At 40.2% G+C, this 288,358-nt stretch overlaps 2 protein-coding genes and 1 pseudogene across 14 annotated transcripts; 1 reads left to right on the top strand and 2 right to left on the bottom strand.

Moving 5' to 3' along the window:
• Positions 1–22,868: 22,868 nt before the first annotated feature.
• Positions 22,869–75,138, bottom strand: ZNF280D (zinc finger protein 280D). 10 transcript variants are annotated; one of them, XM_074916626.1, is made up of 20 exons: positions 74,932–75,137; positions 69,576–69,727; positions 65,730–65,795; positions 65,257–65,627; positions 59,496–59,613; positions 55,445–55,612; positions 52,805–52,914; positions 50,955–51,184; positions 48,466–48,623; positions 47,968–48,068; positions 47,724–47,870; positions 47,006–47,140; positions 45,224–45,468; positions 43,888–44,028; positions 42,165–42,227; positions 41,438–41,556; positions 41,208–41,244; positions 32,890–32,935; positions 30,324–30,379; positions 22,869–24,713 (listed from the first exon to the last, which is right to left on the bottom strand). In XM_074916626.1, the coding sequence occupies exons 2-20, from the start codon at positions 69,718–69,720 to the stop codon at positions 24,080–24,082; spliced, it is 3,090 nt and encodes a 1,029-aa protein (XP_074772727.1). In that variant the 5' UTR covers positions 69,721–69,727; positions 74,932–75,137; the 3' UTR covers positions 22,869–24,079. The 10 variants fall into 10 exon arrangements, 8 of the variants coding, with proteins under 8 accessions (XP_074772727.1, XP_074772728.1, XP_074772731.1 ...); XM_074916633.1 differs by having other exon boundaries at positions 24,651–24,713; positions 30,290–30,379; positions 74,932–75,138; XR_012634450.1 differs by lacking the exon at positions 22,869–24,713 and adding an exon at positions 38,404–38,501 and having other exon boundaries at positions 30,364–30,379; positions 74,932–75,138.
• Positions 75,139–81,315: 6,177 nt separating this feature from the next.
• LOC141965352 (histone-lysine N-methyltransferase SETMAR-like) lies at positions 81,316–82,365 on the bottom strand (annotated as a pseudogene).
• A 31,396-nt stretch (positions 82,366–113,761) lies between these two features.
• Positions 113,762–284,941, top strand: TCF12 (transcription factor 12). 4 transcript variants are annotated; one of them, XM_074917465.1, is made up of 22 exons: positions 113,763–113,921; positions 114,860–114,951; positions 115,752–115,824; positions 160,455–160,528; positions 164,167–164,235; positions 175,302–175,404; positions 211,673–211,737; positions 228,778–228,913; positions 231,951–232,003; positions 253,164–253,269; positions 254,400–254,539; positions 254,850–254,994; positions 256,566–256,630; positions 260,774–260,852; positions 266,612–266,685; positions 267,605–267,676; positions 268,387–268,593; positions 275,228–275,342; positions 276,140–276,311; positions 277,627–277,856; positions 280,926–281,079; positions 282,668–284,941. In XM_074917465.1, the coding sequence occupies exons 2-21, from the start codon at positions 114,877–114,879 to the stop codon at positions 281,066–281,068; spliced, it is 2,196 nt and encodes a 731-aa protein (XP_074773566.1). In that variant the 5' UTR covers positions 113,763–113,921; positions 114,860–114,876; the 3' UTR covers positions 281,069–281,079; positions 282,668–284,941. The 4 variants fall into 4 exon arrangements, with proteins under 4 accessions (XP_074773567.1, XP_074773566.1, XP_074773565.1 ...); XM_074917464.1 differs by having other exon boundaries at positions 113,764–113,921; positions 277,624–277,856; XM_074917466.1 differs by lacking the exon at positions 267,605–267,676 and having other exon boundaries at positions 113,762–113,921.
• The last annotated feature ends 3,417 nt before the right edge of the window (positions 284,942–288,358 follow it).

Here is a 288,358-nt window from a genome sequence, read left to right as displayed (position 1 = left end):
TTTTCCTCTTTTAAAAACTGACTTGAAAGGAGCAATTCCCTCTTACCTACTTGTTATGTCACGTGCTTGTTTCCTGAAGGAATATAAATTTTTATTTTATATCTAGTTGGGGGCAGGAGGAAGAGGCAAGCCCTTTCTTCTTCTGAATTTCAGTATTTGAAAAACTGATTCTCTTTGGCTTCCAGGCAGCTTGTCAGCAAATACCCACCTTGCTTGGCTGCCGGGCTGGATTAGGGATGACGGGAAAGCACCCTGTTACTCTGCACACAGCCTGGGATGAGAATGGCACCCAGTCAGGCCAGACCTGAAGTGCAGAAGGGACTCCCCCTGCACAAGGTCTTCTCTGGACACCTTGAGCTTGACGACACAAGCCTGAGTCCTTGGAGCAGCTTGTCCCCAGCTGAAAGCAAAAAAACAACCAACCAACAATATTCCAAACGTGCTTTCAAAGGGGGACATGGAAGCTGAGACTATAAAGTGAGTTATATCTTAAATAATAGATAATCCTAAATACCCAGTAGTTTCAAATGTAAAAGGATCCACCTTCCATGCCCTCAGCTCCATCAGTAGCAAAAAAAAAATTGAGATTTTTTCATCTCAGAATGTATGAAGCCCTCCCTAAATATTAGTTTTCTAGCTAGTCCTAGATAATGCTAAAATGACTGTTAAAGTTACATTTAGACTCTACTAAGCTGTATTTTATCTCAGATTTGAACAGTTTAATTTAAACTCACGTGAGTAAAACCAGAAAAAACCCTAGACATTTGTTGATATTTATTTTCTAAATAATATGGCTAAAAATTTATAATCCAGCAATAAAATAGGCAGAGCTTACAGGAAAATGATATAATAATAATGCTAAACATAAATTTACTCATGTCATAGTGTAAAGGCAAAACCTTTGTCATGAACTCATAACGAGGCGTGGCAGAAAAGTCAAGAACAATACCAGTGCACAATAAATACCAAACCACACATTCTTTTCATCTCTACCTAGATCCCAAAGATGTTTACTGTGAATTCTTTTTATGCTGTGTAGATTTCATTTAAACAAAGTTTTGAACCTGTTCTAGCTGGTAATCTTCTAAGTGCAAGTAGATGTGGTGATTAAGATGCTTAACCATCAAGCTATGAAATAACACGGCATTGACCACGCGCACCCAAGCTTTTCTGTAGGGCTCTTTCAGGTATTATTTTTATTGTTGATATCCTGGAAACAGCGACTTTTTAAAATTGGTCAAGTAAGTTTTAACCTTAATAAATGGAAGAATTAAGATATTTATAGCGTGCTGTAATGTTCAGGCGGAGGGGCTGCCTCTCACCCCCCCTTCAGGACTGGCAGAGGAAGGGGTGGTACCCCCCGCCCCCCAGTGCCGCAGGAAGGTTTAGTACTATCTCACAGGGGTCACCTGGAGCAGCCCCGTTTTCCCAGCGCCTTGCCCAGGGTGTGAAAGCCAGACTGTACAAACACAAACTCCAAGGGACAGAAAAGGAAAAGGAGCTTTTGCACCTGCTTGCACCAGACCACGTCCAGCCCGGGGAGAGGATCTCAGCCCGGGAAGGGCTCCTTCCACGGACCCAAACCAGGGCTTGCAAGCAGAGCATTCACAGCACAATGGCATTTGGAGATACCAGGCTCGTGACCTCGACTGTGCGTGATGACCCAATCCCCGGCTTCCCAACAACCTGCCTCTCTAACAACCTCACAGCCTTTACAGGCACTTGTCATTCACAGGCTGAAAGGAGAGGGCTGCACTGATTAGAGCTCTCTCAATTCAGTGCTGCTTAGGCTGCCTGAAGATGACCAAAGTGAATATTCCCCTACATAGTTTATTTTTAGAAGATGACTTCTGAAGTACCCTGTTTGACACTAAACTACACTATAGGCTTCGGCTTAATTTAAAAGTTTGCTATACTCTGCTCTTCCTTTAACTTCAAAATATGAGAAGTGCCTTGTTTCCCTGGACAAGCGTCTGTGTAACTCACCATTTCTGTAACTTCAGCCTCACATTCTGGAATCCATGAAGACTACTGAATATTTATCAGATTTTGGACATTTGTGGGTTTTTTTTGGCCAAAATATTTGCATTTAAATAAATGACAACAAAAGAAAGAGCTGAAAAGAGTCTTCCAGAACTCCCTTTCCCCCACGTTACCTCTTTCAACTTTTGTACTATCATTGTAGTCATTGTCTACCAAATCTTCCCAGGCAGACAGAGAATATATTACTGCTGCAAAAAACAAGATGCCGTTTAGGAACAATAACTGCGTGCGACTACATGAGTTTACAACATGCACATTGTTATGATGCTTGTAGCTTTTTATTACTATTATTAAAAAGGCTACAATATTTGCTTAGTCCTTCATTAAAACTAATGTTGAATTTACTGTTTATTAGTTTTTTGTTATTTGATTTCTTTTCCTGGAAGATGCTCTACCAGAAAATATGAATTCATCTTCCTTTAATTAATTTAAAATTAGCTTCTCTCAGCATAATCTTTTTCTATCTTCTCCCTGGGCAATAGCCACTCTTCACACAAGAGAGGCTTCTGGCAGCATTCCCTCCCTGTTTTGGTACAGATGCCACCACCAGTGAGGACCTGCCACCCTCTCTGAAGCCAACAGAACCAAGATGTTTCTGCTGGACTGGTTAAACATGGGGTGAAAAACAGAGATTTTGCATGTTAGTTCCTGCAAGCAACAAGAAAGAAGCACCAAGATCTCATCTGTCTGCTCCTCACACAGGCTTTCCCTTGCCCACAGGCACCCCTTCAACACCTGAAACATCCACAGAGCGGTGAATAAGCTCGAGACCAGAGAAATGGAGACTTTTGCTGCTAATGAAAATGGCTGCTCAGGGCACAAATAGTTGTGGGGAAAAGCTCTGAATCATTTTTCCGTTCATCCCTACTCAGTAATGCAGAGAAAGAGATGTAAATACACTGAAGAAAAATAATAAAAGCAGCAGCAACCTCAGGAACTTGAAACAAATGAACAGGAGCAACCCAAGCTCCTCTCTCCCCTGCCCATGTGCCTGAGGAAGGCTGCGCCAGGGAAAAGGCAGCACGAGACGATGGACCTGGGTGTGCAGTACCTCATTTTAAGTCACACTTGTAAAGAGATGGTTTCAAGGTCAGTTTTTTCATCTGCAAGGGATTTTTTGGCCTTGCTGTTACCACGATGTATTACGAGGGTCAAGGACAGCACAGCAATGACTTGCAACACCACAGCTAGTGGGACAGGACATCTGTAAGAACAGAAAATTACCTCTCTTTGCTGGAGGTTTGCTGGTTATTATGCTGGTCCCACTAACATAGCTGCAGCTGCTAAACTGCACGGCAAGAATATTAAATGCTTTTTCAGTACTGCTCTTCCAAGCCAGCAGTTGCTGTAGTTACAGACAGGTATTACAGAACCTCCACAGAGAGGCTGCATGTACTCCATCCCCGAGCGGGCACCAGGAGAAAGTTCAGCAACTTCCAGATGACCACACTGTGTCCGTTCTGGTGGCGAGTGCTAATGCTGAGAGTTTTGCCTTTATATATTTACTAGAACTAATCTGTACCTTTCTAAACTCAGAGCGATTTCCAGTCCTGAGGAAAAAGTGTCTTCTCATTCTAAATCCGCTTTAACGATCATGCCTACCCCATTCCGCTGAGACTGTTCAGAGAGAAGAGACTCTAATCTATTTAGCTTCACAGAGGGTTTCTCTCTGACACATGCTCTGCTAATAGACCATTTATCAGGATGAAGGGTGATCCCCAGAGAGTGCAGACAGCAGGACAGGCCTAGCCTGAGTGACAGTCTGTCCAGCAGAGATTGACTTTAATGAAGCACAGAATAAACAGGAAGATTAAGAGAGTGCAAAAATCAGTGATAAGTTTTGAGTTCACCTGGGCGGCTCACTGTGCAGCACAGATTTGTCACTGAGTTATAAATGCTAGCTGTGCTGGGTTGTTAAGGATCACCTATAACACACAGAAATCCTGCACACATGGTAAGAGAAAGCATCCTTGCCCTTGAGAAAGGCTCCCTGCTTCACACCCAGACACACGCACTAGGTGTAGGTGAGAGGGCTCTGGCAGCTGTCTGGTCTGACCCCTGCTCAGAGCTGGGCCAGCTTCCAGCATGCTGCTCTGTTTCAGGGCTCTGGGATTTTCCAAGTAATTCCTTTTCAGTTTACCTTTCGTAGATATTCATCATGGAGTTTCTTTTTCGGCAACAGAAATCTGGCGACAGTGTGGGTATACTTTATGGGATCCATTTTAGGAACGTTCAGACTGTAGCATCTCCAGCTGAGGTGGGACAGAAGCAGGTCTGCCTGACAGTTCTAAACGTCTACCTCAGGGTGAGATCACGTCAGCATCTCTCTCCACTGTCTGTTAATGGAAAAAGATCAACTCAGACATCTTTGGGCAATGACTTTCATCCACAAACGTAGACCTGAAGCACAGCCAAGCCTAGTTCTTCGTTCTGACAAGTGTGACTCTTACTCCAGACATATCTCCAACATCTTCAGACTTACTTCTTTTGCTGGACTCTGACAGAACTCGATAAATGGAGGCTGAGACCGAGGTTATGAATTGAGACAAGTTTTTCACCCAGTGATAATGAGCTACAAATGTGGAAAGGAACCTTACTACTACAACACCTCACAGCTAGAAAAGCCTGATCACAGTGTAGGCATTTACTACCAGCAAGTAACACTCAAGTTAAATCTTCTTGTCACTGGATGATCCACTAAACTTAAATACACCATTTTGGTAAAGCAAAGAAACCAATCATTCTTCTTTCTGCAGATGCTAGTATTGAAGGGAAGACAGAATACTGGCAGGATACTTTATTCCCAGAAAAGTGAATGGGAGTTTTAGCTCTAGTTCCCAGAGCAGCACAATCAAGTCAGTGTTAACTACTTTCAACGAGTTTTGTTCATGCAGGGCAGACAAACTCTTTACCGAAACAAAGAGCAGAACTTTCCAAACAGAACAACAACTACAACACAACTCTTGCTGCAATATTCAGGAGCACTTGTAGTTTTTGACAAAGTGTCTACATAAAATCAACTTTATAGATGCTGTTCCAGAGTTCACACTGTCTAGGTTATTTCCCTGGCAAACTTCTGCTTTGTCTGCATATGACATCCAACCCAGCAGACAACAGCTGCTTCACTGGATAGACTTCTGTGGCTTTTTCTTCTTTAAAGCAGCATATATAAGGTCCTTCTGTGAGTACAGGAATTGAAATTGTATTTGAAACCAGCAATACAAGAAGTGTCATCTTAGATGTTTTAGGAGCCCAACCTGCCCATGTTGCAATTATACACTGTCAACAGATGATGGCACCAACATTCAATCTGTAAGCAAACACTCCGTGATAACTGACATTGCTTGGACAAATACATCAAAACAAACGTAGTGAAATTTAGCTAATTCAAACTGCATAAAATAGACATAAACTAACGAGAGGCTGGAATGCACCTTTTAAAATAAACCATCACCTTTCCCCTGCTCCCCCTTGCCCCATGTCTCACATTTCAATTCTTCATCAGATTTGCCTCTCAGAGTATGAGCAGCAAAATGAGACACTGAGTCAGTCTTACTTTCGAGGGATGCTGTGGACAGGTGTTCATGTCACCGGAGTCATCGTGCTTTCAGCCTTTGGTAATCTTGTGCAAGGCACAGCAGTAAGCATTCCCTTAGAAGCACAGGCTAACTACAGGATCAGATGCACAACCAAGAACGTGAAGCTCCAGAACGTATGGGCAGTAGGTGAGCTGTACTGCCAAATCCATAAATAACTCAGTTGTTAGAAGTCACAAATGTATTACCCCTCTATAGATATTTCATTAGTTTCTTTCTTCAATCTTTGTCAATTGCTCTGGTTTAAACACCATCAGTTTTGGCTAGCACTTGAAAAACCATCTGGTATATAAATATTCATCAATTAATTTATGAGAAATACAGTCTGCTTTCACTGCTTCTCAGGTAAACACTGCGTACAGATCTAAAACGGTAGGAGCAGTATATATGATTTAAGAGTTGGTAACTTGATTAGTAATAGTATTTCTAATGCAAATTATATGTTAAAGCAGGAAGGAGAAAGGTGTTAAATAATTCAACAGAAGGTAAAACAACTGAACATTTAGATGGTTAACAATTTACTGTTCTTTAGTCCTTGCAGAGGTTTAATGGAAGCTACGTTCCTTAATCTGTGGAAAGTGTTTTCTATTTGCGATGTATTAGCAAAACCATCATTAAAACTGTTATTGGAATGAGCATCAAAAATATTCTGCCCCAGCATCATGTCCTGGAACCAATGGTCAGGTGAGCATTTTGTTCATGCTCTGATATGCCTCGAGCAAGACAAAGAGATCCATTAATTCTGAAAGGTCAAAACCCCAACAACTATGCTTGTTAGAAGTATAATTACTAGGTTGAATTCTACAGCCCAGAATAATGTTGGTAGCTAAATAATTTTTAAAGGGTAGAACACACTAATATTACATAAAAGGTATTTAAAACTAAAAAAATACTTCAAAACCTAACTATGGAATACAAAGAGTAAAACATTTTTGACACCTAACACATTCATACGTTGCTATTGCCAAAATGACTGCATTGAAATCTGAAGGCTTAAAACTGCATCTTCTCTGTTCAGAGATCACTGTGAAAGCAATTTCTGTAAGCCTCCATTTATTCCTTCTAGCCCATTCATTTACTGATAGGACTGTCATTTTTTGACAGACAGTAATGAAGGTATTAGTAGCTGTTTTACCCTGCTTTGTACATTTTACATACCTTTCCTCATTAAAGAATATTTTGACACATTATAACAAGATGACATTATTCTTCATGCCTGATGCACAGGTAACATCTTTATACTGGTATGTTTCTGTTAAAAAAGAGCAAAGATTTTTATTATTAGAAACTGTACACTCTCTTTGCTTTTAATGTATGACAGGAAAAGGCTTTATATGAGATGTCAAAATCTTCCTATTCATATATACAAATACGATAGAGTTTTACACCACCAAAAATAAAAACAAGATTCAAAACATACCTTCATTCTTCATACAAAGTATTTTGTAGGGATTTTTTTTTTAATTTTTTTTGGTAACATTTAAATTATCTGTACTGTTCCAAAAGATATCTTCTGTTCTGACTGATGCTTCTCCCTGTGTGTTTTGAGTATTACACCCTGGTCACTTGCTTGGGAAAGGCCTTGGAAATGAAAACACTGGAATGGAAATTGAGGAAATGCTTTGTTTCTAGCTCTACTAGAAGTACTATATATGCTCTGCTTAATCTGATTTTCCTTGAAGGCTAGTTTTAGAAAGTTGCTTATTCTCTGTATTTCTGCCTTTGGTCCATCATAAACCTTCCTTTCTCCAACCTCCCACTGCGAACCTTCCACAGGTTTTGTTAATACCATATATACCAACACTATAAATCTGGGTTGGGCTTCTGCACGCAGCTGTAGTAGGAGTGAAAAACAACAACGAGGGTTAGAGTTAAAAGGCCTAGGTTGCACAGTTAAAATGGCAGCATGTTATTTCTAGTTCCCTACGTAGCTAAAATCAAAATCCAGGACAGATTTGATTTTGTTCAAACGAAGCATTTTACATCTTTTCTTTGCATTACTGTTTTTCCTCACAAGACCACTAGACCAATTACTAAATTTCCAAAGGCTAGCCCCCACCCTTGCCAACCACTACAAGGACCACAGCAGCTTCATCTAAGCACTTCAGTATCACTTCATCCCCAGCAGCCGTCCGTGAGCGATGAGCCCGACAGGCTGGCTGTGCCCCACCACCACGTCCTCAGCAGGCCTGTCTTCCAGCTGAGCACACAACACTGCTGGTATGGAAAGAGGATTTGCAGAGGGGTAGATAACACATCTAGATTAAGTTATTCTTTTGCTCCCTGCTCACTGAGGAGTTAAATAAGAAACATACCAGCCTGACTTCCTGCTAGAATTTAATTTGACCAGCCTTGCAGCATGCATCTTCTGCAGATTAGATTCTTAACGACTACATCACAGCTAATCTCATACTTGTAACTGGTGTGCTAGATCTATTCTGTGATGATCCCTGTTGGGACCACAGTATGGTGGAGACTCACCAACACGACTTCAAACATGCTGAGTGAGGTGTCCCGAGGATCACAGCTGTGGCAGCAGAAAACCTTGTATGGCTTAACAGCTCTGTCTCAGACTGCTCGGGCACCCTCCCTCAGCTCTACCAGCCATGGTACCCAGGCTACCTGCCAGTTAACTCCAGTGCAAATACAAGGCTGGCACCTGAATGGCCTGTCCTGTAAATGAATCAAGGCAGACAAGACTGGTTCAACAAGAATCTCAACCAGACGTCAGGTTAAAACACCCATTAACAGATCGTTTGCAGAACAAAGGTCCTGAAAATTAATAATCCCTGAAGCAATACAATACCCACCTGATACATGGCTACCCCCTCCCAGGATAAAAATTAGCAGAGCTGATTCCAGGTAATATAAGTCAGAAAAGATGGACTGGAGGACCTGTGACTGGTAGTAAAACACCAGAGGTATAAGTGGAATAAGTTCCTCCCCTCCTGGAACATTGCTCCATGGTGATGGGATAGCAAAAATGAAAATCTCATGAGGAGCTTCAGGAGGACACACCTTACTGGCCACATAATAGAAATCTTTTGTTTTAAGGAAAGGGATGAGGATTATGAAGAAAGAAAGGTAAAATGGTAGATTTAGATTAGGTATAAGGAAGAAATCCTTCCCTGTGAGGGGGTGAGGCCCTGGCACAGGCTGCCCAGAGAAGCTGTGGCTGCCCCCTCCCTGGCAGGGTTCAAGGCCAGGTTGGACGGGGCTTGGGGCAACCTGGGCTGGTGGAAGGTGGCCCTGCCCGGGGCAGGGGTGGGACTGGATGGTCTCTAAAGTCCCTTCCAACCCAAACCAGTCTGTGATTCAATTCTATGATTATGGTACTACACTTATCTTTGGCCAGCTTTATATTCAAAGCCAAATACTGTCCCGTGTGTGTGTATCTGTGCGTTTTAGCAATTTATATAAAAGTTAATCCAGTGATGTGATGAGAAATGCACGTTACATTTAAATGAGCAGGGGGAATAACAAAGAAAACAGATGAAATCCCATTACAGGTGTCTGTGAGGAAGAGAATATGGATGTGAAGCTCCAGTTTGAGAATTTTAACAGCTGTCAACATTAAAATATCCCAGTGGGAATTAGGAGAGTAAAGCCTTTAACAAATCTTGCAGGTTACTGATGTTTGGCCTGTGCATCCACAGAGGGTTGAAATTAATGGAGCAAGGTTTAAACTCAAACAATGTTTAGGGTAATTTTGTGTTCTGGTGAATGTCGCCTTCATCACATAGAATGAATTTCTGTCTTTACTAAAAGAAATCTAGTAAATGTAGTATTTTTAACCTTCTGAATGTAAATGCAACCAGAGGACTAAAAATACCATCTCACTCTTAAATGTAGCACAAGATTTAAATTATAAGGTGTCCGAAGAAGCAACTGTCTCTTCACTTGCTTTTAGTTACAGCACTAGAAGGGTGAGCTAGATTCAACAGGAGCACAGAACAAAGTTCAATCAACTTACCTTCTGTTAATTACAACAAATGGAGACCCTCCTTAAGAAACAGCTATTTGTCTTGTTCATAGAAATCCTCCCCACTACTATGAAAGCAGCAGTCTTGGTTCTCATAATTGTAGCAAAAAACCTGGAGTAGGATGGGCTCAAAGTCACGGCTTCCACTGCCTGCCCAGGCTACTCAAAGGTGAGAGTGGAGGGGTGTGAGGGGAGCCTGGCAGGCACACTCTGCTCCTGCAACAAAGCACTGAAGCACGAGGAAGCCTAGAACAGCAGTGAGCTCTTACCTCAGTAACCTTCTTCTGAATCCAGTCTTCTACCTTTGAAAGACACACACAACTTTGGTTCAATGAAGTTCTAAAATTAAGCAAAACATTCTGCACAGAAAGCTTACAAACCACCAGACATGGATCTCTCTCTCAGCACGTTATCTGCCATAGCCTGTTCCTATATTACAGGGATGTTATGAGAGCAGTGTAGTGTAGCATACAGTTGCCTTATGATGGGCCTAAGGGCTTAATTATTTTATATCAGTGTTGACATAACTTCTCTTTACTCAAAGCTTAGGGTGAGCAGGGTCTTGCTTGCCCTTCCCAACAAGCAGGTTGACAAAGAATCATGAATTGTATACCTAGGCATCACTCCCTACAGATACCCATCTATCAAAACTAACAGAAACCCCACAGGCACAGCAGCCTACCACAGCCTTGTCCATTGTCTATGTCAATTTTTACTCTTCAACAGATCATAAACCCAGGATAATAAAAAATGAGCAGTTCTACTGCTACCCACAGTATCCAGTGTCCTCCCAATACCACCCTTCCAGCTGCTACTGCACAAAGAGTCAATCTGGAAAAATAACAAAACAGAGAGTATTAAAAATAACAGAAGTTTGTAAAAGAGATGTAGATTATTTAGCACATTCTCTACAAACAGTAGTAATGCACTACTAGTACAGTGATGGGCAGGGGTGGTTACCCTGATGATGTGTAAACAGCACACTTACCTGGATTACCAGTGTCAAGTTAGAAGATATTGAGGCTTATGGATGAGCCCATCATCAACAAAACAACCCTCCTCTATTCCCAACCTATTTGTGCAAGACAAGTAGAACATGAGAATCCATTATAATTCTAAATATGAGATATTTAGCATAACCAAGACATTCCCTTAATGGGGAAGATTAATGATATTTGAAAATCAGGAATCCATAAAGTATGCAAAGTAACAGCTCAGCCTACTTTAACGCAAGATCCTTTAGGTGTGAACATATTATGTAGCTTCTAGAAGCTCTTAAGAAAAGTCAGATTTATTATATCTTGCCACAAATAAAGAACAAGTTGCTGACAGGAGTACAATGCTTCTTTGAAAGGATTGCAGTATAAATGGAGTCACTATAACTTGTTTTCTTAAGTCAGATACTAGCTCTTGATCTGCATAGAAAAATATTTTGAGGGAAACATGTTGTCTTGCATTCATACAAGAGCTCTTTAAAGTCCCAGAAATTTCAAAGAACTATGTGGCTTTCTGCAATATGCAGCACTATGCTCAACATTCAAAAAGAAAATTAAGATTACAGGATTCAAACTACACTGGGATTTGCCTTTCAAGATTCAGAGATGCTTGGATTTTAATGCTTGTTTAATTTACTTCAGTATTTCAGTCTATATTTAGACACGATTCCTGAAACTTCTACAAATAAAGGACAGTTCAGACCAGGAGTTTCCATCTGCTCTGGTAACAAAGATAGTTAAAATTTTTCTTTCTGGTCACATGATAAAAAAGGATTCTGATATTCTGCTCTTCTCCCCTACATTGATCTATCCAGGTAATTTTAAGTTAGTAAATATTTACAGGTTTCTAGAAGACATAATGCTTGCTTACAGTTCTGCAAACCATTAGAATACATACTTCAGAACAAAATTTGCTCCTTTTATGCTTAGTTGTCCTTAAAAGAAAAAAATATAGAAATAAAAACCAGAATAAAACCCCCCAATTTTAAAATAGAAGATGTTACGGTGTGAGAGAGGGAAAGAGCAGCTTTAGCTTTTCATGCTAACATTTTTTAAATTAAAATTTTCATTTCGTGGGAAACGACTCCACTGGTAAAGTCAAGCCTATTGTTGTTTTGAAGGTTATTCATACCAACTGCAAATGCAAGGCCATTTCCAATCATTTGCAGTACAGGGTGCGTCCAAAACACACATCCAGAAACAGGTTAAGAAACTGTTTACATCATACAAATGAAGGGTAATTTGCACACACACACACACACACACACACACACAAATCTCACATTTAAATCAAGAAATATCAGCATCCTAAAACCGTGTTCAAAATCCAGCATGTTTAAAACATAATAGAACTGGCAAAATAACATGTCTAATTGTCCATCATCTGAGCGAGCAAGGAAGATTGGGTCCAAGGGACTCTTTTCCTAGAGACTGCCTGCTTTTGCAATGAAATCTAAACTATGGTTAACACCAGTTTTTTAGCTACCTACAGCCCAACATAATAGCATTTGGCTGAGCCTGCAGACAATCCAAAACCATACATCCAGGAATTATTAACCCTTTGCTAGCAAATTTAACCTTTAAATTAATTTATTGCAGACTGAAGAAAGCAGAAAAGAAAGCAGCAGCTGGATTAAAGATCTAAGGTGAACGGAGTATTGCTCTGGTTTCTTAAGCGAGCCAAAGCTGTATAGTGGCTGGAGCAGAGGGAGCCCGCTGCTCATCTCAAAGCTGCCTGAAGGTTATGTGAAAACTGGGTACATCTTGCAGCACTAACTCATCAACTGCCATGGGGAAATCTGCTTAAGTACAGACTGCAGGGTATGGTTTGCAGAACGCACTTCTCAGAACATTGCTAGAGAAATGAGGCAGTTATGAGCATACTTGAAAGAGAAAGGACCTGACTCTAATTAGGGAATAAGTGTGCATTAGAGGCTTTTAAAATTTAATTTGGATACCAAATTACATCTCAGTTCTCTTTCCTTAACAAACAACAACAACAAAATGCTTCTGACCTAAAATAAGCTTCTTTAAAACTGAGTACAGCAGCTATTACTCAGCCTTTGTGTTTCACTATCACCCTGAAAACACCACCCAGCCAGGTCTTGTACTTGTCCTACAAACACAGGACACAATCCCTGCCCCAGAGAGTTTGCAGTTTATGTGTTATAAACTCTAATTACAGTGTGATCGTAAACCAGAAACCCTGTTAGAAGTGGCAAAATTCTGAAAAATCAAGATAATTACAACACTAGCTCATCCTGATTTATGAGGCTATTTTTAGAACAATATAGGCTGATGTGCTTTGAGCTTTTTTTATATTTGCATTAAGTCCTTTGTGATTCCTCCTCTGAAATGTGTGCATATGCTGAGTCCATGTGAGATGCTACCAGTGGCGCTTGTCATAAGAATTAAATCCCTCTCAAGCTTGTTTACAGCTCAGCACTTGTCATACTGCTCCCCTGAGCTTCATGGCTGGTTGGTTGTTTTTTTTTTCCTCTTTGGCTCTGTGAAAGATTTAATTTCTTTTTTGTTTATGTGTGTACTTACACTTGCAGGTGCAGAAAAGAAAAAAATTGCTGTACCCAGATGTTTTGAAGCTGCAGCAGCATACATACAGCTGAAATTAAGGAGAAAAACTGTAGCAGATAAAACCAACTTTCTCATACAGTATTCTACGGCATATTTAATAAACCTATCATGTTTCATTGACAAGACAACTCTTGAATTCAAGTTTAGGAAGACCTGAATATTTTACAGTTGCTGTCTCTGCTCTTCTGCAAAAAACTTTCTAAAGTCTGAAGATGGTCCAATTACTCCTATTTTCAATTTCACTAGTATCTTCTTGTAGTGGTTACAGACTCAGTCATCAGTACAGCTACTGCATGCCAAGCTCACTGCTGAATTGGTTGAACCTCAGAGTTTTATCCACATTTTCACCCATACTTTGAAAAAGATACTGTGTTGTTAAAAAAAAAAAATTACCCTCTTGCTTCTGTAGTAAGAGGCAAAACAATAGCCTGCCTTGCCTGTAGAGACTCTAGATCTAATATCTCAGATCACATCTAGTTAAGCATGTCTCCATTTCACAACTGCAGCTGGTTAACCTTGCAATTCATTTACCCCACCACTACTCTCACAGTCCATAAAAGGGTGCAAAGATTAATGAGCTATGGTTTCAGAGGCAAATACTGTAGCCATCCATCTACAGCCACAGTAATGGCTTGTCTGCTTCACCTTAACAGCCTGTGCAGACAGAGCCTTTCCACCGTCAGTGGAAGGGCTGCTAATTTCTTAGCTCAGGCTCAGCAGGTGCACTGAGAACCCTTCCTTAGATATGGATGTTCCCACTCCATTCAAGTTTATTCACACAACCACGTGCAAAACAAAACAGTTCTTTTGTTAACTTTCTTTGATCAACGTTTATCTTTTAACTTCTCCAGACAGGCACAATCTGTAACGCAGAACTTGCTGATGATGTAATGGTAAAAATACAAGCATCTGGCACAGAACCGACTGGAATTTTAAAGGACACTCTTGTGAAACCTAAATGGATGAATCTGCTTTTCTTTCAGCTGTTTCCAGCTTCTGTAACTGCCAGCAGGCACTGCATGGAAGAGCCTGAACAGTGGCTCTGTGACATGGCCTCTACAATCAGTGTTCTGCCTGCTATCGCAGTAGGAAGACGTTAAAAAAAGTATTTATATCTTTCTTAGTTTTTCTCTGGATTTCCAATTTGCCACCAAAAAAAAAAAAAAAATTTCTTTCTCCAGTGAGGTTCAATATGTTCCTGATCTTAGAACTGATATGGTGTTGTTTCAAAAGTTTAGCATATTAGAGAGGCATCATGAAATTGGTGAATATTAGATCTACAAATACATAAAACTAGTTCTTCTTTCTAAACGCTTTGATTTTATACCTCAGCATTACTAACTTCATTATGCACAACTAAAATATACACTGTCAAACTGATGGCAGAGCAGTAAAGATTCGTTTGTGTCAAAAAAAGGAGAGAAAGTCCATTTCCTATGGTAGGAGAAAAAAATATGAGGATAGTTAAGCTGAAATTGTTTTTACAGCACCCCCAAAATACGAGGTGTTGCACAAACAAGACGATACGGTATTGACTTAATGTGATCTCCAGCAAGCATAAAGGTTTCCTACGCTGTGCATGCTCTTTTCAGCAGATTAAATAAAAGACAAGAGACCCAAGTAGGTAACGTGTGTGAGGCGCAGAAAGTGCTTTTCACCTCCCCTGAACCAGACATGGCAGTGAAACATATTTAGTTTGATGGACAGGAATTATTACTTGAGTTTGGACTGAGTGAACTTTGTCAATTACTGACCTTTAGCTAATTGGTGTACATTATACTCAAGAATATTGGTTTACAGTCAGGTCAAATCTCTTTGTGCTGTGAAGTGACTGATAACAGACAGTTTGGTCAAACACTGCACAGAATCTCATGTTTCTTGATAGAGACCTCTCCTCTCATTAACTAAAAGACTAAAAGCAGATGCATTTTGCCTTACATGTTCTATATTCCACTCACAGTAAAGTTCCCATTTGCTGCTGCTTCTTATTGATCTTTTATTGCAATGAGGCATCTTGACAATCTCCAATGACACTTTGTTTGCTGCTTTATATTTTCTCTGGAGATTCTGTTCAGCAGAATTTCTACCAGCTTTAACATCACCTATAAGGAAGAGAATATGGCTGTTACTGCAGGGAGTCAGAAGTCCAGGGTGGATATATCTTACCTGCTCTAATTGGGAATAAGCAAGAGACTGACCTTTAAAACATTTTTTCATAGTTTCCTCCCGCTGCTCCCCTCAATTTATTTTATGCAGGGTAACATACAAATTATATAAAAGAGATGTCATCAAGAAACTCTCTTAAAAGTACAAGTGGACTGTAAGATCTCTCAATTATTATTTTTTTTTTGATGGAAAGAACCAATGCATTTGTAAGGACTGTGTAAACACATCAAAAAGAATACATTAACATAAACCACATACGATGTGAAGAGACAACAGATATATTTTTATTACTGCCAAAATACAAATGGCAATTATGAGATAGTGGCATGGCAAAAGCTTCCAAGAGACCACTGCTAAACAGCAGATAAATCACTGTGTGAAAGCTCACAGTCAGGAAAATAAGTCCACTTTCCTGCAGAATTACCTTTTTTTGGTTTGTTTCATTTCAACAATGTACAAACTTTCCCCTATATACTCCTGTCTGTGGACCAACTGTACTAGGAAGGGCCAGCTTTAGCCTGGTCCAAGTGCACAAGCCTAGCAACAGTTTGAGAAGCACAGCTGTCCTGGAGAGAAACAATGCTTCCCAGAGCCCTGGGGGAGCACTACTTCCCGAGCACATACCTCACCTACTTTTATGGACAGTGGAGGTGAAATCCCAGTTCTCTCCAGCGAGCAGCTCACCTTGGCAGAAGCGTGCTTGGATTAGCAAGATGCTCTAAATCAAGTATAATGGCAATTTTACAACAATCTGTTTAGGCAACTTAGTGCCCAAGAGAGCATAAATATTCTCGAATTCTACCCTCCTTTTAACATGATAAAAATAGGACCCCTTTTGTTCTTTATTACTCTGTTCATCTACATCAGGGAAAATAAAACCAAGTTATATTTTCATTATAATTGCCCATAGAAAAGCATGTGTGTGTGTACAAGGAAAAATAATGGGAATGCAGTGACAGTCCAACGTAGTTCAGACTTCACCTGACATCCTAAACTGCCACCACTTACCCACTGCCAAATTTCAGTTTTCTAAAGGTTTCCTTTCAGGCTGAATTCTTCCTAATGACTCAGAGTGCTGGGACACATTTTGAGCCCCTCTGTTCTGTCCCAGGTTAACATAGTCACAGATTTCATATGCAAATAATTAAAAATTAAAGTGTGAGTGATGAACATCTTCCTGGGTAGCAGAGTAGTTTCATACTTCCTAAAACTCTACACAGTAACATTAGAATTTTCAGAATTTAGATTGAAAAGAAGTCTGTAACTGCAACAGGGTGCCTGTACTACAACGTGCTTGCTTGGATGAACCAAATATGTTGAATTTGCATCGATCTAAAAACATACACCACATGCAAGCAAATTGTAAAAGTTGCATTATAACCTTTAAGCCTTTACACTGAAGGATGTATAGGTCATACTCAAAAAAGGTTTCTACCTTCAGTGGCAGCAGTTAATTGAAATACACACAACTAGCATCATCTCTGGAGATCCAGACATAATAAGCAGACGGTTTCCAAAGGAACCAGTCCAATAGCTTTATTGCTTGCAGCTGTCTGGTATACTGAAAGCTCACTCTTTATCCCTCTTATAGAAATGCTTTCCCCCCAACAAAGTATGAATTTGTCTATGGTTCCCTACAGACTACTCCAAAAGCTGTATTTCTTCGGCTGTGGTTTCCCATTCAGCAGCAAGTGACTGGCCTAAACTGGCCATGCTGTTCTCTGCTGCCAGATCAGTTGTGTGATTTAGCTCAGCAGGTATCCAGAAAAGCTGGTTGAAGTGAGATTTAGCAGCTACAGGAGAAAAAGGCTCCTTCAAACACTGGAAAAGTACTTACAGAATCAGAGCCTCACAAGCCTTGGTTTAGCAAATTTATGAGATTAAACTTCGACTCCTTGTAAAACTCAGCTACCTTCATCTAAAAAAAATTGTAATGGCTAAATAAGAAATTATTTATAAAGCAAAATTCACTTGTTTGTGGTGGTGTAGTATGATAGTGCAAAGGGTGCTGGTGATGCAGGTTTACAAGAGAAGAAAATAATTTTTTTTCTCCTCAACTATATCTGTTCCTCTAGTAGGAAGATAAACTTTTAGGTACGTAGCCCTTCTTGGGGCTGTGACATTGAAGCAAGAAACTGCAGCAATATAGAAACTGGGAATAATTATTTTGAATTTTGTTGTGTTCATTAATTCCCCAATTTGAGAGAAAAGGCAGATTAAACAAGGGAAGAGCACAAGACACCATCTAGTAGTGAAACTAGGAGGGTTGTAAAACCCTGCAGGATGGATAAAGAAATCACTATGAAACAGCCAAGGGTCAACTAGAAGAAAGATGCCAAAATTTTAACTGCAGTATGTTTTAGTTTTATGCTGCACTCAATTAATTACTTTAAATATCCATTAAAGGTTTAAATTTTAGCTTCCAAACTCATCTTTCAAACATCTTTCACGACGTTGCTTCTGATATTTAAAAGACCATACAAATGTTACATCTGGTTTGATACTGGCACTACACCCTCACTAGTATTTTAAATATGCTAAGTGAACAACTGCAAAGGAAGCTTTTATCTTTCACTCCACTGTATAAAACCGAGAAGAGGGGATTATTACACATTCCCATCCTCAAGTAACTTGCATTACTTTTGCTAGGAAAAACCTTGCTATGTTTACTGTATTTTAAATACAGGTTGTACTTTCATCTCCTTTTACATCATCAAGACTGCCTTCTGAGGAACCCAGAGGCCAATGGATTTCTTTTATCAACTAGAAATTTGAGGGTATTAAAAAGTATGTTTTACTTTAATAAGTTTGTCTTACTAATTTCAACTGAATCCATATTAAGTTCCAAGCAGGTCTATAAACAATAGAAGTTCTGTGCACTGAAGTTTCTCTTACAACAAACTTGGAAGACATTTTATAGGTTATGCTCAAGGAAGGCAAAGTCATTATCAGCCTTAAAACAGAGGATGACACAGCCTGCCTTGATGCTTTTCTGCTGTGGTACTTACTAGCCTGGTATCTCAGACAAAGGCTGCAGAAAAGTGACAAGCTGTAGTTTAAAGGATGTTTATTTTAAACAGTATTAAGAGACTATTCAGGGGACCTGACAGAACTTCACTGTTTAGCAAATATTAATAAAAAGGCACTGTTCAACACTAAGGCACATGTTACTATATGAATATAAACCAGCATACATGCCACACGGTAAGAGCTTCTTTTTTGTTTCATCAAGGAAGATCATACAAGCACTCGTGTTCTGTAGGATAACTGGCCTCTCTATGGTCTCAGGAGAGCATCCAGTCTATGTTATCTGGGAAGGAAAATAAGAGTGTAAAGTCACACAAACAGAAGAAAAGCCTCCCTTGCCTGAACATGGTGTCTTAGGCTCGTTTTGGGAATTCTGATCTGATATGAATATCTCACGCTCTGTCAGAGCCATTAAAGTTGGATGTGGCCAACTGCTCTGGTTCCTCAAGTTGCAATTTTAGGAATGAGTAAAAAAAGCTTCACTTTATCAGATAAAACAGGTTAACCTGCATGTTGCATACTACTATTGACAATTAAAGTTCTGAACTTACTTTTGCTTCTCCTCTGTAGAAATGTCTTTTGCTTTCCATCACATGCCAACAACTTAGAAGTTGTTAATACACCAACCTCCAGAGGAGGAGACATTCCAAGATACACAGGATTGGGATGGGGGAGAAAGAAGCCATTTAAATCATATCTAATACAGTGCATTACATTAAATATCCTGGGGAGATTGTACCATGTGCCATCAACTTGCCAGCTCAAAGAGGAAGTTAAGTCTTTTCAATAAAATTAAATGGAAAGACACAAATCACGGTTAAGTTCTCAGCTGAAAACCTGAGAAACTGGTTCACAGAATTCAATCCTTTCACGCAGCAAACATCCAGGTAATTCAAATATATACAATTTTAAAACTATTAAGTATTCATGTTCCATTTCTTCAGCCTTCAGAGAGGAAAGGACTTCAATTTGTTGCTAGAATATCATGACAGGATCAGAATGAAAAAGTCACAAGAGGCTATAAGAAAGAGACACGCAGGTTACTTTACTCAAAAGGATTAATTCTTAATTATACTCTTTATGAGCAAAACATATGAAGGTTATCATTTTCAAGGCTATGAGACAACTCTTTACAAGGATACCACTATATACTATCCCATTCACCAAAATTTTTGGAGAAAACTGTTCTTCTCTTAAATGCCTAACACTGAGAATTTAGTGAACTAAAATATCAAACTAATTTTATTTACATTCAATTAATAACATAAGGGACTCATTTAGCAATGCTACTTAAAAAATGCTTAAAGAATGGAGAATTGGTTGCTGACAAGCTAACACTCTCTGGCCATAGAATTAATCTTATTTTAATTGTCTGATCTAGCCCATATGTTTGAGCATTTAATTTCCTTAATAGGAAGCTAAATTTGCTCAAATTTAAATGCAGATATACATGTAACATCACAGTCATCCTTGTGGCTGTCACAAAAACCTCAGCCTCTCTGAAATAACAGTTTGAACAGCAAAAAAACCTCAACAAACCCAGCATTTTTACATCAATAAACACATCAGCTTTACAGCACGCTGTAGGCATAACAACATCAATCTCCCTAAAAATGAAGCGTTTCACAGTTAAACGTTTCCCTTTTTTAAAAAAATCTGGTGCAATACAGGAAATGTCAATTTAACATGGTTACTTTGGGTCAATGAAATGACTGAATACAAAATTTTAACTATGTCTTAGAACAGTCATCCAAGTCTCAAAGGAACATAGCAAAGAACTTCCTGCACAGTGTCTGTAAACTAATGTGAAATACCAACCAACATACTTTCCCTTTTTAATGGGGAATTAACGGGGAAAATTAGGGAGACAAAATTATGTGTAAAAATGTAATCGTTCCAAGGAGATAACGTGCCAGGCTTCACCTAAGAACTGTCCTTTTGAGCTATGTTGAAACTTGAGTAAAGGTTTTATTAAAAGCAAAAATCATTCAAGTAATCATAAAACATACTTACCACTTTTTTTTTTATTAGAGGCATATTAAGCATACATCAAAAAATACAGGATGCAACTAGACAAAATAAGCTCACAAGCCTCAAAAATCAAACACTAATGAAAACAAGAAGAGAACAATCAGGTATAAAATTTGCCCTACACAAAAATTTCTAAACAGTCTCTAACAAAACTCTACTGTGTCTTTGGTGGAATATTAATATATCCTACAGCATAAAAAAATAACTGCCTTCTACATGCCAGCATATAAGTAACAATGCTTAATGCCTGCAGAAAAGCTTTGAGATCTTTTATTTAAGGTTTTGCAGAATACCAAGTGTTACTTAAGATTCTTTACCCTGATCTTCGGTTTCTAATGCCTTCTGATAACAGCACCACAGAACATGATTTATCACCTATTGCCCAGCTTCTCTCTCTCCCCATTTCCAGGAAAAGACAAGTGGGCATGGTTTTGTTACACAAATGTTCTTATTTAGAATATACCACCTAATACTGAATTCTAACTATGTGCTATGATTTGATACAATTTTTTTTCTTCCTGGGTTTACTCAGCATTTCCGTTAAAGAAAAACTGAAGCACAGGTAGGCTAAAGTTTCTCTCCCAAACTGCACAGGGCAAATCCAGACCCTGGCTGCCCCCGAGGGAGCCCCAAATGACTGAACTCTCCCTAGCCCTAAGCTAACAATGCTCTTCATCGAATGCAGGTAATGAAGAGAGCATATGCATGGCATGCGAGTTCCTTAAAAATGAACATAAGCAATCTGCAACAGTCAAGAAAATACGGTAAATCTTTTGAGACGAGGGGAAATGGTGAAGCTAGTACGGATACCAAGAATTCAGTTACTGGTTTTTGGTAAGGAAATGAAAACTTGAGGTAAAATGCGTTTCCAAGTACAAAAAGAGATGGCACAGAATAGTAACTACTGACAGCTGGATGGAAACTTTTAAATGACTCAGAAACAAACAAAAAATTCTGTGCAGTTAAGTTCAAATCACTCAAAACGCATTCAATGCAACTTGATCCTCTGGAGTGACTTCAGCCAAAAGTACCAATCCAACTTATCTCCAGGAAACCTCCCAAATAACACAATAGATTAATCTTCATAACTACAGTCTCCCGCAGTGTTTAGTCAGCAGATGACTGACTTCACATTGGAAAACAACTAATGACTTTAAGTTTTTCTCCACAAAAATGCCATGCCACCGTTTTCATGATACACCTTACTTAAAGCTATCTGATGGCCTTGCTAGAGCAAGCCAGTGCTCTCTTACCTCTTCCTCTGGAAGGGCTGCTAGGTGTCTGGGTGCTTTATACCTAACATGACCTCTTGTAGAAACGTTCTCTATAGGGTTTCAAACACACAACGCTTTACATATTTTCTGAGAATATATACGTACTTCTGCCAAATATGCAGATTTTTCAATCCGAGTTTTATTTCCTAACTTTTCTCACCAGTATGTGGCCAAATTATTCCAATTTTAAAATTACATAATAAAGACACATGTGAGGAATTTACAAGCAAGTATCATACAACTGGTTCCAGCTGAATCTTTTCCAACACCACATATCAGAGCATTATTTAAAATATACCATTTGCATGGAAGATCAGCGATCAGACTGAAAATACTATAGAGCTTTCTCTGGGTTTAAACACAGATGCATTCAGGAACTCCTTCAATAACATACACATCAAATTCCATAGCTAATTAAGTCCTTTAAACTGTCCTCACTGTGATGCTGTGTTTTGTAATCTTCCATGTGTACATGCATGAAGACATCAGACTGTTAACCTTGAGTTAACGAGTTCACTAAAATCTTTAAAGAACAGAAAAGTTATTGCTCTCAGCTTTTTCGTGTGTCTTGTTATTTGAAGTTTTAAAAGCAGATATTGAAGAGCTGTGACTATATAAACTGTTCTACTTTTCTTTTAAAAAGCCTTCTAAGCCTGTATGGATAAAAGTTAAGATGCAATTCAAAATTTAAATCATAACTCTTCAGCGTCTGAAGCAGTTTTGGGGATGTTGAGACGGATGTGGTTTACTTAGAGGCTCCAACAATAAGCTGGATGGTCTCTAAATCTTTAACACTGTTGCTCTTTAGACTCATTTAGCAGCTGAGCCCAGTTAACCTTGGAGGACAGAGCAGACTTCAGTTGCATGCTGATGGCCCAGAAAAATATCTGTATAATCTGGAAAAGTAAGCACACCTTACCACAATACAGAGCTACAAAAATATGTTTCTGCATAGGCACTTGCTCATTTAATTCTAAAAAAAAAAAAAAAACCAAACCCAACCCAAAAACCCCCAAATGATCAAAAAACCCCACATAAATCTCAAATTCACAATTTAAAAATGAAATAGTTTTGGGGAACTGTCACTAGAACTTTTAAAAAAATGCGGGGAGGCTATGCCCAAAGTTTCAAGCTGAGCATAAAATTATGCACAAAGACAAAATTTTGTTGCAAATATTTACTCAAAAAGGAATAATTTACAGCAGCGCTTTAACAGCTGTTCAAAACACTTAACATTCATTAGAAACAAAACTATAAGTCAAAAGCACATTCTGAGTGTTTCAAATGGAGCAATGAAGTCATCAGAGCAAGCTATTGTTAATCATATGCATTCCTATATCTAGCTAACTAGACCAAAAAAAAAAACCCAAACAAAAAACCAAACCAAAATCAGCAGCCATCTTTCTGTACACAATTTCGACTACAAAAAGTCCTGAAATTGAACTGTACAATTCTACTTTATATGCCCTTGTGTCCTTTTTGTAACAGTTAGCCAGTAGCAGCTGCAAAATGGCAGAATGCATGCCAGTTGGTGTTTCCAGTTTGGGGGTTTTCCTTCTTTTTGCTTAACACAGTTTTTACATTAAACCGTACTTTGGTGTGACTTACAGACCATACCTATGGGGGTCTACAGCTAGGAATTAAAACACTGGTAAAAGCCTAACAGCTACAGTACTTTCAGCAGTATGTTCTACTTTATACAATTGTATTCGGTATTTCTGCACAGCCTGCACACTGAAAACCCCACAAATATATATTTTTCTTGTAATAATTCCACTTTCACTGAAAGTTTATTAAGGTAAGCTTACAGTCTGGCAGGATTACACCTGTACAGAGGTGCATAGATTCATATAATTCTGTTTACATGCTTTTACAGACAGGAATGTGACACCAAGTCCAAAAGTTTATCTTCACCCAAATTATCAGCAGACCAATAACCATCATTACAAGTGTGCCCCATTTCAGCATCAGAAGTGAATTCATACTAAATTCCACTGTTTAATAATATTCACACTGAAGGATTTAAAAAAATATTTTCTTGGCAAACAAATCACCTGATCCCAGACTAGTTAACTATAAAAATTAGAATTTATTCCTCCTTTCTAATGTCAGTCTAATAAGATATATCACATCCAAGAGGCAGGAAGATTATATTTAAATGTGTTACCCTTTGTAAATTTAGTTAATTCAGTTGTACACACACATACATGCTATCTTCATATGCAAAATTTCCCTTTAGTGTCTCTTTCTCTCCTCCCTCGCCCCAACCCTTTAAAAAAATTTTTAATAAGTAGCATCAATGAGGACACTCATCAGGAATGGTCCAAGGTGTTGTTACCATTCTTTATAACAAACAATAAAATTAACGTAATTTCAGCTTGCTTCATTTTCGTCTGTCTTGTTTACAGTTGTTTCCATTCTGTTGGGACTGTTCTCTTTAGAAGTCTCGTCTGTTTGTTCAGAGAGTTGTCCAGCTTTCTTTGATGAAGGTGCAACATTACCTTTTTGAAGAATTTCAGTAGCTTCATGCTCTAGTACCTCTGATGGAGTCAAAGGCTCCAAATGAATACTGCCTTGTTCACTAATGTCTGAGCTAATGGATTCAGGTTCATCCCTTTTCCTCAAGAACTGCTCAAAACTAACATCTTCACCCAATGTTAGTTTTAAGTCCCTTGCGTTCATTGCTGAAAGTGTAGTTTCATCCAAGCCACGTACTTTAGTCTGCTCGTTCAAGATAACAGTGCCTGAACTTTGGCAAGTTTTCAACTCACTTTCATCATGAATACATTTTTGTTTCTCATCTACTAATTGTTTGTTATTATCTGAATCACAACATGCTCCTTTCTCATGCAAAGAATTCTGAGAGTTATTGTCAGGGAGTTCCAAACTAGGAACATTTTCTGTGTTTGACAGTGGTGAGTTTTCTTCATTCTTTTCAACTGACGCAACTTTTTTAGTTTGATTTCTATTGCTTTCTTTTGTTTCATCTGAAGAGTCATGCTGTTTGCTGCAAAAAACAAAACGAGTTATTTTTATAACAAATGAAATAAAGCAACACATGGCTGTACTCCACAAAGTGACACTCAAAGTGGTATTGGAGATTTCCTATTTAGTATTTCTCACAAATTTTCACAGCAAGATAGGCTGAATTTAATTTACAGTTGCACATTTCGTACCTATTTACAAACTCAGTTTTGTATTTAGCAGTCAATTAGTACTCTTTAGTTCTTGCATTTTATCTCCAGAAAGGAAGGTTAAGTTGACCCCTTTGTGTGACACATGGAATTTTCAAAAATACAATGTTAAGTTCCTCTACCTGCAGAGCCTCTTCGACACAGATGCAGATACAACTACTTGGAAACTTTTGCTGATGATGTGGAAAAAAAGAGAAGCCAGTTTGTACCTTTATACCAAACAACTGACTCTGCAATACTAATGAGAGTGAAGTGAAGAAAAAAGCTAGAAGTTGGAAATCTGAATCAACTTAAAACTAAAATTTAGTTGAGCGACTACAAATTTGGATTCACTGAAAAAATGAATTTGTGAAGCAGCATTCTCACTCACTTTTCAGAGTGAAAATGTGTGTTTATAGAAAGGAAATATAGATCCACACTGAATTATGCAAGCATGAGAATCTTATTATATAATAAAATCTAAAACACAGCATATAAACTCTGCAGACAAACTGATAGTTTAAACCTTGTATTATTTCAATAAAGCCACATGCACACAGTGCTTAGGGTAACCAGAGGGAAAAAAACCCGTAATGCTCCAGAGAAAGACTAAACTTCAAATGGCATCTGTACCCATCCAACACAAAATAGGCTGGTCCTACTGGTATATGCAATTTGCTCGTATGTTCACAGTCTAACAGTCAAAATCCTAAGTACTACTTTCTAATATTCCTCTTCAGTTGTTATTGGAACACCAGCTTCTCCCACCCTTTCAATGATGCAGCTCAATTTTTGCCGTAAATATTTAAATTTGGTAAAAGTTGAACATAACTACTGATTTTCAAAATGATAAATAGCTCAAATTACCTAAAATGATGATGGTGACAGACAAAAGAAAGCAAGGGGGGAAGATGGAAGAACAACAGTTGGTCTGATTTCAGATATAAACTGTATATAGCAAGTGAAATTAGGAGCAAAGTCTTCCAAATTAACTTTTAAAATAGAAAACTTACACTGAAAAGTCTTTGAACAGTGACATGCAGACAAAAGATGTGAGAGAGATGGTATCACCAGATATCCCATTAATCAAAATGTATTTGTACTTCATTTCTTCAAATGGTTTAAAAAATGGTTTGAAATAATTTTGGGGTGAAACCACTTTTAACATTACCTAAGTAACAGACAGTGCCAGGACTCTTAACCAATTTTCTGCTACTACGGTTTTTATGATGTATTTTCAAGCTGAAAGTCTAGACATGTTGTTTCACTGGTCCAGGAGTTTAAAACAGTTCACATGATTTGCCATATGCTAAATGACAGTTCTACAGAAAAGGAAGAGATGCTACATACTACAAACATTCAGAAGTATGTTGTCAAGTTTTACTTTCACTTCAATAAATGGAGAATATTCAATTTCCTACTTCAAATTTAAGACAGAGGAATATTTTGAGCAGGGGTAAGAGACTGCTGAGAGATCCCTGAGTGGTGAAATCTCACCAGTCACTGAGGTTGTAACAAGGTGGCCACAAGAATCTTCTGATCCCCTTACACTGATTTTTCATCATAATAAGGAATTAACTCGAGACAGGCGAATCTCTTTACCACATTACACCCTGTATTCGCTACTTGTGTGTTAACGAAAGGGTTTTTTTTTTTTGGTTTGTTTATTGGACTATCTGAACCAGTAAATGATATTCTCAAATATACAAGCAGATTTCTCTAAGTTGTTCTCCCTCTCAATCTTCCAGGAAAAAAAGGGGGGAAATGGTAATATTTGAGGGAAAAATCAATACTATGTTCCAGCACAAAAGTCAACACAGAACCACCCATCAGCTGTGGCTGACATCACTGGATTTGCCATAAGTGCCCCTAATTACCCCATCTATTCTAGAGAAACACTTCAGCTATACGGAGCCTATAAACGCTAGTAAATATTTAGAGTTGTTTTCGTATGAAAATCCAGACAACTTTTTAATAAACGGTGTATATGCACATGACCTTTAGCTACTGCTTTTCAATAAGCAGCTTGAGGGTGAGGTATAGTTGCAAAGTTAAGGAGCACCCTATTATGCTTTATGTGGGAGGTTTTGAACAGATATGCAAAAACAAAAGAACAAAAGGGTTTATGTAAAGGGATGACTAATGCCTCGTTAGCACACACAAAGCAGTGTTTCTACACTGAAAATCCCAGATCGTTTACATATATGTACACACACACAATGTTCACACCGAGAAACTCTTCAAAGGACAAACCTGTCCTTAACATATAAAAAGAATCCATCACAATCTCCCCGTCACCTTCTAGTACCCAAAATCCCAGCTTCATTCAAACCTAGCCTCTCAATTCTCACTCATTTTTGGCAAGACACGGGAAGGGAGGGAGGGGAAACAGTGAGGAAGAACAGCAAAATCTCTATACATTCATTTCTCATGCAGAAAAAAGCTGTCTCTCATCAGCGTATCTTCCCATGAGTCATTTATACCAATAAAACAGAGCATAAAAGTAAAATTGAACAAGTTTTTGCACAACCACCATCACAAAAACAACTATCCACAAAGAACAGTGATCTTTTAGATTGCTAAGCAGAACAGTAAGTTCATTTAGAGAGAACAGTTCTCCAAAGAAATAATTTACCTCTGCTGAGAACTGCAGATGAATAAGCAAAACCTAGCAAGTGTAACGCACTAAAATGAAAAATAGTATAGGATATCAAGAAATTATTCTGTAAAAGTCAGTAGCTGAAAAAGAACAGCCTTCAGTCTGCTATTAGGAATGAAACATGCTCTTACTACTCTGTGCAAACAAAACTGGTTACAGTGTAAGAAAACTAAAAATTCTGACATCAAAAAGACTGGAAAATGTGAGAATAACAACAACTGTATCACATAGAAAGGAGGATTCCAGCGAACAGTTAGAATGTGAAATCTGACTTTTGTTTCATGAAAACAATGAACCCGTTTCCTCAATCATGATACGAACCCTGGCTAGACTATCAAACATTTGCTATGCTAACGAACTAGCTGCCACATCGTCTGTATGCAATCAGGTTTTAGAACAGGGCTGCCTCAAGGGAGTAGCACAAAACATAATTTTGAACCCAAGAGGTGAGTCTACCAGGTGGAAACATACACTCACCCCCCAAGCTCCAGAAGCCTATAAAGTAAAGGGATTTTTTTTCTTTTTCTCACTGTATAGAAAACACAAGATTTGGCTGCAGTGAGGCTAAGGAAAGGTAGGCTCTGAGTATTTGTTGTTTTAAAATCCTACTAGCTCAAGGTTTTTTGCTGCTCTTAGCTACACATATTCACAACTTTAGAGCATGTTATTATTTTATATCGGCATTTTAAAATAAGATTTTAAAAATCATTTAGGGAAAAATTCTATATTAAGAAAGAAAAAAAATCCTACAACTTGAGAACAGAATTATAAACAAGTGACATTTACACACCTACATACAGAGTAGTTGCAAAGTATGTGGAAACACACCTTCAGTCTGTGGAAAGTATTTCCAGGTAACAAAACCTGTAGTGCAGCTGCATTTACATTAACAATTCGGTGCGAAACACCACCATGGTTTTGAGGCGCATTCCTTGACTGTTCCCACATGCTGGTTTGGTTTACAGAGCAGTCCTGGAGCATGCCAACTATTGGAAAATGAACTGGAAGCTCTGATCCACAAAGTGCTCCGACTCTTAACAGAGCTGGGTGCTCAGGAGCCCCAAATCAGCAAGGGATGTTGCACACAGCTCTGACTGTGCCAGAATGGGCATTCTGTTGGCGGAACACAACTCTGCTCTCCGGTAACACCTCCCTGACGCCTGCGGGCACTTGGTGCTAATTGCTGTAAGGAGCCTCAGACAAGAACGCGCCCAAGGACACAATTTTTGCAACTGTGATGGCAACATTCCAGACAGGGCAGATAAACCAGCAGACACCTGTGGAAACCCCTCAGGGACTCTTCCCCAAACAATGTATTAACATATGCGTTAGATTCTCTGAAAATAGGTGTGTAGTTCTCAAATTACATGAATATTCATTTTTTTAATTGTATATAATGTGTGCCCTTGTCTTTCAGCATTGATGTTAGGTGGAATGATCCCCCCCGCCCCGTGCATCCAGCGCTGCAGTGAAGAACGCCTGCCTTCTAAAACTTCAAACTAGGTCTTGGAGGGTTCTTTTGAGACCGAATTTACGGTAACATCCCAGGCACAGTGCAGAGAAGGTGCAGGATTCTCAGAATCAACTGCTCCTGCAGCATTAATTACTTGCTACACATCAACATAACTACCTTGGCTTAATAACAGAAAAGTGAGGACTGAGAATCTCTGGTGCTAGAGATTCAAATGTGTCTAAGACGTCTGTCTTAAAACTTTGATGCTATTTTACTGGCTTTAACAGAAAACACAGAACAGATTTATATATTGAAATTATTTTTGTCTACTTAAACCCAAGGATGGGAGAAAGTAGTACATCATATTCAGTTAGAATTGCAATGTTTACTACTAATCCATACGTTAAACACAAGAGTTAGCTCCTAATACCTGAATCATTTGGTCTCAATTCTTAAGCAAGCATTTTAAGAGAAAATAAAATTTCAAATTATTTGGCCCACACTGCATATGACTAGAAGAGAGATAAAGCAGAACTTTTCTAAGAAAAGTAACCTACAGAGAGACTCTGAAAGCAGTCTGCTTTATTTTCCTTTTTAAAGGCACTAGAAAGGCATATACAAAAAATAACTACAATTACGTTTTGACTAAGCTTTTAAAGGTAAAATTTGTACCAACAATTGTGAAAGATCAGTAACTGGAATAAGACATTTCAGGCTGTGGGATCTGGAGTAATAATTCAGATCAATTATATAAAGTATAAGTTTGTCCACAATATGCACCAGAAGAAATAAGTAGTATTTCAATTATTTCCCCAGACTGACATAAAAATATGCAAAATTGTGAATTTTTAAAGTGTAGAGCTGTAATTGTTAGTTACCCAACAATTTCACATATTTGCTCTACTAAGAATCTGGTTGAATATGCTTTACACAAATGAGACAGGTTTTTAAAAACCTAAATGAATATCCAAGAACTACCATTTTAAACTGTATTTTAAAACTGTTTCCCAGTTGCCCCAGTAATATAGTTAACTCATATGCAATATTATAAAAAAATGCTTATTTTAACAAACTGTGCAATTTATTTATTGTCTTACGAATCTTGATCGATTTGCAGTTTAGGCATTACTAAGAATGTGTTTTGACACTTGGAAACTAAATTCTACATGTCTTGTTGAATAAGTTCATTAGACTGCCATTCAAAACTTTGTCACAGAAAACACACATTATGAAAATACTTATTAAATAATTTTGCCCAATTACCCGAGAAATAACACAGCATGTGTTATTTTATGTACCTGATTTCAAGATGCAGCTGATCATTGTATTTACCTTTCAAAAGTTGGTGTTTCTGTTTTTCCTTCAGATAAACTAGGTCTTGAAATTTTCTGTAATAATTAATGATACTTCTTTTATTTTACATTCATGAGCAATTGATTACAATATAAAGTGTAGAAATAATTTCACACTACATTCCCATAAAGATGCTATGTAGAAGAGACTGAGCACCAATCTTAGTACAGATGTTTGCAAATAGTCTTCCACATTTAAAAAAAACCAACCAAAACCAAAGCAAAAGTTTAAAAGTCATTCTTGGAGCCTTTTTCATAGATGTCATTTCAATTATGCCTTATTGAACAAGATGCAAACAGCCTGGACAGCTTTTTTTGTTTGGAGGGGAAAAAATTCTGAACTAAACTTCTGTTTTGCTAGCAAAAAAAGGGAAAAAAACCCAAAGGAAAAGCAAGGAAGACAACGTTGAGGTTAGTGTATTTTTTTAAGCATCACACAACGTTTTAGCTCTACACATGCTATTTATGTGTAAGGAAGATTCTTAACAAAATGCTTGTCACCGAATAAACTTTTGAGTTTCTTAAAACTTACCCCATGAAATAACTTTTTAACTCTAAACAACATGAACAAAGGCAATTTCCTCCCCCCTTTTTAGAACAGTAGAAAAGCAAGTGACTGAAAACTGCCGTTTGGAAACGGCGATACCAGTCTTCTATAAGCATGTCCTATGCTACAGGGCATATTGCCCATCTAATCTTATTCTCATTTAGGAAACTTTAAATGCTTAAGTGACAAAATTAAGAAATCAAACCTTTTTTCTGTCTGAATACAACTCTAAGTTATTTCTGGTTTTAAAGTAGAAAACATCACTGTATACAGACAAGGACAGACATTTTAAAAGACTATTTGTACCACAAACTCTTAAATAGTTAAAACTGCGTAGACAATGTTTCATACTTTTAGTATGGGGTTCCCCCCCCCCCCCCCCCCCCCCCGAGGTGGTATATTTTGTTTCAATGAGGCCAAATTATGTAGCAAATATTTTAAATCTGTATGGTCAAGATAAGCTTATTCTACTGTCTACAATACCCTTTGCTATACTTCTACCACACATTGTTATACTTCTGTCATACAAAACTCTTACACATATGACTCATGCTAAGAAACACTTTCTGATTTAAAATTACTTACAGGATCTCCTTCCCTACCCACCGGCCTCCTCTGCCCTGGCTGACCATATTCCCCCCCCCCCCGGGGAACCACCAGAAAGGACAATTCCTTGACTAATCTCTCTGAATTTTAAATGTTTTTAAACAACCTGATCCATCAATTAATATTTGGGGTTCTTCAGCACCCTAGGGGTTTGTCCTTTGACCTGCTGTGCATTTCAACAAACAGCCAAAACATCAAGCATCTGGCTGCAACAAAACAACAGACATTCCATGGCAACTTAGAAAAAACAAAAGAGGTTCCACAAGGCCCAGAGCTCACTGCTCTGAAAGATCTTGGTTCGGATGTCCTGTAAGCTCAGACAGCTAACACCCAAGTAGCCTATTCTGTCTGTATTCTCCACCTTCTCCAACCATAAGGGCTAGGGTGTGTGGGTTGGGTTGGGTTGATTTTGTTTGGGGGGGATGTTGCATTTTTTGTTTTATTTTTAAATGAAAGCCAGTATTATGGAACACAATTCTGTGGAGCAAAACCTGCAAATTCAACATCTCCTATAATGCCGAAACACAATATGGGATGAAAAAAAAAAGAGCACACACACCTGAAGTGGTAATGGAAAGAAAAATGGTATGCAAAGAAAAGGTGCTGCTGTCTACATTTGAGACTCTTGCTTAATGCTGTTGAATGAACAGTCTTCCCCCATTTCTATGAAATCATCGCTTCTGTTAAAAAAACCTCACCAAGCTTTTTGCAATTTGGGAAGCAGGCAAGCAGTGTCACAAGAAAAAAAAAATCTTTGCTAGGTCTGAGAACTTCTCCCACTCTCTTACCAGCTGGGATTTCTGTACAGATCACCCTTTCTGAAGGGCAACAGAAAGACAACTTCTTACAGAATCCAGAGATTGTATTTTTGAAAAAAATTAAGTGATGCACTGTGAGATCATTTAGCTTCCTGATAGGCAGAAAGCAGGGCAAAATTTGTACACATGCCTAGGAAAAAGAAAAAAAAAAATCAGGCTTGAAGAAGCCTTTCCAAGTATTTTCCTCTTTGAAGAGGTACAAATGAAAAAACCCTCAAAAAGTTATGCTTCAGAGTCAGTACTCGGGTTGTACTTCAGGTCCATTTCCAGGTTGCCTTAAGATGAAGATAACATAAGGCAACTAAACCATTCCTTCACAGGAGCCTGGCATACAAACCAACCAGAAGGGACTGACTGCAAACTGGAAATCTTTGGGTGTGGCAGACATACTAAAGGTGTCCTTCCAACACTGCCGTATCTTTCTGTAGTAAAACACAGACAGCACTATGCATATCTTCTGAACACCATGACCCAATAGCATATGTATATTTAAAAAAGAATTGTCTTGGATCTTCAAGCTAGTTATGAAGTTCAGAGATATTGTTAGACTGTGTGGAGAAAAGAAAAGACATTACCTCCAACTTAGCTTCTCTCTCTCTAATGGAGATTTCGGTCTTTAACCTAGTGAATAATGAATTAAGATTCAATGTTTTAAAATACTGTGTGGTTAAAATAGAGATAAGGATGAAGATACTTACAGTAAGAAAGCAACTTGGTAATCTGAAACAAATTTTTAAAAGTTGATACTTATTTTGAGCTTAAACGTACTTCAGAGTTCCAGAAGAGCATTTCAGAATTTTAAAATGTTTTCTTTGGTATACAGAAATTGGAAGATAAACTTGTTTCCTGTAACCTGCTCCAGTTAGCTCACCTCATGAAAACTGGGAAACAACAGTTAAGACGCTTAGCAATGCTTTTATTCTACTGCTTACTGCAATTCTACATGAGGAATCATCTCTTCACCATAAAGCCCCTTTAAACCATGACTGAAGTATTTAAGATCTGAAATGCTAAAATAAGTGCATAAAGCCACATTGTGACCCAACAAAAACATTCTGCAAAACAAGCTCACTTTGCTTTTAATTGCCTACGATAACCCAGATATCAGAGCATAGCTGTAGTTTACTTTAGGGCAACTGTAAAGCATTGTAGCTGACCTCCAACTACTATTCGGAGGAGATACTTCCCTCAAAAAACATTCACAGGCACAGTCCGTACATTAGATGAGCTATAAATTATTTAAATTTATTGGCTTTAAAAACCACATTAATTAAACAGCTTATCACAACATCACTAAAATTGATTTTCTGTGTTTATTTAAGAAAATGCTATTGCAGAGATAGCAAGAAGTATGTCTCCTACAGAACCTTGTTAAGTCATCAGTTCTAATATAAAATCTAACCTTCTGAAGGTTTCCTATGAAAAAATAAAAGATGAACAAAACCCTCAAAATTGCTTATGTCTGTATCTTCTTTGTTGATGCTGCATTAAAGGTAAATTTAATCTGCTGAAGTATGGTGCTGCCTCTGTTACACTGAAATAATGTTATTAATCATAATTTAAATGATCCACTACCTCAGCGAGTCTTAATGGTTGTCTGCAAGGTACAAAATACCTGACAGTAGTAACAGCTTTACCAACTTAAATTTTACGAAAAATATGTACTTCTATTCGATTGGTATCTACCACATGTATTTTCCTAATTTAAGAAAGCAGTGCTAATAACCAGACCTTTTAAAGAGTTTCAGCACATACTTTCAGCACACCATAAACACCTTCTAGCACTAATGTTCTAGTAGCTAACCAACAACTTGGACTGTAGTATAAACAACCATTTATAGCTATTTTAATTATTACATTTTGATTTGCAATAAAAGATGGCAAAATAACTACAAAAAATATTTTTAAAAAATAACATTTCTATGATAGCACCTTAACAGTGCTCATCTAATCAATACTAGGAAAAAAAAACTAGGGGTAAATCAAATGACAACAACTTTTTTGGGCCAGGGACTTGAAATACGCTGAAGTATTAAACCATGAGTAGCAACACCAGTAAAAGATGTTGTAACACCAAATATTTAGCTCAGCTTCAATGCTTTAGTGATTTTTATGCAAGAACTTAAACAAATACATTGGAAATAGTAATTTCTCTAAAACCAGTCACTCTTTAAAGAGCAGAACAATTTAGACAAATGAACCAGATACCATATATCCAGGAACAAAACATACTGTTCTTGTCTGAGTAAGTGTAAGTTTCGCCACTGAAATAGATGAGTATAATTGGATCCAATATCTGTAGATTGTTTTAAACACATTATAAACATTATTCTAAATGATCAAATTTGGATAGATGTCTGTTGTTGGTGATGTTTTATAGCTTATAAAACAGGTTCAAACTGGCTAACTTAGGCTGTTTTGGAAGGGAACATGGTGTATAACATTCTGTGATAACCACATCTTTGTTAATATGGCTTACCCTGGATTCCTGATGTACATTCTCAGCCTTAATTCTGTTTAGGATTAGGTTTTAGAAGGTAGTTCCTTTAATTTGTAATTAGCTCAAGTTTCATAAATAGATACTAAACCACAGAAAACTATCACCTTGTGATGTTCCCAACACTTTTAGGATATAAGAAACCTTAAATCTCATAGTTTTCAAACAGCAACAAAGGCAATGGACTTTCTTACATTTGTAGGGCTACACTGGTTCTGGGAAGAACATTACAAAAATAGAACAAAGATCGTGACCATCTCCAGTAAGTACAGCCTGCTGGTCCACAATTTCAAGTAGTTTTGAAACCTCTCTAGAACTCTTAAAAGATTCTTTATTCTACATAAAAATAAACTTCTAGTTAACCACAAGAAAACATCCCTTAAAACAAATACCCCCAAAATGTAGCAGCTGAGCACAAAATTTCACCTTGAGATACTCAATAGAATGGATTGACCATAAAACCAAAGAGACTCAGAATAAAAGCCACGTAACTGCAAACATTAATTTAGACACCTTAAAGTCTAAATTCAGATAATCTGAAACTTTATTTGATACATGAGGAGTCACCTATGACTAACAGAAGAGGTTTGGAGTCAGTAAAACAAGTAGACTCTAAAATGCACAGTCCAAGCACAGGAGTATTCTCATTTCTGAAATTCATACAGTCTCACTGGTTCCCCTGCTCTGACATAATCAAGTTATGTATATTCTACACACACATACAGAGCTCAAAGCACGAGCAGCTGTCTTTCCAGCAATCTATCATGCTTTCTTACAACCAAAGAGTTACTCCCACAACTTCTTAGAGTAAGCAGTACTGAAACTTAGCTGGAATCTTTTGCCTAACATCCCTTTTTTGTCTGCTCCCAACCAAAACTAACCTTTCCTAGGATGACTGTAGCTTCAAGCATTTCTAGGAAACAACTTTAAGTGGCTAAAGGAATGTACCTTCCAGCCACTCCACTGAACCATACCCAGCAATATACAAATCTCTTTTACAACCTAAAGAATAGAAAGGCATTTCTTTTTTAAGTAACTCCAGCTTTTAGCAGAAATGCCCTATTTCAAAAGATATAACTCTAAGTAGAGCTAATGTTTCATACAGCACAATTCTCCCCCAAATGTCTGATTGTATGAGCATTTATTGGGAAGGTATATGTTAATAGAGAGGAGAAACGCTGCCTCTACAGCATGGTGTTTTACACTGTTAACAACTGAATGGGAAAGGAAAGATGGTGATGTTCATGTTAGTTGACACTGTCTCCTGTTTCTCACCTGTAAAGCGGGGTTAGCAATGAAGACAGCTATATAACAACTTACTACCATTGATCATGAGTAGAGGAGTGTTATTACACACAAAGCTGCACCGTTACAAATGCTTAGCAGAATACCAGAAACAAACATTTGTTTTCTTGTCAGAACAACTTCCAAAACAAAGGTAATATAGAATTTGCTAATCAAGCAATGTTGCTCTGCAACTGCACGCCTTTTAAGAACCCATAATGCAGTGACACTCAATGTCCTAAAAATAACAAAAAAGAGACAGGTTAACATACAAATGAAATCTTAATTCTTCGACCATAAGCTAAACTGGTCATACCATGCATATTCATGCTCTGTCATTGCGGTTGTGGTCCAACATGCTGCAATACTCATGTAATGTTGTAGCTGTTGGGACCATCAGGGATATTTAATATTGAGTCAGGCAGGTTTATCTGCATGGTTTGGTACTGGTTCCTATGTTATGAGTTTTCCGCATAAGTAACATTTCTGAGATCCTCACACAAATGGAAACAGGATGCCATGATGTCAATTGTTTCTACATGAACTATTTATACAAAGCTGGCAAATCTGTACGTAGCTTACAAGTGTTTTGACTGCACGCCTGAAACTTAAAAAATTTCTGTAGCAAAGCTGTAAAAGAACCAAATGATAATATTCCAAATGAGCATTCAAAAGAGATATAATTCATATAACTTCAAATTGAAGTGTTAATCTAGTGTAGTGTCTGGGAAATTCTTAGAGAACATTTCCAAAACCCATGAAAATCTGCAATCATATTCCAGTTTTGTTGTTGCTGGAAACCTGAATGAAAGTGAAATAATCACAGATCCAACCTCCTCTGAAATGCAACGGCATGTTCACAATGTAAACACAAACCCACTATGCTGGTTTGAATGCTGCCGTGTCAAAACAGAAATAAGTCCTGCAAGAAAAACCTGTAGTAGGTAACTGATGGTTGAAGTTGAACAGCAGCATTCAAGATGGAACATGGCTTCTGTCAGAAGAAAAAAAACAAGTAGCAAAAAGAACGAGACTTTAGAGTACGGAGTAAGCGTGCAGATGCTCAATCACAAAATAAGAGACAACGGATGACAGGATCCTTGCCATTATTAGCAATACCACAGTGGCTGCAGAAGCTCACTATCACCAAAACCATTACTGTTTGAATACTGAAAGTGAAGAGGACAAAAATACCAGTACAAATGGATTAATCTCAGAGAGTTTGATTATGCAGAAAAAGAAAGAGCTGCAAATCAAGAAACAGCTTGCATTCATCAAAAATAATCTCTTATGACCAGGAGGTTATAACAGTGACTGGTCGCAGGGCAAGATTAGCTCTATCTATTAGGTTGCTTGGAAGCTGGTAAATGAGAGATTCAACCAAGACACATATCCACCACTGTAAGCAGGAGGTTGAGTTTGGAGGAACACTAGATGTTCATCATGACAAAAGGAAAGCTCATCATATATCCAGACAACCTGTTGATGGATAAACTTGCCATAGATCATCTAGAACTAAAGATGAAGTCAGAAGTAGTGAAATCAAAAGCAGCAGATGTCTCAGCAGCTTGAGGAGAGCACCCTTGAAGATGAGAGATGATACCAAAAGAACAAGGTGTGAATGAACTGTAGCTGCTCCACCCTCAGAATCAAGGCTCAATAAAGGTATCTGCTTCCATCACGTGCTTTCCTCCTACAGTATTTAGGAGCAAAAAGAAGCTTAGCTACCAGAGCAAAGCAGCTAATCAATTCCCTCGGCCAAGATTCAGTTTTTGCAGTTACATGCGACAGAAGACATTCAAATCATACTTTGCCACTATACACTGTAAAGTTATTGGCAGACAAAAACGCAACTTACTTGAATATTAAATAGATCAGGTCTTGTATGCTTTAGTGAACACCCAAAGAGAATGACAAAGCCCTTTAGTTTCAGAAGCCAGGATCAAGTTCAGAAAAAAATGGGCTTTGATGTCAACACATATACACCATAATTTACACACTACTCTAGCTTGGGATGACACCGATAGGTTTGAGCAGCAAAGAAACACTGCAAATGAGCAGCAAAGGAACACTGCATCACATAAGTGAAACTCCTGGTAAGCCTCTCTTCAAAGGCATATAGCCCCCAAAAAGCTGCAAGTCAATGCTGCAAAGCAGAGAACATTATCACAGGAGGGCCTTTGCCAGACTACAGTACTGGGAGAAAAGACCAGACCTGCTGCCTAAAAGATGCAAGAAGAGAATACCACAGCTTCAATGCATGAAGAAAAAGGAAAAGGTCTGGTCAGATCCTTGTTCGCTTACATACCAAAATAATCCCAAGCTGGACTGGGTTCAATTTTCTGGTCCACAATGATGTATCAGTGAGCCAAGGCAGTATAGGATACCTGCTCACTTTCAACTCCCCTGCAACAAAAATGTCTGCTGTCAGTTCATTTAAAAATATGTTAATTGTTGCGCAAAGCAGAGAGTTGAGCATTAGAAGAGTACTGGCATAGTTATTAAGCCTTATTCCCTCTGCACAAGGTGGGTCACTAAACAAACAAGGTGACTTTATGTAGAGTAACAATTTTAAAAGCAGTTTCTGCTGGAACATCTCCAGCTAGGTTATCTGTATTACTAATGGCAGGATTCTGGTCCAAAGACAGTCTCATCAACACTATGCGGAGCTCATGGAACATGTTTGGTCATTAGCAATAAAGATGAGTTTTACAGCACTTACAGACAGTGATATATAATAAAAGATACCAAAAGATACCATCTAAGAGATGCAAGAGAAGATCCAAAAGTGTTCAAGATAGTAATTGTGAGTAATTGTTTCCAGTGATGAAGGGATTCTGAAGAGCCCCATAAACAAGTCATACCTCACTTGAATTACAGGTCCAAGAATGGAAAGAAACATTCATAGATCACTGAGAAACCACACAGCAAAAGTTATGAATATTGTCTGCAAGTTCCTCCTCTTCCAAAGCAAACCACAGAGTACTATGCAGAACCCTCCCACAAAAGGATGAACGTTTTTTTGTGTACTCTGTACTGCAAATAATGAATTAAAAAATCTGCCACACAGGTATACTCATGCTCTTAGGTTTAGCAATGATATATTCTTGTCCAAAGTATCAGAGAATTAGTATATGGAATAGGACAAGATTTACTGAAAGTAATGAAGTCTGTGAGCATGACAGTTTCAAAAAGCACCACCACAGATTATGTCACCTCATGCAGCACCAGTAACTAATCTCATGGCAACATCGGAGCTCTCAAAAATAATGGCTGTCGGAATCTGTCCTAATCTAACAGCTCACAGAAACAAACCTGCACATATTCTTGACTCCCCTTCAAATCTTTCCAGTGCTCACCCATCTGTTTTTAAGTAATACATACTTTGTATATTCAACATTCTTAAATCTTTTCCTGTGACATCTCCATAATATATTCAAGACAGCAAGGTCCTTGTGCAGTACTGACAACAGCCTGTCACAACTGTACCTCTTTCTCCAGCATTCAATACAGCTATAACCTTTCCTTACATATAGTTCAGCAAGTATTAATTCCCAACATCTAATGCTAGCTCCAAAAAGAAAAGCTAAGGTTTTCACAGGTATCACAGCTCAACACTGTTTTTCCATTGTTTGAGTTTCACTGAAATCTGAATTGTTAAAGGACACAAGCTACCCTGGATTAATGAAGAGAACATAGCTCACTCTCCTAGTTGACTCTTTCCAGTATTTTGTCCAATTTCAATATTATGTGCTCCAAAATCAGAAATTTCATTTCTTAAACGGCTTTCTGGAATGCTTTCCCAAAATAACTGCCTTCCCCTATTAATTCCTGCCAGAATATCTTAAGTTCTTCTAAATAATGTCTATCAGTCATTTTATCAGGCCACCAGTTTTACTCAGCTGCATCACATGCTCAGCAGTTACTAGCTCAAAGTTTGAAGTTTATAGCTTTATACTTTGCTCCACTAATAGTCCTCGCCAAAGACAGTATTTCTATGTTTGGGCGAGATGACAGATTAGTCCAATACTCTCTCTCTTAATGGCCACTTCATAGGAACTAAGAAAGAAAATACTTAATAGATATGAAATAACCTATTGGGGATGTTTCCAAAACTCAGTGAAGGCTGATTTATGCTTAGAGGCCTAAGAACTTCTTGTGCTGTTGCGAGAGTTCTCATTGCACATGAGTATCTAATGCCTTTTAGAATCCTGCTGTAGGCTAGGACTCAGGGACACCTTGTTGTTAAATCAGTGTTAAACTAACTTCTTCCATCTTTTAAAATACCTTCCTTTACAGTCTATCTGACATTTTTATTCCTGTGTTCTGAAATGGTTTAGAGAGAACTCGAATGTTTGATTCAACTGGCACACCCCTGAACCTTCAATTAAGGCGTAAGTGGGCTCACAAGTGAGCTCACACTGTAAAGCCTCAGGTACTGTTCCAGGACAATCAGAGACAGTTTAGCACGTCTCATTCTTCTAAGGCTAAAAATACCCCCAAGGAAACCCTGCATCACAATCTCCACAATATTGTCACGTTCTTTTTCAAACCCTTAAAAAAAACCCTGAAAGCCAAAATCCCAGTATTAATTTTTCTTTGAAAGCCAGAATTAAAATTTAATACAAAACAGTGTACCTTTGTCATATTTATAAATAACATTGTTTTGAAAATAATTTCTAAATATTTATCGAAGATTAAGACTGAATTTGTCCTACTTCGGTAAAGGTCTCTTAAAAAGTGTAATGTCAATAATATTAACATTAATATTAATAATTAACATTACATAAAGAACATAAACCACTCATTTAATAAAGCTAGTATTAAAAGCAAGTTGAAGTGGAAATTTCACTATGTCTAGACTTAGAAGTCATGATTGAGAAGTTCTAATACTGCAGAAATTATTTATGCCTCTCTGGCCAAACTGAACAAAAACCTGGTTCTGATTTCGGCTGCAGTAGGTAACCATTTTCTCTCCTCATTCTTGTGACTGTGGACACGGTAAGGGCAAAAAGCACCAGTAAAGTAAGGGTCTACATCTACGTTCATCCATACATTTTGGCCATCTGTCACTAAGTTAATAGAAACATTGAGCAGTAAAACAAAACTTACTCAGATACTTGTTCAGCAGCTGGGATATCTACAGAAACTGAAAATAAAAATAAAGGACATCATTAAAAATATTTGAAAATGTAGAAATACTGAAGTACTCACTTTCAAATCAAAGTACACAGAAATAATGATAATGCAAGTAAAAAAAGGTTTGCAATAACACAGACATCCACACGCAAGTATTTATATCTATATACACACTATATAAAAAAGACATTCTATGTACTCACCTTTCTCTATAACAACTTGACAAGTATGAGAGTGGCTTTCACTCAGATGTGTGGCCATGCTGTCTAAGCCAGAAACATCAGTCAGGAAATCACAGTTAAGACACACTACAGTCACACCTCTAGAGAAGAGACATTAAGAAGGAAGTATAAACACAACATGGCTGTGAAAACACTTTTCTTAACTTTCAGCAACTGGACAGATGATACAAAAATAATTAAAGTCTCCTGCAACTTCAGATAACTCACAAAAACATATTCTTACTTTTTATACTGCAGCTAGCACCTGGAAATCCCTATCAATGACCAGGGTATCTCCAAGCTGGATGCAGTACAAAGAACACCACTTTAGACAGAAATTTATCTGTAAAGCATGAGTTTCTCTGGTTTGGTGGGTTTTGTTTGGGGTTTTTTGTGTGGCTGGTTTATTTGTTTTCCTTGCGCACCCCCCCCCCCCCCCCCCATTTTGCACATTACGAATAATTGAAAAATAAAGAAATAATAATATTTTTAGAAATAAGTTAAGAAAAATGTTACTAAATGTGGACAAATAACAAATGTTTGTCATTGAATCGAGCACTGCTAGTGGAAGAACTAATGCTTTTATTTCCCTGCTCCTTCTAAACTGTGGAAGCCAAGAAACTCAGAAGGCTCCAATCTCATTTAACTAATCAGTTCACTGTCAGAAAGTAAAAACATAATGATCTGTGACTGAAAAAAGCTGGATTACCGTAGCTCTTCTGAATGCTTCTTATAGATCCAAAATCTTTTACTTGGACGAGCACTGTGAAAACTAAATACAAGAAAACATTACCACTTAGATTGGTTTTTTTTTTTTTTTTTTTTTTGAGTACAGTACTCCACACATCCCCTACTCTGCATGTGGTATTGCATTTGCTTAGGACAATGCACAAAAATAGAAGGCTCAGTTATTGACCTGCATTATTCCAAAACATTACATTGCTGAAAGCTTAAAGGTTTGTGAATCTCAGCTCTAGTTCAAAACACTGTCTTGTAAATAACTAGTTTGGGAGGGCCAAGGCTTAAATTTGTCAGCACAGTCTTGCAAGAACATAGTTCCATCGTTTCCATCAGCAGCTCAGCTCTTGCAGCACCACCATGGTTGTAGCTATACAGTGCTCCAGGGAAGCTGCCAAACTTTGAACTCATGCTTCCTAAAGAGATGGCTTCCAATTTCAGACAACCTGTAAGTTCTCATATGCAGGTTGAATATGTGCCAACACTGTACTCCCGCACAAAAGCACAAGCAAGAAGCTGAGGTATGGGGGCTGTCACTGCACAAACACCCTCCCTCTGTCAGACTTCCTCCTCGCCATCCCCTCTTCCTTACACTCACCAAAACAGGTGATGAGAGGTGCTGCAAGGGGTCAAGGTAGCGGAAGCATGAGTACACCAAGGAGACAAAGTGCAAAAGCCTGGCTGGTTTACTGCAGTACACCCTGAACAAGGGCAGCAGCAGCAACAGTTTACCTTAGATTCCCCTCTCCCCTTCCCAGTAAATTTACTCTTGCACGGTCAGAACCATGCACATTAATTTTTATTATTTAAACATGCAATCAGTAGACTATATCCATAAAAGTATGTAACTATTTCAGCCTAGGACTCACATGAGCATTGAAATTAATACGAATAAGTCAACATACAAAATATATTAAAAAACTTGTAAAGACTTAGGTCATAAATTCAAGAACTCTAGCATTCAAACATGTCAAGGCATTTTATACATACATGTATTCAAAAAGACAATTGCATTCTGTTTTTTTCCCCACAATTTGGCTTGTTCAGGGCACAGGATTAACAAATAGGTTCTCAAAATTTTCTTGTCACTGCTACGTGACCTGTGCCTAACTATTGCATAGTATAACTCTATTGCTCTGAAAACTAATGCATTTGTTTTCTTAACAGGCTTTTTTCCAGCTGTCATCACTAACATTCTACACTGTCTCAAAATCAGTGACAAACCTCCTGCAAAATGAGATGTTATTTTTACAGATGACCAGAAGTAGTATATGAAAAAGTATCCACTCGACTGTGCTATTGGAACATCCTTTACATAGTATCTGAGCACAGATTTCACCAGCAGTAACTGTGGCTGTATGCATTCAGCACTTCTAAAGTCAGATGAGGCATTCCATCTGAAACCCAGCAGCACACAACAATTAGTCATTATTTAAGCCGGGCTGAAATGGTTATGGAAGATGCCATAGAAATTCTGAAGCAAAGACGGAACACTGCCTGAACCACTGGGTTTTTAAGGCAAAACATGGACATGGGGTTTAGGCCCTCATTACAAAGTAAAAATCCAACCTTAAGACATTTCCCTGACAGTCCTACAACCCAGTTCAAAATTCAGCTAATAGAAAAGCTTAACACACCTTATATGAATTTAGGAACTATTTGATAACTCAGTAAAAACTTTGAAGAGTTCTTACCTCATCATGTGATTCACATAGGCTTTGCTACAGCTAGTGTTGTATCTGCATAAGCTACAGTGGACGTAAGCAGGAAAATGGCTTGCAAAATCTTTTATTTCTGAGTAACACTCAATACATTTGTGAGCTCCCAAACGATACCTAACAGTAATATGAAAAAGTTAATAGTTAATATAAACCCTTTAAGACAAGATAACTATTACTAACTTTTTGCTTTAAATCAGTAGCAAGCCTGCCTACATTAGGGGAAAAAATGAAGAACTTAAAAACGCATCACTTAAATACTTATTATTAATGAGTTATGTTAGCCCACATGAAGAAAACTTTGTTTTTTCTTGAATTATACTGTCATTATGACCTTAATAAAAGAGTGAAAGTTAATGTAAGCATCTGCTATTGGCCACTACTGGAAAAAAGATACTGCAGTAGATGAGCACCTCCAACTTCAGCTGCAGCTGTTGTCTCTGTGTACTTGAGAAACATTTCAAATAAATGCTTCATCCACCAGAACACACAGAAAAAAACCTTTGGCTTTCCTGTCACCCCTGATATTCCCCATGAGCTTTGAAATATCCACAAAGCAAGAATGCAATCCTGCTCTCCCCCAATTCTGCTGGCAGTGTTTGGATGTCTCAGCTACACACTGGGAGCATTAGCACCTTATTGGAAGGGAGACAGATACAATCTTTGACAAAGAAAACTGCTAACTCAGCCAATGACATTACGTTCCAGTCGATAAAAAACCTATTAAATTATTAATATAAGGATAGCAAACCCCAGGCAAATTGTAAGTAAACATAAGGACAGCATTCTCCCAACAGCCTGCTTTTACTTTCTCGATTTTGATTTGGTAGCTCCCAAATTAAGGTATCTGCTAGGACAGACAAGACTTAACCTTTTAAATAGCAGATTCAAATAAAACCCTTAAAAAAATGGAAGGAGGAAAAGACTTTTCCCTCCATAAGAAAACTTGCAGAGAACACCCAGGCAGACGTATTTCCCTCCACAGGTCAATTTTAAACATAAATCTGCCTAATGAGCCAGTATTTCAAGAGTCTGTGGCTCTATGCAGAGAAAAATTCTAAGTTTGCACGTAAGAGTTTCCAGAACATCAGTTCTTCCATCATAAAGTACTCTACCACCACCAAAACTGGTGAATGAAGATACAGAACTAGAATCACAGTACCAGTATTTGAAAAGCTTATGTGAGCGATTTTTCTGCAAAATGGCAATGACAAATCTTCTATATTGCAATATTAGAAGTTATTGAAAGATAATTAAATCATTATTTATATTCAAAGTATACTTAAAGATATGTTTAATACTCATATTTTACCTTAAATTATGCAATGCTGTATTTGTAACTTCTTTTTTTTTTTTGCTGTTGGTCCATGCATTTTGCTTCCTTGATGTAGTTGATTTTGATTTAGCTTTTGACTTATTTGTATTAGATTTGTTATGATTTTTAGTGGTTGTATTTTTAGCTTTAGGTGATAACTGAAACGTGGAAGTGCTCGTACTAACAGAAGATGTAGCTGATGATCCTGATTGAAGAGATCCAATAGATGCTCGAATAGTCACCTACGAGTATGAAATTTAAAAAAATTATTTAGATTTAAGATAAGTTCCCATTTCTATTTTTCTCAACGTTTAAGCCACTTTAGAACAAAAATTATAAGAAACACTCCTCAGTAAAGACTGCTTAGAGAAATACAAAAGAGTAAACCTAACCTCAACAGTCTACTGGATGCTTAAAAAGCTGTTTTGGTGGAAATTGCCATGACAAAACACACTGCTCTCTTCCCAGACCTGCAACTGGCTACATCCTGCTTTCTTAAAAAACCGTAGGTATGGAAAAGAAACAGAAGGGTCAGATCAATTAGCCTTACTAAGAATAGTATCAAACAGTCCTATCAGTGCCTGGATTTAACAAAAGCCCTGTGTCTTGTAGCCTCATGATTAGCCAGTTTACCTCCTTCCTTCCTATTTGCTCCACATCCTAGACCCCCCAAGGACTAAGGCTGGTTTCTGACCTCTCATCTGGCATTACTGCACTCCCTTCTCTTGCCCTTAAGTTCCATTTTTCCAGTTTTCACTTGCAGCATGACTCCAAATTATACCCCTTGCCCATAATCGTAGTTTAGAAGCACCTCACCTTCTAAGCCTGGTTCCAAACTCAGTCTCATCATCTACATTCTGTCCAGGTCTACTAATACCAAAATTATAACCTAATCTAAGCTTTTATTAGATCACGAAGACCCTGAAATCTTCAGAAAACTGAGGTATTGTCACAGACTAGAGCACCAGTGCTTTACGTTCTGCCAAACCACACAATCAACATCAACCTCAGTCATTTTTCCTTTCTGATTCCACAGCAAATGAACTGTGAAGAGATGATCAAAATGTGAATTTTCTTCTTTTCAACTGAAAGGACATATATCTTCATATTTCATTAAAAAAAACATTGGATAAAGTCCTTAAATCTACAGAAAAATCCTAGTCTAAGTGGTTCCTTCTCAAGAAATGGAAGAATGATTTAAGGATAGACAAAGTGTTCTGAGAGGACCCAAGTTTACTTCATAAACCACTTAAAAGAAATTGTGGGGATTTTTTTCCTCTTCAGATGCTAGAGCTAAAAAAACCTTGGTGAACTCAGTATTAAGCACATACTGTCTATGGAAAAGTAGGCTTTGTACTCTGTAAGATTTTTGCCACCACCTTCCACAGGTTGAAAATCTTCCACAAAAAGTGATGCAGACCCCTCTGACCAACTTCCAGACGATCTCCTTTTCTCTTAGCACAAGAAGGGGTAAATGAGAGGGGGCAAATTAACTAACAGTTCAAGAAAGCAGCAACACTGACTGAACTACACCTGAATGGAAGAATAGGGAGAGGAACACCAAAGATCACCAGAAAGAAAGCATAAACTATGCTTTGCAATTCTTGTAACAGGACTATTTTTTAGAGTTTTAGTTTTAGAGGTAGCAAAAACCCCCAAACCAAACAAAACTGTGCTGTGGAAAATAAAGGAGAAAAACACTTCTTTCTATTCCACTCTTTTCTCTACCAGTAATTACTTTTCCTTCATCTCCTCTATTTTTTCTGTATGAACACTTACCTTTGTTCCAGGAGGCAATCCTTCTAACTGTTTGGGTTTCCTAAATGTTCGGTGATGCTGAGTCTTGTGATCCATTTTTTCTTTGCATGTCAAAAATTGCAGTCTGCACTTAGTGCAACGATATATTCCTTTTTTCTTTCAAAAATGGAAGACAATCTATAGTAAGCATAATGTCATGACAAACAAAACTCCAGCCCTAGCTTGTTTCAAGCAATGGTCATCCAGTTTCTAAAACATGAACTGGACAAACTTGTAATTTCGTACAAAGCCAAGACAATGTGTAGGAATTAAAGAAAGAATATTTAAATACTTGAAAACGCAAGGCCGTGTCATTACTAAGGAGGATGAACCAGGTTACCAGTTACAAGAAGACACAGTACTTCATAATCTTTTTCTCTCCTTGAATTACTGAAAGGTTAGATAGCAACCTCACGAAAAGCAGATCACTACACCTTAATGAAGAAAACCAATAGCAGAGATATTCTTTCAAGTATATTCTGAAATTTTTTTTTTTAAACAGGGAGTTGCTGTCACACAGACACATGACAGTCTAGTAATACTCTTAAAGACTCTTCAAAAGAAGCAGTCACAATTCTACCATGTTTTATTAACTCTTCCTATCCAGTAACAGCCATACAAATCAATTACACCTTTTTTTCCCCCAGATTACATATATATCACATTTTTCTTGTGTTAAGAATTGAAAATATTTGTTTACCTGATGTCTCATGTAATGATGCATATATGGTGCTCCAATTTTAATTACTTTGAGGCAAAACGGGCATAGCAAGTGTTTCGTATTTTCATGAACTGTTCTAAAATGTGTTTCTACATCTGAAAAAGCTGAGGATCTGTAGTTGCATACCTAAAACAAAAAGGTTGACTTTCTTATTAAAAGTTTATTGACAGTAAAGACTGGGGGGTGTGTGTAATCTGAATACAAAATGGTCATTCTGAGATACCTGGCAAACATACGGCATTTCACCTGGCTTATGATTGTCCTTCATATGTTGCAAAAGAACTTGCTCTGTTTCAAAGGATAATTCGCAGATTTTACAAATTGCTAGAAAAAGTGAAAAATGAGAAAAGAAAAATTGGGGTCATAAGGAGATAAATGATAATATGTATGTATATATGTATAAAGGTAAAGCAATTTAACAATTATTCTACTCTTCAGAAGAAATTCCATGTACAATTTCAGGAAGCAATGAGTGCAAGGTCCTTAAATAACATGAATTCCTGAAGCTTTCAATTAAAAAACCAAAATGCTTCTTAAGTTTTTTTCCCCACGCACACTGCCCGAACATAAGCTGAATGAGCGGTAAGCTCCTATTTTAAATCTCAAGGTTACTGCTCTTAAAGTAAAATAGCTTTATTCTGAAGTTAAAAACCAGCAAAGTCAGAAAATATCTAAAAAATTTAGGTTACAAAAAAGTTCAGTGTGTTACAATCCAACTTACTAGATGACTCGTAAGGCGTGTGTGTACTTTCAATGTGGCACTGCAGCTGGAAGGGGGTGGGAAACTGCCGGTAACAGTGCTGGCAGGTGGTGTGGCTTTCCCAGCTTTCACTGCTCTGCTTCTCAAGCTCCAAGTGATGTTTCATGTGGTTCATAAACCTTTCAATGACAGCAAAAAGGTGAAAAAAATTGACATTTTAACATTCACTATATATGACATGTCACATGCAAGATGTAGAGAATTCTTTAGAAACTTTACTCTCCAATGACTTCTCAATTTACAAAAAAATATTAAAAAAAAACCCCAAAGTTAAAGCAGCTGACTATGCCAGAAATCATCTTTCAAAGCTTAACAAGAAATCTTGACTATTGTAAGGAACATGCAACATACCCAAAATATATTCTAAGACGAAGCAGTCTATTGCATTTTTCATGTTTGCTTAGACAATTCTTGCCTTGAAATAAAGGCAAATGAGCAAAGGCAACAACAACAAAACGTATCAGCTGTTCACACTTCACCACCACCAGTCTCAAAGCCACATTCTGAAACAAGTGTAACTTTAGCTCTGCTGAAAACTATTCAGTAGCAAGAACATATCTGCAACTAGGTCATTATAGCTTTATCTGAAAGCACCTCAAGTCCTCATGAAGGACAGTTATCAAAGAATGACACTGGGCAGCTGACAAGCAGAAGAGCACAAGAAGCTTGGTGGTACGTTACCACCTTTTCCCCATCAATACATCCACCTATCTGTAGTAGGGACCTATGCTGGGTGAGAAGCCTGGGGACCCATGACAACATTGGGCGGGTCAGAGTTACTGGTGGAACTACACAAGGACAGGTTAGCTGCACAACCCACTACTGTTAAACTTCCAAAACGGTTCTATTTTGAATGTGCTTCATTGCAGTACAGGCAGAGGAAACTAGGTCACGCTCACAAAAGGAATATAGTTCTCAAAGTGGTGACCTTGGAACTGGAAAAGACAAATGAGAAAGGAGAATAGTTTCCTGAGCTCAAGCTTCTAATATCATGCAGTTGCTTTAAAAGAAAGAAAAAAAAAAAAGAGACGACTTAACTGAAGATACCCAGGTACCCATGCAGAAGAAAGGAATTGACACCAGTACTGCATGTTATCTTAACAGAACATTATTTCAATGCTGTGTTCAACTATAGATCTTTTAAAGGAATAAGGGGACTACCCTGATTAATTACTTTGTGCTTTTCTGAACTAAGGTCCAGAGAACTTCCACTAAAAGTACAGAGGTGCTATGTATCTATTTTGTCCACTATAAATGGTTAAAGGTGTAAAATACACCTTGGAATAAAAATTCTGAAGTTACAGAACTATGGTATACCGCCACCAAGTTACAGCAAAAATCACTATCACTGAAAGGCAACTCTAGAGAAATTAAAAGAAAAAATGAAGTGCTCATTTTTAATGACTTGCTGTGGAACACACAGGCACCATAGCACCAATAGCATACAGTATAATGCTGAGTAGAAAACAGTGCCTGAAAAATAGTTTCTAAAATAAACGCAGTATCTTAATAAAGTATTCTTTCTGTGGACTACTTTTCATGCTACTGCAAGAAAGGCTTATTTGAAAAGTATTATGCATACAAAAACAAAAGAAAAACCTCTCGGACATATCAAACAGTTTACTGCTCTTAAGATAAATTGCAAGGGAAGAAATGCCATAATTAACAAGAACTATAAAATTGTGAGAGTAAACTCTTTTGAAGTCTAACAACATACAACATTTTCAAGCTGCTTAAGACAAATTACTGGCACTTCTACTCATACTTAATGATTAATAACAAATATAATGTTTGTGATTACATGAAACTTCTGTTTTGTGCAGTAATGTGGGTCTAATGTTAGCATAAACCTGTTAATTTTAACTTGCAGACTGTGCCCTTTGAAGAAATAGTCCATTTTTCAGTTTTACATTCTGCTACTTCAGCTTCCCTTGAAGAATGCATATAATAAAGTTCAATGACCTTAACTTCCAAAGAAACAATGACATGAACTTGTCTACCTATTAAAACAGCTTACTGAAGTTTTTTGCAGCATTTGGAAGTAAAATTATTCCATCAAAATAGCAGATGTTACATAAGTAAACCACCAACTATTAGTCATTGTGCATCCCTAAAGGGAATTAACACTCACATCTACTGATATCACCATCAATCCAGATGGCAAATTGTAAAATACTTTGTGTTGCCCTTTCTAACCCCAAAGTCCTACAACTGCTCTCCTGAAAACTCTACTGTTTATGTTAGACACTATTAAAATTCGTACTCTAATCTGTGAACACATTAAGTTATGGCCATACATGCATACTGAAATTTCTCTTCAGTCACCCAATATTATCAGTTTTCAAGAAAAAAAAAAAATTCTATTTGAGACACACAAATTTTTAATGCATGAAACTAAGTGCTGCAGGCTGTAGTGATTAACAAACAATTAAGGAAGGGAGTTCAAATACCTTATGTTATTTTTAAGAACTTTCAAACAACTGAAGCACTTAAATGTCGTATGAGTCTTCTGCTCCTGTTGTACTTGCTGGGTGTCACCTTCATGTTTCCCATAATAAAAGTCATTAACTAACATAATCAATTTTCCTTTCTCAGATTCAGCAGTCTTGCTTGTTGTGCTTGAACATTCTGTTTTGGCCATTCCCAGGAAAAAGTTATTTACCATATCTGGACAACAATACTGGATGGAAGGAGGGAGGAGAAGACACAGAGAGACACACAGGTATCAGTACCTCTTACCAAACTCCATCAATGACAACACCATTTCAAAAACTGAAGCCACTAACTAGAGTTAGATACAAAGACTAATTCTCCAGCACACCGACTTTATTCACATTCACATAAGGCTTTTGAACAATAACTGATCTTTAGGTAGTGTCTAGGCAATAAAGCACTACATATTATGAAAACTGAAAAGGGATTATTCTCATAGGTTCACATAAAATTAATTTAAGCTAGAAAAGCAGCTTTTATACAAGAATTTTGCTGACAAACATAATTTTACTGAGAACCTAATGGAAAGCTTTATCTTTTATTTCTTTGGAAAGGACATACGTTGAAACCTGCAAAAGTTCTTTCCAGCATTACTGAAAAAAATCAGAAATCCTAAGTCACAAAGCCCACACTGTTCAAGCTTCTTTATGTCAAAGTGTATATAAATGTTTAACCCAATAGCTATACCATGAAACTTAACGTTTAAAAAATATGAAACATTTCATACAGAAGATGCTATGAAGTTTCCAATAGTGAACAAAATCAGAATGTTTCAGAGGACAGGTATCTTTCTCCTGCTGAATAGTGGCTTTTATTGTGCAGGACTACTTTCTATTTTAATTTTAAAATTGATTAAATAATACTAAGTAAAACCACTTCAATGATCTTTCTATTCAGTTGATGTACTCAGTGCAAAAACTATTCTTTACAATTAATGACTAAAGATAAAACCCTTGATTTTCTTCCACTCTTACTTGTTTCTTAATTGCGATTTGAAGCTCAAGAGGACAGCAGCTACCATTTAGGGTACGACAAGCCCAGTAAATCAGAATGATCTGAGTTAACAGTAACTCCGAGCCTCACAGATTTCTATTACATCATAGTCTGTATTCCTTTATGCACAGGTTATTCACATGGTACACAGAATGGAAAACCATTTCTCTGCCCTCAGAACTGGAATACACATGCCTGAGAACTGTATGAATCTTTGCCAAATATTAATAAATATTTTCCAGGAAATAATGTTTCCAGATGTTTCATAATGTTTCCAGGTAGTTTCATAAGCAGACTAAGCAATGCTTGGTTTCTGAAAGCTTTTGTTTCTCACAGTGTTCAGATATGAGCCACCAATTAAGTTTTCCCCCTCAGCTTAACTTTTTTTAGCTATGAAGTGATATATTAAGATTAAAAGGTAAGTTTACCCTGTCATCTTTGTCTCAGTAGATATCTAACACAGATGTGGGTCAACCAGCTGCCTATTATTATAGGCACTTACCTTCATTAAATTCACCTGAATCTGGCCAATGGTTCAGTAAGTCACAGCTGTAGCAGAGAGAAATCATACAGACAGCAAATATGCCTCAACTCATTGGAAAATACGGCAAAACAGTGGCAAGATTAAGAGCTCTCCTACTCCATTCATCCTCTCCACGACTACAAGACATGGAGCATTTAGGCTCTGGTTGATCATAGCCAGAAGCCAGACTGCCTTGACTATCTTCACATCAAAACACGGCACTTTCATAACCAAACAGAAGCCCACATACATAAGTCTCTTACAACGTTCACCAGCCCTGAAATATCTTACCTTCATATGATTTTTTAGAGGATCCATAAGATTGAAATGAATATTGCACTTTGGACAAGCTCGTGGAAACGGTCCTCCATTTTTAATGGTGCTTGATGCAACATTTGTGCCTGTAAAATTTAAAGTATATTAAGACTCATAATACTCAATTTATTATTTTTCTAGCAAAATATGCAATTTCGAATGAAAACTATTATTACAAATGGTGTAGTAACCATAAGCAAGGTTTTACAACTATCTTAACTACCCTTCCTTTTTTCCAAACTGAGTTTGAGTTTGTTCTTTTTGATATAGACCTATAAACCACTTTTACAAAATCTTCATAAGGAAAAAATGGGAGGGAGTGAAGGTAGCACGATAGAGGCAAAGTATTAAATTCTCTGCACCACCACCCCACCACCCCCCAGACAGAATGGATTTTTAATGTTTTTGTTTTAAGAACTTTAATTCTCAAATGAACATGTAAAACTTGTTTTATGCCATGACCTGATCATCACCACAATAGGGTTCAGATAACTGGGTTTGGGAGGGAATTTCACCATCTGGTTCTCAACGATGAGAGTATTTTTCTCTGGACAGTGGTTGGAACCTAGGCCTATTCAGATGCATCATTCCTGTTGAGCAAAGGTGTCTTTGGAGAACCTAGAGAATAAATCCTCTAAATAATTACTCCCAGTAATAAAAGGAAATACTATTTCTCTTATCAACATAAAATGATTAATACCTTCTGAGCAAAAATAAAAAAGTTTTGCATTAGCTTAAACTTTAATGAATAAACCCAGGCTTCCGGTTTTCTCCAAACTGACAAAAAACATCAGAGCGAGAGCTACTTTTCCAGATGAAGTTCTCTTGCATTCTCAAGTCATTCACAGATCTGGAGGACTCCATGCTGAGTAAGTAGTTTAGAAGAAGAGGTTAAACAAAGGAAGAGTTTTAAGTAACATCTCAACTGTAGAGTCAACCGTACTCTGCCAGGGCTATGAAAAAATGTAATAAAAATAAACACACAAATACATCCACCTTATAACAAGGGAATGAGTAAGTGTATGACTTAAGAGATGACCATGCAACAGCGTTATACATTTTTTCACAAAAATAATCTTGCATAGTCCCTGAGGTAGACATGAATCGAACTGGTTTTCCTTGAAGATAACAGCATTGCTAAGAATGGTAATTAAGCAGCAAGTCCTTCACATGAGTGGATGGCCATGCAAGAGGTGTACTGCAAAGCAGTGCTGCGAGTCTTCACCATTAGAGTTTGTACAACGCTTTGACGTGTCGCAGCTCAGTGCAAGCTGAGCTGGAAGAAAACAGGTTCTGCAGCAAGATCGCATGTTCTGCAGTGCTTCAGTGCTGGATTCTGTGACAGATTAGAAATTGCTCTGCTAGTATGGGATGGCTTAGAGACAAACTCATAAATTTCTCAGTGAATATGATCTAATTCTTTGTTACTGCATTTAGTGAGAACCTCCAGTTATCGTCTGTATATTATAGGCTGCAGCACAGTATCTGTTTTACCCAACACATGGTGGAGGAAAATAGAAAATATTTTTGCTGCAATAGTCCACATTATAGCCACTTCCTTCTAGTTGCTGGGGAAGAGTCTGAGAGCAAACCAGCTGCAAACAAGACATGCAAAAAATCCAGATATGAAATGATTCCAGACAACAGAATCACACTGTAGGTAACTCCTCATTTTAACATTAGAGGAGAGAGTAAGTGGTTGGAAATATCTCAAACTCCAGAATAAATCCTCATCTATTACAATAAGCTGGAAAGCACCTTTAAGCTCAGGAGGAAAATGCACCCAATTATTAATACACTGAAACAGCTAGACTACCTCTCTTCTTGTAGGGAGGGAAAGGTCTTTCCAGGAACATCCTCTCTTTGAAACTTAAATCCCCCTCCTCCCTTCCCACTACCATTTTCAGCTCTGTCAAAAATACTGCTGCAAAAGAAAGGGGGGAACTGCAAAACACACTTTGCAATAGTCGAATTACAGAGTCACAGAATAATTTAGATTGGACCTGTGGAGGTGTTTCTGTCCAACCTCCCACTCAAAGCAAGTCCAGTCTTATCAGGATGCTCAGAGCCATGTCCAGTCAACTTCTGAATATCTCCAAAGATAGAGATTTCACAGTCAAAGTCCTTGCTGCCTTGCCTGACATTCCTACAATGTCAGGGTTTTTTTCTTCCTTTTATCTAATCAGAATTAGTTGATAGATTCAGCAGTCACAGGACTTTCTCAATCCTGATTTTCATATTGGTTGTTTTTTAAAGTTTAAACTCTCTATTCAGTTCTTTGTCATAGAAAATCTGAAGAGTATGAGGTCAGGGGCATTTATTTTGATCATCTGTCTTCACAGGCACTAAATCTTTGCTTTACATAATTCAAACATACCTACAGAACAATAAAGGTGTAAAATTTGAATAGGCAATAACCTTGGGTGTATTAGTTTGTAAAGGTATGTAAATCCTTGCATAGAAAGGTTTTTCTTATTTTAAGGCATAAAAACAGAGCTACTTATTTACACTGCCTTAAGCATTAATAATACCCATCAACTCAACATTACAAGAGTGCTAGCGTTTTCCATGAAACAGATGCATGGACTGACAGCTAGGCCATTGGATCTACCCTACCTTTTGAAGATACATTTTGTGATGGTGTTACTGTTGGAGAGTTAACTGTAGGTGAAACATCTGAATTGCTTCCAGCACCAACCTCATTAGACTTGGCCTTTTTTGGAGTTACAGTGTTGCCTTCAGAAGTAGCAGGACGCTTAGATACAAAAACACTCTCATTCAGACCTACAGTGGTTTAAATTAAAGAACCTCAGTTTTTTTCCACAGTATATTATGAACACATTAGCGATGCCGATACTTTAGAGGATGGACATAAAGCAGTTAAGATTTCCCTAAAATAAGCCATACAGAAGTTAAGAAAACAATATCCAACTCAGACTGAATATTCTAAGGCCAGTGGAGGAGGAAAGGGTAAATGCAAAAAGATACATCCCTGAAACCCAGTAAATAATACTGTGACCACCTGAACTTGGCCTACTTTTCACATCTTGACCCATACTAATCTGAGACAAGGTGAGTTCACAGTAACAAAGTTGAGCTGAGCAGCTGGTTTCTGCAATGCCCACTATTTGGAACGACCTCTGACCTTCTGATGAAAGGCATCTCTCTTTTTTCTGGTCCTATTTTAGCTTGTTATTTAACTCTGTAAAACATTTGAGACCAGTTTGTATGCAAAATGAAAACAGTGTTGTAACTTCTAATGAGCAATCACAGCACACCTATTTGCTGTCTTTTGAAAGAACAGTTGATTCACTTACTGTTTGCAGTATTTCTTCTAAAAAAAATAACATCACTAAAAAACAACTTGCAAACTCAGGTTTGGTGCCTGATTAACATGCCCATCAATACCTGACTCCATCTTGTCCTTAAAGCCATGGCTCTGTTACTGTAAGATTACCCCTGATGATGTAATCTCAATGCAGAGATCAGCCCTCAAGCAGGCCTGAGAAAGCACAGCTACATACCAAGAAATCTGAAATGCCAGCACAAGCCTTGTAAATCTCTCCCAATCAGACTGCAAACAGCCTTAAGACTATCATGAACTATGACAGGGACCAGACTTTAGTTCCAGACATGATGATCTGAACCAAGGACACTGTCTACTTCCTTCCCAAAGGTGGAGCTGCTCCAGTAATTTCTTTGGGTGTAATAAGAAACTGAATTAGTATCTTTAAAAGTCTTCTCACCAAGCAGAGATAATTTGTGTCACAAAATTAGTCAAACTTCTTCCGAGAAGAAACAAAACAACCCTCTCCCACCCTCAAGTTGTGTTTGCTCAGTGGTAGCTATCTACACTTAGCCAACAGTCTGGATCGTCTCCCCATTCCATCCAGAGAGGCAAAGACTCCCAGCAGGGAATGCTGATATTTGAGCATGCAGAAGCATTTTCCACACTATGCCTGATATACACGAAAATGTAATTCACTTGCTATACACGTATTTAATCACTCTAACGTTCTCCTTTGTAGCACACCTTTTCTTCTTTCTGACATAAACATACTAAACTGAAATGCATTGTTTCCCTAAGGTAATTAACCCATTCACAAAATAAACAGGCTATGCATTACATACTACTGCTTCCTAGGTTTTTAAAAATTTATTTATTTATACTTGCACTGTTTGGTATATGAGCTGGTTACACTGACATGCATCTTGATCAGCAAAGGCTTCCATGCAGCTGGCATGACTTTAGCATTCGTCTGTATCACTGAGGCTATTTGAGCATCAGGTCATCAACCTACAGTAAGAACTGCTGCCATGTATTTAATTATGTGTAGTTGTGTAATGAGGGAGAGGGAAAAAACAGAAGGTCTTGTATTTTACTATAGAAAACCTGATTTGGAAAAAACTATTTTTACATGTTAACAAAATTGGTAATAATTTCAATTAAAGAAAGGTTAACACATCTGACAAATCTGAAGAATGTTTCATGTATTTATGAAGGTAAGCATTCTTAACTCAGTTTATACAACTCTCATCTAATAAATTCCCTCTTTCAGAAGAATTACAATAATACTGAGAGAACATACATAGTTTTGCATTTGAATTATGTTGTTTGTCAATTAAAAAAAAAAATTAAGACTATTTTAAAAGACAATCAAACCAAGTATCATCTTGTCCAAGTGCCTCTCAGCTGGTGCATGGACAAGAATTCCTTGGATCATCCATGTTCCAGTCCTCTACTCAGCACACCACAGAGCTGAAACTGTCAGGGACTCAAGTGAGCAAAGAAGCTGCCAAACAATTCTCTGGTTTTCAGGCTGTTGAGGAGCCTGTTACCTGCATCCTATTAGTGAATACTTCTGTAAGTGGGTAAAGTTTGTGGAAGAATGATCTCAAAATACTCTCAGAAAGCAAGCCAGTTTCATGTACATCCCCCAGTGCTCATCCAACCTGCAGATAAGTTACTAATGCTGTTTAACTTAACACCACCTCCTGTTTAACAACCTAACAAAATGGTTGGTTAGTGTCCATTAGCAGCTTGTCATTTCCCTGCTTAGACCTCAGAAATAAATATTTATGCTATATTGAGCTAAAAAGTGTCTTTAATGATCCATGTACAGATGTTAAACAGTCGTGCAGAGTACCACAGGCCAGTTCTCAAAAGGATTCTGTTTTTAACTAGAGTATTCCAGACTGTCTTGTGGCCACAGTGCTCCGTATGAATTAGAGGAAGCACAGCACCAACACAGGCATGTAGGCATCAGCACAAACAAACATGAACATAAGCACATTATGTGGCCTCACTGTGCAAGCCAAACTACAGAATATGCAAACATTTCCTTCTAGTGAAGTGAAATGTATCTTAAATTTGCCTCCTGTGTCATAAAGATAGTTGTGTTATAACCCACAATAATAAACCTGTTCTTTAAATTTCTAAATTCTATTGACACCCTACAGAAATAAACATAGACTAAGTATGCTATATTTAAGGCACTTTGAATTACAATCCTTGATGCTTTTAATTTTTCTCAAGAACAGACTAACACAAGTAATTTCTACATAATCAAGCAGGTCTCCTAAATTAACAAGAAAACTCCAACCCACAAACCACAAGGGCTGAAATACTGAACCACTTGCAAGAAATAAAACCTTTGCTTACTTTACAAAAAGCTATTTAACCCAGTAAAACAAGAACAAGATCACAGAATAGTTGGACACATGCAAGGAAAGGTACTACCAAACCTTCATTAATAAGTATCTGGAGTGAATGTCTAAATTAGAGATGCAAAATCATCACATCAAGCAGAATAAACTAGCAATCACTCTGTTCTACATAACTTGTTAGTATGACCAGTTAGGCCATTCACTGACATAACCTGTTACCTGATGGAAGAATCAGAAGTGATTGTCATCTGTAACTTATAGACTGAATAACAGAATTGTGGTCAGTTATTACAGAAGCACAATCCTTCACAAAAGAGAAGGAAAGTTGCAAGTTGTAGCCTGTTTAAGACTGAATACACTGCATGCTTCAAACCTACTTCACCTGCCATGACATAAAATGGGCACTTTTTGTTTAAGTAGGTTAAATAGTTCCTGCTGAAACACAATTTAGCTAGCTGGAAAAAAATGTCTGGGTTGTCAAACTACATATTCTTTCCCTTCCCCTCCTTTTCAGACAGAATCCTTTTGAACCCATCTACTCCAAGCCCTATATAGAGCAGTCAGGAAACCAAGATCATCATCACAGGGAATCTACTCAGCAGACCCAGAGTTCCTCTGGTACTGTTCACAGCCCCTCTTGCTTACAGCCATTCTATTCATGCTAGCCAAAGAGCGCTGGATATACTGAAAATGAGCCTTTATCTGTCAAAAAAAATTATGGCGGATCTGGCAATACTTTTTCCCATCTAGATGAGCACTGTAAGACGACATCAGTGGATACTGCAGTCAAGTCTAATGCACTGAAAAGCAAAGTCTGACAACACAAGGCTCCAAAGTTTATTTCATTAAACATTATACAGTTTTATGTATAGGGGGAAGAAAAAAGTAGCTATACTATGCTCTAGAAATCCTATTTAAAGTTATAAGCCGAAGATCTGCACTACAGTTAAACAACATTAGGCTGTTTCTTTCTCTTATCAACTACTACAGTTATACCCACCTGTTACATTCACTGCTGGCCCAGTCTGGTACTGTGGAACTCCAGAGTTCTGTCTCACACCAAACAGTATACCAGATGTATTATCTGGTGCAGCTGGTGGAGAATCCATAATATAATCCTAATAAGATATTTTCAAGAGGGAAAAGAAATTTGAGGTTTAACATTTTTTAATTGCAGGCTTCAAAGGGTTTATTTTAAAAACATATGATTGCTTAAAAGTACTCATAAGTACTCAGCTATAAATCAAGTTAATTACAATCTCCCCAAAATAGCTTCTTTTGACATTTTAATAAGTTTGCAACTCTCATCAGTGGTTAATTTATTCATAGCTGTGTATCAGAATAGTAAAAACAACCATAAGACTTGGGAAAGTCCATTTTATGAAATATTACTAAACTGTTTGAATGGCTAATTGTAACTGGTTTTGTTCAAAGTCTAATCATGTTTCAAGTTCTACTTGAATTGGTTTTCAAAAAACTTAATACTTTGTTCCTCCAACCCAAACTCGGGCATTTTCCCGTTACTCCTGTGCAAGCTAGCTGCATTTTAAGAGATCAGAAAACAGAACTCAGAAGTAGCACAAACATGCAGCAAGCAGAAGCTTCTGAAAGCAAGATGATACTATTAAACTCTACCAAGTGGTGAAGCTTTAATGAAAGTAAAACTGTATCTACAGCATGTTGGCTGGGAATGGCACTCATGAAATCACTAAGGGTTTTTTTTTCTTTTATGTAATTTCATAAGGACTTCTGGAAATAATATAATCAAACCTTCTTTTCAAAGCACAGCTAACCTGAAAGTTGGTTCATGTTTCTTGGCACCCTATTACATTAAGTTTTGAGCATCTCCCAGTACAGGTATCCTCTTACCCTTCAGTATAAAAGGTTTGTCCTTTAGTACTACATTTATTCTTAAAAATTAATTCACATTGCTTGGCTCCAACACTGAAAACTCTTTAAACACCTCCACTGACCACTCAATAGATAACATTTGGAGGGAAAAGAAACATGAAATTTAGTTCTCTGCACAGATATGCAAGGTTGGGGGGCAAGGTAGAAGAAACACACTTTCCAAGATCCATCAATACTGCTCACATCTTAACAGGCCATTCATCCTAAAGCAAACAATCTGAAACATGAAATATTTTCAGCAATAGCAATAAGGAGTTAAAAAAAGCCCTATGATAGAGTTAGGTTTAATTTCAATATTAAGGTATGAATGGCAAAACACGGCCACTCGATCTTTCTACTTTGAAATAATTCAGTTACACTTCAAGCTGTATTGAAACAAAAAACTTGGCAAAAGTAGCTCCATTTTCCTAAAAAGGTTAAAAACCCTGCCCAATACACATACACAGACTGTTATCAGCATATCCATGAAACAAAGGCCAAAATACTTTCTGCTGTAAAGATCAATCTCACAAAATGCTTCCCATTCACAATTGTGCTACTTAATTGAAAATATCCCTGTGGAAGTTACCACATTTTTAACTACCACCATGTTGACTAAACTTGAAGGAAAGAAGTGTAAAGTAAACAAGTACACATAGCTGTAGGATAATCTATTTCAGGACTCCTAAGTACCATGAAAGATTTGAACAGAAAAGACAATGCCTCTCCCCATCCTGCCTTTTTGTTGTCGGTATCTTAAAGGAAGACCCTGACCTTAACGATAATGAAGAACCATTCTTTCTTCTGGTGGGTGACCAAACCCAGTCTAACCAAGTTAAACAGAAATGTTCAAGAGTAGTTGTGGGAATCGTTACTAAATTTCTCTGCTCTATTTGCTGTAAGGGCTAGATGAGCTGCAGTCACCAGAGCAGGTGGTACTGTAGCCGCAAGGGCTTCAGACCAGCCAGTGAAATTATAAGCAAAGCAGCTTAGCCTGCAAACCCCACTTTCACACACAACTAGTGCTTAGATGGGAAGCCTGTGGTAGCTCTTAGTGTGAATGACTACACACACCACCTACATCTAAATACAACAGCTACACACTAAATCTGCTTCCCTGACTACTCTCTGCTTTGTCTGATTTTACACGCTGCTAACATTTTGGCTTTCTTCAAAATAATAGCCTGGGTATTTTGATGGCAGGTGTACATCTCCCTAGTATATACTAAACATATCTAGCAAGCAAAAAAGTAAAGAGAGACATCCTGGAAACTCAAAGTCTCATAATTTTCAAAATACACTTTTCTGCTTACTCTTTTCATGTGATTTGGCTCTGTCATTTTACATACAGAAAAAACCAATATCTTCCCAAGCTTTAGCAAGCAAAACCTTTTTAAAGAAAAAACCAAAAAGTTTGACTACATCAATGAAAAAAAATATGAAACACGTACAGGTGCTCTCACACACAGAAAGGCAAAACCCAACACCTTTATAAATGAAGTTCCTACAGCTCAAGTGAAGAAAAATAATCCACCACCACTCTTAGTTTTCCAAGAGATTAGTGAAAATACTGGGTTCATACTGTGCATCCTAAATTTCCTAACTGTGGAAACCAACATGATAATTGGTAACCAAATCTCCACACAAAAATTACAATGCATGGTATCAGACCTTTGCTCTCCCAAAATTAACTATGAACAACTGGAACCTGAATCACACTCAGGTTAAGGAAAGTGCCTATTAAGTAGGGCAAAGATACAGACAGAACTGCCTGGGGCTTATTGGAGAAGACTCTGAATTATAGAAAAGCACTGAATTATAGAAAATCTTTACTGCTGACAACAGATTTTTCTTAAAGAGCCCTATGCTGTCATATGCAACAGCTGTAGGCCTGACTTATTTAGAATCACTGTAAACAGCATGACTGAAGCCAAATTCAACTCAATTTCTGGAACTGCATTAACGTAGTGCAGTAACAACACAAAAACTAGACTTTTACAGGAAGTCAGTGAAACAAGCCTGAGATTTGAAAGTATTTCAGTGATAAAGATGGAATACCAAACATTGACAAAAGGTAAATTACAGACCTACATGTAATGAAATTGAGGAAATATGTGGTTCAACCCAGTTGGTGATCAAAAGTAATCAGTTCCCACAAAAAAAAAAAACTCTGACATGCTGAGATTAAAAAATATTGCACCATATTGAGAATGCAAAAGCACTCAGAGGGATGTTCAGCTAAAAAGGGGTCCTGCCACAGTGTCTGGTCATACCTCAGTCATCTTCACATCATTATATTTTCATTTCAAAGCTAAGTTTCAACATCTGGAAGCTGAAGATCCAAACATCTAACACTTCCCAAAAAAATTCATGTGAAGTCCATGCCATTTAGGAAGAATCAAGTTGGGGAAGAAACAGAAAATGTGTGAACAAAAATGTCACAGAAAGCCCAAGGCAGAAAATCATCAACATAAAACAGTGGCTCCAAAGTGAGATAAAGACTAGGTAAAGGGGGGTTAAAAAAAGAAATCTAAGGGGCTCTTAAATGATAATTCAAACCAAGGACATGAACCAAAATACAGGTAGTATGCATATCACACCAAGAACAGCAAATGACAATGTGGCAGGAGTGATGTTAAGTATCACAGAACTTTGCCCAAGAATCTGAACTAGAGTATCTCTCTAAAAAAAAAAAAAGCACACCAAACAAGCCTCCTTCCCCATAAAAAGATGCAACATAATCAAGCGGCAGTAACAATACAAAAAACAAGATGACAAATTATTCTAGATAAGGCTGAAATGGGAAATACAATTCTGTAATTTCTATAAAGTTAAGTTAAAGAGATGGAAGATTCACTTTCAGCATGTCTTAACCAAGGAAAAAACCCAGAAAAATCTTCCTAAAAATATTCAAGTTTCTTAACATCCAAAAAATAGGATGTTACATTTAGGATAACATCAAAAAGTTAAGAGCTCTCTACTCTGTTGGAAGAAGAATAACCTGCAGATTTTGACAAAGTGAGACTATAAAACTTAAGTCTCATTTGTGACATTCCTGTTGAAAGTAAACTCTTATGAATGAAAAGAAACTCTCACAAAAAGAAGTGCTGTGTAAATAGAGTCTTTAAAGCAAATAAGTTACATCAAGCTTACATACACGTTTTGGAGAATTTCAGTTTTCCTAGGTTTGTCTACTCTGAAGTTTTCTAATAAAAACAAGGCAGAGGCTGCTAGCAGCTTTATCTATTAGAAAAAAACCCATGAGCATGTATGTGTGAGGGAAGAGGGTTACTTTTGCAGTAAAGATTCTGCAAGACATCCTAGCACTCCTCTGAAGGATTTAATAAAGCATACTATGTCATAAGGAAACATTTATAAAAATAAAATTCACAGACTTGAAGTATGTGTACACATCATGTGAAGTAGCAGACCTTTTTCTATGAATCTGTCCTGCTTTATAAAGACAGACTTAAGAGGACTGCAGAGGCAAGGTGGATATCCTACTGATAGCTGGATATCAGTTCAGTTGCCATTTAGGAAGAATCAACTGCATCATTTCAATTGTATCATTTTTTAGGCCTTAAGTACAGTGACAGACTGATTTAGCTAACCTGCTTCACTAGATATGTCCACAATTTTCTCTCTGAAAACTATCAATCAATTGCTGAACACTCAAAACTGGCAAGCATGAATTCTTTCCTGATGAATCTGCCAGAGATTCAGCTACCCAGCTGATAGGCAATGACTACATTACATTGTTTTTCTTAAAAACCAACATCTCATCAGCAATGATTTAGCCACAAGTCTTAAGAACATCCAGTTCTCATGCTTTAATGGCCTTACTAACTACGCTAATTCAGACTGATCGCCCTGTTCAGCGAATGCAGAATACATAAGGCTGCACGATTTTTATTTATACCAAAAAACTGACAGCTGGGTTAACCACAGGTGTGTATATGTGCATGGACAGTGGAGATAGTGCCTACTGTCAGGTTGCATTTTAACCTGACAGTGGAAGCTAATATTATAGGCACAGCGTCTAAACAGTTTCAGCTTTAAATTATTTTCAATCAAGGTATCACATCACAGTTTACCTCATACAAATATGCAACGTTAATCTTCATTCTTTCTCTCACACAAAATTCCAACGGCTAAGGCAAGAAAAACACTAACATGAGTCCCTGAAGAACCCCATTCTGAGGTTCTGTGGCAATCCAGGTATGTATGATATACAATCCATGTGCATAATTCCCTTGGGCTTTTCAAACAAAACAAGTATACTGCCAAATTGCTTCATCTACTGACCCTGCAATTTTTGATTGCTTAAGTCATCCTTACCATACTGTTTTGCTACAACTGCCACTTGAACCAAAAAAGCAAAAAAACCCATACGAGCTACCACCACAGCATTCTCTTAAGAAGCAAAGATCCCAAGATAGGCACTGTAAAAATCAGGTGGGAAAACCAGTTACTTTAAACACCAAATGCAAGCTATTTAAAAATTAAATTAATTTATCAATATGGAGCAGAGCAATCTGCAAAATTTAGAGAATGAGAATTTCTACCATTTCTCCACACACCAAAATAACCTAAACAGTACTGATTTCTCTTATGCCCAAGATTTTAATTTAATGTAATTCCGATGTTGCTAAAGCTATCATCTTTGACTCTTTCAAATCAGCATTTTCAAATATATATTTTAGTTCACCAGTGCAAGGTTATAGTCCTAGAGTCTTTACTTCTTACATAATGATGTAAAGTCTATAATCTAGTCCAGGTCTTCAAATTACTAGACTGAGTATTGTATTCATTAATGTATTCAAAAGTAATTGTACATGAGTATTTTACAATTTAAGGGAATAAAAGTTTACCTGATTGAGTATTACAGGCTGTGCTGTTACAGTAGTCACCGGCCTGGAGACAGGCTGAGCCACTACAGGGACCGTGGCATTTCGTGACGCTGGCTGTGTCGTCACCGGAATGGTTACAGGTCTGCTAACGGGCTGGGATACTCCAGAACTTGCCCCAGGCATCTGCTGTGTTGACAAAGATCCAGCAAGTGGTCTCTGCAGCGTTGGTGAAGTTCCTGAAACATTCACTGGTATAGACAATGGCTGAACTGCTACCGAGCTAGTTGTAGGTCTGGGTACAGACTGAAAGACTGATGGAACAGGCATGGCACCGGGGCTGGAGGCAGGTGTCACGTAATGGTGGCTGTCAGGCTTGAATGTAGTAACTGTACCTGTTGCAAAGGATTCCAAAGTTATCTTTATATAATTTTGCAGTCAAATGTTTCATAAGTGTTGTGGATGTTTTTAAATACCATATTAGGACAATAAAGTACCTCTACTGGGTGCACCATTCTGTATCCCCCTTCGTGATGAGCTGAGGTTGACTCTGTTCAATATATCTGTCAAAAGTTACATTTATCTTAATTGCAGTTAAATTAATAGCTTAATTGATTTTCAAATTAAAATTAGCATTCATATCCACTAATTAAGCCAATTAGGATTTGAGTTAGAATATTATTTCTAAAATAAATACCTGGCAAAACAAAGTGTAATTTGTCCAAATTAAGATATGTTCTTCTATTCCTTTTCTCTTAGGTCAAGCTAATCTCAGTTTTTATTTTCTTGGAGAGAGGTTAACACACAAATAAGAGTGCAAACAAAAAAAAGAACATTTCATAAATATTTAGCTTTGCTGATTATAACGCATTTATTCACTTCTGGTTTTCATATAAATAGTAAGTTCCCTAAGTACTAGAACTGTTCTACACTAAGGGAAGCATTTTCTCTAAACCAATAACAGACAATTTGTATATTACAGGAAAATACAGCACTTGTTTTTAGACTTCACGATCTGTTTTCCAACGTGAAAGAAAAATCAACACACCAGCAATCAAAGGAGTTATATTGGAACTTCATCACAAGAGGACTGATCTTCTTACATATCCTACACGGTAGTCTAAGACCAGAGTTCTAGCTCATCAGAAACACAAGGAATTTCTTAAATTTGATGTTTACTCCCTAACTAATGCCACAAATATTCCCCAGCTTTTTATGCCTTAGTCTGGGGTTTCTGATCATTCCAGAATGTTACAAAAATATTCATCAAATCAAAATATTTTTCTACTGCCAGGTTCTCAGTTCCATTAGTACTGCTGTCAAGTTTCTTGCTCTGACATGTGAAAATATGCATATGAGATGAGACTGATCCTCCAATACCTAACCAAGAAGGTTTAAAGCACCTTCTCAAACCAGGCTCAAATTACAGCAGGATCTCAAACAGTAGGTCTTAAGAGCATCTACACAATGTGTTTAACAACCTTAAGGCTGTTTCCACCAGCAATGGCTCATTAGTATACACTACCTGGGTTGATAAATAAATCTAACAGCAATGGAGCTCAGATGATCACAGCTTTCAACCTGTCACATGCATTTAGATCACACTAATAAAAAAGCAGCTGCAACCAACAGATCCAAACAGGTTCACATTTTTGTAAGATGTGATGAAATTTTGTTCTGTAATAGTAATACTATTTGTTTTTACTTCAACACAACACTATGAGGAAGGATTAACTTAATTCAGGATTTAGCTGAACACATACTTTTTTGTATTTGTTAATAAATCTATATCTCACATTAGAATTCTAGAGTAAAATGAAACTAAAGCTGCCTTCATCTACCTACAAAAAAAACCTATTACAAATTATGTCTCACAAAGCATAATCAGCTTCAGACAGTCTGATGCACATACAATTCACATCCTAAAATCCAAAAGTAGATATTACTGTTTTTAAAAAGAACATTTCAGGAAGTCAGTGATTTGACATTATAACCTAGATCTACAATTTACAGGACTCGATCAATTCATCATAGACTTGATGTGCCCTTTCCTCTCCCCCATGCAAGTGTTACTTGTCCTATTTAGGTAAAACAGCACTGAAGTATAAGAAAGTTAACATGCAGAACAACATTTTAAAGTAGCAACAAGTTACAGGTTTGTATAATGATGAAAAAGGAAGCAAGAAAAATGAGCAGGAATTGTGGGAAAAATGAGCAGTTGCAGGAAATGGTAAAGGGAACAAAGTGTGAATTACTTTTCATTCCAGTCAGACTAATCCTCCAGTACATCAGAAGACACACTTTATTATATATGACGCTATCCCAGCAGGTCAAAGTTGGGTTTTTAACTATTTCCTTCGAGTTTTCCACACCAGTCTGTATAAAAACTGATAACTGCATTGTCAGGAAAAGGTTAAAACAAATTGCTATGTATTGCAGAAAACATATCTTTCAGAAAAAATTAATAACTACACGTAAGTCTCCATTTGTCATCTGATCAGACAGGAATTTTCTCAGGTAAAAACTAAGCAGTGATAAGCAAAGTTGAGTTCACCGTGTCTTGCCTATCACCAATAACAAACTGAAGCCTGACTGCTGCCAGGCAGTACTACTTACAAGCCAGAGAAGAACTGAGGTCATTCTTCCATAGCTGTTTTGGATAGTGAAGTAGAAGATTATAAAGAGAAAAGTTGAGGAAAGGGAAGGAAAAGAGATAAAGTGAAAAGTTATACGATAAGTGATTTTATTTGTGTCAGGACTGAGTATGGACAGCACTAGAATAAGATGCATACATTTTAAGTCTCTACCTTTCACCAAAGTTCTTGAAGTTGCTGAATCGTATCAAAATTATAGCTTTCACCTGAACTACTTTATGACTACAAAAAGGTCTTGAGACTACGACTGCAATGAAACTTGGCATATTTGTTGTTCCAATGAATGCCTAGTGCCTCAACAGTTGTTCTATGCCATGACCTGCTACCAATGACCAACAGCAATCCAGAGGTCTCTGGACCTTCCAGAAAACAGTAAGGGTATTTTTCAGTCCTTCTAGAAGTTTGTAACTGCAGAAAACTTCTTAGAGTAATTTTAAAATACTCTACAAATTTTCAAGAGGATCTAGAATATTTTTTAAATATTCAAAAAGATTAACCCTTAAGAATTATTTTCAGGTGAGAGAACTTTAACATCAGTTTCAGTATTTCTTTAATATTTAAAACATAATGTTCCACTTTAAGCTAGTGTCAGAAGCAAGTAATAAAGTAAAACTGAGTTGAGATGCAAGATGAAAGTATTGTGAATTAAAATGACTGTACAGCTAATAAATGCTCCAAAGTCCACACAGCAGAGTATAACAGAGAGACTAGATTAACATTTTGTCTTGAGATTTTTCACTGCAAACTACACACCTTGAGAAAATGACTGGAGATCTTGGATACAAGCCTAGCAGAGATGAGGCAGAAGCTGAAAGCAGTAAACCTCACCAGGCAAAATCTTGTGTATTCAATAGCTGGAGAAACCCTAGGTCAAACCTCTTAACAAGTGACTACAAGATGGCCACAGACAGAAATCAAAAAGTTCCATTACTAGAATGAATTTAAGCAACAAAAATAATGTTCTCCTTTACTTACCTGCCAAAGCCCAAGGACAGGACAAACATGGAATCCTGACACATCTGCTGTCATCACAACCACCTAACCTCACTCCCTGCACTAGGAGAAAACTACAGAACTTCATGAAAAACACTCTTTATTTTACAGGGGATGAATGAATTAATAAGTCTCTTACTTAACAGAGCAGATTCTACTATTTTCACATTAACCACTTTTCCTGATTGAGCTTTTATTATAGACACTTAAGACAGTTACCTTGGTTTTGTCAGAATGATGTCCACCCATTCAGACTGTCCACCAACACGTGAAATGTGGGGTGGAGAAAAAAGAGGGACCGTAACATGAAGACTTCAATTCATGCACATTCATTCAGTAGGAAGACACTTCTAAGTATCTAACTAGGTATCAACTATATTGAGACCATCTGCATGCATGGTTTCAGCATTGTATATAGGGGATTTTTAACTATATTGTTAATGCTAAAACCTTCAAACATCCTTGTTTTGACTTCAGAGATTAAAGGTTAGAGGTATACAGAGCTGTGCATTAACCTGGGTTTTAAGACAGAACTTCTTAAAGATTCCAATTTTCAGTATCACAGCGACCTACACAACGGCTTTAAGATGTAGATTTTTCTTAAGGTTTAGTGTTAAAAATTCTGTATTTTCAAAGTAAGTTTAAAGTTTTACACCTTCAAATATCCGTTTTAAATTATGGAAAATGTTATCTTACATGTACTAGCTGGCTTCGAGCCTGAGATTTCCCCAACAAAGATTGGCTCATCATCATCATCATCATCATCCTCCTCCACTTCTTTCACTCTCTTTTGCCATGGTTCTAGCTCCTCTTCTTCACATTCCATAAATAATTCTGCCATCTTGAGACTAGACAGTAAAAAAAAAAGCCAACACATATCAAAACATTCAGTACTTGCACAGAACTAATGTCTCATTGTTCAGTAAAGATTACTGCACTTGACAATAACACCCATCAAACGGTTTCTTCTCCCCCCCCCCCCCCCCCCCCCCCCATGTTCCACACAGGTTGAATCTGATCTAATATAGGAGATCTTCAAAGACCTGACACAGATCTTCAAGACACATCACCTTTCTGATCATTACTTGAATTCTCATCTTTGCTATTAAGATGAAAAAAGACCAAAGATACCCTCCATATACATTTAAACTATTTTTGTATAATACATGAGTTAACTATTAGAGAAAGCCTCTGACACCACAGCAAAATATTTTTTTTTAAAAAAACACTCCTATTCCAGTTAAGTGATTCACAAGAAATATAAAGACCCTACTAATGTAATACATCTGGCACAGCTGAGTTACTGAAATTAACTACAGCTTCATTCTCTTTGCATATAAAGAAAAAAAACCCAACCCAATGCCCCAAACTCACAACCTACCACAGCCCCATAAATTTGGAAAGATTTTGCCAGGGCTTCTTGAAAACACAACAAAACCAACACACAAATTCACCCAAACCCCTACAAAAAAACCCCAAACAAATCACCTACAAAAAAACCCCCACCAAAACCTTAAACAAAAAACCACAACACTTTGCACGGTGTTTGCATTATCAATTAGAACTTGATTAAAATTTTGCATAGATCTCATTACACTGAGTCTCTCATGCCTGGAGACTTGCTCTTGCAGTAAGGAAAACAATAATGTATGGAAATAGTATTGAAAATATGTAGCTTCTGGAATTAATCAAATTAACATCAGGACCTCTAATCACAACTGGGTTTATTTGTTTTTTAAATAAACAGTGATGACCAGTTAAGTCTTCCCTCTTTTCACATCCTCTTACATAATCTTGAAAGTATTTCTGAACAATATAGGAAATAAGAAACTTTTATACTTCTTTACACATGCTACCAATAACCTAATTTGTAGCAAAACCAGTAATTTCATAAAGCCACAGGCTGTCTCAGCAATAACCAAGATCAGGACCCCAGTACAATGGCCTTTGCTTTGCCTAAGACACGGAGCTTCACAACATTCCACATCTCCATTTTTTGGTAAACCAGATGGGAAACAATACAGCTTTCCATGAGGAACCCAATAGTAACTACAGCCAATATAAGAATTTCTTGAAATTAATGAGCAGTTCAGCACATGAAATTGAATTCATCGTTGGACTGCTTTGACAAAAAGCTAAGAACATGCAAGCAACAGTGCCTTGCATGAAGGCCACAATCAATATAAGAGTATTTCCAGTCTTGTTACCAGGCTACTGCTAACAAAAAACATTACCAATACTTTTCTCATTCTTACGCTGATGCAGCACTGACCCGACAAAGCAAACTTTGACTTTCCACTAGTAGGCAGTGATAGTTCTCTGACAGTTTAACTCCCTAAACACAATAGCCAGGGCATCAGACAAGCACTATGGTTATGTCATGAAAGAATAACAAACTTCATACACAAGGTGACAAAATCAATATTACATTCATAATCATAAACTGGTATTTCTTAAACTAAATTATTTATCTTCTAAGATGAAGAGGGTGTTTTCTATAAAATTTCCCATGGTTTTCTCCTTTCCAAAAATATTTCCAGAATAACATATATATTAAGCATTGAGTCAAGTCTCTTTTTTGAAAGTATAATTACCCAAAACTAAGAATACCCTTCGTTATCTATCAACAGTGCTTGAAACAGAAGATTTCAACAGACACAGTGAAAAACTGTCTAATATCTAATAAGAGAAGACAATTTCAGGCAGTAGTAATAAGGTGCTAGATTTGGTGATGGGACTGTAGAAATAATTAGCCTGTAATAGCTTATCACAGGGGAGGAGACAGAATCATGCCCCTACCTGCACTGAAGTGCATGAGAATGGGGCTGGTGGTGTTACAATATTAAGTCTTGGGGATTACATAAAGTAGCAGCGCTATATACTCCTTCCTTCATCAGCTTAGGGTGCTGAAGTTAAACACAGTGCTAGGAAACAAGAGAATAAGACACTACACTAGATTGTTGTCGCAGGAAAACAGAGTATGAAACCAATTTCCACTTGACAAGAGACAACAGGGGCTGTGTGCCACATCTTGCAAAGTGAATCAAACCCGACTCTCCTCTGCAGGAGGACATTCTTTAGAATGCTTTTTCTTTGCTAACACAGAGGCAAAGTTTATTAGACTTTAAGGCACAATAAAAGACTATTTTCAGAGACTTTTTTCATGGAACTGACAATGTAAATATGAGCTGTAGTTTTTTCATTAAAAAAAAAAAGTTTTATTTGACCTCAGAGGGGAAAAAAAGTACCCAATTATAAAATGTGCTCCTCAGAGAATGCAAATGTGAGCATAGGTAATTTATATTAAAAACAAAATATGCACAAGCGATCTCTATGTTAGTAGAATTCTAATAAGATACATGTGATAACCTCTGCTACACTATAATGCAGCTGATTTTTGGTTTATACAGTTAACAGTCATTTGGTAACATTGGGACGGACTTTTAGAAAGTTACACCAACTGGTGGCATCTCTATGGGTGTTTCATTTCACGAATCAGGATGTATATTAAGGTATTCTCTAAAGGTGACTCAAAACATATGACAGCTTTTAAGGGGCAAATATCAAGATTATTTCAGATCTTTTAATCTAATTTTTTAAGTTCAATGCCATGATTTTAAGGCAAGCTTTCACTAACTTTTTTTCCTGGCGACAAAGCCAGCCTAATGAGTTCCCATCCTGCTCCTGCACTGCTCCCTCAGTTGTGCTAGTACAACTTTTCACGGGACTATGATGTGAACCAGTGCAGGTTAAAAATAACATGGCCCACTAACAGCTTTACTGGCACAACTGAGAGGTCAAAAAAATCTGTGAGTTGAGCAATCAAAGCTGCAGGAAGGGTGAATGGATTAGATTACAGGAGGCATACAGGAACTGCTCAAAGGGTCTCCATTGTGTAAGGAAACATCCACATCCATTTTTACAATACAGCTAAGCTTCTAAATGTTCAGCTTCTTTAACTGCATTAGCATAGAAAATGCATTCCAGGAGTCCTGCTAGTGGTTGCTCTCAAAGCCAAAATCAATAGCGAATTCTTCCCCCACTCTCCCCAAATATTTCCCAGTGGAGGTGCAGACACCAGTATAAGAAAGGTAAACCTATTGGCAATAAACTTTATTTTACTAATTTTTAAAAATGTACAAACATATATACATATTGATAGATACCTCCTTAAACGTGGTGCATGTATCTGAGATGTCCAAAACTCTAATGAAATGCTGTATGTATATAATAAAGTGTTTAAACCATTATTCTAGGCTAAAAAGTGTGAAAAAATTCTTAGACTATATTAGGATATTGCTTTAAAAGTCAACTCTCCAGCAAAAACTAAGGCTAATCATTAAAGTTAATTTATTAGGCAGGCACACATAATCAACAACCTGCAAAAACACAAGTCCATGGAACACAATTATAGTTACTAGACAAGCAATGAACTAAAAACCTGATATGACAGAAAATTGAACTCATTGCACAAAAGAGCAATAAGCTTCTGATGAAATAAGTGCTTTAAAAGCACTACTTTGGATATTTTTTATCACAGCAAGTACATTTAAAGATGCCTAACTATTAAAAGCCTGTTGTATTTATAGCCTGCTTTTTTTACTGTTAGGATTTAAAAGCACTCACATAGAAACAGCAAAAGTTATACAAACATTAGTAAATGTAACGAAAGTGTAACAGTTGTAGTGAAAACAGCAGAAAGTAAGCTGCAAAGTGCACCTTAAAGATGCACAGAGATCAATACTGTAGAAAATCATGGCAAATACCGCCGCAGTAAGATTCAGAGTTACTGAAATCCCATTTGTTACCTTAGATGCAATTCACCTGTTCCACTTTTAAGTTCAAGCGAGCTTTCCAATACTCTATTTCTTTGGTTTGGCTTAAAATAACTGAAACCAAACCACCAGTATGAAATTGGTGTGAGCTTAAAGAGTGAGGACATCTACATTGCTACAACGTGGAGTCATCTGGGCCATAGGGTAACTCCTGCCTCGACATTAACCAGAAACTTCTCAGACTAGCCTTGTTTGTCATCTTTCCCTAATAGTATTATCACCGAATTATGCAAACATTTTATTTTTCCTCCAGCTTAATAGCTGCATTTCAAACGAACAGGGAAGTTAGATTATTTACAACACATCACACAGCAAACACCCACACTGTTTTTCAGAGGACTTCCCATACAGACACATAACTTTGCCTCACGTTCGTTGTAGAATAAGCGTGCAATCCACAGTTTCATCCGGACTGTGAGCAACTGTATTTTTATTGAGCGCTGCATTTGTTTCAGCAGCAAAGAAACGACGACCAAGCTGAAACTGAACCTAGAAGTTTTAAAAAGCCGAAGGATAAACAAACTTCCCTCAAATCCCAACCGAAACAGCCAACACTACCCTCTCTGCCATGAGATGGTATAAGCTCCGCCTAGGGAAGGGCAATGTTGCCTTTGCAAACCGCTCAGAAGTTCACACCCCCGAGCCGCGGTGGGTGCGAGGCCGCGGGAAGCAGCCAAGTCCCCGAGGGCAGGCGAGCAGCTGCCGCTCCGCCCGCAGCGCCCCTGGCGCCGCCGCCTCCGGCGCCGCCTGACCGCCCCGCGTCCCGCCTCCCCGCCGCCGCCTGACCGCAAGGACTCGACGGAGGCTGCAAGTTCGGGTTTGGACGCGGCCCGCACGCCACGGCCGCGGCGGGAGGGGAGGAGGCCCGGCGGCGAGCCCGGCATCCGCTGCCAACGGCCGGGGGCCCTCCGCGGCCGGCCCCTGAGCGGCGGGGGCAGGGTAGAGCGAGCCCTGCCCGGGACGCCCCTGCGGGCAACCCCCACACACACCCCCCCGGTTCCCAGCTGAGCCCCGCGGAAGCCCTCGCGGCCCGGGGTCCCCGCTGCACAGACGCGGGGGGGGGTGCAAGGCCGCGCTCCGACCTAAGATGGCGTCGGCCTCACAGGCGACAATCCCCCCGCGGCCCGCCCGCCGCCGCGCGGCAGCTCCCTCCGCCGGGGGAGGCGGCAAGGCCGCCCCGGCAGGGAGGGCCGAGGGGAAGGACCGGGCTGCCTTACCGTGCTGCGCGTCCGGGGAGGCCGCGGCGGGGCCGCCCCGCTGCCTTCCTCCTGCCGGGCCGGCGGGGGGGTGGGAGGCGGGCGGAGGCCCCTCACATCGCCGGGCCGCGGCGCCCCACCTCAGCCGCCGCCGGGGGAGAGAGGGCGGGAGGCGGGGGTGGCCGCGCGGCGCCCCGCGCGGTGCCTGACGGGTAGAGCGCGGGTCGGCCCCACGGCCGCGGCGCTTCCCGGCAGCCGCGGGGCGGGGCCGCGCGGGGCGGGGCCACGCGCCATGTGCCGGGCCTCACACCCCGCGCGGCGCCGCCCGGCCCGGCCTCGGCCCGGCCCGGCCCGCCGGCAGCTTTGGCCTCGGCGCTGCCCCGTAAGTAGGCCTCGGCGCAGCCGCCGGTGCTGCCTGCAGGGACGGCGGGCCCGGCCCGGCCCTCGGTGGGCCCTGGCGGGGCGGCCAGGCCTTTCCCCGGCGGCGCAGCCGGGAACAAGCTCCGCTATGACCCCGCGCAGCCGAACAAAAGCCGTGCCCGGAGCTGACGTTAAATACAAACCCCTGAGAACGCCGCTCCAAGCGCCTCGCGGGAAGCGGCGGAGCGTAAGACGCTAAACGACGCTGCTGAGACTGGAGGTCGCGTGGCCGCGTTCTCGTTGTGATTTTTTATAACCATTTACCCCGTGGGTTAAATCACTTCAGCAAATATCGCCTGTCCCAGACCTTCACTGAATAAAACATCCCCGCGACTCTCAGGGGGGCATCACAGCTGCTCGGCAAGGCCTGCATGGGGCACCGAGACCAAGGCCACGAGAGGGAGCAGCCTGGGAGCAGCCACTGCAGAACTGCATTCCCACTCATCTCGGAATTCACAGAGGAAAACCTCGTCATCAAAAAGCAATGAAGAAATGTAAGGTTTTCTCATGCTTTTTTGCCTGTAGTGCTCTTTCACCCAGGCCAACATCTGTCAAAGAAAACTCCTGAGTAGATCTTTACCTCAGTTTTGCTGTCCATTCTACCCTGTTGTTTTGGGTTTTTTTTTAAAAAAAGCACAATTCATCCTTTAGTAAAATATGAAAACACTTCTGGTGAATTTTGAAGTTTAGTAATAGTTTACATTTGGTTCTTTCCTATCTCAACTTTTTCAGCCCATACTACTCACAACTTACCGTTGCTGACATCTGCCATAACTGCCTTCAGACATCCTTAATTTTTTTAGTATAAATTCTCCCTCAAATATAGGTGTTTTTCAGAGAATAAGTGAAGTGTCCTTCTCCTTAGGAACTTAAGCTCTAAAGATTTGACTACTGCGTTTAGCCTGGAAAATACTGTTAAATTTTCACTATTATGTTTAGCCTTGAGATGCTTCCAAAGTACTTTGAAACCTCAGAGAAATGAAAAAAAAAAAAATAAACATTAGTAATTAAATAATTGCTGCTTAGTGATTATGCCATTAAATAATTTGGTTATTACAGTTTAGTAATTAAACCATTATTAAACTATGCCATTCTGCCAAAGGAGGAAAAAAGAAAGAAATATTCTTTACTTTTGGCAGAAAACAGAGGGAAAAAAAAAAGGGAACTAGAGAGGGGAACTTATTTTAGATGGAAGTGACTGGGAAGAGAGAGGTATAGTCCAGTAATTTTAAACACATACTTTCAACTACTCATTTACCTACTAAGAAATAATTGCAGGTGTTTATGTTCGTTCTAAAGCAAGATAAATATAAAGACAGGATTGCAGGGTTAAACACTGAAAAACTCTGAAATAACAAGAATAACTCTGCACACTTAATTTATTGAATTTGTGCATTCTGAAGGTGCAGTTTCACACTGTCCCTTACCTAAGTCCTTGGACAAATTTGTTTGAATATCATGCTTTTGCATCATCCTACAAAGCCATAGGAGGAAATCAGGTCGACCAAGTGAGAATTGCTGAGCTTTCACAACTTTGAAACTCACAAGTGAATGAAGGACAGTAATAGCCCACATAATTACAAAAAAAACCAGTTCTTTCTAAGGCTGCCTTGGTTTATAGATGAGCATCTTGGCTAAGCTTAGTAGGTAGTTAATGAGGAAGCCCTAAAACTTTGTGTTGCAGCAAACAATTGGTGACTAAAGTAAAATGTTTAATGAGATCTGTAAAACCTCTTTATAAAGAAGAGGCTGAAAACGCCATGTGCTGTAGGTGAGCTGTGTCTCCTTGACATGGAGACGTGAGCCTTCATAGGCTGTATCAACAACAAAGGTGCCCTTCTAATGTTCATCAGCCACGGAAATGACATAGCAGGTCCTGGGGTGGGGGGAAATAAAAGCAGGGATTCCTACCGTCCACATTTAGTAACAGTCCTCGGCAGTTACACTGCAGTGAGCCAGGGGATGTAGGTGCCCTTGCAATGAGAAAGGCACGGGCAGATGCACTGCACAGGAAGACTTGTATCTCCCATCGGAGAAGCCAGCATGGTGCAAGGCGTGCAGGACCTCCAAGTACAGTCTAAAAACCTGCAAGCTCTGGAGGTGCCAGCCAGAATTAAGTACCAGGGAGGAAGGCTGCATTACATGTAAGAGAAGCTGCTGATAAAGTAACAAGAGGTTTTAGCAGGACCATGCGTGAAAACTTACAGAGAAAACTGCAAACATAGGGTATACTCTAAAAGAGAAACTTAATGGAAGCTGATGACAGAGAACAATTGTGTTTCCTGCAGTTGGGCAGCAGGCATGCACTGCTGGCTATAGGAGTAAAGCTGAGCTTGAAAGCTAACTAGTCTGAATTACCTCATCGTAGATCTCCTGGCCTGTGAATTACTAAAGAGACATTCCTTTCCCTTCTGAGAGTTATTGACAGTAACCTCTCATCAGTTTCTGGGCTTTGTCTCAAAAGCATTGTCTGTGCCAGAGAAATCAATCGATTGCAATATCCCTCAGTGATCCAAAATGCTGCTATTGCTTGCTGCAGGTTAAAACCCCCCTCAGATAAAAGCAAGTTGCATTTATGAACTCGAAACACTTGCTAACATAGACTAACATGTATGCACACAACTAGTCACACTGATACTGTCACGTTTGGCAGCTGTTAGACCTGCCAGTCCGATCAAAACCCAAAGTCCATTAGCTGTTTGTATTTTGCTCCTCCACTGCCATTATTTTTCTTTCACCCCAGCAAAAACACCTGCAGTGATAGGTTCATAGATTAAATTCCAAGTGTTGATTCTCTGTGTTGTTACAGTGAGCTGCCCCTTCTGCTCTGCAGGGCTTTCACTTCTCGTTCTTGGTTGTACATTGCCCACTAAACTATCATTTGTTCTATCCCAGGGGTCATTTCCCCCACATCACCCTGTGTTAAACACTGATAAATTAGCAGACAATAGCCTCATTTTGACAAGGCATGTAGAGGTTTAAGAAACAGCAGAAACTGGTAGCTGGATTGCTCCCACCACCAGAGGGGAGAACTTCCTGTCTTGACTCCTCTGACTATGCTGGTAGAGCAACAAGTGCAATTAAGTGAGAAATTATTAATACAACTATCAACTTTATTCTGCATATCAACCAGCAGTTGTTCATATTGTTCTTATTTTGTTTATCACATTCAGGCATTTGGAGACAAGAGTGTCAGTCAGCTAAGCATGAGGATTTTGCAGTTGAGATATGCAAAAGGGGGGGGGCAAAATGGAAACCAAAGCATGTCTTCACAAGAAGTCATTAATAACTAGAGACAGGCAAGTTGCAAGACAGCAGTTGCTCTCAATTCCTTCAGCTGAAATGGTAAAAAAAAAATAGAAATCCTCATATTGATTCACATAGACTAGAGAAGAATTAGGCAAGCAAACGTCTATCTGTCATTGATTTCTGTAACCAAAGGACCCAGTGTAATCATTCTCAAGATGGTCATCTAATTTTCTCTTATGGAAAAAAAGCTTGGGGCTGGGAAAAAAAAAATCCTTACACTCTTTATATCAGTTACCAGGTCTTCAAACAGTGCATTGATGTCAGCAAAAGCTGGATGATTACTTTTCACTCTGGAATCATTCTTGTTAACCTGTTGATTCTTTTGATTTTTTAACCACAGCCTTCGCATCCATATATAGCGAAAAGGCAAAAATTCCGTTAAGGTTTTTAGCAGCTCAGTTTGGTTGAACTGCTTTATATTTCCAGATCAAGACCAAAGAGCTAGATAGTTGGAAGCCAGGAAGTGTAGCTGATACTTCAGAAACCTTGCTATGCTAACCAAAATGCGTGCTTAAAGCACATAAACCACCTGACCTCTTCCTTACCTCTTCCCATGAGATCCTAAGCAAGCTGGTGTTTTATTCAGCTGTAGTTACAGGCTGATTCAGAAAACCTTCAACCATGCCATTAAAGGTTCACAAAATCAGATATACGTTACAAATTACATTATCTTTGGATTAAGAATTTGCAAATAAGTTTTTAGGACTATATATTGTTATTGATATTCATCTTAGGAAATCCATTTTGTTACTGTGATGACCTAACCAATTTCACTACATTGAAAGAGTCTTCACTTCCCCAACTCTCTCCACAAACAAAGGTGAATTGGAGATACATCCAAAAAAAGGGAATTCACACTTCTTCACTGAAGCAGCGGCAGATGTCACCATAAACCATTCACGCGAGCCTCAAGATTTACAGGTTTTTTGATTACATAAACATGGGGATCAGTTAAGCTACCATTAGCATGCAGATACCTCTGTCATAAAACTTGGAGGTCAGTATAACAGTGCCAGCAGTGTTCTAGTTGAAGGGAATTTAAATAGGGATCATGAACGTGCCTACACAGAAATACAAGCAAAGTATTAGGAGAACATAAAGTTAATAAAACTTTTTAGGAAAACAGAGGTTTTACAGATTAAAACTTCACAGTACCTTTCATCAGACATCTTCTGTTCTGCTGATACTAAAATATTGCTTACATAATTTTCAGTTTCAGGTTGATATTTAAAAATGAACTTTGAGTATTTTCTTCACTTTTGATCTAGTAAACAGTATTAATATTTGGTGAGAGTGGTTGAAGAGTAAAGAAGTTTGTACTATGTTCTGAAGAGTCTTGACCAGAATCCTGAAAAAAAATTTTAGATGTGGCTTGAGTTTAACATAATGCTGCCTCATTATTAACATCAAAGTTTACTTTGTCAGAGTTACCTAGGGAGACTGTGAAGTCCCCATCACTGAAGATTTCTAGATTAAGTTAAAACATGTCAGAAGCAGACTTGGTACACTTGGTGCTTCCAATCTACTGAGGGAAGTGCTACTAAACTACTGTGACAGATATACCTAATGGTGATTTTTTATATTTTTTTAAACCCTACTGGATGAGGACTCCATGTTGTGTCCAGTCACTATCTGACTGTAATCTGGGAATCAGAGTGCAATTGTCTAGCTCTGATTTTGTATATCAGTAAAAAACTGACAGCAGAGTAAGGAAGTCATGCTCATTAGCATTGAAGTTACAGGTTTGTTTAATATTATTTGTTATTCTTAGAGGCACTACACACATACAGCAAGTACCAACCCATATGACATTGCAATTGGAGCTGCTGCCAAAATTTTGTTAGAATGGATATGTTCAGCTGGGAAGCCTGTAACTATGAATGCACAAACAGATACTAAATGAACATCTGCAAAACAAACACTATTCAACACATGTATGATTTACCCAAGTATTCAAGTATTCCGTAAGGTATGCTTGTAAAATTGATTGCATTTCGTCTGCTGTGGTTTGTTGTTACAGTATCATACCTTCAGGAATTTGGCGCAAGTATAAACACTAAGTGGTGATCTAATCTGTTTACAACATTGTTTTATAATGTTTGTTAGACATACATAACATGTTTGTACTTTCCTTTTTGATACAATATGCAAAGTCTAACATGCAACCCTGAAGAACACACAAGCTAGCTTCCAGTCTTTTAAACTTTATAAGTATGCTTCTGTAAATTAAAAAAAACAAACCATAAATTGTCTTTTTAAAACACTTCCAACATACCATCATGCATAATAAAGATAATAAAATAATTAACATCAAGGAGACTCAGTGTCTCTTTGGTGTGCATGTATTTCTCCTGTCAGCATTACTCAAACTCAGACAAGAACACATTCTAAACTACTTGAAGTTACAAGAAATGTTTGAATGGGATGAGCTCCATCAGATGGATGAGTTACAAACAGAGCCATCGCTATTACAAATCTAGTTTATTTGGATGCAAAACAAAAATACATCTTAAAAGAAATTTTGTTTCCAGAAGATTTTCATGGTGACTTTAGGTTACAATGAAGTCAGTAGATTAAGAAATAAACCTTGAAATAATTTCGTTTTCTTTCAGAAATTAATTGCAGATTTCAACCTGTATGTTTGAAGTGGCATATCTCAGCTCAGAATAAAATTTATTAAGTGAAATAAAAACCATTAGAATCAACACATTTTTGCCAACAAGAAACAAGCATGTTTATTCTGGTTGCATGAAATTCTGGACTTCTGGAGGTGATGAAGTCAAAGGCAGTTTCAGCCTTCCCTTGGTTTCTGAAGCGTCTCCTGCACAGGAAGCTGTCGAGATGCTTGAAGAAGTGCTAGTTGGTGGGCGAGAGGTCTGGTGAGTACGGTGGATGAGGCAGAGTTTCGTAGCCCAGCTCATTCAACCATTGCAGCATTGGAAGTGCAACGTGTGGCCACGCGTTATCGTGGAGAAGGATTGGACCCTTTTCGTTGACCAGTGCTGGGCACAGCCGTTGAAGTTTCTGGTGCATTTCATTGATTTGCTGGATGTACTTCTCTGCCGTGATCGTTTCACCCGGATTCAGGAAGCTGTGATGGATTCAACCAGCAGCAGACCACCAGACAGTCAGCATGACCTTCTTTGGGTGTGGATTTGGCTTTGGGAAGTGCTGCAGAGCTTCATCACTGTCCAACTGCTGAGCTGATCATCGCCGGTTATCGTAGAGCATCCATTTCTCGTTGCACATCACAATATGGTCGAGAAACGGGTCGTTCTGGTTGCAAAAAAGAAGCACCGATGACACTTCAAAATGGTGATTTCTGTGATTCTCATTCAATTCGTGCGGCACCCATTTGTCGAGCTTCTTTGACTTTCCAATCTTCTTCAGATGCTCAAAAACAGTTGATATGCTTACCCCAAGTTCTTTTGCAAGTTCTTGAACAGTTGTACGTGTATCTGCTTCCACCAGAGCCTTCAAATCATCATTATCAACAGAAAGATGTCCGTAACCTTCTTGATCTTCAAGGTCAAAATCGCCACGTTGAAATTTTTGGAACCAAAGTCGCACTGTCCATTTGTTAACACTTCCCTGGCCATATACCTCATTGATGTTTCGAGCAGCTTGCGCTGCATTACGTCCAAGTTTGAAATCATAGATCTGCTGAAATTGTTGTTTTGACATCTGTACTTCAAACCTCCAAAATTTGTCAAAAATGCAGTTTATATTATAATTTAATTATACAGCATGAAAGTTCATAACATGAGCTTTTCAAAAATATATAACAGTACGCCAGCCAAGAAGGTACTATTCCTGAAACATATACAATGCAAATCACATTACAAAACAGAAATTAATTTCCGAACAGCCTATATATACATCCATTTATCTATTGCAACGGCTTGTCCAGTTCTCAGATCAGAGACACAGGGCATAACACCTTGTCTGTTGGATTAATTTTTATCCATCACCTTAGAACAAATTCAATCCTAGATGTCTACTACTGTGTGTACTCCACATAGTAAAGAAAATCCAAGCAATTGACTACTTGGCTTAGCCTTTGCATCCACTTCTACTCAATCATGTAATTCAGTAGTAAAGAACATTGTTCCACTGGGTCGATGCCAGACATTGTTGTAATACTTGGCAGAAGCCTTAAATAACATGAAAAGTGAAATAATACCAACTCAACATATGCCCCAGAGACTCTTGTTGAAAAAATGACAGTACTGAAAAAAAGGGGAGTAACGTATATTTATTGGAGAAGTTGTCATACTGACAGCAATCGCCAGGTCCTACTGACAAGTGCTATACGGCAAGGATCCTACTGCTAGGTTGGTTTCTCTCACAAGCCCTGTCAGAGAGAGAAAGGGTGTTGCACAATCCTTTGCCAGGAGACTCTAGTTCATTAGAATATTATGAACAGATATCCAGCAGCATGTGCCCTTGTTAACAGGAAGTGAACATTTCTCCTACGATGCTTTCTTTTGTTGTGATTTGTAAAAATGGATTAATTCGTTATGCAAAATATTAGCCATTCCTCACAGAGGCTCCCACAAGCAAACCACACGGTGTTGGGCAGACAAAAAGAGGATAATTCCTTCCAAAAAAGACAAGACAAAAAAAGTGAGTTAAAACATTGTTGAAGCACAATGTTTTGATGTCACTTTTAAACTATTGCGGATACTACTGAAAGTGATAAATGATGCATCTGCTTTGAAATCAGAAAATAACTTCTGTTGTGTCATAATGAGTTACTATTAGGAAGATTTTAAAAATATCTGAAGAATAAACATAGAAACATATCAGCTCCTAAGCAATAAGTATTTTCTCATCATCCAAAAGAAATGAACTAATAATACAGAAATAAAGAACATCTGTTAAATGTAATATTCCCTTAGTAGAATATTATTCAGAATTTCTGCTAAGGTATCAGGAACTCTGGGCAAATCACTAAGGAGAAAGTGATGCACTTTTAGATTGTTAGATTTCTTTATATTCTTTACAAGTAATCATGTATTTGTCTAGAAGTTTCTGTTCATAAAACTAGAACTGAAACCGATTTCTTGGCATTATCATCACATCTGTAAAATGTGTCCATTAATTCTGAGACAGTCTGTGCCAATAACGGATTTTTATTTATCAGCTTGGCTGCCAAACTGAAAGGGAAGAAATTATTAGGATAACAAAGCAGAAAACATTGGGGATTGCCATCTTCACTAGCCAATTAGTTTAGTCTGTCAGGGGAGACCCCTTATTACTAGGATCAACCCGTGGGTCTGATCTAATCAGACTTTTGCAGGGTGTTTGGGGTGCTCTTCTCTGATTCACATGTTCCACTTTAAGAATGTTAAATGTCTATCTGAAGAGGGATTAAAAGCTGAGGGTGCCCTACCTCCCCAGTTCCTGGTTTATACATCAGGCTTGGGTCATTCTGACTCAGTAAACACTTCCATGAAACAAAACGAGGCGGCTTATTCCAAAATCCCTACTAGTCTGAGTGAGGGGATCTCCTCAAACAGAGAGGGAACTGGGCAGAGGGTTTCTCTGCCTGGAGCATTTTCCCAGATGATGGCACCAGTGCCAGGACTCTTGGATGAAAGGCAGCATCACTTCCACCTTCCTTTTCTGCCTTATGAATCCAGCCAGTTGTGTCCTACGGTTTGCATTCACAGTGCTTTATGAAGCTTAGGAACCATCAAAAGAAAGGGTTGGCCTTTAAAACATTCTACTGTATCACTGCCTTCCCTTAAGCTCCATTTTTTTGCCAAGTCCTATTAAGAACAGTCTGTAGAAGATTAACATTTTCTCTTCGGTTTTAGAAAGTTCCTCTGTAGCATACGAATGATCACTTTAAAATGGCAAAATTATGTGGTTTTGAAAACCTTGTTTAAAACCATGATTGTGCTAGAGTTTGTCATCTGTTTTCTCATCCACTGACTGCTATTTATGAAGTCTGACACTGTCCAACAGCCCTCATCTACACAGCTACTTCCTTTTCCCCTCAATATTCAGCAGAGTTGGCTTATTTATCTTTCCTTCGGGCTCCCTCAAGTTGGACCTGCAGTGTTCTTAGCAGGAATTATTGTACTCCTTAAAGAAAATTTAAGAAACAGGGTTGTGAGCAGCAACTCTAAACCAGAGTTAATATTGTCAGATTCTTGAACATTTGGTCATTGACTAAAATTTAGCCGGTTTGTCATTCCCTTGCCAAATTACAAAGCAGTGCATCCTTCCTACCTGGACTATGTGTGTCTGTCAGCCCAGATAGGTTTGTACCTCAGTCAAAATGCAGAGTCCATCTGAATACCATTGGTGTTAATATTGATTTAGCTCTGAAGCAGACAAGGCAATCATTTGCTGTGCAATATCTCAGGTGTTCTAAACAGCTTGACTGAAAATCATATTTTTCATGTAGAAATGTGGAGGAGGGATCAAACACTCAAAGAATATAACTTCTAATTTATTCCTGTACAGGTGAATATTAGTATCAACATAGCATTAAGTTTGGTCGGAACATCTATAAACATGGATTTAAAAAAATGTCATTTCTTAAAGATTAAACTTTCATTTGGCTTCTTAGAGGTATTTAGCCTACTTTACTAAGGAAAGGAAATTTGAGCAATCGCAGCACATGTGCCCCATTAATGGGTTTTGAGCACATACTCTGATTTGAGACAAATTTGTTAAAAGGGTAGATACACCTTGAAAGTAATTAAGAGCTTCAAATTTTTGTAAAAATAACTGCTGGGTAGAGCGTACCCCTACCGAGAGTTAAAATGAGGAGATGCTTCTTCTATCCAGGAGGGAGATCAGTGACATGCCACAGCTGTGGCTGCTATCTGTTTGCAAGCAAGAGCCAGGTTTCATTGGTTGTGGCCCCCACAGACACAGGTTAAGGGAGGGAAAGCACCGTTATCATCCCAGGAATCCTGAACTCTGAGGGTGAGGATGGCACGGCTGAGTTGGCTCCCAAAGCACGGACAGGGTCCAAGTGACAGTCTGTGGCATTCTATGACCTTTAACATTTATTAGCTGAATCACAGAATTATTCTGCCAGCTTGTATATTACTTTTCTGCATCCTACAAGTAATCTTAAAATAATAGTAGTCTTATTTAAGTTTCAGACTAGAACTTCCAGCTTTTTTTGAATTACACAGCATATAGAAGAGGGAGGGAAGACACCATTTCTGTGCTAATCTCACTTCAAGTTGATTATCTTTGTTCTCTTCCTTTTTTTTTTTTTTTTCAACATCCCTTAGTGCTTCATTTCCCCGCAATATGCCCTATTATTATCCCAGATTCCACAGTTGCATAAGTGCTTAAAACTAGTGAAAATATCCTTTAATTTCTCTCTTCAAATTCTGTGTCTGGCCAATGTTACTTTTCATGCCAACTACAGGAAAGTGATAGTTCTGTCATAGACCCGGATAATGGGCCGGTAGCAGCGGAGATCAATGGAGCAATGAAGGATTGTAGAGCTTAACCTTAAACAACAGGGAGAGAGTTACAGGAGAGTGAAGTTTAACGGATGCTTTTTTGATCTTAGTGATGATTTACAGAGAGGAATTGGAATTTTCATGTGACATTGCAATTAATAGTATTGCATTGGTACCAGCTGAAAACTCTTGTGGCCTGGAACAGCGGAAGTGTCATTCTGTTGTTAGAACAGCCAAAAATGTATCTTTTAATTAAATGAACAAGCAGTATTAAATCACAAATAACAATGCTATGGCAATAAAATCCATCCTAATATACAATACAGGTAAGCAGAGGCTGCACAGAATTGTTAAAAGGATCTTGATCATAACACCCACAGGTTTCTGTTTTTATGTGCCTGCAACAGACATTTGCAAGGTGATTTCCTTAATTGTGCTAATATATTAGCACAAGTCAATGTGCAGTAAAATATAATTTTTCTAGACCTTAAATATCTAACAAAACACGGAAACCCTAAACAATTTGTGGTTTGTAGTTAATTTGATCATCACAGACAAAACATGTCAGACCGGTAGTTTTCTCCAGTGTCCCACTTCTAGTATATGGTTTTACTGGGAAGCATTAACAATAAATGAAAGCAGAGCAGTTAACTGATTAAGACAGGTGGAATACAGATATTGAACTTCTACAATAAACAGGTGCCTATCCGACTTTGACAGAATTTTTTTAAATGGTGTTTTTTCATGTTTTCTAAACTGATGTGAACACTGTGCATATCCTTTACTACAAGTCAGGATTACTCACCAGATCTGCCAGTCTCCAGACTTAGTTTTTTGAAAGGCCATGTACAAGTCAGTGAAAAACAGCTCATCCCTCTGCAGGTTTGAGATCGGTTAATATTTGACTCTTCAGGAAAGAGGAGGATGAAACACGAGGAAGCAGTGGTATAGAGAGAGCAGTGATACTTAAAGGCAGCCTTCTCTTCACAGTTATTATTCTAGGTAAGACTTTCCCATAGTGCTGCAACTTAGGTTAACTTAGCACTGACAACAGTTAATTTTTAAATAAACTGGTCTTCTGGAAGTTAACCAAGTAGAGTTGTCTTACAAATTTAACCACACACCTTACTTCTACTAATATATGCTGTGTGGACTAAACCTGCAGCTTTCAGTTTGCCAGAATCTGAGTTAGCAATAAAATGACAATGTCTTGACAAAATATATTAAAAATGCACCTGTGAAAAATTAGGCATTAATTATAAACAGTCTCTAGCAGCTCAAACTACAGGACTGCACTTTTAGTTCAGGAGCAAAGTGCTCATTTGGGAAACTTGTGATATAATTTTAGAGCAGTTTCTCAGATGAGTTTTCTATTTCAACAGCAAATTGAAAACAATTTGCAGAAGCAGCCACGTTCATTCACATTGTTAACCACTTAATCTATAACAGGGGAAGAGATCCTGCTGTGATGGAATCACATAGTCATTCGATTCATTTAGACTATCTTCAATTGGTGTTATTTTGGATAGGAATAAAATGTATCCACTTCAAACTTATCCTTTTAAACATCAGAAATACTTGAACTAGTATACTTCCAGAACCCAAACCAGATGGTGTCCATTAACAGAACACAGCTTCATCATATATAAATCCAATACTGTGCTAATTGGATTTAAAAATATATTTAATTTTACTAATTTCTACTGTATCATATTAAAAAGAAATGTATTGAAGTTAGATTTCTGCAGTGTCTTTTCCCAGATATTTACTGGTTTGGTTGCATTTCTACTCAAGAATTTTACTTTAGAAGTGGTAACACTGAACACAGACAGGTAATGCTGTCAAACCTTGAATAGCACTGTAAGTGGGAAGACAGGTAAACTTACTGAACAATATTGCAGAAAAAGCAGAAACTTGATGCCTTAGATGTCAGAAATTCTGTAAGTAAATTGAATTACACAAAAGGATGTGTGTTGGACAAGAATTGCTTTTCTTTTATGAACTATTCCATGTAGATGTAGGACAAAGCATCTATAAAGTTTTTTTATAGTGAAAACCCCCACTTATTAGTACTCTTTCTGGCTAACCACTTTTTTCTTCTCATCAGTCCTAAGAAGTCATTCTTCCCTGTGTAGCATATTGCAGCTTAACTCCATTTCCTAATTCCCAGTAGTTACCATCAATGCTAAGAACACCCCGTACCCAATTTCTATGTTTTTGTGAAAAACAAGATCTTCATTAGACTCCACGCTCACCCTTTGAGAAATACATCAATGCTTTCACCATTTTCAGGGAAGCCACCTCTCCAATGCACACAGTACGCTTGTTTTCTGATTACTCTTGCTGGACTTTTTTTTATAAGGCTTCTTGAGACAGTGTATGAGAATTTTAAGGAATACTCTTTGAAATAAGTCTTCTTTTTGACTAGTGGGAGGCTTAGATGCTGTCCTGGTGGTATAGCTGTCAGACACAACCTCAAAATGAGGCTGAAGAACACAGTGAGGAAGAAGGGCCTCAGTTAATGAGGAAAAAAAAGCTTTTAAGATGCTCTTGATGTGCTTTATATCTGCAGTGGTCAAGATACAGACGAGTAAGAGATGGCTGAACAGAAGCTCGCACACAGCAGATAACTGCGCTCTGGCAGAGCCCAGGGGTGAGAGAAGATACACGTGAGATGAAAGTCAGCTTCTGCAGCAGCAGTCCCAAATCAGCTGTGGTGATTTACAGGGCAATAAAGACCGCAGGAACCGCTGACACCCTGCCACTGACCCGGTCTCTGTTTCTGGTGGAGCTGAGAACAACTGGCAGCAGAAAAGGAGGTGAGCATTTTGTTGTTGATTATCGGGCAGTGCTCTCGCTTTTATTGCGCGAGGTGAACCATGCATTTCAGTTCGTTCCAGCAATTAACAAATCACTTAATTTCGTGTTCTTTTTGACGACTACATAATTAATTTTACTTATTCCTAATGCAGCCTACATCTGTGGTTGCTGCTAATTTATTTCTCTGTCATATAAGTAACTCTGTTAGTCTCAGCAGCTGTTCTATAAAGAAAATCTGACTTTGTCATGATCTTCTGCTTCCCACAGCTGGTTTAACATTGGTAGAACTTGATCTGTAACACAGCCCTAAGTACATTGCAGGCTTTGCTCTGCATATCTACCCAGGAGCAGTGAATGTCTTGGCCTGCAGTTCTATCTGTGTCCTGCTATATTATATCAAAATCCCACACTGATTTATGACATTTTTGAAATGGCTAATAACATTTTAACTTCAACCAGTGCAAATATACCACCATTGCAGAATTAGCTCTTTCAGTAGGAACAGTTTGCCTTAGAATCCATAAGTACTTGTTGTTTTTTTCATTCTATCACCTTGTAAACAAAAGTCTGTTTTGCTTGCACCATGGACTTCTCTTTCAAAGCCATGAGTACCAATAAATAATTTAGGAGGCTTTCCACTCCCATGTTTTTGCACCAATTATCAGATATTATAATAATCTCCATTCAGTGGTTTAACACCCAAACGAAAGTTCTCACTACATGTTTTGTCAGTTATCAGGCCTAGCATAAAGGACACAGCCAGCATAAAGATGAACTGATAACCCGACTGTACTTGACACAAAAGGTCAGTCCATGGGTGAGCACTGGGGGTACAAACAAGTCAATGAAGTTATACATAATCAACATCAATCCCAACAACACCACCACCTGACCAACAATAGGTGGAATAAACAGCAAAATACAGTGTCCCATAGAAAAAATGGGAGACAACCAGGTCAACCAGCCAAATACATCAGACCAAGGAAGCCACATCATGAATTTCTACAAAGCCCACATTTACGAAAGCCAGACCTGAGTGGAGCCCAGTCCCAGGGAGGCGGGAGGTCCTTCCCCAGCAGGGAACTCTGCCCAGTGCACCCACCTCACAGACAGACACTGCCCCTCCTGCAAGTGCTCCCAGCTGTTATCCCTCAGTGGGACACCTGACCCTTGTTTAATTAATGGGGGACACCTGGGGCTCGTTTACCCAATGGCTCTGGCTGCCAGGCCGCCCCACCCTGGAGGGAAGCCTAAAGGGGGAATCACCCACACGTCAGCCCTCCTTTGGGGCTTGGGGTTGAAACCCCAGCATTTCACTACATGATTCTCAAAGTCTTAAGCCATAATGTTTTGCATTATTCCATTTTAAATTAGAGTATTTCTCTATACACCTTTAGCAGAGTTTGACCTTTCTCTAAGAACTTTAGAAAATTTGTTTAAAATGGTGAACAAAGAACCCAGAATACTCTGAGGGGTGTTATAATCTTCAAGAAAAATCTCCCATACAGTAAAAAATTAAATCATAAACTTACTTTATGATGATGAACACCAACCAAAACCTAAGTAGTTTTTTCAGTTTTAGGGTGTAATCAAACTGATCATTTTGTACCAGTATATCTTAGAATAATATGCAGACTTACTGTATTCAAAGGAAGATAGAGAAAGACTTTTTTCACTAATGTTCATGTATAATAATCTATAAAGACTGTATTGAGATCTTGAGAATAACACTTGCAGACCTATGACTGCTTTAGGAATTCAATTCCATCTGTGTGCTCTACTAAGGTCTCTTTGCTACAGGTACACTGTGTATTTTATGATACTAAAGGGGATAACAATGCAGCATGCAACAAGGGCACATTGCTAATAATCCCTTTCCCATTAAATATTTAGAATTGTGCCGTATTTCATAATTGGAATGTAGAAGTAACAAATTAGAACAATTCCATGCTGATGAAAATGACTAATTATGTATTAAAAGCTGTGAGAGGAAGCCATTGCTTGAAAACAAAATCCTCAAAGGGAGAGAAAAGATGCAGTTGCAATAATTTCTAAATGTTTTTTGTTTTCCTATTGCAGTGTAAGGACAAGAGCAGAAATTCCTGAATGCTAAACTATCTGTAATACTGAAAGAAATAATTTAATTTCTCCCCTGTTTTCCTCATCTATAAAACGGGCTTATATTAATTACTACTTATATAGGCTCAGGGCAGCTCTCATCCGAAGGTGTAGACCTCAGTACCACCCTTAGTTTGCAGGGATGCCCCTTAGGTTTTGCAGAGTCAGACTCTGACACGAACAGCTCTAACGCTGCTCCCGCTGGAGCAGTGGATACACGTCTTTGGCTCTGTGGCAGTTGAGGAGCTCATGACAAATCGGGAAATACTGACGGGGAGAGCTACAGCCCAGCAGGCTCCAACGAAGACTGCAGTTGAGGTTCCCTCAGCTCTCAGTTTAAAGGGTTTAGCCAGAGATCCTGGCAGGCAGTGCAGAGCTACCAAGTGTGTCCACTGCCGGGCAGCTCCTACCTGGCAGAGGGGAGCAGGACCTGGGCGGCAGGCAGGGGTGGCAGGGAACTCCCCACCATTTAAGGCACCCGGATTTCTGTTTGCTCTGTGCAGGCAGGTCTGAGCAAGGCACACAGGCTAAGGCTGGGCTTCACAAGGGTTGAGTTATCCTGGCGATAACTTTGGATGACAAAACGTTGTCCATTTTCCTTTTTTGAAGGAATAGGTACAGAAGCACTAGCAATTACATGTTATAACTACTTTCTAGGTCATCTTTCTACTAACAGATCAGTTAGGAGTAATCACATTTGAACTATAGTATAGTATAGTAGTTGGGTATTCCAGAAATTTAGAAGTATTCTTGCATCTATATTTTAAATCTAATGACAGAAAAATGCATAAGTATTTGCAAAAGACAAGACAATTTTTATTATCAAATATCCAATGGACTTTACACTGTATGAACAAGTTGTGGTCAGTTGCAAAATTATTCTATAATTTACTTGTTTTGACTTCAGACTTTAGCCTTCTTCAGTCTGGAATACCAATACTTGCAGATTAGGATTTTGGATCTGAACTTTAGCAATAGAACTAAAACCAGTTATGACCCTTTATATTAAATCAGAAATCATACCCAGTGTTAATTTGATGTGGTGCATCACGGAGATGTCTACAGGTAGTGACTGATTCAATACTGTCCCGGACAGTTTTCTACCGTATGCTTCCTGAGTCTACATACATACATGGTGTGGATTTCCTGGAATTTTGATGTACACGTTAAGATTTCTATTTAGAGGTGTTTTGTTTTGTTTGTTTGGGTTTTTTTTTACATATTTACTTCTTTTGTTTAATGTCAGAGGAACTATTTTTAAATTTAAGATTTTCTGAATTAAGGTCTAAATCTCACACTCTCAACCAAACAAGCTGATAGACACTCATGGCATGTTAAATAGCTGTGGTCCTCAGGGACGATCTAAGGCATCCTCTCCTCCTCAGTATGTTAATGTCCCACAAGCTTTTTGAGTAGTGTGAGAATTTCAAATACTGGCTCTCAGCGTTTGATCTGTTGGTTGATCTGGTTATGCCTGCGAATGGTATCAGATAGATCAAATCGAATGATGGAAGATTTAGAAATGCTTGCATAACACAGCAAAAAGGCTTCCTAAGAAACGGGGTAAATCTTTGGGCCAGCATACGCAAAGTTCTAATAATGTGGCCAAGAAACTGCCAATTACTGGTAGTTACTAATCAACTGTGTGCTATTAGTTGTAGGTGCTAAAAGCAGAACTCTCGCTAGAAAAATCTAGATGGGAAACAATAACGCACTATAGAGCCTGTTTTCAAAATAGGTGTTTCAAAATATCTGCAAGATACGTGGTATCTTCCTTTATCACCTGCTCAGGGCGAGAAAGAAATGGAGTGTTTCATGCTGGGATTTATAATCTCTGTGGACCCTACCATGGTATCAAAGATTAAGTCAGCTACCATCTGCTCCATTTTATGCAAAATAGATGTGGCCCTTGGACTTCTGGCAATTTTCCAATTCAACCCTCCATGCAGATTTCTAACACTCCTGCTTTACAGGATATCCTATTATTCAGCCTAGACAGGAAATTTGACTATTCATGGTCAACTATTTGGACTGTGACACAGTGGCAGGGCAGAAAGGTATTTACTCTTGTTTTTTTAAAAAAACCTTAGGAGAATGTTCTAAAACAGTGTGTGTATATATATATATATACACACTTTTCATTATAATGAAACAATTCTTTACTAGCAGGTTTCTGCAAGTATTACAGGAGTGCTTAATTACTAGGTTTTACTCTTTTAACCTTTGATAATAATTAAAAAAAAATACACAAATCCTGTTGCACTGCTAACTTAGAATTAAAGACTAAAGCTTTAAAAAGATGATTAACATACAGTTCAAGCAAGAAGCCTGATGCAAACATTTTCACACTGCAGCGAAACAATTTTAATTTGATAAAGAACTTGCAGAATTTGAGTTCTTTTTCAAGATATCATTCAACTTCAATGATGTAAAAGGATAATTTGTCTGAATTGTCAATACCTCTTAAAAATCTGAGTTGGGCAGGGGTTTTTTTCCATTTATCTTCATGCTGGCATTTTATTACCTGAGGCTGAGTTAATACTTTGTAGTTATTGTTAGAAAGAAACTTGTAATATATATCTCTTCAAAGATTCCAGATGTGGTGCAATGCTGTGGCTCTCTGTTCAGAATACACTGCAAATTAAAATTGTGTTTGTTCCATTTCAAGTGCATGAAACATGTTATTGATGTCCGATTACATGTAAAAAATTAACTTGTGCTTGGTTTTGCATTTATTTAAAAATAGTTTATTTTTCCAAAAATCACACCCTGATGCTCCTGTAAATTTATTTTTCTTTTTTTAATGTTGGAGCAGAACATAAAGTATAATTCCAAAAAGCCATAAATTTTTTAAAATTACTTTTAAAAATTTTACTACTTATCAGAAAAGATAGGAATCAAGAATAGCAGGCATACAAAGGTGAAATTAATTCCCCTTTTGAACTCTCAGTGTGCACATATTTAGCATTTGATCCTAGTAGTCCTAAACAGTTTATCAAATCCGGGGACCATTCGTATTCAGATAAAGTCTGTGATAGCAGAGGTTTCTTATCTTCAAAGGAGGAGGGAATTCAGAATCTCAATACAAAGAAAAAACCCATACTCCTGATAAGAACTGTAAATCTTTCCTTTGAAGACTGACACCATGAAGGATTCCTGCTCGGAGAAGCCAGAGCAATATTTTTAAGTAACAGTGTCTGGACTTAGATGTCATCCCCTACAAAATGCAAATGTTTTGATGAGGGACTGTGCTAGAAGGTGGAACTTACAGGGACCAGAGCAGTTACTCTAGCAGCCACAACTGGAACGGGAGCAGTGCTGGAAGTGGCAGTCTAAACAGAACTCCCGTGGGTACTGGCATTCTCAATTTGTTGTCAATTCACTCTCATCATAGAGACCTTTATGTCACAGCGACTACTGATAAAGGCGCTGCAGCACTCCTGCCACAGCGACTCCTGGCTGGAAGGACTGATGGCTTTGCAGAGACAGTCACAGCTTAGCTCCTTATGATGCATTTCAGCATGATGCCAACATTTTCATTTTGCAGTGCATCGAATAATAAAAACCCAACCAAATAAAAAAGCAAAGTATTAGCTATACTACAGATAATGCCCCTCTTCCCTATGCATTTTTTTTTGCAGAATGTTTACTTTCCAGACTATTAGCCTGACTGACAACAGAAGTTTTGAGACTCAAGTACGTCCAGGTGTGTATTTACTGTCCCGTCTCTCAAATGCTGTTAGATTATTGTCCCATTGCTAAACTTTAAGTCAAGAAGTCTGTAAATGCTCTGGGGCATGGAATATGTGTAATTTGTCTGCAGGACAAGTAAGAGACTATGTACTTCCTTTCCTGTATACTTGTTAGATCCTGGAACTGAAACGGATGCAACAGAAAGCATTTGGGAAGATTCCAAGGAGACTCTATACTTTTTCTCTAATGTTATCCTTCTGCTATCTCATTCGCTTCCAAATTGTGCAGTTTTGTCCTTTAAATTTTTCCCCACCTTCCTTCCAAGAAAAGTTTGAGTGCACAGGACAATTTTGAAAATGTTTATCTTCAAAAGTTACTAACTGAACTTACTTTAAAGGGGAATGTGGCTGGCAAACACAACAGAGAAGTTATTTTTCCCCTATAATGATTTAGCCTTTGATGCATAGACAGATGGTCATGATCTCCTCCTCCTCCACCCATGGATTTTTCTGAAATGACACCCAAGTTTTTCTTGGCAGCAGTTAGAAAGTCTGGCAAACAGCTCGCTTCAGCTCCAATTATATTGACCACATTAATGCAAAAGATCAGCAAATGAAATGTTCCATATTCATTTGGAAGAGATGAATTAAAATTTGCAATGAAATAAGATAAAGGCAAATTAGAAACAAACACCAGCTACTGGCGGCCACCCTTATATCTAAGGATTTACTGTGGCCCATTTTCTTCCACTGCGAATGAAAGCTTCTTGAAGGCATAGGGTGTTAACTCTCTTACAGTACTTCTTAAGGCAGTAGCACTTAATGGAATTAGATTTCTGAAAATGTCTTCATAGGGAGAATAATACCCGTTTGCTCTGAGTGTTTTAAGGAATACTAGAGAATAACACTTTCCCTCCATGCTCCAGGGACACCAATTCTTCAGATGAATGTTATCTCTAGATTTATTATCAAAGCTTTTCACACTTGTCTGTGCTTGTCACAAACTCTCCTGGGCACAGGAAAAGCAGCCAGGAATGTGACTAATTCCCTATTCAAGGGCTTCTAGCTGAATATTTTTTTCAAGGCAGTACCTACCATCCAAGGTACATTTATTTTACAAGGCAAAAATAAGGAAATCTTACTGGCAATTCTTTTTCCAGCCAGTTAACAGACTTAACTTCTTGCTGGTACTGTGTGCTGTGGCAACTGCACGTTAGCTCCTGTCTGCTAGTAACTGCTATGCAGATTAGTACTTCTCTACCAGCAAACCTTTGCAAACAGCTTTACCTGTGGCAGCTAAATAATGTTCTCAAGGGAAAAGTATACCTTTAGACAGTTATATTCAAATTATTTATTCACCATCTCTGTAGAAGGGGCAGTAGGGAGAATGTGTATAACATCTGCTGTATATGTATTTATGTAAATGTAACGAAGTCCCATTAAAAAAGTCATATTACTTTTATTACTTATCATATACTAAAGTATAAATATCAACAAGTTACATCAGTGAAAATGTCTTATGATGAGAATTTATTGTTCTACCCAGACCATCTCTAATTCTGAGTCTGATTCATGGGCATGAATAATGTAAAATGAACTGTGCTCAAGGTGTTCACAGTTCCGAGTTCTCTAAAAGAAATTTCTAATTCTTAGACGCTAAGCTATCAAACTGAAGAATTCTGATCATTCTGCTTGGCAGAAAAATTCTGTGCTTGTATAACTGTTTAGAACAACTGGACCTGGGCAACTGTATACTGATTCCTAGCACTTGTATTTATGCACACTACAGCAAAGTTATGAATCAAATCTCTTATTTCAGCTCTCTGAATATTTCAGTGAAATGTCCAGCATTGAATGAAAGACAATGGGATCTGAAATGATATCTTAAACCTCAAGCGTGTCCCATCCTACTTTTTCATCAGTTCTTATCTTTGCCATAAATACCCCCCTCTCCTGTGCTGTATATACTCATTACCCAGCTGCAGCTCCTCCTCCAAGCCAGCTAACACAGCTGTGGCTGTGGAGTGCAGAGCAGATGGCCACTCAAACCCTGCTTCCTATTGTCTGCAAAACACAGTAACTGTGGCCAGTAATCTCTGCTTTGGGCCCACACCTTGTGTGTTTTAACTAACATGACCATTTTTTCCTCAGTTAAAAACTGGCCCGTATCACACATTCAGCACCACCATACTGCCTTGAGGACTTTTCCTGCTGTTTGATTAGCATCAACTCATTTTTCCCTCCTTTTTTTGTAGTAGAAAAGTTTACTTTTAAGTCCTTTTCACCTGTTTTAGCCATGCTGGGCAAAGGAATTCTGCTGTGCATGAACTCCTAAGGATTTGATTATTTCAGCAAAAGAGCAAGAAAGCAAACAAAGCTTTTTTTTTTTTTCTCTCCACACTTTACACATGTAACTTTCACAGTAACATATTCATAATGAATGATAGACCTACTGGGAGCAAATCCAGAAATAAGGAGTTACAGATAGCACCAGTCCTACAGAACGAACAGGTTTGGCAGTTACTCTAGAGCAGTCAGTGGAAGGGTGGCCATCAAGTTAGCTGTCAAGGCTCATGAGGGGGAATAGTGGCAACAGCAGCTTGTAAAAGAAATGGATAAAAGAGCTTGTTATACTGAAAAGATAAGAAAGGGGATCATTTTTCTGGTGGTATAGGGAAGGGGGGTCTCAGTGTATTAATGCCTCATGTAACTTTATACTGATAGGGATGGCTAAACACTCAGTTTTTGTTAAGGCTCTAACATTTGAAGTAATACATACAGTTAGTTCCACTGTCATAGGAATGACATGTAAAATTACTCATCAATTATTTGCTTAAAAATTGTTTGGTTTGGGTTTGTTTTTTTTTTTAGAACTGCTATCCACTGAAAGGGGTTTGAAAAGGATATTTAAAAATTTTTTTAAAAAATTACAATCTGCTTGGATTTGGAAGCATAACATGAAAATCTCTATTCATCTGCATCTACCTTTTGAAGTGAGCTATTTTGTTTCCAAATTCTTTGTTAAACAAGTGCATTTCTCTAAGCCAGTACAGCTGATGCCTCTGTACAAACACTTTAACTTAATGTGTGCAAGTTTCATTGCTGATAATCTAATCGCATTTCGTGAGTCCAGCCAGTCATAGTATAAACCTGATTTTCGTTGCCTCTCTGCTGTACTTGTTCCATTTTCACAAGTATAAACTCAGTCCCCTATTCATTTTAAAGTGCAACTGTTGCTAACCCCTGTGCTCAGCAGTTCTTTCTTTTTATACTCCTCCATTTGAAGGGAAGCCAAACATTTCTGTATGGGTAGCTTTTGAAAGGGGGGAAATATTCCAGCACATCTGAATGACACTTAATCTCTAACATCTAGGGAGAGAAAACAGAGTCTAAGGAAACTGAATTTTAAACTGTGCTTATTTGGAATGTACAAAGATAGTTTTCAACCAGAATACTTGTGATCTTTCTCATTCTTTAAAATTACCCTTTTGCAAACCGGTCATGCCTACAAATGCTGTGCAGCAGGCAGCAGATAGAGCTTGTCTTCGGAACATTTGAAAGAGTAAATAACACGCTGCTAATTCCAAAGAGAATCTTCGCAGCAACATCTCTCTCTTGTGAAACTCCTGCAGCGTTATAGACTAGCTTGAGTTAAGCACACCTGCCTACTCCGGACCAGAGGGAAGGCGTGCCAGTGGGGGAAGAGATGCTGGCCGACAGTTCTGCCGGGGGCCAGGCAGGTACCTCAGTCCCCTCTGCTGCTTGCTGTGCAGAACAGGGAGGGGGAGATGTGGTCTCTCACTTAGGGCAATTCCAGGATGGTAACATGTACTCAGCCCAGCTCTTTTACATTCCTCCTCAAACACACCCGACTAAGGATAGACATGAAACACTATGTGATTTGTTTAATTTTAGGGATCTCATTTTCACCATTAGGCTGTGAATCTCTAAGATTCCTGCTCTGTGGTCATGAGGCCTTGCCCCGTTGGATCAATTAGTTATCCAATCTCAAACTAAAAGGCATAAATCATATGATGGTTGCATTAAAGAAGGTGGACTAATCATGGCATCACAGAATAGCCGAGGTTGGAAGGCACCTGAATTGTATGTAGTGCCACACCCCTGCTCAGGTAGGGTCAGCTAGAGCAGGTTGCCCGGGGCCATGTCTCCAAGACTGGAGACTCCACGGTCACTCTCAGCAACCTATTCCAGCATTCAGTCAGCCTCACAGTAAAGTTTTTTATGTTTATATGGAATTTAATGGTTTCAGTTTGTGCTTGTTGCCTACTGTCCTGAGGAAAGTCTGGCCATGCTCTGCTTAAAAAAGGAAAGATACCTTTCTGATCCTTTTGAAATGTAATTGTTTAATAGCACCTGGAAATACAGTCTACCTCCAAAATGATGTAAACACGGGTAGGAAATGATGGGGTAAACCTTCAGTCACGATTACAGGCAGTATCTTCACGCTGACCATTCTGAGCACTGCTTAGCAGTGCCTGGAGTAAATCAACAACTGATGAAGAATAGCATGAAAGACAGTAGTCAGCCCAGACAGTAACCTTCCTCGTGGCCAGGACAAATGCATTCCGTAGTGCAAAAACTGCCAGAAATCTTGTTAAAATGGGTACATAATTCTTCGGTGTAGTAAATCTCTGCCAGGCAGGAGGCAAGAGGAATCAGACGAGTACTACAAGTTATCTGCTGTTGCGGTTGTTTTGGCTATAACAGATGTCAGCGACCTGGGGAATGCTGTAACCCCTCCTACTCAGCACTGACCCAGAGGACTAGGGTCACCCTCACCACTCACTGTAGTCACGTCCCCCATTAAGATTGGCGGTTAGAGGTGGCGAGCTCTTGCATCCTGTTTCCCTCATTCTGTGCTTGCTCTCAGCCCTGTTTCTGGTCTTTCCTTACTGTGTGAGGAGCACAAAGAATTCAGGAACCTAGAGAATCTGTCCTTTTAAAGTGTTACCTCTACTCAGTGAAACACTATGAAGAACTGTGTGATGCAGCTAAAGTGGCATCTGGTGATCTTGCTCTGACTAGTCTTATTGAAAATTTCCCTTTTTATTCCAGGAAGGTTTTAATATGCAACAAAGGTAAATTAAACAGCTGCCAGGTTTAGATGGTGCAAAACTTAGACACCTGATGCCACCCATAGTTCTGATATTGGAATGTGAGCCATTAAAAAAACCTGCCAGACTTTGCGATCATAAAGCCACTGATCAAAACACTTAGGAAAGATCTGCAATTTTATATTAACTCCTGCTTGTAGCCAACAAATTATCAGATTTTTCTGTTAAGAAGCCTAGCTAGCAATTTTCTTTATTTTTAATGAGAAAAGGTCTGATTAGAAGTGGTATTTTTTTAAATTTATTGAGAAAAAATTATAATCTTAACCATTAAAATAAGGGTTGATGACATTTGCTTAAATCAAACAGAGTTCAGGAAGATACTGTTCAAGCTTCCCCCATGCAGTGCTGCCAATTGATTTCAATTCTAGCTTGAAAAACACCTGCTATTTTAGCCTTGGGCCTCTCTTTCCATAGTATTTTTATGGCTTAGACGAATATATACCACATTTAGAATCAAGTCCTCAAGTCTGCTTTTCTAGAAAGCACAACTTATATTGGTTCTTCTGAATCACCGCTGGGGAGGGCTGCAGAAGGGTGTGTGAAAGGGTTGTAGTTGGTTTTCAGTTGTCAGTAATATTCACATACATGTGAATGATCTTTCAGTGTGATCTGGGGAGTGTAGAATTTCAAATTAACCCTGAAAAAGTATCACCACTCTTACAGACCCTGCATACTTCAGAGCATGAAGGTCAAAGCCAAGGGAATGCCTTGTAGTATTATCACCATTTACGTGAGTCAGGGGCTCCTCGTGTTCTTGTACTGCTTATTTAGGCTATTCGCTGAGTTATACAGTAGGACCTCAGTGGGACATACGGCCTCACAGAGCCTTCTGGACTAAAGAAACCGAAACCCAACACAGATTAGTCACATTTTCATGTCCATGTTAGCTGCTGGGATTTATTTTTTTTCCCCAGTAACATTTCATTAAGTCACTAACTCTATACACAACAATGTGTATGTGAGATAAAGCACTCACTTGCCTAATGCAAAGCAGATGTTCCTGGAACGGGCTACAAGTTCAGGTAGGCACCTAAACCTTTTAGCCCATACAAGAGAATGTAGTTGCTTTAACGTACAGTAAATGAGAGACTGAGGTTGGGGCCACTATAGAAAGGTCAGCTCTGCAGCATTGTCGTTCATCCATCTTGCATTAGGGCTAAAGGTACAGTGGCAAAGAAACTCCAGTTCCTCAAGGTATAGCTGCAAATGAGCACCACTGCTGTTTGTAGTATAGTTGAATGCTGACATCATTGCTGCTCATGGCAGGGAGCTGAGGCAAGGAAAGAAATCTTTTCTCCTATTGACTGCAGCAAAGCAGCTCATTTAATTTAGACTTCAAGCTATATGAGATACAGCAAACGTCGTTTTGAACAAAATGCTTTCAGCAGACAACAATAAACCTTAGTGGCAATATGTTTGACATGCTTTTGCATTTAATACACTATAGAAAAATGGCACCTCGTAAAATTATGACTCATTCTTAACACTTCACTGATAAATGACTCAGTGAGACTGACTTTACATGGATGCAAAAATTTTGATTAGTACTTTTTAATACATGGTTTGGAGGTTGAAACTGATGCTGAAACAGGGAGGCTGTGCACGTCTTGGAGCTTCGGTACTGCACCGCACCGAAAAATACTCTGTTGTGATTCGTTAGTACAGAAACGTACATAGTTTGTTGTCCTGTGTCATGTGTTGTGTGACCTTCAGTATGGATTGTTAGACACAAAACCCACCAGAAATAATGTTTTTGAGGTAATCATAGTCTGGCTCAATGTGAGTTCAAGTTACAGATTCAGCATTGACACCTGGTGCCTCTACAGGCATTTGACAGACTCGTAACCCCTTCGAAAACGGTGGGCAACCGTGGGAACTGCTTCCAAAGTTCTTGAAGAGCTAAAAATATAATCAAGAAAATTAAATCCTACAATACAGGAAATATGTCTCTGAGTATATTGCTTCAAAATTTGAAAATATTTTTGCTCATTGTCTCATCTGTTTCATTCTAACTTCATTGTCTTTCAAAAATGTATTCAGACCTGTGGATGGTTCTGTGATGGAATTGGTGTGCAATATTTAATCTACTACTATACTGATCTATGTTCAGTGCGTGGGATCTTCTATTGTACAAAATTAAACTATAACATTATAGTGATTCTTAATGTAGTATCTCTAAAGAAACAATTCTTTTTCATCTTCACAGAATACATACATAGTGCCCATAGGAATAATTCAGAAAAATAAATCACATTGACACATTCCATGATATGCTGCAAGGCCCTGCAGGGTGGCAGTGGCAGCAGCCACTTTTATTTAGCATGTGTCTATTCCCCCAAAGCTTTCTGTCCTAGTTTTAATTTGGCTTTATATCATGCTAAACAAATTGTTTTCTTTCTTTTTTTTTTTTTTTTGTACACTTGAGAGACCGTCTGATATTTCCTTGCCAACCTTTCTAAAGGCTGGCTGTAGGTCAGAGGCATCGTCATTCCATCCTCTGTGAGGAAGTTTTGTGCACCTGTAGCAGTTTCTCATGTGCAATTTTTCTGCTGGTGTGAGGGCTTAAAATAAAATCTTAAACCAACTGTTATGAAGAATCGTAGTAACAAAAGATCACAGGATATCTCACATTGGAAGGGACCTCAGAAGGCCAACAAATCAGATGTGATCTATGGGGCTGAGCAGCTCTCCTAGGCACAGCAGGGCTACGGCAGACCAGGGTGGCACTGAGCAGGTCGCAGCACCAGTACCATGAATTCCGTGATATAAAGGTGAAGGTTCTGGTGCTTTCTTGTGCCATGGCAGTTAGAGTTGCTTACATACCAACAGATCTCTGCTCATCATTAACCAGTAGTCTGGAAAGCAATCCCACAGGAAATTCTTTTTTGTCTCAAAAAAGCTCTTGCAGGCTTCTTACGATTGTTTTCCTATCAATCAGAATAAAGCCTCCCCTATGGAAAATAAAAGCTGAAGACTTCTTTTTCAAAGTTAAGTTTTAACTATTCTATGGCTTTCTTCCCAAACTTGCATCTCCAGTAGATATTACAGTTCTGGACCTCTTAACCCTCAACCCTCTGTTTGGGTATTGTGTATACTTTAACGCTGAGGTGAAAAATACGTTCTGAAAATGGGAAATACAAGTAAGAAAGAACTCACAGCAAAGATGTATAATGTTTTATTTTATTTATAAGCTACAAATGCCCCAATAGCTGTAAAATCTGCCATGAAGACGTTTTTCTGCATGTTTGCAGTTGTTCAAGAAAGGGCCTTGTCTCATAGACTAAGGAGTCTTAATCTATGAGCCTTTTGATTGTTAGGTACACATACCGCATGATCTCTTCCCGTTCCAGTTTAAGCACCATAAATGCAATATAGAAATACACAGCTGCAGCACACCCCCCAGATCCCCACAGACAACACCTCCACCCAACAGGCAGGGCTCACAACTGATACTCTAATAGCTCCTCTTTTGTTATTTGATTTAAAGAGAGTTTAAAGGCTATTCTGATTTTGAGTTGCAACATATGTTTTACGGTGGTTTTATAATATCAGGTAGAAGTGTAACCATAGAAACTGTTTCCTATTGAAATTAATACATATTTTAAAACGATCAGAGAAACAGAGAAATTGGGTGAGTGGAATTTTACATAGAAAAAGAAAATTAAATTAATGATCTCTGCATTAAAAAAAATAATAGAAAATCCTTGCTTTCACAGGTAATAGCATCTGAAAATATTTTTTAGGAACTGTACAGATGCTAGGAAATGCAGGTCATATGTATATATTCTAACAATACTTCTACAGGCAGTGACTTTTAAATATATTTCTCATAAAGTTTGAAAATATATTTAGAGAAGCTGTAGGACAGTGTCTCTTTAAATCTTTGTGTATGAAATAGCAATAATGAGGGTTTTTTAGATGAACATTATTAGCTTTTTGAAATGAAGGTAGGATATCCCTAGCGCTAATCTGTATAAATTAGCTAAGATTTTTTCTGTGTACATCTACCCTATAATCCAAAATTAGAACAGTCATATATGTGTGCTGAATATTACCCACTTCTAGTTTTAAATGTTAAATGACCTAAACCCTTCTTTTTACCGTGTGTTTCATTTGAAGATCTTATAGTTTAGTTCTCCCTGGCAACCCTTTAAGAAAGGTTTTTGTCTGCTCTCATTTTACATGTGAGGCAACTGAGAGAAAGAAAATTAAACTGACCTATACAAAGTTACTCGATTACTGGCAAAGTTGAAAGTCCAGAGAGAAAATCACAGCTCCATGTAAAACTTTGAGGTGGTTCAGGAGGGTAAGATTCTGCTGCAAGTCTTCTATTTGTGCTGCTAAAATATCTTCCTTAACACTGAAAATAAGAACAGGGATTGTTGTATTTATTAAAGCTTTGAGGTGGAAGGCAGTATTCAAACTTACTTATTCAACGGTAGCCTTTTAAAAACCTTAAACTGAGACTGACATTGAAAAAAAAAAAGTAAACTGTACCGTAATTCTTGCCTCCCAGAGATAAAAGTATGTTCTGAACTTCAGCTTGGGCTCAGCAAGCCCTCAGTTTTCAGTTCTGAGCCAGGACCCTGATGGCAATGCAGCTGCTCAGGTCTCTAATAACCATCACTTCAATCACCACCAACAATGAATGTAAACTCTGAATTGCCTTGAGCTATACAACTAATTTGAATTTTTTTGTGCAGTTTGAAAAAGAGGGGATTAATACAAAACAAAGTTAGAAAGAAAAATCTCTCGACTCTGAAATAACCATTTTTCCTACAGGACTTAATGAAAAATTTCCACATGTAATATGAATTATTTTGACAGGCTGTGAGGTCTGTGCTGGAACTGCTACTGACGGGACACTAGACGGGCTGTACTTTGGGCCTCCTTTGAAGCCAATAGCTTCATATCCATCGACATCAATCAGAACAATATTATGGCAAGTACCTTTTATACCTGCTTTTATTCTGGTTTTTCTTTATGGGAGATATGTTTATGTGATTGCACTACCAGTTCATCTGTCTTTCCAATAACTTTTAAACGTATTTTCCAATTTTAATCCAATTTAACAGAGGGTATTTGACTCAAAGATACTAAACCCCTACAAGTTTCATGAAAATAAGAATCTGGGTAGAAGACCCCGAGTCCTGCTAAGGCAAACGCAGAGAGAGACTGACCTTTAACCATTCTGCTTGGTCTGTCCAGCAACCAAGAGGCAACAGCTTGCATATAGTAGCAAACTAACCATGAAACCCTGGGCTGATCACAGTATGGTCCGTATTGTAAAACCTTAATTTTATGGCTTAAGGTGATGTTGGGAATGTAAAATGACTGACCAAAATCTCAGATTTTACCAGAAACCAAACTTGGCCCTTAGAGCTTTCAATGGCAATATATCCATCCTGTATTTGACGGAGAACAAACGCAGGTCTTCCCTCTCAGGACCTGGATGTCCTTTACTGACTTTCAGAGAGTCGCCCTCCTGGAATATGTTTGCCCCATTGACAGTATTTTAAAAATTTTATTACTTGATGACTCTTTTTTTCACGTTCTCTACATGTACAGGTGCTGAGTAGTTAAAATAGTTCAATATGAACCAAAGAAATTCATAGAGGATAAGCCCTCAATAGCCATTAAGAGCAATAATTAAATGCAACTTCTTGCTTGAGAAATTCCTGATTTTCTTACTGGCAGAAGGGGGAATGTGGCAGATACAGGATGACTCTGCTCATGCCTGGTTCTTACATACTTTCCTGAGTGTCCTGTGCTGGCTAATGATTGTTCTTTCTCATTACTCTGGAAACAATGCAATCCCAGGAACGGGCACAGGGCCAAACCCATCTCCACTCTCCACAATCCCACTGAATAGTTACTACATCCACAATACATGAGAGATTCAGCTGAAAAGAACAGTGACTATACTGTGTATAGGCTACTGGGCTAGATGGACTGTTGCTCTGAACAGCATGGCCTTGCTTATGTTCTCTGGTCTTACAAGCTGTTGAAACTTGATTAAAGGCCATATTTCATTCAGAATCCTCTGTCTGACATATGCCAGCTCTCCAGGACCTGCAGCTAGGGTAGGATTACCGGTGATTTATGATGGCTCTGGAAGTTATAACTAGTGCTGTATAAGCACAGAAGAACTGAAAGCATAAATATGCTGCTTAGAAAGTAAACCCCTCCCCAGAAAAGAAAGGTAAAACTAAAACCTAAAATATTCACTTGATTTGAAGCATACTTCAGCTCTAGACTTGAGATCTGTGTGGAACTACCTACTCTATGGTATAACATGCATAATTTCCTATGTTAGTTTCTAGTTTGAGTGCAAACTCATAAAATTCCTGTTGGACACACTCTTGAACAGGCTGCCGTGCTACCCCAGCATCTGGAAACGGTGGAGTTGCAGTCAGTACCTGCATGTGACAATGTCAAAACCATGTGAGTGCGTAAGATACCTCATCTACATACGATAAAAGAGGGGATCAGGTGAGATAATGCAAACTAGTTCACCAGAAGCATGGGTACCATTGTTGAAGTCATCTGGCCTTGAATATTTGCCTGTCTGTCATGGAAACACTTGATGGCCAAAACAGCGATTTGCTATACGCAGCGATCCTGTCACATTAGTGTTTCTGAAATGGGTTTTCTTCCCCAGTCTGAGACAGATAACCAGCATTTTCTGGATCTTGGATAATCAAATACCTTCGATAATTGAGTCAAGTCCCCCAGTTTTTTTCTATGCTAAGAGCCACAGGAGGTTAATTATGGGAGCAAGATGTATTTTGTGGAGCTCAACCCTAAATGAGTCATGTAAAAAGAACATTAAATGTAGTTAGTCAATAGTTCTATGAACAGAGCATTTGCAAGACTGCCCCTTATTTCTAACAGAAATATTTGTATTAATTAGAATGAAACTATAAATACATATGACAAGGAGACTGCCCACAACTGTATTCCCAAATGAAAATTAATCTGATGTGCTCTGCAGATATTGTTGGACAAAATAATCACAATATATGAGGAGGAAAATACTTGAATATTGACAATTTTCTTCATATGAGAGTCCACCCAAGATGAGGCTGGAGCAGTCTTCAAAGTAGAACAAACTTGAAGATTTTTTTTCTTCCTAAAACCCTAAAAAACCCCCAAATGACAGAAAAAAACGCTAACGCTCATGTATTATCACTCCACTGATTTAAGAAATGAAACTGTTTTCAGTGTAAAGTGTAGTTCTGTATGTGCTCGGTTTAAGAGTTCCTACTGTTCTTCAAAGCTGTGATTTTCCTCTGTACATTTGGCCTTCCCGGCCACCCCTTAGCCCCCAGAACACGTCGCCTGACAGGCCCTTAGTTCTGTGAGGGGCAGAACCTGTTCCCCTCCGTGCCAGGGAGGGGAGTGGGAACCTCGCGCAGGAGGGGCCCGTCGGGGCCGGCTCAGGGATGCCTGTAGTCAGACTAAGGTTATTCTTTCAAGCAGTTTTAGAATGGAAAACATTATCTGTGGCTTATATGGCTTTTGATTACATTAAAGCAATTCTTTCCTGGCTCCTATGAAACTGGAAATGGGGAAATTTCCAAACAGGCCTGTGTAAAAGAGATTGGTGGTTCCAGCTCCCAAAAGGGAAAGTACCTGGAGTTGCCTTCCCCGGGCTTTGCCTCCTGGTCTGGGTTCTTTGGTTGCCGACAAGGATTGCCCTCAACTAGTCTTTTCTTCAGGAGGTGCAGTCTCTTTTATTTTCTGCTTCAATCCCTGTTTCCATGAAATGTGTGTGAATGTGATCTCCTCATTTTCCTTGGTTGAAATTAGCAAATGAGTTTATGATTTATTAAGGAACTGCATCGATCCACGCGAACACGGCGAGTTGTCTGCAAGTGATTTCCCGAGGAAACCAGGCTAAAACCGGTGATACTCCTGCTTTCTCCTCTCTGCAAGTTAACTCCGTTCCGAGTAGCCAGCGTCCTTTGGCATGAGACACGTTTTTGGTGAGAGATGCTTTGCCTCCACTGCTTTCAGCAGTAATCCCCATCTTGGGGATATGTCAGAACTGCTCACGGTGAGCTGCATGATGCAATCGCTCATAAAAATTTGTAGTGAAGGGCATAGTTTACAGAGAGACCTTAAAACCTTGGATTAATTTCCTCACTGAAAATAACTCCCTTTAGTGATCCCAGTTACGCGATTCTTTGTTGTAATCTGATGATTCTGAGCGGATAAACGAGTTTTGTTAAAACGAAGTACCCGGTGCACAGCCCAGCCCGGCGCACCGCGGGGCCGTAGCGGCTGGGCCGAGCCGGGCCGGGCTGAGCCGGAGCCGCGGGGCCCGGCCCGGGTGGGCCCCGCCGGGCAGAGGGGCTCTGTGGGCCGGGGCAGCGCCGGCTGCCGGAGCGCGGAGCTTGGGCGCAGGCTGAGGCGGCCGCGGCGCTGAGCGGGCACCGCCGGGCCGGGGCAGCCCCCCGGGGCCGTGCGGCGTTACAGCGCCTCTCCTCGGCCCCTGCGGGCCCCCCGAGCGCGCGCAGCCCCGAGCTCCGGCTTGTCCGGGCTGAGTTCATTTTTACACGGCTGGCTCAAACAAAGGACCCGGCCCGTCTCCCGGGTGAACTTAAAGCCACTCTCTGATCTGGGCCGCTGACTCCGCCGCCGGGGCCGCTCGGTTCTGGAGCCCCGGGCGGGAGGACCGGCCCTGGGCCGTGTCCCGGGGCGGGCGGGGGGCGCAGGGCGGGGCGGGCCGGCGCTGCGCTGCCCCGGCTTCGGCAACCGGCCGGGGAGGGCTCAGCCGCGCCGCCCCGCCCCGGCAGCCCGCGGCGAGCGGCGGCCCCGGCCCCTCCCGCCGCGGCCGGCCGGCGGAAGGAGAAGTAGTCCGCCGCGGTGTGCGGCCCCGCGCAACTTTCGGCCGGCGGCGGCGGGGAGCGGGGCGGCCCTCGGCCGGCGCGGGGAGGGGCCCCGCGGCTCCCCCCGCCGCGCACCCCGGGACAGCGCCTCCGCTCCCGCGCCTCTCCGCGGCCTCTGCCCCGCGGCCGTGTGCCCGCCCGGCGCCGCTGCCGCCCCCGGGGCCCCTGCGCGGGGCGGGGAGAGGCGGCCTGCCGCGGGGCCCTCCCGCCGCAGCTTCTCCTCTCGGTCGCTTTTTCCCGCCCCGTCGCCCTGCTCCTTCCCCGCGGCGAGCTCCACGTTGTTGTGCGAGCTCCCGGGAAGATGTCCCCCAGGGCGGGCCGAACCGCTCGCCCCTTCCCGCTCGGCCGCGGCGCCCGGCGGCGGGAGCTGCGCCCGCGGCAAATCCCGCGCCTCTGGCGGCGCCCCCGCACCGGCAGGTCTCCCTCCCAGCAGCCGCCCTGCGCCCCCGCCGGTCCCCTCCTCAGGAACTGACGGCGAGAGCCGCCACCGCCGCAGCCCCCTGCCAACGCTCGAGTTCTTTTCTCCCGTACGAGACGTTCCATAACGCGTCTGTTCTACAGTTTTAATGACGCGGAGGTAGCACAGCAGCACCAAGGGCGGGCGCTAGCTCAGCGCTCCCAGACGGGCGGTGCTGAAGGCGCAAGAGCGGGCGGGAGCTGGGCGCGGGGGGCACGGCGGCCCCCTCCTCCGTGGGACACTTGGCCAAAGCCTGCCCTGGGCGGAGGAGCCGGGCGTAGAACACTCTGCCCCCCCACGAGCCGCTGCCAAAAGTTTCATGCGTGGCAACAAGAATCTTTTAATTCGCTTTTGTTGGTTTGAGTCAGATTCCAGGTGACCTCATGAACAAGTCAGTGAGAGAACGGAATTGTTTTGTCCATGCATTGTAGCAGGGAAAGTCGTGTTCTTATTGCCGACTCCAGGGGAGCATTGCTGTCTGTACCGGCAAGTCTGCTGGAAGCTACAAGTAGAAAGAATTCAGTGGCTTGGGGTGAGGATTGGAATTTGTTGTTAAAAAACCCCCAAAACTGGAGCAGGAAGGGAGCTCCGCTGACTTCTCTCCAGGGTTATAGATTTGCTGAGCAATAGTATTTATCACGGATAAATTGCCGGCTGTGGATGCGGGCTGAGCGCATCCTGATGATTTAAAGGAGACATTCCAGTGAGAACCCTCCTGCATCAAATGCTCTGCCGGGGAACACCCGAGGAGCTCGTACAGTTTGGGTCGTGGTGGTGAATTAATTCCGTGTGTGTAAATTTAAGAATAAATAAACCAGAAGGAGACATGCAAGCTTAATGATTTTATTCAGACAGGCACGATACATTAAATAGTAATACGGAATACATTTTCTCACATCCCTGAACGCACAACAGCTGTCTGCAGTATCATGTATTTTTCCTTTAAGGGGTGGGTGGAAAGCGATTCATGAAGGCTGTGGAAACGCCATAGAAGTGATTGTTTTCAGGGGGTTGCGCTCAAGTGATTTGGTTTTGATATTGCTCTTAATTTTTTTACGTCCTGTATGTAATTCTTCACTTTCCTGGTCGTACTGAAGCCTGCGGAAGAATGTTGCCATCGCCATCTGGCAACTAGCAGTTCCCTGCCTGCTCTGGCTGGTACCTGACCATAGCGATGCTGGTAGATCAGCTGTCGGGGCCATTACCAACAGATTTACAGTTGTGTTTTACGCTCTGTCAGAGTCTGGAGTTCACCCATGACTTTGTGTGTATGGGTTTACCTGTCTGTTCCTTGCACTACTCCACAACAGACCTAAGACTTCTCTAAGGAAAGGGTATTTATCCACAAGACTGATAAATTCATTTATCTAGATAGAAAATTCACCGATGGTAACACGATGGGGAAAGCAATAACAGGAATCCAGTCCTGAATGCTGGGAGTCTTTGGTCAGCAATCACTAGCAGAATGATTGGTGTTTATGATTGCTGCCGTATTTCTGTGCTATCCATCTGATCCATTGCTCCCTCTGTAGCAAAGACCTTTTACTTTTGAAGAAGCGAAAGAAAAGAGTGTGTAACACTTGCAGGAGACAGCAGCATTTTAGCCTTCTGTGTAACGTCCAAGGAAGGTACTGTTGTGTCCCAGCGGAGCTGGAAGTTTTTTGGTTCTGTGTGATTTGTCTGGTATGGTTGCTGCATTCGCACACGTGTAAGGAAAGAACCATCACTAGGGATTGAAGCAGGAATGAAACTGGAAGTATTTGCTTGGTTGCAAATGAAAAACTGTTGTAATTGTCCAAACCAGGTTTCCGATACCTATTTCTTCACATGTTTTAAAATGGTTATAAAGTCTTACTTGGCCATATCTTCTCATGTAGATCTCTGAATAGCTAAAAGCAGAGAGGTTTTTGTTTTGTTTTGTTGTGTTTGTTTTTTCTTTTTTTTTTTATATGTTGACCACATTGTTTTCTGTTTAATTTTCTGTGTATGACTATGACAGCATAAGGATATGCACTGCATTTTTTTTTAAACTCCTATCTTTGCAGTGAACGGGAAGAATTTATAGGGGATGGCAGAGATGAAAGGATACCAAGTAAGCAGCAGCTTGAGAAAGGGGTTGGAGATTCTGAGACAGGTGAAAGACAGTATTGCATGGGCATAGAATATCGTGCCTTAGTGTTTCAAGTGTGCATGTTAGTTGTGATCAGTGTTACATGAAGAGGGGTTAAAAACTGAATCGGTTAAAGATTCTGAATCTCACCAATGTGACAGATGATGTTCAGTTCCCAGGAAACATTGGGGTAAATCTCTTTTTAGAATATTATTGTAATACAGGATGTGATAGTTACTGGTCTTTCAGAACGGTTTTAGTCAAGCTACCTGCATGAATTTCGTTTGAAATTACCGTTTTGGAATTACAGTTTTGGCTCCCCGGAGCAATCTCCCTTAGGTCAGACTCTGGGTATATGTGTGGGCCAGAGCATACCTCTCCGAGGCCTTCAGTACCTGCTGAGTTGTCCGGCATCATTTCTGGAAACTTCGTTTATCTTTTGGTCATTTTTCTACAGCTGCCTGCAGATGAAGTTTTTCAGCAAGGACAGTCAACCCACGGAGTTGTGAAGCAGAAGAATGGCCCCTGTGATGTGACTTTTGGTAATGAGCGTGTTTACTGCTGGCATCTGCATGAGAAGGTGACACGTCATCGTGGACCAAATGGCATATCTTGCATTAATTTGTTGATCTTTCAACCCTGTGTCATGGATTACGGGGATGTATCATCTTCCACTCAAAGTTTCTAGCTGCACACAAAAGCTTATGAGTGTGAACCTTAAAACTTCAGGTCAGAGGGCGAATAAAAAGTACTGCATTTGAAATGAAGTTTTATTTTTAATACAGCTACACATCAGTACAAATAATTGTTAGCATGATTGCTTTTTTCGGAGTTAGTTTTCTACTCGATGCTTACCCGTGTTGCAGCTGTACTGACTGGTGCTGAGCACCAGCCCTGGTTAAAAGGTAACACAGCAAGAGAAGCAACGGTATTTTCCCGGTATGTAAGTAGGGGATCCTCCTTGTACCTAAAGTATGTCAGAGGACATTCCTCACGAAACGCATCATGACTTCTGTCACTGGGTGCTTTGCTCTAAAGTGAAGCATTCTTTATACATCAAAGGGAAGAAGTAGGTATTTATGTCCCTCCGGGGCACAGAGAATGGGAGTCATTGTGTTGATATTTTAATACAAATTGCTTCCTGCATTTCTAAGTGGCAGAGAGATGAATATTCATGGATCACGAGGCCAGATGATCATCCAGTACACGGCGTGTCTGGGAGAACGTTTTAAGGCTCCAGAATCTCCAGTTTGTCTTTGCGTGGGGGTGGTAAGTTTGTTATCGCCCTCCCCTTCCTCCGGAAGATGTCACCGGCGGGAGGGGGGTGGGAAGAGCTGGGCTGGAGGGGACGGGCGGGGGGGTGGCGAGCCCTCGGGCCAGCCTGCTGCCTCCCCAGCCCGGGGGGGCAAGCAGCAGCCTGCGGGGGACGAGCGCTCCTCCGCGCAGCCTGCCCTTCCCTGTGCGCGGAGGGCGCCGTTCCCTCTCCGCGCCGCGCGTACTGGCTCCCTGGAGCGATTTCGGTGCCGCGATTTCAAGTATCCTTTCGCACTGTCCCCGTGGTTGGGGAGCCCCCTTGCTCCAGGAGAACCATACGGCAGCGGCCGTAGACTCGACTCTTCCGTGGTTCTCCCGGCCCGAGGAGCCGGTAGCCCGCGGTAGCCGGGGCCGGAGGAGGGCAGCGCCCCGGTGGTGGCAAGTAGGTGCCACCTGGGGGCTCTGCAGGCCCGAGCGCTCCCGGCCCCGCGGAAACCCGCGCCCGCTCCGCAGGCCGCGGCGGGGGGGTCCGAGCCGCTCACCAGCATGGAATGAACTTGCCGGCAGGACGGGCCGGCGGGGCCGCGGGCAGGAGCCGTGCGGCGGGAGCAGCGGCGGGAGCCGCTCCCGCACGGGAGCCGCGGGGCTGGCTGGCGGCGGCGGCACCGCCCGCGGGGTTCCCGCGGACGGCGGTCCTGTGCCTTGACGTGTTGCGGGCTTAACTGTACTTAGGAGGAGGCCGCTAATGAACGTTTCAAGCTCGATGTAACGCGCACACGATTTTATTTTTCACGGTAATTCTGCATATTGATATATTAAAAGTGTTTACGCGTACTTTGGCGTATGTGGGCGCAGGGCGCGTGCGGTAGCGCGTTTTGGGGTACGCGCCTCGCTGCCGGGCTGGGGGGAGGGCGCCGCTCCCGCGCTCTGCGGGCCCGTTGCGGTGTCCCGAGGCGGGCCGGGGGGGGTCCCGCTTCTGCCCGCCCGCCGGGCCGGTGCGGGCGGCCCCCGGGCGCAGGCCGGGCTCCGCCGCCGCTCCCCGGCGCTGCCCCCGGGGGTGACGCGGGTGCCGGGGGGGCTCCGAGGGGCGCCCCGGGGGCGGTCGCCAGCGCGGCGGCGCCTCCCGCCCGGCCGCGGCGCGGGAAGGGTTAAGGCCGTGGCGGCGCGCGGCGCGGAGGGATACGGAGCCGGAGCCGTGAACGTGGTGCTGAGGCTCTGCGAGCAAAAAAATGTCCGCCTGAGGGGAGCCCACAAGTTCCTTCCAGCGGGGGGGGGAGCGCTCGGCTCGTCGCCTCCCACCCAGCCCGCGGCCCGCCCGCCGCCGCCGGCCCGGCCCCGGTCAGCGGCGCGAACGGGGCGGCAGGTAAGTGCGGGCGGCCGGGAGAAGTTGGGAGAGAGCGGCGGGGGGGAGCGCGGGGCCGGGCCGGGCGGGAGCGGCGGGCAGGCCCGGGAGGGGCCGCCGGGAGCCCCGCGGGGCGGCAGCCGGGGCGGGGGGCGGCGGGGCAGGGCCGCGGGCCCCGGGCGGCGGCGAGTCCCCGCGGGCGGCGCTCGGGGCGCACGTTACGCGCCGTCGCGCGGCTCCCGGCGCTCATAAAGGGTCGCGGCGGCCGCAGCCCGGCCCCGGCGCGCCGGCAGGCTCCGAAACTTGGGAGGGGAGCGGGGCCGCGGCTGCGCCCCCGCCGCTCCCCGCCGGGCACAGGGGAAGGCGCGGACCCCGCCGCGCCCCCCCCCCCCCCCCCCCCCGCCGCGCATTCCGCGCTCCCCCCCCCCCCCCCCTCCCCGGCCCGGTGGCGGCGCGCGCTCCCGGCCCCGCGTGTGCGCGTGCGGTGCGCGGGGGCGGCTCCCGCCTCGCGCCGCGGTCCCGAGCGCGGAGCGGCGGCGGCCCGCGGGGGGGGTGGGCGGGGGAAGGCGGCGGGCGGCAGTGCCGGGGCGGCGATGGCTCTGCTGAGGCGGCCCCGGCCCCGCTGCTGAGGCGGCCCCATTGTTGCCGAGACGGTGAGTCCCTCGGTCTCTCGCCGACTCCCGCACGCGCTGGGCCGCGGCTCCTCGCTGGCTCTCGCTTGCCCGGGGCGGGGGGGGGGGGGGGAACCGAACTGTGGCGGCGGCCCCGCTGCGGCGCCTGGCTCGGGCCGGGGAGCGGTGGCCCGAGGGGGAACGGGGCGCCCGAGGAAACTTGGGGAGAGTTGGGCCGCGGGGGCACCCCCCGGCGGGGCCGCGCTGCCGCGGCGGGGCCGGTTTCCCGGCGGGGGTGGGCCCCGGCCCCGCGGTGCGGCACTGCCTCTGCCTCTCCCCGTGCCCCAGGCGCTGAGCGGAGGAAGATGAACTCCCAGCAGCAGAGGATGGCCGCGATAGGAACCGACAAGGAACTCAGCGACTTGCTGGACTTCAGCGCGGTAGGAGCCTCCTCCGGCGCTTCTCGGGACTTTGCGCGGTGCGGCGAGCGGAGGAGTAGGGGCAGCAGCGTGCAGGGCTGGGCTGGGGCTGCCTCCGCCAACTTGGACACCTGAACTTTGATGTAATGTCTAGACTGCCAGATTTAATACTGTAATACCGGCTGGGTCAATTGGTTTAACTGGTTAAAATCAGGCTGACCCAGTGATGGCATAATCTAATAATTAACGTTTGTTAAGCTGGGATGTGGCACCGGGACTTTTGCCTTTTTCTTGGCTTTTTTTTTTTTTAATAAACCAGAAGGAAAATTAATGCCCTTAAATAACGGAGGTTATTCATTGATAGTTTTGGCCTAGCAAATTATAGGTATTTTGTGTGTGGTACTTTTAAGAGATGTCAAAAAGATGCTTGATTTATAAACATAATAGAAAACTCCTGCCTCTCAACAGCTGCCTTTATCCAGTGATGTTAAACTCACAGATCAGTAAGAAATACATTGAGTAGTAACACGTAAGAAATACAACTACTTTAATTTGCCGTAGCAGTAGTAGGTCTCCTTTTAACTTTTTTGAAGTTGTTTGTGTTGATGTAGAAAAGAGATTTCAGTGGTATTAATAAATCATAAGGAGTACTTCAGCTAATTGGTTTTATGGGTTTAAACATGCATCTTACATTCTGTTTATTTTCTAGCAGAAAAACGAATCAAATAATTGTTTGCTATTAACTTCTCTTTTTTAAGTTACCATTAATAATTTGTCAGTTTCAAACCCAGTTTAGACACATCATTTTTGTTGTTTTGCAGATGTTTTCACCACCTGTTAATAGTGGGAAAACCAGACCAACCACGCTAGGAAGCAGCCAGTTCAGTGGATCAGGTAGGATGGATCCAAGATACATCAGGTTCATGTGGCTGGGTCTGAATGTTTTAGATTAGTCTTCACGTGCTCAAAGTATGATAATCTTTCGTTTGTACGTATTGTCACGAGGCATTCAGGTTAATTAGAGACGTGCTGGTTCGATCTCACTTTATAATGTTTTTTCTTAACTTCAACCAGTTTTCCTTTATATGCCTTGTCCCAGTACAGTGAAGTACGTGTACAGTCATACTGACATGCAGGGTGTCTGTTTATCTGTTATGTTAAAAAGGAATGGCTTCTTGGTTTTTGTTGGTTGGATAAAATCAAACCTACCTGTGCCATTGAAGTATTCCCAACCCTCTATGAAAGGGGTAAACGTTTAAGTAAAATGCCAAATAATGAAATACTCCTGACTCAAAGATATGCTTTAAAATGCAGTTCTCGAGGAAAGTTATAGAATGGTTTGAAAGGGACCCTAAAGATCATCCAGTGCCACCCCCTGCCCCGGGCAGGCCACCTTCCACCAGCCCAGGTTGCCCAAAGCCCCGTCCAACCTGGCCTTGAACCCTGCCGGGGAGGGGGCAGGCACAGCTTCTATGAAATGTGAGGCTAATACAATTTCCTAGTACCGTGTAGTTCTCAGAATCTTAACAAATAGAATTCTTCCCTGTTGTACCTTTATCAGTGCATCTGGAAAGCAAGTAACTGTATTTATGGGTTGTGTGTATTTTGTGGCTTCATTGTCTTTTCATCGAGCCACCTAATGGCTGTGTTCAGAGAGTTTTAAGCAAAGTCTGTAACAGGCACAAAGTTGGGTTTGACAGACACTGTGTATCGTTCCTGTGTATTTGTTACTGCCTACAAAAGAGAAACTAGAGAAACTTTGATAATGAGTTTTGTTCTTTTTTTTTTATGTATGCTTATTTCCTGTGAATACAGTGAAGCAATAATTTTTTTGGTTTTATGAATACCACAAAATGATGTTTGTGTTTTTTAGTTAAGGTTAATGAAAATAAATGTTTAGCATGGCAGTAGGGGAGTGAAGTGGTTGCTTGAGGTTGTGCAGCAATGTTGTATGTTTCCTCTCACCTTGCCAGAGCTGTTACTTTGAGTCCAGACGACACCTTTGCATCTTAGTGACACTGCATAGATTTTTAAAAGCATCTTAAAACTTTCGAATTGTATAATTTTGCAAACTCCTCAGAGATTGTCTCCCAGGTCTAATTTAATGAAAACATGTAGCAAATGCTGTAACATACTTGGAGAAGTGTTTTACTACTGCTCTCCTAAAATCTTTGTCTTGCTCTTTGAAAGTACATCAAGTTTAAATTATTGGCAACAGTAAGACAGCAAATCTGTATATGATGTAGCTAAAATGTGTCTCTCTTTTTTACTACAAATATTCAAGACAGTTGATTCTCCAAAGCTTGTTTTAAAAGACATCCGTGCAGCTAAACCTTACTGTGGAGAGCACAACCAGAGCATCGCATTCTCCTTTCCCCTTGCTTTTTCTGAACGGGCTGAAAAATTTTCTGGTGAAAAATAAAGCTTCTATTTTTAGTTTAGCACTTAGAGCAGTTCTAGGTAATGTGGCTTGCTCTGTGTACGTAATGTTTCCCGTTCTTTCCTTGGATGGCTCAGAAAAAGAGAGAGTGCCAGAATACTTGGCTTTCTGGGAGAAAAAGCATTACTGACGCTTGAATTTCTTTATGGATCGGGTATGTTGTCACATAGATACCAATCCTGGGCAAAACGCTGCAGCTGCCAAACAAGCCATAACCTCAGCTGAATTCCCCTTGGAAAAGATAATGGTATAGAGTTGTGGGTTTTAATTCAAAACATTTCTAGTTGTAAAGATTTACTGGTTAGTGGCGTTATATGCCCTAATTCTTGTAGTGTTACAACCTAAACCTTGACCTGGGGGGATTACTCTGTAGGAGTGAGAGGTGACAAACTTCTGTATTAGTTGTGTTCTGACTCAACGTTAAGTGTTGTAGAAAGACTATGTTAAGATCATGGACGAAGTGTAGGCATTTAATTCTAGCACTCTGATTTAATTCAGATCTTGCTTTAATTTCTAATGTTCTAGATCTTCTAGGACAAACAATGTCTGGGAACTTTTATTTTTACTTCTAGAGGTCACTTTTTAGAGAGAAACATGAAAGGAGCAGACATTTATTCCTTTGAGCTATTTAGTACTGAAAAGCACAGTACACACAGATTCCTGAAAAGTACTTTTTTTTTCTTTGAATATGGAGTGATCTACCTCTTACAGAGACTTTCTGTGAATTTGTTGTCAATTACAGAACTGAAGCTGGCTTCAGTATCTTTCCCATTAAGCTCAGTTACATTTTTTCTGATGTCTTTACAAGTATACTAAAGGAAAGTGTTTTCTTAGTTGCAATACGAATGTGTTTATTTTCTGTTATTAGAGACCCCCCTTTTTCTTTTTTAAACAAATCTGAAAGCACCTTCCCTGCCCCCCTCAACCTATCAGCGATTGGAGATGCAGCCTAATGGCCCCCGTTAAGCAGGGACTGTGTATTTCTGGGGTATGTGATTTAGAAGGAAGGAATGTGATGCATTTTCCTTACCCCCAGGCCCCCCATTTAAAAGGACAGATTAGTTGCTGTTGGAGGAGGGTTAAGGCTTTTTTTGGTTTTCAGGTGTGGCTTTGTGAAGTATTGGGAATACTAGGGTGTATGTTATTAATGCTGACCTAACAACCTTGTTCTGGTATAATTTGCAATATTTCTGTTGATTATGCTGTAAAAATCTATGTGTAATTGGGTTGCACAAATAACACAGCTAATATGACTAATATCTGTAGTTTTTAAGGAAATACTGTCATGGATTAACATATGAACATTGTGTTTTGATTAAAGGATAGCTAAAGTCTGGTGCTGGGGCAGGCTTGCTTTCTGCAGGTCAGTCAGTTTTGAATGAAAGGTGCAGATGAAATAAGTGAACTAATCTTGTATATCATAGTATCTTTTGACAGTAAGTCGTGTAAGCTGCTGATAAAGTCAAATAACTTGGTCAGACTACTGGCGAAAATAAGCATATTGGAAGAGTAACCTCCTATGTAAGTCAGTGAGTTGAGGCACAAAATATTCCTTATCATACCTGTTGTAATCGCCTCTTGTTTAAAACAGAAGTTCCCATTCTTTTCTCCTCCAAAATCAACTTGTGAAGATAAAGCCATTTCTGTCTTTAAATCGCAAAAGGAGAAGGCAAAGGTCAGAGATACGCTTTATCGGGCTTTTTAATCAGGCCTTTTTGCATATTTTATTTAAAATTAACATTTTCTGTGTTGCTACTATGGTTAATCACAGTGTTAGGATTTACAGTGAAATTTTACTGTCAAAACCACAAAATCTATGCCAGTACAAACCTGGGTGGTTACCAGGTTTGTCCAACGCCCTTTATTTATTACAGTGACTCCATTAAAATCCAGTCACAATGGTCATATGCCTGCCATAGGCACTCACAGTGCAGTTTTCCTATGGCTCCCAGCAGATTTGATCTCAATTTCAATTTTTCCTGTGATTGAGATTTTTTTAATCTCGGGTGTTGTCCCCTAAAATAAACCCTTTTTTTTCCCTTTGGCAAATAACTTCTTCGATGCTAAAGAAGAATATATCCAAGACAAAATTTTCTTATGTGTCTTTTAAATTTTAGTAGCCTCTTCATTGTACCAGTGTTGTTTTTGCATGTGGCTGTGCACGTACTAATGTGAGGTATTAGTTGGTCAAAAAGCTGAAGTAAGGTAATCTGGATGTGTAACAGAAAACAAAAGTGGTAAGAGGTACAATTCGAGATCTGAATTGTCAAAATACAATGCTTCTCTTGCCTGTAAGATTCTTCTGAAGTTCATGAAAAATAAGTACACACATTTGTGTGTGGTCAGCTCGGCACAAATCTTGTGTATCCAGAAGTTCCTCATACTAGACCTACATGCAAAAACCTTCTGAGTGTACCTGTGTAGGTATTTCTTTGCATCAGTTTGGACCCCTTTTATGCAATTGAAGAGGCTGCCCTTCCCATTGTCTCTACTAATGTACGGAGTTTGTCAGGAATGGGTTGGGATAGGCTGCTCATTAGTGGCTTGATGCAAAGACCATTTAAGTTGATAGCCTGCCATTAACCTGAGTGTCCCTAAATTAGGACCATGTGTCTTCAGACTGGACACAATGGCAATTGTTTAGCAGGTCTATTAAGTTCCCAAGCAGTGTTTCCAAAATTAGCAAAACCTGACTTGATGACTGTTTGTCAGTGTCATAAAGTCTTACTTTCTTTTTAGTTTTGCATCGGTTCCTTGTAAAACAAACAAACAAACCTCAACAAAAAACTTGGGGGAGTTACCTGGGTGGGCAATGTTTTAAATACTGTGTTCATTCATCCGCAGCATGTGCTGAGGAGAAAAGGCACTCTTAACTCGGACAGCTAAATCACAGCTTAGAAAAAACTGTAGAAAGATGAGACTTTTTATGTATGCAAATTAGTGCTCCTAACCCCTCAAAATACATTATTTTTTCTTCTTCATATCAGAACTGTGATTCCTAAGAAGAATCATTTCTCTGGTAGCGTTTCACGGGCATTTCTGGTGCAGTCTCCCTTTGAGGCGTAGGAAATTCCTAGTGACTGCTCCTAATCCCCGAGTTAAGGAGAGGTCTCGTGGTCAGGTAGTCTGGTTCTACAATGTGTGAGGTCATGACAGACTCTTTTAAATAAAAAAAACAAAACACAAACCAACCAAACCCAAACGGGAAGGCGTATATTCCGGGAATTTGATCTGCATTTCTGCTTTTGTCATTCAAAATCTGTTGTTATCCTGTGAATTTTTGTTTGTCACTCAAAAGAAGGTAAGTTAATTGTGTGTTAAGTGCCAGAAATCTAGGGTGGTCTGCTAAGATAAACATTAGGTAATGCAGCTATGTGGGTTTTAAAATTGTTTTTATTTTTAATATTTAGTTTGTCCTCTAGCTCCATTAAAAGTGAACCAGCAGACCTGGTAACCTGGTATTTCATCTTGGGTCTGAGAGGTGCTAAATTCTGTCCTCTTCTGAAGAGCCTGGGCAGAGCTGTAGAAGCCTTGTGCTTGAAAGCAGCAAGGTACCTGTAGTTTCTTTTGCTCTTTAGTTGTTTGCAGGGCAGACCCGTGAATTACCCTTCAAAGAGGCCAAATGCAAGTGAAATGAGTTCAGTCTGGATCACTCACCTCTTGCATTTAGAAACCTAGGAGGGTGTTACAGTGTTAGTAAATGTGAGACTGCAGCTTGCCTGTTGGCAGCCTCTGTCTCCTGCTCCCCTTCCCTTGCCTTTGGAAAGATAAATTATCAGATACTCCATGAGCAGTCTTGAGAAGTACGGCATATAAAAGGGCTAAGTAACGGCTTCCACATTTCTGTGTAAGAAAGAGAGAGGGGAAAAAATGTTGGACAAATGGAGGAAACTGATAACCCCACTTTAAAGTAGACGGTCTCTTGCAACGTGTTTGTGGTCACATGGATACTGAGGTTTTTTGTGATGGGAAAAAAAAAAAGAAAAAAGGAAAAGTTATCGGAGCAGCTGGGTGTTCTGAATCTAGCTTGGTGAGCAGATGAGTAGGTGCTTGTCCATCATTTCTTGCTGTTGGCTGTGGTTTTGAAATAGCTGGTGTCATTTAAGGTGATGGCTTGGATCTCTTGTCAAATGGTCTGAGATTCCTTGCTGCCTTCCAAATAGCTGTTTGTAGAATTTTTAGTAGCGTTTGGCCTGTCTTTTCTTTAGAGATGCACTGGACACTGTTAATAAGGGAACCTGTAACTTTGGCTGTATTGGCATGTAGAAAGCATTCTTTCAGAAAGTTAATCTCTTATTTCCAGCAGTGAGTTTTCCCTGGCAGCGACGTGGTGACGGTGTTCACAGGCACAGCACCTGGCCTCCAGTCCCCATAGAAACGTTACTGCCTCTCGGGCAAGGAGGATCTGTGCAGTGTTCTCGTGGGTGGCCTCAGAGGGTTTGGGGTTGCAGGAGTGCCATGGCCTTCCCTGACGTGTAACTGCTCGCCATGGGGCACCTCTCACTGTCACCCGCCACCCCAGGCACTAGCTCCTTATCTGCCGTATTTTCTGATCTGCTGCGATTGATGAAGGGTATGCAGATGCTTTGGAGAGTGCTCTTAATGGCCTGTGGGAAGGAATATGGCTTGGAATTGTCCATTGCTGTATTTCTGGATTTACTGGGAGAGCAGTGTTGATCTAAATGTAAACATGAAGACTAAAGGTTTGGTTGAAGTGGAGGAAGAATCCTAAAAAGAGACTGAGGAGAAAATGCATGTGATCAGAGAAATTAATTTTCTTTGAAGAGAAGTATAACTGAGATTCTTGGGTATTTGTGTATCCTTTAATGGCAGCTGAACTTGTACCCAGTCCCTTAATTGCTGTAGAACTCTTGTTATGTCTGTAGTGCTTGCTAAGGTTTGGGGTTTTTTGCTTTTAGTTGTTTGTGGTCTTTTTTTGGTCTTTGGCAAGGGAATTTCACATTAAAAGCTTGTCATTCATAGTGCCAAAGTTCCCCTGCCCCCCGCTTCTTTCCAGCTGTCTCACAAAGAGGACTTAACCCCTTAGTCATCTTGCTATCAAGTTGGTGCGACAGCTGTTTGTCTCAGATAATTCTGCTTTATCCATAGTTAAGCCTATAGATAGTGTTGTAGGAATTTCTGTTCATTTTCTATATGCTGTACTATAAACCCCATAAACTGTATTGTCTTTAAGTCGCTAATGGTATAGTGTAATTTTTGGTGATATAAAATTGTGTGTATTTATTTATGAACAGAAGGATGTTTAAGGCACTAATATAATACCATATCACTTAGACTGAAGTTTGTGGAGACTATTTTTAAAAAATGAAAGATGTGCATGAACTTAAGTAGTTTACTACACCTCTTGAGCTGACTTGACCATGGAGATGCAGGGGGCTTGGGGGTTTTTTTTTGGCACTCTAATGTTGAAGGTTTATGTTTTTGGGGAATAGCATTGAGCGTTTTTAGAGGCTTAATAAAATTTCTTAAATTACTTACAGAGCCAGATGTAATCTATGTGATATAATAACTAAGTCTTCTAACAAATTTCCTTCAAAATAAATATTAATCAAATTTGAAAATTTAGTTTCAATAAGTGACCTCATTGAATAAATTATGTTCTCTAAAAAGCTTTTTTTAGAGGTATTGTCTAATTTAACGTGTTAGCACTTCTTCAGGAGTATATAGCAAAACCTGATTAGTTTTAAAAATGACAGATGTGCATAAACTTCAGTAGTTTACTAGGCCTTCTGTGAGGAAGTCACTAAATTTAAATAATAAAGAAATTAGAAAAGACACTGTTTTCTTCTGCGTGTGAATTATTTGATGGAGATTGTTATTGAATACTTATAACTAGTTTTAAATTGTGTATACACCTTAATCAGGTTAAGCCTTGTAAGAAAAGGGGGAAACGCATTATTTCAGTGCCGAATTAGCGTTCTAAGGACAGAAAATGTATTTTTAATATATATATATTTTCTGTCTTAAGTAGTGATGACCACTCCTTCAATTTATTGGGCTTTTTATTAATATGGAAGTCTGGAAGTCACCAGTTCTGCTGTATACCTCAACCTGATGATTTGGAAGTACTTGTGCACTTCTTAAATACTGCAATCCATTATTTACTAGTGGTTGCAGGGGCAAGATTTTTCGTCTATTATGAATCTGATGAGATAATGTTAAATTTTTTTTAATGTCTTGAATGAATGCCTTGTTTTGTCATTTGTAAAACAAAGCTGTGTTTGTAAATACAACATTCAGAAACATAAAGGACATACTTTTTTGGTGAAGATGTTAACTGAATACCAAGAATGATCAGAAAGAGCAGCTTTTGTTATATTTAATAATATCTCACTGTCTTCAGAGGATAATCAGACTGAAATGTACCCAATCAGTCTTTAGGACTTTGTTAGATTCTTGTTGTATGCTAGAGATGTGATTTTAAAAAATTATTTATTTATTAAAAGAATGAGCTGAAATTGTGTTAAATTACATAAGCCATGTTCTTACTCATGTATTGTAGAAGAATCTCACTTGGTCACATCAAAATAATTGTTGCTGGTGTTTTAAAGAATGGCTTGGAATGGGGGGGTGGAAGAGGGAGAGACTTAATAGAAAAGGTTTATTTCATAGCCCCGTTCGTAGGGTCATGCTGTCTAGGCGTGCTGGTAAGGCCTTGGAATAGAACTAAGTAAGGTTTGTTTTGGACAGGGAGGTTGTACACTTCTGTGTTAGTGCTGTGGAAAGCTTCAGAAACTGCTCATGCTATAGAATTGCATTTAGAAAAGAAGGTAGACACTGTACATTTCTGATCTTGTACCCAGTTTCTCTGTATTGGTAACTGGGAAATAGATATTTTTTACTTATGACTGACAGTTTGGAATTAATTTTTTTTTCTGAAGTAAATCTTGTTTATTGCAGTGGATTTCTTGCTCCTGATCTTCTACAGAGATTGCTTACTTTTTTTTTTTTGGGGGGGGAGCTTGTGAGATATTTATGCTACTCTTCTCAAGTCGTTTTTGTTTGGTATTGCAGACTTTTTTCTGTACCAGTTACAGCTGCAGAAACGGTGGTATCTCTGTGTCTTTACCAGGCTGTTAGTTTTGTGGAGTTCTAGTAATAAGTTGAACCACTTGCTTTCCCTGTTCTACTCTGGGTGAACAAAACTGCAGGAAACTGCCTTGTCTCTGAAAGAGCTCTTTGCGGATGAAGCGGTGGTAGCACAGAGAAACTTCATTTAGGCTGGGTTGGAGTTTTATATAGAAGTGTATTACGAGCCTGGATTTGTGAAAATTACATTTTAGATGGTTTATTTTTTCCTGGTTTTAAATATGAAGATGAATAAGCACAAGCAGTCGTTAGAAAAACGTATCTAGTAAAACAAAATCCAGATCTGGTCATTTCTAGTTGTGTACATTTCGTAGTTAAAATGCCAACAAATATCAGATCATGAAGGGGCATGTTCTGTGTGTTAAATGAAATAGAATTTAAACCACAGTTTACCTTTAAATCAGTATAAACAAGAACTTGGTCTGTAGCATTACCTGGTATCTGTATTCATTCTGTTTAGAGTATGACCAAAATATATTGCTGATTTTAATGTACACATCACTGACTTTGGAGAGTGAATTGATTTGTGGTCCTCCTGTTGTCTTCCATGTTCAGGTTTTACAGACAAAATCTTCAGCGTATTGAGTGGTTCCAAGTCTTACCTAAAAGAAAAACCAAACGCACATTGGTGGTTTTTGTGTGTGCTATCTGCATTTTTAACATCTATCTAAAAATCAAAAATAAACTGTTTTTTTACTTGAATGAGGCAATAAGAAGGGAACCAGACAGAAGATTTAGCAAAACATAAGAGTGTGATTCATGCCTATTAGCATATAATGTAGGAAAAAAATGTAGAGAGTTTAATTTAAAATAACAGTGCCTTGCAAATTTGGTTCCTCTGGTTCTGTTGGAAAACATGTTTAAAGCCTGAAAGATGTAGACAAATCCACGGTGAAGTAATTGAATGTTGTGTTTCGCGTGCTGCGGGGCTGTCGTAACGAGGGATCTCTTGAGCTTTCTGCTGTGTTGCGTTAGTGTAGTCGGATGCTGTGGAGATAAATACACTTCAGAAAATCCTAAAGTATTTTTAGTCTTCTGTAGAGAAACGGAATTCACTGTTTATATTTTAAATTTTTGTTTATTTGAATGCATGATACTGTTGTCTTGGTGTTATCCCAAGAGCTATTGTGGCTACTCTGAAATGAATAAACCAGACAGTTTTGCTTGTAGCACAAACATTTTTTTATATTGTGGTGTTTCGATGATTTTCAATGCGACACCTATCCTGTTCCAGTTTCTTCATGCAGCAACTTCATGAGTCATAATCCTTGCAAAAGAACACAGCTTAAAATAATCACTGATTGTTTCTTTGCAATTCTGTTCACTGCCCACTGCAAATAAACAAGAGCAGAAATGACAATATCATTTAATCCTTTAATGTTTGCTTTTGACGTGCAAAACATTCTCTTGTAATAGAGAAGTAATCCATAAGGAGGGTAGCTGCTCTTTCATCTTCCTGAATGCTAAATGAAGCCAAGGCTTTTATGAAGAGATGGTGATTTAATGAAGATGACCGAGTTTTGGAGTAATGAAAAGCTTTTGTATAGTCCTAAAAATGATTCGTGGTGCTCACTACTGCAGAGTTCAAATGGCTGCGTTTTGTAGTATGTCTTTGCAAGATTAGCGCTTCTGATGCTTAGATGCCAGGTGATTGAGTGCTATGGGAAATAAAGAATATTTCCTTTAGTTTGTTTTTATAAAAGAAATGCACATCTCTGCCACTTGATACGTATAAACCCATGTAATGTCTGATGGGTTCTCTGCTCTGTGTAGTGCTTTTATTTCAGTTCCCTGATACTGTATTCCCTTGCCAGAGGACAGTAATAAGCATACAAAAAAAGGAGTATGAACTTTGTCAATATTGCTTATGACAGGAATACCTGCATTAGAGAGTTTTGTTGCAAGTGCTTGTTGCAAGATGCTGAATTTAAAAAACACTTAAAAAATATCCAACCCAAAAAGAGCCATATCAAGAACTCAGAAACCTCCCAAACCCCAGTAAAACCCCTAACAAACCAAAATCCCCATCTTTTTTTTTCCCCTTTCAGTTGTTCATTTCATTAGTTTATTTGGAATTTTTTTTTTAATAATCTGCAATATTACTACCTGCACAGCAAGCTAGGTAATGCCTGATACTTCAAAAGGAAGCAGAGAGAGGCTTTAAAGGACAAGAGACCATATCATCTCCAGAGCATATTCTCCCAACAGTTTTTCAGGCCTTGTGAATCAGCAAAAGGGTCTTTTATTTTTCCCTTTTTGTAAATCAGCCCCTTTAAAGTGGGAAGTAGTCAGCTTCTGTAACAGTTAACTTGATGGTTTTTTTTTTCCTCCACCATGATTTTAAAGAAGGCTGTGATTCTTTACGAGAAGTTTCTACTTCTGTTAGTCTTCAGTCTATAAGCACTGTACAGTACAACCAGAAGAAATCTTAAATGGTTGCTAAACTCTTTCAGGACTGCCAGGAACGTAAAGAATGCAATCACGTTGTTAGGTTTCTCGTTGTGTTACAGGAAAGATGTATCTGACCAGCTGGGGTGAATGAACTTAGGTGAGCAACAGCAGGATGGGTTTTGTCTGCTTTTTGAAAACTGTCATGTAATAAAAGTGCAGAAATAGATATGTAACTTAAATTTCCTTCTTATCCTTTTTAATGGCTTCAATTACTGGCCAGTCCCTATGTAGTAGTACACCAACTCTTACAGGAGTGATATATATGGCCTGATTGTCTAAAACTATGTGTTAGGTGAAAAAATTTCAAGACAGGTCAAGGCTGTGCACTTGTGAATACATTTCTGGGTACAAGGTGAAGAATTATAAGAGATTGCCCTTTTTTTTTTTTTCTGAGTGATGCAGTAAAACCAGAGTTAATATTTATGTATGTCTGTTATACTCATTAAACCCACTTTATTTGCAATATACTTGTTGAGTACTGAGTAACAGTTTCAATCATCTGCTTATTTACTATGTACTAACACTTCCTTTTTCCTTTCCCCCCATCCTGTTAGGGGAAATCGGGATCAGAGAGGAGGTAAATGCCTGCATGTGGGGGATGCTGTGTAATGCAGTTTATGCTAACGGTTCTATTCCTTTTGGCCTTTGAATAGTCTCTAATTTGTTTTATAAAGTGAAGGGCTGCTGTTTATTGGGAGGTAACCTGAGTGCCCTGTGAACTATCATCAGAAAACCTCATTTTGTACTTTCTGCAAGCGGAAACTGGTCTGTGTACGACTGCGACTTGTGCTGCAGGGAGGAATCAGTCGGAGTTTGGCCATCTCTCATGTGTGTGTCATAGGTTGTCTCCGAATTGGATGCTGGAGAACATGCTGTTGCCATAGCAATGAAAGTCCTTTTGAAGGCAGGATTCTTGGCAGAGCTGTTGCATCTCCTAAAGTGCTTGGTGCATTGATCTGAAAGTACCTTGTCAGTATTAGCACATAGCTGTAGTGAAAGAGTGGGAAGTATAGATTTCTGTAAAATACAGGATTTTCTTTTTTTCACAGCTAATTGTTGGTTGAACACCCTGTTCATAAAGCATTTTAAAATGTAATGTTGGGAACAATTCTTACGTTTGACATATTTAGCTTGTATGTATGTATCGATTGAACTGTTGTAACTGCTAGTTAGCGTTTATTGCAGAACTATCACTTCCATAATTTCTACAGTACTCGTCCCTTTTGGTATTTGGAAACTGTATTTTTAGTTTCCTTCATGATTTTGGTTACTGCAAACCAGTTGTGAAAATACACAGCTTTATTCATAATGCTTTTCAACTCGATGTTTTCCTTTTCTCTACGTAAAATGGTTGCCTTGCTCCCATATTATTTAGTGTCACATTTAGGGTTCTGTAATCTAATGGGGGAGAATCACTTGTGGAGATGTACAGTTCTGTATTTATTTGGAAAAATATACCTTATGTAGGATCCCTTTTTCAGCAAACACAGCTAGATATTTGTGTATAAATATTTCTTCCTCAGAGAGTGGTTTTGTTACCAAATTAAGAAAAGGCTGTGAATTTCTTGTGTCCCATCAGATACATGATTTTTCTGATAAGTGAGGTTTTCTTCCCCAGGATAAGGGGTTGAGAGACAACTTGTACAGCACACATACTCTTGACCAGCAGTAACATCCATTTCTACATGTGCTGGGAGGATGGAGTTGGTTAATTTTTTTTTCCTTATTTGAAAAGATAAAATAATTTTCAAGCTGAAGAACATAAAGAAAAAGTGAAAACTTTTCTAAGTCAAGAGGCAATTAATGCGATTAATACCGTACCATGTATTCATTCATGTGGACTGGGATTTCCATGTTTAGTGTTCCTTTATCCCTGAAAGAGCCTCTAGAAGAGAAGAATTTTGAAGTTACCTTTATAACTCGCTTCATCCTTTGCATCTTTTTATGTAACAGTCTTTAGCTCTACCACTTTCTCTGAAATGGTAGATACAGATGAGATTTAAACAAACACTTTGTTCTTTTTTTTTCTCCTTTCAAGTGAAATTAAGGAAGAATGAAATAAGTGATACTTTGTTTGTACATGAAAAGAACTTTCTGCCTGCCGTAGCAGATGTGTGCATGTGCCACACTGGTGATCTTTAGCTTGGGTTTTGTTTTTCAATCCCTGCCCTCTCTTGGCCCTTCCTCGGAGTAGGAAGGAGCATAGTTCCAGGTTGGCTTGGCCTTGGGAGGCGATGCTGAGCTGCTGCTCTGAGCAGTTTAGACAGGACTTGTTACTTACAGTTTCTACATGTGTTGGTCTAACCTGGATAGACAATGGCGTAAGTGACCTTGGCATGGTAACCAGCTCCCGTGCCAAGGAGAGGTCAGCATTGATTACACTGACAGTGGGAACCAAGGGAATTGGCCTTCGCAAGGTGTCTGCTGCTGCTTGTTTTCCCTTTTAAGCAAATTTAATGCTGCATCAGCGGACACGTGTGCTGGAGCCCTCTCGCTATCCTTGGGAGCGAACACAGCATTAATAACTGAGCTCAATTAGTCCTCTGACTGCTTTGCCAGTTGGTCTCAGGTCATGTTTGGGGGAAAGAAGGTCTTTCTCTGCTCCAACAAAAGTTCTGTTTGTGTCCTTTTAGCATTTGAGTCAATTAATAGTGCTTTGAGTAGGCACTGGTTTGGGGTTTGTGGCAATAGATTCACTGAGATAAACTCATTGTGTTCTGAACATGTAAGTGTGTATTAATGTTGGCCTGATTTAGCCAGGCTTAGCAAAGATGGCATTTAAAATGAGTTTAGTATGAGAAGTTAGGTAGTTATCTTTTAAAATTCTAATTCTGAAGGAATTTTATACTTGGATGACTGATTCTAAAATGAAATGAGCAGCTCATGTAATTCACATAACAAGCTTTTGTCCTGATAAATTAAATACTTTTCAGTATCTTCTGGTTTTGTTTCAGTCTATGCTACTTTTTTATCAGATCCATTAAATTAAAGGGATACGAGATACTGAATTATGAACATGATATAAAATTCTCAGTGTGAATTTTTTTGTCTTAATGACTTTCTTCTATGAAAATTCATATCTAAAAACTCACTAGGAGTAGAAAATTCCTAGGAATTATTATTACTGACTTGATACCTAGTGCTGTTATTTTTGTAATTTAAATAAGCTAAAGCAGGCATTAATATCTCCATCAAAAAATTTGCCAAGATTGTCTTATTGCATAGTGAAGAAAGGATAATCTTCAGTTTTACGGACAAATTTTGTGAAGAGGCAAGATTTCTGTTTGTATCTTTGAGGAACTGCTTTTTTTTTTTTTCTCCTTTTTTTTCTTCTGGTTTCCTGCGCTGTAAAATGAGGGCTAGTGTTCACACTGTAGAAGAGACAGTTAAGTGTTTTAACTCTCACAGTTCAGGGAAATGGTAGACTTGGCATGGGTTAATAGGAATAACTTTTTATGACCTAAGCAGACTTCAATTAGCTTGCACATATTTTCAGTGCTAATATCCATATTGCCTCCTTTTGTCTGTAATTTCTATGTCTCTTCTTGTTTAATTCGGTCTTTTACTTATGTTGATCAAGTGTTGGGGTTTTTCTTTTTCAATTCAGTTCTTACTGTATCTACTATACAGCTTTTAAAATGCAAGTTCTGTTACTTAAAAATGTGTAAATGCAAATTTTGGTCTAGGACTCATAGTAGTGTTCTAGAAAGTGTTTCAGCACACCTTCACAGATAACATATGCTTCTCATTTCTGTAGATTTTATTTGACTCTAATCCAAATAAAATGCAGATAAATACATTTGCCTAAATTTATTCAGGAAAGAAAATTACTAGTCTAAAAAAGGTTTCCTGATACATAAACAGAAAACAGCCCTGTCCATAGCTATCTTTTGTATTTCATGGATTGAATTCACTCTGACAGCTGGATATATGTACCAGTGTCTAGCCTATGGTCATGATCTAATAATCATGGATATGGTAACAAGGCGTCTAAAAAGATTCAGTAATCAAGTGGTGTTTTTGACAAAACCTACTCTGACTGAAACAAGAAATGAGGCTTTGTTAAATGTGACTGCCTTTGCTACCGCGCTTGTATTGCGAACGCTTAATAACCACCCTGTGGGTGTTGTGGGTAGAACCTGCGCCTTAACAGAGAGGGGAAAGCTAATGGTGCTACAGCAGCCTGTGTTTTAAAGTTGGGAAACAGATCTGATCTAACCAAATGATCATTAAGAGCTTAGTTTCAAAACGTTAATTTCTCCTTCCCCTGAAGTGCTTTTTAACTAGTTTATTTCTTCTGTCATAAAAATAGTGGCAACCCATTAAATAGAGCCTTTTGTGAAATACGGGATGCTTCTGTCATCATTCTGGGATGCAGGGGGGAGTTTAAGAAGTACTGATGAGTAAATACATGTCAAAGAGGAAGACTTGAAGCACTAGAGATATTTTGAAAACAAATGCTTTAGATACTAACAGTGTGCTTTGGTCTCACTTACATTTGACTAGTACAACCTACATTATATGTAAATATCCTTTAAGAGAAAAACACTGCCTTGGCCCCCAAACAACCCTTTGTAATGTGAAATTAAACGAGTATTTTGCCAAACTAGTGTGTGATGACTCTTGTTTTATATTTGGTTCTAGCTTTTTGAAGAAAAAAAAAAAGGAAAAAAAAAAGAAAAAAAAAAAAGAAGCTGCTTTACATTCTATAAACCTCAGTAAAATCAGCCAGGTTGGGATAAAGGCAAGCATTGCAAAAAATGTAACTTTATTCACTCTTCTTCTAATAGAATTTCTGATATCACTAATAGGAACAATGTTTTAGGAAACACTGAAGAGGGAGAGAGTGCAAACCCATTTAAGGAATTAAACATTCATTTAGAATGGTGAATTAATTGTTCAGCCCAATTTATAGGTTACATTTCAGCAACTTCTGAGTGTGATAATTTGACTTTTATTATTATTATTATGTCTATCATCTTTTTGTAGTTCAAGTGATTTGAGGTGCTTGTTTTTAAACTTCACAACAGCTTTTATGCAGGGTAGACTGTTTGCTCTGGAGGTAGTATTTGGGGAGACACAAGAAGCTGGGGGCATCAGGAGGGGGAAGTGTCTTTCAGGGGAGCCCAGCAGATTGGTCTGATTGAAACTGTTAGCGTGGGGAGGTTGTTTGCTTTTCCATGTGCTTGGTGTGCAAGAAAGTTTAGGGATTTTTACCAGTTTATTTGTTGTTAATGTGGAAGGTATATATGCTTTATCCTTCACTGTTTTGTTATTGTAGGTGCATGTCTTCTCCAGCTCCTTCTTGAAGAATATTGGTCTGAGTTAAGTGGTAATGAAACAGAATATGAAAGTAACTTTCATATTTATTTTGGCAGGATTGTGTTATGCAAAAACTCAGAACAAAGCTTAAGAGCATCAACATTTATAAAGGGTAGTGTTCAACTTTAAAGCTGAGAAATAAAGAACTGTACTACTTTGCCCTTGGTGTTCATGCAGATGGTTGTGTCCGTTCCCATGTGCTACGGCCCACTACCAGGTTTCTGGTTCTGGTAGTTGGGAATGCCTTTGTTCTGGCCTTGATGTGGAGTGCTTCCCAGTTTCTGAATTAATTCTTTTTAATATGAACTTCATTCTCAATTCTAAGGAAAAATAAACATGAGCTGTTAAGGAATGATGGGGTTTTGTAACAGTTTAGTGGTGCTGCTTCTAATAAGTATTAATGTCATAATTAAAACTTTCTTAATTGTATTGGGTAGCAAGAAAAATAGTGAAGGTAACTTTTGCACAGGGCAGATTTGGATTTGGATGCTCAGCTGGCGTTTAATAATTTTAAAATTTTATTTGGTCACTCGCATTGTTGTAGACTTGTTTCTATCCATGTCATTAATACACTTAACCACTTCTAGGTGGGTGTGATTCCTGCAGGCGTTTGTACAATGTGAATCAAGTGAATGCCAGTCCTGAAAGCTGTATCTTTCAGTTAATCTTTCTAACACGTCTTGATGGACACAATGCCCAGGGACAATTCAGTAACTTCCTCTTTCATTGCTGCTCCTGGTGCTGTGATTTTTTTTTTTTTAATTTTAAAATTTTTTTGGTACAGTGATGTCTTACAGAAGTGATATTTTTTTGTGTGTTTGTGTACAAGAAAAGAATACATGATAACGTGGAGTGGTGTGGACATTAAGATGAAGAACAGTGGCTGTATTCTGAAACACGTTTTGATTCACTTCTGCTATATGTGTATTCTTCCAGAATGCCTCAAATGAAGATTGTCATAGTGCCTTTGAGCATCTTAAAATCTTTTTCCTTTTTTTCCTTTCACTTGTCTTAAAGTTTCTTCTCACATGTGTATTTCTGGAGTGTGCAACTGAAAATGTAATTGGGAGGCACAGCAGTGTCTGCAATCACCCCTGAACCAGCAGCAGATTTAGTGTTTTGAGACTTCACATTCTCATGGGGCTAGGAATAGGCTTTTAAATATGGTTTTAGTCTGCTTTTTCCTCTGAAGTCTCATGACCGATTGACTTGTTATTTTTAAATCTGTCTGCATATAAAGATAATTATTTGTTTGCAGCCCTTCTGGAAATAATCTTTGAAATACATCATATATAGAACTAATTGGCATGCATCTGGAGTTATATTTCTGAGAATGATATTATTTCTTCTTAGGAAGTTTGTTGAACTTAGTCAGATAAAAATTAACAATATAGAGAATGACTTAATTTGACACCTTTTCTTTGAAAATCCTGGGCACCCTCATGATAAAATGCAAATTTGGTACCTGTAATTTTTTTTTCTTTAACTTAAAATGTGAAGCGTGCTTACACTTGTGAAATTCTATGTTGTGTTCTGTAACGGTAGTAGCAATGAACGAACTGCAAGTGAAGAAAGCACTGGAGGTATCTGGTGTGCCACTTCTGTCAGCACTGAAATACTGCCCGTCTTCTCTTCGTGATCCTGCTCTGTCGCGGGATGCGAACGGGGCTGAGGCTGTGATACGGGTTGCTGAAGCTTTCATCCTGCTGTGATCTCACTTCTCAGGGAAAGGAATCTCTCCTTTTCCTTTATCCAAAAGGTTTTTAGTCATTGTGATTTGGTTGTTATTTGTAAACATGTGGAATTTTAGTGAGCATTTGCTGATTCAGTGGAATTTGTTAATTTTTGTCAACTCTGTTCGTTTCCAATTATATAATTTTGGGGGCTTTTATCTTCTTTTAAATTCTGCCGGGTAATCTAGTGTTAGTATTTCGTTTCTACATAAATTTATTCCAGTTTATCACAGCTTCTTAGAGTATCTTATACTTCTTAATCACCTTAGAAGCTTGCTTTTTTCTTTCTGGTCACTTTTACTTTGGTAGTCTTCTGACATTATTCTTAGGCTCTTTTTGAGTTGTTTATTCTTGATTTTATTTTATTTTTTCCCCTGATCTTACATGAATTAATAAAGTATGCCCAGTTAGTATTTCCCTTGTTCATTTTCCCAGAGTTTAGATTAATTTACAACTATCTCAGTTCAGTAGAAGATGTAACTTTATACTTGCGAACAGGTCAGTGATATTGTCTGTATGGTTAAGTCAAGCACTCATTTGTAGACCTGGGGGTAGGGGGCTTTCATCTGAAGCCCGTACAGACTGCAGAAGTGGTGATTCATATTGCAAAGTTCCCACAAGATGAAGGGTTTTATACCTAATATAATCCACTTAAAGTAGTGCTATTGCCTTTATAGGGCAGGATATTACTGTTGAAATTTGGTTTAGATGCTGGATTAACAATCCCACAGTGTGTGTTGAAGCCACTTGCGCGTTGGCGGTTTTCAGTCTTTCTACGCTTTGTGTCTGAGCTCGCATGGCCTCAGCCGTCCGGGGCCGTCGCTGCGTGCACTAATGATCTGCGCGCTGGAACTTTCTCCTTTGAGGGAAGATAAATGTAGATTTCTGCAAAGGGTGTCAGCAAACACAAGTTATTGGCATAATGGCTCCAATTGTGCAAATAAATCTTCTGCGGTTGTCTCCCAGCGCACAAGCCTTTGCTCAAGTGGGCAGTCTGGTTGTCCTCCTGCCTGGGAGCCGCACATCGCCGCTGGGGTTTCCTTCGGCCGCGATCGGCTCCTTCTGCCCCCGCTGCCGGCCTGCCTGCCGCGGCCGGAGGAGGCTGTTAGAGCTGGGGCAGAGGGAAAAACCTCAACCAGGATGCTAAGGTGTTTTGGGGAGTGGAAGTTTAAGTTCAGAGACTTTGCCATCTGCCTCTGTATATCTAGAACTGTTCTAATGGCCCGGGGCAAGGCCGGGTGTTTGGGAGTTGGTGTCTCGGGCTTTGCGCGTTTGTTCAGTAGTCATTCGCTCTTTTACGAGATGATTTGCAGGGAGGTAGAGGTCCGAGGTGTGCTTTCCCAGCCTCTAAATTGTTTTCTCTTGCTTTTCAGAGGAGCTTTCGGGTGTCTGCAGATGCAGTAGCGTGCGAGGGGGGAGCTGGCTCTGCTCTCCACACGCCGCCGACGGCTTGGAGCCCTGGTTTAGGATGTTCCCTGGATATAGCACATCTTGGTCTTTCTGTCTTTGGCCTTTTTTATTTTGACTCTGGGGATTTTGATGATGTCTCTTAGCCCTTCCTTTTAGTGCTCCTTAGCATTAGAGTTAGGGAAGGCAGTCCTAGGAAGGCTTTTGTGCTTCTTGGTTTGAAATACAATTTTTTAATGTTTCATGTACTTAACTATTTTCTGTAAAGGGTGGCTGGAGCTGGGAATGGAAAACTTGAAAAGTAAATGTCATGGTAACCCAGGGTGTCCTGCAGTGAAGGAGTGTCTCAGTAAGTGTAGGTATTGCCAGGCAGAAGCTTGCAGACCGTGCCTGTGTTTCTAAGACTTCCCTTGCGTCCTGCTCATGCTCACTGCAGAGGTACTTGCATGTAGTAAGTTGCTGCATATTCTTATAAAACCCCACCAACACCTTTCTGCTTGTGCAGCTTCTGATTCAGCTCCATGTATCTGGATGTCTGTAGTTAGATCTGCGCTCTTGAGGAGTGACATATTGATGAAGAAGTTTGCCCTTTGGTTCTGTGTTGTGGCCTGTGACAAGTTGCTAGTGTTTAAGAAAAAATATCCTCTCTTACAAAGGAGCTCCACTTACAGCTCTGCTTCTGTTATGAGAATTACTAGACATAACACCTGGCTGTACGTTTGTAATCTACTCAAAGGCCTGCATGTCTTTTGGATTAAAATGAAAAGAATTAATATATTCAGAACTGAGTTTTCCTTTAAATTGAACAAACAAAACACCTTTTAGGTACTTCAGTTTATAGAAGGGAATTTATTTTTTAAATAGTTAGTGGCAAGAATGCGTGATTAGCTTCTGTAAAGAGTATCCTTATTTTAGTTGTTCCTTCCCAGCATACTGTATGCATTGTGCATGCACAGTGACCCCATGGTAACTCTTAAAAATAAAATGGAATTTATCTGTGTATCTGTGACTTGAGATGTCACGTAGAGAAATAAAGATCTTGACTGGTGTAGACTTAATTGATGTTTTGATTGGATAGACAATCAGGTGTGAAGTCAAATGATGTTGGCATCTATGTCTTATGCTTTCAAAATAATGCTTTTTTATTTATTTTTCCCCCCCTGAAGCCTGGAGATGATTCATGCTGACATATTAAGGAACACAGTATTTACTTTATGCTGAAGCACAATTGTACAATTATTTTAATGTAAAATTAGTTATTGAATCTAGCTAAGAGTGGTATGATAAGTGGGATCTTGGTAAAATAGTCTATCTGCTATTTCTTGCTGCTGACAAATCTGTTTTGGAAAATTGGTGTAATTACTAGTCTAGATTATTTTCCATAGGATTGTTTTCTGGAGGGATGCAGATGATACAAGAATAGCTGTGTATGCATGTGGTGGGCATCGGGTTAAACATGCTCAAAATCGCAAAGATGAGGAAAGAAACCCAAATTTGCCTGATACTTACTGATTCACTGTAGTAATTAATGCTGTGGGCTTGTGTGATAGGAGTGCGAGGGTGTTGGGGTTTGATTTCCCCTCTCTTTTTACTGCCATTACTTAATTAATATAGTTCTTGATATTTATTTAGTCTGCCAGTTTGCTTTTCCCATTGAAGATCATAATATCCCTTTTTTATTGTACTCAAGAAAAATAAACTGTTTTGCACTGAGTTAAATATGCATATATTATTAATGATTCCTTTAAGGGCATTTGACATGTGGCTTAAATTTTCCAGCCATGTGCTGTTAGACTGTAAATATACCCTTATTTTGCAAAGTTAGATTTGCAGGAAGGAATAATATTCTTTACTAGAAAAACTCAGTATTATCTGCCTTAAAACTCTTACATGGATCATAGAAACTAGAACACTACTACCCTAAAACTAGTCTCTTGAACGTGGCTGTTTTATAATCGGTATACAAATTTCAACTGCATCAAAACCACACCATTCTGTTGGTGCTTTAGGTACTAAGCTTTGTCACAATACCTTCGTTATGAGCTTAGGTTGGTCTTCCGGATCGTATGTAGTCATCAGGCTTTACATTTCATTTATAGAAAATGCTTATGAGCACCTTTTAATGTACTGTAATCTTATTAAGGCAGGTTGCTGGTGTTTTGCGTTAGGTTTGTTCTTTGTATCCCTGCATGCTGAAGGAGATAGTTGATCATAAATATAATCTTGATTGTTACTGATTTTTTTCTTTTTTAAAAAATAGCTTTATAAGGACTTTGAATGTATACTGCTATTACACTTGACTATACAAAAAGCGGTGCTCTGCCTACATATTTACAGTTCTTCAGCATCTGACTGTTTACTTTTGAATTAAATATTTTGTGTAATGTTTCATTTCCATCTAAAAATGTTTTATAGGGCAATATCAATGTTTGTTCCTCAAAGGTACAAAGTAGCTTGGTGATTTTCATTAGAATGCTTTTCACTTACATCTTTGAGACTTTTCTGTAAATCCTTCCTTAACAGTTCTTGACGTGGCTACCTCAAGGCACTGAGCCAGTGTGTGCAGTCTCAAGCGAGCAGACCCAAGTTGGAATCCCAGACTGCTTGCTTGAGGAGGCATTTTGCTCAGATCCTTAGGGGAATGTTGACCTTGTCTTTCTCAAAAGAAGTGGCACCTGCTGGCGAACCAGGAGGGGCTTAGAGGGAATTTGTTAGAGGTCTTTGGCCTCAGTAGGCTGCGACACAAAACTTGGGGTTGTGAGGGCTAATGAAGTATTTGGTTCAAGGAGTGGATTGATGGAAAATAGAGATTAAGGTCCTTGGGAGTGAAGCACTGTTTTGATCCATACCTGATGCTCTCTGTTCAGGTCTTGGCACTCATAGTATGATTTTCCTTGGTGTTCCCCGTTTCTCGATTCTTTGGATTGTGCTGCAGAACATTTGGAACACTTGTGTGCAGAAGTAGTGCCTCAGATCGGTGATGTTAATGAAAAAAACCAATATTTACTTGATTATTTTGAAATAAATATTCTTTTATAGAGCAGCCTAATACGAAGGGATCTCAGCAGTTCTCTAAGTTCTTAATTTTTAGTTTGGTAGAATGAAAATAGACCAAGGAAAAACTCTTGATTTCTATTTGCAAGGTCAGTATATAAAACGCTATTCGCAGCTTTTTATCTCGTTTTGTAGGTTTATGGTCTGTGTATCTAATGAAAAGTAATATATTTGGTAGGGAGCAATAAGATTCATGCTGTTATTTCCAGGAGACTGCTAATAAAATACAAAACCAATGTTTGTCTTTTTTGTTAGAGTTACATAGACTTAATCACAGCTATTGTGCAGTTTTGAGCCGAGAGTTAAAAAGCACAGGATTGGGTTTAAGCAGCATTCCTTTCTCTTCATCCCTTCACCAAAAAAAAAAAAAAAAAAAAAAATTTAGTCTTCAGATGCAGGAGAGTGGGTTGTATAGAAAGGGGAGGAAATGTGTTTTCTATTATATACAGGTCCAAATCAGCATTTTTTAGAAATAAGCTATTGAGTTATTGAGTGTTAAATTCTAGACTGCATTTAGTAGGGTAAATTGCTTATAATTCTGGAAGCACTGATCCTGATAGGAAAGGGTGATAATTAGTTTCTAATATGGACAGAATTGCTGTTATTAGCTGTGCTCCACATGTTTGCTTCCCCTGTGGCATTCCTTGGGGTGCAGCAGATGGATGAACAAGGGGCAGAGGTAATGTGTGCCACGATCGGTTGCTGCTTTCCCCTGGGGATAGTTCTAGAATGCTGATCTTTTTTTTAATTTTTTTCTTTCTCTCTTCTTTTTCAGCAACTTTGCTGAGATGTATTGGAATTAATTTATAGTATTACTCCTTTATAATCCATTAATCCAGCCATTTATTAACAATATGTTAACGGATTAAAAAAGGATGGGCTGGTGCATGTGTGCTGGTATCTGAAATCTTACAAAGTCAAGATCATGCTTAAGTACTTTTCTCCATTCTGTGAGGTTGTGGCATTAATAGTCTGACTTGTCTGTTACTGTTATCTGATCTTTTGTAACATGATCAAATAATTTTAGGTTGGAAAATGGATATTACCGGGGCACCTGAATGCTAGATTGGAGCCTGCTATTGAGAAGAATTGTCCTTTTTCTTTAAATCTGTCCAAGTAATACCTGTTGTAATTTTCCTTTCTTTCTGCTCTTGATTAGAATGTAGACAGAGGTTGTGTGTAGGGGGTTTTGTTTGTTGCGTTTTTTTTTTTCTTAAATTATTTTAAAAGTTGAATCTATTAAATGTAGTAATGTAGATAGCCTTCCCTCTTTGCCATCCAAAAAAGTGGAGTCTTTCTTGGGTAAGAACCGAAATGATCGGGAGGAAGAGGAAAGGGCAGGGAGATGTGTGTGCACATATGCTGATTGTTAGAAAATATTTGCTTTCATGCATTTCAAATGTTTTCACTTTGTATATATGTCTCTTCTTTTTCCTTGTCCTTCGCTTACTCTCTCTCCCAACCCACCTCACTCCCTGAGTCGCTGGAATTCCTCTTGCTTGTTTTGCAGCCATCACTTGTTTTTCTTTCTCCTTTTATTCTAAATTTTATTCCAGCAGTCATTAATAAAAACTGATGTTTTCTCTGTTTGAATCTAGTTGGGACCTTTTTTAATATGAAAAAACATCTGGTGAAGTAATTCTTACCTTTTCTCATCTTTGCTTCCAAAGGCAGGTGTCGTATATGTGAGAGAACTATAAACTTATACAACAACTAAATGTGCTTTGTGTAGTATATGAGATTGTACTACAATGATACAGATATGGCACAGATAGTTCCTAGTTTGCAGGTAAACTTCTATCGATATGGTCAAGACTGATATTTAGTGATTGGTTTTACGTATTTGATCGAGGATATCTTTTCCAATACATATTCTACAGTGCATATCCTATAAAAAGCAGTTAGTATAGTATCAGTGTACACATCCTTTCACAGTAAGAAGTTCATGTAAAAAAAAATCCATATATCAGCATGTATGTGATTAGTTCTTTAAAAAAAACCCCAACTCTTGATTGAAGATCCCCCAGCCTGTCTGTCTCAGTCGAAGGGCGCAGTCCTTTTCCGACGGGGCCGTAGCTGGTTAGGAGTGTTCCTGTCGTTTGCAGGTGTGGAGAGGTACCCATCTTCCCAAAGGGACTGTGGGGGCTCTTTCTTGTCGCTGTTGTAGGTATTGTTTGGTGGAAGATTGTAGTTCTTACTTGCTATTAGAGAGTGCTTGCAGTTTGGGCTTTTCAGGCAGTTGAGTGAATGGTTGCCTCTAAGAGGCAAAATACAGGTTTTTTATGACCTGAATGTAAATCTGTGGAGAGATTATAACTTCTTTACCTTTTGAAGTGCAGAGTGTATAGTGGTTTGGGGCACTGAGATCTGTCTGTAGAGTTCTGTGGCACTAAATTGTCTTGGCATTGTAAGCTGTCAATCTCTCTCCTAGATTTCAGATGGTATTGAAATGGGGTGTGGAACTGATAATGTTTTGCTGACTTATTTCTGCCCCTAAAGGCTGCTGTGGAGTGTTAACGTGAAAAACCTTACATTTTACTAGGGCTACTAGAAGAGATTATACTCTTCTGAAAGTTAATGATAAAAAAAGTTCAATGTTTTGTCTCTGAATTGTCACACAAAGTAGAGGGCGAAAACCACTGCTGGTAGTGTTGGCAATTGGTTGTGTATGTCCTAGTGCTATAGAAAACTGCAAGAGAGAGCACAGGCATCTCAAAAAAAGCAAGCATGAGGGGAAACTGGAAGCAATTGGTCCTGGATTAAATAAAGTAGAATAGCTAATGAAATGAAATGGAAGTCTACATATTAAAACCAGCCCTGGTTTTGGACCTTGTAACTTTGAAATGAAGGTAGAAATCCCCATCACATTTGCTTTCCCTCTGAATGGATAGGGTGGGGATGGCTTAGTACACATGAATAAAACTGCAGTTCACATAAGTTTACCAGATAAGAGAGAAGGAAATAAAATTGTGTGATGTCAGGCTATAGCATATGAAAGCAGTTGAACTTTATATGTTTAATTAAAAGGAATGTAAAACTTTTCTAGTATCTAATGATTCTTCCTTAGGTCTTCACTGAAATTCTGGCCAGAATTTTGTTCAGAGGGCGCTAAATATACATGTGAAATACCTAAATGGAACTACTGAACTAGCTAGGTATGTACCCAGCCAACCTTGCACATCCGTGTGGTTGCCAGACATGTAGCAGTTCCCACTGTCGGTCAGGGAGAGATTGACGGCAGCGAGCCACCAGACTGACCCGACCCAGGGCTGGGGGGGAACCCCAAACCCAAAACCCCGTCATGAATAATGGCACTGAATGCCTTCCAAGAGACCACTTTCAGGCAAAGTGGCTGTCCTCACAACTGTTTGATTTTTATTTTATTTCATTATTTTTTTAATTTTATTTTTTTATTTTCCTTTTTTGATACAGACAGACAATGTCAGTGCTCAAGAAAATGATGAGGCTTGTGGAACAACTGTAACTGTGCTAATGAAGCAAGTGTAGTGTTCAGCATGGAGAATTATTGAGTTTGTGTCTTTGGCTGAATCTTGAGCAGTACCATTGTTTTAAAATAATTTCTGGAGTAAATTTCAGATTCTTCTATGTATGAGTCATCACAGACACAAATAGGTCAAACTTCAAGTAAAAACAGAGTTGTACTTTCCCTGTGGCTCCTTTTTAAAAGTTTGGATATTGCTTTCTGCCATCTAACGTTGGTTGAATACCTCTCTTCTCTTTTATCTCTTCTATTTTTACACCTCCTTAACATTCTACCATAGGATTTTGTGTATATATATTATAATAAATCACTCAGTAGAACATTTTTGCTATTGTGCTTAATTAAACACTGATACACTGCAGTAGCAGATCATGACAATTTACAATTCTGTTTAATATTCCTAAATTACAGGTAGCTTGATTTATCTGGCCGATGGTTGCATAAACACGTGTTTTGCTGATTCTGTTGCTCATGTGCTACCATACGCAGAGGATAATTCTAAAACAATATTGCCTCTTCTGGAATTAAGGTTTGCCTCTTGCATCACTTCGCAGAGGAGAGCAGTCCTGTTGCAGGGTTCTTTTTCTTCTTTTTTTTACTTTGTTGAAGTGTCTCTCGTTATTTAGAAAGTCTGCTAAAGTGAAATCTTCTAACTTTTGGTGGCAGAGCTAGTTTCTGACTTGTACTGTTGTTAAATTGCTTCTCCTGAAACGGACTTTTTACTAAGAAGTCAGAAGAAAGGCAGCTTGCAGTGAGGCAGCTGTTGATTTCTCCAGTGAGGTTTTTGGTAGTGTGCCGGAGAATAATGTCTGATTAAAAAAATTCTACAGATACTTTGAGGTGTGGGTGTTTTTTTAATTTGTTTTAATTTTTTCAAGTTCAGCTTTGGCCTGCATCTTAAGAAACTTTGCTGAAATAGTGAGATGCAGAGGAAGGGTATTTTTGTGCTATAGCTCAAGCATTTGAAACCATTTCAAAGATTCTTGGTCGTCTTTACAATTAGTGAACTTTCTCCAGCTCTAGATCAAATTGTTTTTACTCTTAATTCCTTTCAGATGTTTTTTTGTTTAGAACTGAGTCAGAAGAGCTTTTGCTGAATTCTTCATGTGAATCTGGGAACTTGAGAAAACAGCCAGATAGAAAACTTTATTTTATTGGGAAGAGAGTGAACTTTTCTAGAGCCTTTTCTAGAAAAAGATACATTTGGGGAGGTTTCTGCAAAATTTACCTTTTTGTATCAACATATAGCTGCTTAGCTTCTGTAAAGAAGCTGTTGGGCCAGCTTCACTCCTCTAAAGTGCTGAGACAGACATAGCATTGGAAGTTTCCTGTTGGCGCTTTGGTGGGATCCACAGGTTCTCAGAGAAATCAGCGACTTAAAGAAGAATCTCCAGGGTTAACTTGGCAAGTTTGTCATCAGGGACGTCAAATTTGCTGAAACTCTTTCTGTTTGTCTCATATATTCTTGTATTTTTGCAGTGTAATTGCAATAAAATACCTTCTTTGCAATTTTAAAATAACTTGTGAATTTTAGGGATTTTTTTTTTTCTTTCTTTCTTTCTGGTTTTAACCTGGATCCTTGAACTGGAATGACTAAAAGAAGTGGTGGTTTATTTGGATGATAGTTTTTACATATGTATGTGTATGTTGTTAATACACACATATAGATATTTCTTGTTCTGGACTGTGGAGCCATTTCAGACTTCTATATTTTCTTGTTTTTTCTTGTCTTGTTTTTGCCACCACATATTACAGATGTGGCTATGCAGTGGAAATCTGTTGACGAGGAAATGGCAGCTTCTGTCTGAGGTTTGAGGTGTTTCTAGTGCAGTGACTGCAAGTATTTTTCTGGTTGAAGACTTACAGAAGACATCCTTTATGAGATAGGATTTTGAGTAAGTTTTTTAATAAATGCTAATCCACTTAAGGCTCTCAGAAATGGCAGAGTACTTAAGTGCTTCCTAAAATCAGGTGATACTGAAGTTGTAGGGAGACATACAGCAGTTCTGGCAGTGACAGGGAAAGATAATCTTTACCAGCTATAATAGAGTTTTTTCCAGACTCTTAGACAATTCCAGGGAGTGTGTAGCCTGGCACAAAACTGAGGATGCTGCTGTTATAGGTACTACTGACAGTGATAGTCAGCAAAAAAGTTTTGCTCTGAAGTAGCTACTCTGTTATTTGATAGTTTCACTGTGAATCTGGACAGTGTGAGATATTTAATATTCTGATCACACACTCAAGTAATTCCTTCACTCTGGCTGCTTAAATAGGCTGAGGAGTACAGAGCTCCTTGGTGCAGGGAGTTCTGCTGATAGGATTGCTCAAAGGTCGTGTTATTCAAAGAACTTTTTGCTTGCTTTTTCTGCGTAGCTGGATAACATGAGTGTTCTGGGTTAGTAGATGGATTCCTTGGTTTTAATGCAAGAAGTTTCAAACAGCCAAGACTATGACTTGGCAGAAGCAGGTTCCTAAACAAAGGCGTTGTCAGATCAACCTGTTGAGGGTTGCTTGTGTCACATAAGTGATGGTCTGGAGACTGAACTGCTTGTGGAACTGACAGCCAGATCCAAATAGAGTAACTGGATCTGTATGTCCTCCAAAGGGAAGGCTTGACAGTCAGGAAATAAATAATCATCTGTCCAAATACAATGGTAAACATAAGAGATGAGGTTAAAATAGTTCAACAGTGAGTTAGCACTTAAGGGTGAAACACAATTTTGTTTAAATCTACTCTGTATTGATCCAGTTCAGAGCAAAAATAGTTTTTGGGTCCTACTTGCTAAGCAGGTATGGTAATTTTCTTCTGTCGCAGAGTGGTGATGCCTTACTAATTTTTGAAAACTCTTTTGAATTTCCAAACCTATGTTTTGTAGATGAATTAAGCATTAATGTTATTTCTGAAGGGTCGTTAGATTTTTTTTTTCCCACCTAAATTTTGGTGGAAAAGACTAAATTAGCTGTGAGCCTCTCCTTGACAGTTTCATAACTTAAAATCAAGTTGTTTCCATCTTCTTCTTCATGCAAGGAGCAACTGCATCTGAAATGCCTGGGTCAACACAGAACAACTACATCTAACCAAGAGAAATCAGAGATTTTGTTGCAGGTGCTTTCCATGCTAGTTTTCTGCTGAAATTAATAGAAAGTTTTGATTAAACTTGATATTTTGCCCAGTGTGTGTCTCATACACTTTCAGAGAAAAAATGCAATGATCAGAGTTCTCATGATCCTCTTTACCTTGTAGCATATTAATAATATATGTATTCTGTTATATAACTCATTTTTATGATCTAGTAAGAGATTTTAATTCTTGTACAGTATGCATTTTAAATATTTGAACTGTTTGAGCATGTATTTCTGAGTCTCCCAGAAGGACCTTTTAACATAGCCTATGCATTTTGTGATAGGAGTTGAGCAAAACTCTGTGGTCTGGAAAGTAATTTTACCATTTGATTTAATATGGAAAACTTTGTATGTAAATTTGAAAGGAGACTCTGCCATCTATGTATTCGTTTTCCTAAGCAATTCTCTGTAAAAATTCTTGACATTAAATTCGTTAAACAGTTAATCAGCAGTGGCTCTCCTTTGCCATAGGAAATGGGTTTTATTCAAGTATTACTCCTGTGGTGAACCAGTGCAGGAATTTTGTTTGTTTTCATCTGCTTCCACATGGTATTAATTAGAGCAAAATTATTCCTGTGCATGTGTATAGGTGTATTAGATGTTCATTATTCAACACACAGAGAATATGATATTTAAATAGAGGATTTGACAAATCTCCTCCTGATACTCTTTTAGAATACTGACCTCTACAGGTGGTTGGTTCCTTCTCTTTAGGCTGACTGGTGGCCTTGAACTACTTCTGTTACATTTGAAAAATAAACAAAATAAACCCTGCAGAGACTTTTTTTTTTTTTTTCCCTTTTCAGTGAGGCTGACAGCATCAAGGGACAAAGGAAAAGCTAGTAAAAACCTAGCTGGAGCAGTTAGCTTATTTCCCCTATCATCAATAGCATATTGCCTTCCACCCCCCATAACTTTTTTTTTGTGCTAAAACCATATTGGCAATCACTAGTTCATGTAGAACATAAATTATGGATTACTTTCAAATTTAAAGAGCATTCATGAAGTTGATTTCTAGAGTTGTTCTAAATGATTTTTGTTGTTGAAATAGTGCTGTCTGTGGAAATATTACATATCATAGGGTTTTAGTTAACTCACGAACTTCTGTAGGTTATCCAACCTTTTTTATTTTTAGTATCTTTGAGGATCGAGTATTTTGCCTGTTGTTTGAGGTGCTTGATGTGATTTAGATTCAGTTTGGAGATCTCAGCTGCTGTTAACAGGGTGCTGTGATTGAGCTAATCAGCCATGCTATCAACTAGCTCTGGTCTGGAAGCTTAACAGCCTGAAGATCGCTGCTGTTAGTGACTTCTAATTTTGGAGCTGTTTTAAAAATGGCTTTGAGTGGATTTTCTTGTGTAAAGGATGGCAAGCACATAATAATGACACCGTTGTAATTGTAGTCAGTAGTTTTCTTAGGGCAAATGTCGAGTCTGATAGACTTGTTCGAAATACAGATGTTCCCTTCTATAATTTTTTTATTTTCTGTTCGGCAGAAAATTTATTATTATGATTTAACAAAGTCTTGTAAACCTTGTGTTAGAATGAGGGATGTGGGTGTGAAGGAGATGTAATTGACTCTCAATAGAAAAAGTGTTAAGTACAACAAGATCAATACAGGCACCACACCGGATTCTTGTATTACTTGTCTGTAACTAGCATTATAGATGGCATTACTCTGGATTTAATCAAGTGCAGCAAGTATAGAGTTTTGGCTTCAAATGTACTGCACTCTTAATGGAAAATAAGATGAAGTGGCTTAGCTTCATGTGTATTTTTAGAATCTTTTGTAAACTACTAAACTCTGGTTTTATCATGAAAGAGTTAAGAACCTATATTCAATTGAAATTCTGTATGAATAGATTGTACTAGATTTTTAAGACTTCTTCAAAACCTGATTAAACTTTGGATAACTTAGAGCCTTCACGGATCTTAAGAAGCCCACCATGTGTGCAGCCTTTGTTCACATTGAACCTTTTTTAATAAAGGCAGATGTAGATTGTTTCTCCGTATTTACTTCTTGTTTGTTATTCTGTTTTATTTTTACTGCAGTATTTCATAGTTGTGGGGGGGTTTTTTAGCTTTATCTTCTTTCTCCCATAATAAGTTCAGCATTAAAATAATGATACACTGAGTCCTTTAGGAAAATGAAAAAAGCTAAAGAGTTCTTAGGGGCTGAAGTGTACAGTGTTATGGTTTCTTGATAATTGGTTAAGAAAATGTATCTTACTCAAGGCCTGTTATGCCCCTAGTGTTTAAAAATTCAGCAGTGAACTTGAAAATGTAAAAGGAAGTGACTTCAGATTTGTTTCTTGCTTTTTTTTTTGAAAAAAGAAAAGCCAGTCAAGGAATAAAATCCTAACAACAATCCATATTCTGTACTGGGAAGTTGATATTGTAATCAGTGACGTAGACAGAATTTTTCTAAAGTCCATATTACACATAGATACCTGCGTGATGTGCATGTGTACTTCCTTTGTGTGATCTTTTAAATATAAGCTTTACATCTTAAGATGTGTGCAGTGAACCAGAAGAGGATTGCTACTGGAGCCCTTTGTACTTGAAATTTTACATGTTTCTCATGCATTCTGCTAGGTGCTTTAATGTGTCTTTGTTCAATTCACTGGGCTTTCCTATCACTCGTGAAGATTCAGTGGAGTGGTTGTGTTGGCTTGGCTGATGCGACGTGTCTGTGGAACGGGCACAAAGGGACACACATGTCATCCAGTATAGCCCTTTGTGAGGGTATCGCATCTGTTTGAATTCTGGTGTAGTGTTCAGTTATGAATTCACTTCAGTTTACAAGTCTATCCTAACTTTCTGAAAAGAGTATGTGGGCCAAAACACTTTGCATTTTCAGTCCAGGTGAACATGGGTTGTGGAGCTGTCTGTGAAGTTTAGTCTGAACCGCCCTGTTAGGTGTGAGAACCTTCAGAATGCTCTTACATCTGGGAGGGGAGGTTTGATGGTTTTCTTCTGAACCTGTGTCAGTAATCCTTCACAGAGACATTGGATGCCTTTCACGAAGTGTGATCTGCAAAGCACTTAAGTGATAGTAGTTGAAGGGTCATGTTCTTAGAGTGAACACAAGGCATTCTTTCCCAAATACTGAGTCATGGTTGTTTCTTTCAAAAAGGCAGAAACGTTTTTTTCATGTTTGTTATTTTACGCATTTAACAGAATGTGAAGAGTCTGTCTTCTATTAAAGTTATTTGATAATCCTCCTAAAAGGTAATATTTTTAGTGGCTGAGCAAAGCTGAGCATTTAGACAAATTTAATCTTACTGAAGTGTTGGAGAATGAAAAAGTCAAGGACAAAGTGAAGCAAAATCTGAAAGTCGTTGCCAGAGCTAAAAGCAGTAACCTAGAGAGAACCGAATGCAGGATTCAAGGCCGACAAGATTTTAAGTTTAAAGTCACCACCCAGAGAAGCGATGTGTTTATTTAAATTGGCTTGTTCTGGCAGTGCTTAAGATTCTAAAATATAAAAGTGAAAATAGGCTATAGTAATTTATAGAAGCAACTTATTTGGCACATGGAACCTAAGACTTGTTTTGGCCAGTATTCAAAGTGTACTTAAAATTTTTAAAATATTCTTACTTTTTGTCTTTTAATTACGGAAGAAACAGAGGGAAGGAAAGTTCTTGGGTTTTGTTGCCATTTGTTTTGAAGTAATTTACTCTTCCTCTGTATTTCAGCTAAAATTCTAGCAAGTAAACGATCAAGTGTGTGTGTTCTGGCAGTGTTGAACTTTGTGCTAACCTGTTTCTACCCTAGCACTGAGCACATTTGATATTTTTAAGACTGCAAAAATTATTGGTGTTTCATATAATTGAAACATGCATTTATTTATTCAGTTATTTTTCTCACAGGCTGGCGTAGTATCAATGGCCCAAAAAAACCCTGTAGTCCCGAAGCAGACTGCAGGACACTATGCATCAGGATGTTATGCATCACCACACAGGGATGCCTTTTTTTTTTTTTTTTTTTCCTCCCCATGAAGAAATCGCTATGTTTTTAAAATATAGCCAGTCTCAGATCTAGTGAATGCTTGAAGAGTGATGGGCTGGCTGCCCTGGCCCTTCACACAACCCTGACTTTGGCCATGTCTGATTCTGGTGCTCTCCCCTTCCTTTCTGCCAATACTGGTGTTCTTCTGGCCCGGGAGTGGAATTCTGTGATGAGCTAATCTGGCCAGAAACCAACAAGTCTCTTTTTTTTTTTTTTTTAATGGTTCTGTTTTCTGCTACTTTTTTCCTGAACTGGTTTGCTGCAGGACCCTACACATCTCTGATGCTGGTATGAGGGAGGAAGAGGTAAAAGGCGGGCTGTGGGCACGGGCAGGAGCTGAGGGCCGCAGGACGGGCGCCTTTGGGTGGCAGCCAGCCCTTGGCTGTCAGAAGGGTAGCCTTGTGTTTGCACACATGAAACTTGACTCATAAGCTGTTGTCTGACAGCGATTCTTGCATCAGAATCCCCTGTGAGGAGTTGGTGAGCGTTGCTCGCCTCTTGGCAGGGCTTACTTTGCCTAGGAGATGGTGCGGTGCTGTGCCTCGCCGCTCGGCCCCCGGGCTGCTGCCGCTGTGCTGGTGGGGACGGGCTCTCTGCAGCGCCACCCGAACCAGGGGCTCCAGTCGCCTTCCGCTTCCGATTCTTACTCACCCATAATATCAAACCCTCAGTCTTTGTCCTAATTTTAATGTAAAATTACTAGCTTCTGTGTTCTCATTAGATATACCTAGAAATCCGTTTTTAATTTTAAGCTGTCAGTTTTATAGGGATGGAGTTGTGAGACTGCTTTTGTAGAAGGAGAGACTTTTAAAACATTTTAGGATGAAGAGTTAAAAAAAAATAATTGGTTGCTACTTGCTTTTTGACTATAGGCTATTCAAGTTAATGTTTGGAAGTGTTTAATACTGTATTACTGTTATAGGAGGGTAATTACCAGGTAAGGGTGCTTTTCACCACACAAAGATGGTCTACTGCATTTCCTTGGCTTTCAGCATTTTCTACCCATAACCTACAGAACTGCTGGAACAGCATACTTTGAGAAGCAGCAGCAGATTTGTTTGTTTATTCAAAGTGCAACTTGTCCTCGATTAAAAGAAGGGGGGGGGGGAAGGCTTGAGTGCACTTTGTTAACAGCAACAGGTATGTGAGTTCAGCTGTAATGAGAACAAGGGCAATTTAAAATGGGGCTACTTGAATATAAATTCCAGTACTAACGTTACCGTCAAAGTTCTGCTTCTAAAATGTGTATGGTTTCTAAGTGCATTTTATTAAGAGTGTTTTAGCTCATGTACCATTTGTTACAAGAAAAGCATTGAAAACTCACATTTCTATAAAAAGTGTGATATTTAGGATTTAAGCCAAGGAGAAATGTTATGCAGTCCAGCCAGACTATGGAGTATCAAATGAAAAGCGAGGAAGAACAGGGAAGTCTTAAAACAGGAGGGAAAAAAGTCCTCCTTTTGGTTAAGAAGTAAAATCGGAGAAATCTTGACGTCTTCACTAGCAAATGTAGGTATTTCTGGACTCATTTCCACCAGACCCAGATCCTGCCAGATTGAATAGTTATTTTCTGGAATGGAAAAATAAGTTAGTATTTTATTTAGTGTGATACTACTTCAAATTCTTTTCAGAATAGTTGCATGTTTCTGCTAAATTAACAATGTTAAACTGTTGTATTTATTCCTCAGCATTTGAATTACCACAGCACTAAACAGGGAGGAGTCTTGATTACTCTAGAGTTGTTACTTCTGTGCTATTGATTCTCTAAAGGTGTAATTTTGTTGTAGAAAGGCGGTCTCTCCAGATTTAGTAGCTGTAACAACACAGATACACTAGCCGAGGAATGTTAAAATGCGGTTGATACTGAAGTGTAACAGAAAGTAGTAGGTCAGCTAATGAGTACAGGCACCAGGCGACTTACTACTTCAGTGAGCTGTGGTGAGGCATCTTGGTTCAAAGGGAGGAATAGCCTTCCTTTTAAATAAAGGGAAAAAGTGGAAATAGCTAATGAACAGAAACAAATGTTTTTGGGCATTGAAGGTAAACTAGGCTTCCTCGGACATCTTAGCTGCTGCAGTGCTGCCCAAGGCCCGTTAGCATCCGGCAGCAATCCTCCTTCCACCTGGCTTGTTGCCGCAGGAGACAGAACTGTACCGTATCAGCTTTCCAGCATCGTGGGCACCCGCCTGTACTGCCGCTCGCACCGAGGGAGCTGTCAGCACAAAGCCTGCCCGCCTGCCTCAGCAGCCGCCCAGGCAGCAAGGAGCTTGAGTCAGCAAATATTTGCACAGATGTAGTGATACCTGGGAAATGTAAAGATAGACTTCTCTCCTTCGGCAGAGAATGTCATGTTTATGAGAATGAGGCTCAAAAAGACAAAATCTCTGTCGAAGAAGTGGTTGGAAGAAGTGTCTCAATGTTGGGGAAAGAAAGGGTGGAGGGTTTTGGGGTTTTTTTGTTTGTTTGGGTTAGTAGGATTTTTTTAAGGTGTCTGAGGGCCCTGCTGGCAGCACAGCCTGTGCCAGGTCTCCATCATTTGTTCAGTCTGGATTCTGGCAATGACTTTTGGAAGTAATGGAATTATTGAGAACTGTTGGTTTTGGACCTCCGCAAAAGGAGAACATCTGGCAAGAGTTTTACTACATTCCAGCTAGCTTATGGAGGGGGAAGCACTGGTTTAGTACAAAATGCATACTGGAAAAAGTAATCCTTGATTACTTGGCTAATGCTAACTTACATCAGCTCAGATTTTCAACTGTATAAATGCAGGTAGAGAGGCTTCTTGCAAGTTTTTAATAGTTCACTTTTACTTTAAACCTTATTTTCTCCATGCTTAAAATAATAGAAGAAAACATTTTTTGCTCTAGGTAGCTTTTTTGGCTGAGGAAATAGATGCTGTCTTTCCCTTGGACAAACCAGCAGGGCACTTCGTTGTGCTGCAAGGGCAAATGGTAAAGCCCTAACCTTGCAAAAGCTTCTTTCTAGGGTGAAAATGAAGAAGTATGTAAGGTTTCTCCTTGATTTTTGGCAAAAGAGAAAGATAAGTGAGACGAATTGTAATTATTAAGTCAACATTTCCTGTATTTCTTTTTCTTTTTCTTTTTTTTTTTTCCAAATGTAACTTAGAGCTAGCCTACCACATCTCTGGAAGTTCTAGATCAACAGCTGTGCAATGCTTGTATTTATCCATTAAGCATTCTTCCCTGTTTAGATACTGAACAGATAAACTTTGGGTTTAGAATAAAAGATGATGTTTAATGCTGACGTGTTCATATAGTAGACACTTTCCCCAGCTGAATTGAAAGAGCCATAATTCTCTTATGTTCACAGAACCCCTTGATGTGTAACTTCTGTTTTGCTCAGTAATAGGAGTTCAGTCCTGTGGGGGAGTCTCTTGGGTGTACTCTTCACAACAAGTAATCCTAAGAAATCTTTTTAAAGATACACCTGTCTAAAGGTAAACCCGAAAATCTTTCAAGCTTCTTTGTATGCTGCATGCTTTGTTAGTGAGATGTTAGTGTCTTGTTGCTTTAATGTGAGATGCCATGATGCTGCTAATAGATTTCAGATTTCAGTAGTGTAGGGTAGCCAAAAATCCGATGCAGAGATACTATATACCTTAGCAAAGTGTAGGTTTTCTTCCACAAGCTTTTAGGAAGTGGCTTGGTCTAGATTTTCTGAAGATCAAACTGAGACTTCTGTGATCCTGACTGCCTATCTGTAAATGACTTTGTTTCCAATCATAGAAGTGTAAATGTGGAATTGCACTATCATTTCCTTGGCTGTATCATATTTTACTTAAAGCTCATAATCCTGGCTCACTAAATTGCAAGGTTTTTGTCTCATTCTTTATTTTTCCTCTTTACACAAACGCGGAAATTCAAAATATATGTTTTTCTCACAATGTATTTTTTCAGCTCTTTGGTTTTTTCCTCTGCTCTTAAACTGCTTGGTATTTCAGAGGCTCCCTTTTTCCTTAAAAGGCTTGAGTGTTAATGAATGCATTAATGATCTTCTAAGTATCAACACAGTACTTTTAATTTGTTGCAATTGGATAATTTTAACTGTACGTGTATAAAGATGGGTGACAGTCGTCAACACCGTGAAAGGTCACTGACCTCAGGTTGATCTCCCAGTTTGTTTTCAAGAGTCAAAGTTTGCTGGACACCTTGTGATACAGTAAATGACTGAAAACACTTTTTCTTAACGTTTTTAGATATGTTGTCGGAGAAGCTATCGCACTTGTGGTGTTTTCTTAGCCCTCAGTTAAAGCCTGTGTAGCTCAGGTTGTATTGTGCTCTGGAGCCTGAACCGGCGGCTTTCTGTCCTGTTGTAATACAGTTGGTAACAGTAGCTCTTAACTCTGAGGCTATATTTGAATTTTTTTGGCCTGGCGTGTGCAGTCTTGTGACACTGGCCTTGATTTGGTGTATATATAAATATATATATATTTTAGAGCGTGTGGTTATATAAAGCTGTTGAGTCATAACTGAAGTAACCACAGGAAAATTTGCCAGTAGAATGGATCATTACGATTGCTAATATCTTAGGCTTGAGACTTGCTTGTTAGAGTGGTTCAGTCTGGTACGCCGTGGTGCAGGATCGAGAGGAGAATAAGCCGTGTGGTGCAGTTTACTAGCAGTTTAACTGTGTGTGTGCCCGCATGTGAATGAAAGCTCTGGGTTGTTTCCCTGCTAAAGGCTTGATCTCTAAGCTGGTTTGCTTTATTCACATTTGTAACGAGGAAGGTTTCAAAATACACTCTGTGTGTGCCCACATGTAAATATTATTTATATACAGCATATAATCCGTGATTAACATTTGAATTTTTATTTTAGAATTTTAACCTCAAATTGGATGGAAGAATAATATTAAAGCTTGTATTAATAAAGGGAATTTTTTTTTTTTTTCCTGGGGAAAAGAAAAGAATAGCTGTACTGCGTAGTGCTCTGAGCACCTCTGAATTTGTAAGGACATTTAAAAAAACCCCCTAGTTTAAATGCTGATTTTTTTAATATTTTTTGTCATTATCTTATGCTTGAACTGTCTGAATAAACACAGAAAAACCCAAATGTGTTGCGAGCACCGTAATACATACGGAATTGTAAATCTGCTCTCCTCTTTGAACAGTACCTTATGTACTTTTTCTGGCAAGATGGATGTAGCCATGTGTAGTTTTCTGGTTTAGTACACTTCAGGTGGGAATTGGCAGTTCCAATTTTATTTTGAGCAGGTTGTATTGTATTTAAAGTGTCCAGGTCGTGCCAGGTCACTTGGTGCATTCAGTGACGAAAATTAGAGTCTAGGAAGCGGAGAATGCGAGGAAAGGGAAGCAGGGAACTTGTGACATTTCTGTAAGAGCACTGCTGCTACAGGAATTAATAACCTCGTGTTGTTGTTCTTAGGGAATACATGGGCCTTATTACGAGAAATGAATAGGATTGTTTGTGAAATTAAGTTAAAAGTAGTAACTGCCTCTTTTATTTTTTTAATAGCAAATTGTATTTAGGTAATGAGTGGAAACAAATCTAAAACGTATTTGTTAGTTATGCAGGAACTGTATTTCTGGTACTGAGTTTTGATGTTAATAGACATTGTTAAAACAAATTAAAGCTTTTCATCAGGTTTCCTGGACCAGCACAATTTTATTCCGTTTTATTCTGACTTTGTACAATGTAGTTATTTTGCTGCATTAGAAGAAGTTCAAATGTGCACCCGAAAGTTGTGTGCTGACCTGCAAAAATACTGTGCTTGCAAATAATTTTCAGTATGAAAGTATAGATTTTAAAATGCTTTCCATAAAGAGAGAATTCGATTTGCTGAAATGCTTTAGATCACAACTAATTTTTAACACCTGTCAATACTATTTTTGGTCTAAGTTTTGGTTTTTGCCCAGGCAAGTTATGTACTTGCTCTACATTCCTCCCACTTGAATAATTTTGTATTACTGAAGTTTTAATTGTGGTTGCTTATTTTGGGGATAGAAATTAACTTTGTGTAGCATATTTTATTGCCTGCTCCTAAAATAATCTCCACAATAGCTGCCGTAGTGGATCTTTATTCTTTGCTATGTGAGATAATCATGCTCTGGGATTCTCCGGGATAAACAATGTTTCAAAAACGCAAATTAATTTATTTAATACTATTAATAATCACTGTTGATATTTTAAACAGATCTTGCAAACTGATCTCTTTGCAAAGAAAAATATTCAAATGGAAGCCAATGTTTTATGGGTAATAATTGAGATAAGGGGCTTCGCCTCAGGGCGGCTGCAGCCCTTGCAGGGCTTTGTTGTGCTTTTAAATGTTTGTCATGAGAGGCTGGTAGTTAAACCTCAACTCCCATCGTTATCAACCTGGCTGGGCAGGCGGGGATGGATGTTGAAACCAACAGTTAAGAGCAGGAGAAATCTCACTTTTAGACCCCACAGTGACTTAAGTGTTCAGTTGTGAGGCGAGGCTCAGAACGGGGGGGGAGAGGGAGCAGCGTCGCGCCAGTTAGTGAAGTTATCTCGGGACGTTTCCTGAAGGAATTGTCCAGAGCTTGTACCAGACGGCTCTGACTCCGTGTAGTGTTTCTCTGACCTGTCTGTAGCACTTGCATTAATCTTCTCTGGAGCAGAAGGTACAAAAAGGGACACGCTCCTCCCGCTGTGCCTCCAGTAATCAACTGTAGTACTGGGGAGGAACTCTCCTGGATCCGGAGGGATGGGGGAAGCTTCATATCCGTACACTGGAGGCAGTCGGGACATTCTCTGAGAAGCAATGTGGATTGATAGTTGAAGTTTTACACACTCACCCCCCCCCCCCCCCCCCCCCCATGCTTGAAGTACTTCCCCTTGCTTTTCTGGGGGGGTGGGTGGAGAGAAAGCCCTCAACTTGTATAGTCTGAAATGAAAATGCTTTGTCTTTTCACCTCATCGTACCGTTACCTCTGAGTTTATCCCAATAGCACTTAATTGGTAGAGTGTTGATAGGTTGCCTGGGTTTCATTTCTCTTCTCAATTTGGTTAATGCCCTTACCTTTGTGTATTTTAAGCCCACCACATGACATCTATTGTCAAAGACGCTTTTGGTTTTGAGTGGTTCCCCCCGCCCCGTGCCTAGTAAGAAATGTGTAGAACTATATACCTTGTCTTTACTTGTTTATTTAACTGGCAAATTTCAGGTACTTTGGTAGAATATAAATGATTTTATTATGTTATTAAAAATATTAAGTCTGCTATAAAATGAGAAATATTTTCTATTGGAATCAACAAGAAGAGGCTGAGAACTAGTCTTAACCTACTGAAATTTTAAATTTTTACTTGAGATACTATTTCTCCATCAATAATATTTCTCTTTGCATCCTCTTACTAGAAAGTCTAGACCTAAAATACAATTTTAGGTAATAATTTGTATCATACTTCACAAAAGACCATTGCAATATAGGCCCTTAATGGTACATTGATTTGCTTGGGTGTCTAAGATGCAAAATACAATCAGTGCTGGTATGGTGTTTGCTCTAGGTTTTTTTGCGATTGATTTCAGTTGAATCTTATCTGAAGGAATATCATTACTTTGAAACAAAATTGGATAAAGAAGCTATAAAAGATAAAAGCTCACACCTTGAGTACCTAGTATAACAATCTACAATATGATTTTTTTTTGTCAAATCATTTATTTGATCAACATCATAGCAGATGGTAACCCTATAAAGTATATTATCTTGTTTACACGAACTTGTGTCTCTTGAAATAAGTTTTAAATATGGTCTTCTTTGCCTTATACCAGCAAGAACAACAACTTTCATTTCAGTTTGATTGTAAGATCCAATTTTTTTATTAGATGAATGTTTGGACCTGTTTCTTCAGAATGAATACGTGTGTTGGAGTAATGAGGCAACAGGTTTCTTGAGCTTTTCTTCTAGAAGAGCTTGAAATGCTCACAGTGCCATCTTAGAAGTGACGTTAAGCAAAGCCTTTTTGGAATTCAGTGCACAAAGCCAGAAAGCATCCTTGTGAGTGCTCGGCCCAGCCTTGCCGAGGGGAGCGGGGAGCACTCGCCCTCCCTGTGGTCCGGGTGTGTGCTGTGCTCTGCACAGCTGCCGAGGGCCTGGCCCCCCCTGGCCCCCAGGCCCCCCCGGCCCCCCGGCAGCGGCACTGGGTGCAGGGAGGTGCCGTGTGAGCCGGAGCAGGCACACGCTGCCGCTGGCTCTGCTGGAGCAGAGGTCAAGCTCACGGAGTTGCTCTGGGTAAACTGGTGTATCTGCTAGAGCAGCAGCCAGCTTTGATTCAGGACTATGAAACCAACTCACGAGTCATTTCAATAACTTTTCATTCTCAGTACCCACCAAAAAAAGGAAGTGGAGGCAGACCCTCGTTGTACCTGTGTTTGCCTGGCTGCACGTCTCTGTTGTTAGACCTTTATAAGATAGAGTTGTTGATTTTCCCCCTTTTTGCCTAAACTGACTGGGATACTGCAGCCTTCCCCTGTACACGTGCTTTCCAGTGCTCTGCTGTCACAGCTCTCCTGTGCCCCTTAGCATTCATGATGAGTTGAACTGGGACACCGTGTTTCCTTGTGGAAGGGGTTATAGGAGGGTGGTGTTCCCCCTAGTTTCTCCATTCTGTTTTGCATTTCCCAGGGAAACACTTGAACCCTTTTGATGACACTTCTGCTTTGAGACTTCACTATAGATGACTCCTATGTTCGTTCTCACTGTGTGTTCCCCACTTGAGGCTCTCCTCCCATCTGGAAGGTGTCTTATGCTCCTGGCTTATTCACATAGAGCTACCTTGGGCTGTATTAAAATGTGTGGTTGGTTGTACCCAGCCAGCTAGAGATCATCTGGGTCTTTGTTTCTTGCAGCATTTGTTGGTTTTCATCTGTCATCAGTGGAAAAACCGTAAGTGTACAAACCAGAACAGATTCCTTGAGCACCATCGTAGCCACGTGGCTGGTTTCCTGGAGGAGTGTTGTTGGTTCTCTGTTCGTTCGGTGTGTGCTGTGCCGATGGGGGCTGAGGGCAGCAGGGCTGTTGTTCCAGATGTCAAGCCGTAGTAAGTCAGAGTGCCAGTGTCCTGTATTCAGTGTATGAAATCCTTCCTTGCAGCGTTCAAGGAGGTTCTAAAGTGTCAATGCGTGTGCCTCGTGTGCAAGTTCTAATTAAAGGGTAGGTGTAGATGGAAGCCTGTTTTGGCCTTGTAAGAAAAGAAAAAATTCTGCGTGGAAAGGAGGAAAAAGACACCTGGCAGAAAAAAAGGAAGTGTGTTGATATTTCTGACTAGCTAACTGTACTGGGCTTTTGTAGAAGAAAGAATTCTGGCAACTATTTAGAGAGTAGTTTTCCTCCCCATCTTAAACTGTTACATTTTGTTTTAGAGCAGTTTCTTTAAACAATTTATTTGCATAATTCAAATGGTAGAATTAAAATATGAGAATTTTTAGCTATACATGTGCTGATTTAGCAGAACCTTAACATAAGTCCTTATGTCCCACTGACTCAAGCTTTTAAATGAGTAACATGTTTTACTGATTAGGGGTCATGCATCTAAACACTCTATGCATAACCATTATCTACTGATATATTTCCGAAACGGGTTGATATAGCGCACTGTGTCTTAGACTTTCCCAAAGTCTTTGTCTTGAAGTGAGATATTTTTCTTTTCTTCCCCCCACCCCCTCCTACTATATGTCTCTTTGAAACGAAAGCAATGGGAGAGTTGTTATGATAATGGCTGGATTACTAGCGCTGTTGTTTCTGGCAGAAAAGAGTTGGTTGTGCCAAAAGATTACTTTTGCCTTTGTCGGTGCCAGCCACGACTTTTTACTCAGCTCCTGGATCAGTTACAATGAAAAGACAACAATGCCGTCAGCTGCGAAATGCAGCAAACTTCCATAAACTGCTGGCTCAGTGCAGGGGTGGTTTGGCGTTTCAAAGTCTTCTCCAGCCTGGAGGATCCTGCCTGCAGCACGCGGAAGGTGTCTGTGGTTCTCATCTGGGGGACTGCGCTGCCCTTCAGCAGGCCTGCTGCTGCTAGCCTGTGTCAAAGCAGCGTTCTCTCTCTTCATAACACACGCTTCTGGAGGAGATAGGGATTAGGAAACTCCTACTCCATGGGTAGCTGTTCACAGTATTTCCTTGCGTCCTATTTTGTCGTGTGGCCTACCTAACTGGTAGTTGCAGTACAAAGTTAGGGTTTAGGGCTGACTACATGGAGTCACTTGCACTCAGCTCTTATTTATAAATTGTGACACCTAGTTCTTATTTATAAATGATGACATTAAGCTATTTATGAAGATTTATATACGCCACAAAGAATTTATGCTCTGTATCAAAACTCTCGGGGAGAAGTTTGGGTGACGGGGAACTACTGAGTTGTGTTTGTAGGCCAAAGTGCCTGGAAGTCTGCAATTTAGGGTCGGAGTGTTCCACCTGGTAAAAAAAAGGTCTTGTGATCCAGATAAGGAACCTAATTACTGGAACAGAAACCTTATCCTATATGAATGAATTTGCTATAGGATTTCAGGTACTTTTGCAATTAGTTGTTTTGGAATGTGGTTTAAAGATGTTTAACCAATTACCTTTGAGTAGAAAATAATTGGTGACAGCGTTGGTGACAATATTACTAATTGTTGACTAAATAATGCAGGGGATATATATTCTGATACTGAGTTTAAAGATCTCCCTATTTTTTTCCTTCCTCTTTCTCTTTTGAGCTGTAACCTGGATTTGCATAAAGGGAACCGATTCTAAAAGAACCGTTACAGAGTTAAAAAAGATTTCTCTTTTAGTAGGGCAGACACCATGAGACTGTAGGGTTTTTTTAAGCCATTGAAATATAATCAGACTGTCTTGCCTTTTCCCCCCCTTATGCTAAAATATCTTGCGTGTCACGTAAAGACCAAGCAGGGGAAATAATTTTGCACATTTTACAATACTTAAGCAAGACATGAGAGCAAAGAGTCGATAACAAGTATACATTTCACAGTATGTGCTGCAATGTTCAATGCTTAAGATGCAGGATGAATCAGGCTGTGCAAAAAGCCAGGCTAACGTGGTTGTGCTTGTTTTGTTACTCATGCTAATTTCTTATGGATTGGGTAGGGCAGACACTGCAGACTGGCAAATCTTCTTGACTTTTTTATGCTCCTGTTTTCAGCAGCTGCAGGTGTCCCAGTGAGTAGGTTGCTTTGTTAGCCAGCTTCATTAACAAGGAAACTGTTCATCTCAAGTTTTGTTTTTAGGAATACTGTTTTAAGTATATGGAAGCCGATGAATTTGCTTTAAGTGAATGGAAGCGGATGAATTGGCTTTCAGGTTGCATCAGAGCGTGTTATGCTTTTGCTACCTTTTCTTATGGGTCTGTATTTTTCTTTTAATTGCTAGGTATGGATGAGCGAACAGGTGCCACGTCCTGGGGAACAAGTGGTCAGCCAAGTCCTTCGTATGAATCTTCAAGGGTAAGGTTTCACATAATAATTCATAGTGAAAGTTTATGGGAATGTACAGTGAAAATCAGCAGATAATTTGGCAATGTTTTTGAAGGGTATGCTGCTTTAAAGACACAGATTAGCATCTTTTAGAGACTTTAATGACTTTGATATGCTGCAGTAGCGATTCAGATTTCTAAGGCTAAAAAATTATATAGGTTAAGAATTTATGAAAGTAAATTGTACATAACTCTATGCTTGAATGATGAGCATGTGTTTTATTTACCTTATGGTCAGAAAACGAAAGTAGAAGTTGTGTTACTTATTCAGGAGCAGATTTATTGGCAAAGCGTAGGGAACGCTTGCCTCTCGGTTAGCATTGCCTGCTATAGTATCTGCTGTGTCATGATGTTGGGGAGAGGCTTCTCTTTAAATACCTTCCTCCTGTTCCTGTTGCAGCTTCATCCACCCTGTTTATTGAGCTAAAGGTTTTTGATATTATCTAATATCCTAAAATATTACCGCCTTTTTAAAGCCCAACTCGGTGGTCAGGAACATCCTTTCCTCTTAGTAAATCACATTCCCTTTCATCTACTCAGTTTTCTTCTTATGAATATCTACTCCCTAAAGAGCTAATGAGCTAAGTACCTAATGAATTAATTACTAGAAATATACAGCATAAATGACGGGGCTGGTTTTACTCTGTTCAGAGAGCCAGAGAGCTGTGCTGGTCTGCACCTTTGCCAGAGAGCTGGGCAGGTTTTCACCTTCGCAGCCTTGTGTCGCTGTGGGATGAAGTGGGTGGGCTGCAAGGTCTTGGCCAGCTCACTGGACGTTGTTAAACCTGCTGACTTTGGAATAGAGTATTAGAGAGATTTATCCAGAAGTCCTGATATTTTTCATTGATCTTTGGTGAATAAACCATAATAAAAAGATAGAAGACCTTTATAGGTTGCGGAAGTATTTCTGTGCAACATAGAAATTAGGTATTTTTTAAAAAAATCCTGCATAATTTGAGGCATGAAGCCCAGCCTTTAGATGCCTCTTCTACATTTGAAATGGAATCTTATTATGCAGCTTTACGTAATGTGCATTCTCATTTCAAGTGTTTTATGTTTTGACACTTATTTATTATGTTGCTGATGATTTTAATCAATCATCAATTAAGCTGACCTAACTGGAATTTGAGCTTGTGATTCACTGGCTGTGTGGCTGTATTAATCACATCTTTGTTCATATCAGAGTATCAGCCAGCTCATGTTCCAATAATGTAAGGTCAGGGTGCCTGTTGTTTGTTGTTTGGGGGTTTTGTGGGTTTGTGTTCTGGGTTTTGTTTTTTTTACTGTAGCTAAAGATCACAACTAGGAAAATGAAACACTGGACAAGAATCAAACCCTCCACAAATAATACCATTATACCCTACAGTTGGTAATAAAGGCAGATGTTAGTGCTCGAACAGAGGTACACCAGAAGTGAGAATCGTAGGAAGAGGTCAGTGCTACTTGGGTGTATCTTTAAGAAAAACAAATGTAAATATGTGTTTGTCCTGAGCCCTATGGAAGGTTTCAGGAAAAAGATGTTAAATTCTGATATGTCAGGTGTCCCTTTCTCCCCCAGAATTTGTATCTTGGACTTGAAATAGTTTATGAAAAAAAAAAAAACCACAAAAAACCTGAGACAGAAAGAAAGAAATTTATCCTCCCAGCAAAGAATTCTTGCAGAATCATCATTTATGTTAGGACAGTTTCGGCTAAAGCCAGTTGGACTCTAGCCAAACTGAATATATTGTTAAGAGTTGATGGAAACTGTCCCCAGAATGTTATTGAAATATTTCTTCTTCTGCTGGCTAAGTGCAGAGGATTTTTCTCTTGCAGGCTGGTAATTTGAGATGATACCGAGAGTTCATTCTGAAGCACCAATTATTTATAGCTTGTGATCTGGGGTTTTTTGTTTTTAAAAAAGAATATGTTCATTTTTGTTTGAACTGGAGCATACTGTTCTAATAGGTCTTTCTTAATTCAGGCTAAAAAGGTTATGTTCAGTTTTAGAGAATTGGCAGTTAATGCTGTCTGATTTTTTTGAAAGTGACAGACTTGAAAAAACTGACAGGTAGATTTATTTCCCTACTTGTATTTGTGGCTGAAATGAATGATTTTATAGTATAGCTTTTTGTGCCTCAGTATAAAGTTTAGAATAGGAGAAGACAGAATACTTGCATACAAACTTTACTGATTTCTAAACTAAAAATTAAATAATTTGGTTCACCTCTTCCCTTTGTCTCCCAAAAAATGTTTTGTAAGTTTTGCTTTCTCTTTGTAAAAAACCCTTGTTTGTTCCTGTAGTGTTGAGGTAGTAAAGTTTTCTTTACTTTGATAGGGGATTTTTTTGTGTGTGTGTCTAAAGGCAGCAGAAATCATGTGGGGGGGGAAAAAAAACCCAATAGTCCTAAATTCCGTTTATAGAAAGTTTACACATGTTTTACTACACCAACTTTCCTTTTTGGAAAACCTGGTAATTGATATAAATGTAAGAGCTAGTCTCACGTTAGCACAGAACATGACATTAGACTGCGCATAAAGTCTGTCCTGGCGTGGGCTTAGCTGGGAGCTGTCGGCTCCCCAGCCCTGAGGGGTGCAGCGGCAGTTCCTGGGGGTCACTGGGCAGGCTGTGGGTGCGGGTAGGCTTGGGTTTTCCTGAGAGCCCAGCCTGCTTGGGCTGCTTTAGGAGGCATCAGCCGCTGGCAGTGGGCTTTGAAAGATTAAAACCCGTGTGCATCTCCTTGGTTTCCTGTGCTGTAGCATCTTCCTGCCTGAGGCCGAAGGCAGGCTGTCCCGGGGTGGGACAGCTGCTCTGCCGTCGGGGTGAAGTGCCTCTCCAGGGGGTCAGAGGCTTTGGCCGATGAACATGGGTCCCTTCCTCGGCCTTCAGTGCACCTAGGAATTTGATAGTGAGAGAGGGAAGAAAACAACTTTCTGTGGAGGCTCTGGATGAAGCAATGAAGAATGGGATGTCATATAAATGACAACAGTTTTCTTTTAAAGAAAAATGAATTCCTTTTTACAGGAAAACACCATTCCTGTGTTTTCACCAAAAAAGCGATGAACACTAGAAATCTCTATTGTATGTATGTAGAATTGCTAACGGTTGAGATACAAATTAATTCATCCCATGGCCACATTCTGCAAAAGAGTAGAACAAAGTTCTCATCTGCATTGAAATCACTGAAAACCCACCAGATTTCATTTACCAGTTTAAATCAAGTTTGCGTGTCTAAGTTTTGGGTAAGATGTGTGGTCTCTGTTACTTGGTTTTCTTTCAACTAACGATACACATGATACTAATGGTTCAGAATTTTGAATAAAGATAAGTTCTGACTACTCCTTCATACGGTGCCAGATCAGGTGACTCCGAGGAGGAGCTAAACTAAGCATGTGGGTCTGTATTGTAAGAGTATAGGTCAGGGTTTCTCAGGAGGCATGCTGAATGATACACTTAAATCTTCTACATCGCTAGATTATTCCTTGTGGTGATTAACATACACAGGTTAAGTAAGTTATAATTGTCTTACATGTTCAACTTTTAACTTCAAAATCCAGTGCTTTTCCCCATAATTTCAACAGAGAATGTTATTCTTGTCCTAATTGTTCTTACCGCTTGCCTGTTTACAGGAAAATGGCAGTCTTCATGGAAAAAGCTCAGACCTCTCTACAGACATAGAAAAGTTGAAACCTCAAGAGGTACCACTTATTCTTTTACCTTGTGTGTGATGTTTCTATTTTTTATTTAAAGTCTGCAGCCTACTACTGGAGTTTTTCTTTAAAGGTCACAATACAGTGACAAATTTAAGCATTTAAGTTGTTGGCCCTGTATTGCCTGGAATTTCCAAAGGCACGTGAAGATAAGCAGGTTTCAATTAAATAGAATTGGAACTTGGTGATAGTTAAGTACACACTTGTTAAAGGCTAATTAAATAAGGTAGTGGAAGAATGGCTGAAGGAGATCTTCCTTTCCTACCTCCTGCCAAAGGTCTGTCCAGGTCAGTGTAGATGGTCTGACTGAGTCCAGCAGTGATGCTTAAGGAAAGAGTATGGGGTAAATAATTTTGCTATCTTTACTGTTGTAGGCTCCTGGCAAAGCCCAGCATGTAGGGGCTTAGGAGATTTCCTGGATAGAGATGACCCCTGGGACATAGTTCTTATAGCTCTTGGTGGACTCATTCTCGAAAGTTTGGCTTTTTTCTGACTGGTTACAGTTTTGGCAATAATTACAAGTGGTTTGTGGCAAAAATATCAATGTTTTTGTCTTAAGTGTTCTGACCGTGTTCCTGTGTTCTGGGCAGCGATGGTTGGCTGTTACTGGTGTGTAGTGCATAGCCCTCGCCCCACCCCACGCCCCAACATCTTGCTTTTACCTGCCACGCGTGTGTCCCCTCAACCAGACTGAAGAGTTGTTATCTATGGGTCTCTGTTCGTACAGAAACTTCTAACCCCTGGTTAGTTCTTGGTGCCATTCTCTGAATCTTTCTGCTTCTGTATAACTGTAGAGTGAGGGTGATGAGAGTATACCATCAATTTCTGTGTGGATACTTTGATTCTCTATGCCTTTCTGACTCGTTACCAAGTCTTACATTTTCTGACTGTCACTGAGCTCTGAAGTGATATTGTTTCAAAAACTATAGAAAAATATTTTTTTTACTTTGTACAGTAGTTACCACATTGTTATGACATTGAGTTATTTTTGAACATGTTTCTTTTGTATTTACACCGAATTTTGTCTGCTGTTTTCTTGCCAGTTTCACGGAGAACTTGCTTTGCAACTCTGCACTAACATTGAGTTAGGATTGTTTTTAAATGTTTTTTGTTATCAGTAAACTTTGCTATGTCTTTGTTCACTCACTATTTTTGATTTATTCATGGAATTGTTGGAATTGCTGAAGAATGTTGGTCTGAGCCTGTTTTTTTGGGAAAGTGGGTGAGGAACATTGATAACTTCATTGTGAAAACTTGGAGGTATATTCCTGTGTTTGGGGCGCGATGTTTGTTTATATATTGTAATCTTTTGATCAATAATTAATTCACAAAAGATCCTTCTCTCATATGCCATAACATCTTAATTTATTTTAAGAGTCTCTGGTAATACCTTTGTAAAAGTTACAATATTCTTATTTCAGTAGTGTTTTGAACTAACATTGAAGGCTGAGAATCACTGCAGGCTTTGAGAAAACCTTATATAAAACCTTGGGTTTTTTCGTTAATAATGTTAAATAGCATTCTAACACTGAAAGGGCAGTGGGTGTTTGTATTAGAATTGGGTGGGGCGATCTTAAATGGGTGATAAGGTGCATGCTGAGACATTAGTGACTTCTGTGTGCCTAGGCCAAATGTTTTGTTAGAAAAATGAATAATTTACAAATGTATCTGGGCGGGGGGAGAAAAAAGTAGGAAAGCTGTATTTTTTAGAGGAATAATTCTGGAATGGTAATTAGCAAGTCAGTGGAATTCTATGAAGTGCTCATGGTCTCCCTTATTCTTCAAAGGTTATACTGAAGTCCATGTCCAATACTGTGTCAGAATTTTCCATCTCTTGTGGTGCTTGTTTTCCTTCCAACTCTCCAGTCTTGCTTTTACTCTGTTTGTGCAGCAGTGGTGGCTTTTCAGTGGATATCTCCTGGTTAATATATCCAAGTCCGTCCCTTATCTGAGTGATAGAGAGCTGGAGATATTTTTGCCTGAGTTCATAATCCCTTGCATTAGAGGGGTGGCTGGCTCTCAGTGTGTGTTGCAGAGGTCTGTAAAGCTGCTTTTTGAAAGCCTTGCTCTACTGAGCTCTACGAAGCAAATTCCGAGGTACTTGAACCAAGTGGCGTGCTTGCTGCACAATAACACTTGGAAGTTTTGTCTTCCCGTTGTGAGATGCTCCTGAACCTTTTAGCTTCCCCACATTATTTGGGAGTTGTAATTTATACTCGTAACCTAGCTACAAATTGGTATAATCAGATTTTTTTGGGGGGATAAACGTCATCTCTTAATTAAACCTTTTCCCACCATAGTTTTTATGGGGGTGTGGCTAATGATTGCTTATCTCATCAGGAATCATGCTCTGTGAGGTTTTCTTTCATTGCTATGATTTTGTTGTAACATGTCTTTGCAATAAAAGGACCAAGTTAGGTTTTCATCTGTTTAGATTGCCGTCTCCAAATCAAGCAAACCTAAAAATATTTTTTTAGAAGACATTTCCTTGCCGGATAGCCTTTTTATATATATTTTAACTGTTAAAAGTTTAGCATAAATTAGCTGGGGTATTTTTCTTTCAGTATCTGAACTGTGGGTGTTTTAAGTATCTTCCAGCCTGTACATTGCATTAAAGCTGCGAGTGTACATTTTGACCTGATTTAACATGGAATCTAGCTTTGGTACTGAGTATGCAGTTTCTCCTTTTCATTTATGTAACTCTGCTATAGATGTACTTGAAGCCAGAGTTGAACTGATCGAGGTACCACTGCTAGATTTAGATGGTTTTGTAGCATCAGTCAACAGGTTATGTGCTCTATGGTATGTAAAATGCTCAGACGTGAATTGGAACCCAAATTACTACATGCCCAAACTATTCGTCCCCACCCCCCCACCATGAGTAGTACTTTTAATTTACAAAGAAGTCAAAAAAAATAGTAATGAGATAGCAGGTTTTGAAATAGTATTTTATACCTCTTAATCTCAGGTACATAACAAGAAAGGAAGCTGTTAAATAGCAAAACAAGACAAGAGGGACACAGAAATACAGTAAGTGTTATCAAGTCTGTTGTATTTGTGTCCTTTTTGTCCTCTGTTGGTTTTTTTTGCGGGGGAGGGATGTTGTTTGGTGGTTCTTCTGCTGGTTATTTGCTTTTCCTGATGTATTCTGTAAGTAAGCAGATGATTCAGTGTGAAATCAAAGCCAAAATTAAATATGCCATATTCAGTGAACAGGACACTTTTGCAAATGCAGCTTACTTTGTAATTTGACTTCTGTGCAGCACTTGTCAAAGCAAGTTCCGATATTTAAGTTCTGAATGCTTTAGTTAGGTTTTAAAGTGTTTAAGCATTTATTAAAAGTATGTTGACTGCACTTATTTTGTTTTCTGGTTTATAGCTTACGTAAGAGGTAGAAAAATCTGGTTTCACTCATTTGAGCTATACTGGAGAAGCAGTTTTTTGGTTTGTTTTTTTTGGTGTTTGTTTTTTTTTTTTATTGCAACTACCTATCATTGAAATCAGCATTGGAATCTGTTCACAAATTAGTTTTCCGTGTGGCCAGGGAATTGGCCCATTACATACCATGTTGATATTTGTCTCACAAGAGTTTAGAGCAGTGTAATTGGCCACTGGGTTTAGCTGTTTAATGACAGATTTGTCATTCACTAAGTTAATTTCCTTGAAATGGATGCAGAACTGGAGAAAATGGTGATTATTTCCAAATAGATTCCTTGTTCAGTGTGTCATGTCCCCTTTCCCCTCCAAAGCTCTACCAGGTTAAAAATAAACAAACCATGTTTTCAGTTGTTCTCATATTCCATTCCTGCACACATAGTTTTCATCTCTTTCAGCTTGATACATGGAACTAAGCTAACGAATGTTTTTAGAGCTGTTACAAAGCATGTAACGCACGGTGACACTTGGAGGGTACATGCAAAAGCTTTCGTGGCTCTTCCCGGTAACACCTGAGATCTGGGGTAGCGACACCCGCTTTTCCCCCCACTGTGTAGCAGGTGACCAAGTAACGTAGAAAGTCACATTTCTGTCTGTAGGATATTGTAGTGGAAGGTTAAAACTCACTGATAGTGTAAGAGAATCAAAATTAAAGCTAGGCAGTGTACAGCTCCTCGTTTCTGGTGCAGCTGGGTGATCTCCGTCAGCCAGCTGCAGTCATTCCCCTGGTTACCAGGTAGGAGGCGGGTTTCTGCGCAGTGAAGCGAGATGGGGTGGCAGTGCTGCTGGTCTCGGCAGCCTGGGGGATGGCGTGCGTGCAGCCCGCGGAGGGAGGACGTGTGTGTTTGCCTGGCACATCACATGGGTCTGCAGCTTGGTCTCTGAGCTTCTGGGCTGTAGCAGGCACTGATGGTAATGGAGGTGAAATGGTCTAAGAAGTACGGGGAGTCTGCCATCATCACTGCCTGCTCTGTTTCCACTCCCCCCACCCTCTAGGTCTAAAGTTACCGTCACTGTCTGACCTGTGACAGACCCGAGTGTCCTTACGGCGGTTGGTAGTGTCAGAGCAGAGAAGAGCATGCTGCTGGAGGCATGCGTTGTTGGTCGTGTTAGAAAAGATTTGCTTATTGATGGAGCTGCTTTTTGTTTCAGTTTTTGATCATAATGCCAGTTGGTTGGATTTTGTTGTTGTTGCATAGGAGGTTTATACGTTGTTCACTAATTATGTTCAGCCACAAACCGACTTACCCTACAATGCCCCATTCTCTCACAGAGAAGTCTCGGCATATCTCTCTGGTCCATAGAATTATGAAATATGGTCAAGTACAGCTGCAGTTGTAACATCTGAACCGATAGTCTGTGTATAAGGGACTGAAAAGTAAGTTTTCAGACTTGATTTGTTCTTGTAGCGTTGACTGGAATTTCTGTATTTTCAGACTTAGTTATTCAAATTGTATGAAGTACTTTATTTAAAAATGATAGACTGAATTTTTAAAATAGAGCCGTGTGGATCTCTGCTTCTTTAGTGCTTTTTGGGCAGAGGTATACTCAGGAAGGTATACATTTTGCTGTCTTCTGTGTCTTTCCCTGTTCTCCTCAGGTAAAATAAATTTGCGCACTCTGGAAATGTTATTGTTCCTGACTAGTATTTCCTGCAAGACAGTTAGTGATTTAAATGGACTTGTACCATGACCTGTGACAATGTAATGTTTCTTGGTGTTTGGTTGAGATAAATTAATGGTGCAGTGACCCTCAAGGAGAACAGCAAGAGCACTCGCCTCTTTAGCTTACCTTCGTATCGTGTTTGCAAGGTTCTTTCTGATCTGTGTGTTCAACAGACCCAGCCAGGTTTTGGCTCTGTAGTCCCTCCTGTAGGAGCCACTGACAAATACATAGGTTCAATGACTGAAAATACTCTTTCAGAACAAAATGGCTAGCTATTTCTGGAAACATACATGATTGCATCATCCATAATCTTTTAAATTAGCTGGGACACCTTGGTGTGGCTGTTGCCGCGAGCCTCTTGTCGGATCTTCAGTCAGTGGCTCCCCTCAAGGTGCCTGGGTGCAGTCAGTGTCTGGATCTGTCCGTCTGTCCTGTCTCTGCATCTCTTCCTCCACACCCCTCCCCCTGTGTTTTTCCCCTCTGGTTTGGTTTTAGAATGCTCAGATTAGTTTGGAGAGGCCGATAATCCGGAATAAAGTGGATTTCAGCAGTAGATTCGCTGTCGTTCATCTACACATTAGTCATTTCGATGACTGTTTCCTGATTCGTATCATCATAGCTAAATTTAGCTTGGAAGGGACCTCAGTATTCCTGAGTTTCAAACAATTAATATTTGTTAGTGAAGCTCAGCCAAACTATAAAACTCAAGGAATTGGAAGCAGCATTCATTAAATTTAATCTTTTGGTCTGTAGCCACATCAAACTGTGAAGTCAACCATTTATTTGAGTGGAATTTTAATGTCTTAAGTTTAAAGGCGATAATTGAGCTATAGGATAAGTTGCTAAAATGCAAATAGGCACTTACTGATAGGGAGCTGGGTCACGAGCCACAGCTGGGTGTGGTGGTGCTCTGCTCCCAGGGACTTGGGTAGGAGAGGGCTTGCTAAGGGACGAGAAACAAAGAAGAAAAGTCTGTTTTTTTGCAGTTTAGTGTACTTGAGCAAATAAAACGCTGTGGAGTAGTGACCTGTACAGGAAGAAGGTATTCTGTGCAGTTAGTAGGTGCATGAGAAAACGGTGTGCCATGTAGTTACAGCGTGTCCTTCGCTTTTTCAAATTTTACCCTGCAGTGGAAATAGGATGTTGTGCTTATTTAGAAACAAAACCAAAAAACCCACAACTTGAGTTAGGGTCAGGAGTACAGTTTCATTTACGCAAAGACAAATCCTGGTGTGACTTCAGAAAATAATTACCAAGGGACAATAGTTGAATGTTTTTGAAGTGGAAGTTAAAGCGAGAGGATGAATCCTACGGAAGCCCTGGAAGCGTGCAATGAGAAGGGCTAGGAACAGTAAGCTGGGGAGGCTTCTTGGCTTATTCTTAGGTGAATTCTGTGACTGACATTAACCCAAAATGTCTGAGCTTTAATATAGTCATTGAAAGACATTGAGTTTTAGGAGGTTTTATTTTGTATGTTGGGGCACAGACTCATAGCGTCAGGCCTTCCCTTATGGTTTAGTAGGATAAACGTGCCTAGTAGGGAGTGTATTTTCTGGGTTTTTTCTATCTCTTCTCTGGGTCTTCTAGAACAATACATTCTGGAAGATACTAAGGCTGTGTTAGCATACCTGTGTGTGGAAAATCTTACAGATAAAGCCTAAATCACTTGGACACTTGGGGCATCTTACCCAGAACAGGGCAGGAATGAAAGCTGTTGCAACTGTTGAGTTTTTTAATCGACAGCCTTAATTTATTGGAATGATTAGAGAACATCACCCTAATCCAAAGAAATACTTGAAAAATGAATAAAATGTTAGAGCATTCAGTGTTGAGAGTGTCTTCACTACTCAGATAAATTGCAGTGCTAATTTGTAGTAATCGTTCAGCTGCAATTCATGACAGGTATTATTAGTAGACAGTACTTGTTGCTTTTGTTTGTAGATGCATGTGACACTTTCTGATCACAAACATGCAGTCAGACTGAAATTCAGGGAGAGGCCTGTGGCAAAACGAACAGTGACAAGATTGCAGAATGCTGTGAGGGAACAGTTAGCCCCCATTAGACTTTGCTTGGGGCTACCACAACACAGAAAGAAAAGCTTGTCTTCCTTTGAGAAGGTTGAAGCTTGCTTTTGGAGTAGCTATGTAAGAGGTTGGAACGAAGAAGATGGTCTTGAGTTTACAGCCATTGCATCGACATCTAATCATATTCAAAACCAGTCTTCTTCCTGTAGACAGAAAATGCCCTGAGCTATCTGCAGTCCCTTTAGAATAGGGTGCTCACAATAGAAAATAAATTTTTCCAGTAACTCCTGTTTTGTAGACTTTTTGCCAGCTACTTGCTAATACTCTGACTGTGCACTCTGACCCTTGCTAATCCGTTGGTGTGTTTGCTGGGGAGCAAAGGTGGCAGAAATGGGGATGTGTGCTTGGGATGGAGTGTCTCCTCCCAGCCTTTCTGTGTCAGACTTGCCTTGCAGGTGTCAGTAGGTAGCAGCCCTCCAGAGGCCTTTGGAAGCCCACCAGTGGCCCAAGGGCGGCCATCACCAGCCTGTTCCAGTAGAGTCGGGTCAGAGTATACATCACTGAATAGCTCCTCCCAAGAGGGAGAAGAGCTTTTGCCATAGCTAATTAGCTGCTGTTTCTGCTCGGAGCCGGTATCAATCTAGCGATGATGCAGTGAGTCCCCTTTCAGGGAGCAGTCCTCAAAACTGCCGTGAACGGAAATTTCCTTTCTCAGACAGAAGGAATGAAATCAGGCAGTATGTGTTACTGAGTCGTCTTTAAAACATAGATTTGAAAAAGGACTCTGATAGAAATTTATTTCTATCCCCCCACACCTTCTGTTGCTTTTGCCATGAGGGATGAGTTGAGATGCCAGGTGATAGAGTTTGCTCTTACTGTCACACAGGTGGGATGTACCTTTTAATAAACCACTGCCCTTTACTGGTGTTGCAGGCAGACTTGAGCTCTCAACTGCATTCTTCCTTAAGCAGTAAACATATGTTGTCAATTTGCACTATCATATTGGTTAAATACATTTTTTTTTTTAAAGCCTTGATTGTATGACTAAAAGCTTCCAGTAGCTTTTCAGAAGCTATTGGAAGCTTCTAAAGTTTTCATCTATGATTGATTACATCTCTTGCTAGTAGAACTTTATCTGTTTGTTATGTAAGCTGACAATACAGATGTAAAAGCAAGGAATGGGATCAGGAATGCAATTTTATTTGAAGTACAGCTTAAATGTGAAGAATGCTCCGAGATAACTGTGTAATTTAAATCATTGTCCTTAGAGCTTGTCTGATTTTTGCTTAATTTGCTTTTGTGAAGTGCAGAAGAAGTTTGTTAAATAAAAACTGCATGTGTTTGTGGTTATTTTGTATTCATTTAGTGTGAGTTGTATGTGGGAATCAGCCCAGTGTTTGTAATCCAAACAAAACTCCGTGCTTGAGCTGATAATCCATAACTCAGTCCTAAGCCTGAATAGCTGGTGTCAAGGATGGGGGCCAAGCTAAGACCTCTTACGTAGGTCCACTGCAGACAAAGGCTGAGTGAAGTTACATTCTGTACAAGTGTAAATTCTGCAATGCATGACAAAGAATGTAATGCCTGACATAATTAATTTTACTTAGGAGTTGAATTCAAGTACAGAAAAAAACAGTTCTATTTAAAGGGCTTACATATGCCTTGGTACCTTTCCCCCCGTATAGTAAATGTTCTGTTTTCTGTGGCTTCAGTGTTGTGAAGGATTTCTTGGAGCCTTTTCCAGGTAGATGAAATAGTTGATTTGTCTAGTGGTGTAGAAATATAGCTTTGATGCTGTGGTAGTTGGATGCAAGTGCGTTCTGGGAAACTGAGGGGGTATGTGAAAAGGATTATTTGAAGGAATTATTTTTTGTGGAAGGAACATTATTTTCTGAGTAAACTATCCACCCAATTCTCCAATCCCTCTGTTTGGGGGGGAATCTGCAATATTAACTTGGGGAGGAGCATTATTACTCCTGTGCATTGGGTAGATGGTGTTGCGTGATGTGTAACTGTATGAAATGAGTCTTACCCCTGTTAGATTCTCAGTAGTTTTATTATTTACTTTGTAAATAAAGATCTCTTAAAGATTTCCGTTTCTGGGGCTTATCTAGACACCACTTTCTGAATGTCTGAGATACGGATTCTCTTTTATCGCTGATCATGTCCTTCCTAGTTTTTTTCTTTTAAAAAATAAAATATAGTCCAAGTATTGTCTTAGGGGGAAAAGGTTTTAAAAAACCCCAGAACAACAAGTACAAGCAGAGAGTCTAATAGGCAGCTACCTATGTGGGAGCTTTTTTTTTTTTGGCCTCCATTTGCAAATTTTTGTTTCTGTGTTCAGCGGATCTAATTTCTTTTTTGTTTCATTTCAGCATAAAAATAAACCACATGTGGTGACCTTAGCTAGGAGCCACTCCGTTTCCTCGGCAGCTGCTGCCGCACGCGGCTTGTCTGACAGACGGGGCTGGGTCATGGGTACCAGAGGACACGCTTGTGGTCATAACCAAGTTGTAAATGTCACTAAGATTGTTTCTGAATGCCTATCACATGTGTATCGCCGATTCTGAAGTAGATAAAGTCAGCCAAAGATGCATTTGGGAGTTGGGACTCCCAGAAGATTACTTTTAAAGGCGAGTAGCAGCAAGAGTTGTGACATGCATCCGTAAGCAGCAGTAGTGATGTGACAGTTATTTAGCCCTCAGTTACTAGCCCTTTGGTAGAACTGACAGCACGCCTGCAAAGGTAGTGAGGCCTGTTTCAGCCCCATTAATGTTGTCTTGAATGGGAGCCTGCGGTCTGGAAAAATGATAAATGTTCAGTGATTGATGATTTTATAGTCCCAGGGCGCTTGGGATGGTTTCTGGCAGCGGTGAACAATTCCCACCCCCCACACACCCCCTAATTAGGCCTGAGCTTTAGGTTTCTCTTTACCAGTTCACCAGACTCAGAGAAGTAAGTGGGAATTGTAAGATAAGGTTTACGTGTTTTTCAAAACTTTGTCTACCAAGGAGGCGCAATTCTGAGTGTGAGGTCTGTGATGTTTTGGTACGGAATGAGTGATTCAGCACACATCTGATCAGTCTGAATGGCAAATACCATATTCATACCTTTATATGGAAAAGCTGAAAGCATCTTGAAATGTAGAAACGATAATTTGAAGTAATTGGGGTAATTAATATATGTGCATCCTACGGCCTCTGTTTTGTGTCTCTGCACCTTTGACACAAGCTTTCAATCAGCCAGTGTTTCCTGACCTGCGTAAGGGTCACCCCAAACCTGCCAAGTGGGCTGTACCAGTGCTAGAAAAAGCCCAAAACAGTGTTTCAGTTTGAGTGCTTGTTTGCAAATCATGTGACAAAGTTGTTTGTTTAATCGCTGTTTGGAAGTAAACCTTTTGTCAGCGACCCGCCTGCTCAGTAATGCGATAGTGTCAACACGCTTATTAATCTGGAGCAGCAAGAGCCGGCTGCAAGGGGAAATGGAATTTCTTCTCATTTGCACTAACGCTTTTTCCTAATGTCAGTGGCTCTTCCTGACCTCCTTACTGTGTTGTTTTATTAATGCAAACAGAAACCTTAGGAAAAAAAACAACCCAGAAAACAGTTGTTAGTTCTTCAGACTAATTCTACTCTCTCAGTGGTTTGACTCCGCACTAAGAGGATTCAAATATCAAAATATCTCGGTATTATTCAAGTTTTAGAAATATTGCCCGTGAGGACACAGCTTAAGAATTAAGTGGTTTCTTTTTGATGGGGGAGAAAGTAAATCGTGGTCAGGGAGTAATTTCTGTGAGATAGACCCAAAAGCCAACTTTTGTGATTAATGACCAATTGTGACTCTGCACGTTTAATTAGGAAAGTGTCATTACACTCAATTAGCTGGGCTGGCAAATAATCTGTTTAATACTCTGGTCTTTTTTTCTCTAGGGTTTTGCAGACAGTCCTCATTACAGTGATCACTTGAATGACAGTCGATTAGGACCCCATGAAGGATTGTCCCCGACACCTTTCATGAACTCAAATCTGATGGGTAAGTAGGTAATTCTTTACGAGTATCCCCTCAAAGCCTCTTTGGTCAGAAAGAGACATTTTTCATTCCCTTGTCTAGGCCTGACATGCCAAGCATCTGGAAGTTGCTCTGTTTCTCATAGCAACAGTGACTTTTCCATTGAGATCTTTTTATGTTGGGTGAATTCCTCATAAAGGCCGTTGTCCAGGACTTGTTAGAAGAAGGAATCACCTAGATTTTCTCAAGTTGATCTAGAAAGCTGATATATTTTGATTTTATTTTTACTTTTAAAGCTGAATTTTCCATAACTTTTGCAGAGAAGACATCTACAACAATTTTTAATTTGCTCATTAAAAGACCCTTTTTTTTTTTTACTAACGCTATTCATTCCTGAACTATGTACCAGTGTACTTCAGGCTTTTCTTTAGTCAATAATTTGATGCTTGCCTCTAATTTTCTAATTTCTTTGGTATGTGTTGTATTAGAAATGTTGTAATTTGTAAGAAATAGATGCAAACTCCTATTTTGCTAGGCAAATGCTACTGCTTCCAGACCTGTTGGTGTCCAACATTTTCTGCTTTTGAAACTGGAAAAACAAGCAAGCAAAATGTGTATTACATTGTGGGCTTAGGTATTGAAAGCTTTTTCCTCACTGCCTGCACTTCTGTGTTACCTGGAACATGTTAATGTATTGGTGGCATTGTTTGAACCTCATCCCTATTCCAGTTTGCAGCATGAAAATGTTGATTTCAGAACATTTATTGTTTGTCAATATATGGCCTTGGCTCAAATTTTTTTTCTGGTGTCTTAAATTTAGGGATGACTCTGAGTGTTTGTTTGGAATTTGTATATTTGACGTTGTTTCACTTGGATATTCTGTGTCTTGTAGACATGACCTATTTTGTGATCTCAGTATTGTCCTTTTAAGACATAGCCATGGTAATCTAAGTGGATTACCTAAATCCAAATCCTGGTGGTCTGCAATTTCTTTTGGAAATCTTTCTACTTTGCTCAGTCTTTGTTTACAGTTTTAATTTTCTCTGAAACAGAAGCAGACAAAGCACAGCTATTGCTGAAAACAGAATTTCTTTTAAACCTACATATATGAACCTACAAATACACAATTTTAAAATGACTGTCTCTGTAGTCTGTTTAGAGAGAGTACTTGTCGGTTGGTCAATGGTACTTACATCTGCAGACAGTAAAGCTAAAATGTAGTTTCACTTAGTTATTTTGATAAAGCAAAGTAGAGCTTTTTCCCAATACTGTTTCAAATATGTTGTCTTTTTTTTTTAAATACAGGAGACTAAGACAAATTACTTTAACTGATTTTCCAGTATTTTGATTGGTAGCACATATGGAATGACTCTAGGCTTTGTAGCTGATACTGATTTTATTTTACAAAAATACATAGCCAAGTTTGATTATCTTTTCAAAAATGTGTACTACCAAAGGCAAACTATTTGCTTATTCTGAGGCATCCAATTTCTGAACAATATATGCCTTTAAATACATGAAGAAAATAATTAGTGCAACTGTATCTTCTTAGTTTTTCAGTGTTACTGAAGAGATGGCTAGGTGATTGCATTAGATGTACTAGAATTACATCATTAATACAGATTTGAGAAGTCTCCATTGAGATTGTTTTGTGGAAAGAATAATGAACTGCAAGATGTGTGTGTGTCAGTCACCCAAAGCGACTGTGAACTGAAATAGTTTTGTATGGCTTTATGGCTGACAGTTCTTAGGGATTTTATATGGCTGGAGCAATAGTACTTCATCTCCTTTTATATACAGCAGAGGACTATAGAAAGCTTTCAGTATATATCTCTAAGAAATGTATACGTCAAAATGCTCTAAGTATGCTTTAAAAAGTATTCCACCTGTGGTTTTTGGCTTGTCATAACAAAAAAATTACATTCATTTTACTTATGTTACAGTATAAGATGCAGCTTTGTATATCATATTTTCACATTGTGGATTTTTGCAGCGTATCTTAAGTTGATGCTGAAAGTTTGGAGAGAGAGGAATGATAAAAACTACGTAAAACCACTGAGGAGTAGGAGTTTCCGATGTAGTGCCACTATCTGTGTTTATGGTTTTTCTTGTATTATTAAAAAGAAAAATGAGATTTCTTCCTAAGATTTTGAGACCAAAGAAAGTTATGTGGCTTGTTAATAGTAAATTATGGATATGTTCCTATCAACAGGATGAAAACATCTATTTTATTAGTTACTGTAGGTTAATGCATTGATTGATTATTCTGTGATTGTCAGGGGTTAAAATGGAAGCTAAGAACATGAACTTGATGAGCTTACGGGAAATATCTCAGCAGGCTAATAGGAATGGTGGAGTGTCTGGAGTTCCACGCTGGAGATCTAAGAAACACATCCCTTCCCAACACTTTATCATGACTGAAATACATCTGTGAAATAGTTAAAAACTATTAAAAAAAGAAAAACCAACAACAACATATTTCACCATTGCTGTCAACACTTAAGAGCACCATTAAAAGAAAGAATTGTGTGTCAAGGGGATGTTGTTATTTTGTGTATTATGCTCAGCCGTAAGCATATTTGCCTGAAGAGATAGTGGATTATAAAGTGCCACTGTCTTTCATGATGGAGCTCTCAAACATTTTAATGATCTTGTACATTGCAAAAGAGAGAAATTTCGTCTAACAAGAGTTGATAATGATTCAATAATGAACAATTTGCCACAGAAAGATGCATTTCCATATTCATTTAGATATTTTTTGAAGTGTTTTGCAGAGGAAGTAAAGCTATTATGTTGGATTGGTTAGTGTTCTTCACTAACAAATTCCAGAATTATCCTGTTGATTTGTTAGTATAAAAAAAGAAGGGCCCTTGCTTGTATTTTAAGTAAAGCCACTGAATCCTCTTGGCACTGGCATAGTCTGTTGGTATCCATAGAGATATGTAGAAAATCAGGCTAAGATATATTGGTGGTATTGTGGCTCCATTTAGACTTGATAATCTTTGCTTATTCAACACTTTCTGTTTTAATTACATTCTAGAAAACTATTCACAAGGATACGAGATTCTTTTCTCTGTAATTATGCTGCCTTTTAGTACCCTGCACTTGCAAGTTGAGGTCAGTTTTTGCTGGGACCCTTCAGGTATGTGGTATCGTACCTCTGTTGTGCCGTTCCCTGGACTTTATTCTATTGAGCTTTTCTACTGCTGCTTACCAGGAAGAAAGCAAGCAGATCATTCTGAACATGGCTCAGAGGGGGTTTGTGGGTTCCCCATGAAAACTTGAAGTCGGTGACTTCATTGGTGTGTCTGTCTTTCCACAAGAGGCAGAAGGGATCAAGGCAAAACTTTTGTGCTCCATGTTCACCGTCTGTGTGCTACGCAGTGCCGCAAGCTTGTACGTGATAAGAAGTCATTAACAAATTCAGTCGAGATGGTGGTGGCCATGTTGAAATCGGTCCCTTGAAGTTGAAAGAGATCATTTTTCCAGGTTTTCTTTCCAAGTATACTTGCTTGTTTTCTCATTATTTCTTTAACTAGTTCCTTTGCAGTTTAACTGGGTTCAATTTTGGAGCTCTAGGTGTTCCTCGGCTAGCTACAGGGCTTGAAGACTTGTCAACCAAGATAACTGGAAACTGCCATAATTGGCAACTCTGAATGTGTGGGAATGGAGGATTTTAGATATTTGCATCTTCCTGCCCTCCCCTGCTCACTGGCTCTGGCAGAGCAGCTGCAGGGTTGGAGTTACTAGTTCATTTCAGATCATCTGTTGGTGCTGTAACACTCCCCTCTGTTAGAATCTGAGTGAAGTGGTGACCCTGCTCCTCTTCTCAACAACTGCCTTCTGCTTCACGCTAGGTGTGGCCGTTGTATTTTCTTAGAGCAGCATTCAGAGTGGGGGGGACCGCACAATGCAGGGAAGTCAAGATACACATCAGGCAGGATTTACGGGGGAGGGAGTAGAAGCTTGTTACAGTAATTAGAGCTATAGATATTTCAGACTGTTAATCAAAATGTACTGCGAATATAAAGGGTAAGCCTGATACTTGTCCTGATTGAACTAAATAGGTGGAAGAACCAACCATAGTACTCTCTAATGGAAGCAGAGAAACATGTATCGGGGTTTTTTGCAGCGTGGCTTCCTTCGATGTTGGTTGTACTTGATGTGCTTGAATCACTTGCGTGGTTTGTCATCAGGCTTCACAAAACAGGGTTTGCAAGTAAATTACATATACACCATTTACTTTATCCTCTATTTATTAGTGTTTAACTGTCTTGCACCAGTGTGGCAGGTGGTTAATAGGTATATGCTGGGTAGAAACTGCTGCGTGGAGAGAAGGGCAGAGGGAGCACAGAGGTGCTTGATGGGTTGAAGCCAAATTCCTTGAATTTTCAAACGTAGTCTTCCGAGTTACTGAGAAACTAAAGACTCATTTTTGTGGATTAATCGTATAAATGAGTGATCAATATCTGGATTGGGATGCCTTCTCATTTTAGTGTTATTGTTCACTTAATTGACTTGATTGTCTGTGTAGGTTTGTAAGACTGACTGGACTCGTGGCAGTGCATCTTTCAAACTAGTGAAATTGCTATGACTAATTTTTATTGTAAAATATATTTTTTGACTTTTAAGTGCTCCAGTTGGCTTGGATAGAGTGGTAAGTATTCTTAAAGGTTAACATTAGGGGCATTTTTTGAAGCAGCATGGTAAGTAGCTGAAGCCTCTGTAAGCTTTCCAGTATTGATACTGTTCCTGAACAGGTGATGTAAGCCTTTTAAACCTTAATTTGGGAAAGGTTATTATCAGTTAAAGGAGAGGCCTTTGAATTTTAAAATACAATTAAAAGAAGGCATGCGTGTAAATTGTTTCTCAGTTAAGAATTTCACTAACGTTCAGGAAAACTGTTGAGTTTTCTTCCTTGGTAGCCCTCCAGTAAAAGCATTTTGGAATCGGAGATAGAGCTTATTATCAAATGACTTCATGAAGTGAAGGCAATAGTAGGAAGCAAGCAAGGGTAAATAGTTATTAAAATGACAAATGTTAAGAATGATGCTGTTACAGTTTTTGCTAGGAATCTTGTTCTAATTACCTTTTAGGAAGGGAGAGGACAGATGCAAGTAGTGAGTTGGCAGACCTTGTATTTGTCCAAAATAATAGTTAGATTTCCTTAAATTGCCTTCTGTAGTCATTACTAATTTAACACGTGGAATAAAATAGGCATCACAATGGAAATGATCTCCAGAGACATGAGTAATGGCAAGATTGAGCTGAAATAATTTATACGCAGTTACATCGGTATTAACTTGGAGAATGGTGGCGACAGAATATTTCGTATCCCTCGGAGAATTCATGCGGAAGAAAGAGAACAATGTTAAAAGAAGAAAAGGACAAAATAGGGGCACAACAAAGATTGACAAGTGCCTCAGTTCATCTCATTTTACAGTAGTAGGGCAGTAAGTTGGAAGAAAATTATAAAAGGATATCTAGCTTGACATAGTGCATAATTAGCTAATATTAAAATGTTATTGTGGGCTAAGAGTTGAGAAAATTTTGTTAGTAAAGATGCAAGTAGAAGATGATCCACAGTTACAGTACTTGGGGGATACTGGTCTCCTGCTCTAAGACATGGGTCCACCCCAAGCCATATATAAACTCCCCATGCTGGAAAAGTTCCTTGAAATTAACTTTACAGTAACTGGCATCATGCAGTTCCACAGCATTACACTTAGGTTTTATCAAATCACGTATTGTTTTGATTATTAAACGTAAAAATATCAAGATGGGACTCATCTGTGTGTAACACACCGTGGCTGCTTTTCCCAAAGTAAGTGTTGCTATTGCTTCACTGCAGTAAAGCTTTCATGTTTTGTTGCTTGGGGTAGGCTTATGGTTTTTTAAAAAAAGTTTTTTCAAAATCATAGCATATAATTAATCTGGCAAATGGAAGATTTATGTTTAAATTTCCTTCCAAGAATATTTGTTTTCCTTCTGGGGCATGTCACTGGCCTTAACTGCTTGATTGACACTGGGCCTGTATGATTGGCTAAAAGCATCATGTGAATTTTGTAGTACTTCTGTTTTTATAGCGAGAATTTCAAACTCAGAGTAATGTTTTAAGCTAAACTTCCATGATTTCTTCCAGGTAATTATATGTATCATTTGCTTCATGCATGAATATATAAAATCCCCATAAATAAATTGAGGTCGCTTTGTTTTGTTGGGTTTTGTTTGGGGTTTTTCTTGCGCTGGTGGCGTGTTAAGTGCAGGCAGTGCCCTTGTGGTGGGCTGTTTGTGCCCCTGGCTGTGTCCCAGCCCTGGTGTGGCGAGTGGGGCAGGGGCAGGGGCAGGCTGTCCGCAGCCCTGTCTGTAAAGCCTTGGCCCTGCCGTGCTGCTCTGCAGGCTGAGGCTTCCTAGCGTTGGGATGTTTTGTATCTGTTGGTATGGTTTCAGATTTATCATCCCCCCCCCCAGGTATTACATTAAATAAATTCCACTCACACCAAAGAATTGCTCTCATCTGCTCTTCATTTTCCTTTTGTGAAAGCTAATAGGTTTCTGGGAAATTAAATTACACAGCCATTTAGTGACAGTGCTAAGTGCAGGGCATTTTTTTTACCCTTGGGTTTCTGCTCACAAGAGTGTGGTTAAGCTTAGTTTTCCCTTCTGTTTACAGTAATATTTCAATCAAATAGCTTTCCTAACAATTTTTAAATACAGTAATACCTCAAGGCTTTCTCCAGACGGAGCAGGGGGCTCACATCCTTGGTACCGTTGTGCTGTAGCAGGTGTCTGCTTGTGCTGGCTCCCCCCTGAGACTTTCCTCTCCTTCCCGGTAGCAGCTGTGGCAGAGGGGCCCTAACAGCCTCCTCAGGTGGTGCTCAGGTGTGGCTCTGCCAGGTAGGTGCGTGGTCACAGCGGCCTGTCCCCCGCGGCAGCTCCTGCCTTGGGCAGCCCCAGCGCAGGGGGGGGACAGGGGCAGGGGGGCACAGCAGCCGCCCCCCCCGTCAGTGATCCTCTTGCTTCCTGGCTGCGCCGAGTGCTGGGGCGCTTTGTCCTTAAGCAGTGCGGGCTCGTGGCAAACAAGAGAGCGAAGAGATCTGCTCCGAAAGATCTCTTGCGCTCTGTGGCTTGGTGCTGTAGTGGGAAGGCTGCTGGGGGTGTCCCCTGGATCCTCCCGGGGTGTGCGGGTGCTGGGGGGGGCCCGTCCTGCCGGCCCGCGGCAGCGGTGCTGCTCGCCCTGTGCACCAAGGGCGGGAGGAACGGCACCTGGTGTGGGTGGTGTGGGAGGAAGAGGGAATGCTGCCCTGTTCTAACAGGTCTCGCACTTAAACACACAATTTTTGTCGTGCTAAGTACTGCTGAATTGCCAGTCTGGGGATTTAAACATGCAAGTCTGTGGCTTTTTAAATTTTGAAATATTTTAGCTCTGATAAAATTTGTTCTGCAAAGCTTGATTTTTACTTAATGCAGTCTGATACATTTGAGTGTTGATTTATTCACAGTGTACTCTGCCTCTGAAAAGGGGAATAAATAGTAATCTGATGAAATTTTTAAGTCTTGCATTTCCTCTTTGTTATAACATGTCAGTTTAGCTGCTGTAGGGTATGTTTATCTGTTACAAGGCTCATCAGTGCATGAAATGCTGAAAGGGCATATTTCTCTCCTGTGGTTCCTGCCATCCCTGGGCACTTGTAGATGTGTTCCAGTGGATGGGATCAGCTGGGTGAAGCTGTAGGATTTTATATTTCAGTCTGTCTGAAGGCGCCAAGCTCCTTTCCAGGGAGAGGGGAGGAGGGGGTGATTCTTTCCCATCCTGGTGATGTAACTTCCCCAAGAGGCAGTTGCTTAGGGATCTACATAATAACTATTATCCTGTTCAAATAGGAGACTGTAGAAAGCTCACTGGTGATTAAAAGATAATTTTGTAATTTTTCATGGCTTGTCTTTGTTTTGCAATAAAGATGTTTGCTTATCGCCAGGTGCATAAAAATAATTTACTTAATCTCTATTTCATTCCGTTAATTTTTTTTTCATTCTTGTGTGCATGTAGCTGTAGCCTGTCAGTTGCTGGCAGTCCAGTGTTTAATAAATGCAGCAGCCTGTATCCAGTGATTAAATTCTGAACTGATCAACCAAAATGTTGTAACTAGGCTGCTTATGCCAAAACAAGTGGCTTTTGTGATTTGGGGCATTATAGTATTTGCATTAATATGATTTGAAGTTGTTAATAGTTTTCTTCAGAGACTGAGTTTTAGTGAGTCAAATGTTTGTTGCTGCTGGAAACCTGGCTTTGTTTGGATACAGGGGTATCTCAGAGGGGAAGGCAAAGCAGATGAAATTGAACAAGTGAGCCATTAAAAGATCTGATTTTATTTTTCAGGTGATTGAGGGTGTTGGATCTCTAATACTGTTGGGTTTGTGAGTTGGCTGAGTGGCCCCTGCATTTTCCCTAGAGCTGTAAGCTGCTGTGGGTATGCAGTGCTTCAGCTCTATAGTGGAGTAATGGAAACAGTATCACCAAAAGAAAAGAAAATGTTTTAATTTGATTGTGAAAATAATGTCTGAACACTTTCACTGCAGTCGAGTATTGCACCAAAGTTTTGTTTCTGAAAAGCAGGTGAAAGATTTTCATGCAACAGAAATGTGCGGAAGACCAGAGAAACTGCAGCTCAGTCTGTTAAGCAATGTTAAGCAATATCTTGCTTTATTTGCTGTCTTTTTACGCTTTTCTGAAGGCTAATGACACTCTGGCTTTCAGACAGGTGTTCAGCCTCTGTCACTCTAGCACATACACGTATATTGGGAAGTCAGCTGAAAATTCTGCAGTTATTTCTTAGACATTCAGATAAAGGGTCACTTTGAGAAGTAGAAACCTTGTTGTTGCTATGTGTGAAAACTTCACCAGGGTGGCATTTGGTGGAGGCAGGGTGCTGTTCAGGGATTTTTGGGTTTTTTTGGAAGATGCACAAGCAGGTCGGGCCCCATCTGAAGATGAAATAGAGAGCTGGTAGATCATTTCGGGTGGTGCTGTGTTACAGACAGGGTGAAGGAAGTTGACAGTATTTGGGATGGCTGCGACTGATCCCTTCAGTGGCAGCCTTACGTTCAGTGATAAAATAAAAAAGGTTCATTGACACGGGGAAGAAACCCAGCGATTACTACTGAGGTTGAGACTGATTTTTCAGCTTTTCCTAAAACTGCTGAGATCTGGCCATGAGCGTTAAAGGTCGCCAAGGGCACTAAAACATGTCATGTGCAAACCGACACTGGGGTTGTACAGAGCATGTGCCAAAGCAGTGCTGTTGTTGCAGTAACCGTAACAACATTTCAGTATCTTCCACAGCATCAGTCTGGCGCTTTAGGCACAAAGGCAGTACAAATAAGGCATCGTGCAACTTCTTCCTTTTATACAATGGGACACAGAAAGCAGAAGCTTGAGAGTAATGTGTGACTTGTTAACAGTCTTGTGAGATTCAGCACTGATCCTTGGGCTCTGCACTGAATACCCAAGTGCATGACCGTATCGTAAATAAATTCATATCATGTTTAAAAAAAGTGCAGAGATAGGAAATAGTGTACTTGTACACTCTTTATCAGGTACTGCAGTTTTAAGTATGTTTTCTGCATCGCAGGAGTAAAGTGAAGTTTGCCTTACTATTTTGCTGTGATAAATAACACTTCTGTTCCTGACTGGATTTATTTCTTTCCTGTGATATCATTTATTTATTTTACGTATTGCTTGTCCATTACAAACTGACACCTCAGATTTAAGGTATTTATATATTTATTTGGATTCTTGAGGTACTTTCCAACTTGAGCTACAGGCTGATTGATTTGCTTGGATAAAGATTGACAAAAATTAATTCCTTACAGAACCCTATTTCTTAAATATGCCTTACCTAGCTTAAGCCGTGTGGTCTTATGAGGAGTTTGAGGAAGCTCATGTGTGTTATGCTGTAGAAAGCATTTAGCACACCGTAATATTCTACCTATCAGTCAAAAATAAGAATTTTTTTTGCAGATTTATAAGTTATTTTTTCTTTAATGTTAGAGGAGATTTTGTTTCCATATAGGTGTGTTGAATTGTTATTATTCAGCTTCAAGTTTGAAAGATACTGAAATCAGCACAGATACCCAAGATCAGAAACTGAACTCTTGCTTATTTTTCCAGGATACAATTCTGTCTTACTTTGTACTTAGAGAAATATCATCCTTTTAGCTGATGTGAATTAAATCTTTCTTCTCCATGATAGGTGATGTGATATTTTTTCAGCAGTGCCATGTTCTGTGACGAAATATCTGCCAATATATTTTACAGTCACTGAAACAATTTTTCTTTACATCTTCTGGGATTGCTATTTTTAAGCTTAAGATAAATGTCACTAGCATCACTAGTGTTTAAAGTATTATTTTATAAATAACAAAGCTGAGAAATCCACATGCCACTTTTTATCAGGTGTCTAATCTGTTACTTTTGCGGGCTCTTCGGGCTGAGTGGTGGGAGCACGATCTGAAGTCAGTCCTTCGTGCAGTGCTCACTTACCGTGCTCGGCCGTGTCCTTGCCGAGCATACCGGGAGCTCGGGGGTTATTTTGTTTTGTTTGGTTACTGCGAGTGGTGGGAGGAGGAGCAACGATTGGCTTGTCTTTCTGGTGGTTGGCTGCGTTTCCTTTAATTTTTTTGTTCACTGCTTTTATTCATCAATGACAATTTATAAACAGTGCCTGTTTCACAATGATTTCAGCCTTGAGTGCCAAACAACTGTATGATTTTGTTCCTTTGTTTGACAGCTATCTGGCACTAGGCCTTGTGTACAATTGTAATGGATATTTTTGTCCAGTACATGTGTATATTCTTTATTGCACTTATATTTTTGCTATTACATTAGAAATGCACCTTCCTAGAAATGTGGTTCAAAAGGTACATGGTAAAAATTTTTTTGTAAAGCTGTTGAACTGAGAATAAACTTGTTCCTTCAGTATTTTGGAGCAGGGGGTAAAGGGAGAGGGGCCAGAAGAGAAATACTGCTGGTTTTTGTTGGTTCAGAGGCACAGTTGCAAACTATGAAAAGGAATATGGTTTGCTGGCAGAAGGAAGGAGCCCATGTGTTTCTCCAGTTGGTAACCATTTCATGTAGGGTAGTTTTGCTTACATATACACAGTAAACAGCGGGCTTTCAGCAATACCTTTACTCTGTTGTAAATATAAAGAACAATTTTCGTAATATAGAGGATTTTCTGTAGTGATTTATTTCATTTTACCTACCCAGAAGAAAATCCGGAGCACAAATGTCTTGAGCTCGAGATACTGACTTTAGCTGGCTCTTCAGTGCTTGGCTGACGTTCTGCAGGAGGAGGGAGGCGAGCTCCCTTGAGTTTGGGTTGTGTGCCTCCCCCTCTTCCCCCAGCACAGCCACAGCTTGGTCTCATGACAGAGACAGAGTGCAAATGCCAGTAAACTGATGTGAAATAAAACACCAAATTGAAAGGCAGTGATTCATCAGGAGAAAATGTATCCAGGCCCCAGTAACTTACTTTCTTCTTTCAACCTGTGCTCTAAAGCATTGTTATTCCCTTGCTGATCAATCTCAGCACGCCGTTCAACCGAAAGCTATGTTTTTGAAGCTGCCACTGTCCTCTGTCCGATCTCTCCTATTTTCTTGATAGTACTTCTACCTTGCTTTTTAGTTCATTAACGCAAGTAGTTACGTGTTGTTGGTCCAATTTATTTCCTTCAAAGATTGCCAAAATGTCAGAGGTAGAAAATGATGTAAACTTTAACTTACACTGAAATTGTCAACAGGCGTATCTGTCCTCACATCTATAGAGTGTAATTTTACTGTAGTGTTACTGTGTGGTTAAAATACCGTGTGTTTTTGTCCCTTGGGTGCACCCGTCTGGATCAGTACACTGTTCCACCTGAGCACTTCCATCAGGCTTGCACTCAGCTGCACTTTGGGATTTTTCCTGTCTTTACCTGGCTTGTCTGTCTTCCTTGGTCTGTTGGCTTTTTTGACTGTTTTAAGATAGGCCATTTTTTGTGGGTTTGTGCAGATGTGTTGCTCTTTGTAGTTATATTTCCTTTTTGTTTACTTCATCTCAAATATTAAAAAAAGAGTGTTAAATCTGATTATGCTCCGTTGTTAGAGTGTGATACTTAGTTGGCTGTAACACCTGACTCTTGAAACACAGAGCATATCACTCTTCACTTCCACTCTGGTTTTTTATGGTTCTTTCCCTGTGCCTGTTAGTGGCCAGTGCTATTGGTGCGATACCGCAGCACAGGAGTCTCTCTTCTGTTCCAACGTGGCTCTTTCTGCTTCTTTGTGAGACGTTTGTACATGTAGAACTGGTTCTTCTAAGTTTTCTTGAAGTGCAGACTCTGAGCAGAGGTGCTGTGTGGTACAGAAAGTATTCTCCTTCACAGGACGGATACCTGCGCATCACATTTGGAAGATCAAAACTGTTTGTTTTCAGATTGCAGTGGAGGTGTAGTAGAGCATTCTCTGATCCTCTGTTAGAAGAGCTAGAAGTTGTGGTGAACAGGCAAGGGGGTGATAAAAGCCACTATAGGAAAACACGTTTTAAAGTGGAAAAATAATAATTTATTGATGGCCAACTTCTAAAGAAACCTGCAAGGCTATGACTTAGTTACATGGGAGGAAGGAATATGATCTAGATGTTAAAACATCCTTCAGTTAGACTCTGAAAGAGCGAGTTTGAATGCAAAACCAGTGAAAACTTGCTTATTTCTATGTTAGGTCAACAGCATGGGTTCAGACAAGCTGAAGGGGAACTTCCTAGTTTTTCATGCAAAAAGCAAATTCACATACACGCTTTTAGTGCCCAGTATTTTGTTATTTAAAGCATGTCCTTTTTACTGAAGCTTCCGAGACGGGCGTGGATAGTTTTCAGAGTGCTTGATCCCTTGTAGCATGTACCATGCTGCTCAAGGCAAGAATCTTTAGATGTCACAGTCATCTTGCCACACATGATGAATCACTTTGCCTAAAGATTTTCTGCCCACAAAGCCTCTGGGGTGGCTTTGTCTCCCTAAGGATGTTCTGTTCAACTAGCCATCTGAGCTTACTCTGCTGTGACCAGTTCAGGAAAGTACTAAATCCAAACTCTTTCACATTTTATTTCTGCTTGTAAATAACAAAAGGGGTCATACAGTATAAATACATATGCAAAGGACACTGCTGACCAAAATCAGAAATAAGGCACAACAAGAACTAGTTGGGCTTTAAAAAGACAATATCACTTTAAACTTTTGTTTGAAGGGGTTTTTATTTTATTTAATTTGTTACAAGAATCATGTCAGGTGATTGTAAGTGCAGGATACTATCCAAATCGTGTTTTCCTGGGTTTTTTTGGTTTGTGTTTTTTTTTTTTTTTTCCCCTTCTCTATGGGTAATAAACCAGTGTGTGTAATGAGTTTCATAGCTGATTGTGTTTCTTTTTGGATACGTTCTTTGGTTGTATCAGCCTGTAAGACAGGATTAGTGGCAGCTGGTAATAAAACCTGAAGTTTCAAGATACTAAATAGATTATCTGGTCAACTGTCTCCTTTCAGGGGTCTGTGCGTTTGCCGTGGGGAGCCTGGGGGCCCCCCTACAAAGAACATGTAGAAAATATATCTTAACGTTTTTAGGCTTTAATGCAATTCATGCTTTTTTAAATAGTTGAAAATTTGTGGCAGGTAAACTTCAATTCCTATCCTGTTGTTCAGTGTTCATGGTCAGTGCTCTAAAATGATACGCATTGATCATTTTGTTGTGGCAAGATGCATCTTTCCCATTTTTGTGTATTTATAGTAGTATGTCAACAATAAGAGATAGGAAGTGACAAACTACAGAAAGTAAATTTTATTTTGAGCTTTCATTTTGGATTTTTTTTTTTCCTTCTTAATTATTGATACTCTTACCCTTCCTGCCCTTTGGTTTTGGCCTGTCTCTTTGGCAGTAGGTGTTCCGGTGTTCCCCCCTGCCGTGTGATCAGTGGAGTCCCCAGCTCCCTTTGTAGCCTGTTCGGTGTCTGCTGTCGTGAGGAAGAGGAGGTGGCCCTTCACCTTCTCTACTCCCTCCCCTGAGAAAATCCCCCTGTTCTCCATGGGCAGACTTTTGCAGTGATGTAAAAAGGGGGTGGAAATGTGACTGCGAATTACTAGATAAAATATGTCCATCCCTTGCATTTGCGCACAGACCACCTTTCATAACTTACGCTGCCTTTCTCCTCTTTGTCCTGTTGACCTTTTTCAAATAATTGCTTAAAGAAGCATTGTTGGGTGAGCTGCTCATTTATTTTCTGTTTTGGAAGACAAATCTAAATAAAAAATTGTCCACACACTGCCCTTTTTTCCCCCAAGGATACGGATTTTTTTTTTTCCCCTTAGAATAACTATCCATCTTGCAGAAAATATTTTCATTATCAAGAAAAGCCTTTAAATATAAAATAGCTCTAAGTAGTGTAGGCGTTCTCTCTATTTTAACTTTAAAATCCTTCTTTTTATTGACAATGTAAAAGATACCAATTTCTTAAGAACCAACTCAGTAACTACTATAAAAACAAAACCCAAAATGTCTCATACCTTTTTAAAAAAATTAAAAAACCCAAAACAAACCACCTCAGCCCCAGTACAACTCCAGCTCTTCTTTGCAATGAGACTTTTACTATTAGAAGATAAATTCTTGGTCCTTTTCCTGATTTTTTTTTTTTTGTTTGTTTGTTTGTCTCATTAGAAATTTTGGGTTTGTTAGGTTTTTTACATTTATGACTTTGACAGCTACTGGAAATTCTTAAATATATGCAGTGTGTGTCACGTTGGAAAAAATTGTATCAGAATGACCATTTTATTTAATACCTGAATGTATAGCATGATCAGTTATAAAAATGCTTACTTTGAAGTCAAAGCCAGTTACGCCAGCCCAAGGTTTAATACTCTTTTACAATGAATCCAGCTGTGAAGCCTGAATGGAAATCAGACAGCTTGATGCTGATTGTAAGGAATCCAGTTAGGCAAAAGGTAAAACGGATAGTTTTTGTTGACCCTGGATAAAGCTGAGTAACATCAGTATGGATGATGAGATAAAAGGGACCAGCTGATCAGTAGCTGGTATCTGTCTCTAAAGCATGCACTTTAGCTGGGTTTGTACGTTTCTACAGTAGTTACAGAACAGTCTTAGTAGTGTTACAGGTTTGCTTTGGATTTGAATGCTTGAAAGAATTGCATTTACTAAGGGAAGTACATACCTAGTTTTAGCTCTTTGCAGTTTGCAGTTTTATTTGTTGAGTGAGTTTTGTAAAGCTTTTTAAAATATTGAGCAAATGTGCATCTTTTGCTTCTTAGGATAACATTTGCCTTGACTGCATCTCATTTAACCATTTTTACTCAAGAAATCACAAAAACCCTTTGGTCTTAGCTGTCAACTGTCGTAAGTTCTGACACATTTTTACCTTTGTTTATTGTAAATACTAATTTTCTTGTATTTCTGATACTGTGAGGAGTACTTGCAGAAATCTATTTCGGGTTAACCTTGTGCCCAGCTAGCATTGTGCTAACAAGATGAGTTAATTCTTTCAACTTTCTTTCCTTGACTTCTAGCTCCCTCTTTCCAAACAGTGGTGCTTGTCTAATTTTTAGTGAATTAATAAATCAAAGCTGCTACTTACGAGATAATTTTTAGTAATTTATACACTATCTTCTTGTGCATTATATAGAATGTTTTATTGATGACTTTGCTTCTGTGTATTTTAGGGTAAGAGTTGTGGTATAAACAAATCTTGCCTGGAGTCCTTTGCTGTAGGAAATGTCTCAGGAGTTATGTATTGTTTTGTTTATGGGTTAAAATCTCTGTTACTGTTGTCGCAACTCCACCGATTTGAACAAACCGATTAAAATCTCTTACTGTTCGCTTTATGTCCTTATAGCCTACATAATTTATCTAACAGTTGGGTCCCTGATACCTGTGCCATGCACTTCTAAAAAAATTGTTTTCAGAGGTTCACTAAAAATTGTCTCCGGTGCATTTCATGCTGTCTTTTTAGCAATCCCCTTGCTCACAAGCAGAACCCCATTTTGCCATGTTGGATCACCCCTTCCTTTGAAGTTTCTCGAAGTCGTACCCCTCTGTGGTCTTGTTTCCATGGGTTGAGCTGAACCCTCCCTTTCTGTCTCTTAGCTTTTTTAGGTGGAATTATGTCATGAGCAAGCAAAAGCCCACTCCTTTCCCACCTTAGTCAATGAGAGGCTTGATTTTGTCAGAGGGCAGAAGGGGTTTAGTGTCCGAGGTGTGCCTCTGCCCAGACACACGTGTGGCTTTGGCTCGGCTCCTGGAACATGTAGCACAGGGAGTGCAGGTGAGGTGCTCAGACTGGCCCGGACACTTGTTCTGGCTGTCCCCTTGTTCCCCCTCATGCCTGACGTATCCAGGTAAGGGTAAGCGTTACGGAGGTTTTTTATTTTGGATGAGATTCTTTGTCAAACTCCTCCCAGCCTTTCCCATTGTGAATGTCGCCAGCTGTTAGTTTTTTGCTCTTAAGAGATGTCAAGTCTGTAGCATAGCCATCAGCTTGCTCTGTGTTGCGTGTGAAGTGTGACTAATATTAGTACTTAATTCATTATATGACATTTTTCATTTCTTTTCAAGAGCTTTCAAAACAAAAGAAGCTGAGCTTAATCTAAAAAATGATCTTATTAAGAAAGATACTCTGATTTTAACACGTAGGTTTCCCAGATACTACAGTAATTAGCATTCTATAAGTGCCTAGAATGGAACTGGTCGTCAGGTCCTTAATTTAATGATTTATTGATTAATGATTTTTGTATTCTAGTGAGAGAGAACACTTCCTCATCTGCTGCTGGTCAACATAATTCTGCAAAAGGATGTGAATATTCCTTTGGTATTATTCATGTTTGTTCTTTAACACTTCTTTGCTCCTCTAACAACACCAAGTCTGCCACCTTTTCATCGTGTGGAGTTTTTGAATTACAGGACTCAGATTTGGCCCTGTGAAAAGGTGAATCATACCAAGAGTCTGAACTAAGACCAAAATGCAAATGTTGTTGTGCACTTTTCTGAGATTTTTGAGATAGGGAAGGGAGGATGCCGAGAAAAGAAGATAAAAGGGCCTGCAGCAGTACAGATCACCGAATGATCTGGATTCTAACGATAAGAAAATGTGCTTTCTGCTTCTGACACGGTTCTTTTTTTTTCCTTGCTTGTATTAACGAATTAAAATACGGAGTAGACCCTTTGTGAGCCTCCCAGATGAGAAAGGAGGAATTGCCATTGACCTAAAGATACATGTAGTGCTACAGAGTGCAGCCTAACAACTATACTCTTAGCGTGCCTACTCCTTCCTCCAAGTAGTTCTCAGCAGCTTATGCCTGAAAGCAAAGCTCAGGTGGTTCAGTACGTGTAGACTAGCCTGGTTTAACTGTGTAACTGAGGTGTCTGCTCTTCACATAAGCAGTTTTAAGTAAAACAAAAGTAAAACTGTGCTCTCTGCTTTGATACCAAACGGTGGAGTCCTACTTACCTGGCCACTTACAGCATTCTAAACATGTGAAGTGCATACTAATAGTATGTTTAGCCTTTTACATTGCAGTTGCAACTCATCTGAGCCATACTCCCAAGGCATAATGTAATTCCAAGAGAAGATGCACTCCTTGTCACGTTGGTTTCCTGAGCACCTTTTTAACAAATACTGAACAGTATAGTGTTACGAGCTCTGGCCAAAATGTCTCCATATCCTTATGTCTCTAATGCTGGTTATACTGCCAAGTCATCAATAACACAAGCATAAGTTAACATCAGTAATTGATCTTTTTTGCAAATAGTAGTCAAAAGCAGCCATTTCTCTGATTCAAGTCTTGGTGTGGCATGATCTCATCATGTTGCATAATTTTTTGTATCTGCTTGTTTTAAAACTAATCTATGATACTGGCTTTAAAAGACACAACAATTTCTTTCACTGAGCATTGGCAAACAGATTTTTTTTTTTTAAAGTTTTAACTTGTTTTTTTCGTTACCAGTGGTACTGTTTGTTTCAGAATTTTGCCTAACACGCTGTCAAGTAGAGAAGCACGTTCTCCATTGATTTTCATCCCACTTTGTCCTTTATCTCTGCTGGCTTGCTATTGTTCAGGGGTTGCTTTGTGAAAGGTGCGAGTGTTGCGCACAGTTTATTTTGGCAAAATGAATAATGTTGCCATTGATCTGGGTCTGAGCTGACTCTCCTTCCTCAGGCAGAAGTTCTTAGCTTCAGGTTGTTTCCTCCTTGCAGGCTGTGCTGAGATTGCAGCGCGGAGCCGGTGGTGCAGCTCTACCCGCACTCTATTAATATGCACAACATGACCGGTTTCGGGGGAAGGTTATTAGAATGCTGGTTTGTATCCTCCAGTGAATGAAATGATGTGTGATTATGAAGTCATCAGGCATGGACCAGTAAGGCTCGAGAGAGCCTCCCCCCCAGGTCCTGGGGGTGCCATTGATTGGTGACCATGTGTTTGTGCCCGATAGACTGTGAAATGGTGTGTTGCTACACGGCTGTGTTGCACCTGCGCCCCACCGAGGTGATTGATTGGTTTGGTCATGTGGAATGTTCCCATCTGGTCTGCAGTAATGTGTTTTTTTTTTTTGTTGGTGTGTTTTTTTTTTTTTTTTCTTTCCTTCCTCTTTTCTCCCATTTCCCCTTCATCTGCAAATAGCAAGCCTGGCTGGGTAGTTAGAGAGGCAGTTGCAAGAGGCAGCGCGAGGCTTTGCCTCGAGAACAAAGTGGGGCTGCTGCAAGTGCAGCAAGTGCTGTTTTCCTTTCTGCTAAAAGATCAGATAGTCTGTGGTGTGTGTGCGCTCCGGGGCAGCTTTGGGACAGCTACAATTTTTTGAAACTAGGGGAGGAAGAGAATATGACAGTGAAACCCCCAAACCTGTGCGTTGCTCTGCAGATTTCTCGCCGTTTTTACAGAAGTGCTCTGCTATTGTAATTAGATTACCCAAGGAGCAGTGCATGTGGAAGATCTTATTTAACCTCAGAAAAGTAGTAGTTTATTTATTGAAAACCACTGATGTTGCACTTTAAATGCCAAGAAATTATTTTAGTTCCTTTAAAAAAAATTCTATAGTTACATTGGGCGGTCTTGTTTGATATTTCTTAATCTCACTCCTTTTTCATAATTGATCTATTCATTCCACTTAATGACTAATTACATATCAGAGCACATCATCAGCAGCATTCATCATTGTAGAATGTAATAATCAATGACATTTCAACAAAGGAAAAAATAAATATGCAAATAAGGACTCATTAACATTTGCATGAGCTGTTTGAATAATCACGTTGCTGACAAGGCTGTAATTAACAGAAATTGATGCTGAGTTCAGTATTTGATAGTGTGTTTTCTCAGCGTTTTATTGTTGTCACTGCGGGGGCTGGAATGAAGTTCTGCTCTACTTGTACCTTGACTTAGGCTTGATGTGATGGGTTGTGCCAGGTAGCAGAGGCTTCTGGGAGTCCTTAATTCATCTGTGACCTACACTTAATGCATAGAAAGATATTTTACTTAAATTACGATATTGGTAATGAAGGACTGTGGAATTCTTAGTAATTATACAGCAACTGAAGGCAAACCTTGTCTCCAACGTCAGGAAAACTAAAAATTATTCTTTTTTTTTTTTTTTTTTAAATTGAGTATCTTTTACATGAGTCAGACACTTTGAAACTATAGGATTTCTTATTTGCATTGAAAATGAGGTGTTGATGTAGGGGGTTTTGCTGGAATTTTTTTTTGTTTCTTGTTATTCTGGCACAGTGTATCAGTGTCAGGAGGCTCAAGCTTTATTGTAATTGAAAATCACTTGCTAAGGAAAATGTTGTGTAATTATGAAATGTACAGTCTCTCTGTCTGCCCCCCTCCCTTTTTATTATTGCAACTTTGCTCCCTCCTCCCTCTTTTTTTCCCTGAAGCTTCCTCTTTTTGTCATGGATATCAACCGAAATGCACAAAACACAATAAAGCTGTTTATGTCAGTTTTTTTGGATGACTGTAAGTGCTGATTATAACAAGTTTAAGGAATTTCCTTTGTTGAGTGTGTACCCACGCCATATGGCTCAACATGGAACATTAACTTGACAGGGATAATGGATTGTGGTATATGGAGACAATTTTGCCTGCAGCTTCACTATAACTCATTCTGGTTGGGGATCACAAGTTTATAATATAGGATGCAGCAAACATCCAGATGGATTTACTTTACATAAAAGAGTTGCATTTCTTTTTATTTCCTGCCTGTAATTGGGGAAAAAAAAAAAAAGACTTTTAAAAAAAGAATTAAAAAGTAGTAAACAAAGAATGGGTCTTATTCAGGGAAGAAAAATCTCAGTGAAACCGTGTATATATGTGGCTGAACTGTTTGGGATACGCTGAAACATGGGTGAAGCATTACCTACACGTACATACAAGATTCTTTAAAACAATATCTCAAGTGGTTTCACAGTTCAAAGTATAACTCCTGTTCTAGAAACAGATAACGTTCTAGGATAGTGTGAAAAAGCTATTTGAAACAAATCTCTGATTTTTTGTTTAATTATAATGATGTCTTATTTTCTTTAGCGTAAGGGAAATGTCCTCTTAGTTGCCATTCTGATGCTTTGGTAATGGTCTGATGGTATCCTCTTTTTCTTTTAGGAGAAAAATAAACGTTATAAGGTTTTATATAAGGATATATATTTTTATATAAGGATATAAGTAATATAAGGAGATGAAATACTGCTGAAATAGTTGAATTTGTTTACTTCAGTGGTTGCCTGATATGATGGGAAGTGTCCAAATGTCTGAGAGTGTAACAAAGGTCAGTATAAATCTAATGCATCCTACTGAATGATCTGCGTGCCCAAGGTAAGTCCTAATTTTACAAATACTCCCACATCTAAAAGACTTTAAGCACGCATAATCCCGTTAAGCACGTATGTAGCTGTTTGAAGGATCAGGGCCATAAATCCATATTTAGGATTTCAAATAGAGCTACACGAGATGGCTTCAGCATTCCTGTGCACTTGTGATTGAGTTATACTCCAAATAAAATTGGATGCTTTGCTATCTGAAAAGAAGACATCTTTCAGGTTTGGAGATTCTTTTAAAACACTAGGGTTTTTTAGTCTCTGGAAATCTTGACCTTTCTTATCCAAAACAGCTGCCTTATTTTTTTTTTTTTTTTTTCTTTGAACCGCTATGTACTGGGTACCACATGCTATCACATGAGTATGAATTTGTTAATTTTTTTAATTAGCTCTTGAGGTAAGTACCTGAGCAGATGGAGAAGACATGGTTCATGGCTGGGGAAGAGGGATACTGGTTGTGGTTATAATAGATACTGTCTGTCCAGTCTCCCTCCCCCATTGCTGACTTCATAGGTTAACATCCCAATTTAGCATCTCTAATCGTTATCCAAAGTTTCAGAAAGTAAACAATTAAAGAATCTGCTTTTCAGAAGGGAGCAATAAAAAGGATCCCTGAGTATTGACCTATGAAGAATTTATGTTAGCTTAAGATACGGGGTTTCTTTCAGTTTTTTGTGCTGCAAATTATACTTTAAAAAGCTTTCTGGGTTCATTCATCTTCCCCCTGCATACCAAGGCTGTTTGTGTGATAATCACAGCCAGGTGGGAATTTACTATAGATTTAAGGACACTGTTGTTTGTATTCTTACTATAAAGTCCCTTATTTGCTACTGCTGCTGCAGTTGCAGAAGGACATCAGGAGAACACGCGATGTATCGTCAACGTTTTTAATAAAACTCGCTCCGTGTTTGAAGTAGAGGAAGAACAACATCATATCTAGTACACCAGTCAGCTGGTGGATCTCTCTAATTTATCATCTACTGTTTGGGAAGCGCTAGGATAGGGAAATGTGCACCAGTGTTGCAATAAACTTGAAGAATTTTAAATCTGTAGATAAGAAAATCCTTTCCAGGAACTGTAAGGGGAGTTGCATATTTCTCTTGTCTCCTTTTTAGCTTCAGAAGGAAAGTGAGAGTCAAAAACTCAGCAGACACTTAATACAATTGAATTTTTTAAGGTAACATTTCTGTCCTTTATCAGCATTTACTGACTCACCGAGGAACTTCCACAGGACTCTATTTGCAAAGTAACACGAGTGTTATTCCTAGGTTACGGTGATGACTACCTGCAAGAGAGATTAACTCCAGTTAATAGTGGGTGTTGTGTGAGTGTGTGAGTGCTGCCTTGGCAGTGAGAAAGCTTTTGTGTGTGTGCGTGCTGTCTGTGGGTTTTATGCAGCCCCTGGAAAAGCAGGCTTCACTATTTTCTGATCTCCTAATCTGTAGTGGCCTATGGGGAGCGCCCTGATGCTGCAGTTTTGTTAATGGCTTAGCGTAAGGATGTTACAGGAGTCCAGCAGGTTGTCAGTAGAAAGGCCATCAATAGAAATTTCTTAAGAGTAATGCTTGAAAGCGAATTCCTCTGCCCTCTGACAGTAAGCTGCTGTAACACTCTTTGATCCTGAAGGGTCTGCTGAATCTCAAGTTGAAGTCAGTGGTTTGGATATGAAGAGCAATGAATGTTTTATTTTTGCTTTGTTAATGATTTATTAATAAGTATTGCTGCAGTTTTGGGATTGCTGTTTTTCTTTATTGAGCTGTATTTCAAAGGAACTCGGTTGGAAGGGGAGTCGTGCGCCACTTGGGTATAGGGAGGCGCCGGTAGGTTGTGTTTCCCGTCGGATTGTTTTTGAGTGCTGTGTGTTCGGCTGCTGTCCGTGCGGGTGGCGCGGTGAGAGCCCGGTGCAACGGGAGGGGGAGCCCTCGGCACGGCAGCCGCGGGGAGCGCTGCGGCGCGCACAGGCGGGGGCTCAGCCCCTCCGCGGGCGAGGTCAGAATGGGCCACCAGCCCCCCTCCACTCGAACTCCGCTTGCAAGGTTGCTTTCATCGTATTTCAGCAGTTCAGTGTGGATGGCCTTAAACACGTGCATGCTGCAAGCCGGGACTCTGGGTTTTTCACTTGGAGAGCATGGCAGATTAGTGTCTGCCACGGCAAAACCAGAGATGGAGTTCAGCCTGTGTCATTTACAGAAATTAGTTTCTAGCTTAAAATAGCACTTCCCTCAAATTGCAAACAGGTTATTATTGACATGTTACATTTTTTGATATTTTCAGGAATGTTGACTGAATTTCTTAAAAGCTATATTAAGAGTAGACCGAGCTGAAGCATCCTTCTTCATCAGATTTCTCTGTAATCGGTCTGCAGTCCACCAATGTTCTCCTAAGCGCGTAGTTTAAAATATACGAACAGTCCCTGCTGAATTTAGTTCATTTGTCTACTTCTAAGTACACATGTGCTTAGTTGCTTTACGGAATTGGTACCTAAAAATGCTGCTAATAAATGTGGAGCACTGTTTAGGTCCTGTTTCCAGTGTGGCTTGTGCAGTCAGACTGATGTGATTAAGTCTGGGTGTGTGTAACAGTGCTGTGCTGACCAGTGGGAAAAGGTGAGTGACTGTGGACTTAAACTGAACCTCAGACAGATGAAAAGCTTGCTAATATGGGGCGGGATTAAATTATTAGCTGATGGGAGTCTTGCATCTTCCCCAAAAGCAGAAGACTGTCTCTTATGATGCCTTTTGTTCTCAGGTGAGGTGTGTGTTCAATGCTCCTTTCCGGGGGGGGAGGCGGCACTGCAAGCTCAGTGCTGTTCCGTGGCTCTTGTGCTATGTGACTTTCTCCATTTACCAGTTTTAAAATGGATCCTGGAATACTTATCTTCAACAACTCACTTCAAGCGAGTTGGAATTGTAACAAGGATCAAAATTTGAAGTTCTCTGGCAAAAAAATGTCTTTGTAACTGTGGGGGGAAATGCTACTGTTACTAAAGTTTTGTTTCTGGTACTTTGTTCAGTAATTTGGAAGCCTTCACATTAGTATCATTACTTGCAGAATTGAATAACTTTTCATTTCAAGACAGAACACCAGCAGGGTTTGAAATGTTTGAGTTTGGCAAGAAAGGGCTTGTCTGTAAAACAATGAAATTGCGTTGGGGAAATACAGTGCCTCTGTTCAGCTGGGGCGGGCTGAGGTACACTGCGAGCTGTTGGGAGCTGCAGCTGCATTTACCATCAAACACTGAGTTGGTGCCGATGAATGTTTTGTTTTTAGTGTCATGGAAACTGTGAGCCAAAGAATGGATATTCTATTCATCTGGGAAAATAGCAGTTCACTGCATAAAACATCAGTTGCTTCCAAAGCAATTCTTAAAATAGACTTTGTGAATATAACCCTGAAAGTAAAAGTGTAACGATTGAAATCACCTCAGTAGTACTTTGTTTTTCTAGCAGAATATACATGTGAATTAAATCAACATGGAAGCAGTGAGAGTTTTAAGATACAACTGTAGCATGGAACTCCTACGGTGATTCAATGTTTACCATGCAATTTTTAATCTAAAAATTGAGAGGTCCAGACATTTCAATAGCAGTCTTAATCCTTTTTATTTCCTTTCTTCAAATGGTTTGCTCAAAGCAGGATAGTTTTGGTCATCATTCAGTATCGTTTAGTGTTGCTTGCAGCATAGCAAAAATCATAAAACTCGCTGCAGAGACCGGGTATGCAATAGAGTGCTCATGGGCAGAGGAGGAGAGGTGCTGTGGAATAAATAGACTGTGGGTATTTTAAATACATGAACGGTTTTGCAGAGCCATTGTGTAAAGAGTAATTAATTAATTAAGGGAGTTAATTAATTTGAATTGGGAAGTTTAAATTTGTTTGTTTTGCTTAAGTTTTGATGTTGGTTGAAAAAATAAGTATAAGAAGAGAAAGCAGTGCAGAAATAGATGTATAAAGTCATGGCCCCACTGTGGAAACGAAGGAAGCTGAGAAAAGAAATTGGAGGAGCAGAAGTAATTTGACCTGAGTGATAGGAAGCTGGAGGAAAAATTGCCAGTTGCAGGATTTCAGAATCAAAGCTCCTGGAATGGATGTGATACCGATGCCCCGTTGTGAGGCCTCCTTCGTGCCCAGTGAAAGTGGTGGGAATCTTCCCGTGGACCTCTTTGCTCTCTCTTAGTGTTGGTTGGTTGGTTTTTGTTTGTCTCTTCGGGAGTGGGGAGGTGTTGTGGTGTGGTGTTGTGGTTTGTGGTTGGTTTTGGTTGGTTGGTCTGTTTTGGGGGGTTGTTTGCGTCGTGTGTTTTAGGTGGGGTTTTTTTGTTTGTTTTGTTTTGGGTTTGTTTTGTTTTTAATTGGGGGATCCAAACTTGTATGCCATATTTCAGATATGGTGTGATGAGTGCAGGGTAGAGGTGGATAATCTCCCCTCCACAACCACTGGTCCTTCTCAGCAGACTTGGTCCCCATCCTGCAGCGTTGCAAGGGGTGAGTCTATCCCAGGTGCAGGACTTCACATTTGTTATGGTTGAATTTTGAGGCACCTGTTGGCCCAATCCTCTAGATTGTCTACATTGCCCTGCATGGTGGTCAGACCTTCAAGTGTGCGAACTGCGCCTCCCAAATTGTGGTCTTTGGCAAAGTTTTTTAGGGTGTACTCTGTCTCCTCCAGATTACTGATAAAGACATTAAGCAGGACAGGTTCCGTATACACTGTGTAGTTGCTAATGACAAAATTATAGATGCAGTTAGATTGATAAAAACATAAATTTAGGTTGAAAAGCAACTGAATGAGAAGTAAAATAGGTGCTTGAAATCCTGAGACTTAGATGAGTACTCAAGAGAGAGCAGGATCAAGAAAAGCCTTTTTTATAAGTGTTTATGACTGTTTAATATCAAGAAGTAATGTGTAGTTGAGAGCTTACAGCAGAGATAAAGGCTAGATATGAAATGGGAAAGAGTCTTTGAAACTAATCCTAGTTTGTGTATAAAAGGCTTTTATAATAATACGCAATCTCCACAGCTCCCATTCGGTAGTGCAGGGAATTGAAGTACAAGCAGGTAAAATAGATAAAAAGATACAAACCCCACATTTTTTTACTTCTACACTTGAATACCATTTAGGTTTAGCAGGAGCATTTTCATTGTGCAAGGCTTTCAGGCACTGTACCCCCACGTTCCTGACAGGGAGGCGTTTGGGGTTCCCCGCTCAGTGCCTGGGGGGGTTCCCGGGGGCTGCCAAGGCGGGTGTGTGCCTGGCGGAGCTGCTGAGGCTGGCCAGCAGGAGAGCTGGGGGTGATGGAGGACCCCGAAAGTTCCCAGGATAAATCTCGTTAAGGAACAGGAGGCTGCAGGGCCTTGTCCCAGTCCTGCAGGCATCTTTTTGCACTTGGCTGAACAAAAAGGCAGCTTGCTGCTTTACATGCAGTTCACAGTGCTCCACATCAGTGGCCTGTCTTCGATTGTTTCAATCTGACAACAAGCTCTGAGTTTCCAGTGACACGTTTAGATAGTCAAGGTGATGATTTTTTTTTTTTCTAAAATGAGAAAAAAAGACTAAATATAGGGGCAAGGTTTGGGTCATGTTGATGTCACTGAAAAATATTCAGTGATGATTCTCTGTTTACAGTTGTATTCTAAAACCTTGTCTGGTGCCTGGCTTGTACTCATTTAATACCTTATTATTTTAAAAGAGTAATTAGATTATTCCTTTAAATTATTCTTTTAAAAGTCATCCAGATTTTCATCAAAATATTTTGCGGTATCAAGGCAAGTACCTTACAAAAATGGGCTACATTGATAGTGTTCTCTGCCAGCTTACCGTGTAAAAAGACACCCTTCCCACACATTCAGATTGACTAGCATCCTATCTAAACCTTTAATAATAAAACTCCATTTGGGTGATTTCATTATTTATGATTTGCTACCAGAGGAATACATTATTTGGGTAATCCTATTTGCTTACTTTAAGTATTGTACAAAATGAACTTTCTTCCAGAGATCTTGTGATTCCTGAGCATAAGTAAAAACCAGTGTTAATATTTGAGAGAACTCCTTGGTTTGTATATATTGAAAAATTTTTTTTCATCCTTTTGGAGTCAAATTATCTAGACCTGCTGATACAAAAGTGCAGAATGGTAGCAATTGCTTTTACATCTTTCTTGCTGTGGAAAATATTTCATCTCTCTTATTCGTGTTATCATTTCTATAAAATAATTACCAATATTGCCATGGGCGTGCCGTTTGTTCTTGGCACGCTGAGGAAGAGCGTTTTCCTTACCTGCTTTAGGTCACTTAAAGCAGCATGGTGATACCTCTGTGAGGCATGGGCAGCCAAGCAGAGGGGCAGTATTTCTCGATATGTGAAGTTTTAGTCTTTTAGTTCATTGAACAGCACACCATGTTCCTTGGTGGTTTTAAATCCAAGACTTACGTTCACCTTGGCTATGTCTGGACCTGCGATATTATTGTTAATGTTTCTTTAGCCATGTTCCCACAAATAGTATGGTCTCTTATGAAGACTTTTTTTCTTTCTCTGTCAAGAATGCCACTTCTCTCACCTCCCAAAATAGACAGCAAACACACGTTTTCCTTTGCAACTGTTGCCTTTTTTTTTTTTTTTTTTTTTTATATGACTTAAAAACAGTACTCATCCTTCAGGTGCCTTGGCAGTGAGGTATCAGTGTTGTCATAAATGTATGGAGATGTGGGGTGCCTACAGACGAGGGGATGATTGAGAGACATCTATATTTTTTGAGTGTTTTTTCAGTGGACAGTTAAAAGTTCATTCTCTGTGTGGCTGCCATACCAATTTCTGCAACACAGTGGTGTTCTCTTGTGCAGGTACCTTCAGTGTTTCAGAGCTTGGTAGGACAATTTCAGTTTTTGGACTAAATCCCTTACTGTAAAAACTGGGTTGGTACTGAAAGAATAGCACGTGTTTTAAGCTCTTAACATTTGATGTGCTTTGTATTAGTTTGGACTTTGTTCCACCTTTTGGCTTGGTGTGCTCCCATATAGTTGATGACTAGTTAGGAGTTTTCAGCCCCCAAACAGTAAATGCCTCCTTTCAGGCACTTTCTTGTGAGCACTTCCCCTCCTGTTTGTAACAGCTAATTTGGTTGTTCTGGGGTGCCTGCAGGAATTGTTCTCCTGAGGCAGCAAAACTGGGAAAAGACTTCACATGTTGGGTTTTTTTCTTCTGAAATCTGTTTTCTCATCTAATGGATGTTTGGGGTTTGGTTTTCTTTGTTTTGTTTCGTTGGGGTTTTTTTTGCAGTCTAGCAGGTCCTGCTAGTCTGGAGAGCCCAGTCTGGGAATGCCCCCGTTCACAGCCTTCTGTCTCTGTGCGATTGCGGTGACTCGATTGCCTGGGAAGGGTGAAGCTTGATTAGGTTGTGCAGGTCATCCAAAAACTGTCAGGCTTTGGTACAACAGAGTGCTCCTGCATGTGTGTGCCACTTGCGTTGTGATAGCTGGTGGTAACTGCTCGCTGTGTCTGTACCTGTGTTTGTATAGAGAATGGGTGAGGGAGAATCTGCCTGTGTTGACAAAGCTGCCTTTGCAAATTTAATGGAATTAGTAGATCTTGGATGGTGAGAGGAGCTGTAGGTACCTGCAGAAGTAACTATTTTTAAATTTTTATATAATTTTATATATGTATAAAAAAGTAATTTAGCAATCTGTAGGAAGTAGCATCACCAAAATAATCTTTTAATCGGAAACAGGTGTAGCATTTTGTTGTAAAGTATGGATTCTCTATTCATTTCCAATTATAAAATCCTCTTGACTTTAGGCTTAAGAATGTACTTGATGTTCAAAGTCACTGATAGAAGCTGAGTAATTTTTGTCCTTAGATGTGGAACACATTCCACACTAGGAGAGCAAGGGATGCTTCTCAAGTTAGTTGTAAGTAGCAACTTTGTTAGTTGCTTGAAAATTTCAGCTAAACCCCTTGGGGATGATGTTAGAGAGGCTCTCAAATAAACAAGCAACCACCAAAAATTAAAATTTTATTGTCAACACAATTAACTAGCCCTCCACAACTATTCAATTACAGGTTCGTATGTGGATGAGGAGAACAGAACAACTTCCTGGGGTTTAACTACAACCCAAAACGCAGAAAAAGGACAACCCCTTCGGGTTTCGGGGCAACCCAAAGCACGGAGCCGAGCACCCCTTCCTAGGTGTGACCCACGTGCACTCGCTCAGCGAGCGAGGGGGGGCTCTCGGCCACGAGGGGTTGTGAGGGCAGTGCCCCAGCCCGGGGGACCTCGGGAGGTTTCCTTGAGGGGTGTTCAGACCCAGGAGGAGAGTCCTCGACCGCAGCAAACGTGCTGCCCCAGGGGACGAGCCCGAAGGCTGCCCCAGGGGACTCCACTGATGCCCGGCCAGGTCTGACCTGCGCTCAGTAGCGGCCCCCATCGCCCAAAGGCCCCAACCATGTGAACCCCGAGAACTAAGGCAAGCAGGAGCCGCCCCACTTCAGCAGCCGGGAAGCCCTAAGGTTTTCCTTGGGTGGGTGCACCTGACACAGATGAGATGAAGGTGGCAAAGGGAGAAATACTTTCATAGACAAAGTGAAGCATGCGTGGGGTGGGTAGGTGAGGTGTGTAGATACACATGATAAAGTGCCTGCTTGTCCCCTCTGTGGGATGTGGTGCATTCCTGTGCATAGGCAGTTGGGTTATTGTCTTGTGGGTGCTGTGCACCCCTAATTTCCCTTACTGTAGCGCACTCTAGTGCAGCTGTTCTTAGTGTGTTTCCCCACTGGATGTTCTGTCTATGCATGGCACACACCAGTGGGTTAACGGAGCAGTAACGTTATGGTAGAGTTAGCCTAGGGTAGACATAGTAGTGGAGAATTGAAGCTAAATATACTAAACAGCTATTCAGGAATTGTGTGGTTCACAGACACTTACCCACATATGCTTGGGGGAGGAGAAGAAAGTTCTTTCTTCATTTAAGAGGTTTGTACTCCCTCTTTTCCCCTTGACTTACTCATGTTACTCATGTGCATCTTCTTGCCAGAGACTTTGGTCCCTTTTAGCCTTGCAAACATCTGATTTGTTATTTAGCACAGTGTAAGCCTGGTAGGTGAAGGGACAGGAATAGTACTGAGGAAGGAGCCTTCATGGATCAGCCACTGATGGAATAGAAATGTTCTCAGTTTGACATGAGCATATAAATTGCAAGTTCATGGGGTCAATCCAAATATAATGTGGAATTTAGTCCTCCCTTACCTCCTGTGTATTTGAAGTACATAAGAGCATTAATAAATTGTTTTTATGGCACAAGATCCATGCAGTGCTCTGCAAACTGACAAAATATTCCGTCTTTTCTTAGAAGTACTTACAAATCAATGGGATGAAAGTGTCAAAGGCATGTCTTTGGGAGGCAGGTTCTTTAATACCACTTCACACACTGACATTACTTTTAAAATACTGTGTTAGAGAAGCTGTAAGAAATCCCTTGACTTCTGTGTTTAACTTCTTAATAAATGTACTCTGAGATTTATTGCCTGGTCAGTTTGATCAGTAGAATTCTTACACTGGAAGACATTTACAAATGTCCACACAACTGTAAGTATCAAAGAACTTCTGAACTTTTCTAATCTTTGGAAAGCACAATGAAATAAAATGTTTTTTTCCAGATGATCCCGTCCAAATGTCAACAAAACCAATAATTTAGTATTTGCTGTCTAAAGCATTGTTCCTAAAATGCAAGAGTTATAATGAGAAGCTGATTCCAGGCAATTCCACCTTCAGAATTTCCACATTTTGGACCATTTAGAGATGAAAAACAGCTCTTGCTCCAAATAAGACAAATAAGTAATAGCACTGACAACAGAAGTATAATGCTATCTTACAAATGAGAATTAATGGTGTAGAGAATTCTAGGAGAGTTGTGGCAGACCTGAGTCTGGACAGTTAAATCCCATAAATCTCACTCAAAATAATAATCTTTTACTTCTTGTGGATTATTAGGGCTGTTCTGAGAGATCATGGTTTTCAAAATTTTGACCAAAGAAAGGAGTAGGGGAAAAATCTGTAATATTAAACCAAGCTTTGCTAAAATCTTTTCTCTCCCATCTGGGAAAACTGGTTTTAGAAGATGTTACAGTATGGGAAGAAAAAAAAAAAAAAAAAAAGTTTTTTTTTTTTCCATGGCTCACAGTCTATACATCCCATTTACTTATGCATCCTTCAAGACCACATAGGCCAGCATTCTTGTGATTGTCTGTGCAGGCTGCATTATCATCACCTTGTTAAATAGGTTGGTATTTTTTCTTCTGTTATTTTATTACAAAATCTTCAAGTAACATGATTGTGTTACGTACGAATTACTTACTAATCTTAGGGTTCAAAATCTGTATTTGGAGTTTGCAGACAATTCATATTCTGTTGGTTGGACGGCTTTGGTAAAAGGTAAGACGCTGAGGAATTTGCAAGGCCTCAAGGGTTATTGATTGGGAAGCTGTTGGCAGTCAGAAGATGACTGAGCTAAGATGGAGGATGTGATGAGATAAAGGCTGGGTTAGGAAAGTGATTACGACTGGGAACCTGCTAATCACTGACCTCTATAGGGATCCTGTAGTTTATCACTAATCTCACTTGCACTTGGCGTTTTCCTGTGTTGCTGCTTCATTGTTCGTAGCTGAGTGAGTAATTTGGCTTGGGATGAACAGAAGGAGGGTGCTGCAAGTCCAGCAGCTGCACTTGTTGGCACTGGCTTGTTACACATCCTCGGGGTAGCCAGCAGCGTGCTTGGCACGCTTTAGCCAATAGTACTTACACAAATTGTTGTGAAGAGAATAGGAGGTCATTTGTTTTAGGCACTTTATTCAAATTGTGTTGCTTCAGATCCCCCCCTTCCATCAGTTTTGGTCACAAGTATTATAAGGAAAAATGTGTGTAATTTTTATATATATTCACAATATATACATGTGCGTATTATGTGCCTTTTAAATACTAGAGATAAGTTTGTAGGTATAAGACAGATATTAAAACTGTGACAGCTTCTATTAATGAGTAGGCCTGTACAGCAGTACAAGAGGAAGAAATGATTCCTCCGGTGCTGTGGGAAATGTCTAGGTAAGTAGTGAAACTGTTATGGCTGCGTGTGTCAGCCTTGCCTCTAAGAAGAAGGCAGCACAAAAAATCCTAAGAGCAGGGTCAGTATTGTGTTTTAATCAAACTTAAATTTTTTTCACCGTACTGAAAAATTGCTGAATAAGAATTTTTAACACCAACAAAATTTAAAAAAATAAAGAATGGGCCTGTACCGGAGGCAGCAAGGATGTTCGTACACTTGGCATTCTTTCTTTCTCCTTTGTAGTCAGTTGGAAAGTGATATTTAGAGTTGTAGAAAAATGTTTACTTTTGAATGTTTTTCTTGCATCATCCCTATGCACCTGTCAGTATAGCTTTCACAGCTTGTTATGTTGGATTTGCATATGAAAAATTATTTGAATGTATTCTGTGAGTAACAAAGACATGTACTTTGTTGCTGGATATTTTGTTACTGGATGTGGAGGGGAGAAAACAGTATAATTTCTAGCCAAATCTACCAACACCAGTTCAATAACTTCTTTAAAAAAAATTCCTCAAAGCTGCCAACAGTGTTTTGTTACAAACCGACTTTTGGGTAGGCTGGCTGTTGTGGCCAGTGTTATCAGTGGTGAGATGATGATTAGGAACTGTACAAACATGCTTCGAGATTCACTGAAAGATGATTCTCTGCACAAGTAGGGCAGAAGTGCTTCGTGTCTGACAAACGGAGCAGCTGCCAGCTGTGGTCACCGTGCTGTTCCGACTGGGTGGTAAACATTGCCTCGTTAAAAAACGTTGGCGCTTTCCTTGTCGCCAGCCAAAGAAATCCTTGGCGATGCGTAGGAAGATCTTTAGTTCTAACGGGCGAATTCTGTAGAAATTGCAGTCATTTTTTTCAGTTCTGCTCTGCCGTCCCCTCCTAAACCAGGCATTGTCTAGAAGCAGTGGGGAAAGGCCGTTCCGCTGCTAGCAGGCGTTTCCAGCACATCCAGGGGAGCAGTCCTCGCTGAGCTAACGCAGCGCTCTTTCCAGCCCACGATCACTTTGCGTCTTGCTGTTTCAGTTCATTCTGTGTTAAGAGAATTCAGGCTGCACAGCTGTTACGCAGAGAGATTTATTATGGAATACAATTCCTGGTGTGCTATTCAAAAGCTATATTAAGTTGTGAGCATATCCCATTTAGACAGTGATTGCAAGAGAAAAATAATTATTTACTAAATGCCTATTAATGTTTGAATTGTTAAAGAATGTGTCAAGGTTTTAAGTTTATGAAGTTAGGAAATACTTGTGGTTCAGAATGCTTTGCGGGAGTTTCTTGGTTGTTTTTTTTTTTAACTCTAGTCACTAGGCTTTAAGCCGCCGTTAGGGAGTGATATGGTTATTAAAGTTTTTATTGATGAAAACACATGAAACTTACAAAAAAAAGCCCAAACAGCCAAACTAATTTCAAGTTATTACAAGATTGAAATGCCTTGTGAGTCGATCTGTGCAGACTTAAGATTTCTGTATGTAACCAACTCAGTTATTTTCAAATGTCCATTGCTTTAGTTCCAATCTGGTTGGGAGACAGAGCTCTGGGATGTAGAGCCATTGCTATGTAACCTGAAGAAAGGTTTACCATGGTGCTACTTTGTAAGCAAGGCATAGATTTTGCTTCTAAAATGACAGCGCATAACTTTAGGAACATGTGAATTAGGAGGTACGTGATAAAGGCGATCAAGGAGCTGATGATGCCTGCACAGGTCTGCAGGGAAGGGTTGGGGTTGAGAAAACTGGCCAGAGTTGCTTTACTTCTTGTGAAGATTTTGTGAAAATAAAAGAGGATCTGAAAAGGAAATGAGTTTCATGTGGGCATTACTCTACCTCCCCACCTGGTGTGTCTACACGCCGCCTCACAGCCCTGTTCACACAAACCTGTGCAAATGAAAACCCCGTGAGGATTTTGGCTTTTAACAGTGTTTTTGTGTACCCCTCTCCTTCTTCCAGTTACTGTCCCGTGCCATAGTGAGTTCCTCATGTCCCCTTGATGCTGAGCACTAATGTTTCTGAACTTCCAGCTGCAATATAAAAGGTGCTGTTGCCATCTGTGTAGCGAGCGCTGCCCGAGACAAGACCCTCTTGAGAGAGGGTGGAGAGGACACGTCAGAGAGGGTGTAACGGGCAACAGCCAGTCCTGTGGGGTGGACCTGCCAGACATCTCTGGGTCTGCTTCAGCTTTCAGTGTCACTGTGTTTTTAAAGTTGGCATCCTCATAAACACAGGTACTCCAGTAAGCTTGGGTTTTACAGTAGCCTCTACATTTCTATGGTTTTCTGTCAATCTGTAGAGCATCTGAATACTTAAAGGTATTTGATAAGCTAAAAACCACCAAAGGAATTCTGCTGTGATGTATTTGGCTGTGTGTTTGAGCTTCATTGGATGCCAGGCACTGCCCATGCACTGATCAGACACTGTGCGTGGGACCTACCCGTTGGTTAAAGCAGTTAAATGTTAATTTGCTCCAGCTCTAATGCCTGATAAATATTTAGGCAGTGCAGCATCAGGCAGCCTTGACCTTTCTCCATCATTTCTTGGAACAAAATTCAGTATAGATTGGGCTATTCTAGTCAGCCTTTGTTCCTTTAGTATGAACCTGTCAAACTTTTAAAGTGATAACATTTAAATAACATGACTTTATGCGTTCTTATCTAACAATTTCTTGCTTGCTACACAAACCATAATTTAAATAATAATTTTTCTAGCCTCTGTAATTGACTCTTGTACAAATATTTGTTTTAAAGCCTGCCTGGAATACTGCATACTTCAGTCCAAGTTGTTTATCATGTGGTATAAGATTCTCATTTTCTGGGAAGAAAATGCTGAGTCTGGTTTAATGCGAACAGCATGATTCATCCTACTTCATGTAATTTTGCATGCTAGGTATTTTATTTGCTTGGTGCTCGATAGTTGTTAGAGGCAAATTGCTTCAGCAGAAAAATGTTAACTTTTTTTCCTCCCTTTGTTACAGCAGAGCTGCCATTTTCCAAGCAGACTATTGTTGACCAGACTGCATGTGGTTATCAAGATGATAATCTTGCAGAGATGTTGTTCCAGGAGATTCAGATTTCCTCTTCCTCTCTGCTTACACAAGATGCACTTTCTAAATGAACAATAAGCATACTTCAGTTTTTCCTCTCATGAAATGACATTTAAGAATTTTTAGTAGTAAGAGAGAAAATCAGAAAAAGCACAGGAAGTCCTGTTGTAGAGGTGCAGTTGCAATAACATGGAGCTATTTATTACTGAAACGGGAATGTGTAAAAATGCTCATTTCCTTCTTGGGAGGACTGGTTGTCACCCGCATTGCCTAGAGAAGGGAATGCCTGGGTGGGCAAGATGATATTCATTTTCACATAGAACATGGTTTAATAATGCTTACCTTTGGGTAAGACTCCGAGTGGTGTTATGGCATGTTCCTTAGTTCCAGCTGTGTCAGAACTAGGGCAGGCGTGTGCACTCGGGGTTTCCTGTTGTGCACAGGCTTGTTGACTCTTGGATTCTTGACATTGTTCAGCAGAGACCTTCTATTCAAGATTTTTTTTTTTCCAAAAAAAAGTGTTAATTGATAAACTTCTGAGCCCTGCTAGAAAACTTCCACACTGAGTTTTAATATGCAAACATGCCCGTTGGGTGGGAACTGCTGAAGTTCAGAGGGCGGCCGCTGAGAACAATGGGGTACACGTGGCTCAAGAGAAGAGTCTGCTTTGCTCTCTTGACCAGCTGTATTGCTTGAGTTTTATACCCCACTGGAATGTACGTGAAACAAAAGGATTTTCAAGGATTTAAGAGGTGAATGATTCAGCCGTGGTTTAAGTTTGGTGTGGGTTTTCTTCTTGTTCTGCATTAAAGTGTTTGTTCACTTCTCATGTGGTTTTGTTGGTTTGATTTTCCTGCGTAGTATGTTCATCACCTAAGATGATACCATCTATGTCTTAGTTTCACGTAGGAAGGAGAAATGTCTAAAAATGTCCCCACCTTTGCTCATTGATAGTGGAAGTGAAGCTGGACCTCTGCCCTTTTGATTTAAACATACTGTTCAGGGTATTTTATAACAATAGAAACTTGCAGTAGTTGTTTTACTGATCAGTTAAGTCAGAAATGGCATTAGGTAAGTATGTCACCTATTGCAGTGGTGCTTTGAGTGTGTTAAACAGATGTGTAAAAGCCTACTTTTATTTATGCAACTTTATTCTTGTAAATTTTCTGTGATACTAACAGATGTTCTGAATTGCGTATATAAGGACAACTGATGCAGGTATCTAGCAGATTTTTCAACAGAACCTAATTTCAAATGTCTTTCTTTTATAGGCAAAACCTCAGATAGAGGTCCATTTCCATTGTATGCTAGAGATACGGGGTTACCAGGCTGTCAAGTAAGTATAGTGATGGTTGAAAGCAAATTGAATAATCTGAACTGAAATTTAGTTTAAGTTACCTGAATGTGTCCGACTAGCAAAGATAATAAAGAAGAACGTGTTCTGCAATGTGCAGAATAAATTTTCTGGGGTTTATGTGGTCAAATTGACTTGCACTTGCATACATCCACTTAGAGGAGATACTTCTGCTGCCTGCAAGTGCAAATGGTTCTGTAGCTCATGAGCACGAAGTCCCGTGTTTGGTGGCTGAATGTAGTTTGTTAGTTAACTCTTGCTCCTAGTGGAGATTTTGTGCATTTTTAAAAGAAAACAGTGTTATTAGGCTTTCAATTTTTAATAATTAGGTAATCCAGTGCAATACTGTGTTTTGTGGTTTGATGATGTCTTTTTTAATTAAGAAAACTTTACTTTTCTCTAAATCTTCGTTTCAGAGTGGACATTTCTTCCATTATTATTTCTAATGAGCCACATTAAGAATACTCTGATCACTGTTTAAAAGTCTAGTTTGAGTGTTTAAAAAGTATAATTAGCATTTGATTACATTCAGCATTTGTTGATAAAAATTTAAATAGTATATTATGATTTTAATTCTAAGAAATTAAATTGTTATGCTTGTTTTCTCAGAGAGGAATGTTTTTTTAATTTCACTGTAAGTAGACTATTTGCTTTGAACTGAAATTTTCAGGAACATCTTTCTCTGGAGGATAAAACTTAGCATAGGAGCTTGACACCTTGGTCTTGAGTCTTTTAACTAGTAGTTTGGGAAGTGTGAACGGGCAGCACCATGTGGCAATGTATCCTAACATGGCTTTCCCTATTAAAGGATCATTCTCACAACCTTTACTACTCCTCTGCAACACAGATGTGAGGAACAAAGGCCCGTTTGTAACGGTGGGGGTGAGCTTGCAGTGAGGTTCTCACAAAAAGCAGCCTACCTCTCAGTTCAAGTTACAGGCTTCACATTATTGCCAGTCTAGACAGTAAAACATTGTATTAGTGTTATTACCATTGTTCAAATAACTCCGTATGCACTGTATTTAAATATAACTTAAACTTGACGTTAGTTTGGAAGCAAATTAATCTCCACATTACCCTTTCATTAAGTTGATGTTCTGCATTGGAAAATGGGTTTATGTTAACTTTGCATAAAATGCTGGTTTGCTTTGTGATAATTAGTGTAATTTCTGTTGTTTGGCTTCTCACTGAGGAAATGCTTTTGTATCTCCTAATTGTTTATATCTAGTACCATTTAATATTAATTTTTTACGTGTAGCGATTTTAAAGCTGAAATCTTACCCATACTTGTTTCTATTAACATCACTTCCAATTCAGTTTATTCCTTATATGCTTCTACCGTTTCTTCTTCCACAGTTTCTTCTTTCTTAAACACTTTTAGTATATGGGATAAATGTTATTGTAGGTAAATCTGTTTCATTTTTTATAGTCAAGATAATAGCAAATATATCATAGAGTGAACTTTAAATGGAAATGAAATTTAAATTTATGTGATAAGTTACAGTTTTTACTTTAATTTGGTCTTATCAGTTAAATCTGACAGTGTTTGAAATAATTTGCTAATTTAGAACATGGTGGGAGTTCTGAATCTTATTTTTCATAAATCCATGGCAGTGCCTGCAGTACAGCTCTTACGGTAGCTGCAATGTTGGAAAGCTATCGTAGGGAAGGTCAGAAGCGATCCCGAGAGGTCATTCTGACAACTGAAGGAAGAATCGGCTGCATTGCCCCTGACAGATGCTCGTAGCCAGGTCTTAAAGATCTCTAGAGATGGAGGAGACTGCATGACCACACGGGGGTTTGTTTTCCATCACTTAAACACGCTACTCCTAAAAAGTTTCCCTGATGCCTTACCTAAATACCACTGTAGTTAAAGCATCTAACTCTTGTCTTGCAGAGGTGGACGCTGAGGAGAATCTGTGCTCTTTTAAGTCTGTAGAGGCTGGAAATCCAGTAGATGATTGAGATGATAAGGGGTCCTTAGAAGAGATAAGACATAAACAAGAGTTAATTTTTATATTGGTGTGTATAGTGCTGAGTATAGTGCAGATATATCTTTAATAACAGATACGTAACTATCTCAAATTGAAATGTTTGTAGAAAAGGTTATGCTCTGCTCTGGATGTTCTCCTAGGTTCACAACCCTAGGGAATTCCAGTGTTTTAAACTAGGTAAAGTACCTCATCTAAGGCCTCACCATTATGGCAAAAAGAAATTTCCTGCATCTTTCTGACAATACTGTTAATTTTTTGCCATGTGGTATTTGCCCTTTACATAACAAATGTCCAGTCTTTGATACTTGTTTGACTGGACCGGTCGTGGTCTAAAATTTCCCAATCCCTTCTTATGGTAACATTGGGCAGCTTGTCATTCCTCAGCCTACATTTTTCAGTTTACAGGTTCCATATGCAAAAATGTATTTACCTTTTAACACATTGCTTCTACCCTCTTTAAAACTTGTCAATGCAGTTTTGAATTTCAGGCTTGCACTGCATTTGTAGATCCTTCTGGGTTATTTGCTTTGTGAATTTAGTAAATGTGATGTTCATATTTCATCCGAGTCACTAATTAAAAGGTGGAATGATGCCCAAAACAGATGCCCGCGAAGTCTCAGTTAATATGTTCACCCAGTGTTGATGATGAACTCCTAGCTACTGTTTTTTAAACAGCTATGAATCTGTATTCAGCAGTAGTTTTATTTGTCCTTGTTTCCTTGGTACACCTGTGAAATGAGTAGTAAAAACCTTATTAAAACACCTCCCATGCTATCTGAGAAGGAAGTGAGATTGGTTTTACATAGTTTATTCCAGCTGGTTCCATATCACTTCTTTGTTATCTTCTGGCATTTGCAGCCTATTTCTTCCACTATTCTTCCAAAAAATTAAATTCAAATTGTTGAGGAATTATAAGCCGCTGCTTTTGTTCCTCCCTGAAACAAACCAAGCAAGCCCATTCTTTGTGGTGCCCACACTCTCTCGGAGCCATGAGTTCTCAAAGGCAGTGGCTGAGGCTTCTGAAACCGCGAGAATGGCAAGAGCCAGTCTTCTGAGTATCTTATCGGGTGCAGATGAATTGAAACACCCAGCTTCTCCACACCCTGCCTAACCCGTTCTTCTCTTGCTGGAGTTCTTTCCCTATGTCGTTGGTGAAGACGGTTTGGCAACCTGCTCTGGATGTGCCATGAGTTTTAATTCTTCCTTCTGATTAAGTTTACAGAGGGCTGGACCGACAATTTTCAAGACGGCTGTAAACTGGAATATTTAAGACTCTTGCTATCACTTCCCACACTTTACTGAAAATTATCTAAGCGGTGATTTGTGTGGCCTGCGAGCTCCTCACAGGCTTTATGTTTAGGCGATAGGAGTTTGTGTGATTGGTTTTCAATGTAGCTTAAAAATCCAAGCAATTTCAGTAATGGGATTTAGATATAACATTTAGTTACAGAAATGTAAATACGGCTAATTTATGAGTATTCTCCCAAACAGGACATGCATTCTTTCAGGTTTTATTTCCATCAGGTGTTTTAAGCAAGCCAAAACGGAGCTTCCTAGAGTACAGCGCTGGCACCGGGCCCATTCATGCAAATAACCGTGGTTAATAAGGCAGTCGCATTTGTGCTAAGCTGCGGTTTAGTGTTGAGAAGGTTGATGGTGTATGTTTGTGTGTTACGTTAAAACCTGTGCTCGGCCAGTGCTTTGCAATCAAGTTCTGAACCCTCTTCGTTTTTGGCTTTATTGGTACTTTACTGTATTCTCCTCCTTCTGACGGGTATTACTGTATTCTGCACCCTTCCAACTCTTGCTGCCCTTTTTTCTCCCCAGTGTTTGATAGAGTATATAGACTCCAAGTGGATGGGTAAGGTGACAGATCGAGGCTTCTGCAGATAAGTTTACCTGGAGAAAGAGTTGGCAGCGTTTAGAAGAAATGTAAAAAACTGTATTTTGTTCTGAGAGTGAAATGCAGTGCTGCACAGCTTGGTGCAAGGTCTCTATTTGTGTCTCGGAAGTGGAGGAGTGGGAGGGTTGTCTGTGATTCTGTGGGGGATTCCCTCGCTCCTGTTGGCTGTGTAACTGCAGACTGGGGCAGGGCATCTTTTCACGAATCTCAAATCAGATAGAGAATAAATTTTCAGAAAGCTTCTTGTAATAAAAAGGGTTTTCCTTACATTTGTGTAATTTAATACTGAAAACTGTAGCTTCTGTAAAAGAAACGAGATTAGAGTTCAGCTATTGGATGCACGGCTCCCGTTTCCAGTGTCGCCCACAAGGCACCCAGCTGTCACTGCACGTTGCTCTGACAGGCCTGAGCTCTAAGTCAGGAATCTGCACTATTTTCAAAGTGAAATTGAGATAAATGTGCAATATGTGTATAGCTGTTAGACTAATTCTTCTAATTGTTTCTGTGGGTCTTCACAGGAGCTAACTTTATCCCCATGAGCCCGTAAGTGCCCCAGCCAATTGGCAGAGCTGTGGGAAGATGCTCCTTCGGCCTGACAGTGCCTGTTCTCGTGTGCCTGGCAAAGTCTGTCTCTCCCCGCTGGCATCACTAGGCTGAGGACAGTAAATTATTTGTGACTGTGCCCTTAATGTTCTGCTTTAATTCTAAACAGTGATCCATGAAAAATAACACATTATGGATTTTTTGACATGAGGAAATAATGCATTTACCCTCCATTCATAATAATTTCAAGTCCACATACTATCCCATGTGCAAGAAAGGCGATGAAATCCAGAGCTCAATGCAGTGGATGTTAGGCAAGAACTAAAGAGGCAGTCACCAGTTTTTGTTTCAAGTGTAACCTTTCAGTAAAGACATGTAATGTATTTTTCTAACTCACTAATCTGTATGTTCTATGTGATGACGTGACACTTTAAATGTTATAAAACCCATTTAGAAAGAAGTTTAATTGATGATAAATCAGAGTACATGAGTGCTGGAAGGAGCTCTGCGTTCTATTTACTAAATACATTTAATTGAGTCTATGCAAAACTGTACTGTATAATACTGCATACAATCTACTATGTGTAGTGCACTGTGTATTTCATGCAGTATGAAACAGATCATGTGAAGAATTTATATGATGCTGTGTATACGATATATATTTTTTATTTAGTAGTGGAGGTAGTGGCATGGATTTTTAACTCATTTCTGCTGCTATTACTATGCAAGTTTTGTGCATACTGGTAATAAATAAGTCTGCTTCAGAATCTTCATTTTTTTGAATGAAGGAAAAAAAATCCAGTAGAGAACTGGTCCATCATTGTTTCCAGTAATATTGCTGCACCATTTTCCCTTCCATAGCCGTCAGCTCTGCTATTGCTGTGAAGCTAATGTGAGGTGACTCGTTTAGCAGCGCATTATTGCATCATTGCAGCATGATGTAAGGCGCATCAGGCATTATTAAATTAGCCTGAACTTTGCAGTATGACAGTAATGTTTTATGCACATCGGCACCATACTTAGTGTTCCTTATGAGAACATTATTCAAGTAAATATATTAAGACATAATTTCAGAGAACTTTTCAGGGTTTACCAGTTTCTTCTTTGTCAGGAAAAAAATACGCTTCAATGGAATATTAAGACAGATGTAGTTGCCCTTGTGCATCTTCAGAGCATGTTTTATTTTTCTTAAATTACTCCAAATGTATGCTGTTACTTGGGTGGTACCTTGGAAAAAAAATTAGCTGGCTTCTCACTGATTATCGAAGTAAGTTGGAACAAATTCATCCATCTTCCACCTTTGCTATGGTTCAACATGGAAACCTTCTCCTCATCTGGGTGCCAGTCAGAGAAAGCCAGATTTGTATATGCCTGACTCAGTTGCACTGAAAAGTATTATCGAATTTAATCCAGTATAGTTATTGAGCAACTGGAATTCATACTGTTGGCTTTTTAGCAAAAATTTGTGACCTTTCTTTGTTTATTGCCTTAGGAACAACCTTCTTCACAGTTTAATGTGGAACTTTAAAGGTTTGCATCTTGTCTGCAAATTTAGCCATTTATTAAAGAATAAGTCTAGAAGCATGAAAACCTGTATTTATGAGCTGTTAAATCCTTCACAGACAAAAAGTTTGTTTTATTTTTGTGCAAAAAAACTTTGTCCCTTCTTAACAAACACACTATAAAAACTTTGAAATAAACCCAAAAAATGCCTTTAGCACCAATTTCTTGGGCAATTTAACAGATGATCACTTTGGCAAAAGAAATGTTTGCAAGTCTATGTTACTTTGCTTTTGCATAGTCAGTAATTTGCCTCTTTCAGATTTAAAAAGACTTTAAAGTAGTTTGAGCAGAATGCAAATCTAAAGACCAACCCTGCAAGCTGGGGAGAGTGGTATCTCAGAGATGCTCTAACAGCTGTCTCATAGGTTGAAGTGTAGTTGGAATAGAACTCCAGAAATTTGAGTTGGCTGGGGGAGAACATAAAAGCTGGCTCAGAAAGTGGCCAAAAATGGCAACTTCGTTGTGTTAGGGGTGAGGTGAGGCAGATGCAAGCAAGAGTGGAAAGAAGTATCCATAGCAGGATGTAGATACCGGCTTGCTGCATAGAGAGAAATCAGTAGAACTGAGTAACACCAACTTAAAAGTGTCTTTAATACGTTCAGAAATTATACAATTTTAAGGTATGTATATAGTTTATTGGGAAAAAATAACTTTTTTAAACAGTAGGTAACATTAAACAGCTGGAAGAATAAGCATACCGACAAAAATGTGTGTGTTAGGTGGTAAGAGTGTATAAAAATGTATGGGAAGCAGAAATGGGATCTGCTGACAAAAACGGGAAAGCAAAGACCAGTATGAAAAATGTAATTTGGAATACATGGGTTTATAAGAACAAAAACTTGGAAGTGGCAAGACTGCAAGAAACGAGTGACTGTGAGTAGCGGGATAGAGTTTTAGTGGTATCTGACAGCTGCAGTGTTGCTTAAAATGTGTGAGTCAGAGAAGAAAAAGGTGTTGGTAGGACACCACGTTTTGTAAATGTGGCTGTTCTTTACCCGTCTGCGAGAGCTTCCAAGCGAGCCTGTCCGGGTCTGTGGGCGGAACCCCCAGATAGCCGCGGGCTCGGCAGTTGCTCCTGGGATGCTTTGGGAAGTTTTTAACAAGTCATTCCTTTCATACAAGGGCCACTGCTCACAGGCTTCACTGTGGCGCTGTGTCAGAGAACTGGAAGGTGAGGGAAGTAATGGACAACTCCGTAGGACAAATACATTGGGTGTTTCCTCGTAGGGCCAGCGGGTCTCTATCCCTCTTTGGCTTCCTTGAGAGAAATAATTAGATAGTTGTTCTGTGTCGAGGATGTGCTGGCTGCTCCCCTAGAACATTGTAGTGGTATTGAAACAATTCTAAAACAAAAGGAGGGAACTAATGAAAGGGTTTAAATGCATAGAAAAATGTAAACAGCTTTTCTCAGGAATGATTGGAAATAGGCATATTGAGACCACACCTAGGTGGTAGAAATAGAGGAAGGAATACTGTGGCAAAAGGGATGCTGGAGCATGGATAATTCCTCTGGAGAATGTCAGGCTAAACCTTGTAGCTAGTGTGTCTCAGATCCCTTCAGGCTTGCTTTTTTCTTTTCTTAACAAAAAACTTGAAGGTTTTGCAGGTAGATCTCTTAAAAAACAACCAACCAACCACCAAAACCCCAAACACCCATATACAAAGAGATATAATATATACCCCTATGTAATTGTGTACAGTAAGGAAAAAATATGGCTACTTCAAACATGCTAATTATAAGGAGCTACCCCTTTGTAGTCAGATTGCATCAGCTGTGGAGCCACAAGGGGTTTTCTTTCTTTCTTCTTTTTTTTAAGTAATGTATTTGTTGAAGAGCAAAAAGAAAGCTCTTCCTGCTCACTTTTGGCAGTATGTTTGAAGATGCTTTAGATGGATCTTCCAATGCAGCAGAAAAATACGTGATATTCTGGCCCCTTCTTATCTGTGGGGCCTTAGAAAAGACTACAAGCAGTGGCACCAGTTGCTTTACTTCCTTCCTCACATAGTTTTAGAAACAGTATAGAGAACATAATGTCTACTTAAATCCAAGTAATCCTGATTTATGGAAGTATAAAGTATAAAAAAATTTCAAGGCTTGAACATGTGTGGGATTTTTAATACAAATATAACTTTAAAGCTGACAAACTATTTTATTTTGTAAATTTCCTCTTTTTAATCTCCTCTTCTCTGACACCTTTGATATCAGGTGTCTCCCCAAAGCAGATTTTTACAGCTGAGCTATCAATCTCTAAGAAACGTGGCTTCTGAAGGAAAGGCTGACACTGTGTTAACTGAAGCAGCGACTCTGGATTCTGCCAACTGATACCATCTTAAAAGGTTGGGATGGGGAGAGGGATATATAGTTTAAGGGCAGATGCAGTGTCCAAACTTGAGTTTATTTTGCTTCATTTTACTTCACAAGTAAAATCAAGCAATATTAACTTTCTTTTGATTATGATTTACTAGAAGGGAATTACTCACTGTGCTATTGGGAGAATATCTCCTGTCTCTCAGCAGATAAGGAGCCTGCAGAACCTTTTTAGAAAGTAAAAATGTACTGGGCGCAGGCTAGATCTCTTTTTTCCAGAGCTGGAGGTGACTACCTGAAGTTAATCGGGGAAGACATCCCCCAGTGAAGGGGGTAGCAGGTGCTGGGAATTAGTTCTAGTTGGGGGAGGGATGCTATTTATAAAAGGGGAGCAGTTCTGCTAGAAATCATTTGGAATCTCTTAGGCAGACAGACTGTTACTTGTCTTCGCCCTTCTTTCTCACACTATTTAGGGTTGGCAAATTTTTTTGCCTACTTTTAATTTTTGATTGTTTGGTATTTAAGGTAATGAACATCCTGTAAATCAATACCTGTCTAGTGTCTTGCACGTTGCTCCTTAAGGGAGTGCTACACCATGGAGTGTGGATACAATTTCTTTGGCCAATGACTGTTTGTCTGCAGCTCATCTTACTGTCTCAGAGCAGGGTGCTTCTCAGTTACAAATTTATGGTATTATTGGAGGACAGGGAAAAGATTAGCTCAGTTCTTTTCTCCCAGCCATACCCGTCTGTCCAAATGAGCTGGATTGCCCTTTGGATTTTCCTCAAGTGTTTATTCCTTTTGTCTACAACTACTCTAGCACGCTGAGCCCCCATTTACCTGCCTTTCTTATCTCACAGAGAGATAAAGTCCCTTTCCAAACCTGGCATCTGCACGGATTACTGCTCTCGAGATGAATACAGGCCCTGAGTAGAACTGGAAGGGAGTAGACAAGGGTGGTGTAAGCAGCCTGTTTGTTAGCATTTGCTGCCTGGGCTGGGCTAGGAGAGACTGTGGCTTGAGCAGGTATGGATGGAAAGAAGCACAAGACCCATTTGCCATTTTGGTTCCTCTTCTGTGGAACTAAACCATCCAGCTGGCCCTGGTTTCAGTGGTACCGCGCGGTGATTTTCAGGATGGTAGTGCTCTTGATGGCACATTGTAAAGAGCAGGGACTGGAAGATAACATTTATTAAGGGGAGGGGATTGTAGCCCGAGATATTTGTTGGGCTTGTCTATCGGTTTACCAGCACTCTAGCATGGGGTTTAGCTTTCACTCGATCGTATATGAAAACATATGGGTCCTCCATGTTGAGTCCTAACAATTACCTGGTTGCTCTATTAATGCTAAGTTTTGAGCCCTCATTATGTTACGCTTTTTCTGACTTGGTGCTTAGAGCAAGTGCAGTTTTTCTCTTGGTTGTGTGGGAGAGGAGAGGCACAGCTTCCATACCATATACATGAAACGTTCTACTAATGGTCTGATATCTTTTGAAATCATTCTGCTGAAGATGCAGAGGGAGAAACAGATGCAAGGATAGTTTGAGCATTATAATATCCTTTATAGTCTGACTTCTGTAAATAAGATTCAGCATAAAATCTTTTATAATGTTGACTTCTCATGCTCGTATCTTGTAATCATAGAGAAAAGCAGGAAGGCTGGTACCAAAAAATTAAGAAGTAGATGAATAACCCCTCAGCTGCTTCTCTTCTGACACTTTGCAGTTCTCCATAAACCTTCTGCTTTTGTATAATCATAGTAAGGAAGCTGTTCAAATTACTGTTTTCATAATGTAGCAAAAAGATTCAAAGGCAAAGGGAGGAGAGCCTGACCTGTAATCACAATGCCTAGTAATGCCTGCCTAGAATTCAGTCAGCAATGCAAAAATACCTTGCCCGGGGGGATGAGCGAAGACAAGCTGAGCCAGCATAACCTCGGGGATTGGACACCAGCATCAGCAGGGTGCTGCTTTTAGAAGCCTAAGACAGAATCTGTAGTCTTGCCAATACGCTGTATCAGTGCAGGGAAGCCGCTGTGGCAAAAGAGAAGGAAGGGACTCAGTCAAATGTCTTGTACTGATCAGGTGCTTTAAAGCCATTCAGATGCAGAAGGAATACAAAAAGTTTCCTTCCCTTCACGTTTAATCTTTACTCCTCCCACTGCTTCAAAAAGCATATATGGAATTCTGAATAAACTTACTCCTCCTTCCTCCTCTGTGCCTGTGCTCAGCGTATTTACAAACACACAGAATCATCTGTAGCAGCAGATTCTCTGTAAGTATTCACATTGAACAGGCAACTCACGGTGATCCAGGAAAGCTTTCCTGTAAAAAGAGAATGTATTGGTACCTTGATATCTGTCAGTGCTAACGTTAATTGGGAAGATAGTGAAACTAACTGTCTGTTATTTTGTTTATGATGTTGCATCACTTCAGTGTTTAGTGCCCTAGGTAGCAGTTTTTTACTCCAGTGAGCTAGATTAGCCTGATTACACTGGCAGGATGCAGTTGATGGATGACTGTCATTATCTTCTCAAACCTGCATGATACTTTAGGTATAGGAGATGATAATTAAATTTTCAAGAGACTACATTGAGATTATAAGATCTGAGTATTTTTTTAAAACGAGGAATATGTTTGCAATTATCAGCATGTTGTTAGAGGATCCTCTCCTGAGATGTTTTATTAGCAACCCCTGATTTCCTTTAAATTGATCAAGAGAAAATGCTCAAGTTATCATATAACACTTTAGATGTTGTTTTGGTTTTTTAATTCTGATATTTTCCCCCTCCTGAAACAGACCAAAAATGTATCTGATCAGATCTATTGGTAATGGCTTGAAGATGTACAGGTTAGCACAATATATTTAATGAAACCTTGTTTGAGACAAAACACTAGAGAGGATCATAATTAATGCCTCATTTTCTGCCAGTTGCTATTGATTACTCATTCAGGGTCCCTTTGTTCTCAAAATGGTAACACTGGATTTCACATTACTATTTGATGATATTCTCAGGATGAGATTCTTTAACAACATGCTGATAATTGCAAACATATCTCTAGAATTTAAATTTAAAATGAATTTACATCATATGGCAGTGTTTTTCCAAATTCAGCTCCTATTTTGGAGTGCATATTCATTACAGTTTCCAAAGACTGGAGACTTGAGTAAAGTGAAATTCAACACTTTATATCTTGGTTATATTTTTGGCTGAAACTGCATGACGTGGAACTCAGGTGAATGGTCTTTTTGCAGCCCAAACCTCAGTACTGTACTGGTATCTCCCAGAGCAATTTGTTAATGTTTTAATTTTGTGCTAGGTTTTCCTTTGGAATCACAGTAAAATAATAACTTACAAAACTTGGCTGGGGGATTTTGCAAGTTTAGCAGAGTTGGACTTCTCAATTTTGTATATTCTTTTAAACTCGCTCGTGCAAATTGTCAGGTTCATCTGTAAAGCAAGACATCTGAAATACTAAGACATATTTTATACGTGCTTCGCGTCATTCAGATGGCTCGCTGAATGCAAAGACACATACGTGAAACTTCTGCTCGACCCGGGGCAGCATTTGGAGTTTACAGTAAGGCAAGGAATGACCTTAATGATCTGCTCTACGTAGTTCTGGGGAAGAGAGAAATACCAAGTGAGTTTGTGCCTATGTGGTGGGATAAGAGAGGGTCTGATGGAAATGAGTGCTGTTGTGTTACTTTTATAAATGAGGGTATCTAAGCTCCCAATTTTTAACTGAAAAGTCACTTAAGTACTTTTTTTTTTTTTTGAACTTCAGTTTTTCTGCCTTAAATAGGGTCAGCCTGACTATTGGGACTCAAAGCATAACCTTTTCGAAAAGGAAGCCAATACAAAAAAACTAGAAAAAACGAAATCTAGTTGACTATTTTGGGGGGGAAAGGGGGGGCAGTTTTAAGATCTAAGTGTGCAGTTGGTCAGTGGCAGCTCTCATTTCACTGCCAAAGCAGCCTCCTGCCTTATGCCAGCACAATGGCCCTGTCATAATCAGTTGCATATAATGGGCTAATGCTTTTATTCTTGACAATATTATTCTTTTGGTAGAAGTTAATGAATAGTGTAAAGGCACACAGTTGTATTTGGATGAAACTATTGCCTGGTTTGGCTATGGCTACCCTAGGAAAAGCTGAGTTCTTAAAGTGTTTGCTAATACATTTGAATTTTTTAAATGAATGAGATTTAGACCAAGAAGCACAAGGCTGACTGCCTGTAACAAGTACGGTTTTGAAAAGGTAAAACCTTATATGCAACAGTGCAGTGCATGGAGTGTTTGTTAAAAACGTTGGTGTGTTTTGCAGGACAGCTTGGCTTTCCTGTCTATATCCAGCCAAAGTCCTGGAGAGCTGCAAGGAATATTACATAAGGACATCTGTAGGCCTTTACTTGTCCACATTTCTTTTTTTATATCAAAGTAAGAAAATCAAAGAACTGTTTAGTAACGTATTAGAATTCTGCTGGCCGGTGTCCTAGAAGTTCATTGAACGCAGAGCAGTATTTTGGCATCAAATTGTATCTTTGGGATTCTAAAGATTCATAGCATTGGGCTGGGGAAAAGAAAACTCCCGAAGTAGTCAAACTGTTTCTTACTTTTATGCTCAAATTCTTTGAAAGAATCAATTTAAAAACCATTTATAATAGGTTGAGCAAGGAGCCTTCTTCATCCCCAGCATACGTTTTGATGTAAGCACATGGCTGATGAGCTTGTGGGTTTGAATGGAAGCGGACTCTGCGTGCACGTGAGCGCAGCTGCAGGACAAAGTTTCTTGTTTTCCGTGACAAGGGTGCATGAATACACCCCCCCAGCCCCCATATGTAGATATGATTCTTTTCTCCCCACCTCAGCCCTCATGTTTGAATAGATGACTGCCCTGCATTTCATTTTATGGGAATACTTTTTAGGGAAAGGACCCCTTTAAGGCATTTGTCTACACAAGGGCCTTTGCAAAAGCCTTTATGTTTTGGGTCAGGCCGTGGGGTTTCCCCCGAGGCTGTCAAAACTGTTTCTTGGTTTTGCTGAAAGGGATAAATTTGAAAAGTAAAGGAGTCATGTTTACCCCTTCTTCTGTGTTCTCTTTGGAATCAGGCTTGCTATGTTCTTAGTTCACTGTAATAAAAACCTTTTTAATTTTGTTTTGTTTTCTTTTTTTTTTTTTTTTTTTTTTTTTTTTAAGATTGGTTATTGAACACATATTCCTTAGGGAAAATTAGCTTTAAATAAATGCTTATTTATCTTGAAGCTGGAAATATGCCTCATAAAATCCGAAGAGGCAAATTTTGAAGGGTGCTGCCTGTTTATTTATAATGGTAATGCAGACGGGACTCGGCAGCGTTCAGGAGAATAGCCAGTCATTGATTATTCTTTAGTAATTGGATCTGTGTTGGCAGATGAGGTTCGGAGCGAGCATGAATGTTCTCTGCGGAGAGTGCTGCAAACTACGTGTGTAAGCGATCTGCCTCTGTGCAGGGACCTCAGGCACTTAGTCAGGAGAAGCTTGGTGCTGATAATACAAAGCTTTTTTGCTATCCTCAGTGGTATTTTTGTATTCCTTTCTTTATCAGATGCCCTTAGGAAAGGATCAGTCCTAATCAATATTGCTTCTCAATTGGTTCAGACAGGCAGAAAAATCAATAAGCTGAACTAATGACATCTACTTTTATTTCCTTTGGAAGACTGAGGAACAATTATAAAATTTTAAACAGATGCTTCATTTGATTGTGGGAATGGTGGAAGAGTGTTGTGTTTCTTGGGTTTGGTTTTCTTTCCTCCCCCCTTTTTTTTTAAATAAAAAAATTCTTACCCAAACACAATATAGATCAGGAAACTTCTTTAGAGTGTGTCACATAGCTTGCCATTTACTGGGTACGTATTGTATTACTTTTATGTTGTGGTAGCCATGCTGCTTTGGGTCTGATGAAAATGTTGAGAACTGGAATGCTCGGGACAGAAGCAAGAGTGGCAGATGTCATGAGGTAAAGGTTGGAGGTTAAGTCTGAACGAGATACAGACACATGCCTTTTGGAATGGCTTGGTAGAAGTGAATTTAAGACTCTTTACTGGTGGTTTGTTTTTTTGTGGAGGGTGGTTTTTCGGTCATGTCCCCTCCCTCCCCCTTAATGAATCGAGGAACAGAGGAACCGAGAACCCTTCCACCCTTTCTTTTGGAGGTATCTGTGTGGGTCCTGCTGCGTTTCCAAAATCACTGCCGATGGTCAGGTGCTGGGGGGAAGCAAGGAGGGTTGTCTTTGAGGTGAACGGAGGTAGTTCCTAATTGTGTTTGACAGCTGCTCTGAGAGCAGGGGCTGCAGGAGATGACCTCGGGGTCCCTGCAAGCCCCAGTGCTTGTGGGAGTCTGTGAGTGGGGCTCGCTTCAGCTGCTGGAAACCACAGCTAGCACTCTGCTTCCTCCCCTTCCCCCTGGGCTCTGTGCAGCCCTTTCCTTTCAGTCCTGGGTGTTCTCGGGCTAAGTGCGGGACTGGTCTAGTGTCGCCTCTTGGAGAGTGTTGGTTTGGAGGAACTGCTTCTCACAAAACGTTGCTCAGGTTTCCTGCACAGTGTTCCCCACTAAAACTCTAATAAATGTTTAGAACAGCATCTTTGCTAAATTCAGGCTTATACTGTGTAAGCCAGATATTCTGATAATCATAATGTTTTATGCAAAACAATAAACTCTTAACTGTTTGTCAAAGGCGAAAATAGCAAATCTTGAAAGAGTCTACAAGCAGATTTCCCCCTCAGCCTGTATCTCCTGCATACTTTGTTTAAAGATCACTCCACTCCTTGTAAGGGTGTCTCACTTCAGTATGAGTTTCATATTAACAATTCTGATTTAAAGACTATTTTATTGTAAGAGTAAGAATGAAGAAATTGAGCTGAGAGGAAACTATTTTTATGTCTCAACATTATTCATCATTATTCATTATTCAACATAATAATCATTATTAACTTTGTTGTTGGAACTGTGTGATGCATTTGTAAGAAATACTGAACACTTCTGGGCCCTCCTTTAGTTTGTAATGGGGTGACTTTAACACCCTACTCTTTTCAATGCTCAAATTAGTTAATTGGACAAGTAAAAGAAACTTCAGTTGTGATATGATGCAAAACCATTTATCTAGAAAAATGCATTTGGGGTTATTGCTTATTTTGTATATTGTGTATATATATCTAATTTTAGGTGAACTCTGGATTTTCTGCTAATCCCAGTACACTGCACATTAGAAGGGATTTAGTACATTACCAAGAGCCATGTGAGTTAGCCTCATCTTTCACAAGTCATCACACCAAAAGAACCAGCTTGGATGACACAGCGTAATCACGTGGACGAGCGTGTTCAGGCTGTAGGGGGGGGGTGAGGAGAGCCCCGAGCAATGCCCTCTGCGTGCCATCTGGTGGGCTGCTGTAGCCCTTGAGGGCAACAGTGTAGAGAGGTCCGTGCCCTGAGCGGGGTGTGTGGCCGTGGGACAGCCCCGGCACCCCGGGCGTGAGCCGGGTGTTGTTGGGAGCGCCTGGGGGGGAGCAGGGCTGCCTGGGGAGCCTGGGCTGAAGGAGGAACTTCAGCCAGGTGACGCTGCAGGTTTTGCTTTGGTATAAAGGTTAACCTAGTCAGCGGTTTCTGCCTCAGCATCATCTGACAATTGAAACTTGAGCGCAGTTGGGCTGTAGACAACACCCAGGTGTTGTCCTGCCCCCGAGCCGTGCGGTACCCCTTGGTGGCGGGGAGGCTGCTCCACGGAACCACCGAGGGTGAGGAAATCAGTCGCCTGTTTCCGAAGGCTGCTGGTTACACAGTGATCCAAACCCACTGTCCGATTTTGCAGATACCAGAAGCCAAGTGTCTGTAGGCATGTGTGCTGCGGGCAGGGTGCTGCGGTCGAGGCGGAAGGCAGCCGCCTGCCCGGGAGCACTGGGCTCTCTGTACAGTCAGGGCTTCAGCCTGAAACAAGGCTGAGCATAGTAGCAACCACGGAGAAACCACGTTCTCATAAATCACCAACATCCATTTCAGTTTCACAGAGGAAATCCCAATAACGTGAGGCCAAACAATATATAACACACTTGTTAAGTGTTCGGAGTGTTCCTGCATTTACTGCGTGACAAGGGGACAGAAAGGGTAGGGTTCAACTGCACCGTTGGGTTGTAGTGTTTAAAATGTCATGATTTTTTATGTTCTGTGCATTAACCTAATCTGTTATCTCTTTTGTATGGGTTCAGGGGTTTTTTGACAATTATTCCATGTCTTTATGAATGTGTAATATAAATCTGGATTTCTAAGTATGTGCTAAAACTTAATGTCACACTATAAACTCTTAGTTTTTATCAGTTATGTTTATATCATGTAATAGAAGAGACGTTGCATTGCAAACTAAACAAAGGATTAGGATTTTTGTTTAGAGTATAATTATGAATCGATTCTTTCAGATGTTTTAAACTGCAGTGGTTATGTGTTTGTAGAGGCTCACAGCCAAACTTGTTCTGCCTTTCTGAATTACACTATAGTATATTCTCTGAATACTGATTTTTAAAAGTCAACATTTTTTTGACCTCCAAGACCCTCACTGAAAGCCTGGTAAATTCCTATAAATGCCAAGAGCCGTATGTGTGGTTAATAGGTTGTTAGCCTGGTATATTAACAGCTGAGTTGCTAATAGAGTTTAATTTTACTTCTCTCTGTATATTCTGCAGTCTAGTCTGCTCCGTTCAGATATGGGGCTTGGAAGTCCAGGTCAGCTGTCATCCTCGGGAAAGCCTGGAACACCCTACTACCCGTTTTCTGCCACAAATCAACGCCGAAGACCACTTCATGACTCACCAGCTCTTGGTGAGTAACACAGTTTTTAAACTTCTGTTCATGATGCGTTTCTGCGGACTTTATTATTTTCTTTGACAGTTCATTTTATATACGAGATATTGCTCTGTACTGAAATTCAAATTACAGAAAACTGCTATATAAGAGATAAACTGGAATTATTAACTTTTTTTTTTTTGAGATGCTAGTTTGGATTCAACACTGGTCAGCATTGCTTATAAAACAAACAAGAAACTCCAATAAAACCCTTAATTGCAAAAGCAATAATGACAGATGGATAGGAGCTGATGACCAGCTGAGTGCCCTTAACCCATGCCATCATTAACTCCTGGAAATGCCTGACCTTGAGGTCATTACCATTATTTAGTAGAGGAAAGACACAAAGGGGAAACAATTATCCTTTTATATGCTAAAAGTAACTTTATTCAGGGCAATATATAGTTCATTGTAATTGGTTCAACATGCCTTTAAAGTTCTTAGCAATTGGATACTAGGAGTTTATCCTAAAATCATGCAGCAGGAACTTGCTTAAAAATTGTTATAATCCTATGACAGTATTAGTATTTTATTCTGGAGATACTTAGAGATAAATGGAGTTTTCCTGGTCAGTCATGGTCAGTGGTAATATTTCACAGCTCTAAAGTCTTTTGGTTGCATTAGGGAATCAGGAATGAGCCAGCTGTTCTATCGTTTCTGCTGTAAGACTATTGCCAATAATTGGGTGTGCAAGGTTTTTTAAAAAATCTTTTTGGTATCAAAAGAGAGACTGCAACCTGATGTCCCAGTTTAAAAGCTACCATATTAAATGTTAGCATGTTAGGTCATTAGGATTACTCTGGTTAGAGGTTTGGGGTTTTGATGTCACTCATTCTGTACAGCACTTCTATTCTGTAATGAAATCTTGGTTTTTGGAACCATACGATTTAAACCATACTCTACCCAAAAGATAAGATTTAATCAAAGGCAGATTGTTTCTTGAAATAACTTTAGTATTAACTAGAACTGCAAACTCCTTGGGCATTAAAATGGTCCTGAATAGGCTTGAAATTGATTTTAAATCTTTAATTATAAAAATATTATTTTGGAACTTCACCTATATATGTGTGTGTATGTGTATGTATTATTTTAAAACACTGTTCGTGCTCAACTCTTTAACCTGTTGCCAAGACAACTGCCTTTCAGCCTGGGCTTGTCTGTCTTTACAAATACTTTTATAAGTATTAGTGTTCCTCAGAACATGAGAATCAAATGCAGCAGTTCTTCAGATCTTTTTCAGAAGAAGAACAATTTGAGGGAAGTTCAGTTAAATTGCTTCTGCTTGGAAAGTTGTTTGAACTTTAATAAAAGAGATTGGGGGTTTTATTGTCATTATTATTATTATTAAGTTGTAGCTCCCATTGAATTGGTTTTAGTGAGAAACTACTCCAATAGTAACCTGCTGTAGTTCTGAGTAACAGAGGGGCTGTTAGAGCACGGAGTGTGGTACTGATGTAGGCAGAAAGGTTGTGGTATGAAGCAGTCACAGAGGGACAGTCCTAAATGAGATTGTCCAATTTCTATTAAATACTTGAATATATGAATCAGTTTCTTGTGCAAAGTGTATAGAGTTTGATAAGATCCAGATATTATTAAATTAAACGAAATGAAGCTAACTGTGATGTTTTCAAAGTAGTACTCCTATTTATTTTTTTTCTGTGAAAGAGAAGCTCAAGAGTATAAACCAGTTCAAACTGGTAACGGTGTGATAGTCCTCCTCCTGTCAGAGCTGAATCTGGGGGACTGTAACCTGGGACATGGCAGGTGGTGGTTACAAATTTATGGAAATGTTTTTCCAGAAATGCCAGGAAAATGAAGTGCACTTTTATCTCGAGTCTTGTTTCCAATAGCTTGAGAAAGTACATGTGAAATACTTTTATTTTTTTAATGGACTACCTCAATGTTACAAAACTGCTGCCTGAGAATTTAAAGCAAAGTTGAATTATGGCCATTTTATCCCTGTGAAGAAGTTGCCTGACCAAAGTTTTAACAAACTTTCTTTAAATTTGCTACTAAAGTTCACGGAAACCTTTCAGGTGACACTGAGTGCAGGGTAAATATCTCTTCCCGAAGTCCTTTGATTGTCTTCTGAACATGCCCTGTGGGGAACAGTCAAAGATATCCAGCAGATATCCTCACCTTATCACACCCTTATTGTGTCATATCATATAATAAAATCGTGATTAAATGTTTTGAATGAAAATAGAAAAATACAAATTTTGTATTTTAATTGAAGACTCAATCGATCAACTGTAGAGTTGGTTATCTCACCAGATGCTTGTCCTCAGAACATCAGTTCACTTTTAATTCACGTGTATACTCTTCAGATTAATTTTATTAGCCGCTGACTAAACTGGTTCAGATTCTTGATGTAGGTAGTGAAATTGCTGGGTGCTTTTGTGATGTTACAATAATTATTGGTAGAAGGAAGCAGGTGTCATACTTCCAACTTGACTATTGCATGCAAATTTGAGTTACAGTGCCTTTATTACTTCAGAAAAGTAATTAGGTCATTTGGGTTTCTGTTTATTTACATCCTTGGCATAGTGTAAAAGCTATAGAAATTTAGATCATGTTAATATTTTTAGAGTATAAATCATAACTGAAACATGTCAAATTTCTTTTTGCTAGTTCTATCCTTACTCTGAAGTGCAGAAGGGGAAAGCACTTCTCTAGCTAATCAGTTCCATTTTCCCCCTTTATATATCTCAGTCTTGGTTTCTTAGCAAGGTAGAAGGGCATCAGCGTACCCTTTGGCGTTAATGTTCTTAGGGGTAACTACCTTCCTTATGGAAGGAATTGAAAGTATTTAGCAAAGCTTTATTTTGGAGAAGAACATCAGTACGTTACATTCTTGTATTGATGTGAAAGACATTTCACTGGCATAGAATAAAAAAATGTTTGAAACTGCAAAATAAGAAATGCATCATGGAAAGAAAAAAGCGTATAGTGTAGCTATTCTTTTTCATCCATAAAGCAGATACTTGATGAAACGTTGTTTTTCTGTGTACAGATCCTCTACAGACAAAGAAAGTAAGAAAGGTGCCCCCTGGCTTGCCTTCTTCTGTAAGTACTGCATTCTTTACTTCTAGTAAACAAATGGGGCTCGAATTGCGATCTCTTTACTTGGCATAGGTAGAAAGTACTGAACTGAGCGTTAGAAGGCTGCCCACCGGCCAGGAGTGGCGAGGCTAGGTAATTGGGAGTGGTTCTGGAGGGCTAAACACGCATTTGATGTGGAATTTTTAGATTTCATAGCAGTGATTTGTAGCTCGCTCATATGCTCCTACCCACTTGTCCCTGTCATTTGAATTCCTCTCTTGGGAAGAGAGCTGGGCCAGGAGCTGTCAAAGAAGATCTCCTGTACAGGTCTTTTGATGTTTAATTAGTCATTATGTTGCTGAACAGGAGGACAGACAGAGATTAATAGCTGAGAATCTTAGAAATTTACATTTGTAATAATCCCAGTGGAGCTGAAGACATTAAGATTCGGAGGACATGTACAGCTCAGCTTGCCTCAGTAGGACTGAGGTTATTAATATGCATAAATCACCGAGTCAGATGTTCATTGTGAAGCCCTGGTGGATTTTAAAGCCTTCATTAAGCCTTTCCTAACTTCAGCCTAGCATCAGGAAAGCTTTCAAGCAACTAGTTTGTTGATCCCTCTTTGCTTGAAAATTTATCCTTCGAGAATAAAGGGCTTTGATGAAAAAGGTTGGAAGGGTTTTGGTGGAAAAATCATTAATGGCTGTGATAATCTAATGCTGTAGGGGTGTTTTGTGGTATTAAATATGCTTTATTCTTAAAAGGAAGAAAATTGTTTATAAATGAATCTGCATTTAAAAATCCACGTGAAATGAAAAATCCCCGGTGAAGCGAAGGACAGAATTATTTCTTCCACTGCTCAGAACAAACAGGCGGGGAGGGGGAAGCCCCGCTGCCTTGCGGGGTACATCTCTTTGTTGTGTAAATGGCTCTCGGGCTTTTATTTGGCAGCGCTTAACACATGGGCGCAGGTGCACGGGGCTGAGCCATAACTCAGGGCCCGACGGGCTGAATGGAACCTTCTGCGGGGCAGCGCCGACGGGGCGGCAGCGCGGGGCTGAGCGCTGCGTCGCGGTGGGGGCTTCCAGCCCCCGCCTCTCCCCGGCTGCCCTGCTCGCAAACGGGGCTGCGACCCGAAACCCACCTGGGCCCGAACCTGGGCCCGAACCTGGGCCCGAACCTGGGCCCGAACCTGGGCCCGAACCTGGGCCCGAGCCTGGGCCCGAACCTGGGCCCGAGCCTGGGCCCGAACCTGGGCCTACCTGGGCCCGGGCTGCAGCTGCGGGCGCGCTCAAACGCTTTTGCTTGCATAAGCACTTGGGCCCCACTAGAGGCTGAAGAGCTGCTTGATAAACAAAATGAACACAATGCCTCAAATCATTATTCCCGAGGCCAGGAATATTCTTCTTCTTTCCCCCGCCGCCCTCCCCCCCCAGCTTTTTATTTATTTATTTTGTCCCCCCCTTCAGCAGCAGCTAAAAATAGTTTGGCAATTTACATTTTAACAGTTGTGTGTTATGTAGGGTGGCTTTACAGTCTAGCAGATGATTTCTGCTAGATTAACAAAAATATATTTAAGATGTCAGAGAAGCTAAAACACACAGCAGTGCAGTTTTCATGTAATTTATTACTGTAATTCTAGGCGAGTAATAAAGCTTACGTTACATGTTTAATATTTAGTAGCGTCAGCCAGGTAAAGAGATCGTTTTAGAGAATGAAAAATTTCTCTCATTTCTCTTGCCAGGCTTTAATTGTAAGAAGCAGTATTTTTCAAATGGAGTGGAGACAACACAATGCAGATAAATTTTATTTGTATTAACACCGTACCGATAATCTGCACAGTGAAGTGTGGTCATTGTGAAGGATCAATGGCTGCGGTGCTGCAGCTTTTAAGCAGTTTCTTGCTTCCAGTGATGAGCAGAGCCTTGATATAAAATGACATATTTTTAAAAAAAAGTGATATGAGATATTGTGGGTTTCGAAGATGACGTAAAATTAAATTTCATTGTGCATCATAGGAAATCTAAATTGAATAGATAATTATGTAAGTTGTCTCTATTTTAAATATACCTTGGTAAAAAGTCAGAATGCATTGTGGGAAAGATAAAAATTGAAATAGCTGATAGGTGGTGCAGAGAAGTTTAATTATGATATGGAAAGTCACAAGAAAGATGATATTTAATGTTACTGCACAAATCTGTATTTTTTCAGTTTATAAAAGATTTTTTCTGCAATATTTTTAAGCTAGTATAGGGCTACCATGTCACAGATACTCAGCAGTAATTTGATTTCCCAGATAACCAATAATATTTTAAAAAAGATTTTTTTTTCTTTTTTTTTTTTTTTTTTTTTAAAATCTTCCTCTAGTTTGTTTCTTTTCCCCTTGGATTGGTATGGTGTTTTCTGAAATTACTTGCTTTGAGGTTTATTTTTCTTCATGTATTCTTGTCAGGGCCTAAAGTAAAAATAACTACAGAGAAAAGTGCTAATGAATTGCTTAGTTCCTTTCTGGAATGCAGCTTAATCTGAACTCGTCCTTTTACTGTAAAAATGAAATGCACCAGGCAAATGCATTTTTAAGTTTTCCTGTCGTAAGTTGCTAAGTGGTGAGTCATTGCCCAAAACATTTTGAATGTTGACATGCAAGCATTTATGTTAAACTACAACTACTAAATTTAAAGCCTTGTTGGGAGGATGGAAACTAAAAGATCAGTGGTTTATTTTTTCCTCACTGTTAGCTCAAGCCGGGCATGAGTGAACAGAAAGATTATGATGTGCCGTTATATTATAGCGGGGGGAAATACTGTTCAGTGAGTTACATTATCCCCCGAGATTCAGAATTGTTGTGTTTCTGAGAATTTTTCTGTTTGTGGGAGTTTCTTGGGAAGCCAAGAAACTAATAACATCATGTGACTTGAAACCAGTTGGAACTAACGATGGGACTCAGTTAGGAAGGGCAGTGTCAGGCTTTCAAAGAGCTGTTCAGTCTGCTGAGGGGGAAGACAGAAAGGAAGGCTCACTCTGGGGAGTGCACGGGGAGATCGCCATCCCTCACTCTGGGGAGTGCACGGGGAGATCGCCATCCCTCACTCTGGGGAGTGCACGGGGAGATCGCCATCTCGTTACAGATGGGCTATGAGCAGAAACATACTGTTTACATGTGTTGTCAAAAAAATTTCAAAATAATATTTATGATTAGTACCATAATGAGTAGCTAGCATGGGGCCACAATTCTAAGAAGAATAGTGTGGGTATCTATCATCATTATTTTGCCATTCAATTAGTTTCATATCAGATAAATAACCTCAAACGCATGGCTGTTGGGTTTTGTTACAGATCAGCTGTGCCACACAGGCACAAGTATCTGATTATTTTCTGTATAGTGCCATTTCTAATAACTGTTTTGAGTATTTTAGACTTTCCACAGTACCTGAGACTGTTGGTTAATATTAAACTTTAGATTGCCACTTGTTTAATAAGAGATTGTCAAACAAGTATTTTCTTGTACGAGAGATCTCCTGAATTCGAACTCCTTACATTTTCCAAAACATTTAAGAATTTATAGCTTGGTTATAGGAGTTCCTCATGTATCGCCCTCTGTAGTATGTGTAGAGTCCATGGGTGCTAATTTATTGCTAGAATTCATTATGAAGCAAAGCTAGAGAAAACTTGGTTTCCATGCATAGAACTACCTCCCAAACATTAAGGCACTTTTCTTTTTGGTGTCGTGATAGTCTTTCAAGTCTGAGCTTGAGAAATACAAGAGGTGCCTCATAAAGGTACTAACGGTACCGGAAGAAAAATAATAGCTCTTACTCCTTTCTGTGCTCCCTCCTTCCTCCAGCCATCCCGAAGGGTAAAAGGAGATTATTTGAAATGGTGGAGTGGAAGGTATCCAGTCCTCTGAATGTTCGTCTGAAACCCAGTTTTTGACACTTTAACGTTTAGATTATTTTAAAAATAAAACATTCACCACACTGAGTGGATTCTCTTTAGAGAATTATCCTCAGTATTAGCAAGTTCAATGTGTATTGAAGTAAAGCAACATCCTTGGAATATTTTATGAAGTCTGTGGCTCTGAATAAAAATGTTGGAGCATCCTGGGTGGATACTTGGTGTGATGTTTAACAGAGGCAATGTTGTGTTTAACTGGCTTTCTAGAGGGACTTTCTTTTTTATAAGATTTTTTTTTTTTTTTTTCCTCCACTGGCCAGGGATGGTGTCAAAATGTGAAAAGTGGCGTTTAGTTTGTTCAGAGCTGTTGTGCATTGCATCCTGCGGTCAAGGATGCATTCAGCTGTCACTTGTCTTCTGTAAGACTCTCACAGACAGCAGTAACCTCTGATTCTGTGCTGTGTGTTAGAAGGGCATTTTGAATAACAAAACTGAGCGAATAAATGCAACAGAGAACTTGTGACTTCCTCCTCACGCCGCAGTGTTCCGGCTTCCCTTCTGCTTGATGCTCGTCCTTTAGTCACTGATTCCAGGGGTAAAGTTTCCAGGGACTAGCTCTATGTTCCTTTTTAAGAACCCTGTTTATCTGTGAACTTGAACAAAAAGCAAATATATAAAACATCCAACCCCTGAATTATGTTACAGACCAAGTAAAAGCGTTTCTTATGTATATTAAGAAAAATACCTGTTTTTCTGTGTAGATCACTGGAGTGTTTTTTCAACGTGGCCTTTACTTGAAATCCCTCTGGAAACAGCAGTAAGCTCAGATTTTAACATCCTACCTGCTCTCTGCTGTACAGGAACATTTAGCTGTCATTCAACAACTAAGCAGTCCATTGCAAAGTCCTGCTGTGAGAGTTGAGATCAAGTTCTCAATGAATTAGGGAAAAGGTACTTCAGTAACCGTCCCAATAGCATTCTAAAAAATTGCAGTCAGATCTTTTTTCCAGGCTAACTGTCCCGTCATCTGACTGCAGTGAACTATTGTGAGGTTTTATCTGTGAGAATCCTGCATGTGCATATGAGGGATAGATAATGGTGTCACATTATTTCTGTGTTTGGATTTACTGAAGATACTTAATTTTTGATGTTTTCACAATATATCAAAATTAGCATATTAGATGCTCTTAAATTAGAGAGTAGATCTGCATAAAAGAACCTTAAATCTGTGCATAGTTCTGAGGCCGTTATCTGAAAAATAACATGACTGAATTGCAGCTTGTGTAATTTAGGGAGAAGTTCTATGGAAGGAAAGCAACTTCTGCTTTACCTCAAAGATTAATGTGTCCGTTGCCATAAATTAGTGTGGTGTTTGATAACAATAGATAAGGATGAAAGCTTTTTTGAAGACTTATTTCTTAATATCTTTTCTGTGATAATACTTGTGGCTTTGGTGGGAAGGCTTTTATCATCCCTGAAGTCAGCTGGGAGAATAGTGAGCAGCGTCGTGTTCCTCGACCTTTACACGCTGTTGGGCTGCAACGTTCCCGTTCAGCTCTTGCTCTGCCCAAGCCTTGGGCACGCTGTTTGCCTGGGACCAGGCCCTTTATCAGAAATGGGCAGTACAAAAATGCTGGCTTTTTGAAAACAATGGCGCTGAAATTAAAGCACTGCGTAATCTTCCAATGAAATTTCAGATGAAGATACGTCGTGACAAAGAAATTGAGTTAAATTACTCTTGGTTTAGTGCTGCAGAGTTTTTTGCGATAGCAAGACTTATAAAGGAAGCGAGTTGTACAGTCTTGGAGATTTAGTGATGGATTTCATGCCACTTGCACTGATAGCTAGGATTAGTTGTGAGTGTTTTTTCTTTCTGTAGGGAAGTTGTAGGTGTGTTTTTAACTGTGGATGACAGCACAGCCTCTTTGGCTTCGGGCAGCGCTCGGTTTGTTTGCAAAGCAGTTGTTCTCAGCAGCAAGGTGGAGTTCAGAAGAAGGGGAGAGATGCAAGGAGATATATGCTGAGGCACAGTTAGATCTCTGCCTTTCGACATGCAATCTTCTACAGCTTCTGTGGCACGGAATTATTTAAGAAATTCCAAAGTGTGTGTGTGTATCCATCGGGCCGGGCTCACGTTTTGGCTCTGGAGCCACCTACAGGGAGCTCACACAAGTGCAGGTGTAGCTGCGCGGTTTAGGTGAGGGGAGAAAGTGGAAAAGACACTTCAGTAATGAAATAAAAGTTAAATGATACTAAGGTTGGGCCAGTAGAGGGACCCCTTAATCACTTTTTAATTTTTCCAATTTTCTTGGTTGTATTTTGTTGATGTGAAAAGATTTGTAATTGAGGCACCTTCTGCAAGTTTCCGTTACGCTGCCTCGCTGAGTCATCTCAGGGTTTAAAAATCTTTTCACGTCTGTACACGTTTTTAGGTTGGATAGGTTTTTAGCACATTTTGAGATGATTACCTGACTTCTGATGGGATAACCTATTGCTTCAGGATAATAAACGTTTTTATTTACTTTTTAATGTAGATATGCACAAAGGCCTTCATATAGAGGCTTTCAAAGCTTAAATGCTTAATATTTTCAGCAAAATAATAAAACGTTCTTCATTTAAGCAGTATCTCATCAAAGTTGTATTTGAAAGATCTTGAAACAAATTTTTAAACTTCCTCAAATTGTTTTGTTTGATTCTGAAGAATGTGAGACATACCACTTTTTTCCTCATTCTTTCCATTCTAGTAAAATATTTATGCAAAAACTTACACATCTGAAATTCAATGTTATTTGAAAAACTACTGAAAGCTAAACTTCCTAGCTGTAGTTTCCAATTAAAAAAAAATTTTAAAAAGTACTTTTTACCCATATCTGTCATAGGTAATGGGTGTTTTTTGCAAACAAAAAACCCCCAACAACCCTCCTCCAGACCCTGCAAAAAACTTGTAATATTGCTAGGTAAAAGTAATGGATAGCAATTAATATCAGTTTCATTAGTATTTATTGTCTATTCTTTATCCCTTCAAACTGTTCCCTTCTCCCTGGTAGTAGTAACACGAATGATGAATGTGAAGTTAAAGACAAACCTTTTGAACAGGAAACCCACTAAACTCTTCATAGATCAGTGAATTAATTTGCTTAAAACATCTTCCTTTGGATATTTGGGGGTTTTGCCTATCAAATTTAGTCCACTGGGTTATTTTGTCTCCCATGCGGTTAGGCTGCAGTCTCTGCTGAACAGCATACACAGTTAACATTGGTTAACAGCAGAAGGCTGTACTCCCAGGGTTTTAAAGTCAATTAACATTTACTTAACTGATGAGTTAAATAGAGGACAGTATAGTAAGTGACATGTTTTCCCCTAAACCAGCCACGTTTGTTTCTTAAGCTTTGAAATCTTGTCTCTAACAGCTACATTATTCATGATGTTCGAGGCATCCTTTGTGGACAATCCTAACTCTGGCCTTGATAGAGTTCATCATAAATCTTTGGGTTTAAAATAGGTTTTGTTGGGAGTCCTAGATGCCTAGATTATTTTTTTTTCTGAATTGTTGCAAGAAAAGCAGCTTGAAGTTACTATGTATGTTGGAATTGGGAACAGGTTGTTCAGTATTAGACGTATTTTCTATGAATTTGTCTATTATCCTCTATTCTTCATTCCTTGCCTTCATTTCAATGGGGCATCAGTGGGGGTCCGTCTCTCCTGTTCAGGTTCCAGCCTTCTTGGAACTGGTAAGAACTTAATCACTTGTGAAACTTCTGTTCCTCTGTCGAATGTGGTTGAAGTTGATAGTATGTTCCAACCTTGAACAGAGTGGGGAGGAAAGGAGAGACCTCTAGGGCAGTTGCCTTCACCTTATTTCCCAACATAGCAGGTTAACCTGGCCCCAGAGCAATTAAATGGTAATCAGTAGGAGCAGTAGAATTGGTGTCCCCATCAAAAGCACATTTGGGCTCTTACCATGTTACCATCAGTTCAGCAGGGTTGAAGCCAACTCTCCATGAGGAAATTTGTGTTACTTGGGTTTACACAATGCAGTTGGTTTTGTTGGTGAAAAAAGAACTTTTAATTTCTAGTTGCACATAATTAGTTGTAAAAGGTTTTGCTGCTTGGTGTGTTTGAATAGAGCCATTAAAAATAACAAAACTGTGACGAAAAGCAATAACCTTCTTAAAGCATTTCAGTCTTGTGGAATACATTTGACCAGAGGATGGCTCTCGTCCATTGAGAGAGTTTTATAATTATCTTTCATATTGTATAATTTTCAGAGATCAGGAGAAATTCTTTGTTGTTGATAAATTCAAATGCTGGGTTCCATATGCTTATTGTGTACTTGCTTTGTGACTGGCAAGTTGGACAAAAACGTATTTCACATAGAAGTTTGTTTTTAGGGAGAACACGTAGGCCATTCACAAATTTTCTTTGTGTTAAAATAATCTTTGAAAATATTCTGCAGGTAGCTCGTTTTATTATTAGGTCAGTGTTTTGCTCTGCATCAGCTTTCATAATCTCTTTACATACTTTAGAAACAGGCAGTTTATTCTTTTTGACACACAGCACAGGGTCATGAGTGGAAACAATTCGGGCTACAAAGTGCATGTCAGTTCAGTGCTCCTCTGCTGACGGCATGTCTGTCTGAAATCAAGTTTAAAAAATTGGCCCTGTCTCCAGCTGACTTGTTTTGTCAGGCTGAGTCATAAGATTAACCCTTGACTTGTCACCAAGGAAAAATGGAGTAAACAACTGTACCCAGTACAGTATCACTGATCCAGCTATGATTCATTTCACTGTAACATGATTCTCTTAAGAAAACAAATTTCAGAGCAGCTGTTACTTGGCTTAAATGGGGATTATAAAAATTGCAACCACAAAACAAAAACTTACTTTGGACTTCAGGAGCTTTTGGAATAGTTATCTGGTAGTTCCTGCAAATACGGAGCTGTTGGTAACAACATCACAATTTTTTGAGCAGTCTTTTGAGTTCTTCCATTTTAGCTTTATTTTTTATGTGTTCTGGTGAAAGTAAACCTCTGTGGGTTAAAGTTTGATACGCTTGGTGGAATTACGGTTTGATCCTGTAAGGTGAATCAGCAAATGTGCTGTGAGAAGCAATGTTTTCAGGCAGCAAATGTAAAGCAGATGCAGTGATAAATTTCAAGTATTGTGCAGTAAGATTTTATTCCCACTGATGTAACTGAGGGTAGGACAACTAATTCCCTTTTCAGTCAAATGAAATTGTTATCCTTTTGATTTGTGGGGAAGTAACGCAGGAGCAAATTCATTTATTGACTCATTATGGAGGTACCAGTCTTTAAACTAGTTTGTCTACAGACAGCACTTGCAGTGGCGTTGCTCGGTTTTATTGATCCTATCGCTGCCGTTGCCATACCCATGTGATGGTGAACAACGTCAGTGATTTCCTTGTGCTGAGAAATGTTAACTGCGTTAGTAAGTATCCCCAGTTAATATGGCCTGTATAGTTTCCATTGCAATTGCTCTGTACAAGTACAGGGTAGTTGCAATGCAGAGAAACCTCCCTCCCAGTGCTACATAGCAGAGTTACTTTTTTCTGCTGCATGTTTTAACATTTTTCCAATTGCCTGTAGTAGGGGTGGGTAATGCTTATTACTCGGGAGGGGGCTTGATCATGCTCTTTGTCTCAAATACAACTGTTCTGAAAACTGAGCACGTGTGCGTGGAGGCACAGTAGCAGTTTCAACGATGATGATAGTCTTTACATTAAAGATCTGACTCCAGTTAACCCTGGAAGTACTTTAAATGATTTAAAAGTTTGTGTTCTTGAATGATTTCACAAAAAAAGGGTTCTCTTGCTTCTTCAACCCTTGCAAGCTGAAAGCTCCTTTTCCAGTGGTTAGGTTTTTTCCCAAGTTATACATTAAATTAAAATTACTGATTTGAGTCTAGTCCGCTCTGAGTAGCACACGCAAAGATCTGAAGATCTTTTAGCATATCTCATCCGTAGAGTCTTGAACGTCAGTGAGGAGCTTTAAGGAATGGCATTGTTAGCTGCAAATCAAAGCTTCTTACAGACTCCCCGGGGGCTGAAATGGGCCTTTGTGGTCCCAAGGGGAAGGAGAAGCTGCAAGTCACTCTGCGGGCCTGGCAATTTAATAGTCTGAAGTATAGTGATGTTCTTTTTTGCAGCTGCTGCTGCTGCTACGCCTTTTGTATTGGAGAGGAGTTCAGTTCCGATATCATTAGCTTTACTGCATAGTTAAGTCGTGCTGGATGTGTAGTTTGACCTGCAGTGCAAATGCAAGTGTTCTGCAGCTCCTGTTAACTTCGGGATGTGTTTGCCAGCGTACTCTGAGCACAGTAGTCTCCTCATTGATTGGAAGAGTTCACCAAAGATGATGATTTGTGTCAGTGTGTGTATACTCTGTGTATTTACGGCCGCTGCAGTCGTTCTGTGCTGAGGTAATGGACGTTATTCGGAGAAGACACACCAAGATTTTCATCTGACCCTAGTGTTCTATTGGAGCCAGTTTGTCACCCGTGGGCATCTTTTTTTGTTCAGAGGGTTTCACTGACACACGAGGTGCTGCTTGGCAGAATGAACCAAATTACTTGACTTGGTTTCTTTCCTTGTAAATGGCTGAATTGAACTTTGCCCACTTTTTTCCTTATCCTGAAGTATTTTCCTGCTTTTGTCGGGAGGGAGGCAGGGAGAGTCCCCAGCATTGGCAGCTGATGTAGAGAAGAAATAATGTGGTTTTGCTTTAACCTTTTTTTTTTTTCCGGGATTGAAATCCTTATCTGACTTACCAGGAGCTCAGTTAATAACCAACTGCATTCATATGTAGAAAATAAAAATTATACCCCTCATTAAGAGTTAATGTTAGTTAATGCCACTGTTCAGTGAAGAGGGCAAAAAGACTTACCAGGCATAGATAATGTGCAAATATGAAGGGATTTTTCTGCTGGAGGCCGCAATGTGTTTGCTGTATTGTATAATTCACATTTTTGTGATGTGCCAGAGTTGTTGGGGTTCCCCCCTTTCTTTTCTTCTTTTTCTGACAGGGGCACGGAATTGCTTTTCTCATACAAAAATGTATTACACAGTATAATGCATTTACGTACAATAAATGGTTCTGGGTTAATGTTTCCAAAGAACCATCCTACTTTTTTATACCTGTTATCTTAAGGATGGATTTTGGATGATTCCATAAAATGAAATTATTGTTTTAGTTTGGGGGGGGGGGGGGTAACCCCAGTGACTCGTGTAGGTGTAGCCGTCGTGTCAGGGCCCCATCATTGCCCAGCCCGCCCTGCTCAGCAGGCGCCCGCGGCCTGGGCACGGCACGGGCACACGTTGGGGCCCAGGAGGCCCTGCCCGCCCGCGGGGTGTCTGTCTGTCCGTCCCTGCCCGCCCGCCGGGGGTCCCCGCGGGGTGTCTGTCCGTCCCTGCCCGCCCGCGGGGTGTCTGTCCGTCCCTGCCCGCCCGCGGGGTGTCTGTCCGTCCCTGCCCGCCCGCGGGGTGTCTGTCCGTCCCTGCCCGCCCGCCGGGGGTCCCCGCGGGGTCTCGGTGCCGGCAGCTCGCCCGGCGCTGGGAGGCGGCTGCCGGAGTGGGGAGCAGGTTTTCCGCGGGGGCAGATGGCGGCTGGCGCTGCCCGCAGCGCTCCCGTTCAATCGGATCAGGGCCCGGGCCGGCTCCCTCCGCCGGCGCCTCGGCCTCCGCCGCTGCGCGCGCCGGCCCCCGCGCCCCCCGCGGCCGCCCCCCCGCGCCCCGGCAGCGCCCCGGGCGGGGGCCCCGCGCCGGCCCTACCCCCGCGCCCCCCCGCGCGCGATGGTTCCGCCCTGCTTTGCATAAGCCGCGGCCGCGGCTCCATGTGCGCGGGCGGCGCGGCGGGAGGACGCGGGCGGGAGGACGCGGGCGGGAGGCGGCGCGCGTCAGCCCGGCCCGCCGCAGCCGCGCCATGTACTGCGCCTACCCCGTCCCCGGGGTGGGCGCCAGCTCCCTCATGTACTACTACAACGGCAAGACGGTGAGGGGCGGCGGGCCGGGGGGACGGCGCCCGCCTTTGTCCGGGAGCGGGGCCGGGGGGCGCTCTCTGCCGCGGGGGGCGCAGGGCTCCGCGCTCCCGGGCGGGCGGGCGGCGCTCCGGGATGGGGCCGGGCTCCTGCGCCCGCTGCCCCTCGCCGGGGCTCGGCGCGGCGCGGCTCGCCTCGGGATCTTCCCTCCCCGCTCCCGAAGGGCGGCGGAGCGGCGGCCCCGCGCCCCGGGACGGCCCCGGCCATCGCCCGGCCCCGGCACTGGTGCCTGCGGGGGGGAACAACCCGAAAGGCACATCCCGAAAAAAAATGAAAGCTCCTCTCTCGGTTTTAACTTTCTGGAAATGGAACGGGGTATTTCGTTTCACGGTTGATAGTTAAAGTATTTAAGTTTATGTGGCAACAGTTCTGAGTGCTGTGGGTAAAAATTAGCATACAATGGTAAACTTAACACTTTTTTCTACTCTGTTTATGTTGTTCGCGGTTTTGGCTTTCTTCTCTTATGAAAATAACATTGAAAAGGAAAAAGGGAAGTGCTGATACTGATCTCTTCTGTGGGTTGGTTTTGTTGGTTGTTTTTTTGTTGTTGTTTGGTTGGTTTGTTGGTTGTTTTTTGGTTTTTTTACTGCTGTTTCTCCTCTCGTGGGCCTGTGTGAGCTTTGCCTTCATTAGAAAACTTTTGGCCAAGATTTTTATTTAATGATAATTAAACTATGGATCTTTATAAGCATTAAAGACGCTGCTCATGAGCTTCTCGAATAACAGAAAAGACACTGGAGGAGGGGTTAGAGGAACGAGTAAAATTGCTTGGTCTCTATTTCATTTCCTTTGGTATAAATGCCAGCTGTCTTTCAAATATGAAATTATTTCTCTTTTATGTCTGCTCCTAGGCTAAAACAATCTGTTTGAAGTTTTATGTGAAGATATATATAAGACTTAAGTAAAATTAACTGTACAATACCCCTGAAGCAAAGGGAATATAACTTGCATGGAGTTTTGATTTTATTCTTTCTAGAGCACAGATCACTCTATTACAACATTTCTCTTTGTTCTTGTAGCAGGAAAAAAGGCTTTGATCTTATTAAGTATTTCCAGGCATATAGTAGATGGAAGTGCTGGTACCATAGGAGAGCATGGCTTGAAAATTGATAGCATGTGCCTGTTGTGGGTCAGAGGTGACCTTTATAAGCTTGAAGAGTTAGTAAATAGATGACAAATCATACGATGATCCTATATCAAGTTGCCCAAGGCTTTATTTAATTATTTCTTTAAAAACATTTCACTACCTTTTAGCATTCTCACTCCTAGGAATTCTGTAATTCCTTTTTTAACTACCCAGGAGGAGGATATCTGAAGTTGGAGGGGTCGGTTTCTGTGTTACAGTTTTTGAAGCACACACCCTGGCGTGTGTGCCAAATGTTTGTGTGAGCCTTCCCATAATGGGAGCAGGACGTACTCTCGTGTTGATGTCTTACTGCCTTTATTTGTATTGTTTTATCAATTAGTAGTTGACAGTACGTACCTCATTGTTTGAGTTTGCAATTTTCATTTAGATTATTGTGTTAGACTTTGGGTATTGACATTCCTTGGTACCTGCTGATTTATATAAAATCTCATTTATTTAAACACAAAGCAAATGGAAAATGACGTGTAGAAAAATGTGTAGTTTAAACTTTTTATTAAATATATTTTGTTCTTTTCAACTTCTTAAATTTTTAAGCCAGACAAAAGCTCAATATTAAGCTAAAAACCAAGTATCTGAGCTCCCCAAGAGATGGTCATGTGTACACTGGCACATAAATTAAAGTTTAAAAATTAAGTCAGGGGTTTTTACTGTTAGAAGAGGTTCAAATTTTGTAATTTCTCTGTGTTTTAGGAGGGACACGTGAAAGTGAAAAGTAGTGTTCTAACACAAATCCCTCGCTAAGGAGTAAAACGTTACCATTATGTGTAATATCTATGTCAAGAATCCTCACCAAATTAAAAAGAAAAACCATCGAAATCTATTTCTTAAAGAAAATAAAACATTTGCACCCAACTAGAAGATTCAGCCTGAGGTTTTTGGTGGAGTTTTTTTGTTTGTTTGGGTTTTGGTGTGGTTTTTGTTTGGGTTTGGGTTTTGTTTTTTTTTTTTGCCTTTGACCTGTTGATACATAAAAATGTTCTCAGTTTATGGCAGGCTTACAGAATTTTAGTGTAGAACTTTTTGGGAAAAAAAGTATAGTTAAAAATTGCATCTATCTTTAAAGTTTTACCTTTTTTTTCCCTCTTTCATTCAAGAGCTATTCTACAGATCCCCAAAAAATCAAAACACCTAACCCTTATTTAAAAAAAAAAAAAAGCTGCAGAAATGTTTAGGTAGAAACAATGGCACCAATATAAGTTACACTTTCCAAACATGTTGATTTCCTTATCTTTTTAACTAACAAATAAGCAAACTTCTTCATTCACTGGGGCCTTTTCATTTAAATTTTATGAAATGCAATAGCACCAAAATAATATTTAAGCAGTAGAAGTCGTATATCTCCCTTGTGCATAAAGAATAAAATAGACTTGAAAGATTTCCACTTCTATCAGTTCACCCTACAAGTTTAGAAATAAATTGGTTATTTTCTAAATGTACTCTAGAATTAATTTTATATAGATTGCAATAATGTGTCATCACCACAATAAATAATTCTAAGGAACAACATTGATTATATTTTATATCACCTATGACTCCTATTTCATATGAGAATAAATTTCTGGCTTTATTACACATTATTTTTCTATTCTGAACCTTGTATGGGTTAATTTGATATACCAGTCTATGTGTGAGTATTTTTTATTATTGAATAAATATTTGTTTTTCTCAGTATAGGCTGAGATTTTATTGAGCCCTTTTCTAAGGTGCAGTTACTGCATCTTTCACAGTAGACTTCTACAATGCCTATTTAAAAAGGGAGAAAAAATCAGCAGATGCATATATTTTGCATATGTGTAATGGTTTGTGATTTGATTTTTTTGTAAACTAGTTTATACTGGGATTTGTTCAAGAATTTTTTTTTTTTTTGGCAATTTTGAGAGTGTGAAAGGCCATTTATAGCTGTGTCCCTGTGTGTGCATACAGACACACATATGTACGGGCACACGTGTACAGATGAATAAACCCACACAGGTGTGAGTAGAGATGTGTGTATTTGGGGGATTTCGGTGGAGAAAACGCCAGTCTTCCAGCCATGGCTCTCAGAGTTGCAGCAGGGAGAAACGTGTTAATGATACTGCACGATGCTTAGATGACACGACAGCACGCCTCGCTGTAGCTGTTATGTAATAAATAATACACCGAATCTTTTAACATCAATGTGAAATGTTTTCAGTTTGTAAATTTTGGAGCAACCAGGTGCTAAGAAGAACGGTTCAATTCTGCTTTTATTAGTGTTGGGCCAGTTAGTATACAGGGAGAGAAGCACAATTAAAGCTGTTCTGTACCATATGCTGCCCACAGCAACTTCGACAAGGTCAAAGCTAACATTTGTAAGTCAGGACAAATATAAGATCATCTGGAAAATCTCTAGGGGTGCATGGCTGTGGACATTGAATAAAGAGAGGTGGTAAACACTCGTCAGCTGGATTATTTTTTTTCTGTTCCTCACCCTTCTCTTTCCCCTCCCCATCCCACTAAAAAACGATGAGTTACAATGCAGCAGCCCAAGAGATTTTTCCCTGCTCCACTCCTTTGCGTTGAGCTGCCAATCTGCCGAGCAGCGGTCCCCTGCCAGAAGGGTGTTGTGTCTGCAGCAAGCTTTATTGATGCTTTAAAGTGAAGGTTATGTCCATTTCCTTGGGCAAATGAAAGCAGCTAGGGATGGGATCAGGTGCTGTGTCGGACGGATCTATATTTCTCAAAATGTGAGCACCAAAGAGGAACACCCCCCCGTTTGCTCGGTGCCTTTGCTCTCGTAATCACGTGCATGTTGGAGTCTGTTTGGAGAAGTATAATAGTCTGTGTCGGAGCTACATGAACTGAGAGTCCTCGTGAGCTCAGAGGAGAGATACACGAATGCAAGAGCGTTAGATGTGTCTGCTCTGCAGCTTCCTGCCGGCTCTGCTGGGAACGGGGATTCCTGGCACAGGTAGAGCAGCCTCTGAACCACAGGGAACACGTTAAGAAACAGGCTGACTAGTTTCAACTTCTCCATCTTTTGTTTCCTTAAAATCTGAATTTAATCAGGAATTTTTGAAGACTTGAGTTGTATGCATCCTTCAGTAATGGTGTAGTTTGAAGAGTGTGGGAAAGACGTTTTGCTTAGCCAATAAAATGGAATGTTCAAGCACCATGTACACTTATTCTGATGGTGTTCCTGCTGCTTTACCTTCTTTTTCCTTCCTTCTGCCTTACACTATAGTTTAAGAAATAAAAGAACTGACCAGAAGATTTCCATATACTAAATTAGGGATTTTTTGGAAGCTTGTCCATCACTTTTTAGCATGACATGAAAATGGTCATTTACTGGGGAAGAAGCTAGGAAGCATTCCTGCTATGTGTCACTGGTGGGATTCTGCATTTCAAAAATACCCAGCTTAGGCATGTATAGCATGCCTGAACTGCATAAACATTTGTTTAGGATGGAAATTAGTTTAGCTATTTCAAAAAGTTTGAATTTTATAGAATCCTTAAAAATTCTAGTTGCCTTTGCAAGACAAGATTGATGCTCTGTTCCCTTAAAGGAGTGTTTTATTTTCATTCTGGGTGGTGAGGAGAGTTTTTGAGATGTATGAACCTTTACCTGGTAATGGAAACAGAAAGTATGGCTGAGGATGTGGCATACTGATCTTGTTTGCTAGGGCTCTTCATTTTATCATCTTGCTTAAATATCAGCTAAACAAGAATTCAGGGTGTTTTGGGGTTTTTTTTGAAGCTTCTGTCTTGCTGTAAAGAGGAGCATGGAAAACTGTACGTACTGTTACACATTCCCGACATTTTAGTACATGATTTTGTCAGAAATACCATAAATATGAAAACAAGTTTCCTTTTCCCAGAGCTGCCTTTCAGCAGAATTAGTTTTTGCCGCAAAACCTGCAGATAATACACTGTAAAATTTTGCCACATGTACAAATCATTCATCAGTGCACACTTGCTTAGTGCATGACTGATGCTGATGGAATGTAGATAGGCTACTTAGCAGAGTTTACAAGCTACGGAATAGGTTATCCATCTTCACTGGTTTCAGAAAATTCTCTGTCTCCAGCAGCTTGATAAATATTTTCCTGAACTTCCAAGAATTGTTAATAACTAGGCTTAAATGAGTAACATAATTCATAATTCCATAAACAGGCTGCGTGACGGGAGCCTTGGTCTTGAGGTAGCATGAGCTCATCGGAAGTAAGGTTTGGTTGCTTCGTTGCTATTTTTTAATCTGCTTTTAACATTAATATTAAACATTGATAAATATTTGAGAATTTGAAACAGATTACGGGAAAATTGCCGGGGAGGAAGTATGCCAGCGGGGGCACTCTGTTATATTTATTAAATGCATTTATTGACTGCAACTTGGAAGTTATACTTAGCATAAAATTCGGTTAACCCGGGTCTTCAGATTAACGTCCGTGTTGCTGGCACCTCGGTCAGTCCGCAGAAGGGCCTGTCTGCTCCTCCGGCGGGTTCTGGGTGCAGGTGCCTGTGCCGGTCGCGGCGGCCTTCCTGGCCGGGGGCAGGCCCCGGGGCCCTTCCCGCGCCGCGTGACGCGGTGCTTGAGCTGACGCCTGCCGTGGGGCAGACGGCGCCCTCGGGGCTCGGCCCCTCCGGGGGGCCGCCACCCGCCCCTCCCGGCCTCGGTGCATGCGCGGCGGGCCCCCCGCGCCCCCAGCGGGCCCCCGCACCCCCGCCGCACCCCCAGCGGCTCCGCAGCGCCGCGGGCGGGGTCGCTGCACCTTCCAGCTCCGCTCCGTCCCCGCCTTGCCTGTGTTCGTGGGGGGGGACTCCCCGCTCATCATCAGGGCGCTTTGCTTGTCAGCGCGGGGACCGGCCCGCGGGGCTCAGCGTGGGCCCCCCCGCTCCCCGCCGGGACAGCCCGGGAGCCTGCGGCAGCGCAGCCCGGCCCTGCCCGCCCGGGGGGGCCAGCCGGGAGAAGGGGGGGGGCCAGCCGGGAGAAGGGGGGGGGCCAGCCGGGAGAAGGGGGGGGGCCAGCCGGGAGAAGGGGGGGGCCAGCCGGGAGAAGGGGGGGGGCCAGCCGGGAGAAGGGGGGGGCCAGCCGGGAGAAGGGGGGGGGCCAGCCGGGAGAAGGGGGGGGCCAGCCGGGAGAAGGGGGCTGCGGCCTCCCGGACATCCCCGCTGCGGGCCGGGAGCCGGAGCGGCCGCGCTGGGCCGGGGGGGTCCCTCGCCCGGGGCTGTCGGAGGGAACGGGCTCTTGCCCCGATATGTCGCTGCCCAACTTAAAAAATAAAACGTCATCTTGTTTTTTTATCAGTTCTTTCTGTTTAATATCTTCGAATCTTGCATCTTGCGGACTTCAGGTTGATCTCGGTACATTCTCTCCTTTGCTTTTAAATTTTGTTTGTAGTAACACAACATAAAAATTGTGATTAGGTCATTAACCAGAAAAAAACCTGGTGCTCATCTGCAGGTGATCAGATGACATCAGAGGCCTGGTTTTAATTTGTGGGTAGTTCTGATTGTAACTGAAAGAGACTTGCTCCTTTTGTGGAATTGGCTGGCTGTTTCCCCACATCTGGAGCTGATGAAGTCCTTGAGACCACATCAGTTGTGTTTTGCCGCAAGAACCCTTTGATCTGAAAAATCTAGACTGGCACAAGTGCAGCTTCATAACATTGCAGCTATGTTTTTGCAAGCTATAGTTAAGATACCAAAACAAGCAGAAACTGTATAAAGTTATGTGTCTGTGCTGGGACTTTCATGTAGCTGTTTGGAAGGGCCTCCTCCACCTTAACACAATCCGTAACATTTTTATTATGTTAATGTCTTGTACGTACGTATCTGTAAATGATACGTTTGCAGGAGTTTTTCAGGTTCATTTCCCATTTGAGAGAGTGTTTAATCAGTTTTTCTAAACCATCCGATTCTGTAAAATGTTAAAATTTCAGTCTAAAGCTTGTATTTACAAATCTCACTGATAACATTACAGTTTAAAAGCAGCTTAATTCGCCAGTGTAGGTGATTTGGCATTAATCAGAGTCCATCTCCCTGGCAGTGCTAAATGTCATAAAGCTTTGTTTCCACTGCTGTCCTGTGACAGTGATAGATTATCCATCAGCTATAGCATATGCTGTGCTATTCTGCACAACAGAGAACTTGTAAATTAAGCCCAGTTTTGCCTAATACGTTTGCAGTCTTATGGGTGCGAGTATTTACAGTTTGACAGAGTGACATTTCTGTTAAAATATGTCTGAGGCATGGAATATACGTGCATCCATCATATGTAGTAAATACATATGTACTGTTACTACTGCTTGTAAGGTATTGTCACTCTGTCACTCAGGTTTGGTAAGCATCTCTATTTTACATTTCTTCCTGAAACCAAAAATCCGCAGAGAAGATACTGAACAAAAGCTCCCTGAAAGGCTTGCTTTCTTAAAAATTTTCATTTATTTTGATTAAAAAAATAGCATTAAAAACTAAAAGTTTAGGTTTTCCACTTGACTCCGTTTTCCCAGGTGTCTTTTTAGCTGCTGCCATGTCGTGCCGTGACTGACACCGACAGCTATGCCCTGGCTTAAGTCTTTGTGCTCTTGCCCTGGTTCCATCATACTGCAGTTTGATAGATTTCACTGAAATTCTGTTGATGTAAAAGGAGGCTAAGCGAGTGGTGAATCAGTCCCCCTGCTATCAGAGTGCTGTCTGCGGGCACATGCCCAGCCATTTGGCCGCCCAGCAGCGGGCTGGAAGAGCTTTGGGCTGGGGGGGTATGGGTATTAAATGGGGGGGCTCGCCCACCCCACTCTCCGGGCCCCTCTCCCAGTCGCCCCTGGGAGAACAATGGCTCTCCTGGGGAGCTCGGGGTTTTGTTGGCCGCTTTGCTTTTCCTGGCCCTTCTCTTGCGTGGTGAGCAACGTCCCAGGAAGACGGGGGAGAGATGGGAATGTTGTAGAAACTCGCGGGTGCCTGTATCTGCACAGGAAGGGGTAAAAATACTCACTTTTGAATTTTAGGGCACAGTGTGCTCTGTAAGTGGCGTTATGTAGGCTTTAAAGTTTTAAAATTATTCTTACTATAGGCGTTCATGAAGCCTTACGTGTTTGCAAGGTGAATGATTAAAAAATAAAAATACCACTGATTTTTACTTTGAAACAAAAAGATGCTCTGTTTTCAGTGTTAAATTTTGATATTCTTTGCTGCCATATTTGTCAATTTACTGCTCTTTTAATAACATTTTTCTTTTAACATACACTGATCATGTTGCAATATTCAGTGTATTGGCTGAAATACTGGTATGAAGAATTAGCATCACTTAGAACAACTAACATCGTGAGCAGAGTCCTTGAGTCTGTGAATAATGGCTCTGTTCATTTGGCTTATTCCTGAATATGCTTTCTATTTCTTTTTAGAGTCACTGCAGTGAAAGACTATAACCGTTATGTGTATTTGGCATCTTACAGTTTTTAACATGTTAAAAAAAAATCGTCGTTTGCAAGTTAAGAATGGTCATTCCGATGTGGTGTTATACTGAAAAAAGAATGATGCTGGTTTTCTTTAATGCTAGGCCAGTGTGAAGATAATTTGCTCCATGTTGCAGTTTTAAGGTTGTTCCTCGAGACTCGCATTACATATATTTTCGATGACTGTACAAGGGCATACAAGTTCCTGAATGGATGGTACAATGGTTGAGTTAAAATCTTTCCATTTGTCACTGGATGTTCTTTTTCTTTCTGATTGTTGGGATGCCAGCTAATTAAATATTCAAACAGGCATACAGTTGTTTTAAAATAAAATTTGTTTGGGGCCCAGTTGTTTTATCTTGCTTTTTTTATCTTGAGCAACAAGTCTGTGCAAGTCATGCACTTACAAAGCAAAATCAGCATTCAGGCTTTTATCAGGCCACCTGGCTGAGTTGGCACACTAGAAAGTGTGTTGTTAGCATCATTCTACTGTAGTTCCTCTGTACTGTGGCAACTTGCTAAAAAGCAAATAAAACAAGGGCAACAAATGCTGCAGCTTGCTACACTGTTCTTTTTTTATTTGTGCTTTCTGTCTGTGTCTGTATGCTGTTGGCGCTTTGGAAATAACGCCCGACACCCAGATATTGCTAACCTGCTTTTATTGCTCTCCAATATTTAGGTGTATGCACCATCCCCAAGTTCTGATGATTTCAACAGAGAATCTCCAAGTTACCCGTCTCCTAAGCCACCAAGCAGTATGTTTGCTAGCACTTTCTTTATGCAAGGTGGGTAAAATGAGTTAAAATGTATGGGTAGGTGTCATTTGTCCTTTAGGCAGGAATCTGCAGTCAGCCCCTGTCGTACTGAATGAATGAGGAAGCACGAAGGTAACATATTGTGCTAGAGCCTGTGATTAAGCTTTATATACTTTAAAAACAGTTAGATGAAGGGAGCTGTCTGTTGATTTAAAGTTTTTCTCATGACATTAATTGCTGACTGAAATTTAAGGGGATTATACACCGGGCCAGATGGATGGAATCCCCCATCCTTTGATTTGTGGGGGCTTCAGAGCAGCACGCTGGAGTGAGAGAGAAAAATGAGGTGAGGGCTTCTTGCCTGCTCTGGAATTTGACTGTACAATATCAGCTAACAGTCTTAAGTTCTCAACTGCTTGTGTATCCAGCGTGCCAAGGAAAAGGGTTTAGAATGGAACAAACGAGAGCAGAGCTCATTTCCTCGGCCTCACGTCACGGAGTTCGCTGTGCTGCGGCTCTGGGGGTTGGAGCCCGGGGCACGCCCGGGCGCTCGCTGCGGGAGCGCAGAGCTCTTGGGGCCGCAGGAGGAAACCTGCCCTGACACACGGCACTCGCCCTGATGCACTGCGGGCATCTCAGCGACTTCAACCTGCTATCGTGAAATGTTGCTATATTTTTATGGTACTGAGGTATTTTAGACTATAAACTGCTTATTTTAGGTTAATAGATGTTTGCACTGTATGTTTACGATGAGCTCTGTTTAGCCAAACTTCTCCCCTCCACCCCCATTTTTATTATTTCTTTCAGTCTGGAACTTTTATCAACCCTCCTGATATAAATCTGGCCTTACTGAAGGTCTGTGTAATTAGCAGAAGTACTTAGTATTTTCTCAGCTGTGGTTGGATTATATTTCAGCTATAAAGCCTCTGTTGTTTTTGAGGGTTTTTTTTATAAATACAGCAACAGTGTGGTGGCATGAAAGTAGAAGTCGCAGTATAAATTGGTCACCATTTCCTTGCTGATGTTGGTCTGAGTAGCTGAATTCCGTATTCCTGAAAAATAATTTTGTAAAGGAAAGTAGAACTCCGTACTCTTCTTCATTAAATATATTTTTCTTGTTTTCTTTTTTACTAAAAAAAAAAAAAAAAATCTTAAAAAAGATGGGACCCACAATTCTTCTGACCTCTGGAGTTCATCCAATGGCATGAGCCAGCCTGGTTATGGTGGGATGCTGGGAGGCTCCTCTTCCCACATGTCCCAGTCCAGCAGTTACGGCGGCCTGCACACACACGACCGCTTGGTAAGATACAAGCACAGATTAATATGTTGGTACTTGTATATGGAGATCTGACTCATGTCTTGTTTGCTGCTCAGGTATGTCAGTTAAAAACCCAGGTGTCAGAAATCACAAACTTTCTGTAATAGATTTATGTCCTTTTATTTATGTCTGCTGTATACATAAAAACCTTTGGCTGCATGGTGGTCTGTTCAGAGGGTGAATGAGTCCCTTTCTTTATTAAAGAGCTGGGGGTTGTATATTTGGTATCTTAAAATATCAACATTTATGGAAAGACTAGTTAACGCCTTGTGTCTGTTTCTCTTCTCTCCAGAGCTATCCCCCGCATTCAGTCTCACCTACGGATATCAATGCCAGTCTTCCTCCAATGTCTAGCTTCCATCGTGGCAGTACCAGCAGTTCACCTTACGTAGCTGCCTCACACACTCCACCTGTCAATGGATCAGAGAATATTCTGGGTAAAAAGTTCTTCCTGGTTTGGGTTGTTATTTTTTTTTTTTAATTTTACAAGAAAATGAAATTTAGGGTTGCATGACGCACAGAATTAGTAAGATTTAATTTATGGGATGCTTGTAGATCAGGGACAGTGCACCACAGTGACGTTTCTGTCCTCAGCGTGACTGAGATGAGGCAAATTGTTTTGCGGCCAGCTTAGGACGTACTGGTTTGTTGGCTTTCACCAAGCCTATGGCTGAGCCAAGCCCGTGCTCAGGAGATGCCTCCATCCAAGGTAGCAGCGCGTGTCCTTCCACAGCTCCGGGTGTGTACACGTTCACGTGGGTAGTTCTGGTGCTGCCGGTGTTGAGCTGCTGGATCACGAGTTACTGTGCTGGAGAAGGGCAGGAAGACTGTTTCTTTGGGGAATTTGATAAATGGCATCATAAATTCCTCTCTTAACTGATTTAGAGATTGCTGAGCAGCCAGTGTGGTGGCTGGTTTAGTCTCTTCTGTGCTTACCTAGAAAGCACGACATGCAGGGTGGTCGTTGTTCTCACACGCACTTGCACACCTGGGGGTGCAGCTCTAGAAATTCAGCGCTTGCGGACGCCCCTTGTCGGTTCGATGTGGTGTGCACCTAGCTTCACGTTACAGAAGTGGAATTTAGTTGGAGTGACTATACTGGCTTTGCTTTGGGAACGTGTTTTACACTCAGATCTTTTAAACAGAACCCAGTTAATGAATCTGCATAGGAAATTCAGACTGGAAAATCCAAGTTTGCCACAAACTGGAAACAGCAAGCAGTGCATAATTTGGATTTCTGCTGTGAATGGCTTACATTCACATGAAATACTTTTTTTGTTTTGGTTTGGTTTTTTTTGCATTAGAAGTTGATAACTGGAGAAAGGAGATTCACTTTTAAAGGGTCTGTCTTCCACAGTAAAGCAGATAATTCAAAGGATTCAGGTCCCTTCTGTGTTTCCAACTGGCAGAGCTTCAGACCTTCTCTTGGCCCGGTGGTGTAGGGAGCAGAAGGGCACACGGAGCTGCTGACGTGCAGCTGCGAGCAGGGCTGACAGAAAGCTTGGTGGATAAGAGCTTTTCAGGGGTTTTCTAAAATAAAGATGAAAGTACAACATGGGGAATTAGAGCAGGGGGAGCAAGGAGACGCACAAGGAACTACTAAGTAAATTTGACTTCTTAATGAAAAGTGCAGCACTTTAGTGATAACTGTTTAGAAATAAGCTGCAATAATACAATTTTCTGATTTTGATTTTCTTTTCACATTTCATTAAAATTAGCCTGTGATCCTAGAAAATAATGACAGACTTTTTTCTAACCGCTTTCACTTGTTGGTCCTTAGTATCAGAGTGATACTGTGTTTGACTTTAGAGAGGAGAGCATCTAAACTTAAATCTAATTGTTTTAATTAAATTTTTAAGTATAATGAGAACCGATTCTGTTGACACTGACTTCCTTGGAATATCCATTTAAAAAGTGGTTGCTCAACTGTATGTGATGAATAAAAGAATAAAAGTAAATAAAATTTCAGCTTTAAAAATAAGTGTTGGGTTTGCTTTCCACATTACAGGAAACAGAGGAAATGGTGCTGGGAGCTCACAGACAGGTGATGCACTTGGAAAGGCATTGGCATCTGTAAGTACCAGTTAGAATATTTGGATCTGACAGACATATTTCGATTGTTGCGTCCATTATCTATGTGATTCATTTTGTAATAGCAACTCAGGACTTCTCATGTATGAAGTTAAAATAATGTACTATGGTATGATGTCGTATTCTAGACAAATGTCTGTAAAAAGGCAAGTGGAAAATGCTTTTATTTGTAGAAGACTGTCTTTGTTCAGGTGATCAAAAAATGTAGGGCAGATATAGTTTAGAAAGTTGTTAAGACAGTAAAAGATAATCATGTTTAGGGTTTGATTTTTTTTTTTTTTTTTCCTCTGTCACATTCTAGTTAAAGTCAAGTATTTCTAACATTACTCTTAGAGCAGATCCTGCCTCGAGGTTTAAAACGTTTCCTCAGTGGCCTTATAAAGCAGACGTTTTGAATGCTGTGTGGTATAGCTATAATTATGGAACAGCCTTTAAAATGCTGTATAGGCATAAAGTTTAAACTCGTAACTCTTGTTGGAATAATGTAGATAATGTAAAACATTGCAGATCTCTTCAATCTACTATCAGCTGTTTGCACATGCATGTGTACAGCAATTATTTTTGCATTAATACAATCAGATGTTTTCATAAAACAGTAATTGATAGAGTGTAGCAGAATTGGACAGTTAGGAGTGGTGGCTGGGGGAGCACTTTGTATTTCTTGTACATAGTGAATAGGGAGACTAATTCTGATTTCCAAAGCTAGAAATGACTACTCTGCAGCTCCAAAAGAGCATTCATTCCTGGGTTGGATTCTGCCTCCCTCACCTCATACCAGTGAATGCAAATGTGCATATTCGTGCAGATCCTGTTACTCTTGCATCCCTCAGAGGGTCATATGTGAAAAGATTACCAGATCTGATAATGTCTGTAATGTCCATATTGGGTAGGAGAGCTCTGACCTGCTGGCTTTGAGGAGAAAAATGTTGTCCCTGCTGCTTTTGGGGATTCAGGAAGTAGATAACAATTCACGAGTCCAGAGGGCAGTTAACACTGGTTTTTTTCTGTTTGAGACCTGTCAGAAGAGAACTGGGGTCGTTCTGACTGCCAGGGGTAGCAGTGCTTGCATACTTCAGGCTGCTCTCTACTCTGCAGATGTATCAGGGTGTCTGCTGTTCCGCAGCCTGACCAGGATTTCTGCTGGAAGTCTTGCCGTGCTGGCTGGTTAGACCTGCAGGGCTTCGTAGGATGTTCTCCACTGCTCTCCTGTTTTAAATTTATTTTCTTGTCCTTTCAGGTATTTTTGCCCAAGTCACTAGCTGAGAAAACCAGGCTGATGTTTTGAGGAAAAACTCTAAATATATTGCGAGTCAGGGAAGAAATGTTTAATCTAACTGGTGGGTGGGCTCTGGTTGTCATAGAAACTTGTTTCTGTCATCCCGTGTTGTTGCTTGGCAGGAGCAGCCAGGTCATTCCATAAATCATTTCTGTCATAGCTGATGGTGATGCATTCCATCTGCTCTATCAGCGCATGCCATAGTCTGCACACTTCAAATCCCTCGGCTCCTCCATCTGCTGCCCCGCAGCCCGCGCCCGCCTCGCTCCCGGGGCTGGGAGCACTGGGAGCGCTGGGGCGCAGGGGGTGCTGGGCTCCCGCACGTGAAGCTGCCGCACAGGAATTCCTCAGGGCTGGGAAACCAACGGTGTTTTTCTGTTTGAACAAAGTTTTATTTAGACACTGCGGTTGTCTCGACTCCTTTTTTCCGAAGGTGATGTTGTGTGCCTTTCTGCTAGGATTTTAAATGCTACCCCTGCAACTGTTGAGAGGAATTTCTGGTTGTAAAATTCAGTTGATGTTCATCTCACAATAGGCCTTTCATGTGCGAAACATCAGAGGATACGACATTTGTTCTTCAGTTTAGGTATTAAAGACCATACAGAATAGTATGTGATTAAACATGTAAGGCCAGATAATACATTTGCAAAGGTTCTTTTATTTTAGGTTTAAGCCTGGATAATTGTGGTCTTAATCTTAGGGTAGGCAAGAAAGAGAATTGTACATGAAAGTATTTACACAAAGTTCCCAAAGCCCTGTGGATTATGCATTAGTTTGGATAATGAACTAGTATAGATAGAAAGAAAAGAAAATCTGGGTATTCGTGCCATTTCTAATGTGTTTCCCTGAACATTTGCCAAACAATAACCCTTTAAGATTGTGCCCATGGAGGGTTATATGGCAGGAGAAACATCTGGTTTATTTCATTGCCTAATGCCAAATCAAAACACTTGGTCTTTAATTTAGAGGAGATCAAACAGGAGGACTGTTTAACTTTGTTGATTATATCAGACCTCTTTGTGATAACTTATGTTTTGATTCCTACCTCAGAACTGGGGTAAAGGCCTTTGTATGGTCTCGGTAGTTAAATAGCCACTGGTCCCCTCACAAAAGAAAATGTAGGGAAGTTGACTTCTAAAAGTAATTCATGAATTAAGTTTCTTTGTTGCTTTAGACTCAATAACATTACCATAACAAAGCCTAACTGAAATGTACACTGTAGTGTTTAAAAAATTGGACTAACAGCTCCGAGGTTTGGCTCTGCAGGCTCTCAATTGTGCAGCTTTTGTCTAAGAGCCTTTTCATTAGACCCTGGCATATTGGCACCCCGCTGATTGGAATGGACCATGACTGATAGGAGGAGGAGTCTCATTTGTTGCAGTAAAATGAGTCATGTTACCGTTTAAGCCTGGCAGAAGGTGTCAGGGTTGTTCATCATTGGTCATTTAACAGCACAGCGGCCAGGGACTGCATGCAGAATTAATTCTGACCTCGAGGTTTAGTTCTGGCTTTGGTATAATGTAGGTTTTCCCTCTTATAAAACACAGCAAAATAAAATTGGCAGGTAAAACAGTAGAAAACGAACAGTTTCAAAGGAAACTTCATGACATTTGTTCTGACGCCATTTTAATTTTCAGTATCTTACCTGTCTGGAACTCTGTACAGTTCCCATACTGGCACCCAAGGTTCATCTTTATTCTGATGTACCGTGCATGAATTTCCTACAGTGCTCTGAGGTAGTCTGTTCTTTTAAATATATTTTCCTTCCAGCATGCATGAGAAGGAGGAGGTATTTCCATTAGGGAACTGATGGTCTTTTCTAATGAATAAGTATGATAGACCAGGAAGGAGCCTGTGGTCTATCAGGTCCTGGTTTTGTCAGTTCAGAAAATGCAGCTTAACCAAGTCCCAGTTTATTGTGGGCTAAATGCTGACATGCCATATTGTCTGTGTGACGAGCCATCAGCCACGCTGCCAGGGAAGGTTTTTATCTGCTGTCTGATGACTTAACAAATCTTGGTCTCTGCTCAAGTAAATCAGGTTTGAACTGGTGACCTATAAAAATATGTTCTAAAGTCCATAGTCAGTGTCTCAACTTAATCAGTTCCATTCACAAAATGAATTTTTCAAGAATCTTGAAATTTAAATTTTAATTAAAGCTTTAAGCTTTATGTCTTCCATTTTTATCAAGACTTTTTGATTACATTAATAGCAAGGAATGAATTGTGGCAAGTTGAGGTTTGGTATCTCTCTCAAGGGAGCAATTGATACAGAAATAAGAGAGGGAAATTGTATGTGCTGCAATACATAGCAAGAGCAACAAAATTTCAGATGGTTTTTGTTCGGAAGGTACCAGTAGTAACCAAAGCTAAATGCTGTCTTGGTATTTTCTTTTGTGAAGGATTAATTAAGATAATGTGTTGACTGCTGAAATCTTCTCTCTCTAAAGCTGGAGGAGTCAGTATTCCTTCTCATTTTCCTGGAGTTTTTTTTGTTATAATTATCTGTGTACTGTTAACTCCTAGTATGTCTTCCCCTTCCCTGATAAAGAGGCTGCAATTGCCTCTGCTGCTGAAGTAGGAGGAAGCTGAGTTGTACTTGTGTCGCTATCAGATACAGGCTGGGCTGTATTTTGACAGCTGCTTGAAAATGAAAGTTCTGTGGACATTTTCAGAGCCTTCAGTGTAATAAAGCAGAGCTGTGATTGAAGGATCAAATTGGGGTTTTTTAATCAATCTAGCCTCAAAAGTGACAATTAAAAACATGAAAAGGAACCCTAATAGCTTTTTTTTTTTTTTACTGTGTATTATGACATGCATTGATATGCGACCTCTTTTGTATGTTGTTAGATTTATTCTCCTGATCATACCAGCAGTAGTTTTCCATCGAATCCGTCAACACCAGTTGGATCACCATCGCCTCTTACAGGTAGAGACCAGCCATTTGTCAATAACTTGTTTGTTCTCTTGAACACCCTGTTTGGAATCACCATGAGATCAGCAGTAGCTTCCTTGCGTAATTACTTCGATATTGTGTTTGTTTTTCCATTGTACTAAACCCAGATTTATAAATCCGGATTCTTAAATATTTTATTATGAGCATTCACTTAAATCCTGGCAACTGGCTTTGAAACCTAGCTTCTTAAAATAATCTTTGTAAACACTGAATGACTGTATACTACCCCAGCTATAGAGATATCTGTACAGATCTGTGCCACTGGAGATAAAATAGGAGTGCTTTGGGTAGAGGATTTTTTAAAGCTGTGTGTTAAAACTCGGCAGCAGCTTTCAGTGACAAACACAGCAGATGTGTGTTCCCTCTGATGAAAATATAGTAGACTATAGACTATCCAATTTTTACAGAGGATAGCTTTTCATTCATATCTCTCATGAATGCTTTCATTCTATGGGAGAAGAATTTCTGGCATTTTTCAAAATAAATGCTCTGTATTGCAGCCACCTCTGTCACCTGTGCTTTGTGTGTTTGTGCTGTGGCTGTGGGGAGAAGCATTCCAGTGTGGAGATGAACTGTGGGCAGCTGCCTCCAGCTATTAGTGGGTAGAGCAGCTTTCACAGACACTGTGGCCTCAGCTGTCTAGTAAAAGTTGAACAGCTGTTCTCCATATAGAGAGGACTGTGAAAGCTCCATTGACTTAAATTTGTTGTTTAACAAAGAACTAGAATTACAAGCAAGATGATGTAACTTTAACCCTGTTCTTTCCTATAGTGCAATTTGTTAAATTATTTAACGTTTATACAACAGTCTTTGCCCATTCTCTGTTGTTTAATGTATCTCTGCAGGCTCCTGGCCATGGGTCACTTTTTTGCAAGGGTATTTTGTTTGGGTGTTTTTTTTTGTTTGGGTGGGGTTTTTTTGTTTTTTTGGTTTTTTGTTTTTTTAAATTGTGCGAGGTGTACAGAATGAGCTTAGCTGAAGACTTCTGTAGTTCAGAGGAATGGATTGGAGAAGTTACTGCAGGCAGGATGCAGTCCTGTGCCTACGTACACGAACGGGCATCTCTGTATATGCACTGTCACTCAGGAAACTTCTGTATTCCACTCAGGTTTAATGGACACTGCTCTGGTTTTCTGGGCACTTAATGGATTAATGAATATCTGATGTGGCATACCTGAGCAGCTGCTTTGGGCATTTTTTTTTCTATAGCTGAAGAATCCATGTTGAATGGAGTAATGATGGGATTAGTGGGATTTTGATTTAGTGATTATAGTTGACAAAAAATGTTCTGTGTATCCTTGTTGTGCTGAAAAGACAGATCAGACCAGAAAATTATTTTCTTTTTAGCATCAAAGCAAGTACTGAAAATACTTTGTGGCTGGAAGAAAGAAGTTCTGACATTTCATGGTGTTTAAAATTGGAGTTCCGTGATTAGATACCGCACCTGATTTTGGAAGCGTGAAAGCACTAGCTAATTTCTGGGTTCAGAACAAATTTAAGGTCCCTAAAATTCGGGTTTTCCCCTTCAGTGTTGATGCCTTCCTCTGTTGGAGCCTGTATGGAATGTAAATCTCTTCACAGTTTGCACTGGGATTCGTGTTCCTTATTCTGATGGCTAAGACAGTAGCAGGTACAAACAAATAATACTGGAACGCTGCTCAGGCACAGAATTGGCATCTGCTTCACAGCCATCCCCTCCCACCCACCCCCTTTAATTCCAGTGATACTGGATTTATCAAGCCTTTGGTAAATGGCTCCAGTAGTTAATTACCTTCATTTATGAATCTGGACTTTTATCTTTATTCCCAGATGAGTCACTCAAAACACAGTGAAGCACAATGTAATCACTACTGTATTTATTGCTATTTATACTCCTGGTAGCCATTTTCTGTCCTGACCCAAAAAGTTACTGCAGATAAAACAAATGTTTTATGTATACTAAAATAATATATTTTGGCGCATTTTAGCCTTCATTGTGATCCTCCTCTCTTGCAGCTAGACCTTTGTTCATTTAGCATTCTTAGTATTACAGATCTGACTAAGTCATAATTTACCTATCTCTAATTGCAAATTACAGTAGGAGCACTCTGTCACTGAGAGAGAGTAACTTCATGAGACACGCTCGTGTTTGGCTCTTTATGGTACTGAATAAGGACTAACAACATTTTTTTATTAAATTAAGTAAAAGCTTTGAGAACAACATGATGACAACTCCCAAATACCATGAGACAATAGTGTGTGTCTCATCTTTCCTGTCCTCATTTAATTTCTAATTTTACATGAACATGCCCAGAGCTTAGCTTCTTGCATAGTTTTACTGACTGTGGATATGTGTGTGAAGCTTATACACGGATCTGAATAGCCCGAGCCTTGGTATTTTAAGAATCCTTCTCCCAGGCTCAGAGGTATTCAGAAAGGTTCGGTGGGCTCTGAGGATGGAAAACCAGCCCTCTGGGGACTCGGAACGGGAGCCGGAGGATTAGCCGTGGGGAGACGCGGGGAGTAAGAACAATACTACAGTGATTACTATTGATGACCCCTGTAAATCCCAACATTTGCCTGGCTTATTTGTTTTTTCATGCTGCTATGTTGGTGCTGCAGTAAAGCTGCAGTTGTTAATTGCAGGGCTCCTGGTGCCAGGATGCTTTTTAACATAATTGGTGGATTTCATGCACAAACTTCTAGGAGGGGGAGCGGAATGAGGAAAACAGGAAATCGGTGCCATCTGGCAACCTGCGAGCTGGGGTGTCCGCGTGTGGGGAGTCTGAGTGTGGGGAGTCTGAGTGTGGGGAGTCTGAGTGTGGGGAGTCTGAGTGTGGGGAGTCTGAGTGTGGGGAGTCTGAGTGTGGGGAGTCTGAGTGTGGGGAGTCTGAGTGTGGGGAGTCTGAGTGTGGGGAGTCTGAGTGTGGGGAGTCTGAGTGTGGGGAGTCTGAGTGTGGGGAGTCTGAGTGTGGGGAGTCTGAGTGTGGGGAGTCTGAGTGTGGGGAGTCTGAGTGTGGGGAGTCTGAGTGTGGGGAGTCTGAGTGTGGGGAGTCTGAGTGTGGGGAGTCTGAGTGTGGGGAGTCTGAGTGTGGGGAGTCTGAGTGTGGGGAGTCTGAGTGTGGGGAGTCTGAGTGTGGGGAGTCTGAGTGTGGGGAGTCTGAGTGTGGGGAGTCTGAGTGTGGGGAGTCTGAGTGTGGGGAGTCTGAGTGTGGGGAGTCTGAGTGTGGGGAGTCTGAGTGTGGGGAGTCTGAGTGTGGGGAGTCTGAGTGTGGGGAGTCTGAGTGTGGGGAGTCTGAGTGTGGGGAGTCTGAGTGTGGGGAGTCTGAGTGTGGGGAGTCTGAGTGTGGGGAGTCTGAGTGTGGGGAGTCTGAGTGTGGGGAGTCTGAGTGTGGGGAGTCTGAGTGTGGGGAGTCTGAGTGTGGGGAGTCTGAGTGTGGGGAGTCTGAGTGTGGGGAGTCTGAGTGTGGGGAGTCTGAGTGTGGGGAGTCTGAGTGTGGGGAGTCTGAGTGTGGGGAGTCTGAGTGTGGGGAGTCTGAGTGTGGGGAGTCCGAGTGTGGGGAGTCCGAGTGTGGGGAGTCCGAGTGTGGGGAGTCCGAGTGTGGGGAGTCCGAGTGTGGGGAGTCCGAGTGTGGGGTGTCCGAGTGTGGGCACACAGAGTGTGGGGTGTCCGAGTGTGGGCACACAGAGTGTGGGGTGTCTGAGTGTGGGGTGTCTGAGTGTGGGCACACAGAGTGGGGGGTGTCCGAGTGTGGGCACACAGAGTGTGGGGTGTCCGAGTGTGGGCACACAGAGTGGGGGGTGTCCGAGTGTGGGCACACAGAGTGGGGGGTGTCCGAGTGTGGGCACACAGAGTGTGGGGTGTCTGAGTGTGGGGAGTCCGAGTAGGTGCCATCGCTCAGACAGAGCTCGAGCATGACTAGAGGTGTGATTGAAAACTGCAGGTTGCAGTTGGGTTTCTCCTCTGAGGGTTGTTGAGTGTTCACCTCCCTGTCTTTGTGTTTCCTGCGTGGGAAGTCCCACTCTGAGTTTTGCTCTGGGCTCACAGTAAGGAAATGGTACCTTTTGCCATTAAAAAAACCCAACAAACCCAAACCAAAAACCAAAAAATCCCACAAACAATGAAAAACCAAATTTGTCAGACTAGATGCACAGGCTTTGAGTCTTTTCACTTTCTTTTATTAACTGGTTGCCTTTCTGCTCAATACTCACCTGATCCTTTGTTGTAGAAGTAGCACCCTCAGTCCTGTTAGTAGTGAGCACTTGTTAAAGCCTTGACCATGGTCTTGTCTCTAAAATTGAGTTTTGACCAGATAAAAATTCGAACATTACACTGAGCCAGAATATTCCAAGGTGGTTTCATTAATGCTTTGCAAAAATAAATGAGACCCCAAGCATTATTCCCAAGTTCAGGAATGACAGTAATGCAGAGGGAGACTCCAGACCCAGAGTGGCTGTGTGAAGTGAAAACTGGTAATGATGAACTTACTGATGTCGTTATATTTTAAAAGAGAATTCCAGCACAGTTATGGCAGCTCTGGGCTTTTATGAAATTGGAGATGTTTTGGGTTTTTTTTTTAATTAGAAAGGAAATATTTAGGTATTTTAATAGCTGTGCAAGCTGTACTCTTTTTGTTAAGTAAAACCCTTTCTTTAAAAGGTAACTACTTGCAGCTCTCTGAACAAAGGGACTGTAATGTTATTAAACCTTTTCCCAGTTTTCCAGACGTACAGCTCTGGCTGTTATTGAAAGAACAAGCCCACAGGCTCTTCCTTTAATGAGCTGCTTTGGATTGTATGTCCATAATTTATTAATGTAATTGCTTTATTATTACATTTGTATGGCTGAAAGGAAGCTGTCTCTAATGGCCATAGAATTTAATGTAGTATCTTTATAAAAGATGCATTATTAGTTGGTGAGAAAAATACATGTTGTACTACTTCAGGGCTTTGTTTAAAAGTACTGCTTTATTAGTTACTGCGTTTCACATCTAATTATTTTTAAATTTTACATGGTAATTAGGTAGATTTATGTCAAATTAGAATGGATATACATTTGAATTTGCAGCCTATAGGTAATATGGATATAATTGTTGATTTGTTGCACAGTCAGTGATTCTTTAGCTGCCCATTTCCCTTAAATGTATCTGAAATAACAAATGGGAGTAACTTAGATGTATTTTTACTCTCCTGAACTTGAAATGCATTATAATCTAAAGTGACATAGTGTAGAACTAGACAACATAAAGCTTTTAGATCTAGTTTTAAGTTTCCTTATTTCGTTAGAGAGGTGTCGTAAAAATAGCTTTCCTCTTACCCTCAATTCAGTGTCCATTTAATGATTTCTTTAAAGATTTTTGTTGTATATTTGAACACTGTTAAAGATATGCCTACATGTACTGAACGTAATCTGAAGAAGAAAGAATTCAGCAATCTTTTCACGGTGACACTGGCAGAAGGCAGGTATTTAAGATACGGGGGGGTGGGGGTGTTTAGTCCACTTTTTTAATGTGGAAGTTTTTTGAAGATGTCACTGCTTTGTCACTGATGATGTGTCTAACCCTGCAGATGCCAGGATATAAAGATTATCTCTCAGTAAGGCAGAATGAAGGAATTTGTCCTCCTTTGTATTCCCATATGTTGGCTTACCTTTATGCAGAATATGTTGATTTTAATTATGTTGAGAAATTTTGCATCTCTGCTTCCCACTTATGCTGCATAAATCTGTGTGTTAACTTAGACAATTTTGACAGGTGCCAGTCAGTGGTCTAGGAGTGGAGGACAAGCCCCCTCATCTCCCAACTATGAAAACTCTCTACACTCCTTGGTAAGAATTGTTGAAAGCAACACAGTACTTTTTGCTTAAGAGTTGAAGGCTTGGTTTTGTATAAATCCTGCATATCATTAAAGGGAACAGTGGGATAGCATTACAAATGAATTCTTTGCTAACAAATGGCCTGTTCAGTCGAACAATATAAGACGTGCAGGGTGTGTCTTTCACCATCTGTTCCTTGGGCATCAGGCTTCTGTGCTGAGGACAGCTGGTGCTAAAGCGCTGTTACGAGATTCTGGTACCTTTTCACAAATCCATAGCTAATTCTTATCTAAAGTTCAGTCTGGAGGAAAGATAAAGACTTCATGCCTTCGCATTTACATGTCCTTCCCCCCCTCTCCCTGCAATCGTAGTCTCTGGGGCTTTTTTCATTACACTGTCATTAAAGTATTAATATATTTTGTGTGTAATTATTATTTGTTACTGGGGAATGTTCATTTGTTAATTAATCAAACATTTTACAGAAAAACACGCAGGAAATAATCTACAGCATTGTAAATTTTCTTCTTTTGAAGATTCAGCAGAGGATTTAAGTTACTGACTTCTTTCTTAAATTTCTGATACAGCGTCGGGAAGGAAAGGGGAAAAATTTGAGAGAAGGTTTTGATTACCTGTTAGTATTCCTAGTTTTCACAGATGTAATTTCTTTTTTTCTGTCTAACAAGAATAAATTTAAGCTAAATCAGTTTTCTTTTCTTCAATATTTTTGCAATTAAATATAATTGATATGTAGAATCCTAACATAACTGCAGTGTTAAATATTAGCCTTTTCTTATCTTAATATAATCAGATCTCTGTTGCATTAACTTGACTAACAATTTATTGCTGACATGCACATCAGCTGTTTCCTCACCTCTTTTTTGAATTAATCTTAACCTGTGCTTTGCTTCCTGTTCTGTCTTGACTTTGCCAGAAAAATCGAGTTGAACAGCAACTTCACGAGCATTTGCAAGATGCAATGTCCTTCTTAAAGGATGTCTGTGAGGTACTATTTCACTTTAGATGGTGCCTTTTTGTGTTTCAATTAATGCTTCCTTCGGATTCCCCATTAAACCCTAGTGTAGCATATGACCCATCTTTTGACTCGAACGTTCTGCTATTTCAGTTTCTAGAGAGCTGTAGCATCAGAACTGGTTTTGCTTTGGGGTTTTTTTGGTCTTTTTTTTTTAAGGAAGGTAATTTTAAGACAGACTTTTCTGCAGTAACATACTGAACTCACTTTTATTTCTGAGATATCTAATCCGTTTAAAGATCCCTTTTAGAAAATGGTAGCTGAAAGTTTCGTCCAGTTTTTATTGTAATACAGGTTCTCAGAAAGCCACTGCCTCTCTTAACTGTAACCAGCGTGGCGAGGCTGATTTTATGATCCTTCTTTCTCGTCCTGTATTGTATAGCTTATTTTGTAGCACTTCCTTTTTTTCATGTTCATGCTACGTAATAGAAGCTGAGTAACATTAACCTTATAATAAGCTTCACTTGAAAAGCTGCCACCTATTTGTGGAATGAATGCTATCTTGAGCAGAATCTCCAGATATCTTTTCCTTTTTCTGTTTGTAGTGCTGGTAGGTGCTTTCAGAGTCTTTTGATACTGCATTTCACCTTCTGTCTTTAATATCTCCGAGGCAGAAGCTGTTAGAGTGCGAGTGTGCGGGTGTGTTCAGTGACGGGTGTCCTGTCCCCCTTCCATCCCCGCAGCAGTCCCGCATGGAGGATCGCTTGGACAGGCTCGACGACGCCATCCACGTACTACGAAACCATGCCGTGGGGCCCTCGACGAGCCTGGCAGGTGGCCATGCAGATATACACAGTTTATTGGGACCATCCCACAACGGGCCAATTGGGAGCCTGAACTCAAATTACGGAGCATCTAGCCTTGTGACAGCCAACAGACAAGCATCAATGGTAATGCTGGTTTTAAACACGTGTATGTTTATGCAAAGCAATTACAGCTGATGCGTTTAAACTATCACAGAGCCTAGAGAGTTAAAACTGGACTGTAAGACTAACACCACAAGAAATCACTCGAGATCCTTGTGGAGGGAAAGATGGCAGACAACTTGCACCTGCTATGGGTTTCCAATTAGAGGGTTGGGGTGGGGGTGGGCAGAAGTGAGGGGGAGGAGAAAGATGGGAAAACTTAGACTTTGGCCTGGTCAGTGGCCCATAAAATCCTGCTGTGACCATATGCAGAAAGCTGAAACTTTCTGCTGAGAGCATTTCAGCTTATACATGCATTTTTTCCAGATGTGTAATAATTGGCAGAACAGTTTTCTCCTTGAAATGGTGAATAGGGAGATTGAATGGGAAAAGCAGTCAAGAAGGACTGAATTTCAAGTGTTCTGGTCTGGAAAAGCTGTTTATTGTAAATTGGAACTAGTCTTCAATAGCAGATGCTGGCAGAGGACTGGGAGGAAGCTGCTGGAATGTGGAACCATAGTGTGCGCAGGCTCAAAATTTAAACGTTTTTTTTTTTTCTAAATGAAAAGGAGTTTGAGCACAGCTGTAGTGTAAGTAACAATGAAGAGGAAACAACTTTTAGATTAATCCCCAAGAAGAGTGAAATAAATTCAATCCATCTCTTTTAGTTTAAAAATGTGAACTGTTCTGAAAAAATGTAGTCGAGCTTTTCATAGATCAGAAATATGTTAAAAGCATTATGCAGTAAACGAAATCTATTTGTAGCATTGCTCGCTGCCCTTTTTCATTCCCCTCTTCTCAGAAACACTTAAAGGAAAAGAGCTTTTTAAAACATGCTTATTTTAGTGGTGCCATGTGTTTGCATGTTTACAGCGTAATTTTAAAGACCAGTTACATGCTGTGAAATTTTCTGTTATAAAACAGATTCACAGCTGGGTACTGAGTGATCAAGGCAAAATTTCACCTATCATCAAAATAATTAGGTACCCCAATTGCTGAAGGGTTTGTATTCTATAAAACAGAATTAGTTCCAGGCTCTCCCATTCGCACGTCACACAAGCGTTTATATTAATTTCAGAACCAGTGCAGTAAACATCAAACAGAACTGGTTCCTCTCTATAACTGCGTGTGTTTGGGCCCCTTTGGGGAGGGGGGCACTTTCCAAACGCACGTCCAGTTTAGGTTTCTATACAAGTTCACAGTTACTTTTAGTAATGAAGGAAGCGATGCATAATGCCGTGGAATTTTTTTCTTAATACTGCCTCACATTTAATATTTAAAGAATATTGTTAAGGGGAGAATTCTACAGTGTTCTGGCGTAGACTGAAATTTTAGTCATACAAAAGAAAACTTTATTTTTTTTAACTAGGTCTCATGAAGTCAGTGACTGATATTGCAGTGACAAAATTGTTCTGACTTTGGAACCCTCCAGTACTGCGAAGCCAGAGGCAGGCAAACGCAGATAGTGCTGAACTGCACGTGAAAATCTCTTGTTTCTCTTTTAACCTAAGCTGTGATATTTTATCAACTCTGTTTTGGTTAAAATAGGTGACAGTGGGAAAAGGACTGTCCAAAATGCAGGAAGGTTCCTCAGTCTGCTGTAGTTTAATGTAGTTCTGTAACTTAATACAGACTGGATTTATCATCTAATGACTGATGGGCAGTTTTGATTGAAGGATGCTTGCTGTCTGGTAGAAAAAAACTTAGATTAGGAAAGTGAAGAAAATGCCTGCTTTTACATTTCATCCTCACTGGTAAAACAAGCTTGCAGATCAGTTTTGGCTTGAAAAGTGACTCAGCCAAAGAATTTCTTGAATTAAGCTTGATTTTGTTACCTCAGAATGATTGGCTGCAGCAGAAGGCAGCCGGCCGCCGCGGCCTTGCCGGGTCCCCGCGGGGTCCCTTTGCCATCGTCTGCAGTTGAGGAACTCAGCAGGACTTAGGATGGAGTCCTGAGAGGTGGACAGAGCAGAGGCTGGCACAGCTGGCTGTCCTGGAAGCCGAGTGGTTTATTGGTGGTGGGGGCAGTGAGGTGTGATCCTCGCAGCAGTCAGTAATCAGTTCACTTCAGACTCTACTTACCTACTGTTGGCTTTTCTTAAAATAGTAAATGTAGTAGAGCAGAGAATTTGACACAACAACCTGGACTGTAAGATCTAGGCTTTGTTCAGAAACGAAATACTGCTTCACTTCAGAGGACCTCCAGTAAATTTTAAGAAAATAATGAGTATTGGCTAACATAGTGAGAAATGTCACCACCGATAAGGGTGTTTACCTAGTTCTGTTTGATGTGCTTGTAGGGGTTTTTGGTCAAGAAATGTTCATTGGGATTCAGCACTAAATTAAACTTCCTTGTTGAGGGAGGGGGGGGATCATTATACAAAACATTTTTGTTCTTTAGGAAAAAAAGAGAAAAAAAAATAAATTTAATTTCCCTTGAAGAAGATGATCTTGGCAGAAGGAGCTAGGAAATGAGTAATTTAACTCCTTTTTATGTAATTAGTGTAACCAGACATGGTTTTATTTTAACATTTGCTTAATTTTTGAGCCAGATTTATTTTAAAACTCTAGTTGACTTCATTTCCTGCTCGCTCTGAATGGTCTTGTTTTCTTTTTAGCTGGGCTGGCCATTAGACTTATTCAAATAGATTTTTAATATCTCAAACTCATCAAATATTTGCTAAGTGGCCTTTGAAGTTGATTTGTGCTTTATTTCATGTATTATTGAAAAGTTAAGAAGTAATACTCTTTTTGTTCTTATTCAAGCTGCTTTTTATTTGTCATTGTAATACAATGGAAAAAGAACAGCCTGAATTGATTAAAAATAAATAAACAAAAGGCCTAGAAACTCAGTTAAGGATGAAACTCAATCCTTAAGTCACAGGGTTTTTTCCAGGTATAACAGGAACCCAAGAAAATGGGTGATGTTCCTCTTTGTGCCCCGTGTCTGCCGCGGTGTAAGAGCCCCAGAGGGCACTCGGAGCTGCTCTGCCAACACCCGCCTCTGCTCAGAGCCTGCCCGGTGTTAGTATTTCCCTGCAGAGACTGTGCTTCCCCCGGGCAGCCCTGAGCTGCCTCGAGTGTGAAAATCGGGATAGCAAAGCGCTTCGCAATGTCTTAATTGTGTCTTAGTTAAAATGGTGGCCGTGACGGTGGCCAGGTACGGCTTGAAAAGCGCGTGTATTTTGAAATATGCTTAGGTAAGTCCTAGAGCAAATACATTCAAAGAGTGATCCCCCCCCCCCCCAGTTTTAAAAGCTTTTATTGCTAAGAGTTCAAAATTAATATCAAACTGGAGATGCAGGACCGATATTAAGAGGACAAAGGTTGTCCTTTCCCCGCGTGTCTGTCGCAGTTCTCGGGCCGTAGTGTGTCATCGGTTGCCATGACTTGTCTAGTTTTTATTTAGTTGCCAGAAACACTGGTTTTCTGGTTTCAGATCCCAAATGTTATCACTTCAGTCAACAGAAATCAGTTCTGCGCGTGTTTATTTTTCTTAAGCTGCCTCGGGCCGTGGCTGCAGATTGCCCTGTGTGCGAGCCCTCCGTGAAGCGCACAGAAGCAGGCACGCGTCGCCCGGGAACCGGTGACGTTGTCGGTGGCGCACTCGGGATCCCGGTGCTCCAGACCGGTTTCGGGGGGCCGGGCCGGGGGTGCTGCGAACCCTCCGGTGTGGCTTGTCGGCGTCGGGGGGAGCGGGAGGGCGGTGATGAACAAGCGGGGGCGCTCTGCCGTTGCTCCCCGGTTTTTCGCGCCCCTCCCGCCCGTGGGCGCCGGCTCGGCCGCTCGGTGCCGGGGGGCGCGGGGCGGTGCCGGGGGGCGCGGGGCGGGCCCGGTTCGCCCTGGAACACCTCAAAGGCGCCGCCGAGGGGGCGGGGCTGCGGCGGAGCGCCCAGCTGTATGCTAATGAGGCCCCGCCCAGCTGTATGCTAATGAGGCCCCGCCCCGCGCAGCTGGCGGGAAGCGCTGGGGGGCGGCGCCGCTTCCGGCGGGAGCGAGGGGTGCGGGCCGGGCCCGGGGGGGCTCTGGGGGCCTCTGCGGTCCCGGGGGGGGCCCTGCGGGGCCGGGGGGGGCTCCGGGGGGCTCCGCGCCGCCGCCGGGGGTCCCCGCCCGGGAGCCGGACAGGCGCGGCCGCAGCCCGCTCGGCGCCGGGGGAGCGTTTCCCGGGAGTCAGGGCAGTGGCAGGAGTGGGGGCCGAGGGGTGCAGTGCCTTTCCGGAGGCCCGAGGGCAGCCCCAGGCCGCGCCCATTGAAATGCCGGTGCGGGGAGCCGCCTCCTGCGAGCTGGGAGCGGAGGGAGAGAAAAGCAAACTCCGTTTTCGAACCGGGGTGTTGGAGACCCTGAAGCTCCGCGCCGGGACCCTGAGGCAGTTGCGGAGACGCTGTGCTTACGGAGGAGCTCTTGGCTCCCGAGGGAGTGCAGTGACCTAGAGCAGCTCTTCTGCCTCGGGGGTTTTGCCTTGGCAGTTTGGATTTTCTAGCACACCACAGATCAGAGATAAAAATCCGTGTTGTGGTCAGTTATGTAACACTTCAGCTCTTAGGATTTCTGTATAAATCTTGTTAATCTAAATTGCACGCTTGGAGTTTATAAGCATGTTTCAAAGGACTGGAGCGTGGACCTGAGCTCAGTTTTTATTTCTGTTTTCTGTGTTTATCAGAACTGATTTGCTAATCTGTCGCTTTTAGATAAGCTCTAGATTTGAGCGTTGCCACGGTTCTGGCAGCTGCTACATTTGTACGCAGCTTTAAGAAACTTTGGTCTTTTTTAAGAAGTAGATTTTGGAACAAACCTGGCCCTGAAGTGATTAATAGCCTGTAGCTTGAATAAAAGCACCCTCATGTGTCAGGACTAAGCATGACCAGAAGAATAAAATAAAACACACAACCTGCAGGGCAGAATTAGGGAAGGACCCGGTTTGGGAAGTTCAGTGTGGAAAATGAGTTTCACATTCCCATTGTAAAGAGTTTTGTCTTGCAGGCTGGAAGACACGGGCTTCCCTCCTTACTCCCAGTGAATTCCCAGCACTCACAAGAGATGACTGTATCCACGGTAGAACTTTTCCCAGACAAAGTCCGTTACACACAAAGGGAGATAAAATATACTTTAAATAGCAACAGATATTCCGCAGTATACAAGAGGAGATTTTCTGCAGAACAATAGATACAAATAGCAGCCTGGAATGACCTGATATTAGCTGTGGGTTGTCAGGGGGGTTCCCCCCCCCCCTTTCCTTTCTTGTTCCTGTGCGTTAGCTTACAGGAAGGAGTGTATATTAAACAAAGGATAAACTTGCATAAGGGTATTTATCTCTCTCTGGGTAAAACCCGTACTAAGACATGAAAGGTAAAAGCTGCATTAATTACTCAAGAGGGATTCAAAGCTCAGCAGTTTACTAGGATTGAAGGATTTATTGAAAAACAGTGGTTCTCATGTGTAACTCCAGGCAATAAACCTATTTAATTAAAGGCTTAATCTTCTAGTTGACATGTTTGCTACTGTTCCAATAAAAAGCTTCATCTGCAGCCAATTTTTTGTAACTGTACAAATAATAGTAGAATCCCTCATCTTTGTTCAGTTTTTTAACTGTTTAATTGTATTATGTTGGTTGTATTATAAATATTGAAGGACTTTTGTGTCTTTAGGAATCAAAAGCTCTAAATGGTCTGTATTCCAAATTATTTAAATATAGGCAGTGTGTCTTTATCTCTTCCTTTTTCAAACAAAAGAATATTCTTTTTATAGAGGTTTGCATTCGTAAGAGTATTCTGTATTGAGCAGCAGGTTTTTAACGAGTTTGCCTCTCCAAGCTAGGTATGTGCACTCCTAGCTATCTTACACAAGTATCATTAATTCAAGTTTATGCAAAATTAGATTTTTTTCTTAAAGACTTTTCATGCTTGCCACTTAGAAATTTAATCATGATGTTTTATGAAGGAGCAGATTAGAAAATACTGAGAGAGGTGGTAAGAATAGTTAGATGCCTGGATTATTTTTGTATGATAAAAACCTGTAATGGGACTCAACTAAATGTATTTAGCTGAGAAAGGAAGAAAATGAGAGAATTACTAAAATGAATAAAATAATAGTTCGATATTGGATCCAGTTCTTAATCCTGTTGCAGAAAACAAGATGTGAGGAGATGTTCTTTATGTTTTATAAATAGACGTGTGTATGTATCCATGCATGAGTGTGGGACAGTGTACACACTTCTCGTGTGGTGAAGTCCATCATTCTCTGTGATTTTCTTTTAAGCATCACAATGTTACAAGTACTAGGGTTGATGGTTGTGTTAGTTTAAAGCAATCAAAGGTTAATCAAATCTTACACCCCTCGGGTATAAATCAAGGAGAAAATTCTGTAGTTTTTTGTGGGAAAATGCTGGAAAAAAAAACATTTCCTAGGTTGCTGCATTATTCCAAACAGGTGTTGGTCGCTGCTTGAAACACCTTAATCCAATATGGTCTGATCAAGCGGTTTAGTGTAACGGTGTCTTTCAAGTAAATCTTTCTTGTCCTGAGGTAGAACTTTAATTTAGTGTCTAATCCACTTCTGTATTTGGACTATTTCTTTGAATAATCACATCTTTAATAGAAACGTTTGCTTTGCTTTGCTTTAGGTTGGGACTCATCGGGAAGAAAGTGTCAGCCTCAACAGCAACCATTCAGTCCTTCCCAGTACAGTTTCTGCCCAGAGCACAGAACTAAATCATAAAACACAAGAAAGCTACAGAGGTAACTTCCCAGTGATAGTTAATGCTGAACGGGGTCTGCAGTAATCCAGAGCCAGCGAGGCTGTGGGTCTCGGTAAACGTGCACCGACACGGACGACAGGGACATAGATAATGCTGAGAAATGGAAAGTAATTCCAAGTCCTGTAAACCACCGCAGTTGGGGATCCCTGCAGCAGTTCCAGGAGCAGCCCTGTCAGGCGTGGGGCAGCGCAGTGCCCTGTGTCGGGGCTCGGCAGGGGGCTGCAGGGCGCCCCACGCTGGCACGCGCAGCCCTTCCCGCATCGGCCGGGGGTTCAGGGTGAGCAGGGGCCGGGTTTCGGTCTAGCCAGTAAGAGGACGTTGTTCCAGGCAGGTGTTTGCAGTTCCCTCTGGTTTTAGCTTAAAGAAGTAATTGTATTTGTATTGTTGCATTTGTAGCATGCTTGCACCATTTAGGCAGGTGCGTGTTGCACGTTTGGCCTAAGCCCAAACCTCGCTGTCAGTGCAGCTCTGCCCTTAAATTTGCAGCCCAGACGTGAGGTGTGAATTTCCTTACCTCACCAAATGTCCTTTTGTCTCGAACAGTGTTTTTCTTAGATCAGGCTGTGGCTGCTTAAGCTGCCCTATGAATTACGAGCCCTTTACAACCCATGACGCACGTCCGGGTACAGCAGCGTTACGCGGATTTCTCTGTGCGGTTCCTCCTCTTGTCTCCCCAGACTTGTGGGTGGCTCTGGCCTCCCACTGACAATATCTGCTTGAGATTCTCTGAAGTGTTTCACTCCTGTGATACTCACACTGATCTCTGGTTGCTTGCAGCATTGTCAGGTGGCTTACAGAGCCAGTCTGTGGCTATAGGTCCAACAGAAATCAAGTCTGAACATAAGGAGAAGGATGAAAATATACATGAACCCCCCTCATCGGATGACATGAAATCAGATGATGAGTCCTCCCAGAAGGATATCAAAGTCTCATCCAGAGGCAGAACAAGGTGGGTTCCTGACATGACCTAGAGAATTTGTGCTTTGTTAATGCTCTGTAGCATGTTGTCCTTAAGTTTGATAAATTTATTTCAAGGCTTTTGTGTTACCTTAGTGCATATATGAATAGGCAGCTGAAATGGATAAATAGTTTACAGTATTTGCATCAATTTAAATACAAGACAGAGGATTTTCTGGGAAGATGCCCTGAAGAATTCCCTTATGTTAGTCCCCCATCTGGGAAGATGCCCTGAAGAGTGTGCATTCCCTTATGTTAGTGCCTTGCCTAACGTCTGCCTGTACATACAAGTGGTAAAAGGTTGAGAGGGCCCTGCCCAGCACAGAGGTTGGGGAGTGTTAGAAATCTGTGCTCCTTTGTACCGGGGCCAGGCTGCGCTTCTGGGTGTGAGGTGTAGAGAGGGGGAGAGGCAGCCTGGTCACCCCAGGCTGGGGGCAGTGCCGTAGGGAAACACCCTTTCTGAACACTTTGTCCCCTCCCAAGTCACAGACAAAACACCTGGAGCTGCCCGAGAGGCCTGACACAAGCGCTGACGCTTGAGATAACAGTAAACAATCAGAATTTTGCAACTGCGTGCAGCAGAGTCTATACCACCGCGTGCCTGATGGCATTTTAGTGTGTTAAATGTAGGAGAGCAGAGGGTTTGTACAGTTCCAGACTGAATTGGACAGCCCGATGTTTTAAAAAAGGGGCTGTGCGACTTAATCATTTGAAGTGATACAAGAATTCTAAATGTAAATGTTTCGCTCTACACTGGGTATTGGAAGAAAAATTAGTTCTAAAATTGGCCAGTAAGGTCTTTAACTAAACTAAAACTTTTTAATAAGCACGTTAAATTAAAAGTTACTCAGATGCCTTTTATATAAGCCGATCAATCGGAAACTAGCAAAAGCTAGTTGTTGAAATAATTTATTGTTCACCTGACAGAATGGCTGAGTCATCTCTTAACTGCACATTCATCAGGAACTGACTGAAGCGGTAGTTCGGGTGCTTCAGGGGGCAGCACGTGGCCACTACTTTTCCTAGAGATGTTTACCACCTGTAGACAGTATCCTGTGGATATTCTTCAGGCAGAAGCCATTTAACATTTGTTTTCTGGAAAAGACAGGAACAGCAAGAATTACTGTGAATACTTATGTGCTGATATCTAACACTTTCATTATTATTTAAATATACTTCAGTATGAAAAAGATTAAGTGGGAAGAAGCTTAATTTCATCAACTGGAATTTTTGAACCAGCAGCAGGATCGCTTGTCTGAATACCAGTGATATTTCAGTATACTTTTATTTACACTTTCTTGCAGCAGTACTAATGAAGATGAGGATTTAAACCCAGAACAGAAAATAGAAAGAGAAAAGGAGAGGAGGATGGCAAATAACGCTAGAGAACGTTTGCGTGTACGAGATATTAATGAGGCATTTAAAGAACTTGGCCGTATGTGTCAGCTTCATCTGAAGAGTGAAAAACCACAGACAAAACTGCTTATTCTTCACCAGGCTGTGGCAGTCATCCTCAGTCTAGAGCAGCAAGTGAGAGGTCAGTAGCCCGTTGCTGTGCTGGGGCAGTTTGCCTGGTAGCTCTGTTACGGAACAGTCTCGGTCTCAAAATCTGCACAACTTACTAAAAGTATGTTTGCTGTTCTGTAATGATGTTGAAGTTCTATAGAAAAAGCAAAGATTTATATTTTTTTTTTAATAAAGAGGGGAAAGAAGGTGGTTATGGGGTTTATACTTTAATGTTTCTTTTTTTGTCCTGGTCCTGTCAATTAGCTATCTTCACCTATGTTTTCAAGGTAAATTGATTTAAATTGTAGCAAGCACTTATGTAGTAGTATAAAAGCTATAGCAAAAATAAGAGATCTATTTTAAGATGAACCCCACATAATTGAAATATTAAAATGCAGTGAACATAACTGTGTTTACTTAGGTTTTTGCATTAAATATATGCTGGGGAGGAGGGAGGAAACCTACTTCTACTTTAATTGATAATCAGGGCTGGGTTTGCCTGTATTTTCTTTCCCTGATTCCTTGTAAATTTTTCCAGAAAAGAAATAATGGGCCTATTGGTAGGTGCAGATGGAAGAATTCTTTGTGCAGTTCCCTCTCAGGGAAAGAGAGTTCTAGGAACCACGTTCAGTTCTTCAGCTCTTCCATTCCCGTGTGTTGGTGAAGCTACAGTCACCTTCTGAGCTGCCTTTAAGCTTGTGTCAGAGACAGGTTGGAGTTGTGAGGCACCTTGCTTTAACTTCTGCTCAGCCCTGAACTGCTCAGGCACTTGGCCCCGGTGGTCACTGCAGGTCCCTTCCAACGGAAACTGTTCTCTGCAGGCAGCAGTGAAGGGGCCAGTGTCCTCACGTTAGCCTGCTTTGGGCTAGGGAATAGCCTTCCTCCTCGGTGTGCCACCAGCGGAGCCGCATCGAGTGACTGGAAGAGCCTTTCAGATGTGGCTGATGTCAGGGGTTACGTTCGCTTAATGCGCTCCATCGCTGAGTCACCGACGTCACTGAGCGATGCTGGTGTTTTATTTTTGTGTACCTTGTTTTCGCTTCCATTTCCTAATCTGTTGCTTGCATTTTGCACAGGAGATTCAAGCAACTTGTTAAAAGTTTATTGAAAGTGACAAAGTGAGTAACTTAAGACAAGCTTGCTTACTTTGTAGTAAGGGTGAGGTGCTGTGTTTTCAGGCAGTGTTTTACTGACCCAGTTTTGATGAAGAAACTCAGTGTCTCTGGTCAGAGTTCTTCCAAGGCACATAGAGCAAGCGGTTGCTCTGCAGATGAGACACCAGCTAGTGCCGTGGTAAAGCCCTGTCTTAGCATCTCCGAGACTTTGACCTTAGGAATTGTTTTGGTCTGAAAATGTTTGCCGTAGTCTGGAAGATAAAGCTCTATGTTATGAAGAAGTGGCAGTGACATTCATCAGGCATGGTTTTCAGACATTGAAACCATCAGGTCTATTTCCCTGCTCTCACAGATTCTGTAACCCACGGAAAGCTACGTGTGAAAATTAATAGAACCACTTTTGCCTTGGTGTCAGAGGTCGCTTCCAAATCCTTCGTCTCTGGTGGAGAACTTTCTCTAAATGTACTTGCAGTTAAATTGGGCCTATTCTACCGGCAGTGTAAATTGAGCACTTTTCCTTCCTTATGTTCCCCGTCTGACCGCGGCCCTGCCTCTGCACCTGCTCCTGGGAGCCAGCGGCCGGGGCTCTGCGTGGCGCCCAGAGGAGCTCTCACCACTGCCTTACATAATTGCATAAACAATGTCCTCTCTCTGCTGGTAATGAAGCTCCTCATTTTGTGATTGGTGCTATTCAAAATGAAACATTTCAGATTTTAAGCTCTAACTGTAGGCTAGCATTTTTATCTCCGTTTCCTAAATCACTGTAAATTAACTTCCTTTCAAAGTTTCCACATAATTAAATCTTCTTTAAAACTTCTAGGCAAGCCATATTTAAACAAAGAAAACCATGATTAAGAAAAGTTAGCAGGTTTTTTTTCCCAGTAGGCTCTTTGGGAGTGCTCATCCTTAGGAGATGGAGGAGGACGCTGTTGATAATGACTCAGGAAGAAGCAGGATGAGCAATTCTGCCCCGAATGGCCCCTCTCAGATGAGCTGGGTTCTGCCCCTTGTCAGTGTGCCGGGGTCAGCAAACTGCGCTTCCCAGCGGGCTGCCTGTCCAGGGCAAGAGAAGGGCTTGTGCTCTCCCTTACAGTTAAAATGGCATCCTCAGTCTTAAACTGCAAACCAGCATTCACTGACGGCTAGGAAAATACCTCACTCACAGTGTTGACTGAACTCAACATGCGCTGGTAGAATATGTTACATGCTTTTTGTCCGTTGTGATTTACTTCTTTGATACTTTGATTCATGAAAAGCCATTTTAAAGAACAGAAACAGCTGAGCTTTAGAGGCTGTCATTATTTGAGAGGTAGATCCAAATCTACATCTATTGAAGCTACTTGAGGAAGTGGAAACATACTGATGGAAGTATCTTGATAGCCGGTCCACCACAGGCTCTGACTTCATGTGAAATAGGGTTGGAAAAAACCCAATCCTTCTGCTCTGTGTGACTGCTGTCATATTCTTTGGATCTCAGCGAGATGGACACAATAGGATTTCACAGACTTGAGGGTATGAAGAGAACTGCTCACTTAGGACATTTAACCTCCCCTGTTCTAACAGCAGGCTAATAGTAGAGGTGAGGAAAGAAGCAGTAACTCTACTACAAGGGGTATGATGTCAGTAGGGTTGGTATGACTTCAGCATACCAGCGAACCGTAGAAATCTGGGTTATTACACTGTAAATTACAGAGAGTTCTCATTTTGCACTTAGCAACTTCTGGTGACAAGGGAGGCACTTCTGACAAGTTTTTTAAGGTGTATGTAGGCAGCTAGTAAAGTATTTTTTGAAATACCAGTTTAGGAGCTGCCTGGTAGGTTCTTCAGTAGTGTTTGTCTGCTGCTTTAGACACCTGCGTTTTAACATGGGGACAGGAGTAGTTAAAAGAGGGAAACTGCGTAACTGTTTTTCCTGCAGTGGTTAACGCATCGATACTCCCCTTGGTATCAGCGTGTGGGATGTTAAAAACACTTTTCTGTTACAGAACGAAACCTAAACCCTAAAGCAGCCTGCCTTAAGAGAAGGGAAGAAGAAAAAGTTTCTGCCGTATCGGCAGAGCCGCCAACACCACACCCAGGAAGCCACCCTGGCCTGAGTGAAACTACCAACCCTATGGGTCATATGTGAACACCAGCCAGGTACGTCCCTCGTCCCTTTGTATTGGCTAAAACTGGGGGGATCGGGGTAGGTTTGTTCTCAGCTACTGAGCTGCCACTAGCGCCAGACTTCTTTCTGCTGCTGAGCACCTTCGTAGCTCTGAGCCTAAGCAAGAGCAGGCAGATTTGTTTAGTTTTATAATAAAACAAAACCCCAGGAAATCATCACTGGAGTCTCTTCGTTTCCATGCGTTGTTGCCAATGGCTACATCTCTTGGCTCAGGTGGCCTTCTTGGCATGACATCAGAGGAACAGTTAACAGCTCGCTAGATAAGCCAGGCATAATAGAGATGAATTATACATCCTAAATGGTCTAAATATCACATTAGTTCATTTAGAAATCCATGTATTGTGTCCTAGTGCTGATACACTTAGAGAAGAGAGTTCTCATCTCAGATTTGCTGCCTGGCTTAAGGCCAGTCCTTCTAACTCCAGTCCCATGCCCAACAGAGATTGCTGACTATCTTAAACCACAATCTGTATTAGTGAAGCTGGTGAAGATTTTAAGTCACGTTTTCAGCTTTGCAAGGTAAAGCAGCGTTTCCAGAAGCCCCAGTACACAGTGAGTGGGTCATATCAAACATGCTGACGGGGAGGCCTGACAGGAATATTGGTCTTTTGGTTTATTATGTGGTGTTGATTGGTTGGTTGTTTTTTAAAAATGGGGGAAAAACTTGATAAGAAAAAATTCTTGAGTATTCCTCCGTGCCTCCCAACCAGTAGAACTGTTGCTGCTTTCAAAAAGAGTAAGAATTTGGGTTGGATGCCCTTACTTTGATCTGTCGCTTCAGTCGGTGTTAGCCTGGGGAGGTCTGTTGGGGTGTGTGTACAGACTGGTTTGCTTCCGCTTTAGCTGAAGGTCGAGGCCTGCATCTTGCCAGGATGTATCCCATGGAAATTTATTATTCCCTGGTGTTCCTTAGGAAGCAGCAAAACAGCATTTAAACCAAGTCTTATTTGTGTTTCCCCATCCCTTATAGGCAACTTCTTTCTTCAGAAATGAAATGGGTTTTTTTGGGAAACAAGGTGTTTTGAGTTTCTTTGTTTTACTTCATACCAGAGCAGTAGGCTACTTCTGAATTGTCGGGTAATTCTTGATTTACAGCAGGCTTTCTAGTCTGTTCTTGCCCTGTGAATGCAGTGAACCACTTTCAAAAGTTTACTGTATCTTTGCTTTTTTAATGGCAGTAACTTTGTAGGATGAGTGAAGTGTGACGCTGCCGGGAAAAGGCTCGTCGGGTCCCTTCAGCAGTAGCGGTTACACTGGGTACTGTCCTGTTCAGAGGACAAAGTCAGACACAGGCCGGGGGTCTGAGATGTGCAGATCATTCCTCCTCCCGTATCCGGAGCCCAAACAGGGTGTTCCCGAGAGTAAACAGTTGGACAGATCGCACCCCGCGAGGGTGTCTCTGGGGGAAGGATTTCAAGGCTGCTCCATGTGATTTTCTTTTGCACTTAACTGACTGAAAATGCCACCAGATAGAGTTGGAATTAGTTCTCTAGCCTTGATGTTATGCCTCTTACAGATTCTTTTCCTAATAACCCCTTGTTCTCCTGAATTTCTTTCCAGAATTCCAGAATTATTGGTAGGATACACAGAAGGTGACCTTTCTTCACAAGGACACAGACAACTAACATTATATGAAGACACAAACCTGACAGGAGAAAACACTTGAAGCAAGAAACCCAAATGCAATCTTATGATCAAAGCTACTGGTCAACACCTGCATCAGGATTGAAGATACAAGATCTTCAGATCGAATTTCAGCCCATGAAATACTCTGAACATATCATTCTGTTGCAAGCAGTGTGTCGCTTCTGCACAATCAGAGACTGTTGTGATCTCTCCACTCATTGTGGAAGTTGCCTTGTGCCTAAACTGAATTGACAAATGCATTGTAACTACAAATTTTATTTATTGTTATGGAACTGTAAAGGTCTACATATAAAGGGAAAAGTTAACATGTTAAAAGCTGATAAGATTTCAGCTGGATGCCAGCATTCACTAAAGCTGTTCACATTCAGAGAACAAAGCAGTGACAACCGTCGACCCGTAGCATTCCCAGCATACCTATTAGTGTCTTAAAAAAGGAAGGGAAAAGTCTTTTGTTGTCCTTTCCTCTCCTTTTGCCATATGACTAGTGTTTTCCATGCAATAGGAAACTCTTCCTTGGTATAGCTTTTTTTATGTTCTTTTTGGTCTCTGGTAATCTGAACAGTTATGGTCATAGTTCCCCTTCCACGCCCAGCTCCGTGCCTCAAGCCCCTCAGAGGCCTCCTGAAGGCCGCAGGCAGGAGCAATACTGTGACCATAACGTTTCTTGGATTTAAAAAGTGATTTTGTTTTCCCTCAGACTTTCCTCCAACATTTTTTTTTTTTCTAATTATAAACAAAACCTTTTTAGGCTTCTAGGCTTCATAGTAAAGCTTGTAACGTGAAGTGTAAATTGGGTGGGGAGAATCTACTTTGTTAGAGTTGCTTTGTTTTCCGAGCAGTAAGTACTACATATAGTACATGTAAAGTGTTAGCTGTACGTAAGCACAAAATGCATTAAAATACAAAGGAGATTTTTTTCAGGCTGTAATTTTGGTGAATAGTAAAATCCTGAATTCACCGTGGCAGGTAGTGTGATGATAGAGCCACCAGTAAGGTGGGCTTACCTACGTAATGGAATATAAGAGCAATGGTCACCAGTTTTTCCTTCCTGTACACATTAATTGTCATTCTCGCATGGCTCCTCAGTGGCGACAAGAAGATGGTGTGAATCAAATGCAGAGGAATGCCCCCTCCCAGGCCATAGCCGCAGTAACCCCCACCAGAACAGCGTCCCCGAGTATTCCCGTGTCCCAGACGTGGGGAAGTGGCTCAAACCCCTCTGAACTTCCATGGAAACTGTCTTCCACTGCAATGACCATGGGAGGAAACTTCCTAAGCCGAGGTTGTCCGAGCTGTTGTTTCTGTAGGGCATCTTTCATCACTGGCAATTGGTTCACACACGAAACAGGAACAAACCAATAATTTTTATGAAGTCATTTAATTTGAAAGAACAAAAGATGGATGGTTAAAATAAACTAATGAATTTAAGCTCATGTTTTGGATGGTTCCTAACAAAACAGTTCGTGGAATTAGTGGACTCATTTCTATTACTTTAATTTGCATATCTCATCAGATAACACCTGATTATATCTGTGGCCTTGTTCTTCATTTCAGTGTTTATCAGCTAAACAAATTTGTTGCTTATGACGTGTGAAAGTGATCACGTGCCACTGCCTGGCCTTTTTCCTTCTAAGCTTGTTGTCTTTTTGGCTATATTAGACTTTGCAGTATGCCCAGAAGCTTTCCTTCATAAAATAGAAAGAAAAAAACATTTGGCTTATTTTTCACTGTAGCTAGTCTTTTATACAATAATCTTGTAAGAAAATTTCTTGAATTCTAAATATTACTCTTTCTAGATTTTTGAAATCGAAAAAGTTTTCAGTAAAAAGTTTCTTACTTTATTTTACTATATTAGGTAGTAAAAATGTAGGGTTATTTACCATAACCTGTTCATTAATATCAGAAATTTACAATAGCATTGTAAGACCATAGTAGGGTTCTAGCATACCGTGTAGTACCTATGGAGTATTGTAAGAGCTAATTGTCCGAGATGAATTGCTTCTCATCTTGTTCTCCAGTTTCCATTGTTGGTTTATTGCAGATTTGTACCCTGTGTCAAATTTCAAGGTATTGCTGATAAACCTTTCCAACCAGCAGCAAGAAGTTCAAAAAAATTTCTGTCAATGTAACAGAAAACACTATGTATATAACATTTATGTAGCAATAAATGTGCCATCTTTTTTTTAACATGGTAAATCAGTGAGTTTTTTAAATTTCTCTCTCCTCGTAGGTAAATGCATTGCTTGAAAAACACCGGCAGAGCCAGCTCCTGCCTTGAGCTGACTAAAAGCTCACACACGCTGCCAGTGCCAGGGCATGGCCTGGGCTGCAGGCACAGACGTGGTGCTGCTACTCTCCGCGGAGCTAGAGCCAGCCCCAGGGAGCTGAGGAGGAGCAGGGCCCTCCTGCGCCTGGTGCCGCGCGGGAAGGGGGTAGCGCAGCCGATGGCAAACGGAGCGGCCGCCGGTGCCTCCTGCTGCACCTTGGTCCTGTCCTTTGCTGGTCCTTGGGACAGCCTTTCCCATCCTAAGAGCTGCTTTTGTGCGCTGAGGTTCGGTGCTGAGTTACTCAGAGTTGATTGATGCATCTACATAGGCTTTATGAACAAAAGAGGGGAAAAAAGTCTGTAGCTTAAGCTTGAAATTAAGATTTTTCACGTTTCCTACAATTTTTCTTTCTGTGAGTGCGAACAGAAGACAACGGAAGAAAATCTTCATGCAATCCCTAGTCCACAACAGTTTAAGCCAAAAACCTCACGTAACGTGAGACTGTAGAATCTTGAGTTTTCTCAATTCTTCTCTTAAGTAAGTGTCCCTGGGAAAAGCGCGCTGCAGACAGTGCCAGCAGGCGTGCACGAGGTGCGGTGCTGAGCTGGAGGTGGCCCGAGACTGCCCTTCGTAACCGTAGAAAGTCTAATGGTTGTGTTGAGACCCAGCTGACCTTGTAAAAGGCTCGTGCTTCCCTGTAAAACTGAAGTACTAGAAAGGGCTGAAAATGGGCTCCATTATTTTTCCTCTGGCACTGAGTAGATGCTGTTTCTTCATATAAATAAAAGTTCATGTTTCCCCAAGAATTCATCAGTGTTAATGCTTTCCCCATTTGCATCTGGGAATCGTGGCAGAACACAAATAAAATGCAACAGTCTGTAAAAGACAACCTAGATATTGGGTGGGGAACTTTGCTTTCTGTGGCCAGAGCAGAGAGGGGCAGTGCTCTGCCCTTCCCAGGGCCGGGGAGGGAGGTTGTGTCCTGGGGAGAGGCACTGCCTGGTGCAGCATCCCAGAAAGTGGGGAAATGCTGCTACTAAGAGACTGCTGCAGTCCTTCCTTCTCTTCAGGTCGTTGCTGTCAAAGAGCAGGTAAGTCGGGTGCCTTTGCAGCGGGTGTTTTGTACTGTTTAACTGCCATTTATTTTCCCAAAGTTAATCCCACTGTCAAGCTGGATGCCCCTGCAAAACCTGAGTTTGTACCCGGCAGAAGTGGGCTCAGAACTCATCCGTGTGCTCCTAAGACATAAAGGCTAATGTATCTGATTATGAATATAACAGCTTAAGTACATTAATCTCTAACACTACCTGACTAATTAAGATAAAGGCATGCAATATCGCTTCTAAATCAATGAATGGGCTTTGCTTCCAGTTTACCCTTTTAAAAGAGTAACATTTAATTAAATGTCCATTTAATTTGTTTATGTCACTAATTAATAGCTGAAAGGGTAATTAAAAATAAAGCTCTTTAAATGCTCATTCCTAGCATGCAAGAATAGTAAGTGTGAGCATCATAAAATGCAAATACAATGCGAGCAAGAATGCTAAAACCAAAAAAATTTGACAGCCTACAGGATATAAGGTAGTAACCCAATATAAATTAGTGCTTGTCATTCTCTGTAGCCCCTGGTCATCATTAGCCTGCTGTATCAAAGTATCACAAACGTGTCAGTAAAGTTCTCATTCGAAAGTTTTTTAGCTCTAAATACAGATTCTGCATTTACAGGAGTATCAGGGAAAAGAGTGTGAAGGAAACCAAAAATGACATGTCTGTTGAGCTTTGCTGTCTGTTTTTCTGCTGTGTTTATTTTGCATATCCAGGATAACCGACGAAAAATGACCATGACCACAACTAGTTAATTCTACTGTTTCCACAACTGCTGACTTTTCAGCTGGCAGGTGATGTCAGCTGAGCTTCCACAGCTCTTCCTGGGCTTCCTTCCTCCCTTGTCCCTGCCCCACCCCACCCCAGTTCCTCTGACATGGGAGATCCCCAAATTCTGTTGGTTATAAGCAACCTTAAACTTGTAGGTAGGTAAAATTCCAGGTCCGTGCTTCTGCTCATTAACTAATGGAATGATCCCTGTGGTGCAGGTTTCCTGCTCCAGCATGAGGAGCAGCGGTGAGGTTCAGCAGTGTCAGGGCTGGGCGAAGCAGCAGCTGACTCTTCCTCCTCAGCATGTGGAAGAGCAGCAGGGCCAGGGGGCAGGGGGAGTCCTCAGCCCCGCCAGGCACTGCTGCACTCACCTTCAGGCCTGAAGGAGTAATGACGGGACGTTTCAGTCAACCCAAATCTAATTAGCCTACACTGAACGTATGCTCATTAAACCAGTAGTGGTTTTAGGCAATTTTCAATGGAAAGGAACATTTCAAGGACCTACAAAAACATATCACACCCTGTTACCATTCTGATTGGTGAGCAGGAGATTTATGGACAGTAAAATTCCTCAGTAATAGTAACATAAAAGGAATGTGTGCAAAACAGCAGTTCATCAAATTATTGGAAAGGCTGGATTATTTTTTGCCGAAAATCTGTCAAAGATTTCAGCCCAAATTATCAGGACTGAAAACTTGTTCCCATGGTTAAAATCTGTAAGGTAATAGGCACTGAAAACAGGAGCTGAAACTGGGAAGTAGCAGGTAGCCTTACCCCTGGGAAGTGTAACCGTGTCTAATGGTGTCGAGCAGGCTGCAGGGCCAGGACAGAGCTGAGATGGTTCGGGGTGCTGGGGCTGTTCCACTGCCGAGCTGTGCCAGCGCACCACCCGTCACTGACAGCCTTCCTCTCGCCCTTCCCTGCTCGTGCTCACACTCGGTGAGCTTCAGGCACCTTGTATAAAGCAATTCCTAAACTCTCTGAGGTATCTGCTTCCTTCCTCTTCCCAAATACTGTTTTAAGGCACAAGATTGACAATAATCTGTTCATTGGAAAATACATAATTTAGCCCACATTTGTTTTAAATTTATTTCATATTATTTTGTAATATTTTAGGCTCCATATGGAATGAGAAGGACATCTGAAGGAATTTTCATCTGACATATGAATTGCTGCATTCTAACCATATCATTCTTCTCTTCTGCACATTTGCTAGAGTAATTTTTATCCCCCCCCCAACTATAATTCCCTCTGCCCGAGGGCCCTTGAGCCCATGGAGCCATAGCCCTTCTCATTTCAGGGAGCATACTTCTGTACTTCATACTGAGTTTGTACCATTTCTTCACAGGTCAGAAGTCTGATGCTTACTGATCTGACTGGATTTTCTACAGTACCCAAGGTAGGAATATGTGCAACAGAAAGGCCAAATTATTAAGCCTTACTGCTTCTTTTTTTATTAGAG

The sequence above is a fragment of the Athene noctua genome, chromosome 13, assembly GCF_965140245.1.
Source record: "Athene noctua chromosome 13, bAthNoc1.hap1.1, whole genome shotgun sequence".
NCBI lineage: Eukaryota > Metazoa > Chordata > Aves > Strigiformes > Strigidae > Athene > Athene noctua.
Note: the sequence above shows the minus strand (reverse complement) of the source record. Positions and strands in the feature narration are given on the sequence as shown.

What these genes read in the sequence shown, in the direction of transcription:
- ZNF280D (XM_074916626.1), bottom strand. Translation starts at nt 69,720, where the DNA reads ATGGCAGAATTATTTATGGAATGTGAAGAAGAGGAGCTAGAACCATGG. An exon ending in TATGTGAATCACATGATGAG is followed by an intron (nt 42,228 to 43,887) that starts GTAAGAACTCTT and finishes TCTTGTATTTAG; the next exon opens with TTTTCACAGTGCTCGTCCAA. An exon ending in AAGCATTCAGAAGAGCTACG is followed by an intron (nt 41,557 to 42,164) that starts GTAATCCAGCTT and finishes TCTCTTCTCTAG; the next exon opens with AGGTGTGACTGTAGTGTGTC.
- TCF12 (XM_074917464.1), top strand. Translation starts at nt 114,877, where the DNA reads ATGAACTCCCAGCAGCAGAGGATGGCCGCGATAGGAACCGACAAGGAA. An exon ending in CTTCGTATGAATCTTCAAGG is followed by an intron (nt 160,529 to 164,166) that starts GTAAGGTTTCAC and finishes GCCTGTTTACAG; the next exon opens with GAAAATGGCAGTCTTCATGG. An exon ending in TGCACACACACGACCGCTTG is followed by an intron (nt 254,540 to 254,849) that starts GTAAGATACAAG and finishes TCTTCTCTCCAG; the next exon opens with AGCTATCCCCCGCATTCAGT.